Source organism: Schistosoma haematobium, chromosome ZW, assembly GCF_000699445.3.
Source record: "Schistosoma haematobium chromosome ZW, whole genome shotgun sequence".
Lineage (NCBI taxonomy): Eukaryota > Metazoa > Platyhelminthes > Trematoda > Strigeidida > Schistosomatidae > Schistosoma > Schistosoma haematobium.
Window position 1 is genome coordinate 81,223,259 of NC_067195.1, and position 272,560 is coordinate 81,495,818.

Sequence of the window (272,560 nt, forward strand, 5' to 3'; positions counted from 1 at the left end):
GAGGAATAAAATAGGAAATTTGCCTTGAATCCGATTGGTAATCCTTTCCGCTATGTCACAATACATGTAATCTAATTAATTTTCATATAAAAAAATTTCAAAATTCTCTTACTAATTGATTTAATGATAAGTTTCTTTTGTTTTGGATTACTGTATTTCATACTGGGAAGTCCTACGTAAACGAATAAAATAGCTTTTAGAAATCATGATTTCAGTCACCAAATAGCTCTATAAAGGTGTTTACTCCTTATTGTTCGCAATACTGTGTTTTCTCTCACCCATCTATTACCTATGAATTTCAGTTTGAAATGATGTCAATAAAAATTGTTATAGAGCTGTAGAATTTGTTCTTGTACTGAAGCGGGATCCAAACTATGTTTTTTGTCTTTGTCAGTGTTGGTCAGTTAAATAAACTTGTATTGGAGTGTCGGTATTCTCACTCAGGATCAAACTTGATAATCATAGCTTTACTAATCTAGGGACTTATTTACTAAATGAATGAGTTAAGACAGCTATCACTTAATCGACAGATGAAAATTTAAACTCATCAAGAACAAAGATACTTGGGAAACGCAATAAATTTATTTTGTTTGATTGTTTTCTCTTCAGTTACATATATAAATCGCAGGTTTCTCGCGATTGGGACTGTTTATTTTGCATACTTAACAATAATTATGAAATAAAATATGCAGATCAACAAACAGATCATCCTATCATAACTAAAGGAAATATCAATAACTACAACTAGATTTTCGAGACTATTTGGAATAGACGTATCTTATAAGCCAGTTAAATAAGACTGATCAAACAAAAAAATGACAAAATAATGCGAGGTGAACGTTATCTACTAAATAAATTTCATCAGCTGTGAAAAACAATATCGGACAAAATGATCTCCTTCTTATTCTTCATTCACATAAACGTCAAATAGCTGTCAAGCACTCCTACTTAACCTCACTTAAATTCATGTACCTGTTTAACAAAGAAAATATTAAAGTCTTGGTAAGGATAATACAAAAACCAGAAAATTGTTTTCTACAAACTTCACACTAAAGTCAGTCAGCAATCTCTAAACTTATTAAACTAGATCCAAGTTCCGAACTAATTAAAAAAAAGACATAAACAACTACACTATCAAGAATCAGGACAAAGAGTAAATCAATCAAAACAGTTTCATTATTTGTATTGGTTGTTTAGGATTGCAATTGATTAGTCTCTTATTGGCATATGTGCATCTTATGCGGATTGCTTCGATATAGCCTTAAATCATAAGCATTATAAGCGTCCTGGATTCCACTATTACCTACCATACATCTGTGTTTACAATCGAAGCAATTATGAAAACAGTGATAGAACAGGTAATGACAACAACCAGTTAAACTGAATGTCAACAAAACTGGCTGTTGGATATATATTGAGAAATTTTAGTAGTTTACTTCTATCTGAAGTTTGTGTTGACGATGTTGTCTAGAAAGGCAATGAAAACTACATGAATAAGCTATTCAACTCAGAAATCATCTTCACCAATATCATCACATCATTTAGATTTGTCATTATTATTTAGTTTTAAGTGACAGTTATCGTATTTGATAATAAATTATATTTTGAAAAAAACAACTTTATAAATAATCAAAAATGGATATTGGCTATCAGCAGAATCCCGGACACGCGTTTCGTCCTATTTGAGACTCGTCAGCTGGATGCTTCCGCATTCCATATTTGACATTCACTCCAGGAGTCGAACCCATCAAGTTATTCCCTTAGAAATTGAGTCCAGATGGACTATCCTCACAAAGTGCACGCATACTAATAAGAGACTAATCAAGTCCAGTCCTATATAACAATTGGAAGATTTAAATAAACAATATAAAAATAAATTAATTTTTATAATTAGTTTACAAATTACTCGGTTAACTTCGATGATTGTAATGGATGAATGATTATTTAATAGTTGATGTCAGCTGTGTAATGTGTAATTCACACATTGTTTTAATTGAGTGATTTTATAAAGAACCATATAAATAGTATTTCATTTTGATAAAAGCAATCATCTGAAGGAAATGTTAGCATTAGTTGTGACGTGATAAAACAGTTCATTAACTTCGTGGAATATACAGATCTATTAAAATCAGGTAATCAAATTCTAAAACAAAACTAACATTGTTGATGGATATGGTTTGAAAACGTGTAACAAAACAAATTGTTGATGTAAATGGGGAACTTTTATTGTGTCATTGAACTTCAGTGATGTTTAAGTTAATCATGAGAATTTTACACCAATTACCAGCTAACGAAACTATTCAAATAATAGAAGAAAGTATGTTTTAGAATTGAAATTTCAAATTTTATGGCCAGTGAATGTAAATGGTAAAAATATTTTCGATAAAAATTATTTCAAAATGACGATGACCCAGTGATGAAAACGTATTCTCTATATCAGTAAAAGATAAGCTCCCTTGTTTCATTGCCTATATGAACATCTATCAGTTCACCTGCTCTTGTGGAGCATGGTACATAGACCGTAGCCAGTGCTTTCTTTGAACTCAGATACAAGAATTTGTTTCAATATTGTTCTACAAAGGTGAGAAGAAACCCGTTAACAGTTTTATTTTTGAATATTTAATTGATTCTGATCACTCCACAGATCCACAAGTTGTTTTCAAGGTCGTTTACTGAATTTGTCTAAATCTACCAAGATTTCTTAGTATTAAACTCTTCAAAACGCCAGAAGCTCTTTTCGACCATGAAATAAGCTCTAACTTTTGTGTACGAAAGCAGTACATCATAACAATGTCTTTACTGTGGTTTTGAATTAGTACTATCATTTATTACTATTACCATGTTTTATTTTCATTTCATTGATTTTACATTTGAAAATGTCTTTACCTCGTATGCCATTATTTTATTCGGAATTGTTTCTGATATCACTTCATTTCTTTTAATTTTTTGAAAATTATTATAATCCGTTGCTAACTTATTCACTTTTTTCCTAAATTTTGTCACTATCATTTACACTCTAATCTAATATTATAACCTTTCTATTACATCACCATGTATATTCATTGTTTACTTCTGTTCATAAATGTAATGCTTAAAATTTCGCATACATATTCGAATGTACAACTTAACAAAAAGGGATCTCTTCAGTAAATGTCATGTCCTTAATGGCTAGATCATCAAGCATTACTCTAATATGCAGTAGTAGTATTTATATGTATAAATGAATATGTTAAAGCAATCAAGACAGTTTATGAGTCTATGATAACAATGAGATAGGTTATATAATGGAGCATAATAAGTTAATTGTATAAATGGATAATTTGATGAAAGATGTACTAGATGTGACAACAATAATCAAAATTTGAATCAGTGTTTTATAAAAGGAAGTAGGTTAAAGACTTGGAAAGAAAAACAATCATAGAAATAACGTTCATTGAAAAGGTATTAAGATTACTTAATAAGAATTACTATCAGAAGTTTTAAGGAGATTGTAGTAATTTCATTAGTTGAGATCATTAGTCTATTGAAGCTAGACCATCATGGAAAACCTGAAAGAACTGGACGGCCATTTCGTCTTATTGTGGGACTCCTTAGCAGTGCGCATCCACGATCCCAACTCGCGCTCACTCGCAAAACTGATAGGTCCTGGGTTCGAATCCCGCTAGGAGCGATCGTGGATGCGCATTGCTGAGTAGTATCACAATAGGACGAAACGGCCTTCCGATGCTTCCAGGTTTTCCATGATGGTCTAACTTCAATGGACTTGTGATCACAACCAATGAAATTAATAAGAATTGTTCAAATAATTAGACAGTGAAGAGTATATTTGAAAAGAGGGTCAGGAAAAATAAATGGACAAATGATATGCAAAATAATAGAAAGTGAAATCATTTTTTAAACCTAATTCAGCTATCGGAGAAATAAGGGTGTTACAAATTTCCTATGAATACACAGAATAATGTTATTAGCTGGTTTAGTTTTCTTCCCCTTCTCTTCGAATATACACTTCACTGTCTAATTATTTGAACAATTCTCATTAAGTAGTCTTAATACCTTTTCAATGAACGTTATTTCTATGATTGTTTTTCTTTCCAAGTCTTTAACCTACTTCCTTTTATAAAACACTGATTCAAATTTTGATTATTGTTGTCACATCTAGTACATCTTTCATCAAATTATCCATTTATACAATTAACTTATTATGCTCCATTATATAACCTATCTCATTGTTATCATAGACTCATAAACTGTCTTGATTGCTTTAACATATTCATTTATACATATAAATACTACCGTTGTGAAAGAGAACACAGGTGGGGAAAACCAATTGCATTTTAATACAAACTTTTAGAATTTTTTTACAAAATGTGAAAACCATACGTTCAGTACTTCATTCGCAAATCCTCCATCAATTGTCCCAAACGTCATTGTTCCTCCATTGCCATAAGAATTACTCTCTGTTCCCGTTCTCTTCGATTTCATCTTCCCAACCTTCTGCTGCCAGATGTACCACTTCTGACTAGTGTTAGATATTACTTATGTCTGTCGACACCACACTACCACTGCATAATAAAACCTTGAGAAGATCTAGTTGAAGCCAATATTGTTCGCTTACGTGTGTGTTGTCCTAATTTACATTTTGGGAATTTTTTTTAGCTAAGTTGGGTGATTATTTAGAATGTGGAGTTAACATAAACTATTGCACACATTAGGCCTGGGTAGTTGTTTAGACACGATTAAAAGATTTTTCAACCGTTTTTAACATTCTGAATTGTAATTAAAACAACCAAAAGAATACAAATCGATATTTTTCGGTTTTTCGAATCTTCCCATTGATGTTTATGACTGCAACGGAATAGTCTCCTCTGTCGTATGATTATCCTGTTCGGATTGCTTTGATATAAGCACTGAGTAATGAATTCACTTTATTACACAGATTTGTGGCTATCTGGAGGCAGCAGCTAATTGGATTATTCTATGGCCTTAGATCCAAACTGTTCTGGATTCGTGTCCGGAGTGAACATCAACTCTGGGATAAAGATACTTTCAGCTAACTAATCCCGAATAGCATGAGGTGCTCGTCCTGGATTCTATTGGTAACCACTATACATCTCTGTTTAAAAAAACTAAAAGGATTTTCGTACCACCATTACTTATTTATTTATTATTTATTGATTTGAACACATAAATATTGGTACAAGAGGACACCAAATATATATGCGCCACACAAAACAATGAGAATTCGAAGACAAAAAAAAGGAGGTAAGGAGCGTAGAAAAAAGGAGCAATAACGAACAGATGTGTAAGGTAGTGTGATAATAATAATAATAGTAGTAATAATGGAGAAACGGAAAGGTACAATCAGAAGAAATCTTTCAGGTAATGGAGACAGAACCACTTTTTATGAAGAAAGTAAAAGAAGGTTACAGCAGGATCGCCACTGGTTTCTATTCTGAGCCATATCTGATTACGTCTCTAGCCACTGTGTTGCACCATCTCACGGACCCCAACCAGGGAGTCGTGAAGAATCAACAGAGGCTAGTCCTGTGCAGCTTTCTTTCATATCACGACACCATGTCGTATACTGACCACCTCTCCGCTTTTTCCAACCAGTCCCAGAGTCGGCAAATAATGCACGACGTGTAATTCTCTGGAATGACATTCGTAGAACATGTCCAAGCCACCGAAGTCGGTGTTCCAAGATGGTGACACCAATTGCATTATTGTCTCTGTGCCCGAACACACGATGCCGAACCTCTACATTAGTAACAACCTACATAGTATGACGGAAGCCAATATCTTGGACGCAATCGGTAGTAGACTTATCCCCAGATAGTTGTTACACGAACGACGTGAACCCTTTATAAAAATAGGAACAACTATCGACTCATTCCATGAAGTTGGTACACTCTCTAGTAAACAACACAGTCATTTCCTTAGCCAGAAAGTCACCATCATCTTTAAAAAGAGCCGGAGGTAAGTCCCCTGGGCCCGGTGATTTGTAGCGTTTCAAGAGTTGCCGGAGCAGCAGGCCAGTTGAAATGCTCTTCTAAGAATTCTGCCCATCGTCCAAGACGTCGATAGAGGTTGGTGATTGGCATCCTGTCATCCTCACAGATTGTTTCGCTCACACCAGACTTCTTGCTGCCAGTGGCTCGGATGAATTGGAAGAGCTTCGGTAGTTACCAGGTGCAGCTGCTGCTTCCAGATCATAAGCACGCTCAGACCACCAGGCTTCTCGGTCCTTACGTAAACTTTGCCCGATTTCATTACGTAACATCCTTCGTTTGTGGTCAAACTCACGGTTACCCGGAGTAGACCGACGGGCTTCAATGAGTTGTCAGGAACCAGAAGAAACTCAGTGCTGATAAGCGGGACGTTTCGCGAAGCCTCACGAAAGCTCCGCGAAACATCACCATTACTAATATTGATTGTATCAAATGAAGATTTTTACTGATATTGTAGGAACGTCAACAGAACTTCATGATACGTTTACGAGAATCGAAACAATCTTGGACTATGTTTCGCATCCAGAAACATGATTTTCATTCAAAGAAAACATCTGTTTTTTCTTTTCATAGAACAAGTTGTAATTTCAACTAATTTCTCAATATTCATACAACCGGAAAGTACTGTTACACATCGTATAATAGAAAACAGTAATTTCCAAACTGAGTGAGCGACAACCATGAAATCAACTATTGAATAACAGAATTCTGATTATTTTGAGCCAGTAATCTAAAAGTTTCTAACAACTTTATTCCTCTCCATAATCCGTTCTTATTCATCTTCATTTATAATTGAAAGATAGTCACATGATAATACTTTTCACTCTTCTAACTAATTACAGTCTATATAACTGGTCAAAATACAACCCTTAACAATTTTATTGTGTGCACGTTATACATTTATGACTTATTCATTTAGAAATTATAATGTCTAATAACTAACCACCAACCGCACTGTATACTTTGCTTTATCCACTGTAAACATGGAATAGTTACTACTTAGTTGTTAAATAATTCAATATTCAATTAGTGTATCTGAGATTTTAAACCATCTCTTACATATTTTGGCTAGGATATCTATTTAAAATCACTAGCTGTTATAGCTACACATAATCAATTAAAAGGATCGGTGTTTAATCATTGAATAATCATGGAATGATTAACTACTACAAAACCATAATCTTGGAAAAAAGGAACTATGTAACCCAAACTTTGTTTTTTTTTCTTTTTAAAAAAAACCTGGGAATAATAGCTATCAGTCTATTGAAAGTTCAATGTACAACGCCCATTGTGTGTGAGTGTGTGTTGAGAGGAATAAATTTTAAAGCACACCTTCTGTTGAATATTGAATATGTAAGCTTAAATATTAATTCTATGAATGTATATAAATGTAATAAATACATATTTCATTCTTCAGCCTAATGGAACTACAATTTCTTTTTGTTTTTATTTATCATAATGATAATACTCTGTTGATTGATTTATAATTGGCAATAAAAGCAGACAAATAAAATAAAAACGTTAACTCTTATAACATATTCATCTAAATTAAACCGGGTTACACATGAACCATATAACAACATGGAACATCAACAATTATCATTTCATATAAACCTTAATCTGACCTTATAAGTAATTGAATCATTTGGATATTAGTGAAGAATTTAATATATTGATAAAAACGTGTAGTGTAATCATGATGTTATAAATATAGTTGTGTTTATGAAGTAGATAGTTCAGTCGTTTTGAATTTATTACTCAAATGGTTACTATAGTGACAATAATTAGAGGATAAATTTGAAAATCATATCATTATTTTTATTAGTTGTCCGTTAGTAATGTTGTCATTTTGATTTTTTTTCTTTTGATGATATATCCTTTTCCTATCACATACACATGAACAAATGCAGATAACGACAGCCAGTGTAGCAGCAGTCTCTGCATCAGTAGGCCTCAACATACACAAGGGAAAAACCAAGGTCCTCAAATTCAAAACGAAGAACAGCAGTCCAATCACTCTTGATGGCGAAACTCTGGAAGATGTAGAGTCCTTCACATACCTGGGAAGTATCATCGATTAACAAGGAGGCTCAGATGCACACGTAAAGTCAAGGATTGGCAAAGCAAGGGTCTCATTCCTACAATTGAAGAACATATGAAACTCAAAACAACTTTCAACCAATATCAAAGTGAGAATCTTCAATACGAACGTCAAGGCAGTTCTACTGTATGGAGCTGAAACGTGGAGAACTACAGCAACCACCATCAAGAAGGTACAAGTATGCACAAATAGTTGTCTACGGAAGATATTCAGCATCCATTGGCCGGATACCATCAGCAACAACCAACTGTGAGAGAGAACAAACCAACTTCCAGCTGAAGAGGAAATTAGGAAAAGACGATGGAAATGGATAGGACATACATTACGCAAATCGTCAAACTGCATCACGAGGCAAGCTCTAACTTGGAATCCTGAAGGGAAGCGGAAAAGAGGAAGGCCAAAGAACACATTACGTCGGATAATAGAAGCAGATATGAAAAGGATGAATTACAACTGGAAGGAGCTGGAAAGGATTGCCCAGGACAGGGTTGGATGGAGAATGCTGGTGAGCGACCTATGCTCCTTCACGAGGAGTAACAGGCGTAAGTAAGTAAGTAAGATATGTCCTTAAGGAGAATGATTCATATATAATATTTTTAAAAAATAATGAATTTCGCCAAAAAAGTTAGTTAATTGTTTAGATAGTTATGTATAGGTTAATTTACTGGACAATCGACATTTAATTACTTGATCATGCATTCTTAGATTACACTATATAAAAGTTTACCATGTATTGTAATATCACAGTTACTTTGAAAACGAATTCAAACAAAGCAACAGTGGAAGAACTCGCTAATGATTCACAAATCGGTTCAAATCAGTGTGTAGGAGCTGATAGTATGTCAAGCCCACGTAGGTTATTCTATCCTCTAGATAAATCAATTTATTCATTCTTCTTAAACCATATTTTTTATCCTGTCATTTATTCGCTTACTAATCCTAAGTGCTTTTATATGATCGTATGTGTGCTAATTAACTTACCTTACTTATTATGTGTCTGTAACTTATGTTTGATCTGACTATAAATATCGATTCACACTTAGTTATATTGAGTTGTCTCACTCTCCTTTTCGATTGCTCATCACTTTATTTTGCTTCGCATTCTGATCAACGGTTGTACGAAATATACGTATTCGAAATCTCATTCTCGTATTTGATTTATCTAATTCCGTTATTCACCAACGCGATTTAAGTCGATGATGATATTCGATAACAATCAGCAAACGATCTACCTGAAGCCAGATCTCGGGCGACTAAAAGTGGACAATAACGTACTTTTAAAAAGGAACAATCATGTTAAGTTTAGATTATGAGTTTTCGCCAAGGACTCTCATAAACATAGAATTCAGTTTATTTACTTCATCCACGGTAGTAAAATCATTAAATTGAGTTAATTAAGGAATGTCCGCCTGGCACCACCTGTCATACCTATTTTATTCCCTACATGAGTCTAATCTACATGTTACATTTGATAAATGATAGCTTATTTTCATGATTTTATAACCAAGTTTAAACATAACTTGAAATTTCTTAAAAATGATTACTTTGATAATGAGTTTATAAGTATCATTACCAAGGTTGAACTTGATACTTTCAAATAAATTGAGCATTGAGTAGAGAATTAATAATAAATATATTTTTGTTATATCTCAATAAGTAGAACAATTAAATTTCTGACGTTCCGGGGCTTAATGTAAGCTACTTCTTTTACTCTGAACAAGTGGCTCACATTAGGTCGCTAGAGTCAGAAATATTATTTGTACCCATTGGGATATAACAAAAACACATTTATGATTAATTTGATACTTTTAATAATGGTCAGATTTGAGATATCAAACAGTGATTACGGTTACCGTACTTATTGACATATAGCTGACATTTTAAATATAATAGTGTAGTGCTGTGGTATGTGCTACTAATATTGACATAAGTAGTATATAATGTTAATCGTGAACAGCAGAGAGACAAGAGGATCGAACAGTAAAGAATGGAAACATAATGCGATTTGTTTGGAAATGCAAGAACAATTGAGTCTGAGTCATTTTGAGACAATTGGTGGACATTGTGCAAATTAGATATTTACTTTATGATTGTTAGATTTTACTAACAATCCTGTAAGTTTGTGTTAAGTGCATTCGATTGTCCCCACTGGTGTTCATGTTCACAACAGTGCAAATAATAATATGCTTTCGTTAAAAAATATGTACATAAACTATAGTATAGACAGTTAACCGATATCAACAGGCTAATATCTACTATTGGTTTAACTGATGAAATAATCTGAAAACTCGTTTGGTTTCAACGTAATTAACTGTAAAAGGTCTCCCTGAAATTTACTCTATATCGATATGTGGTGTATGCTACTTATGTCGACATACATAAGTAGTATGTAACACCAATCGTAAGTGAAAAACCTGGCAGCATATGGTTGGGAAGATTGAATAGAATAGAATGGGACCAGAGAGTAATTGGTATGAAACTGAGAGAACAATAAATGAGCATTTTGTAAATGAAGGATTGGACGTACTGTTTTCACATTTTACCAAATAACTCTATAATTTTGTATTAAGTTGCATATGGTCGTCCCCCACCTGTGTTTTTGTTCATCACAGATAACTTTGAAGAATCAGATAATCAAATACTTGATCCTACACTCAACAGATAGTAATGAGTATAGTTCATTCGTATATATGTCTCTTTTTCTAGACAGAAAACAGTTGTCTATCATTAGTACAACTGTTGCTATTCATCTTTTCAATAAATATTTACAAATATACGTCTAGTGCGATACAAATACATACAGTTCCATACATCAATGTATTACTCAATTAGTGCACTACTATTTAAAGACATAAGATCGAAAATGTGATTTTCCTATCTATTTCAAATTATCGTATTTCTTATGACGCCATTCACTCTTTTCTTCTGCATATTTTGATTTAAAATAAACATAATTTCTACACTTAATATAACCATGGAGAGAATTTATTAGGTGAATCATTGGTGAAATTGCTAACATTTAGCTCTTTTTTACTTATGTGGATTTTTCTACAGTTTTCTTCTTCTTCTTAAACAGTAAATAGATATACAGTGAAACATCTTACCGTCTGTTTGATTATATCTATCCTGTGAAAACAACTATGTGATGCGATCCAGCACAAAGATATTTATTTAGAAAATGAACTAAATAACATGAATCGATAATAACTACGAATGTTTCCCATAATCCCTATCCAACTTTCGAAATGCCAGTTGGTCTGTGACAGACAGAGCTTATCATTGGGTGAAAATACAATCATGTTTAATCGAAATTACAATGATTTAGGAGACTGAATGTCCTGGGATTGATTCCAGATTGTGGAATTTTGGGTATACTTTACTGAGGAGTCCTATACTAAGATGTTATAACTGTCCAATGCTTCCAATATTTGAATAGCTCTCTAATCTATATCAATCTATGATATTAACTGGGAAATGAAGAAATTCTCTATAAACCTTTTAAGTAATATATGTATAAACATAAACATTTATCAAAATCGATAATGTACATTTTCTCTTGCTTATATCTAGATTCCATACTTATTGAACTGTTATGAGATACACCCAGTTTTCTGATTACTAAGGTTACGATTAAACTGTAGAATATGAACAGCTGTGAGTAAAAAAAGAAGTTAGATAACTATAAAAGATATAGCAAAACATGCACAAGTGATAATATTGAAAATCTGTTGTTCATTATTATTATTATTATTATTATTATTATTAGTAGTAGTAGTAGTAGTAGTAGTAGTAGTAGTAGTAGTAGCTGTATTATAGTCAATTACAACACGAGTACAATAATGATTCATATGAGAAATTATCCACAATCTTACTTGGATAAAAATAGTATTGTAGTCTAATTACATAGGAAATAGGACGTAATTGGAATAAGGCAACATACCAGAAGTGTAAAGACTAAATTTTTAAGAAGTAGTGAACATGAATTACAAAATAATCTCGATTATATAACAAAAATCATTACTTAACGTATATATATAAGACCCCGAATTGCACGGGTAGTAGGCCACTTTAACTTTTTCTGGATAATGGCATTATATTTCCTATCCAGCAGTACGATTAACTGCACTGAACAAAATAAACAACGTGTTCATCTACCTATTTCAACATAAAGATTATCAGTAAGGACAATTGTTATCACCAGTATCAATACACATGGACAAACATAGACAAGAATTCGACTGGATAAGGATCGGATTTCTAAAATGGAGAAACTCTTAGATTCCCGGAGAATTTCTAGAAGTTTGATATTCAGTTTGACTGGTAAGTAATAGGCGCATCAGCAAGAATCTATTATATCAATTCATTTAGAAGAATTCTATTATCTATACAGTCGGACAAAAACCGAGTAATACAGTCAATATAATTGCATAAACAACCCAAGACAGTAAAGCCTAAGAAAACAATCGATTACAAATAAAGCCTTTCGAATGAATTGATCAAAATCTATGGAATAACTACTCGGCTGAGTTCTACTGGGAGTGATAACTGATTATTTTGTTCAGAACGGTAAAGAAAGGTCTACATTTGCACCATCTAGTTCAGAGAACACTTCATCACTAAAATCAAACGTCTGAACCTTATAATCTTTTCTATCTTGTGGGATATTACAAATACATTATTTATTTATCTTGTGAATTGTTATAATATGGCTTATTTGAGTCAATAGTGATGGTATTGCCAGTGCAAATAGACCAGACTTTTCTGGATTGAATAGTGTTTGCGGTAATAAAATTGGAAGATATGCTTGTTGATAAAATGTGAATATTATTTCAAATTTTAATGATTAGGATTATTTTGATATTGAAATCATGAGTCGACCATGATCAGTCTTAGTTGGCATATGTACATCCTGTACAAACTACCTCGATATAACCATCATGTCACATGTTTATATAGAATGAATGGGTTTTGAGTAGCAGTGGAATTTAGGAAAGGCTTTTTGTTCTGTTTGAGATTCGTCAGTTAAGTGTGAACTAAAACAATGCAAAATGAGTGAAAATTCATATTTGTTGCACGATTGAGTAGCCACTTTAAATTAATAGCTCTCTGGATAACGTGTTAGCATTCGTAGTGTGAGGTACTAGATTCGAGTCCCAGACTAAATTCAACCGTGTGGTGCTGGCGTGCATAACTGACTTGTCTCAAATAGGTCGAAACGGGGCATTGTGGTGCTATTAATAGTCAATTCTCATCTCTTCTACATAATTCTATGAATATTGTTGAACATCGTACACTTTATAAAAACGATCAAAATTTGTGTTGTGGATTAGTGGGATAATGGTGGTTAATTAAATAATTCCTAATAAAATGAAACTTTGTTTTCTGTAAAGTAACAAATAGTTGAATCTACTCAAATTTTAGATCATCATCTACTAATCTACTGAATTGCTCTTACTCTATTTAGTCACTACCCAAAGTTTAGTCGATATTGTGAATGCAGACAATTGCCCGCTGTGCTAGGTAGATGTGAGTAGTCGGTAGGAATTTATGGATAAAGGTTTCAATGTATGACCATTTCGTCCTAGTATGGGGTCCCTCAGCAGCATTCACGATCCCGCACATAGGATTCGAACTCAGGACCCTCGATCTCGCGGTATAGTAGATTGATTGAAGTTAGACAATAACACCATTGGATGCCGGTTCTGTGATTTACGTACATTAATTTTTCAGTAATCGGATGCAAAATCTTAAATATTAGGTCAATAGTAAAGTATCGTCTTAGCTAATTCAAACTGAGTTCCGTAAAATCTCAGGTGGATATTACCACAGTGAATCGTAATCAAAAGTAGTTCTACGGAGGCATCATTGGTTGAATATGAAAAATAAATATTGAATGGAATAAGTAGAATGATTATGAGCGTGCGTGTATGATGTGACAAATGAATGGATTTTGTGTAAGGATAATCGTCTTTTTATCAATGTCCAATGGAAGTATATTATCTAGCATTTCCTAGCATTCATTTATTGTGTCGTTACTGCGTATAAGATTGCAATTTTCAATGAGGACTTCATTTTAAATAATCATATGCTATATACATATTTTTTTCTCTGAATACGTTAGTGTAGCACATCTCGATTTGATGGATAGAGAAGGCAAATAAAGTGAAAGATAGTTTAAAATGAAATCTTCCAGTAAAAATTATGCTCATACATACAAAATGCACTCACTAAATGAATGGTAAAATGTTAGATATTACACGCGTATTGAAAATTGAAAAGCAGATGTTCTACAAATTCACAGACCCGAATCCTATCTCTGAATATTCGAATATTAGAAAAATAAGAATGGTAAACGATCACTGGTATAGAATAATACAATGTGGTCTATTGATGGACGCCCATAAGATTAAGTTATTGACTTAAGATCTTATTAGATTTGAAATCAAAGCTAAGAACACGAATCAGAATAATAGACCATTTGTCTAATAAAATAACATAAATACATACAGCAACTTACGAAAAGTAAACTTTATTAGATTGCATCAAATCAGTTTTTTGAATTGCTCATTCTTTAATGAATAACGAAAGGTTCAACTGTTAGGCTTCTACAACTTATCAGTGTAATGAACCTAAGGGTTAACATCGCAGTGTATAAAATATACAGATTATAATCAAGTATTTTAGGTTAAGAAAATGTGAAGAGGTAAAAATATTTTTTGAAAACCATTATATTGGAGCAATAAATCAGATCTGTAGTAAATGGAGGAGGAGGTGAATGGGATTCAACACAATATCTATACACATAATTATGGTTTCAATTTGTAGTTAATTAAAAATCTTTCAAATATTAAGTAAAGAAGAATTCTAAGTAAAGTGTTTTGTATTTTATTTACCTAACTATAAATAATGTAAAAGAAAACTTAAATAATACTGTGATGTGTGCTACATAAATTGATATAAGTAGTATATAACGCGAGTCAGCAATAGAATGTCTGGCAGCAGAAGATTGAGAAGATCAATAAGAGAAGAACAGGAACAAAAAGCAATTGGTATGATAATGCAGGAACAATGAAGTCTGAAACAATTAATGAACATTTTACAAATGAAGTATTACAGCATGTTTTTTCTACTTTAACAAGTAACTCTGTAATTCTTTTGTGCTAAATATAATCGGTTGTTCTCGTCTGCGTTCTCTATCACTATAATATAAAATGCTGGTGTACCGACTTTATTTTATTCAACCGTTATTCATAATTTATTTATTTCTTGTAGTATATCATACATCAACACTTACGTGAATAGTATTGTAGTGAACAAGAACACCAATGGGGACAATCGAATGCATTTAACACAAACTTACAGGATTGTTAGTAAAATCTAACAATCATAAAGTAAATACTTAACTTGCAAAATGTCTACCAATTGTCTCAAAATGACTCAGACTTCATTGTTCTTGCATTTTCATACAAATTGCATCCTGTTTCCATTCTTTACTGTTCTATTCTCTTGTTTCTCTGCTACCAGACCTTCTGTTCACGACTAACATCATATACTACTTATGTCAATATTAGTAGCACACTCCACAGTATCAGAAGGGGTTTTGTGGAGATTGTAGTAATTTTAATAGTTGAAATTGTGAGTCGATTGAAGCTAGATCACCATGGAAAACCTGGAAGAACTGGATGGTCGTTTCATCTTACTATGGGACTCCCAGGCCATCCAGTGCTTCCAAGTTTTCTATGGTGGTCTAGCTTTAATTGACTCATGATCTCAACTATTGAACTTACATGAATGTTATTTCATAACATAATTCCCTTTATTATCTTAAATACAGCAAAATTTTCAAATAGTTTATATTTAAACTAGGCTTTTTTCTCTTCACTAACTGGGTGCAATTCTTTCTGAAGATTGTTGTTAATCAATGGAGTTTTTTTCTAATCGAATAATTTTCACTTGGTGTTTTTATTTATGTCTATGGAAATTTTACTTCTTTGAAATTTCTATTCAGCTATAATCAATTAATTAAGAATTTATTCAATATGCCTAAATAAACACAATATGACATGGAAACACTGTTGAGAAACATCCATCCATTCATACATACATACACATAGATAAACATACTCATACTTATTATGAGCCATTTTACTGACCAATGAGATTTATCAAATAAGTGTGTTGTAAAATAACAACTATGTAATATGGTAACTATGCTGATATATAATAAAATTATTTAATCATGTTTCTATGTTTCATTTATTTGTCTGAACAGAATCATCTTTACGTATTTTATTATGATTTTATATGCGTCAAAATGAATGAACATTATGATGAATGAAATACAATGAAATTGATTCATTGTTGAAATTCCAACTTGTGACTTATATATATATATATATATATATATAATAAATGAAAGCATTCTAACCAAATTGTATTAGTGTTTACTATTCTCTTGGAATTTCTTATCATTTGTGAATAAGCTTAATAGTAGAATAGAATTTTCGGTGAATGATTAAAAGAAGATATACATACTTAACAAAAAAGCACATTACTTGAGTAGTGTGCTTTTTTAAACGATCAATTTGTTTTCATCTATAACAGTTTGTGTATCTGTATACGCTTACAGATATGTTTATATGTTATTGTTTGTCAATGGAAGCTAAGTTATGCTTTAATACACCCACATATTTGTAATCATAATATCTAAGTCATAATAATCATAATAATAATTGTTAAGGTGTGTTGAGCCTGAATAATCTTTCTGCCTATCAACAATCTGTGTGTAAGTATATGTATATGTATATATATATACATATATGTGTGTACGTAAATGTATGTCTTTATATATAGTTGAATGTTTGCATATGTCTAATTGAAATAATATTGAGTAATAAAAACAATGTACCTTTAAAAAAGAACACCTCACTTTAATTGTGAATTCTTGACAAATGTACTCAATCATTATTGAATATCATCAGTTCAATTTAGTTTCTATAATAAATGAATTCACTACTATTCTACTCTACTAACCAATGTTCTATGATATTTACAGACTATTAACCAATAATTCTATATTAGAATTTACTTTTTCTTTTCTTTTTTTTAAGAAGAAAAACATACGTGTTAGCAACTATTTAAATTAAAGAAAAATAAAGTAACAGTTACTGACTTTTTTTCTTGTTTTTCTCCCTCTCCCTCTCTCTCTCTCTGTTACTCATTTTGATTATTGAAATTCATTTTAATGACTTTGAGGAATCATATTTGTGGATTATAAATAATAAATTCATTGGATTACTGAAATACTACTATTATTGTCGTTATTATTATTATTATTATTATCATAACGTATTATTCTCATTCATAATTCAATGCTTAACATGACAAGGAGAATGTAAACATAATGTTTAAACATTTAAACAAAAGTGATTATATGGAATAATTATGACAGATCAGGGATATATTATGTTATTCTCACAATATTCATTATTGACATTATCATCATATATTAGTATTATTAATATTATTATTACTATTACTATCATAAGTAGTACATGTCATTCAACTATATCAGTGACATGGATTTGTTTAAGTCGTGAACAATTGATTGCATTATCAAATTCAAAAAATACTTATCGTTTTGAAGCGGAAATTATTCAATTAGATAAACCATCAGAATTCATAAAAAAACATACTACTGATAATGTTCATAATATTGGTTTAAATGCATTTGTTAAAATAATTAAAATTTTAAAACAACCACAAATTAGAAATCTGTCTAATTATCTTCAAATTAATGAATTAGTTTATGTGAATCAAATTAAATCAAGAGATTTACATGATCTATCTATGAGAGATATATCAGTTCCCATTAATACTGATAACGATAATGAACAATGTTTACCAAAATTAGAAAGAGGTAAAACGTATGAATGGATTACATATGCTCCAGAAACTACTAATATATTACATAATATGGGACAAAAACAATTGATTTTAATGCCTGGTGGTATTTTTCCATTGTTATCACATCAATCCCAAATACAGTTGAAATCAAATAATATTAATAATTTAAAAAGTAGTAAGTATTTAGTACTTTTTATTATTATATGAAGTTGAAGTCTTACAAATAATTCAAAGATAGGGTACGTTGCTTAATTAAATGAGACAATAATTTAGTCTATATATATCAGAAGGGGTTTTATGGAGATCGCAGCAATTTCAACAGTTGAGATCATGAGTCAACTGAAGCTAAAAAATCTCCACAATACCCCTCCTGATACTAATCAATATATGCTCACTAGTGACTGGCTTCAAGAGGTATATCCTGGAGTTCTAGTGAGAAACAGTGACCAGTGGAGTTCAGCTGGGCCAGTTGTGAAAAAGTAACTCACTGATGACAATGGTGGATGTATCGCTCAATTTCGTGGACTAGTTAAAGTTAGACATTAACAGTGTTAGATGCCGGCCGGTTCAGTGGTCTAGTTGCTTTAGCGCCTGCTGCAAGACTGATAGGCCCTGGGTTGAAATCCCGCGAGGCGTGATCGTGAATGCACACTGCTGAGGAGTCCCACAATAGGATGAGACGGCCGTCCAGTGCTTCCAGGTTTTCCATGGTGGTCTAGCTTCAACTGACTCATGATCTCAACTATATATTATATATAAGCTTTTGTCTAATTTGGAACGAATAGTTTCACAGTAGTTGGACACCGACTGAATGTAAGTCATTAAGAAAGGAAAAAATATACATAATTGTAAAATATGATCATTTGAATTCTCAATAAATCTAACATACATTCATGCAATCTGTTATCTTAACACACATTTAATCGCACATCAGATATCTCATTTTTTTTACTTTCGACATTGAGAATATGATTGGATGACGTGTTTAGTTTACCAGAGAACCATTTGCCTATTTATATTCGATACTTTTGATGTTTGATTATATTTTCTGGAAAAAGCTTGTACTCGATTATCAAGTAAAATGTTGCATTTATTTCAAATTCAATCGTTGATATGCTACAAATATATATTTTCCTATTTAATTAATAACTTAACCTTGTTATTACAGTCCCTTCAAATAATACCAGACTGTATAGATTAGAATAACAGAGGTAGCCAAGTTTCTTTCTTTTAATGGTTATAGATAATTGTTATGTTCTTAGCTACACGATTATCGCGAAATACAATTGCCAATTCAAATACGTTGACTTATACGACCAAACTAATGACACATACACCAGTACGTGCAGCCTACAGTTCTTATTATTCCTTTTACTGCCTAACTCTGCCTGTTAAGTTCAGAACGACAATCTCTGTCTCCGCAATACGAATGATATATTCCAACCATATTGAGTTTATATACAAACTAATCATACCACATCACCCATAAAATAGAAAATAACATTGGCACAAGATCAAGCCAAAAGTGGCTGTGATTGTAAGAAACTGTGAATAATAGAATAGTAAATCACATAACAGTAACCAATAGGTCAAATAAAAGATTATAATGAAAGGAATATGAATATACATATAATATAGTTACTTAATAGTCGTACAATAAGAATATTTGTATTATATTAGTCTATAAATAATTACTAGTGGTTACCATTTATTTATTCTCGTTCGGATATAACAACAATATCTTAGTAATTAGCGTAACTCTACATTGTACGTAGATTCAGCACAAATTCCTTTCTATTCATTATATATGTATATATTATTATTGAAATGAACTATGTATAACATTAAAGTAATCCTGTACATTAATCAATCAATCAGTTGATAAGTCCATTTATATCCATAATCTTTTTATCTGTATAGAATTGGTTTAAAATAAATTGGTTCAATAAATCAAAAAGAAAAAAATACATTGAATAACACAGATATTCATTCTCTGAACATCCATACTACACCTTAAATATGACCATTTACTCTTTTGGAACAAACTATTTACTAATCTCTGTGTACTCTTTTTCAAAGAAAAAAACATTTGTCTTTTTTATTAGATAGAAATCAGAGATAAGCAGAATTTCATTTCGACATAAGAGAATGTATAAATATGAATTATTCTAGATAGATGATTTTATGGAGATATTTTTCGCATGTAGACTTCAACTGATATACTATTGAATATGAATTGTAGTTAATAATGAACTAAATAAAGTTTAAACTGTGAAATATAAGTTTCAAAGTAAGCGATCATAAAATATCGTGTTCTCTATGAAACATAAATGACTCTGAGTTGAGGTCCTTATTAGAGTCATAAGTGTACATTGGTTTTCAAAGGCAATCCCTATACTGATGATTAACATGTGCGCTCATTAGTGATCGATTTCGTCAAGGAATTTTACGGAGTTCTAGTGAGAAACTGTGACCAGTGGAACTAGTCCGTGTCGGGTAGAGACAGGCATCTTCCTCAATACAATGAAAGATGATCGCGCAACTTCGTGGATTGGTTGAGGTTAGACATTAACACCATTGGATGCCGGCCAACTCAGTGGTCCAGTAGGTTAAGCGTTCGCTTGCGAGACTGAAGGCTCTTGGTTGTTAGATTACTATTGAAAACCTGAAAGTACTGGGCAGCCATTTCATCCTAGTATGAGACTCCTCAAAAATATGCAACTACGATCCTGTACGCAAGGCTAGGACTCAAGACCTTCGACTTCACCTGAATGTGGGGTGATGAAAAATAACTTTAGAGATATTCATGCTATTGGTAAACAACGTTTGTAACTGTACATAATTCGATTAAGATTAACCGTAAAAAATCGATCGATCAGAATGTCTCCCTCTTATAAAACGAAATAACTTACATGTATAGTAGTGAATCAATTGTTTTGAACGTTTCTATTGATTTTCCAACATTAAACACTCATAAGTTGCAGTTCAAAATAATTTTACTATTATTACTATTGAACATATTTTTACTAAGACGTGTTTCAAAAGACAATCAAATGATCAGAAGAAATGTAAATTTATGTAGATATTATTTTTATTAATTATAAGAAAACTTTTATTGGTTTCATAATTAGAAGTGGTCGATAGGAAATCTTGAATCCAGGTGTCATGCTAGATTGCAATCGTCAACAAGGTGTACGCATAATCTTTAAGGGACTGATAATCTATCTGAGATTTAAATTAAATGTTTGATTAAAATGAATCAGTCATGATTTGAGAACCTTAAGTCATTCATTATTTTATCAACATTTATTATTTACTCAGTAGTAATGGTATAGTAATAAGAGGGTTCTGATGAGACAATGTGGGGGTGAAGATTGGCAAAGTAAAGACAGAATTTCTACAGTTGAAGAAAATGTTGGACTCAAAACAACTGTCAACCAAGATCAAAATGAGAATCTTCAATACGAATGTCAAGACAGTTCTACTGTACGGAGCTGAAACTTGGAGAATTACTACAACCATCATCAAGAAGGTACAAGTATTTCTAAACAGTTGTCTACACAAGATACTCAATATCCGTTGACTAGATACTATGAAAGAGAACAAACCAGCTTCCAGTTGAGGTGGAAATTATGAAAAGACATTGGAAGTGGATAAGATATATATCACAGAAATCATCAAACTACATCACGAGGCAAGCGCTAAATTGGAATCGTGATGGCAAACGGAAAAGATGGAGAACAAAGAATACACTGCGTTGGGAATTGAAATCAGACATCAAAATATTGAGTAGCAACTGGAAACAACTGTAAAGGATTGTCTGTTACGGAGTTGGATAGAGAATGATGGTGTGCGGCTTGGTTCCTACATGAGGGGTAAAAAGCGTATGTAGTGCAGTGAACGAAAACTCAAGTACGGTAAATCAATGTATCATTTTAATGCGCAATCGAAAAGTAGATTTGTAAAATATGAAAATAATATATTAAATACATCATTTACATATGTTCCTTCCGTCGTTTTTTACATACTTCATTATTCTTCAGATACTGTTGTTGCCCTTCATTTTCCTTCTTCTTCTTATTTCACTGCTCTGCTGGTAAGCATTCTACTCCCAATTCCTGCCACATACTAACTACGTATATCCGCATAAGTAGTGGTGCACACCATAGTGGTAGTAGCCGATGTCATGTTGAATAGATCATGGGGTTAATTGTTCTATTTAGTCTATATTATACATGCTAGACTTTATGCAAAAAGGTTTATTACCATGATGTACTTTGCTTTATAAATGGTGTTTGTAAAACGTTGGAAAGAAGCTACAGATTTAAGACTAGTGTTGGTTGTAACTAATCAAGAAAGTATAATGTTGACCTATGTTTTTTATGGTAATCGAATGTGCTCCGTCCAGAGAAATTACCTTAAAAGGTGTCCAAAGTGAGAGCAACAATCAATAGTACTAGTATAGTTAGACAATCCAGCCTCTCCTCAGTAAATCATGGTATGAGTTTTATTTTAAGTGGTGGACCTTATCCGACTGATCAAGTTTCACATAGCCTACATTAAAATCTTCATTCCAACTTCTTTCAACTATTTAATTTAATTAGTCCATATGATTTTGAAAAGAAAGAAGGAAATAATCAGAACTTACTTAATAAAAATGATGGTATAACAAGAGTCACAAGGAACACCTATTTAAATAACCTGGGATTGACAGATGTGTCTTTATAATCCAGTTGTTAAAACCGTAATGTGATGATTATCTGTGTCTACTCTCACCCTCCATTTCTAGTCTGGTTGATCTTTTATTTTTATATATAAATGTTCTTAAACAGTACATTATATGTGGTCAGACTGTTCAAAATGTATTGAGCTTATAATAATCGTCGTCTTTCAATTACACTATCCAAATATTATAATAAGTATTATTATTACATAATTATCATAATGTAGTCGACGAGAACACTGGTGGGGGACAACCAGTTGTATTTAAATATAAAATTACGGAGTTATTTGGTAAAATGTTCATCAACTTTCTCAGACTTTATTGTTCCTTGATTTCCATATCAATTACTCTCTGGTCCCATTATTTTCTATTCAGTCTTCCCCACCTTCTGATACCAGGCATTCCACTTTCGATTAGTGTTATATACTACTTATGTCTATCGACATAAATAACACACACCACAATAGTACATTTAACCAATACTCACATCAATGTCGTTTTCAAACTATATTAGATAAGTGAAGTCACCAGACTTATTTGCTAAAAACGACGTTACCATAGTGACTAGAATAACATCTATTGTAGTCATAAATCATGAAGCGTTTATCATAAAAGAATTACAATTTCCTTACGTTTACAATTGTCTGAATATATATTTGCAGGGAAATATTAGTTTTATGAATTTTTAATAAACTTATGTAGGCCACTCCCCATAGCTGTTATGCCGAGAAGTCAGACGTATTAAATAAGTTTATCATTTCACCATGATACAATATACTGGAAATGTCTAAAAACCGGTTGTTTATGATATGTTTAAATATATACAAATAACATATTGTGTAATTGTCCTAATGAAGAGAATACCAATAAAATACTTAATTAAGTAATTAGAATAAATGAATTCATATATTAGCATGAAAATTACCCATCCAACAATTGATTGTAGGATCAATTATTATTTAATAATAATAATGTTGCTACATTATTGAAATAAAAAAACTTTAGATTATCCTACTGAGAATACTATACAAAATAAACAAATTCAATGTATTCTTGTATTTTAATTGGGATCATGAACCGATCGATGTTAGGCTACCATTGAAAACCTGGAAGCACTGAGCGACCGTCTGCTGGGATCACCGGGTAAGTAATAATGAGTTTAGACGTAAGATATTAGGGAATGATAGTAAATCAGTTGGTGAGGTTGTGAATCATCATCGACTGAGATGGTTGGGCCACGTGTTACGTATGCCTGAACACTGATTGTCACAACGCTCAATGCTAACTAGTGTTGGAGACGGATGGAAGAAAGTTAGGGGCGGTCAAACCGAAACGTGGCATCGGTGCTTGAAGTCACTAACTTCTAGTCTGAGCCATGTTGGGAGATGCAGACTACTTGGTTGGTGTCCGCGTGACTATCGTAACCAATGGTTGGAGACTCTTGATGACATGGCTGAGAATCGATCACAATGGCGTCGGTGTATACACTCTCTGTCTTCCCTTAAACTGTGAGATTAAAGTCGCTTCGTATCTTTCTTTCTACGAACTAATTCTTTCTTCTTGTATTATATCCTTATATCCAATCTTTCTTTTATATATTACCACCTCTGAATTAACTACTTTTATGAATCCAGTGTTCATCTTGTTGTGTTAATGAGGTATGGCAACTTGGACCGATGCATATATGTGCCTGATCCTACGTTGTAGCTGACTGACTGAGCGACCGTCCTCAACAGTTCACATTCACGATCCTACATCAGGGATACGAACCTAGGATCTTCGGCCTCGCACACTAACGTTTAGCCTCTAGATCACTGAGACAGTATCCAATAGTGATAATGTCTAGTGAGAGCATCCTTTACTATCTTTAGTGAGTAACTGCCGTGACCAGATGCGGTTGAACCCCATTTCATCCTGTTTAATGTTAACTTTATATTAAACACAGCTTGATTATAATAATAAAAGAACAAATAAACGTTTTAATCATTCTTATCAGTATCATTTTTAATTTTATCTTGATTGAGTCAGTTATGAAAAAACGTTGTTTCTAAATAAATACTTGTAAATGTAACTTTAAACTGTTAGTAACTTGATAAGAAGCTTTGAAATAAAATGATGAATTCATTTTATGCTATAAATGCTGTTGTTATCCTGTAATCTAAGTTTAACAAAGTTTTAAAAAGTACAAACTTATTATACTCATTTATCATTTTAGATATAAAACGATAAGACTAGGGATTACTCCTAATAAACGAATTGTAGAGACTAAATCAGTTTATTCACTATAAAATAAACAATGAAGTACAATGAATTTACTATATTTATTTTTTAAATATAATGGTCTCTAAGGTGTTAATTAGAGGTAGCCAACAGGAAATAATACTAGACTTTGGTTTCATGTTATTTGGCATTCATCAGTAAGGTGTACCTATAATCTTGAGGGAAAATTAATGCTTCTTATGGGATTCAATCCCATATTACCTGAGTTACATAGACTAGTAGCCATATTTGAAATCGATCCATACTAAGAAAAACTTGACATACATGGCATTGTTCACTACTCAATGATCAGTAAGTTATAAATAATGTTCTTTATTTTGTTTAACTTTCTACACTGATGCTACAGCCCGTTAGGAGTGTAAGTAGAATTGGCGAATCATATATCATTTAATTTGCTTTGATTTAAACTATAACGTAGTAATAAACAAATAACTGTAATCGTACTTTCTGTTCGTAAATGTTAATTTTAACTACAATTATGTTTAGCAATAATATACATACTTTCATTACAAAATGGTAAATTACCATGGTTAACTAATGTTTAATGGTTAGATTTGATTCTGACTGGAACAAATGCTGGTCAAATGAGAAAGTAAAGAAAGTTGACTAGCAAATTTTATAGTCACAATTCTTCTATCGTAATAATATTTATTATTATTACTATGATCATAATGATTATGCGTATTGTATGTAGTTTTCAAATGGAAAATAGTATAAAATAGTGTATCATTTCACATTTTCACACAGAAGTGATGGAACATTTTATTGATCCAGTAATGTCATTTCATAATAAAAATGATCATTATTCCAGTTTGTTGTTAAGCAGATCACTAAAAAAGTACATTTGTAAATTGTTTGTGTAGAATCAAAGTTATCGACTTACATTTTGTTAAATGAAATACTAAGTAATTAATTAACTTATGTAAAATCAGTTATGAAATGAATATCACCCTAAATAGTAGACGGAAAATATTATTTACTGAAGCATCAAATGACTGGGCTTTGAACTTGAGTAAGTATGAGAATTCATACCAAGTTGGTTATATATAATATAGACGCTCTGTGTACAGTGCGGCTATATTCAGGCATTTATACATGGAGCTTTCATTGATATTTTATTCATGGAAACGCTAAACCATCAAATCTTTTTGATAATTCTCATGTCGGGATAGTTCCATCCATTTTAGGCAGAAATGAACGGTGACTAGCAGTGCAATCCACGACAAACGTTTTATCTCATTTGGGACTCGTCAGCTGTGTGTCTCAGAGTAGATGTTTACTCCTATACTTGAACCCAGTACCGTAAGTCAAGATAAAAAGAAACTCGTTTTATTCAGTTAGCATCACAAAGGTCATTTCTTAGAAAATACTTCTCTAATCTTTAATGTCTTGTAAGAAATGCTACAAAATTCAAAGTTTTGAAAATAATTTAAATTTTATAAGTATTGGTTTTAAATATCTTGATTTTACCAAATAATTCAGCTGTGTTTACTGTTTCATTTTCGTTATCATGATAAAAGTGTACCACAGTTACATAAAATTAGTGAAAATAAGATGTTCTGCTTAAACATCTAGGCTACCTTTTCCTGCCCTCTAGATAATTCAACAAATTAACTGTTTTTACTTGTTCTAACACATCATTATGTTTGTTATTCGCACAAGCTATTCACTTGCCTTTATGAAACTTTTACAACCCTTCTCTGTACAAGCTAAAAAACAGCCCAATCAGAAACGTCGTGGTTGCTGGCAATATACATCGAAAAGAATGTATATTATTCAGATGTCGATTCCTGAACTATTAACATCTAATTGATGATCACTCAATATTTATCGTCAGAATCGATCAAGAAACGGAAACTTGGTGAAATACTTTACACCATGAATTCTAAATTGTACTAAAAATGTACTATTGAATAAAGCTAATAATAAAAAAAAATAAAAGCCATTTTAATTCAGACAAAACTAAGTTGATATTAAATTTTACAACCAAAACTATGACATAAACGTAGGAGAAAAAAATCACACGTAAAAATAAAAGAAACTTCAAGTATCCTTCAGTGTTTCTTCATAATCTTCATCAATAAATGATGAAACAACTCTAGATGAACATTTAGCTTCAGTCATTAAATTATCAGTAGTATGTAAACTATATGTATTATGTAATTTGTAAACAAAAAACAACCTTAATTTCCGATTCCCTTATGCAGAATCCGATCTTGATATCACATCGATTTCCCTATTTTTGTCATCTGTAATTAAAGTGTTATGTTAAGGTAGACTAAATCTTCAATTCGTTCAATCCAATCAAATCAATGGTAAGATCTTTTTCGCATAGAACTACATGAATTCTATCGAAAATTCGTTCAACTATATATACCTGATTTTTATTCATATTCATATCATAGAATAGATTATCGCTATTTCAAATGTTGATCTGCTGAACATGCCAATGTGGTGTGGGTTACTTATATCCATATATGTAGTATATAACGGTGGTCAGGCATAGAATTTATTTCAGTGGAAGATCGATAAGGAAAGAACAAAAACAGAACGCAATTGGTATGAAAAGACATGAACAATGAAATCTGAGACAATGGACTGATATTTACAAAAGGAACAGTGAATTTTGAGACGATGGATTGATATTTTGCAAATGAACTATTTACTATATAGTTCTCAGATTTTATTGAGATGCTCTGTAATTTTGTGTCAAATATATTTGATTGTCCCTACTGATGATTTTGTTCACTACACCAAGACAATATTTTCATCATTCTATATTTGAACTAATATTTCATAATTGTTCATTACCATTTCTATGATATTCGACTGTGCCAGAAATAATAATAAAAGCCAAAATATACTATAATCTTATGGTATACATATATCCAATATATTAAGCGTGTAATTAAACACTTAAATAATAAATTCATCCATATACTTCTAGTGGTTTTTAATGTTATATATATATATATATATATATATATATTATCCTACCTATGATAGTACATTACCTACTTTGGACTAAACATATATACTGTTGTACATTCTTGTTCTAATGTATAAATCATTTATTCAATATTCAATAACATATATTTTGAATTTCTCTATATATAAGTCATAGCAACAGTGAGTATATTCAATAGATTATTAGTGAAATGTTTATTGGAATTTTTCTTTTTTGTTTTTTTCTTTCTTTTTCGAACTGAATATAGAAGTTAATTGTTAAGTTTTTCTTTATGTTTTTTTTATAAATCAACAAACAAACAAAACAGAGTAAACTACATAAACAGCTGTTCTGTGCCATAATTAATAGTAAGTGCATTCTAATGAGGAATTTGTATTGACATGTACATAATTGACCATATGTGAATTATAAAAAGGAAATCTATTAAACATTTATGAGATTATATGTTTATATGTGTATTGTATAAGATAATCAGCTGATTTTTTTATTATATAAAGAGGTAATGGGTTTTTGGCATTGGGTTCGTATATCTATGTGAAAATTGTCTTCTTTTACTTTTTCATAAACTAGTAATCAGTGATTCTGTAGTGAACAAGAACATCAGTAGGGACAATCAAATATATTTGACACAAAATTACAGAGCATCTCAATAAAATCTGAGAACTATATAGTAAATAGTTCATTTGCAAAATATCAATCCATCGTCTCAAAATTCACTGTTCCTTTTGTAAATATCAATCTATTATCTCAGATTTCATTGTTCATGTCTTTTCATATCAATTGCGTTCTGTTTTTGTTCTTTCTTTATTGATTTTCTACTGAAATAAATTCTATGCCTGACCACCGTTATATACTACTTATATGGATATAAGCAACCCACACCACAGTGTTATTTAAAACATTCAGTTCTGTTAGTAATATTAGTATTAAACATTTCTGAAACTATGCAATCAGTATAGGTATGAATATACAATTCAATATATTGTAAACAACTGGTTAGTATTATTTTACCAAATAATAATCATTTATTTAACTTATCACCAATATATCCGTTTTGAATAAAAGATTCAAGTGAGAGTATGACAAAAGCACTGTATAGTCCACTACTTCTTATCCACAATATGTGTGAATAAAACTAAACAAATTCATTTCTGGTTGAAAAGAATCAGCCAAAAGGTCACTGATATAATTATCTATATATAAATAATATTCTGAAAATTTTCTATTGTTCTAAATATATATATTACTGAGTATAAAAATAAATAGCATTATTTATATAGAATAGATGAAATCTTCAACTGAATGTACCTACAGCAGACAGTTGATATTCAATCTAGAATTCGGACCCAATACTGTCCGTTTCAAATATCAACGCGCTGTCCACATAGCCACTAAGTTTATATGAACTCAAAGTTATGCAACGGGTATGAATTTTAATTTAGTTTGTAATGGTTTGAATTAACGAGTTCCAAAAAGAATGAAACTCGTGTCCTAAATTTCATCTGTTCTGTATAACGATGTGTCATAGAGAACATATCAAGTTAGTCTGTGAAGGATGAATATCTGTCAACTAGGACTAATCAAAATTTTATCAAAATATAATCCAATCAATCACAAATTAGGAAAATCATAAATTATAGTGATAATTCATCATACTAAATGCTCAAGCACTAACCAAATTTAATCGTCCATATTTTGATTAAAATAGTTAATTATGTAAGATAAACTTTAAGGATGCTTAAAATTGAGAAAAAAACATCGTTTTACAAATCTTATTTAAGACTCTTTATAAAATAAATACTCTTTTAGATAAGATAGTGGTTGGAGGTAGTCAACAGGAAACCCTGGACATAGGTTTCGTGCTAATTCACACTCGTCAGCAAGGTGTATCTGTAATCTTGATGCTCCCTGACGAATTCGATCTCATCTCACCAAGCTTCACATTCAGAGATGTTACCAGGCCGCGATTTACGTCCTGTAGGACCCTTATCAGTTATGCATATACTTCACGATATCTGAATGGTTACCTAGATAGTATGTTTATTCTTTTTTGTTTAATCTGAATAATTGAAATTATTTGTAATATTTTGTTTGACTATTGTAGTGATTGAAATTTTTATTATCTGATCTATTGCTTTATCAAATTTTCAAGCAGGTTAATGCTTGCAATTTAAAATACCTCTCTTTAAGTTACATTTCACTTAACTAATATATATATATATATATATATATATATATATATATATGACAGGTTTAAAGTCAACAAGAATCAGTCAACATCGAGGTATACAGAGCAAGCCGTGAACCACATATGAAGAAATTCGAACACTTCACTTCTATCTGAAGTTTGTACTGAATATGTCATTCAGAAGAACGATCAAAGCCCCACGAATAAACCATCCAGCTCAAAGAAAAAAACTCCATCAAAGTCTAATTACTTTATCCTTAGAAGTTAGTTTCATTCATCGATGAATATTGTTCATTAAACATCCAAATAGTAAGTATTTTGAGGGGATTAGAACCAATTTAGAGTTGATTAAAAGAATTCAGGTTACACTAAAAGAACTGTTTTATCCAATTATAAGACTCCACAGAAGTATATTCTGATGATTCTATTAGAAGTCGAATTGACCGCCTTCAGGCCTCACAGTTACTTTTAGATTACTGATTCAGAATGTAGTGATCAGTGTTTTTAAATTTAGCCGACACGATGTCATCACATAAATTTTAATTAGAATATGCCAAAACCTGTAGAATCGATTAAATATACACGTAGGACATTCGTGTTTCGTTAAGTAGATCTTACAGTAAGTGTGTGATAGTCAGGAAGCAAACATGGACATAGGTTTCGTGCTAACAGATACTCGTAAGCAAGGCGTACTTGTAGTTCTAAGGCGATTAATACTCTCAGTTGGATTTAAATCCTAATTACCCAGGCCTGCAATTTGGGAAGTAGATGCTATCCATTCCACTGACCTATCATAAGACTATAATATTTACATTGACTGACAACTTAGTTGTAAACAGTAGTCCGTTTTACTAGTACTCCTGGAAGTCAGTTGCTTCCCAAACATTTTGGTAGCAAAGTCTGTAACTGTGAAACCGGGCATCAAGAATTTATATCCATCAATGGCTAGCAAGTTTCATGAAGATTGCAGATATTCCTTGGTGACGCTGACCAAATAACACGAAACCTAAGTCCAGAGTTTTCTGTTAAATACATTCAACCAATTCACATCTCAACATAGTGCATGAGATGTCCAATCATTTAGACTATTGGCTACACTACAGCTTGATGCATCAAGTTCAATCTGATCTAGAAACTACACAAAAGTAAAACAGGTAACTACTCCGTGAATATTCGAGCAATTAGTCATAATTCTTTTAGGACGTACACTCTTTTTAGCTGCATATATCTTAGTTTATACCGTTAATGTTCTTTATAGAATAAGTATGATTAACTATTTAATAAGTTTAACATTAACACCGTTGGGTGCCGGCTGGTTCAGTGGTATAGAGGTTAAACGTTCGCGCGAGAAACCGACAGTTCCTGGATTCGAATCCCACGGGGTGCGATCGTGGATGTACACTGCTGAGGAGTCCCACAATAAGACGAAACAGCCGTCCAGTTCTTTCAGGTTTTCTATGATGGTCTAGCTTCCATTGACTCATAATCTTAACTATTAAATTAATATAAATTATTTTTAATGATTCGATGGGTTAAATATATTTACTAGAATTTATAAATAAAATATACTAAAATAATTTCTTCTTGTAATTCAACATGGTATTGACTAATTTATGTTTAATCACTTGATCATATGACTTTAAGTCATGTTTTTTGGCAAATTGAACCGATTCCACTGTCTAGTATCATCTTAATCTAAATTAATTTTGACATTATTGAGTAAACCAATTAATTCTTATATCGTAATGTTAACTTTAAAAACAAAGTTTAATTGCCAAAATTTAAGGATAACAATGCTTTATCTAACTCAGATGAAGTTGATTTGAAATGATTATGGTGTGTTCATCTAGTGCATTTCAAATATTATAACCATTACTTAGAGTTGATCATCATGCTCCGCTATTATGTGAAGATATACCGTTGAAGGTTAGACTACAAATTATGAATAAACCAATGAAATTAAAAAGATAGCAAGTCTGGGATTTTTTGTGAGAAATTCATCCATTCACTTGATTAAATAGCATCTGAGAATTATAGTCGATGTCGGTTTGTGAAGTAAACCCTAACTTTAATTCCTAACCCTAAATTCTATTTCTTAATCTTCATTATAATTCCTTATATTAAGTTATAACTCTTTTTTGATAATAGTAAATGAATTGTCTCAAGTTTACTGTAGCATTGCTCAATAGTTGTCTATAAATTATAATCTTACCCCATTGAAACATTTCATAGAATTAATTGTGAAATAAGTTTTAAAACTTTTATACATTTCTCATGTCCCTTTTTACCTCTTTCCAAATTTATTTCACTGGATCATACTCCTTGAATAACATCTTCATACCCTAATCTTTCCGATTACTGCTTATACTATTACTACCTCAACCACTACGGGATTTAAATCGACAACTACATCTCTGTGCTAATGTGGTGTGGCAACTCGAACTGATGTACGTACGTACGAAGTTCTACGTCGTTACTGACTGATTGACTGACTGTTCACATTATGAAATTACTCTTGATAATCTATGATTGACATTCAAAGCCAATAGTAACAAGATTATATTGTATTCTTTCGATGTTCTATCATATCCATCTCATATTTTCTTAAAATTATCTTCATTGAATTGACACATAAATATGTTTGATTCATGAGTCGATCTAAGCTACTATGAATAACTAGCTAAGTTGATTTTATTCAAAGTGGAAACTGATATAATTTATTAAAAATCATTTACATAATCATCGTAATAATAAGCCATAATTGGTCGTGGATGCTCACTGCTGAGGAGTCCCACAATAGGAAGAAACGGTCGTCCAGTGCTTCCAGGTTTTCTATGGTGGTCTAGCTTCAACTGACTCATGATCTTAACCATTGAAATTACTATAATATCCACAAAACCCATCTGATATCAAATTGAATTAGTTAATATGATTTAGTATCTTTGTTTTAGTTTCTCAGTTTATTTTTTAATTCATTTTAATCATAAGCATTAGATCACTAACAGTTAGTGATTATTGGCGACTTGTTTCTATACAATATTATTGGTTGACCTTAAAAGTGTTTTCTGAGAATCCCCGTATAATTTTTTTTTTTTCTTTTTTTTACACAAAAAAAGTCATATTTGTGCTTACATAAACAGTGCTACGTTTAAGTACATGAATATGTATATCACATACCATACATAGATATGTATACGAATCTTATTCATGTACAAGTATTGAGCTTTCTCTACTCGTCATAAAATATCAAAGATGAATATAACACAAATAACTCAAATCACAATTTGTACGCATTAATGGATAGGTGAAATGAAGCAATACTACTCAATTACATATTTCACAAGGGTACACATAGTTGTATATATGTATGCATACAAGCATATATATATATATATATATATATATATATATATATATATATATATATAAACAAAGACTCCTACCACTATAATTGAATGAACACAAATAATTATTATTGACTTGTCTCATTGAATCAATGTTGTAAGAGAACTATAAAACAGAAAAATCAATAAGTAGGTTTTATTGGATGATGATCCGTAGGTTAAGTTTACCTTGATTCTTGAATCAAAATACAATTATTCAATATACAATATCTTACATAGCTTATTTTGAGACTGAACATACAGTTTTTATATTCAATTATTATTGTATAAATAGTAGTATCTATAATAGATCTTTTACAATATATAAGTTATAATTGTTGGATTCTTGACATCATTTAGATTGAACTGTTGAGAATGATATCAGATAATACAGTAAGAATTATTAAATATTGAGAAGAGAATGGGAATGTACTTTATATATGGTCATACATATACACAAATAAATGGGTGTAATAATTTTATTTAATTATTTAAATACATAAACATGGGTACAAAAAAGCATCAAATAGATATGCGTCACATAAAGCATTCGATTTGTGTGAGGGATAAGATACTGCCCGGGTGCCCAGACCGAACCAGGTGGTTTTCTTAGGGGGCCACACCCAGAGCCTTTGACCTAAAGGTCTAATCCACAAGGCAGTGGAGCGACGTCAGAAGATGTAGTCTCATGGTAGCCGGTGACCAACGGAAATCGATCACTTGACTATAATCCTTTTCATACTTTCTAGCCATTAGTACAAAGCAAATTCAATCGACCAAGTTGTAATGTGTTGATTAAGCAAAGAGATGTGAAACCACCATACATTTATTTTGTATTAGATGTTTGAAGTAAATGTCCTGAGTGATATTTTGACCTTATGATACAGAGTGTTGTAAATATTGTTGAATCTGAAGTTTCATATCATGAAATCATAATCATTGTAAACTACAGAGGGAGTGGAAATTCATTTCATTCTAGTATGAGACATCTCTAGTGCTCAATCATGATTCTGGAAGGAATCAACGCTCAGTTGATCCAGTCCTCCTGATGAATGTATTGCTTTTAGACCACTGAAATAATATCCATACTCTTTGGTTAGATTTCATATTTAACAGCATTGAATAACCTTTGTTAGACAATCACTAAAAACTAGGAAGCTTTGGACAACTGTTTCATCATAAAATGGGATTCCTCAGCAGTGTGTATCTAAAATCTTACCGAACATCCGGCTTAATGCCTTTAGGCATTGATGCGAGCTCTGTGAACTATTCGATGCTTAAATGATGGTCTCAAGACCAACTACTGTAAACTAGCTCTAAAAGTCCTATGCTCGAGACCTGACTGTGTTGTGAATACAAACTTCTGATGAGTCTCACACTAGACCAAAACAACTATCCAGTACTTCTTGATTTCAAGAGTATTTTGTTAAACCTAGTTCGCAATGTGAACTTTGAGAGATTTATTAATTTGAGTTTATACTATACTAATCAACCGTGAGTTCAATTAACTCATAGTTTAATCAATATATTATCATCCATTACTATGAAATTAACGAAATATAATATTATACTTTGATCAAAAATAAAGTTGCTTAGATTCGGTTGTCTAATTTATGTATATCTGTTTATCTATCTTCCTACTTACATCAAATTGTATATGTCTGTGTGTAAGTCCAGCAACTTATAATGAAGCGCAATACTTAGATATTTGTTATAACTCATTAGAAACTAGATTATAAATTGGCCAGTTGAATATGATGCCAATAAAACGCAGATGACCTAATTATAATTAAGTAAATAGTAATTTTGTCAAAATTTTTTATTACGATACCTCTAGTTACAAAAAAGATAAGATCTACAACTCCAACACTGATTATCATGAATGTTGTTTATTTCTTGTTTATTCAGTTGGGTCGGAAGTATTTGGCTTTTCAAATTTGACGTTAATTAACTTGCGCTAGAGTAACAACTTCTTATGATAAACTAATCTTAATATATTTTAACAGCTGAATTCATGAGTTGATTTAAGCTAGATCACCATTGAGGAACTGAAGGCACTTGACGATCGTTTCATCCCAGTATGGGACTCCCCAGCAGTGCACATCCATGATCCTATGTGCTTGACTCAAATCCAACACCTTCGGTCTCGTACGAGAGAGCTTAGAATCTAGACCATCGAACCGGTATTCATGTATATTGGTTATTCAAATCTCATAAAAATTTGATCTATCTTCTTTGGCATATATGTATCTTGTAAAGAATGTCTCAATATTGACATTAAGTTACAAGCAACTTAAGCAGAGATAGAATGTGCCTAACAGTGGAATCCATGATGCACATTTTGTTCTATTTGGTATTTGCAAGTTGGATGCACCTTTATCCTAGATTTAATCTTCACTACGAGACTCGAACGCCATCTCGTTATTTATTTACACCTGAGTTCAGTCAGCAACTGGCTTGTGCAATGGAGTGACTTTTAATTCATATATCTTGGTTGTTAAGATCTTCCCATAATTGTTTTGGACTGTAATTGATCCTCACTGCACAAGCCAGTAGCTATTTGTATTCAGTAGCTTAGTAGAAAACGTGATAGCGTTGGAAGTGAACGGTACTGCGTTCGACTATAGGAGTGAACATTAACTCTGAAATGAATGCATGTCCAGTACATTGCTAACAACCATCCATCTCTGATTATAATCACTGTTTATTAATTTATTTACTTTCATTTCTCTGTTATATAAAATACTTCGACATGTAGAAAAAACACATGGTGATATTATTTAAAGTGTCAATCACAGTTAAATACATCACACTTTTTAAATCCATTCCGTCTATTGATTATATCATGCAAATATATTATGATCTAGATGTCGATGTAAGAAAAATGACTGTTTATTGAATTAGTCATTCAGATTTAAAAATTATGACACTGATCAATAAAACCGAGTTGATTGAAATCATGAATCGGTTGATTTTAGACCACCAATGAAAATCTGGAAGCACTGGACGGTCGATTGGTCCTAGTATGGAACTCCTCAGAAGCTTAGATTAAATGGTGGTTGGAGGTAGTCGACAGAAAACCCGGATCCAATTGTTTCCTGTCAACTACCTCCAACCACCGTCTAATCTCAACATAGTGCACGCAGTGTCGAGTTACCTAGACTGGTGGCCACATTGCAACATGGTCGATAGAGTTCAATCTGCACTAATAAGGACTTGACACACATGAAATTGATCACTACCCGGTAACCAATCAATTGTGACTCCTCAGCAGTGCGCATCTACGATCCCACATACGAGGTTCTAACCCAAGTCCTTTGTTCTCACGCGCGAACGCCTAACCTCCAGATCACTGGGCCGGCATCCAACATTGCTAATCCACGAAACTGTGTGACCATCTTCTATTGTCTGAGGTAGATACCTGTATCTACCTGACACTGATTAGCTCCACTGATAACTATCATGTACTCACTAGTGAGTAGCTTCATGAGGGAATTCTAAAAGTTCTAGTGAGAAACCGTTACCAGGTTTTCAATGGTAGTCTAACGTCAATCAATTCATGATCTTAATCAAAAACATAACAATCTCTACAACTCCATACTGATGAGAACAATATTGATTCATTGTTAAATCAGTAATGGACTACTGATCACTTGTCTTCGGTCGTTGATATACAAAACAGTGAGAAAAAGTTCCTTTCGGTTTTATTTCTTCTAATAATAAATATTTGCTATCAAATTCAGTGATGAAAAAAATGTACATGTTCAAGAAGACTTAACTTATTTTTAAAATTAGAGCTACTAAGTCAGTTGTTATTGACATGTACACAAATTGTATTTTAAAAAAGAGCGCATCTTTGAAATGTAAGTATTTACCAGATAAATTATTTAATGTATATCTTATCTTTATTATTCTAACTTCCTTCTCTCTCTCTCTCTCCCTCATTCCCTTGATTTGTCTCTCAAAATTTCTTCATCTTTCTTGCACTGTAAATTGCTAATAGTGTCATAATATGAAATCATCTAGGGAGAAAGAGGGAGAGAGAGTAAGAGAGAAAGAGACAGTTTGCGAACCGCAGATTTTTGTTTATTGTATGTTCCGTCAATATTTATAACTGAACATTTGAAAAAAGTATTAATTAATGAGCAATCAATAATCTAATCTGGTTAATTTAATGATAATGATTATATTGCCTCAGTTTTTAGTGAAACAGATACACTGAAACCTGTATGTGCATTATTATAAATAAATAAATGAAAGTACACTTAATGGATATGTATATATAACTATGATACCATAGACAACCATATATTAACTTCCCTCAAGTCAATTCATTTTTCATTGTTTGTTTGAATCTTCCCATTAATGTTTAGGATTGTAATTGATCAGTCTCTTATTGGCATATGTGCATCCTGTACGGATTGCCTCAATATTACTTTCAGTCACAAGCATTATAAGCATAGATAGATGGTGGCTAGCAATGAAATCCACGACTCGCGTTTCATCCTATTTGGGACTCGTCATCTGGATGTACCTGCATCCGAGAATTGGTGTTCACTTCAGGACTCAAACCTAGTACCATTCGCTTCAAACCCCGTCAAGCTATTCACTTAGATATTGAGTCTTGATAACCAAGCGCTTCCTGGCTTCCACTACTAGCCACCATCTATCTTTCGTCAAGTATTTTATCTATAAAATAAAAGTCAAATTACAATGTTATTAAGATGATGAAATATTTAACTGGTGTCCCCCCACCGAACCATATTAGAATGTAGTTCAAACGATTAGACAGTTGGATTATCTCATTTGTTTTTAAATTAAATTATACACTTTTATTTTGTAATTAAAACAATGTTATGATTGAAATGAGTGTATTTGATAATACTTTATTACTTCTGACATGGTACTGATCAAAATCAACTATATCATCAAACTAGATTAATTAGAGTTGAGAGGTAGCTGGTAACAAGGATATTTGTTATTTTGTATACTTACTTGTTCACAGTCAGTTTGAAATAAAATGGAAAACCCTAAGTTAACATTCGCTCGGAAAGAAGTTATAAATAGGTTAATATCTGTCATTACAGCTTTATCGGCTGGTGGAAAAAATTGGAAACTTGAGTCAATCAACATTCTAGAAAATGTAACTAACCTTACTGTCGTTTGCTCTTAGACTAAATGGATGGTATCATTTTCATAGATAACAAGGATCGATATCATTTCTGAATGTAATATAAGCTGACGTAATTGAGACAGTTACACAACAGTTGGAAGGATTCAAATAGATTTCGATAATTATTCAAAAACATTACCAATGAGCTAGCAGCAAAATCCGATTTAGAGCCTTCACGTGGCGCTCCTAGGTAGTAAGGGCAACGTTGCTAGCTAACTTTGGCGGTCGACGAGACTGGATCAAACCATCACTCTGCTTTGAATAAAATCAACTGCGTTCCGATTCCAGGGCCCACTAAAATCTTGAGAGCTGTTAGGTACATACGGTTATGTATATGACTTGTATAGGTTTCGACATGTGTAGTTCATGTATTCAGGTGTATGCAAAGGGTATATGTGTGAGTTAGTACAAGAAACGTAAGCTGAAAAATGTCTGCCCTATGTCTGATAAAATCAGTGGCCTAATTCTTTGGGTCGAAGGCATATTAAGAGAATATGGTAGCAAATATTGAGGAGGTGAGACCCTCCCTAAAAGTTTTTGTACTTATGTGTATGTCATAAAGCGCTGGGGTGAAAGTCTGCATAAAAGTAATGTGCATTTAATGCATAGGTGGTGGTCAGCTTTAGCAATTATGTTCAAAGGGTACGGTGGCCATCTTTCTTACTACATGGGCAAATATTCCTGAATATGTAGTAAACGAAAACTGAGGTGTGGGAACCAATATGTTGTTTAATACGAAATTACGTAGTTCGTTTATAAAATATGAAAATCACATCTTCCATCTGTTATCTTCTACATACTTCATGATTCTTTCAATTCTCTTTTGATTGCAGTTTCTCTCTGTTTCCCATTCTGTTGTCTTCAATTCAGTCTTCTACTGACAGGCATTCAACTTCCGACTGGTGCTTCATATTACTTATATATTTCACCATAAGTAACTTACACCGTATATGTATACTATAGGACGCATGAGTGTTATCGATGTGCATGTAACGTATACTTGCTCACAGGGTTAGTATACCTATGTGTATGCCAAGGAATGTATCGGTGAAAACGTACGTGCTATCTGTATACATATAGAATAAAATTATCACTAATGCGACACCCACGCGCAAATACCTGAGGAAACGATTCCTTCACGGAAGTACATCCACGTGGTAGATTTCTGAGCCTTGCTGAGCACAAACTATCTCTAGAAAAGTCGATCAGCTTCACTGTATAAGGACTGATCAACTTTAACACAGCCGGAACACTATACCATTTAGCTACATAGACCTATGTATACTCCATCCCCGCTGAGGAGAACCGACGAAGACAAAATCTAAATCTCTAATTCCCCGACCCATTATTTATATCCATCTAAAATTAAACAAAGCAGACTGTAATTTAAACTCATTTAGTTTGGTGGCTGATCTACACAAATAAATAAATATAAGAAGTATTCTTTGTTTTTATTAATTAATTCTTTAACTAAACCTTATCATTTATTATCACTGATCATACTGCAATATCTTCTAACAGTTTTGTTTATTATTATAATTTATAGATATATTAATAAAGTACTAGTATAGGGGTTGTGGAGATTATTAAGTTTTTGATTGAGATCATGAACCGATTGGTGTTAGACCAGCACCTTTGGAAACCTGGAAACAGTGGACGGCCGATTCGTCCTATTGTGGGACTCCTCAGCAGTGTGCTTCCACGGTCCCCTCGCGGGGTTCGAACCCAGGGCCCTCGGTCTCGCTCGTGAACGCTTAACCTACTGGACCACTGAACCGGCATCCGATGGTGATAGTGTCTGGCATCAGCCAATCCACGAAATTGCGCGACCATTTTCCATTGTACTGAGGTAGATACCTGTCTCTACCCGACATGGATTAGCTCCACTGGTCACGGCTTCTCACCAGAACTCCGAGAATTTCCTCACGAAGCTAGTCACTAGTGAGCACAGCAGTGCACACTGCTGAGGAGTCCCACAATAAGACGAAACGACCGTCCAGTGCTTCCAGGTTTCCAAAGGTGGTCTAATATCAATCGGTTCATGATCTCAATCAAAAATAGTGGTAAAGTATTAATTAAGTAGATCACTCTTTTTACTTAGATAACTAATAATAAGCATAAAATACATATTATTAATAAAGTACATCAATAGAAAACATTAATGATTATTATCTAAGGTGGTAAGTTTAGTGAAATATTTAATGCATCCGTTAATAGTTTCTTTTTATTTCACTACTTTCATTATATGTTTATATAATGAAATGAATTTCAATAGTAAATATGTATTACTATGAAATTTGTAATAAGACTATTTATTTATTCATAATCATGTACTTGTTTTTTTTGGAAACACAAGTTTAATTAAGGACAAAATAAAACAAAGATGAATTCATAGCTAATCAATTAAAACACAGTTATATGAATAAAGAATATTCTCTATATTGAACTCTGAACAGATTAATGTTCTAAATGAATGAATAATCTTAAAGTAAATACAGCTTTTAAAACTAAGAAGATTTAGGATTAATAATGTGATGCTATAAAAATAGTGGATGTGTACTTCTGAAGAAGTCACATACTAGGACGAAATGACCATTCAATGCTTCCAGATTTTTAATAGTGATCTAACATTGATCGATTCGTGATCTCAATCATAAAATTTACTGTTGCAATGATTAATAAGCGAAGTTAAGTTACATAAGTTTATATATTAGATTGTAAAATTTCGGTGAATAATAACCACAATGAATATGATTAATATAAGAAGTAATAATGTAATTACAAAACAGAACAACTGATTTGTTAAGGATTATGTAATATATGAAATAAAGAGAATTCAGTGAGAAACAATACATTTATAATCATTAGAATGAATCCCGACTGTTATGAATGATGAACAATTGTTTCGTTTTCGGATAGATATATACATTTTTAAGGAGCATTGGATAACCATTTTTCAAAGCTAGAATAGGACGTTACTACTGACGTTACTACATTGACTCTGACAGATATCAAGCATTAAATGATCAAACTTGATTTTAAACAACAGAGTTGATATTTAGTGGTTTATCTTTCCATACGAATACAAAACAAATGTTTTGTCTTCTGTAACCCTCAAACGTTACCCAACTAAAGTATGTCCATGATGTAAACTATCTTCGAATTTTATCTATCTAAAATATCGCTATAATTCACACGATTTAAAGCCACTTATACAAGTGGCCATATTACAACTGGATCAACAGGATTTATCCAGCAGATAGGCTTGGACAAACGTAACGTTGTTCATTACTTAGTGAACACTCAATTAAGCAACAGAACCTCTTAATTTGGGATTGTACGTCATCATATCCCCAAAAGTTTAAATGCGGAATGTTTACGTTTAACAGTTAACACAATATCGTTGGTTAGGAATCTATGAGATTCATATGTTGCAACTTTTGGTTCAAGAAATATAATCGAATATAGATTGATTGATTGAATGATTGATTATATTGAAGAACAACCAATAAATATATTCTCCATATTGATTGAAATCTGAGAAATAATGCGCCATTATTAAATACAACACAAAATAGCACACAAATTACCATTATATCCTGAATTATATTTCTTTTAAAATATTTTATCTTTCTATTAACAAAACTACGTTAAGTGTATACAAGCAAATATACATAGTTGAATAGAAACTATTTGTTTACATCAATTATAGCTAAACTCATTTGTTGTTTTACAAAAAGCTTATCGTTGAATTTAATCACAGAAAAAAACACAGCTTGATTGCGAGACATATAGTGAAAAAATAACCATGTGAATAATTTGAGGATAACATAGGACATTGTTTAGTTAATAAATACACTCATGCAAAACTGATTGAGAAATTATATTATATTCATAGTACTATTCATATTGCTGATTAAAGTAGTAACACATTTGATAAAATGATAACTAAAACGGAATTTCAATGGTTGAGATCACAAGTCAATTGAAGCTAGACCACCATGGAAAATCTGGAAGTACTGGACAACCGTTTCGTCCTATTATGGGAATCTTCAGCAGTGTGCATCCATGACCTTGCCTCGCGAGGTTTGAACCCAGGACCTATTAGTCTAGCGCGCGAGTGCAAGGCGGGATCAAGGATGCGCACTGCTGAGGAATCCCACAATAGGACGAAACGGTCGTCCAGAGCTTCTAGGTTTTGCATGATGGTCTAGATTTATTTGACTCATGATCTCAACCATCGAAATCACTATATTATTCACAAAAACCCTTTTGATATACCAGAATTCACGAGAAAGGAAGTTTTACATTCTTTAATAATTCCTTTTCGTTTTTTTTGTCTTCGATTTTCAGATGGTTGTTCCAAACGTGAATGTCGTTTTGGTGCAATCTGTGAAGAATGGTTATCAAAAGACTCTGATCAACTTATTGGTGTCTGTGTATGTCCAACATTAATGGATATGGCAAAAAATCATATGTGTAATATGAATAGTGGTACAATATGTACAGTTAATGGTTTATTTTATTTGAATGAATGTGTTATGCTACATCAAGCTTGTTTAAAACAAACTGAAATGAAACCAATGAATTTAAATGTTTTCAGTAGAATATTATCTCAAAATGATTGTAGTCAATTAATTGAAAGTAAGCGGAACAATGTTTTCATACTTGATATTTCTCTACCTAATTAACAAATTGACTTATAATAATTAAAATAATATTGTAGTTTATTAAGTCTATAGTGAAAACACAAAATAGTAAACAGGTGTTGGTTGTCCGACACACTATTCTTCTAATCTTCAATATGAAGTTGGACTTGTCAGGAGTTAAGTGCTAGTCACTAGCTGGTTGTCACATCATATTTAAATTAGATCTAAAGGAGAATTTTATCGTCAAGCGCTGATTCTGTGGTTTAAATTTTCAAAGGTTCACCGTTAAAGTCTTAGGATTTATTCCTAGGGGAGTCTAGGGTACGTAACAAGATAAAATGTCATGTTCCCTGTGATTTCCAGTGGTACCCCAAATGAGACCATCTGTAATGAGCGCAGCCTATAAATTAAGTCACTCACATCAAAACCTTTGGTAAACTAAAAACATAAGGTACACTTGTAAAATTCATGAAAAACTGTTACATGTCTACGTCTGTTTAAGTTTCATAAGTATTATTACATATTACAATTTTGGGCAATGTAAGAACAACCAAGTTCTTCAAACGCTAATTAGCTGTAATTAACCTATAATTACAAGTAATTATGATCAAAAACTATTTTATCATATTTTAACTCATCCATCTGAGATGAATGCTGAAAGTCCGACAGACAATAGCAAAGAGCAAGGACATAACATTTGATATTCATCATACTGACAAAGATCGATGTTTTTCCCATTTTTTTCTACTCATCCATTGATATTCGTTTCTTGAGTGACCCATTGAGTTGTTCCTGAAGTTTTTTTGAAATTCATTAATTAATAAAACTTTTAAATAGCTGATATCATGAGTCAATTGAAGCTAGACCATCATGGAAAACCTGGAAGCACTGGACAGCTGTCTCGTCTTATTGTGGGACTCCTCAGCGGTTCGTATCCACGATCCCGCCTGGCGAGATTCGAACCCAGAACGAACCGGCCTCGCGTGCGAACACCTAGCATCTAGACCAACGAGTCGGAATTCAACGGTGTTAATGTCTAACTTTGACTAATCCACGAAATTAAGTAACACGTCCACCATTGTCTTCAGTGAGTTACTATCTCACAACAGTAGAGTTTAACCGGGTCTATTGTGAGATAGGAACACATTGGTGAATGCGCCGTTCAATTTCGTGGATAAGTTGAAGTTAGACATTAACACCGTTGGATGCCGAATCTTTGGTCTAAAGTCTAAGCATTCGCACATGAGACCAGTTCGTTCTGGGTTCGAATCTCAGGAGGCAGAATCGTTGGTGCACACCAATGAGTAGTTCCACAATAGAACGTAACAGCCGTCAAACAGTACTTCCAGGTTTTCCATGGTGGTAATCTAGCTTCAATTAACTCATGATCTCAACTATCAAAATTACTATAATATCCCCAAAAATTCCTTTATAATATTCATTAATTAAACGTTGAATATTCTACTTTCATTAATGTTGACTTTTCTTTTTTCTGTTTTAAATTATGGTAAATTAATACGAATATTGGACACTGTCATACATTCTTTTTCTAACTGTATGAAATAATCATTAGTTTACTTAATACCAATATATATATATATGTATTCAATTTGTTTATGGGCTATAATAAAACATTTTAGAATAATATCATTTACAGGTAACAAGAATATAATTTTGTTTACTTATAATTGTACTCATTTCCTTTTTGTCTCTATTCTAACAAATAAGTAATTGATCATTATAAAACTGACAATTATTGGTGTTTTTTTTTTGTTTTATTAAAAATGGATACTCAATAATAATATGTCAATAAATATTGGAAAGTATTCCATTTTTGAATGTGTCCAAACATATTGAAGTTCTTCATAGGTGGAAAACTTTGACAATATATATGTATATATTAATAGGGGGATAAGTTTGTGTAGGGTACACATGATTAATCAGAAAATTGAATTTACATAAATTAAAAGCTTTTTAATCAAACGGTCATTAATATGATGTAGTATCCTCAACAGTTTCAGTATATATCATCAAGTGAAGAACGGGAGTAACTACACATCAGATATTGAGTAGTAACTATATTAGGTTAAGCATTTTTCAAAAAAAAAGGAATTAAGAAGATATGCAAGTTATATCTCGGTGCAAAATGTTCCATATGTTATTAGGATTTTCTCAAAATTCTGATTTCGTCTCAAGGTTTAATAAATCCAGTTAGTGGTTAATAATGAAATTCAGGATGCGTATTATTTTCTACTAGGCACAAAAAGTACTGCGGAAAAGTGTTGCGTTTGAATCTGGTCGTAAGTATCAACACTGTGATCCCGGTATACTTGTCTGACTAGTCTCAAACGAAACATTTTATGTTAGAAAATAAACCTCATCTAACTTGGTGATATGTAGATGATGTAATGAGAAGTAGTTTATCTGAATCATCTGATAGATAAATTACCACAAAAAATTTTAAATAGTTTGATTATAGGTTAACTCATTAAGACGTATTTTGTGGGAAAAGAAAACCTTAAACTAGACAAACGCAAAGGAATAACAAGTAAAACGGGGGAAATTTTCATACATACATACATTACTAGATATTAAATTATAATTAATAAAACCAGGATAGGAATTTTGAAAAATTTTGAACTCATAAATGAGAACCGAATGGCTAATACTCCAACAAACGTTTACGTTCCTCTAAGACGACTACTACATAGAACTACAAAGATTGAATTAAGATCATTTCTGTGACTTGTTTCAGCAATATAGGTATAACAATAAAGGAAAAGGATCGTTTACTGCCATTTTCTATTACAATCATTGAAATTTCATCATCGCACTGTCATATAAGATTTCTGATCTCCTTGATCCTCATTTTCTTATCACTATCATCACAAGTCATTGACTAAAGACTATCTCATAGCTATTCATAATATAACACTGATTGTTCAGTAAGTAACAACCTTTTTAGTGCTTAGTACATCTGACCAAACTGTGTCGACCAAAAAATACAACGAGAACATAACATTTATTAATTGGATATCACATGCATTGCATTTTATTACTATAGGCAATTACGAAGATCTACATGAGGATTATTATTTAATGTAACTACTTCATTCCTCAAAGATGTAAATCACCAAGTGGTTAACTTAGCAATAAGTCTCAAAATTCGACATTTCTTAACATGAGATCGAATAACACTATAAGTAACAGTTCTCCCAAGACTGAGGAATTATCTTACAAACGAATATCGACTAGAGTATTTCACGTCAACTATCATCAATCATATAAAACATATTACTTTAATAATACCAGTCCTTATGTCATGTTGATGGCTTCAGTTATAGAATTATTATGTAATATGACCAAGTAATACTTTTCTTTGTAAGTCATTTAGATCAGTTACTACTCAGTATCTGATGTGTAATTACTCCCATTCTTAACTTGATGATATATACTGAAACTGTTGAGGATGCTAGATCATATCAATGACCATTTGAATAAAAAGCTTTTAATTTATGTAAATTTAATTTCCTGATTAATCAAGTGTATACATTTTACTGATTATAAGATGAATTATGAATGACACCCAACCATTCTATAAAGTGTAAATACAGTAATAATGGATGATTAATTGTATTAAGTATAATAATAATAATGAGGATATTAGTTATTTTTAAGAGTAACGTATGAAATATTTAGCAGCTAAATGTTTTATTTAAAATCCTCCATGACCTTGATACATAACATTTTGTTATAGCTTTAAGTTGGTGGTCGATTTCTACCCTGTGTTATTGATCGATTACAGTGACAGTGACACGTAAACACGGACGGACGGCCTAGAGTCTCGATTGGTTTGCGCTTCCCTGTCTAGCCCAGTCACTTGAGTCCAGAACACAAGTCACAGCCTCTAAGTTATGAATCATTATATTTCAAACATACTTTGTTTATATACCAATCAAGCATACCACATCGTACCATAAAAATAGAAAACAACATTTTGTACAATATTCAACAAGTGAACAGATATCGACCAATAGAAAATATCCATTTAAAGTCCAAGGACACCATTGGACTTAACATGATAATTATCGGTTTATTCCTCCGCATCCACAACACCTCCCCTTTTTTTTGAAGATCCGGAGTTGACATCCGGATTTTGAAATTTTCTGGGTTCATCCCCCCCCCACAAAATAATGTTGGGTCCTCATATTCCCAAGTTAGAATTAATTTGACTTTATTTAACACATAATTGTCAGATTGAACAGAGAAGTCACTGAAAGTGATTAAATAGTGGGGAACAATGTCGCTTGATATGAGGTCATCAACGTTTGATTCTTCTGGAACATTATCATGGGATTTGTTGAAAATCTCATTTGTAAACAGTTGATCACTGAGATAATCAACATCTATCAAAATTGTATTAGATTTCTGATCATCATTCGATGCATCTAACACATTTTCTGGTACAAGAGGATCTAGATAATAAGATTCGTCAGAATCTCCTGTTGTTGAATGATGAGGACCATTTGAAACATCTGGATTCAGTGTACTGCACGATTTGTTCCCTGTTCCGTTGTGGGCGGGTACTGCAATTAATTTATGAGCATTTAATGAGAGATCTTCCTGTGAGCTGGGTACATCATTGTCTGCACACGTTTCAGGAACAGTGGGATTTGAACCCACGACAGGGAATGTTTCGGAATTCGACATTTCTGGACAACTGGGCGGATCATGAATGACTTCCTCGTTTACATCACTGGTCGTCCGGGATTCACAGAGGCTTTTATAAACAGCTTCATATGTTCTGCAGTTGTTTTCCAGCTCAGTCTGCAGATGAGAAATGAACTTACCAACTTCTGTTGCATTTCCGAAACATGGAAAATTTACCAACAGTGTGCGTAAATTTTCTAAAAAATTTAACTGGCTATTTTTGAAACACTGCTGTTGTTGCTCAAGTAGAAGCTGTAATTGACCGGAAAAGGTAGTCATTTTTTTCTTTTCAGCACCAGGAATGAAAATTAACTGTAGGGATAATGACAAATGTTGCTCAAGGACGCTGATGATAAATCTGGACTCTGATTGGTCGAAACAATTAGCCTGAATCTCGTCCAATTACAACTCCGCCTGGAGTCCCTCCGGGGGCTACTGCCGGTCCCAAGCCCGGATGAAGGAGGAGGGTTGGGCATGGGGTTAGCGTCCCCATCCCGTAGAAAACTAACTCGCTAAAAAAACGCTAACCAGAAAAAATTATTCAAACCTTTTAGACTCTGCCCTGGGAGTCAGAAGATCTTCATTTAGAAGAATTATGACGCCTCATGATGAAAGCCGAATCCCTTCGGAAGTTATGAGGCCGATGCCCCTTCTGACAACCAGAGCGACCATTTATTTAGGTACATGGAATGTTCGTACAATGTGGGACACCGGAAGAGCCTTCCAGATTGCTGCAGAAATGAGAAGATACAACCTAGAGGTACTTGGGATCAGTGAAACACATTGGACACAAGTTGGACAACAACGACTAACTACAGGAGAGCTCCTGTTATACTCCGGCCATGAAGAAGAAAATGCACCACATACACAAGGAGTTGCATTGATGCTGTCCAAACAAGCGCAAAATGTACTTATAGGATGGGAATCTCATGGACCAAGGATCATCAAAGCCTCCTTCAAAACAAAGAAAGAGGGCATTTCAATGAACATCATCCAATGCTATGCGCCTACCAACGATTACAATGAAGACGCTAAAGACCAATTCTACAATAGGTTGCAGTCAATCATCGAGAAGTGCCCAACAAAGCACCTGACCATTCCGATGGGAGATTTCAATGCCAAGGTTGGAACGGACAACACTGGATATGAAGACATCATGGGACGACACGGACTGGGAGAAAGAAACGAAAATGGCGATAGATTTGCAAATCTATGTGCCTTCTATAAACTGGTCATAGGCGGCACCATATTCCCACATAAACGCATACACAAAACCACATGGACTTCACCGGATCACTCTACACAAAACCAAATCGACCATATTTGCATCAACAAAACGTTCAGGAGGACTATAGAGGACGTGAGAACCAAGAGAGGAGCTGATATAGCATCAGATCATCACTTACTGGTCGCCAAGATGAAATTGAAACTCAAGAAGCACTGGACAATGGGGCGGACAATATCACAAAAGTTCAATACGGCCTTTCTTCAGGATACTAACAAACTCAACAAATTCAAGATAGTCCTCAGCAACAAGTTCCAGGCCTTTCGTGATCTACTCAATGGAGAAGGAACTACTGCGGAGAGCAACTGGAAGGGGATCAAAGAGGCAATCACTTAAACATGTCATGAGGTCCTGGGTCACAAGAAGCACCACCACAAGGAATGGATCACTGTTGATACACTGGATAAGATTCAAGAAAGGAGGAACAAGAAGGCAGCGATCAATACCAGCCGAACAAGAGCAGAAAAAGCCAAGGCACAAGCTGAATACACGGAAATAAACAAACAAGTGAAGAGGAGCATCAGAACCGACAAACGTAAATATGTGGAAGATTTAGCAACGACGGCGGAAAAGGCTGCAAGAGAAGGAAACATGAGACAATTGTATGACACGACAAAGAAACTCTCTGGAAATCGCCGCAAACCAGAACGACCAGTGAAAAATAAGGAAGGCGAGGTAATCACCAACATTGAAGAACAATGACACCGGTGGGTAGAACACTTCAAGGAACTCTTGAATCGACTAGCTCCACTGAACCCACCCAACATCGAAGAAGCACCCACGGACCTCCCAATCAATGTTGGTCCACCAACAATTGAAGAAATCAGCATGGCCATCAGACAAATCAAGAGTGGCAAAGCAGCAGGACCAGACAACATTCCAGCAGAGGCACTAAAAGCAGACGTAGCGGCAACTACAAGGATACTCCACATTCTCTTCAATAAGATTTGGGATGAGGAACAAGTACCAACAGACTGGAAAGAAGGACTCCTGATCAAAATACCGAAGAAAGGCGATCTCAGCAAGTGTGATAACTACAGGGGCATCACTCTTCTCTCAATACCGGGAAAAGTCTTCAACAGGGTATTGTTAAACAGGATGAAGGACTGCGTAGTCAACCAACTTCGTGACCAACAGGCAGGATTCCGTAAGGATAGATCGTGTACAGACCAAATCGCAACTCTACGGATCACTGTGGAACAATCAATTGAATGGAATTCATCACTCTACATCAACTTCATTGACTACGAAAAGGCATTTGATAGCGTGGACAGAACAACACTATGGAAACTTCTTCGACACTACGGCGTGCCTCAGAAGATAGTCAATATCATACAGAACTCATATGATGGATTACACTGCAAAATCGTGCATGGAGGACAGTTGACAAAGTCGTTCGAAGTGAAGACCGGTGTTAGGCAAGGTTGCTTACTCTCACTCTTTCCCTTCCTCCTTGTGATCGACTGGATCATGAAGACGTCAACGTCTGAAGGGAAGCGCGGGATACAATGGACATCTAAAATGCAGTTGGATGATCTAGACCTCGCAGACGATCTGGCCCTTCTATCTCAAACGCAACAACAGATGCAGGAGAAGACGAACAGTGTGGCAGCATCCTCAGCAGCAATAGGTCTCAATATACACAAAGGGAAAAGCAGGATTCTCCGATACAACACATAATGCACCAATCCAATCAAAATTGACGGAGAAGATTTGGAAGATGTAAAAACCTTTACGTATTTGGGCAGCATCATTGATGAACAGGGTGGATCTGATGCAGATGTGAAGGCGCGGATCGGCAAAGCAAGAGCAGCACATTTACAACTGAGGAACATCTGGAACTCAAAGCAACTGTATGTCAAACAACACCAAGGTCAGGATTTTCAATACAAATGTCAAGACAGTTCTACTGTATGGAGTGGAAACCTGGAGAACTACGAAAGCCATCATCCAAAAAATACAGGTGTTTATTAACAATTGTCTACGCAAAATACTTCAGATCCATTGGCCGGACACTATTAGCAACAACGTACTGTGGGAGAGAACAAACCAGATCCCAGTGGAGGAAGAAATCAGGAAGAAGCGCTGGAAGTGGATAGGACACACATTGAGGAAAGCACCGAACTGCGTCACAAGACAAGCCCTCACATGGAATCCTGAAGGTCAAAGGAAAAGAGGAAGACCAAAGAACACATTACGCCGAGAAATGGAGATAGACATGAGAAAAATGAACAAGAATTGGAAGGAACTAGAAAAGAAGGCCCAGGATAGAGTGGGTTGGAGAATGCTGGTCAGCGGCCTATGCTCCATTGGGAGTAGCAGGCGTAAGTAAGTAAGTAAGTCGTCCAATTACAAGGTTCAGAATTTTTCTCCACCCCGTCGCCAATTGTTATGACGGGTGTGACTGCAGGTTTTGATAAGCAGCGTTTATTGATCGATTCAATGGACAGTGACACGTAATACACGTAAGGGACGACCTAGTGCCCTGATTGGCCCTGCTCCGCTGTCTGTCCTAGCCAGTTGAGTCAAGAACGCAAGTCACAGCCTCTAAGTTATGAATCATTATATTTCAAACATACTTTGTTTATATACCAATCAAGCATACCACATCGTACCATAAAAATAGAAAACAACATTTTGTACAATATTCAACAAGTGAACAGATATCGACCAATAGAAAATATCCATTTAAAGTCCAAGGACACCATTGGACTTAACATGATAATTATCGGTCTATTCCTCCGCATCCACAGCACATTTACTTTCATTCTTCTTGGCATTTACTAAATGTCTTACTGTTTAGATTATAGAATACTGATACGTTGTTAAACACATTAGCCTCCCATTCAAGCTATACGCAAGTTATATAGCATCATTCATCAAAATAAACCATTTATTTATGTAATCTAACGTTGTCATAAAAAGCATACATATATAAGTTGCCCATTCACTGGAACATAATCAATAATGATGATACAGTCTCACTTTATCAATCCAGATATACACAAATTCATTGGATAAATGATGAAGATCTTAATAAACTCCGCTACTTCATTAAAGGATACTTGATCACTTGATCATTTCTTTAGAGCTCATAATGTTTATCTTCATTCACATAAATATTTCCATTAATTTACTACTCTTTAGTATACAACTGAGTAATTTCCAGATTAACTTGAAAATGTAAATTAACTATTAGAAAATAAAAATTGAATACCTCGCAACACTGTAGAGTAATCACTTGAATTTCTGTTATTCAATATTTAAGGTCATGTTAGCAAATGTTACTGATTTGGGTGGAGTTTTGTTCTCTGAGCTGGATGGTTTGGTCGTGGAGCTTTCATAGTTCTTCTGAACGACATCATCAGCACAAACTTCAGATAGAAGTGAAGTGTGCTGATTATGTCATTCAGAAGAACGATGAAAGCTCCACGACCAAACCATCCAGCTCAGAGAACAAAACTCCATCAAAATCATCCACCTGAGCTACAAATCTCCACCATCTCAAATGTAACTGATGTTAAAGTAAGTTAAAAATAAAGTGATAAATCGGTAATCTTTCAAAAATATTTCAGTCAACATTTCAGTTATTCTTGCGTTTAAATAAATTGAAACATTTAAATTCTGTTTTAATGAACTTTTCCAAGAGTTAATGTAGAAAGTTATTTACTTCTTAAACAAGTAAATAGTTCTATATTCTGGGAAAGCATGGTGAAAAATAATCATGTAATTTTTAGTGATTAGATTCGAGAGGAAAATTTAGTAGTTCTAGTAAGAAGCCATGACGAGTGGAATTTAACCGTGTTGGGTATGAGAAAGTTACCCACCGAAAACAATTGGAGGTGGTGGCGCAATATTCCGAATTGATTGAAGATATATACATTAGTGAATAATAGCCTAATGGTCTGGAGGTTAAGAGTTCGCTTGAGAGACCGATGAGTCCCGGGTTCGAATCTTGCGGGCAGAGTTGTGGATGCTCACTGCTGAGGAGTCCCATACTAAAACGAAACAGCCGTCTTCTACTTCCAGGATTTCCATGGTGATTTGGCATTAATCGACTCATGAATTCAACTATTAAAAATAATTTATAAACATTTCACACGGAGTTGTTGTTCGAACCTTTATCAGATCCATAATTCTATGGGTTTTTAAACAAGAATAACATCACCAATTGAACAGTCCGAAAGAAGAAAATAAATACTATGTAATAGGTGCATATAGTGATATATAGTTATATAAGAAACAAGACTTACTTGCATAATTAATTTTAATAGTCGAGATCATGAGTCAATTGAAGGTAGACCACCATGGAAAACCTAGAACCGCTGAATGGCCGTTTCGTTCTATTGTGGGACACCTCAGCAGTGTGCATCCACGACCCCACATCGCGGGATTCGAACCCATAACCTACTGGTCGCGCGCGCGAGCACTTAACCACTAGACCGCTGGGTTGGCTGGCATTCGACGGTGTTAATGTCTAACTTCAACTAATCCACAAATTGCGCGACACATCCACCATCGTCTTCAGTGAGTTACTATCTCACAACGGACCCGGTTGAATTCCACTCCTCACTGCTTTTCACTAAAACTCCAGGATATACATCGTGAAGCCAGTCACTAGTGAGCATATGTTGATTTATGTACTGGACACATACACAGAAATTCACATATTTAACTATTTTCACTATGCACATATATGTATAAATGTGTAACGTTGTACGACTTATACATCATTGAATAAATCAAATATATAAAATTAATACAAAAAATAAATATTATAACTAATTCACGTTGTTGATTTTTTTTCTCACCCCCCCCCTCTGGTTCACTTCTTATTCATTTAGAAATGTCTATATCTGCTATTCCCTCTTCTTCTTTACTCATCACTACTGATCAATCTCCAACAACAAACAAGATTATTTCATCATTGAAATCAAATGAAAATTCTATTCGTCAAAATATTCAACAGATTAAAGCTGATGAAAATCTCCAACATGATTCACCCCATTTATCTCAATTCATTAATCATTCGCCGATAATAGAATTTAATTCAATCAATAATAATCAATATAAATGTTCATTAACATCATGTCCCAATGAATTAAATCCTATTTGTGATACAGAAGGTACCATTTATATCAATGATTGTTTATTAAAAAAATATTTTTGTCAAAAAATCAATAATGGTGAATTACCAAAAATCATTTCATGTAATTCTGCAATACAAAGTAAGTAATCATTTTAAAAAAAATCTTTCTTATTTATATTCAATTATGGTAATAACATTATAGTGTACAAGAAAACAAGTGATGACAACCGGATGTACTTTTAGACATTACAGAACATCTTAGTAAAATCTGAGAATCGTATCATAAATAACTCGATATATTTTTCATATCATAATGAGTAGAAAAATTAGACTTTCTGACGTTTCGTGACTTAGTGTAAGCCACTTCTTCAGAGAATAAATGATCAATTTATTATTATTAATATTATTCTTATTGTTCCGTTATTTTTTTAAAACTTGGATTAATTTTTGGTAGAGGCCCGTCATTTACATCAGACGATGTCGTCGAAAGGGCTCTCCACTTCAGTAGCCCGAGTTCTGACTCCAAGGAGATTGTAATGATGATTATTGTTGAAATATATGTATCGCCTATCCTCGTATATAATCATCAATTTTAATCACGTTAGTCAATAACGGAATTAAATAAGTTAAATAACGAGAATGGAATTTTGGATACATATATTTTGTATAGGAAGTGAATGGAATCGAGAGAAGAGAAACGACGCGGAGTGGAGATGGCCGGTAAACCAACTACCATTTAACTAAGCGTTAATCAACATTTACAGTTACACAAAAGTAAGTTACAGACATGTGATGAGTAATGGGATAAGAAATGTACACACACCTACGCGCTCATATAAAAACAGTCAAGATTGATAAGTGAATAAATAACAAGGTGAGAATGTGACTCAAGTAGAATGAATAGAATGGGCTGTCCGAAGGCTAGAATAAGGTATATGGGCTTAACATAGTAACCGACACTACAAATTTTAATTTGGTTAGTTATTCTTTGAAGAAGTGGCTTACACTAAGTCACGAAACGTCAGAAAATCTAATTTTCCTGGTCACTGAGATATTACAAATATATATTATTTATTTATAATAATCTATTCAATGCCCAATTTGTAATGATACCTACATATCATAAATAGTTAATTTGCAAAATATCAATCAACTGTCTTCAACTTGAATGTTCCTTTTGTAAATACCAGTCTATCACTTTAGAATTTTATTGCTTATACCTATTACCCTCCGTTTCTGTTTTATAACCTCTCTATCTTCTAGTGAAATACATTCTATTCTTGACTATCGTTATATACTACTTATGTGGATATAAGTAGCTCATACCAAAATATGATTATGTATTAAAATATCTAATTTATTTCATATTATTACGTATATTTTGATTTAAAAAAATACTCTATATCATGAATTAAAAGGTATTTAATTAATATTTTATTATATTTTAAATTTCTCCCATAGTATGAACTCATCAAGTATTAAACTTAGAACTGTCAGGGTTCAGAATGTTCGAGTTATCTTTGAACCGCTGAATTAATAGTGAATAATTTATATTTTGAATATTATTCAGTTCATGATAGTGTGTCAAACATATCTCACTCAATGGATTGTTAGAGTAACACAAATACTATCATTCTATTTATTTTTCATTGTTTCTTGATCTTCACCCATACTAATCAGTAATGAATTACGATTTTCATAAGACACTAAATTTTGAGTTTAAGTTAAGTAACTGTTAGGAACCACTAGTGAAGTGAATCTGTAATCTAAAATAAACTGACAGTCTCCCATTTAATTTAACCATATCTCACCCTACACTACACTCATTGATATCCTTATTCCATTATTCTGTACGTGAACCAATTATCCCAATCAGTATTTGACGATCCAGTATCTTTGAATTTGTTAGTTTAAAAATTAAAAGTCTGTTACTCATCAGACAGATGAATTTTTAAGCCATGAATTACTCTTTCTTCGTCAATTACAAATACAATATACTGATATGTTCCTATAAGTCATTTTCTTGCTCTATTTAACACTAAAAACACGTCTCAGTGATAAATAATCAATATTTGCTAATCAATTAAAACTAAAGATAAAAGCAGTCTAGAGGTTAAGCGCGCGAAAACGAAAATCCTGTATTCTAGTCTCTCACGTCGGATCCTGGATGATCACTCCTGAAGAGTTTCATGCCAGGACGAAACGGCCTTTTATTTCTTCCAGGTTTTAAATATCGGTCTTAGATTGATTCGCGATTTCAATAAAATTCAATAATTTCTGCTATACCATACTGAAAATGAAAGTATTTATATGTTCATACATACATTTAACTGTCTATAAATTACAAATTATTTAGTATTTAATATTTCCTTAGAGGATTTACTTACCTCATGTACTGTAATCTGTTTACTTTGGAAAATGAATTCTTAAATGTTGTGTTCTGTTACAATGACGTAATCATTTATATTTTTTTTGAAATAAAATTTTTTAAATATGTTATTCCTGGGACTGAGATAAAAGCTGTAATGCATATTACACATTCACAAACTGGCAAACATCCACCTCAATAAATAAATAGATAAATATAGATACTAATCTTTCTCAATCATTCATATACGTAATTTGCTACTAGAGATGTATATCGGCTTTCTTTTTTTGAAATTTTCACCTGGCCTTATTCTGTCACCATTAATGACAGAACTGAAATTGACCAGTCTTGTATTTTGTGGTGTATAAAAATTGAATTATTAAATTAAATTCAGAGAAAGTTCAGTAAAGTTATAACACCAATACAAAGCAAATGAATACATTAAATTAAATGGTTACAATACATAACTTGAAAAGAATGGTATCTGTACAATGTTAACTTGTGGTGCGTTCTACTTATATTGATATAAGTAGTATATGACGCGAGTCAGGGATGTAATGTCTGACAGCAGAAGATGGGGGAAGATCAAGAAAAGAAGAGCGGAAACACAATGCTATTTGTCAGAAAACGCATGAACAATGAAATGTGAGACAATGGATTGGTGTTTGCAACAGGAACAGTCCAGGTTGATATGATGGATTAATATTTTGCAAATTAACAATTTGCTATAGGGTTTTTCTATTTTACTGATTAACTCTGTAATTTTTGTGCTAAATACATTTGATTGTCCCCATTGGTGTTCTTGTTCATTGCAAACAAAATTAATTGCTGGTGTACTTATAATTCCAATATAGGGAAATGTTTATCCCAGTTTTATTCATTAAATGAAGTCTAAATGTTAATGAGATGAAGGCTCGAACAGATCAGTAGGAATGTTTCACCATATGAAATTATGTGAAACAGGTTCAAATTATGTATGAAGCATCAGTTTCCCAGAGATTACTGATACACCGAACTGATGAGTGTCAGATAGCACGAAACCTAGATTTAGTGTCCCCTGTCAACTACCTCAAACCATCTAACAACTCAATATACTGAGAAATATGTTGTGTTACTTAGACCACCGGCCATATTACAACTTGATCGATAGAATTGGACTAGTACTGAATGGTTGGTAGAATTCGGGCTAATGAGCTTCGATGATTATAACATACTAAGTAGACAATCACTTATGATATAGAAGAGCAAATATTTGTTCTATTCAACCACGCGGTATCTTATATTCTCATTTAATAAACGTCTACTACACTTTCCTGAATATATCCATTCGGGTTTATGGAATAAATTATAGTCACATTATTTAAATTGTGGTACTTAAACCGCATGATTGTGAAATTCTTTATAGTAGTATCAATTTTAGGAAAATCGATCTGTTGTATTAATTTGATAGTTGAGTAAAACCTCTTTTTAATTAGCTACAGATGTGTATTTTAATATTTTTACTACGGTTAATGTGTTCCTCAAATGAGCATATACATAAGACATAGATTTACTGTTTAGAAATGTTTTTGATTGAGATCACGAATCGATCGATGTTAGACTACCAGTGAAAACATGGAAGCACTGGACGGCCGTTAGTTAGTTGAATTTTCTAATTGATTAAAATAATATCCAGTTGTTCTTTTTTTAATGTTATTACTTTGAATAACTTTCTTCGGTACATCACCCATTATACTACAAGCTGAAAACAAAGATTGTCTATTACAAATTAGGAAATTTCATGATCATAAGGAAATACAGTAGGATTTAATAGTTAAATTCATGAGTCCATGAAAGCCAGACCACCATAGAAAACCTGGAAGTATCAAACAGCCATCTCGTCCTAGTATGCAACTCCTCAGCAGTGCTAATCCACGATCTCGCTCACGGAATTCTAACTCAAAACTTTCGGTCTCGCGCGTGAACGCTTAACCTGTAAACCACTGAGCCAGCATCCAATAGTAATTATGTCTAACTTTAATCAATCCACGAAATTGCAGCATCGTCCACCAGTAGAATTTCATTAGATCATTTTTGATAGTTTTCTCATGCAATCTAGAATAACTTTACAAAGGAAATAATTTACCAAGAACGCAAAACACCGTAGTACATGCATGCATATTTATTCTGTTGTTCAATATTCAATAGTATGATAAATTGACAAATGTAAAACAAATATTCCACCGATAATTAATCATGATCTTGATAGTCATAATCACCAAGAAAAACAGTGAAATTTTGGAAAAGAAATTTGAATAGAAACATTCCATTATGATAAATTCATGCTAAGTACATTACTTTTATTACAATTACATACTTCAATTCTGTCATTATTACTAAGTTCTCAATTTTGAACAGTGTTATTCAGTAGACTGATATTATTTTCAGTTTAATGAATTCATGTATCTGTCAATTGAAATAAATGAAACAGTTGTTTAATTATGTAAAATAAGGTCCCCATAGTAATAATAATCATGTGAACACTAGAGACTAGCTTTATGATGTAACTCCTTGATCTCTAGTGAAAAACTGTGATCTATCGATTTCTAACCATATCTAGTGTGAGAAAGTTATACACCACATGCAATCGATAAGAGTTGAACAATATCCTGAATCGAATGAAGTTATACATGTACACCTTTATAATCTGTCTTCGTCAGTTATCTAAAGTTTAAGCATTCGTACGCGAAACTAAAAGTTCTGTGTCTGATTATCAGGTCCGAATTTGTGGATGGCCAAGGCTGAAGAGTTCTATACTAGGACGAAACGGTTGTTCTGTCATTATTACTAAATTCTCGATGTGAACAGTATTATTCAGTAGACTGATATTATTTGCAGTTTAATGAATTCATGTATCTGTCATTTGAAATAAATGAAACAGTTGTTTAATTATATAAAATAGGGTCTTATTTTCAACATTATTTTCTTTAAATTACTCCAGATAGATGAGTATATAGTTTTTTTCCTAAATATGTTTACTTGAACACGTTAAAATGATCAATGATGTTTTGTGGCCCGAGATCTGACTTCAGTTGGATTGTTTCTGATTTCTATTAAGACATACATATCGCCAATTCGCGTATATAATTATCAACTTAACTCGCGTTGGCAAATAACGGAATTAAAGCGGAGAGAAGAGAGAGAAGAGAAATGACGCGCGGTGGAGAACGCATGTGAACCAACTCGATTTAATCAAGTGTTAATCAATATTTATAGTCACACAAAAATAAGCTACAAACATGTAATGAATAGGATGACATGTACACGCACACATAGGCTCATACAAAAACAGGCAAGATTGATAAGTGAATAAATCAACAAGATCAAAATGTAGCATGGAAAGAATAAATAGATTGGCCTATCCAGAAGCTAGAATAAGTTATATGGGCTTAACATAGTAACCGACACACAGATGATAGATATTCATTAGGATACTTTAATCCTATATTTACTGAATATCAGCAGGTGAATTTATAAAACAAATAAATATACAAGTGTATAGAGAGTATTACTGAACATCAAAATTTCTGCTTGTTCTGTAATGAAAATGCAATAAAAATGAAGTTCGAGACAATTATTGAACATTTTGCAAATTAAGTATTATAGTATGTTTTTTCTATTTTACCTAGTAACTCGGTAATTTTGTTCTAAATATATTTCGGTTGTCCACCTGCACTACAGTACTACTGTTGTGAACTTAGTTACAATGACTTCAAATGTCAATGGTACATTAAGTAGACAGATTTAAATGCACCAATCGAATGAAATGAATGTTTACAAGCTGGATATTTTTCCATCGATTTGAAGAAAAATTCAACAAATAGATTAAGGATAAAAAGAATAACTGTTAGATATAACTAATAACTGCTATTTGTTTAAAGGTAATATTCATATATTTTATATCACGAATCGATATCACTTAGACCATCTATAGAAAACTTGAAGCACTAGACGGCCACTTCATCTTAGTATTGAACTACTCATTAGTACGTCTCTATAATCTCATGTTCAGTATTCGAACCCAGGACCTTCGGGCTATTGTGAGAATGCTTAACCTCTCAACTACTGAGTCGATATTCAGTGGTGCCAACTTAATTTAACCCAATATTTAATATGCAACACAATTTACAACCTTGAGAGATCTATTACTTCTATAAAGTACTAAGGATTCTAGAGTGATATAAAACTTTAATCACAAAGGGAATTCTTGCCGATTCTCCTCGGTCGTTGAATATAACACCTATATCTTCTATTAAACACTCTAGTTTCATATTTATTATTCTTTGGACAGCCATTTTAATATTATCAACTTTTCAACAAGTGAAATAAATAGTCATCATTTAAAGACAGGGTTAATCAGGTTAATCAGTGTAATTGTACTAGTTATTGTAGGTTTATATGTGTATTCATTTCAGAATATAGAATATGTCAGATGGGTTTTGTGGATATTATAGTAATTCCAATGGTTAAGATCATGAGTCAGTTGAAGCTAGATCACTAAGGAAAACCTGGAACCACTGGATGGTCGTTTCGTCCTATTGTGGGACTCCTCAGCAGTTCGCATCCACAACCTCAACCTCTGCGAGATTCGAACCCAGGACCTACTGGTTTCGCGCGTGAGCACTTAACCACTAGACCTTTGAGCTAGCTGGCATCCAACAGTGTTAATATTATCAACTTTTCAACAAGTGAACTATATAGTCATCATTTTAAGACAGTGTTAATCAGTGTAATTGTACTAGTTATTGTATGCTTATATGTGTATTCATTTCAAGATAAAGAATATGTGTAACAAATATTATAAATACAAATGGTCTTTACTAATATGATTATAATGACTAATCTGTATCTAAAATAGGTTATGTTTACAAATATACTGGTATCATCTTTAAATGATGTATACAAATAGACTTGTATATCATAAATCTTGAAAAAGATAAAGTACCATTTTAAGTCTGACTAAATAAAAACAAACAAATATATATATGGATTAGTTGAAGTTAGACATTAACATCATTGAATGCAGGCCAGCTCAGTGGTCTAGTGGTAAAGTAGGTCCTGGGTACGAATCTCTCAGGAGGCAAGGCTTCAACGGACTCATGATCTTAACCACTGAAAAATATATATGTGTAAGTAAATTTATAAATAAATAAACGACAAAAAGGAAAAAAACATTTTTTGGCGAATCCTCTTCTTATACCATTTGTATTTATTGTCTATTTTATTTGAAATGAATGAAATAATGAAAATTGAATCAAGGTCATTGAAATGATTCATTAAAACATATTTTACCATTATTTGTATTAGGTTAAAATGTTTTATCCATCTATGTCTACAAAAAAGAAGTTTGTGTAGTTGCGTGTGTGTGTGTGCATGTGTGAAAAAGTATTCGTTTTTCTCAAATATGATAAATGATTATTTCTGTGACTAGTATACCTTGAATCGTTTGTTTGTTTGTTTTTCAATGTTCAATGAATTGGTGCTGTTTTTAACATTGTGATTGTTTTTATGAATGTGCAATGTTCTATCTGAAAGTTATTATTGAGATTTATAGATGATAAAAAATGAATATGTTATTTACAGAAAGCTAAGCTGGTGGATTTAATATTTATGGCAGTTCACATACATTTGAGTTTGTTCATACTTTTATGAACCGAACAGAGTTATTTGTACAATAACAATATCAGTATGGGGGTTGTGGAGATTGTTAAGTTTTTGGTTGAGATCATGAATTAATTGATGTTAGACCACCGTTGGAAACTTGGAAGCACTGGACGGCCGTTTCGTCCTAGTGTGGGACTCCTCAGCAGTGCGCATCCACGATCCCGCACTGCTGAGGAGTCCCATACTAGGACGAAACGGCCGTCCAGTGCTTCCAGGTTTCCAACGGTGGTCTAACATCAATTAATTCATGATCTCAACAATAACAATAACTTATCTATACTATTATACCTTAATTATTGTTGTACTTGTATGAATATGTATGCTTAAGGATTGTTTACCACCTACATACATATTTATTCTGTTAGCTTTAATGTTAGTCGCTGAAATGATTCGATGAATCAATCATTTTCCTATGTATAGATATACATGTACGTTTTAATCCTGTTTATTCGACTCAATCGTGCGATTGCTCTTCGGCATGCGTATATCATTTTTGTTTCGTGTGCCTCTGGTTTCGATGATCTGTGTATGATGCAATAATAAATGTGAACAACGCTTTAATATTCGTCTTCTGATCTATACACGGTTAAGGGCGTTATCTAGTAACGGTTAACAGGACGAGCAGTATGTCGAACACCAACTGCCACAAATTTATCGATTTCAAATTTGTAAATATTTATTCATTTTCTATGCAATTCCTTCATTTTCATAATTCATGCTTTTTTCTATTCAAGATTTATTGAAAATATTAAGTAACTTGGTGGGTTATCGGTTCTGTCTCTGTATTACGTAACTGTTTTAGTAGGCGGTCTGGAAAAAACAACTGTACTAAGCTATAATTCTTTATTCAATATATTTACTTAGAAATAGTATATTTAACAAGGATATGTTTACACGATGAGTATCCAGTTTATTATCATTTAAAATATATCAATCATAAAAACAAGCCCTTCCAATACACACTATGTAAACACTCACTAATTATAAATTGGTTATGTATTTGACAATCTTTTTGTGAGCCTACTCTGACATCAGTCACTGTATAATCATTTTATCAGAATTAATCATGTAAATTCACATGGTATCGTTTACTTGAATCTTCCCATTGATGTTTAGAACTGTTTAGAACTGGTCAGTCTCTCATTGGCATATGTGCATGCTGTTTGGATTGCCTTGATTCACAAGCATTATAAACAAAGATGGGTAGTAGCTAACAATGGAATCCAGGACGAGCGTTTCGTCCTGTGTGAGACCCGTCAGCTGGATGTACCTGCACCTGAGTTGATGTTCACTCTGGGACTCGAACTCAGTACCGTTCGCTCCAAACGCCATCGCGTTATCCACTTAGCTACTGAGTCCTGATAGTCACTTGCTTGTGCAATAGGGTGAAGTTTAATTCACTTGGTATTGTTTTACTTGAATCTTCCCATTGATGTTTTAGGACTGAAATTGATCAGTCTCTTATTGGCATATGTGCATACTATGCGTATGCCTCGATATTGCCTTAATTTACAAGCATTATAAGCAAAGATGGATAGTGGCTAACAATGGAATCCAGGACGAGCGTTTCGTCCTGTGTGAGACTCGTCAGCTGGATGTACCTGCATCTGAGCGTTTATGTTCACCCTGGGGCTCTAACCCAGTACAGTTCACTTTAAACGCCATCGCCTTATCCACTTAACTACTGAGTCCTGAAGCAAACGGTACTGAATTCGAGTTTTTGTTTCAAATATCTTGTTCATTGAAAACTTTCTGATACTGTTTTATATATCTGATCACAATAACATTTTCTAGTTCAAATTAATACGAGTAATACTTTAAAGATACTTATAATGAATTATATATACTGGAATCTATTTTTATCCAGTTTCCCACTATTTTAGTTTCCCAATGTATCAGTCAATGAATGGTAATTAATATTAATGTTATAGTCCGTATAACTGTTCGTAGTGTCATAGTCAATTTATTTATACCGGAAAAAAATGAAAGTGGTTTATTATAATACATAAATTGTGACCAATAGAAGAATCTAAAACACATATTGGGACTACCCATCTGGATATATTCTTACTCTAATGTTTATACTTACACTAAAACTCGAAACCAGGGTCAATAGCTTCAAAAACTAATACGTTACCCATTATGTTACTGAGTCTAAATAACCACTGAATTGTTCATCGAGTGTTAGTGTATAGTTGTGCACAGTTAAGACATCACATGATGAGTTTCTGTTTTCGTGTGTGTTTATAAAATGAACTGACTCAGTATAACCTATCGCCATGAGGATCAGTTCAGTTGAATGATATTATAGATATGGTAAGTAAAGATATGATAAACATGGTAATATTTACCTCTATAACCAAAAATTTTAACTAACATAAAGATCATCAGTTACCTCATACAGCTTCCTTTAGTTCACTAGTAACTGTTTACTTAATTTCTATCAAAATGTAAAAATAATTATGAACTACTATTTATATTATTAAAATGTAAAGTTATACAAATGAATCTCATCAGTAAATAATGATGTTGCATTAAATCGTATGAAATGCCGAGGATATTTGATATTCCAATTTCTGGTGCCTTTCTTTTTAATTATTATCTGATCCATCCCATAGCAGAACTGATTTAGACGAATTTATTACTGATGTACAACTTAAGTTTAAAAATATAAAACTTTAAGAAATCAAAGGTACATTAATTTATGCAGGAAGGTTATCCTTGAATGATCACTGATCTTCAAGCTACAGTATGAGTGAAATGATTGACGTTCGAAAAGTGAACTATTTAATGTTATTTCAATTATCCTCAATTCAGTCTAAGTTGCGGTTCTATAATCATATATTGCTAAAAGGTTCCATACTACAACAAAATATCTATCCAATATATTGAGCTTTTTGATTATTGTCTAACTAATATCAGTCCTACATTGATGTCTTCAAAGTCGACCATCTTCAAAAAATCCTTTAATATTAATATATTCTATGTTAATATATTCACAAAACAAGCCGAATGATATATTCTCCTCATTTATAATTTAAAAAATTTACCGATTGTCTTACAAATGTAAATAATTGGCGAATATAGATAAAACTAATGTAACAGTCTTTATATCTGTAACATTTATATTGATATCTCTTAAAAGAAAAACAATGCAATGTATCTATATGGTATGATAAATTGAAATGTAACTATCAACCCATATCTGTTCATTATTGATAACAACAAACTAGATAACGAAAATGATTTGCTATATATTATACCAGATAACTACATTTAATATAGTTCCTAAAGATAATTTAATCAGTAGAGTTCATTAATTAATAAGAACTTTCGTCTAAATTTGAACGAATAGTTTCACAATATTTGGGTGCCGAGTTAATGTGAGACATTAAAGAGGAAGAATTTATTTGTAAAATCTTAGCGAAAGAATTATGAAGTGAATTCAACGTTTTGCCTGGTAATCTAGCACAAGCTCTTTCAAGGAAAATATAATCAAGCAACAAAATAATCGAATATAAATAGGTACATGGTTCTCTGGTTTACTGTATACTGAATAAGTCATCCAATCAACGTGAACAATGTTTAAAGTATGTATTTACACTAATGTGTAAGAGACATGTGGTATGAAACGAAAAGTGTTAAGATAACAGATTGTGTGTATACGTAAGTGATGTGAGAAGAAATTTCATTCAACTATATACTGTATTCGGTCTGTGAATATGAAGAGAAAGCATATTTTATATATGATATGAATCAAAAATGTCACAGCATGCATTAAATGAAGATAAATAAGCAAGGTTAGTAAACAAGATAAAAGACTGAATTCAGAGAGGAGCGTATTTGTAATTGAAAGTTTGTGTTATTTTTATGTTCCAGTCAATTGTTTAAGATATTCAGATAAGATAACTGATTTGAACCGTTGAATGTATTATCTATTCATTAGTTAATATGATATAGACAGATCAAATGGAATAAGGAGTTCGGGTTTACTTATTAATTATTAGTTGCCGTAGGACAGCTAGTTGCATTCCATCTCTCTTATTATTATTGTTTGAATTAGCCCATATATGTAGGGCTTCGGCTGTTAGTCGTTCTTTGTAAGAATCAAAGCCTTTTTGAATGACTATTGAGCCATTGAAATCAACTGTATGAACCGATTCAATCGAGTGTAATGCTATCGCTGATTTGTTCTCAAGCTTTCTTACATCATATGGGGATTTAGGAATGTGCCAGGTGAAACGCTGGATTTACTTCAAATTCTTTCGCTGAGGTTTTACAAATACATTCTTCCTCTTTAAAGAGTTCGCCAATTTCATTATGAATTATGGACAAAATATTTTGTAATTTGGAAGTATTTATAAATGTTAAGTTACTTAAATAGTTTATTACAACGTTACCACAGAGATGATTAGATAATATTTCAATCTTTCCATATGAATGAATCTTATTTGGACAACTAAATTTTACTTTTACAACTGTGAGAATATATACATAATATTCTGAAACTAGTTTATAAATCGTTTTCAACTAAGCAAACTACTTATAAGTAGTTCAAAATATTGCAAAGAATTTTCAGATTCGTTTTACCACTAGGTTATCTTGGTCTATGAATAAATTTCAGTGTAAGAATATAACGAAATAAGTTTATACAAACTTTTTATACAGATTGTAAATAGATGAGGCACATTTTGGTTTACACTAAAATGAAGTATTCTCGTCAGACAACATTTTTCTTGCTAAAAATGAATAATCAATTCAAGTCATTACAAATGAAAGCATAAGTAATAACTATCAAATAGATCTGTGGCTTAAAGAACATTTTAATTTTAAGCTTTATATGATAAATTTTCATAGATCATATTCACTGATGTACTACTTAGTTTGGTTTCCACTTTGAAATGAAAATCACTCTGTAGACTATTAAATTGATATCGTATTAATATGACATCATCCAGCAAATGTCAAGTATCTAACTCTATTGATTGAGATCATGAATCGATGAGTGTTAGACCACCATTAATATCACACATCAATTCATGATCTCAATCAAAAATTAAACAATCTCCACAACCCTGCAATCACATTTAAACTTAATTATCTTTTATGTCAAAGTTAGGACCTGTGTTTGAATCTCGCGAGTCGGTATCGTGGATGCACATTGCTGAGGAGCCTCACAATAGAACGTGACAGCCGTTCAATTCTTCCAAATTTTCTATAGTGGTCTAGCTTCAATTGACTCATGATCTCAACTATAATATTCACAAAACTCCTTCTGAAAGTATGTAATTACTATGCATCCTGGCACTTTATCTAATAATCATATGGTAACATTTAGGTGAGCGATATTAATCATGTCTAAGGATAATAATTAATAATAATACCTTGTACTGCTTGTCAATCGATTAAGATGCACTGTAATTATAACAGCTATTATAGAACCAATATTGCCTAGTTTCTGTATATCCATCATTTTGAATTGACTGAACAAACGTACCAAGATGGGTTTTCTACTGCGAATCACAATTGTATACAACTACTTCATTATTACAAGGTAATACACAAATACCGGCTTAAAACTGACTTTTACCTATGAAATGAATTATATCAACGTAGCTTCACTGTATATTTAGTTAGTATTTTAATTGAATGTTAGTTTGACAAATAGTGTTTTATCCATATGACAGTTTAACAATATCGTAAACCATAAATGAGCATATTTATATGATGAAACTGATAAATTAGAAAAACATAATATAAATAATATGCTTTATAGTAAGCCAAGAAAGAAATTTGGTTGATCTTCATTCCGAATGTTGGAGTAGTAAACTTATTGAAACATTTTATCAACAGAAGAGGTTTTGTGGATATTATAATAATTTTAATAGTTGAGACCTTGAGTCAATTGATGCTAGATCATCATGGAAAACCTGGAAGCACTGGACAGTGCACTGCTGAGGAGTCCCACAACAGGACGAAACGGCCGTCCAATGCTTTTAGGTTTTCTATAGTGGTCTAGCTTTATTTGACTCATGATCTCAACTATTAAAATTTTATCAAAAGACAACGTTTCCTAACACTAAGACAAATTGTAGACACTTGACTTCAAAAGCAATAATACAAACGTTTCGATGCGTTTAAAAATGAGCGTAAAATTACAATTATTTTTAGAAAGAAAATAATGTTAATAATGGATATAGGTTTGTCTTCAAACACACACACACACACCCAGACAAATAAACACAGAATACTCTTACATAATACCACACAAATTAAAGCTAATTTTACTTACCTTCTAAACTCAATATGAAATTAGTTTCAGGATTATTTTTATATTAATTTAATTGAGCCATAAAACTCTGGATTTTTTTTACTTTCCTATATCACGACATTTCTTCAGTTTGCATGATAATGTGGATAAGAATAAATGATGTGAGCATTTAAACTTAACATTATGAAATACAACTCATTTCGGAAGTATACTCAGGTGGAACTGATGTAATATCATTAGCATTCAATTGTTATATGATTTGATGTTCAGCAAAATGCCGCCAGTATTTTAGGTAACTATTCATTCGTAACTGGATAAAATTTGCTGCATAGAATGCATATAGTTCGTTGAAAATCATTCATCCAAAGTGGCAGATTGTGTAAACTTTTAGAATTTATTGTATAATTAATGTTCTGTGACCGAAATTAGAAGTCATGGTCCGCTAGGAAAAATTTCATTGAAGGCAATGGGACAATGACATGATGCGCCTAATATTTATTAATTTTTTTATACTACTTACAAGTACCTAAACTCGCATTTTAAAACTTTTGATGTCACAGCGTCATTAATTGCGATATACATATTATAATAACCAAAAAGGCATATAAAATTCTATCACGAAGTGTTTGATATATTTTGAAATGCAATTAGCATGTATAATGGAAGTATATTTTTGTTGCAAGTTTGAATTCTTCAGATGTTACCGAGCGTTAAATAAGTAATACATACACAGTACTGTGTGGAATGTCGAATGAGTAACAGTTACATGGATTTAAATGGCAGCTTGCTGTTGGCTAAATAAAATAAATAAGACTTTCTTAGAACGAAATTTAGACACAGTTATACCGATACTATTAATCATCTTAGTAAAACCTTATTTAGACAACACTGAACTACACTTAAATCAAACAGGTATCAATGATTCATTGACCCTTATAATTAATACTCAAAAACATGAATACAAATAAAATCACGATACAAGTAAACAGTGGGGATGTTTAGATTGTAATTCTTCTCAAATGAGTTCTTTCGGTTTGAAACATTAATAACTAACGTTTCCGCATTGATAATAACCTACTTCTTTTTTGCCAAAACAATGGAAAAATATCAACGATAAAAGCGATTATTTCATGAGCATAACTTTATGGTATGATAGTTTAAATTGTAAATTAGCCAATTTTATGAAAAGTATAACCTGGTGCATGCACATCTTCTCAAGTTTCCACAGAAAATTAACACAGTGAGGTATAATTATAAAGCTAAATCCTAGATAAGTAGAAGTAATAAAAGTATCAACAGGGGTAGGACAGATGAGGGCTTAGAAAAGAATAATATAGGAGTATAATCTAAGAATATCTTTAATTCTTAAAGGTGATGTCTCACATCTATAAATCAAATGAGAGAGAGCTAGTGCATAGTAAACTTTTACTTTGGTAGCCAAACAGACATCACACCTACTTTAAGAGTGATGAATGTTAACAAAAACCAGCTGAGATATTTGAATCGGTTTCGAGATTTCATCATACATCAATTCTCCAGGGATGATAAGTATATCATGGGAAGGTAATTGGTCGATGCGCACACATACTTTACTCCCTGTCATTAATTCACTCATTGAAACAGCTTAGATGTAAGGCAACATTTTGCAAATAAATGAAAATAAAATGGATTCCAAACATGCTTGTATTGATTCACATGATGATCAGAAGACTGTGTTTGAATTATAAGTGCGACTATATAAAGTTAAATGGACCAAATCACATCACAGATTACATTATTAATGTATTCACTAATACATTATAAGACAGCTTCTATTAGTTCTAAATAGGTTATAACTTTGCATCCAATAACACAGACATGATACATCAATTTGATTGTACAAATAAAATAAATCTCTTACAGGTATGAATAATAAATCACAATGAATCAGTTTTCTTTGTTTGTTATGATATTTTACACTTATTAAGTTAATAGATAGATAGTATACAATAAATAATAGATCTATCTAGGCGAGACTATAATTTATGAACCAACCGATCAGATTTAAGATAACAAGTCTCGGATTTTTGGTGCGAAATTCATTCGTTTATTTGTCTAAATAGTGTTTTGGCAATTTATCTAATGTCAGTTTGTGATGTAAACCATAAATCTAAATCCTAACCCTTACCATCAACTGTAAATCATAATCCTTATTCTTCACACTGCTTTATAACTCTCATATGGGTGCAGTAATTAGGTGTACATTCTCAAGGTCACTTTAGTTTCACCTCTATCCATGATGAAGTTGACTCAATTATAATTATTAATCCATCTGAATCAAATGAACATAATGATGAATGCACTAAGATTTCAGTGTGAAATAGATTTCATCCGTTCATTTTTTTTATATTCTTCTTTACTTCAAGTCGTTAAGGTTAATATGAGAATGGGGTTTTGTGGATATTGTATTTGAATTCATGAGTCGATTAAAGCTACACTATCATGGATAACCTAGAAGTACTGAACAACCATTTCGTTCTAGTAAGGGATAGGATTGTGGATGTGCTTTTCTGAGAAGTCCCATATTAGGACCAAAACGGCCGTCCAATACTTCCAGGTTATCCATAATGGTCTAGCTTTAATCGACTCATGAATTCAATTATTTAACATTTGTATTGAAACTAAATGCATTGAAAACTTGACGTTATCTTTTTTTGAAATTTTTTTTCTTTTAACTTTGACTCTAACCTTTCTTTTACTTTTTTTTCTTTCATCATTGTCATTTATCAACATTAACATTGTGAAGAATATAAACCTAAAGCTGAATTATGTGGAAATGGTAATATATGTCTTTATGGAGGAAAATGTTATGATCCATTAGATCATTATTATCGATCAAAAATGATAATGAAAAAATTGTTACCATTATATTCCAATTGTATTTGTGAACATATTAATTGTTTAAATGAATGGCCTGATCCAGTGTGTGCAGATGATGGTGAAACTTATACAAATCAATGTTTTTTAGAACGTGCAATTTGTGAAACTCAATCATTAAAACGTATAATTTATCGAGGCAATTGTGGTAAGAATTATCTTTTTTCTCTCCGTCTTTCTCTTTACTTTATAAGGAATTAATCAATAAATATTTTTCTATATGTTAATTGAATGTCACAGATAAGATCTGTGATGCGTCGTAGATAATCTAGTGCTGTGTACCATTCATGGATGAGACAGTAGACTAAAACTCCTTGATTTCCCATAATTTTCTAGCTAAGATTAATTCATTATTCAAAGCCAAACTCTATAATTCCCATAATAGAAAAGTAATATTCGTTACAGGTTGCATAATATTAAACGATAAATTATTTAGATAATTAACATTGAGATATACAAGTCGTAAAGAAGAGGGTCAGATAGAATAAACAACATCAAGAAAAGTAGAATAATCGGTTATTTCAATGCATAAACTTATAATATTGGGTTAGATCGATGTCGCCATGTATATGTAGAAGGGACACTGTTAAATATGACTAGAGTGTATTGTAATCCCACTAACTAATTATATAGCAAAACAATATGCAGTTATATATTTACGGTGTGAAATGTCTCAGTTCCATGTTCTGTCAATAGCACAGCACCTTTAAACTTACCAATCGATAATTTAACAAAATACTCTTATACTAAATAAGTAATAAATTTGAACAAAATATAAATGTTCTATCGTGTCATACAAACTAACTTTAACTAGCTATCTGTAGAATAAATACAAATACTTAAAAGATTGGACAACTAATCAGATATTCGTTACGTAATATTACATTACTTTATTAGTGCATTCTATACAAAGTACTTACTTACCTACGCATGTTACTCCTAATGGAGCATAGGCCGCCGACCAGTATTCTCCAACCCACTCTTTCCGGTGCCTTCTTTTCTAGTTCCATCCAATTTTTATTCATTTTTCTCATGTTTGTCTCCATTTCCCGGCGTAATGTGTTCTTTGGTCTTCCTCTTTTCCTTTGGCCTTGAGGATTCCATGTGAGGGCTTGTCTTGTGACGCAGTTCGGTGCTTTCCTCAATGTGTGTCCTATCCACTTCTAACGCTTCTCCATGATTTCTTCTTCCTCTGGGATCTGGTTTTTTATCTCCCACAGTACACATTGATAATATTGTCCACATAAACAACATTAGGTTAAAAATTGTAATCATTATACTCAGAAATAGAAACGTTATACAAAAATACTCGGTTGAGAAGTAAATCTTATTCATCACTTTTTATGGCATAAAAATACTTGATTACAGTTAATGAATTCAAGAAAAAACGATGTTAATTTGATGCCCAGTCAAATCTTATCAGCTACAGTAATGCTAAATGTCTTGCTGTTATGGTAGGATTAGATGAATCATTCCGTTTACATTACATAGTGCAAAAAAAATGTTAGATCATCTTTAGTGGTCCTATATTTGACTCCAATTATATCATATGAATGATTGTTGTCAAAATATACGTCATGACTATCCTCGTATATAACTATCGACTTAACGCACGTTAGTAAATAACGGATTCAAAATAAGTCAAATAGGAGAAAGGATTTTGAATACGTTTACTTTGTGCAATCATTAATCCAGGCAGACGATCAAAAGACCAAAGCGAAATGAAATGATGCGCGGTGGAGAAGGCATGTAAGCCAACTCGATTTAATCAATTGTTAATCAATATTTATAGTCACACAAAAATAATCTACAAACATGTAACGAGTAGGATAAGATGTACTCACACATGCCCACATAAAATGTCAAGGTTGATAAGTGAATAATTAACAAGGTCATAACGTGATCCAAGAAGAATGAATAAATTGGCTCGTCCAGAAGCTAGGATAAATTATGTGGGCTTAACATAATAACCGACATTACACTTCTCTTCACTGATTCTACAAACCTTACACCATTATGTACGTGAAGAAACGTAATATTTATTCATCAGTTCTACTTACCAGTTTAATAATCATGAAATGGCTTTCAGTCGACATTTGTTTGACATTCGTTTCAACAAAAAAAACGAATGACAATGTGGTGCATCTTACTGATGTCGATAGATATAAGTAGTATGTATCATTAATCGGAAGTGAAATATCTGGCAGCATAAGGTTAAGAATATCAAAGTAAAGAGAACGAGAACAAAGAATGATTAGTGTGGAAACGAAAGAATAATGAAGTCTAAGACGATTGACTGATATATGCAGAAGAAACAGTCATGTTTGAGACAATTGATTGATATTTTGCAAATAAAATATTTACTGTATGGTTCTCAGATTTCACTTAGATGTTCTATAATTTTGTGTTCAAATACATTCGATTGTCTCCACTTGTGTTCTCGTGCACTATAACAAGTTATATCAGAATTATCGGCATTTGTTGAAAGATGTTATGATCCTACAATACCCTACAGTATCCTTTTATGAATACTCATACAAGAAGGAATGATTGTGATATAAAATTAAAAATCATTAAGCATTATTGAAAACTTTAGTGATTTTAACAATTCTTTGAGATCCACTTATTTTCAGTATAATATCAAGACGTTCCATGAAGAATTAGTAGTGAATCAGTATTTGTACTTGTGTACAGATACAGTCAAAGGATAATCTTTCAATTTATTCACTCTCTAACCTTATTGGAATTCATAAGTGATCAGATAGTTTGTCAAAAAACTTACTCTAAATGTGTTTAAAAAAATAAAAAACTTAAATTGAAAACAGTTGGCTAGCTATTTTGTATTTGACAGAATAATGTTTATTCTACAAGTGGTCGATCATCGGCTAATAACCGAATTCATGTTTATCTAGTCTTTCAGTGTAGATCATGTTCTACTATAGTCCAAGTGATATGACATTAAGCGAATTATGACTTGGTTACTAGGTACTTAGAAGTAGTTGGCATAGAAACGTGAGCTTAAGATTTGTGCTAGCTGGAACTCATTATCAAGAAGCACTTACAGTCCCGAAGCAAATGTTACTCCTTGAGCTATTCAAACCCTATTCATCCAGTTTGGCGGTCTGAAACTTTATCCATGAGCTATAATCATAAATAAACAAAGAGTAAAAAACGTTCCATGTAAATCATAACATTATTTATAAGATTTATCACCGTTCTAGATACTAGACAAGCTTATTGCGCAACCGTCTTGACATAGATATATAATAATGGTCAGTGCAATTCACTTGCCAAAATGTAAAGGCATTTGTACATTTATCAAAACGGTTTAGTACACAACAGAGTTATGTACTGTCTTTCATATGACACAATTTAGGAGCGAATAATGAAGACAAAGAAACTCAATCTAGCTATCTTTCAGCTATCTTCCAGTATCTTAAAATCACCTACTAAATGGTTTTTAATGTAAAACGCTTATTTCAAAGCATGGAAAATACATTATCTAACAAGATTATCAGCTATTTCAGGTACATATTTTTCAATGTTGGACTACCGTTTACTCATATATCAAGTAGAATTTAGGGAAGAAACCAATTAGTTAATTAAATTGAATCATGATAAAAATCCATGACTATGAATCTATGTCTTAGTATTCAAGACTTCATATCGATTTGTCCCACTTCCTAACATTATAGAAATTTTAGGTTAGTCATCTTAGTTCAACCGACTTTATTCATTTGTATCACATCTTCAAAAACGGGCAAAATTCCTCCTTATAATATTTTACTTACTTATCATTTACTCTGTTAGTTATTCTTTTTTTTCGTTTTTGTTTCCTAGTATATACTCATTCATTAGTCTATGTAGAATTTATGATAAGATCACTGTTTATTTCATGGACTTGATTTAGATAAACACTTTCATATTGTAAATGAACATGTTTGTATATATAACAAATGTAATAAACATGTATATATTTAACCTTTGTACAGCCATTAATAATACCTACATTGTACAATATTTCAATTTCTAATCAAATAACATATAATAACATTGTGGACAAACTGTTGAACAGGGTAACAAATTTATTAAAATATAACTGTTTATTTAGTGATTACAATTTTGAAGTCGTGGATCGTTCTAAAACAAGAACTATTGAGACATGAGATGGTAGAGATTTGTAGCTCAGCTGAATGATTTTGATGGAATTGTGTTCTCTGAGCTGGATGGTTTGGTCGTGGAGACTTCATCATTCTTCTGAATGACATCATCAGTACAAACTTCAGGTAGAAGTGAAGTGTTCGAATTTCTCAATATATGGTTCACAGCTTATCCTGTAGACCTTGATGTTAATTGATTCTTATTGACCTTAAACCTGTCATTGGTCCTCGGAACAAAAATCAAACCAATGGGAGATATAACCAAAACAAAGAAGTAAACAATGACAGGTTTAAGGCTAACAAGAACCAATCAACATCAAGGTCTACAGGATAAGCTGTGAACCATATTATTGAGAAATTCGAACACTTCACTTCTACCTGAAGTTTGTATTGATAATGTCATTCAGAAGAATGATGAAGTCTCCACGTCTAAACCATCCAGCTCATAGAAGAAAACTCCATCAAAATCATTGAGACTTGCATTTAATTCTCTGTTGTAAAGTCATGATTACTCATTACTACAGAGTCCCAAACCAGAATGAAACACCCATCCAGCTCTTCCAATATTTTAACGATTGTCTAACTTAGATCAATCCATAGTTTTAGTAAAATTCAACAATCTTCACAAATCTAAACTGATAGTAATTATTAATTAGTATTGAAAACTATGTTGGTATTATACCTTCTAGTTAAATATAACCTGAAAAATAATGCTGTAAACACATGGTATTGTCTGAATATAATCATTTTGAATAGTTTTTATTTATTGTATTCTCAATTACACATATATCAATAAATCGTTTTATATCAATTCTATCAGTTTCAATATAACAAAAGTAGTAACTAGGGTAGAATAAATATATAGATTCAATATTTTGTCTTCAGTACTTTTCGAATCCCCACCAACCTTTTAACAAGTATAATGCATTGATATGTATCCAATTTTTTTTAAATAACCCTAACTTCACTAATATAAAGAATATATAATCAGTTAGGGGGTTTTATTGATATTATAGTGAGTTAATAGTTCAACTCTTGAGTCAGTTAAAGATAGACCACAATGGGAAACATGGACTGGTTGAAGTTAGACATTAACACCGTTGGATGCTGACTCAGTGATCAATAGGTTAAGCGTTTGCGCACGAGAACTATAGGTTTAGGGTTCTAATCTTTCCGAGCGGGATCGTGGATTCGCATTGCTGAGGAACCTCATAATAAGACGAAACGGCCGTCCAGTGCTTCCAGATTTTCCATGATGATCTCGACTATTAAATAAAGGATATTATACTTGCTCTGTATCATAATGATGATTATTTGTAATTTGCAAGTAAACTAACTAAAGTGAATCTATAAAATAAATGAATTCATACTTTTCTATTATTCTACAATTATTACTTTTATTTTAAGAAAATATTACTGACTAAATCATAATGTACACTTATATAATTAGTTTAAATATGAAACAAGATATGTGCCTGAATTTGAATGAATGAAAGGTTAGTTGTTTAAATTAATAACACGTTACTGATTTATCTAAGTGTTTTATATAACATAATAATGAAGAATAAGTTAGATGTAAGATGAAGTCATATTATTAATAAATATATTTTATCCCTTGGTATTGTTTACTTAAATCTTTCCATTGATGTTTAGGAGTGCAATTGATCATTCTCTTATTGGCATATATATGTACATATTGTGCAAATTGCCTCGATATTACCTTAATTCACAAGCATTATAAGCAACAGTGCAATCCAGGATACGTGTCCCGTCCTAGATGGGACTTGTCAGCTGAACTTAGAACTCAGTAGCTTAGTGGATAACTCAATGGCGTTTGAAGCAAACAATACTCGGTTTGAGTCCCGGAGACAGGTACATCCTGCTAGTGAGTCCCAAATAGGACGAAACGCTTGTCTTGGATTCCACTGTTAGTCACTATCCATCTTTGCTGAAAAAATATATTTTGTTGTATCTCGACGAATATAAAGATTGTATTTCTGACGTTTCGCGACTTAAAGTGAGTCACTTCTTCAGATAAAACAAATAACCGGAAGGAATTAACGCAAGTTTAAATAGTAAAAAGAAAACAATCTTCCCTTTAAGTGATGAAACATCAAAAATATAATTTTTCTATTCATTGAGATACTGTAATATATATATACCCAATGCTCAATTTATTTGAAACTATCATGTTCAGCCCTAGCATTGATACCAATGAGGTTGTATTATTTCCTTTTAGTGCTTAGGAAAAACCAATCTTTTATACACTTAATGTTATTAAATATCAACTGAGAAATGACATTTATATCTAATAAGTACAAAACTAAGATATAAATCACGACTCTAAGACATTTATGGCATAAATCAGTTTATGTTACTATCTATATTCATCCATTGTATAACTGCTGGAGGATGTAATTAACAAAATTACTAGTAAATAATTGTACAATTGTGAGTGTCTAATAATTAATTATCACTAACCTGATAATACATAAACTTCTATTTCGAATACTTTTAAGTTAACAAGATTTCATGCGGGAATTATTCATCATCATTTTACATTACAAGTAAGTGTATAGAAGAAGTGAGTTATGTATCAAAATGAGTTTGTAAGTATTATCATCAAGGTTTGACTTGATAATTCCGATTAAAGTTGTAAAATCCCAAACAGTAGTAAATTGAATTTATCACATTATGCAACCTTGTGTAAGTTACTTCTTCAGAGAATGAAAAGGCACCAAGAAGAAACAACATATATTAGGTTGTGAAACGTAAGAAATCTAATGTCCTAGTCCTTGGGATTGTATGAACATATTATTTCTAGCACCGAAATGGTTCTGAAATTATTAATTAAGATTTTGTAGAACAGATTATTTCCTGTTTTGGTTGTGTTCTATTCCCAAACCAGGTGATTTTAATTCAGTATCAATCCCTTTCATTTTGAAAAATACCACCAGTGTATATTTCGCTTAAAATCAAGCTATTTGATTAGTCTACAAGAGCTAAACCAAACTGTTTTGATGATCTTGTCTATAAATAGTTGGTTTAACATGGTTTTGTCTTTATATTCGTATTGAAAATTTGTTGTTTTTTCTCCTTTACTCCTGGCTACTTGACTGTTGAACCTTTTACACATAGATTTGTGAATATAGTTCATGTTAATAAGTCCATTGATTGCAAACTGACTTGAATACCATGCCTTCAGTAATCCTCTGTCATTTTCTGGATCTATTCATTTTAGGAGTTTAACATTTTTCATATCAAATTTCTATCAATGTGCATTCATACAGATTGTTTTACTGCTTGTTTATGTTTATCCATTGTTATTCAATGTAGAATTTTCTTCTCTAAGTTGACATAATTCATTTTGTAGTTGATATTGTATCGACTTTCTTTCATTGTTATGTCTTCTGATATGCATATAGATTGTTTTTATTGGTTTGTTAACCGTTTCAATTCTGAAAAGTTTTTCTTCTTTTCAAAAAACACCTTTTAGTGATTTCTAAAACTAGTATTTGAACGAAGAATATTCTTTTCAATAAATTCTCTTCAGGTTCTACAATTATATATACTTATTTGATCAAAATGTAATTGTACTATTATTTCTCTCTCACCCTATTTGACCCATATTTATTCTGATCATGGATCTTAAAATTTCACTTAACATATACGCAGATTCAAGCTAACATTCTATATGAGTCATACTAACATTAACAATTTTATTGTATTTTTTTATTGAGATCATGAACCGATTGGTGTTAGACCACCTTTGGAAACCTGGAAACACTGGACGGCCGATTCGTCCTCTTGTGAGATTCCTCAGCAGTGGGCTTCCACGATCCCGCGAGCGGGATTCGAACCTAGGGCCCTCGGTCTCGCGCGCGAACGCTTAACCTACTGGACCACTGATCCGGCATTCAATGATGATAGTGTCTAACATCAACCAATCCACGAAATTGAGCGACCAATTTCCATTGTACTGAGGTAGATACCTGTCTCCACCCGACACGGATTAGCTCCACTGGTCACGGCTTCTCACTAGAACTCCGAGAATTCCCTCACGAAGCTAGTTTGTTTATCACAATCCTAAATTTACATGCTTTAAACGATGTAATTTGCCCTTAACCTGGCCATTTGTTGGATTATTAATTTGAATATATAATTGTAGAAGCTGAAGAGAATTTATCGAAAAGAATATCCTTCGTCCAAATACTAGTCTTTTAATATTATTAGGATCTTTAAACGATTTCTAAAACGTTTATTTATAGTAACATATTTTAATCAATATGAAATGGACAATTAGTGGATTAATGATGGGTAAAAGACGTTTTGTTCTATGTTTTTTTCTCGTTCTTCTATTCAACCATTCAATTCTTCTTGTCAAAAAGATTTCAGTAGTAAAGTGTGATCTTTGACATAAAATTATATGAATATGAACATTTGTTAATTATGCAAACTTGAAAGTGATTTATGAATCTTTCATCTAACTGGTTAGACTTAATTATTATGAATAAGTTTATTGTTTTATCTTTGAATATTAAAGTCTCTGATGAAAAAAACTGGTCTTCTGTAATCATAATAAATTGTTTAATCTTCAAAAGATTTGTTTAGAGTAAGTTTTATATTATTAAGAAGTTAGTTTCTAACACCTCAGTAGTATTGTGGTGTATACCACTTATGTCGACAGATATAATTAGTACATAGTACCAATCGACAATTGAACGTCTGTCAACAAAAGATTGAAATGAAGAGAAGAGAGAAGAAAACTAATAGCAATCAAATTAACAACAGGGATGAAAGGGCAGTAAAGTTTGTAGGAGACAAATCAAAGAAGATATGGAAATAGTGTATTTAATGCATAATGTTCACATTTTATTAAGCCATTGTGTAATTTAGCGTTAAACAATAAATTGATTATACCCATCAAGTCTTCGTTTACTACAGTATCATAATAAATAACAGATGTGGTATTCTCGATCCAAAAGTTGGATGTGCTTCCAACCAATTTTTTGTTCCCACAAATGGTTAAGCATAAACACAAGCTTAATTAAAACCCCATAAAAGTGTATATTCAATATATTTTGTATTCATCATTAACAAATATATCACTGAGGTATCTCTTCAAAAAATACAGTTTAATAAAATCAATGTTGAAATTACCGTTAATATCTAACTAATCTCTTCTATTATCGCTAAGATTATTATGAAAGTATTGTGATAAATAAAATAAATATCATCATAGAGGGGTTTTGTGGATATTGTAGTAAGTTTATAAATGAATTCCTGAGTCATTTAAAGCTAGATCACCGTGGAAGACCCGGAATCACTGAACGGTCGTTTCGTCCTAGTGTATTGGTTGAAATTAGATATTAACACTGTTGGATGCCGGCCGGTTCAATGGTCTAGAGATTAGGCGTTCGCGCAGAAGACTAATGGGTGCTGAGTTCTAATGTTGTGAGCGAGATCGTGGATGCGGAATGCCAAGGTGTCCTATACTAGAACGAGACGGTTGTCAAGTGCTTTCAGGTTTTCCATCTTGGTCTAGCTTCAATTGATTCATAAGTTCAAATTTTAAAATAAATATCAATTGAATACAGACATATATTATTAAATTAATTAGTTAAAATATCAACAAAATCTTTCTTCTCATTTCTTTGGTACAATAATATTAATATTATTATTTATCTAATTCTATACACTTATTGCTCCACCATGAGGAGTAACAGGCGTAAGTAAGTAAGTAATTAAGTAGATGGGTAAATAAGTAAGTACACACTTCATATTTTTCAACGCTATCATAACTATTACCAATACTATAAGCAAAGATGGATAGTGGTTAGCAGTGGAATCCAGGACACGCGTTTCGTTCTATTTGGGACTCGTCAGCTGGATGTACTTGAGTCGCAGAGTTGGTGTTCACTCTGGGACTCGAGCCCAATGCCGTTCACTTCAAACGCCACTGCGTTATCCACTTAGCTACTGAGTCCTGATAGCCACTTGTTTGGGTGAAGTTTAATTTACTTGGTATTGTTTTACTTGACGAGTCACAAACAGGACGAAACGCGCGTCCTGGATTCCACTGCTAGCCACTATCCATCTTTGCTTATAATGCTTGTAAATTAAGGCAATATCGAGGCATACGCACAGTATGAACATATGCCAATAAGAGACTGATCAATTTCAGTCCTAAAACATAAATGGGAAGATTCAAATAAAACAATACCAAGTGAATTATTACTAATACTATTTCATTACAATAAAATATTATGTGCATTTATGTATATATATATATATATATAATTGTTATCTACTCTTCTATCATAATTGGTTGACAATATTATAATGGTTTAACTGTTATTTACTTAATCAAATGAACTCTCATTGGATAATTCATATCTCTATTAAATGTTTATCATTCAATAAAAACAAATTAATTTATCATTGATTAATATATCAATCTTTATCAAGTCTAGACAGTTTGTCATTTTGTAAATTGTAGAATTTTTGTTGTTGCTGTTCTTGTTGTTGTTGATAATAAATGACATAAATGAACAATGTATCCAACCAATTTAATGATCCATATATATATTACAATTAGATAAGTGTATATACATGTTTATATATATATATATACATATATAAGCCATACCTTATTTCTTTTCTTTATGGATAAAAAGGAAAAATTGTCAAATAATTCAAACTATCCAATAAAATAATAGAGAGGATATTTACTCTTTTTTTCTCTATTAAAAAAAAAGAGAAAAAAGAAAAGAAAAAAGAGAAAATTCATAATCTGATATCTTTTTTTTATTTTAATGAGAAATCAAAATGAGAATAATTATTGATTTTCTAATAACAATCTTTATCAATATAAATGTCATAATTGCTAATCCATATAATAATAAAACTAATCACTTACATAGTGATAAAACAATGAAAAATAATAATCCTAATCATAACAATCATAAAATAAGTAATAATAATAATAATTGTTTTCAATATAGATTTTCATCAAATATACATAATCCATGTTTAAATTATACATGTGCATTTCAAGCATGGTGTATACCATCAATAGATTTTAAAAGACCAACATGTATTTGTTATAATACATGTTATGATGTAGGTGATTCAATAGATAAAGGACCTATATGCGGTACAGATAATCGTGATTATGAATCAATATGTCATTTACGTCGTGAAGCATGTACTATGATGATTGATTTAAGTATAAAATATAGAGGAAGTTGTGGTAAGCTAATAATATATATTTATTTATTACATTAATTTGTATAATAATATTGTACATTACCTTAATACTTTAATATAATACATATAATATTGACACATTTAGATTAATGATTATGAGATGGTGGAGAAGATTTGTAGCTCAAGTGGATGATTTTGATGGGGTTTTGTTCTCTGAACTGGATGGTTTAGTCGTGGAGTTTTCATTGTTCTTCTGGACCACAACATCAGCACACTTCACTTCTACCTGAAGTTTGTGCTGATGATGTCGTTCAGAAGAACGATGAAAGCTCCACGACCAAACCATGCAGCTCAGAGAACAAAATTCCATCAAAATGTTTTAACTTGATTGATAAGATTCTTATCTGTAGTAAAGAATGGATAAATATGATATTATTCCTTGTTCAGTTAGTGGTCTGTTAGTTGTAATTAGTATCTCTTCCATTTATTTATTATATATATATAATGTCAGATGAAAACCCCTTGACCTATGAAGTCAATTGATTTGGAAAATAGACAGTAACTGTTAAATGATGTTGGATGCAGAGGATTATGTTATCATCAAATTAACTTAATTTAGAAATGTAAATCATTAAACTGCAAATAAGTGCCCACTGTAAGACTTAAAAATTCTCATTTTCCAATTCGAATAAAATAAGTATCTAGGCCTTTAACTCTATTTTTTATAATACACATTTTGAAAATAATTACAACTTACATAATAGTTTACAGGTATATTCAAAATGATACAAAATGAACTGAGGAATATTTTTAAAAAGATGGCCCATTATTTGAAAATATATGATTCATTTTTCACAAAGATATCATTAATCTAAAGCATATTGTAAAGGCGAAAAGTATAAGCAGAATTGACATTATTTCAAAGCAGAGTACTGTTCTCAAAATATACACCATTACCTTCATTAACCTTGCAGTTGTATTGCGGAGAGTACTGGAGATGTGCGCGGTGAATCTTTTGAAGTCATTATTAATATGATTGTAGATAGATATCTAAATTCTTACGAACTCCTGGAATGTGTTTCCCTATCAGATACTAAATATCCTCTTCATTCATATCTTTCTCCTTGTATATCTTTTAGTAGAACAAGACGTAAATACATTAAAATCCATGCATGCAAGCAAAGGTATAAGAGTTCTATAATGCCTTACCTAGCAAATATACTCTGTGACGATCAGGGTGTTAGAGTTAACTTAGTCAATGACCTGTATTCTTAAATATGTCTCTAATTTGAAAATTTGTACAGATTCAGATCTTTTTCTAATTTTTTTCTTTTCCTTTTTTTGTATTTGTTTTTGTAAAAGAAACTCGTTGAAATACCCTATGCTGAGAATTCTGTATTGTACCAATATTTAATATTGAATAAAGCCATTACTAAATAACAACAATAATAATAATAATAGTTTTTAGGATAGTTCTTGAACTGGTGTTGATTCTCAGTTATCATCAACTTCTGTTTACATTTTTCCACAAAATAAGATTACAGAAACTTATCTAAATTTACTCGAAGTAAGCAGAATTAGTAAGACCATCATTTATGGATGACCATTGAGCAGCTTTATAATGACTTTGGAATATTCATCTATTTACTAAAGTTAAATGAGGGTTATAGATTAGTGTGAGAAATTAGGATCAGAATTTACAGTTGAACATTAGGGTTAGAAGTTAGATTTAATGTTTTCATCATGAACGGTCATAAGCTATAATGCCAAAATGGTATTTAATCAAAAGATTGAATGAATTTCGCGCCAAAATCCAAGACTTGCTCACTGAAATCTGATTGATTCGTTCATAAATTATAGTCTCGATGTAGAACTAAACATTCATAGTTAAATTAATTTAATAACCAGTCCTACTACAGTTTATTTTGGCGAGACTGTAATTTATGGACGAACCAATCAGATTTACGATAACAGGTCTTGAATTTTGGCACAAAATTCATTCATTCATTTGGCTAAATAGAGTTTTGGCCTTATAGATTATGTCAGTTTGTGATGAAAACCCCATTTCTTATTGCTAACCCTAACTATCAACTGTAAATATTAATCATAATTCCTCACACTGGTTTATAACCCTTATTTAGCCGTATTATGTAGGTGAACATTCTCAAAGTCTCTTTTAGCGTCGCTCAAAAGTTGCCCATAAATTATAGTCTCACCGAAAACTTCTCACTTAGTATTTTAAAGATAATAATGAACTAAATAAAAAAGAAAAGTCTCTTTTCAATTCGGTTTTCTTTTTACTATTTTTCATTATCAGTTATGATTAAAATAACCTGACATTATTCTTGGTACAAATTGATCTTATCAATATGACTTTATTGATTACTAAGTGAAATAATTCATTATAATGATAAACCGCAATAATTATAATATTTAAGTTCATATTCGATCTGAACTTTGCTTACATATTCTAATACACCCTTAGGATATGAATATAAAATCTCTAAAATAATACTAGCTACACTTATTTTCTAAAGATTTCATATATCCCCTCGATAAAACTTTCTTATAATAGTTTATCAACCAACGATTATGTATTAACTTTTAATCGATTGGTTTCTAGGTGAAACCTATTGTGAAATCATAAAACATTAAAATGTATACATTCATATTATGTAATTTTTTATTATATCAAATTAGTTTTGGAATAGTTTATATTATTAATCAATAAAAATTTTAACCAATAAGTACTTACTTACTTACTTACTACTTACCCCTGTTACTCCTCGTGAAGTAGCATATGCCGTTCACCAGCACTCGCCATCCAACCCTGTCATGAGCGATCCTTCCCAGTTCCTTCCAGTTGTTATTCATCTTTTTCATATCTGCTTCTATTTCCCGACGTAATATGTTCTTTGGCCTTCCACTTTTCCGCTTCCCTTCACGATTCCAACTTGGGACTTGCTTCATGATGCAGTTTGATGATTTGCGTAATGTATGTCCTATCCATTTCCATCGTCTTTTCCTAATTTCTTCTTCAGCTGGAAGCTGATTTTTTCTCTCCCACAAAAGGCTGTTGCTGATGGTATCCAGTCAATGGATGTTGAGTATCTTGCGTAGACAAATATTTATAAATACTAGTACCTTCTTGATGGTGGTTGTATTAGTTCTCCAAGTTTCAGCTCCATACAGTACAACTACAACTGCCTTGACGTTCGTATTGAAGTGTTTGAAACTAATTTGTAACCAAACTTAAATCACTAGTATCTTCATAAAAACTAATGTTTGTTTTTTAAGACAGAAATAATTGCTTTACTCAATACTATCATAAATGTTATTACATACTCATAGTGGTTTTTATTATGAATTAACATCAACTATAGATTCACTAAAAAATGACAAAGTTTCATGTTAACAGATCTCAACTATGAAGAAACAAGGAATCGAACCCACAACTTGTAACTATCTAAAATAATTAGAAATGTTTGAGCCAATTTAGAAGTGGTGTATAAAAAAGAGGTATCTTTAAAAGTATATAAAAATTTTCTCAAAGCCTAGTTGTAAACTACAGTAATCATTTTCGATTCCCACTCAAGAAATACCTATATATATATATGTACAAATGAGTAGTTGATAAAATGTTTTTCCCATCACACTAAAAGTAATTCCTTTTGGCTTTGATTTAAGTTCAAAGGCTAATCAGGCATATGGAAGAGGGGGATATAACCGTGTAAAATAAAAACTGAACTTGAATAAATGTTTCTAAGGGAATCATACAGAAACTTTATTCTAAGCTTAAAATGTCGATTACAATTAGATAATAGAATAAATTATAAAAGACTAGACTAATTATACATACAGTACAAAAGTTATTTTTGAAAAAAAACTTTCTCCGGGGAATATTTAAAACAAAAAACGAGAGTAGCTAACTCAATTCTTTATCTATGAATTAATCAATTTTCATTTGATGGAATTCAGATAACGAATACTCTTAACTAGTAATTAATAAGGTGAAAAACTGTCAATTTGAAAGAAATAAAATTAAAACTGTAGATTATCTATTTTGTAGGCAATGATGGATAGTGGCTAGCAGTGGAATCCAGTTTGACGCGCGTTTCGTCCTATTTGGGACTCGTCAGCTGGATGTACCTGAGTCTCAAAGTTGACGTTCACTCTGGGACTCGAACCCAGTGCCATTCGCTTCAGACGCCATCGCGTTATCCACTCAGCTATTGAGTCTTGATAGCCACTTGCTTGTGCAATGGGGTGAATTTAAATCCACTTGGTAATGTTTGGCTTGTATCTTCCCACTGAGGAATGTAGATTATCTATTTGGTGAATTTTTATCAAGAAGAACTAGGTTACACATGTTTACCCTGTCATTCATCTTTGTGTCTAATGTTTGTTCAGATGATCAGATTACACGTAGAATGTTCGTTGATAATGTAGGTAACCGTGATGAGAATTATATTTTTAAGTATATTAGTTAACGACTACGTTTCGTGGGGAAAAATATCTCAAATCTCAAATTGAGTAGATACATTTTCATGATTTTTCATATGATTGAAATTTCCCTGTAAATGTTAAATAAAACATTTTCATGATTATGATCTCAAGTCTTGAATTTAATTTTCGAATAAATGTCTATTCATCGACATTATTTAAACTGTAGTTAGTGATTAACTCATTTGTACTTACATACGTTTGTTACCCATCATGGAGGAGCATAGGCCGCTCACAAGCATTCTACATTCAACTCTGTCATCGACAATCCTTCCCAGTTGTTTTCAGTTGATATTCATTCTTTTCATGTCTTCTAACAATTCCAGATACATTATGTTTTTCGCTCCTCCTCTTTCCCCTTCCATTCAAGAATACAAATTACAGCTCACTTTGTGACACAGTTCTATGACTTCCACAATGCATGTCCAATCCACTTCCAGCATCTGATCCTTCTTATTTATTGTTGAGGCTGACCAGGTACACAAATCTTACCACCTCTTCCAGGATTATTCCACCACGTGTAGATCATTAAAATTAATTCATATCAAATTTAATAGATACCTTAATCATTTCTTCTATATCAACAGTTATGTTATCCATCATATAGATGGTTAACAAAAGAATAGGATTGATAAAAATCATGTAATAAAAATTTGATTGCGTAATATTAATTATAAAATCAGTTGTACATTTCACTGATTGAAATCACGAGTCAATTGAAGCTAGACCACCATGGAAAACCTGGAAGCACTGGACGGCCGTTTCATCCTAGCATGAGACTCCTCAGAAGTGCGCATACACAATCCCGCACCCCGCGAGATTTGAACCCAGGACCTATCAGTCTCGCGCCAGACGTACATTTGTCACAGATGAGATATAAAGGAGAGTGGTTAATTTGCAACGTAATGAATAATATTAGTTAAACTTTGTTTTTTTCTCCCGTTTAACAATAATCCATTAATTGTGCTAAATTTAAAATGAGTAAAAATTGAAAACAATTAAATGATTGATCAGCGAGTTGAAATCTCTGATGTAGTAAAATTACTAACTAGATAACAGAGACAAATTAGAGAACCTGTTGTTACTTTGTTACGACTAGTTACTCAAGTTAGAAACCGCTAAAATTATTACCCAACTGTAAGTGGAGTCTCATTCTCTGTGCTACTAATAAACCCATCTAAACCTATCCAAATATCACGGTTTAATATAGGATTAAAAATTAAATCAAAGATTATCAACATAAATATTTAGTTAACTATAGGTGAGCAGTAACCAATTAAGATCATGGTCAATAATATAAGATATAAGTTATGTGTGGAGAAATTCGAATACTCATTTTTATCTGAAGTTTGTGCTGATAATGTTATTTATAAGAATGATGAAAGCTTCACAATTAAATCATCCTTTTCAGATAATAAAAATCTATGGAAATCTCGGTTTGAGCTACAAACTTCGCCATCACCCAGCTTTTAGTTATAAATTAAATAGGAAATATATCTAAATATACACCTAGAATAAAGTGTGTAATATTTTAATCATCTATCGTTCATCGTTATACACTGTATGGTTATTAGAAAACTATCTATTCACTTGCATATTCAGTACATTTTAAGTAACTCTTAACAATAATCTGCCTACGATAGTTTTGATTATTTTAAGATACTTCAAATTATTAATTGTGCGTACTTTCATAAGATATTGCATTGTAGCTTAATAAAGCAGATAATTTCATGAATATACAAAGCTAAAGACATACTTATATACTTACGCTTGTTACTCCTCGGAGAGGAACATAGGCCGCCCATCAACACTTTTGATCCAACCCTGTCCTGGGCAATCCTTTCCAATTCGTTCCTTTTCAAATCTACTTCCATTTCCCAACGTAAAGCTAAAGAGTCCTATGCGAAAACGACAGTTTATTATTTTTCATTTAAAAATGAAACTTAATCTCTTCTACAGTGTGTGTGTATTTATGTTGCTTATTTATGTTTTGTAAAGTTTTCATTCGAGTAAACCATTAGATTAACAAAATAGAAGAAAAATTGACTCAGTTAACTATTATTATTATTATTATTATTATTATTATTATTATTATTATTATTGAATATCTTGATGGAGTTTTGTTCTCTAAGCTGGATAGTTTGGTTGTGAACAAAACTCCATCGAAATCATTCACTTGAGCTACAAATCTTCTCCACCATATTAAATATCTTACATAGAACTATAGACAAATAAAAGAAACAATAAATAGTTAGGACTAGTTCATAAAAGTTTTCTCATACAAAAAAAATATGGACAAAACTAACATTTCTTTTAAAATAACTGATTATGACAAAAGATAAACAAACTTATATTCACTTTGTTGAAACAGAGAAGAAAAACCACAATGGAACAAACATCAAGATACAAGCAAAGAAACAGTAAAAAAACAAAGACATTTTAATGTCAGATGGGTTTTGTGGATATTATAATAATTTCAGCGGTTAAGATCATGAGTCAGTTAAAGCTCACTGAAGACAATGGTGAATGTGTCGCTCAGTTTCGTGAATTAGTTGAAGTTGGACATTAACACTGTTGGATACCGGCTAGCTCAATTGTTTAGTGGTTAAGTGCTTGCGCGCGAAACCAGTAGATCCTGGGTTCGAATCTCGCAGGAGGCGAGGTCGTGGATGTGCACCGCTGAGGAGTCCCACTGTAGGAGGAAACGGCCGTTCAGTGGTTCCAGGTTTTCCATGGTGATCTAGCTTCAACTGACTCATGATATTAACCATAGAAAGACATTTTAGTCAAGAAAATATGTCTGTTGAGAAGAATCAAAAGAAATACCATTTTTATGAAATAATGGGTAAATTTTCTTTACAAATTTTTTAATCCATGATACCTTTTTTTCCTTATGGCAAAAAGGTACATTAATTCCAAAAAGGAATTTAAATAAACGCTGACATTTAAATGCTTATGGTGGGGTTCGTTTTTTGTCTTTTCAAAGTTTTAATGATAGATTTTGAGGTTAGAAAATTTTACAATAACATAGTGATTAGCTTAATTGTTATTGTTTATATTCTAATGAAGAAAAAAAATGATTGGTAACTGCTAGTGTAGTGAACGAGAACACAAATGGGGACAATTGAATGTATTTGACTATAAAATCACAGAACATTTTAGTAAAATTTGGGAACCATACAGTAAATACTTCATTTGTGAAATTTCAATTAATTGTTTAAGACGTCGTTGGTCTTTCGTTTTCACAACAATCATTCTTTGTTCTTGTTCTCTTTATTTTGATCTTCATAACCTTCTGCTGTCAGGTATTTCACTTTTGATTAATGTTACATACTAATTATATCTATCGAGGTCAGTGGCACACACCAAACTAGGAATTATTTATGGAAAATTATAACATATATTCCTATTGGATAATTATTAAGTAATTATAATTAATGTATATTCACATTTTTCTGGTTAGCGTTTTAAAAAAACCAGAAAAATGTGAATATACATTAATTATAATTACTTCTGGTTAGCGTTTTTTTAGCGAGTTAGTTTTCTACGAGATGGGGACGCTAACCCCATGCCCAACCCTCCTCCTTTATCCGGGCTTGGGATCGGCAGTAGCCCCCGGAGGGACTCCAGGCACAAGTTGAATACACGGAAATAAACAAACAAGTGAAGAGGAGCATCAGAACCGACAAACGTAAATATGTGGAAGATTTAGCAACGACGGCGGAAAAGGCTGCAAGAGAAGGAAACATGAGACAATTGTATGACACGACAAAGAAACTCTCTGGAAATCGCCGCAAACCAGAACGACCAGTGAAAAATAAGGAAGGCAAGATAATCACCAACATTGAAGAACAACGACACCGGTGGGTAGAACACTTCAAGGAACTCTTGAATCGACTAGCTCCACTGAACCCACCCAACATCGAAGAAGCACCCACGGACCTCCCAATCAATGTTGGTCCACCAACAATTGAAGAAATCAGCATGGCCATCAGACAAACCAAGAGTGGCAAAGCAGCAGGACCAGACAACATTCCAGCAGAGGCACTAAAAGCAGACGTAGCGGCAACTGCAAGGATACTCCACATTCTCTTCAATAAGATTTGGGATGAGGAACAAGTACCAAAAGACTGGAAAGAAGGACTACTGATCAAAATACCGAAGAAAGGCGATCTCAGCAACTGTGATAACTACAGGGGCATCACTCTTCTCTCAATACCGGGAAAAGTCTTCAACAGGGTATTGTTAAACAGGATGAAGGACTGCGTAGTCAACCAACTTCGTGACCAACAGGCAGGATTCCGTAAGGATAGATCGTGTACAGACCAAATCGCAACTCTACGGATCACTGTGGAACAATCAATTGAATGGAATTCATCACTCTACATCAACTTCATTGACTACGAAAAGGCATTTGATAGCGTGGACAGAACAACACTATGGAAACTTCTTCGACACTATGGCGTGCCTCAGAAGATAGTCAATATCATACAGTGTTCATATGATGGATTACACTGCAAAATCGTGCATGCAGGACAGGTTACAGACTCGTTCGAAGTAAAGACCGGTGTCAGACAAGGTTGCTTACTCTCACCCTTTCTCTTTCTCCTGGTGATCGACTGGATCATGAAGACGTCAACGTCTGAAGGGAAGCGCGGGATACAATGGACATCTAAAATGCAGTTGGATGATCTAGACCTCGCAGACGATCTGGCCCTTCTATCTCAAACGCAACAACAGATGCAGGAGAAGACAAACGGTGTGGCAGCATCCTCAGCAGCAGTAGGTCTCAATATACACAAAGGGAAAAGCAGGATTCTCCGATACAACACACAATGCACCAATCCAATCAAAATTGACGGAGAAGATTTGGAAGATGTAAAAACCTTTACATATCTGAGCAGCATCATTAGTGAACACGTTGGACCTGATTCAGATGTGAAGGCGCGGATCGGCAAAGCAAGAGCAACATGTCTACAACTGAAGAACATCTGGGACTCATAGCGGCTGTCTGTAAAACAACACGAAGGTCAGGATTTTCAATACAAATGTCAAGACAGTTCTACTGTATGGAGTGGAAACCTGGAGAACTACGAAAGCCATCATCCAAAAAATACAGGTGTTTATTAACAATTGTCTGCGCAAAATACTTCAGATCCATTGGCCGGACACTATTAGCAACAACGTACTGTGAGAGAGAACAAACCAGATCCCAGTGGAGGAAGAAATCAGGAAGAAGCGCTGGAAGTGGATAGGACACACATTGAGGAAAGCACCGAACTGCGTCACAAGACAAGCCCTCACATGGAATCCTGAAGGTCAAAGGAAAAGAGGAAGACCAAAGAACACATTACGCCGAGAAATGGAGATAGACATGAGAAAAATGAACAAGAATTGGATGGAACTAGAAAAGAAGGCCCAGGATAGAGTGGGTTGTAGAATGCTGGTCAGCGGCCTATGCTCCATTGGGAGTAACAGGCGATGATGATGACGATATTCACATTCATTTTATTATTAACTTCCATTTGACATATTGACTATTATTGTATGATTTATTATTCTTAAGTTCTTCTCAATTTATTAGTTACAGTATCTCACACTCACAACCACTTTTAGCCTGATCTTGTATAACTGTTATTTTATATTTTATGGTATGGTGCGGTCTAATTTGCTTGTATATAAACTGCGCATGTTTGAAAAACATGATTCATACAGTGGGATCTGATATTGTGTTCTGGACGCAACGGACAGCGCCAGCCCAGAAGAACCAATAACGACTCAGAGTTGACTCTAGGCTGCTTGTGCTGGTTGACACTTCATTGGTTTGGCATATGGCCAAGGTCGTATAAGTCGGTTTTCAGATTGGCAATCTTATCACGTTATAATTTACGGTCTATAAAACATAACAGTTACCGAATTAGGTGCTCAGTACGGTGTAGTTGTACACTTTTTCCGCTCAAATATATAAAGATATAGCGTGATAACAAATTATCTATGGTTGTAGCCGCATTGACACTTAGATCTAAACTGGTAATGGCGTTATTACTAAAGCACATTATTATCCAAGAAGTATTCACAGAACAAATTGTTGGCTTTTTTATCCATCATAAAACGGTATTAAAAACCGATTATACCGTTTTTTTTTAATTATTAATGTAATTATTGGGAGATAGGTTTGAGTAGCGCAAAGTAGAAAGGTGTGTAACATTGTTTAACAATGCAAGAGTCGGTGTGAATAACTAGTTTAAGCCGTAATTGTTTTGATTTTTTCTCAGATTAAAAATTATTGCTTGCAAAAGTTACTTACTTACTTACTACTTACGCCTGTTAATCCTCGTGAAGGAGCATAGACCGCTCACCAGCATTAGCCATCCAACCCTGTCCTGGATAATCCTTTCCAGCTTATTCCAGTTGTTATTCATCTTTTTCATGTCTGCTTCTATTTTCCAACGTAATGTGTTCTTTGGCCTTCCTCTTTTCCGCTTCCATTGCAAAAGTGGATTTACAAAAGACTTCCTCCTCTTAAATGTAATTTATCTCCATCAGAATTTCTTGTTATTGTCTCTGTTCATTGAGCAACCTTATAAAGAAGAGTCAAAGTAGTTCTCACAAGGACAAAATGTTTTCCTTTTTTCTACAATAAAAATATGTTTTAAAAAAATGGGTATTAAAAATAGCTTACGTCATCAAGTTTAATTTAACTATTGGTTAATATAACATTTTCCTAGTGTAAATCACGAACTGATCTTAAAACCTAGAAACACTGAATGACCGTTTTGAGCTACTATTTGCCCCCTCAGCAGTGTACATCCGCTAACCCGCATTTGGGAATCAAACAGAGGACCTTAGGTCTCTCACGAGAATTCTAAACATCTAGATTACTATGAAAAGTGTGAAATCTCCACACACCTACCATATCAACAATATAGAATTGTTGAATTAAGTAACATTTTTATAAAACTAAAAAGTATTGGGTTTTTGTTTTTCATGATGTTTTAATATAAAATCAAATTATATACACTTGTTGGAGTGTTAAACTTGATTTCCTATTCAACATTCTACCTTGTTAGAACAGAATTAGAATTCAAGCCTTTAGGATTATGAAGAGATTCAGAATAAAGCGATACATTTTCTCAGTAGTTCTCTAATTATGGCCATTTGATCCAAACTTTAAATAAATAACGTAAAGAAATCAAATGTTTTTCAAGTGCTTAACTTTGTGTTTCACTGTCCAACAAATTAGAAAATCGTGCCCCACAGAAAATTATCTGTATCGTCTGTTAGTGACTGAGAGTTTAGATGTAACGAGCAAGCTTTGTCTAAACTTGAAACACGTATCAAAATAAATAATTTTGCGTATAAGTTAACAACCGTATTATAGTTTATTTTCTGTAACAGAATTGTAGGAATTTGAAAAGAAGCATACTAGCCATGTTTCGTTCCGCCTGACTCTCATCAAGTTGGATCTGGATTCATAGAGGGAACTGTTCTCTGTTACGAAGTTTGGGACCACGTCACTAAGAGTCACAATTAGATACTATTCTACAGAACCATTCTTGTGACGACTGACCATGTGTATGAATAAAATATTTTCACTAAAGTGAATAAATAAAACTTTCGTTCCATTCTGTAAAACAAACATACAGTTCAATCTTTCAACGTACTACAGCCCTAAACAGTGGCAATAGCTGTCATATAACACAGTATGTAAGTTCTGTAAAACGCTAAACTGAACTCTCGTCAACACACTAAGTAATATATCTTCTGCTGCAAAGATCTGGCATCTACCATCTTAGAATACATATAACATTGTAGTTATACCACCTTCTTATCCATGATTTGCATATATTACTAAATCGCATATACTGCATGCTTCACATTAATTAAAATATTTTCACAAGTATTTAGTCGAAATAATTTAAAAATTTTATCTTTCAATTAATGTATGATCATTTTTTCTAAATATTTTATCAATCTAATCTTGCTTATAAGCCGGTATACATTCAGTGATTATCTTTAAATAATGTAAATGATTTAACCAGATCACCACTAAGTATTGGATAAAATTATATAAATTATTTTAACTGGACCAAGAAACTGAATGATAAGTAGGCGGACATTTTTCTCTAGAATGTGTACACCACAAAATTACAGAATATATTGGTGGCTTACTTACGCCTGTTACTCCCAATCGATCATAGGTTACTGACCAGCATTCTACAACCCACTCTATCCTGGGCCTTCTTTTCTAGTTCCATCCAATTCTTGTTCATTTTTCTCATGTCTATCTCCATTTCTCGGCGTAATGTGTTCTTTGGTCTTCCTCTTTTCCTTTGACCTTCAGGATTCCATGTGAGGGCTTGTCTTGTGACGCAGTTCGGTGCTTTCCTCAATGTGTGTCCTATCCACTTCCAGCGCTTCTTCCTGATTTCTTCCTCCACTGGGATCTGGTTTGTTCTCTCTCACAGTACGTTGTTGCTAATAGTGTCCGGCCAATGGATCTGAAGTATTTTGCGCAGACAATTGTTAATAAACACCTGTATTTTTTGGATGATGGCTTTCGTAGTTCTCCAGGTTTCCACTCCATACAGTAGAACTGTCTTGACATTTGTATTGAAAATCCTGACCTTCGTGTTGTTTTACAGACAGCCGCTATGAGTCCCAGATGTTCTTCAGTTGTAGACATGTTGCTCTTGCTTTGCCGATCCGCGCCTTCACATCTGAATCAGGTCCAACGTGTTCACTAATGATGCTGCTCAGATATGTAAAGGTTTTTACATCTTCCAAATCTTCTCCGTCAATTGTGATTGGATTGTTGCACCTTGTTTTTGCCTTTGTGTATGTTAAGACCTACTGTTGCTACTGCTGCTGCTGAGGCTGCTGCTACACCAGTCGTCTTCTCCTGCATTTGTTGTTGCGTATGCGATAGAAGAAACAGATCAGCTGCGAAGTTTAGATCTTCCAGCTGCATCTTAGCCGTCCACTGTAACTAAACTTTAATAGCAATGTTAGCACCAGTGAGTAAGTATCAGTTAGCCAACTAATAAAAAACATATACCACTAACTGATCATTTCATTCACAAGGAATCAAATTTAAAATCTTCAAATCTCATAGCAAATTCATTAGTTTCAAATCTTTTAAATGAAACAGTCCCTCATGATAATCAAACAAAATTATTTAGAGAATATAAATTGTAAGAACATAAAAGGTATGAAAAAGAGAAGAAAAAGAAATCGACGAATTTTTGATTATTTTATTTTGTCAGTCTAGAATCATTTCCCAAACGTGTTCATCAGAGTAGAAAAATCAAATTCTAGACTATTTCTTTAAAAAAACTTAATATTTCTCAGATTTTACCATTAGGAATTTAAAAAATCAGACCATCCAAGCGTGCTTGTTTGTATAGAATAGAGGAAGAAGACTATTATATATATATATATATATATATATATATATATATATATAGAGAGAGAGAGAGAGAGAGAGAGAGATTCAAGAATAAATAACTTCATAGTTAGACAAGTGAGATAGAAAACTAAAATTATATTTAGCTAATGCATTATTTCGAAATTCTACAGAGAACTGATATTCATTTGGTAAAACAATTCATTTAAGCTATAACTAATCTTAATGGTATTTATTAGTAGATAGACGTTGTATAATTTAGAATCAAATTTTTATAGTGTTTTCATTAAATATAACTACTTTTTTATTGAAATCATGAATTGATCACTGCTAAACAATTATTGAAAACCTGGAATCGCTGGACGGTAGGTTTGTCTTATTATGGAACTGTTTGGGAGTGCTTATTCACGATCTCTAGCGTGGTATTCGAGCCCGGGACCTTTAATCTCTCGCGCGAATGCTTAATCACCAGTCTACTGAGCCGTTATTTGGCGGTGTTAATGTCCGACTTCAACCAATTCATGATATTGCGCGACCAATCTCCACAACCCGATACTGATAATTATTATGTGGTCACTAGTGACTAGCTTTGAGAGGTGATTCTTGGAGTTCTAGTGAAAGCCGTGATTAATGGTGTAACTTCGTATCGTGTGTGAGGTGGTTACCCATTGAAGATAATGGACGATGGTTCCGTAATGTCGTGGATTAGTTGAAATTAGATATTAGCACCGTTGGATACAGGTTCACTTAAGCGATCGCCAATGAGGCCAAGAAGTCCTAGGTTCGAGTCCCACGTATGGGGTCATGAATGCGCGCTGCCGAGTTGTCCCATACTAGAATGTAACAGCCAATCAATGCTTCCAGGTATTCAATGGTGGTTTAACAATGATTGATTCATGATCTCAATCAAAATTCAAAAATCTCCACAATCCCATACTCATAACCAATATACTAACACTTGTGATATAATTCTACATAGAGTTAATCTGTTCGGCATCAACTTACGACAATAAAAACTGATCAATTGAAGCTCTTAATATCAATAATAAGAAATTACAAAGCAATATTATTTTTCATCACAAATGAATAAATCCACTAATTAGTTATTATCGATTCATTAACACAAATTATTATATCAGATGGGTTTTGTGGATAATTATTTCAATGCATAAGATCATGAGCCAGTTGAAGCTAGACCACCATTGAAAACCTGGCTTCGAGAGGTTTATCCTGGAGTTCTAGTGAGAAGTAGTGACCAGTGGAGTTCAACCAGATCTGTTGTGAGGTAGTAACTCACTGAAGACAATGGTGGATGTGTCGCTCAATTTCGTGGATTCGTTGAAGTTAGATATTAACACCGTTGGATGCTGGCTAGCTCAGTGGTCTAATGGTTAACTGCTCGCGCGCGAAACCAGCAGGTACTGGGTACGAGCCCCGCAAGGGACGGGTAATATATCAGTTCATTTAGCGATTACTTACTTACTTACTACTTACCCCTGTTACTCCTCGTCGAAGAGCATAGGCCGCCCACCAGCATTCGCCATCCAACCCTGTCCTGGATAATCCTTTCCAGCTCCTTCCAGTTGTTATTCATCCTTTCCATATCTGCTTCTATTTCCCGACTTAATGTGTTCTTTGGCCTTCCACTTTTCCGCTTTCCTTCAGGATTCCAAGTTAGGGCTTGACTAGTGATGCAGTTTGATGATTTGCGTAATGTATGTCTTATCCATTTCCATAGCCTTCTCCTAATTTCTTCTTCAACTGAAAGCTGGTTTGTTCTCTCCCACAAAAGGCTGTTGCTGATGGTATCTGGTCAATGGATGTTGAATATCTTGCGCAGACAACCATTTACAAATACTTGTACGTTCTTGTTGGTGGTTGCTGTAGTTCTCCAAGTTTCAGCTCCATACAGTAGAACTGCCTTAACGTTGGTATTGAAGATCCTCACTTTGATATTGGTTGAAAGTTGTTTCGAGTTCCATATGTTCTTCAATTGTAGGAATGCGGCCCTTGCTTTGCCGATCCTTGCCTTTACGTGTGCATCTGAACCTCCTCGTTCATCGATGATGCTTCCTAGGTATGTGAAGGATTCTACATCTTCCAGAGTTTCGCCATCAAGAGTGGTTGGATTGCTGTTCTCCGCTTTGAATTTGAGGACCTTGGTTTTCCCTTGTGTATGTTGAGGCCTACTGATGCAGAGACTGCTGTTACACTGGCTGTCTTTATCTGCATTTGTTCGTGTTTATGCGATAGGAGGGCTAGGTCATCTGCGAAGTCCAAATCGTGTAATTGGTTCTGAGCTGTCCATTGTATGCCATGTAATATACAACACTTAGCAATTACATGTTGTATATTAGAGCATAAATTTTCATTTAAGATTACATTTCAAGCCTTAAGTTTCACTTCATTCTTTAAATCCAAAATAATTTAAATATTCTAAGTTAATGTGTTCATAAAAGATCATTGTAAATAGTTATAGAGAATTAAAATGAAATCCTCAATAAAAATCATGATCTAATATACAGTTATCATCCAATAAACGAATGTAATAATGTTCAAAAATATTAGATTTTACACATTTATTGAACACTGGAGCCATATATTTAGACGTCAATGAGATCAGACGATGTTGTCGATAGGCTCACCAATTTTGTGGCCTTATATCTAACTTTAGTTTGATCGTTTCTGATTACCATTGAAATATACATATCGTCAATTCTTGTATATAATTATTGACTTAAATCACGTTAGTGAATAACGTAACTAAATAAGTCAAATACGAGAATGGATTTGTGAATACATATATTTTGTATAATCGTTGATGGGAGCAGATAATCAGAGAGATATAACGAAGGAAATGAAGAAGATAGAGTGAAACGAGGTGGCGCACAATGGAGAAGGCGTGTGAGCCAACTCAATTTAATCAAGCGTCAATCAATATTTATAGTCAGATACAAATAAGTTACAGTTATGTGATGAGTAAGATAGGAAATGAACACACATACACTCATAAAAAAACAGTCAGGGTTGATAACTGAATAATGAACGAGGTCAAAACGCAACTCAAAATTAATGAGTAAATTAGCCTCTCCAGAAGCTAGAGCAAGTTATGTGGGCTTAACAAAGCAAGCGACACTACAATTTTAATGAAAAAAAAATCAGTTTCCACATTTAAAATAAACCTATATCAAATATTTCATTGCTACGATCGTGTAAGATGGGGGTTTTTGTTACGTAAATAAATAGAATTTTATTCACATCCATTAAGTAAATGAGGTAATTACTAATGGAAATTTATCATATTTTTTCAGCATAGTGAAAAATGTGTTATATACTACTTAATTACTATGAGCTAAAAAAATATTCTGAATTCACTTGGTATTGTTTGCTTGTATCTTCCGATTGATGTTTAGGATTGCAGTTGATCAATCTCTTATTGACAATATGTGCATACTGTGTGTATTGCCTCGATATAGCCTTAATTCACAAGCATTATATGCAAAGATGGATAGTAGCTGACAGTAGAATGCAGGACGCGCGTTTCTCCCTATTTGGGACTCGTCAGCTGGATGTACCTCTACCTCAGAATTGATGTTCACTCTGGGGCTCGAACTCCTTACCGTTCTCTTCAAACGTCATCGCGTTATCCACTTAGGACGAAACGCATGTCCTGGATTCCACTGCTAGCCATTATCCATCTTTGCATAAAAAAAATATTCTGTTTATTTCAAAAATGAGATTTGAAAAGCTAATAAGGATTTAGAGAGGATTGGGAAAAAATAACTGTTCAGTCATATTTATAAACTTTAATAAATTAACCGTTGTATTTTTATATCATAAAAGTTTTCCTTTCATCATTTAATCATGTATTCCCTAACAACTAGCTGTTAGATAACCTCCAATAATTCCTGTAATAATTCATTATTGAAACTAATTAATAACATCAGGAGTTAGGCTATTATTACCAATGACATTCAATGATAATTTTGCTATTTCATAAATGTATTTACCATGAAACGTATAGATCAATAGGTTTTATCTTGATTATCTGAAAGTTCTAGGCAGGCAATGAACAACTTTCATCAATTTTCATTGATATCAAACTGTCTTTTAATTTCGCCAATAAGAATAGTTTTACTTCATCACTTTCAATTTTTCTACTTAATTAAATTATGATAATTGTCTTATGGTTCTTAGTTTTCAAGAAGTCCCACAAAGATATATATATATATATATATATATATATATATATATATATATATATATATGAGTCAAGTAGCTTGCACTCAATAACATGACTCGAAACAACAATCAATGGTTTCATGAAAAAGTGTGTTTGAGATTTCTGTGTTTTCTTCATTGCTTTTCATGTGTACCATAAACTACAAATAATACATGAAATATTAGAAGGGGTTTCGTGAAGATTGTAGTAATTTCAATAGTTGAGATCATGTGTCAATTGGAGCTATGGAGTCCCACAATGGGACGAAACAGCCGTCCACTGTTTCTAGGTTCCCCATGGTGGTCTAGCTTTGATTGACTTATGATCTCAACTATTGAAACATGAAATATTGCCGAAAAGTCATTCTATGAAAATTCTTACATGTTAGCTACAAACATTTTCATCACTGTAGTGTGTCGCATTTCATTTCATTCAACTGTATAAAACTCGTAATTCATTTTCTTGAACAGAAATTTATAATAGTTTGAGAAAAAAATGCCACATTTTCCTCCTATTACCTCTTATTCCAACTGTATAAACATTCAAGGTATTTGTTCAATGCTGATTTACACCAATAATTCTTCTAAAATATTTTTAGTTTGTCTTATTTTACCAACAAAAAAAGAGAAAAAGAGAAAAGAAGAAAATATAGATACCGCTAACATTTGTTTGTAAAATGAAAGACAAAAAATAATTCAAGATGACTTCATATTATTGGAAGAAATTCTTTGTCTCCTATTGATTAACTGACATCCATTAGACTTCAATATTGTAACTAGTAGTAGTGTTATTTGTGCTACTGATTTCGACAGATATAAGTAGTATATATCATCAATCGAAAATGAAATGTCTGACGGTAGAAGGTTCAGAAAATCGAAGAGAAGCGAATGAGAGCAGAGAGTGAGTGGTATAGAAATGAAGAAACCCTAAAGTCTGGTACAAGTTATGGATATTTTGTAAATGAAGTGTTTATTGTATAATTCTCAGATTTTGCGAAGATATTCTGTAACGTTGTATTAAAATATATTTGGTTGTTCTCAGTGTTGTTCTCGTTCACTACAGTAGTAGTAGTAGTATGATGCTTTTCGATAGACTTTTGTTCTCTGAGCTGAATGGTTTGGTCGTGGAGCTTTCATCGTTCTTCTGAACGACATCATCAGCACACTTCACTTCTACCCGAAGTTTGTGCTGATGATGTCGTTCAGAAGAATGGTGAAAGCTCCACGACTAAACCATCCGAATCAGAGAACAAAACTCCATCAAAATCATTCACCTAAGCTACAAATCTCCTCCACCATCTCTGTATGATGCTTACAAATAGAGTATCAAGAATGCTAATTTGGAAATCACTTCGTTGTTCTCATGAATATATTATGGATGAGTTGTTAAATGTTTTAACAGTTCCTTATGAACTTCATATTTCTTACATCATAACATTCAATATGAGTTTAGGTTTATAATTATTTAGATTTTATTAAGGGTTGATATGTGTATTAAGTTAGTCCTTATTGATATACAAGATTAAAACGGTAACATATTTGATCTACTCAAGTGATATGTCTGTTGGGATTGTTTTTCTCTCTTTAAACTTATTCTTCAGACGTATTCTTAACTAAAAGTTATTTTTTTAAAGTACATATTGTGACATTTTTAAGTTGATTCACACAGTTAAAGAATACGTCTCTTTATCACTATTATTATTATTCTAAATATGGACATGATGTTGATTTATGAATAAAGAAGACCATTTTTTCATTTAGTAACTTAGATCATTTTTAACAAAAATACATTTTTATTTGTTTAGTTTCACAACCTAAGCGCGGTAACCATAGTTACAAAAGTTTAAATTTTTAGTACTTTAAGTTTGAAAATAAGAAGGTAGGAAAGAGAATGTAGTTAAGTATAATCATGATGATGAAAGATTAATATACTGTATTCAATCGATGCTAAGAAAAAGTGTAAAACAGAAATGAAGTAGTTTCTTTTTCGTACAAGAAATAATGATCATGTAAATTGAAAGAAAAATAATTATCTGTAAATATCAAACCATAATGTAAACAATTTGAATGAATGAGCTTAACACTATGGATGTTTAAAGTAATAATCGTTTTGTTCTGATAAGAGCTTCCAAAGCGGTGAGTATATACGACTCTACCAAGAACTAAATCCAAATTGACTGGGAAACTTGAAGATCCAAGATTTAAACTCTAGTACGTTCATGAATGTCCACCATTAATAAGTTCAATAGTTGAATGAAACAGCTGTTCAATGAAACATAGTCTCAATGTTTCTTCAGTTGGTCTCAATCTGTGATGAAAGTAAACTTCTTAAATAATGGTTATTACGTAGTAGCTTTGAATCAATTTTAAATTCTGTCCATCTGTTAGTATTCTCGTTATTTAATTTATTTTTATAATACAGCATCTAATCCATGCTTACATCATAAATGTCGATGGCAAGGTGAAAAATGTCAAGTTGATATAGATGGTCAAGCTAAATGTACATGTCCAGAACCTTGTCCATCGATTGTATCTCCAGTCTGTGGTAGTGATGGAGTAACTTATGATAGTACATGCCATTTAGAAAGAACAGCATGTCAAAAAATGAGAGAAATTCGTGTAATTTATTCAGGAGAATGCAGTAAGTCGTTATTTTTTATTAGAAATTTTTAAACAATAACTTAAAAACTGATTACATGAATCAAACTCATTACTATGTTTTTCATAAAACTGAAGTAATGAAAGATTTTTGAGCTAAACAATCATCCACAGATATATCATCTGTCTTCCTTTCAATACTTACGAATTCAACCCAAAAAACACTCAACCTCTTCAAACAGCGGGACAGTCTTCCGTATTCACAGTGTTATCTGAATGCTTTCTCAATATTTCTAAAGCTTTTTTTACAGGGAACATTTTCATGACCAAATAAAAAAACCCACCACTGATCTATTACATTTTAAATGGATGCTAATAACTGGAGTAATATTTTCATTTACTGTTGAATATAAGAACTTTTTTTTACAATTTTGAATATCCAAGAGAATAGACCCTTAAAAATGTATGTTTTTGTATTACAGTAACAACTTATTATTTTGAAAATTTCGATGCAAAATAAATCTTCACACTCAATTACTAAATCCCAGTGTTCTTAATATAAACTATGTATTCAACTAACTAAAACTATGTTACACAGATTGAAATCATGAGTCAATTGAAGCTAGATCACCATGGAAGACCTGGAACCACTGGACGGTCGTTTCGTTCTATGGTGGGACTCCTCAGCAGTACGCATCCACAACCCCGCACCCCGCGAGATTCGAACCCTGGACCTACCAGTCTCGCGCCAGGCGCTTAACCAATTAGACCACTGAACCGGCATCCAACGGTGTTAATGTCTAACTTCAACCAATCCACGAAGTTGCGCCACCGTATATCATTGTCTTCAGTGAGCTGATATCTCACAACAGACCTGGTTGAACTATATTACACTGAAATTTATTACATATTTTCATTTCATTTTTATACAATAGAATACATCGTACAATGTAATACCATCAAACTCATGTTACTAGGAACGTTTTACACAGCTCTTTTTAAATATAAAGTCTCAGGTTTAAAGTCTTTTCAACATATCATTCGACTTAAGTTTTGAACCATTAAATAGTAGATAATTACAACATCAAATTGGATGTAAACAAAGAAACTTCGGGTCTTAAAGTTACCTCAATACCGTCGAGATCTTGAGTTACATTCAAAAAGTCTTATTATTTTTGAGTTCTTCAATGATTATCACAAAGAGTGTTTTCATGATACCATACATTCTTATAAACTGCAGAAGTAACTGATATATTCGAATGCTTGATTAACTTACAGAATTCTGAATGAAAAGTCATTACAAAATAGAATAAATATATAACCAAGGTGGTATGATGATTAGTTATTAACTAAATAATAGACATATATTAAAGAATAAAAATGTAAATCACAATATAACTTACGACTCTGAAATGCCAGTTGTTAAATATTAAATTTATTTTACATCATATAATGAAGTTAGTTAATCCATTCATAATTACTGTTTATTGATGAATATTATCGAATAAATAAAATTCATAGAACCCTCGAACTTTAATTAGAATGGATTTTGCAAATGGATATATTTCATTACATTTCATAGTACATAGTTAAAAAGTAGATTGTTGAAAACTGTGTCGGATATGAGGAAGGTACCTACTGAAAACAATAGAAGATGTTCGCTTACAGTCGTAGACTGGGTAAAGTTAAACTTGTACGCCATTCGATCCCGGCTCAGTAGTCTAGAGTTTAAATGTTCACGAGCGAGACCAAACATCTTGGTTTCGGTGCCTGCCTGTAGAATTGTGGATGTTCGCTCCTGAGGAGTTCTATACTAGGACGGAACGGCCGTCCAGTCTCTCCATGTTTTCGATGGCAGTCTAACTTAGATTTGTTCATGATTTACCTAAAACTAGATGATTTGGGTTTTGTAAATATCAACACTAATTTAAACGTTTAATAAACTTTCTGTTTGATTATTTTAATCGGTATAGACGCATTTTACCTTGTTAACAGTCAACTCAGTTAAACAACTAAGGCATTCAGACAATAAATAGGTATAAATTGATGAGTATTCCAAAGATATCTATCCTTTTTTATTGATCTTTCAAGGTAAGCCAAATGATTGTAAGCTGCTTAATCAACCATGCCAAGGATATGAAATATGTTCTCGCATTAAAAATCCAATGGTTTACACTTCAACCAACGGTAAATTGGATGCATCCGTTTATGACCTTTCAAATTCTTTTGACGATACAATTCCACAGTGTATATGTCCTACATGCCCAGAATATGGTCTAGGTGGGCATGTATGTGGATCAGATGGGCAAACATATCGTAGTGAATGTCATTTACGATCAAGCGCTTGTCAGCGACATTCCACAGATTTAACTGTTAAATCAAGAGGGAAATGTGGTAAGTAATAATCATTTTGAGTATGTTGAGAGGTTTCGGTGCTAACTAGAATATACGCTGAATACCTCATTGGGCACCCGCTATTTCGATGTAAATATGATCTTATATCGATAAAAACTAGCGACAACTCCCTAAAAGTCATTAATTCAATTACAATGTGCCTTTAAAATGATTACTTGCGAAATTGGTGATGCTTGTTATTTGGCACTTATTTTCCTGAATATGTCTATTGATCTTATACACGACAATATTAAAGCATACAACTAAGTAGATGATCTGTTTAGCTTAGCAAAGAAACAATATAAAAGTAACGAATATAACGGATTTTAAATCATTAATTAGGTTTCTGTAATAATTTAGTTCAAGTGTCATACACTTCTCGTTTCGTATACGTTTAATGCTAGGAATTATCTCCTATAAAACTTTATTGTCTTGAAATGAGCTTTGAAAGAGAAAACTCATTATCGATTCCTAGTGTTTGTACATCATAAAGTCATTAGTTTTATGATGCAGACATGTGAACTGAAGAATTTCAAACTATTGCATTTAGACTAAGTTGTTTTTAGTGTAGTACAATCATGAAATTTTTTGAAGCATTCTATGTTTAATATACATTCAACACTTCTTAGTACTACCAAAAGTTTAAATTCATAAACATTGAACGAACACACTTGTTGAAGGTAACATTTGATTGGAATAAGACTGAGTATTATGATGGTGAATGTTAAAATATTGAACAGTGTGCAATATTTTTGGCATTTTACAAAGTTATACAGTCTTTTTTCGTTCAATTTTAATCTAACTACCTATGGGGACATTAATCCATAAAAATATGTGATAAAATGTTTTGCACAGGAGGTTGACAAAGATCATCTAACTTGTAGTTTGTGTCTCTGAATGAATTTACCCGAATAAATATTGAAAACTAGAAAGCACTTGACAGTTGTTTCATCCTAGTATATAACTTCTTAACAGATCCTAAAGATTTAAATGTTTAGAAATGACCACGAGATCTGATATAGTTCTGAATTTGAACACCACAAATAACTTCTACTAAATTTATGATTAATTGTACGTACTAACTAATATCTACAAAGATAAATTTATTATAGTTGAATAGTAAGTTCTACCAGATTAAAAAGGTTCTAATATATTTTAATCGAAATAGTTAAATTAAAATAATTAACTTTAATCAATAAAATAGTTATTTCATTGGTTGAGATCACGAGTCCATTGAAGCTAAACCACCATGGAAAACCTATTGTGGGACTTCTCAGTAGTGCGCTGTCTCGCGAGATTCGAACCCAGGACCTGTCAGTCACATGCGCGGGCACTTAGCCACTAAACCACTGAGCTAGTCGACATCCAACGGTGTTAATGTCTAACTTCAACCAATCCCCGAAATTGAGCGATGCAAATCTATCTAGTTACATTGAATAAACTAATAATTCTGATAATTAGAAAAGAAAAAAATAATAAACTAACTCGAATGATACATTAGTAATAAAAATCAGTCAATATAATACATCCACGATCCCGCACCCCGCGGGATTCGAACCCAGGACCTACTGGTTTCTAAAAAAAAATCTCCACAAAACCTATTCTTATACTTTATATTTGTTTATTTCATGAAATAAATGATAAAAACATTGTAATGTTTGAAAAACAATAAACGACAATAGTAATTAAAAGTTAATAGACAAGTAACTATTACGTTACATCGTTTTTTTTCTTATTTTAATTTAAGGCTGAGATATAATATTAAGCTTGAAATTTGGTAACTTTTAATTGACACTATTCTGTTAAACAATGATTAGATATAGAGTAGTAATAAGTTGAATAGTATCAAGGTTAGACAAATATATTAGGTAAATAAGTTAAACAATTGAGTGTACTCAATTGATCAATATTGTTATCTATAAAATATCTTCTTTAGATTAAAATATTGATAAAGTCCAGAGATGAGTGAGATATAAAGTGATAATATGAAACGTATCCAGACTTTACAACTCAACCAGTCAGTAACAACATAGAAATTCGTACTTACGTACATCAGTTCGAGTTGCCATACCACATTAGCACAGAGATACAATTGCCGATTCAAATCTTATGGTGGTAGAGGGAGTAAAAGTAAAAGCAACAATCGGAAACATTAGGGTTTGAAGATGTTAGTCACGGAGTATAATCTAGTGAAATAAATTTGGTAAGAGAAAAAAAGGGACATGAAGAAGACTTTTCCACTAGAAAGATAACTATTGTAAAATTGTTTTGTCATGAATGGAAAAAAATTTCCTCAATAGTTCCCACGCTTGATTTGATAAGGAATGAAACCTTAAACACTTGATTTATGTGCTACAAAATGTTGTTCAGTCAGTGACCTTAATAACTTCTTATTGTAAATGCTGAACAGTTCATTCCTTAGTGTTTATCATCTACAGTGATTCATGACTTTCAACACCACTGACTTTAAAAGCTATGACTCACGGTCTAGAACTTATGAATATTTTCTTTAAATGTCATGTCTGGTGTACCCTTGACTAAGAAAGAAAAACACAATATTCTATTATTTTAAACTAAATGCATCTACAAATTCATCGACTGAATACTGTGAGCATCTTTAAGCTTCATGTTATCTTATTTTTCCGAATAGTAACATTTTGTTTAAATCAATTACCTTTTTTTAGATGCATGTCAAACCAAACAATGTAAATATTATGCAATATGTCGATTAAGTGCATTCGGTGAACCACAATGTATATGTCCAACAGATTGTCTTTATGTAAGTTCCTATTTAATATTTCGTTGTATGCTATTCTAGTTTTCTGATGATTTGATAAAATTAAAATTAGGCGCTTACAGTTTAATATTCTATTAACTGAACTAAAAGGCTCACTAATAGTTAAGTTTTTATTCATTTATGCAGTTTTGTAATCATTGAACTCAGTAGTCAACAAGCAATGTTTGCCCACTTATGTTTAACGTTAATATGATAGGAACATTCAAACAAACAATACAAAATGAATTTAAACTTCATCCCATTCCACAAGCAAGTGGCTATCAGGACTTAATAGCTAAGTGGACAACGTGGTGACGTTTGAAGCGAAAAGTACTGGGTTTGAGTCCCGTAATAAACATCAACTCTGGGATGCAGGTACATCTAGCCCAAGAGTCTCAAATAGGACGAAACGCGCATCCAGTATTCCAGTGCTAGCCACCATCCATCTTTGCTTTAATATGATCTATCCAAATCAGATATTCAAGGGAAGTAATCGATCGTAAAATGTAAAGTAATATTGATCGATGAAAGATTTTAACACAGACCCACGACAATAATGATAGTTATACTGTAATGTATAGATCTAGAAATGATTGTCTCATCAAGTAGTAATCAAAGTTATGTTTGTCGTATTGTTGATGCTGACCTGATTTTATCGATCCCTTTAGGCTCCAGATGTCCATTGTTGATGAGTCACATCCTTTAGATCACATCTAACTTACTTACTTACTTACACCTGTTACTCCTCGTGAAGGAGCATAGGTCGCCCACCAGCATTCTCCATCCAACCCTGTCCTGGGCAATCCTTTCCAGCTCCTTCCAGTTGTAATTCATCCTTTTCATATCTGCTTCTATTATCCGACGTAATGTGTTCTTTGGCCTTCCTCTTTTCCGCTTCCCTTCAGGATTCCAAGTTAGAGCTTGCCTCGTGATGCAGTTTGACGATTTGCGTAATGTATGTCCTATCCATTTCCATCGTCTTTTCCTAATTTCCTCTTCAGCTGGAAGTTGGTTTGTTCTCTCCCACACAAGGCTATTGCTGATGGTATCCGGCCAATCGATGTTGAGTATCTTGCGTAGACAGCTATTTATAAATACTTGTACTTTCTTGATTGTGGTTGTTGTAGTTCTCCAAGTTTCAGCTCCATACAGTAGAATTGCCTTGACGTTCGTATTGAAGATTCTCACTTTGATATTGGTTGAAAGTTGTTTTGAGTTCCATATGTTCTTCAATTGTAGGAATGCGGCCCTTGCTTTGCCAATCCTCGCCTTTACGTCTGCATCTGAACCTCCATGTCTATCGACGATGCTTCCCAGATATGTGAAGGATTCTACATCTTCCAGAGTTTCGCCATCAAGGGTGATTGGATTGCTGTTCTCCGCTTTGAATTTGAGGACCTTGGTTTTCCCTTTGTGTATGCTGAGGCCTACTGATGCAGAGACTGCTGCTACATTGGCTGTCTTTATCTGAATCTGTTCACGTGTACGTGATAGGAGGGCTAGGTCATCTGCGAAGTCCAGATCGTCTAATTGGTTCTGAGCTGTCCATTGTATTCCGTGTTTTCCTTCAGATGTCGAGGTCTTCATAATCCAGTCGACCACCAGAAGAAAGAGGAAGGGAGAGAGTAAACAGCCTTGTCTGACTCCGGTCCTTACTTGGAATGCATCTGTCAGCTGTCCTCCATGCACTACTTTGCACTGTAGTCCGTCGTATGAGTTCCGGATAATATTGACAATCTTCTCAGGAACTCCGTAGTGTCGAAGAAGTTTCCATAATGTCCTCCTATCCACACTGTCGAATGCCTTTTCATAATCAATGAAGTTGATGTATAGTGACGAGTTCCACTCAACTGATTGTTCGACGATGATCCGTAGTGTTGCAATTTGGTCTGTGCACGACCGATCCTTACGGAATCCAGCTTGTTGATCTAGAAGTTGGGCATCTACTGCATCCTTCATCCGGTTCAGCAACACCCTGTTGAAGACTTTCCCTGGTATTGACAGTAGTGTAATGCCTCTGTAGTTTTCACATTTGCTCAGATCTCCTTTCTTTGGAATCTTGATGAGGTGTCCTTCTTTCCAGTCCATCGGCAATTGTTCCTCCTCCCAAATCTTTTTGAATAGAGGGTAAAGCATGCTTGTGGTTACTTCGACGTCTGATTTCAGTGCTTCAGCTGGTATGTTGTCGGGTCCTGCTGCTTTCCCGTTCTTGATTTGTCTGACGGCCATTCTAATTTCTTCCGTCGTTGGTGGGTTGACATCTATAGGAAGATCTGTGTGTGCTGCTTCGATGTTCGGTGGATTCATTGGAGCCGGCCTATTCAGGAGTTCCTCGAAGTATTCTACCCATCTGTTTCGCTGTTGTTGAATTTCAGTGATTGGCTTGCCTTCTTTGTCTTTGACCGGCCTCTCTGGTTTACTGTATTTCCCTGATAGTTTCTTCGTTGTATCGTAGAGCTGTTTCATATTTCCTTCTCTAGCAGCTTTTTCTGCCGTCGTTGCTAATTCTTCCACGTATTTCTTCCTGTCGGCTCTAATGCTCCTCTTCACTTGCTTGTTTGCTTCTATGTATTCAGCTTGTGCTTGGACTTTCTCTGCTCGTGTTCGGCTGTTGTTAATTGCTGTCTTCTTGTTCTTCCTTTCTTTGATCTTGTCCAGTGTTTCTATAGAGGTCCATTCCTTATGATGGTGTTTCTTTAGGCCCAGAACCTCTTGACACGTTGAAGTCAATGTTTCTTTGATGCCTTTCCAGTTGTCCTCCATGGTGGTTTCTTCTTCCTTCAGTAGATCTTGAAAAGCTTGGAATCTGTTGTTGAGAGCTATCTTGAATTCATTGAGTTTGTCAGTATCTCGAAGGAAGGCTGTATTGAACCTTTGTATTGCTGTTTGTCCACTTGTCCAGTTCTTTTTTAGCTTCAGTTTTAAATTGGCTACAACTAGGTGGTGATCTGAAGCTACGTCAGCTCCTCTCCTGGTTCTCACATCTTCCATTGTCCTTCGGAATTTTTTTGATGCAAATATGGTCTATTTGGTTCTCTGTAGTGTGGTCCGGTGAGATCCATGTAGCCTTGTGTATACGTTTGTGTGGAAATATTGTGCCTCCTATGACTAATTTGTTGAATGCACACAAATTTGCAAATCTTTCTCCATTTTCGTTCCTCTCTCCCAGTCCATGTCGTCCCATAATATCTTCATATCCAGTGTTGTCTATTCCGACCTTGGCATTTAGATCTCCCATCAGAATGGTGAGGTCCTTTCTTGAGCATTTCTCTATGATTGACTGCAGCCGCTCGTAGAATTGATCTTTAATGTCGTCGTTGCTATCATTGGTGGGTGCATAACATTGGATAATATTCATTAAGATCCCCTCCTTCTTTGTTTTGAATGATGCTTTGATGATTCTGGATCCGTGGGATTCCCATCCTACAAGTGCATTTCGTGCTACTTTGGACAGCATTAGAGCAACTCCTGTGTGTGTGGAGCATTTTCCTCTTCGTGACCGGAGTATAGCAGCATCTCTCCCGTAGCTAGCCTTTTCTGTCCAGCTTGAGTCCAGTGGGTTTCACTGATTCCCAGTACTGCCAAGTTGTATCTCCTCATTTCCGTTGCTATTTGGCTGGTCTTCCCGGTTTCCCACATTGTTCTAACGTTCCATGTACCTATAAAAATTTTTGCTCTGGTTGTTAGAAGGGGCATCGGCCTCGTGGCTTCCGAAGGAATTCGGCTTTCACCATGAAGCGTCATAATTCTTCTAAATGAAGACCTTCTAACTCTCAGGGCAGAGTTAAAATGGTTTGAATTATTTTTTCTGGTAAGCGTTTTTTTAGCGAGTTAGTTTTCTACGGGATGGGGACGCTAACCCCATGCCCAACCCTCCTCCTTTACCCGGGCTTGGGACCGGCAGTAACTCTAGAAGAGCTACAGGCGGAGTTAGATCACATCTAACCATCTAGCATAATGTAAATATTGATCCAGATTACAATTTTTGTTAGACTAATAGACAACAACAGTAAAGTAAAACATCTTTGTTTAAATAATTGAATATTTCAACCTACGAAGTATCCCTGTTTGATAACTCATTTTTTAATTTACGATTATTTATTAACTATTAAAAGCAGTCTCTACTACATATATCTTGCTCTAAATGAAAACATCATATAGGTATATCGCTATGGTGATATGTATTATTGTTTCTACCCAAACATCTGAACAAGGATTTATCAGACAGTATATGTCTAGTCGATTTGACCAAGTGTAAATTTAGAAATTAGATTTAGGGGTTTCATCACGAACTGACATAAGCTAAAATGCCGAGACGCTACTTAGCCAAATGAATGAATGAATTTTGCACCAAAATCCAAGACCTGTTATCGTAAATCTGATTGGTTCGTCCATAACTTATAGATTCGCTACAAAATACATAATCATAAGTGATAGCAATTTAGAGTACTGAATTATTATCAGAATATGAGCAATCATAGTTAAAAATCTTTTAAACACAATGTTTTCCTTAATGGCCAGTGTAAAATATACATAAATACGCTAAGAAACTGACATAGCGACAATATCATCAGTGTTTTCGAATGATATGCAACGTCTAGAAACCAGTATTTTTTTTAGTAATAGTGCTGTAATATCGTATTTTTTGAATAGATAACGCACAGAATAGTGGTTGCAGTCCCTTTACAGGATCCACAACTAATAAAAAAACACCACATAATAATTTATATGGCCATACTTTTTCAACAGATATCTATCATTATTTAGGTCAGAAAGCCAGTGTGTGGAACTGATGGTGAAAATTATGAAAATGAATGTTTGCTGAAGGTGAAATCATGCGCTGACCAACGTGAAGTTCATGTTGCTCAAGAAGGATACTGTCGTAAGTGTCTATACTGTAATAACCTTACGAATTAAGATGAGGATTATTTGACTGTTTGAATTATCCATCTCCTACACCTTTTATTAAGCAGTGAAATAGATTTTTTTATTGATTTGAGAACAAACATTGTTAAATAGCTAAATAATCAGTAGTCTACTATAACTTTTGCTAGGTAGAGGGAGCCAGTAGAAATTTTTGACTAGTATTTTATGATTAATATCCTTCTTCAATAAGGTATATCTTCTATCTTAGAGTAAATGATGCTCTTTTAAAGACTTAAACCCACAGCAGTCAACACCAGTAATACAGTGATTTAATTATTGAATGTGTATGGACAACAATCAGTTAACCAGTCGCTTTAATGAATTTATATCTATGGTTAAGATCATGATTCAGTTGAAGCTAGATCACCATGGAAAACCTGGAACCACTTGACGGCTGTTTCGTCCCATTGTGGGACTTCTCAGTAGTGAGCATACACGACCACGCCTCGAGAGATTCAAACCCACGACCTATCAATCACGTGCTCGACCACTTAACCACTAGACCACTGAGCTATCCGGCATCCAACAGTGTTAATGTCCAACTTCAACTAATCCACGAAATTGAGCGACACACCCACCACTGTTGTGAGTAACTATCTCATAACAGACCTGGTTGAACTCCACTAGTCACTACTTCACACTAGAACTCCAGAATATTCCTCTTGAAGCCAGTCACTGGCGAGCATATGCCATAATATCCACAAAACCAATCTGATATTAATCAACATATGCTCAGTGGTCTAGTGGCTAAGTGCTTGAGCGCGAAACCATTAGTCCTGGGTTCGATTTAGTCATACTTGTCATTAGCGTGTTTCTGTTACGTAACCACCTGTGTCTACCTTCTTAGTTTTGTTACTACCAATGTTTTTGAATGTTCTTCTACATGTACGATAATATATTTGATTATTTTCTTTAGTCTTTTAAATTTATCTATGACGTTAAAATGCGTTCAGGACAATTTTTATCCAAATACGTTTGTGTTTTCTTTAAACCCACTTCGTAATTTTGATTAAACATTACTGATTGTAAGCAGCGAATGAGAACCTAACTAAATAAAATAAATCTGTTATTTCCACTGTTGAAATCAGGAGTTGATCTAAGAGGGACTAATATTGAAAACCTGGAAGAACTGGACAACCGTTTCGTTCCAGTATGGGACTTAGTTCAGTGCTTCCAAGTTTTCAATGATGATCTAGATTAGATCGATTCGCTGTTTCAACTTTGAAAAATATTGTAATCGCCACAAAAACCCCTACTAATAATTCATATTATTTCACACATAACTTTGTTATTACTTTCTTCGAAATAATGAAGAGAACTATGTGTATGCAGAACAAGTATTATTATTATTGTTATTAGGTAACATCAGATCTCAAGTCAGTCATTCTTTAGAATAGTTAATAGCTTATTTATCATTAATTGGCTAGTATTATGTCGTAATGAGTTGTTTACGGTTGACAAAGTTGATGATTTATATTATCCTTTGGTCATTGATTACTCTTTTGAAATTAAAATGTATTAAATTTCATTGCAAGCAAATCTGTTAAAATGTATTTCTCAATTTGCCCAGATAAACATGACATAATCATACGGTATACTCTGATTTTATAATATTCGAGTGAGATCAGCCTAGAATGAAACTCATCCAAATAGCTTCTCTCTATATGAGTGTCATAGAAAATGTGTTCTCGGTACAAGTGTACATGTCTCATGTTTATCTAACAGTAACAGAACAATTTATTATATTAGACTGAATAAATATTTTCTATGTACTGCCCTTCTTATACTCTTATGAATGTATGATACAATCAAATAAATACTCAAAAGTTTAGAGATTTAGGATGCACAATGATATGGTGAGCCAATAAGAAGTAACCAACCCATCATAACACATAGCCCATCTCAGTGTGAGACTACTTGTCTATTACTCAGTGAATGTTACGCGATTGAGTTAGAATTGATTAAAGTAAATATATGAGTATACGGATTACACTCTCACTATTCAGTGAAATAACTTTTTCCATAAGCATACGTATACTAAGTATCCGACTAAATCGTAATGGTATGTATTCATTTTCATGTAATATCTGTGATTATTACATCTGTTCAGAAATTGTTAATTGTTGTTTTGTACAAAAAGACTTCATCAGACTCCCTCTATATTTCAAAACAATTAACTAGGTCCATGTACAGCTGGTTGTCCACTAGGTTTTCAGTGTCGTAATGGTCAATGTGTATGTCGAGATACATGTCCACCAAAGCATCCAACTGAACTTGATGTATGCGGTACAGATGGAAAATTATATTCAAGTGAATGTGAACTTAAACGTCAAGCTTGTATTCAACAAACTAATATAGATGTAGATCTAGCTGGTGTCAGATGTCGAAGCAAAAATCCAACTGCTCTACAAGATACAAATATGAAAACGTCAGGTAACATACAAGCAGGTATGGAATCTAATTACATTTTTAGTTTGAATTATTTCTATTGCTACATATATATAGGCTTATCTCAGAAAATATTACAGTTATACTGTGTAAATTCTAATTATGTTGTTTGTAGAAATTTCAATGCATGTACATACATAGATTGTAAACAATAGCTTGATAAATTGTATTATGAATAATGTGGTCTCAATATTGATGTTCTTTCATATCTTAGTCAAGTTCGTATAGTGTTCTTAAATAATGTTTTTCCCATCTAAATATGTCAGGTTAAAATGCATGTTGTTACATTTTCAAATCACAAACATGGCTGAACGCCTTATTTTTCAGTTTACCCTATCTGTTTTCATGATAAAAACTAACATCGATACATCATTGCAGAGATAATAGGTGATTTCCAAAGAACAGTGAGATATGAATATGTGTTTGTATGTAGCTGATAAATGATACTAGAAATTTATTTCACTCACTTTAATGTCTATATAAAAGGTCTCCAAAGGACGATGGGAGCATTACTCAAAAGTAATCAAATCAATGTTTATGAACTTCATTACAGGTGATCTTGAGCTGTCAACATATTCACCGAAATTCAGTAAAACTGTTTTCAAATCACTTCAGTTGATCAGTCATTTAAATAGCTAACTCTAAGGAGCTTTGAATCTCTTATGAATAATTACTTTCTTACAAATTTTGGGGATAGTTTATTCTGCAGCTAATTAGTCTGTAGATAATACTGTCGTTAATTTCTATGATCCTTAACAAAACTAACCATAAATATAATTGTATGATGTTCACTTGTAACTGACTTTAAGATAGGTCTGCCTAGATTTTTATGGAAACCTGGAAATTTGAAGGTAAACAAGTCGAAAACAAGACTGTAACCCACTGGAAACTTTGGTTGATCATCACATTCAATCACAAATAAATTGCAGTAGCAAATCTTGACCGCCAAATTTAGGTTCAGTAGTTAGATGAGATCTCTTAGGATATGGGTTCGATTCAGTACTAGATAGTGACCGAATACTTCTTAAAAATCTCAAGCAAGATTGAAACAGTTTTCAATTGTCCATTTGTTTCCGGTAGTTTCTAAAAGTGACTTCAGTTCGTGATACAAAAGTCACTTTTCGCTGAAAAGATAAGAGTGTATTATTGATTGCTAACTAGAACATTCAATATCTAATGGTTTTCATACATAATGACAGAGGTAAACACAGTTTACTTTTAAGTGGAGTATCTAGAAGAATCTGATAAAAGTATATTAATACACAGGGAAAAGTGTTATCAAGAAATCCATTGAACTCCTCAGATTTACTAAGAAATCATGAAGCTTTATTTTTGATAGAACTAAATCAAACAAACTTAGTTGGATATGCTCTGGTCTTTCATATTTAATATTCATGTAAAAGTATACTAAATTTTACTCAGTAATAATCCCTTTCCATATAAAATGGTTCCCAGAACTAACAGTTATACTATTTCATAATATAAAAAAAATGATTGTTCAGTATGCTTTTAACTGGTAGTCTATAATAAATATATTTTTTCATTATATCCAAATGAATAGAAAAATTGTATTTCTGAAGTTTCGCAACTTAATGTAAGTCCCTTCTTCAGAGTAAATAAGTGACTGAGTTAAATTAACACAAGTTAAAATAGTAAAAATGAAACAATGTTTCTTTGAAGTCACAAAACATAAGAAATACAATCTTTCTAATCATTGAGATATCACAAATAGCATATTTATTATTAACTTGCTATCCAATGCTCAATTTATTTGAAACTATCAAGTTCAACCTTGGCATTCATACCTATGTTCATCTATATTTACTCGATAACGAACTGTTATAAGGATCTTTATTTTTCAATAAAAGCATTTACATTTTAATTCAAAGGGGTATTTCAAAAAAAATTTTTTCTTTTCATATTAATAATTCAGATGGTGTAAGATTATCCAGTTGTATATGTAATAAACTTGGTGCACTTTCTGAAGAATGTGATTATTTAGGTAACTGTAGATGTAAATGGGGTGTTGGCGGTTTAAAATGTGATCAATGCCTTGCAAATTATTGGGGTATACAAAATAATCATGAATGTATTCGTAAGTTTAAAATTAAACATAATTCATGTAATTTCAAAACTAGTTAAGATTCTATTATTTGTAAGATGATAGTCAAGGAGATAGTCAATAGGAAACCCTTAATCCAGGTTTCTTGCTATTTGGCACTCATCAGCAAGGTGTACCTGTATTCTTGAGGGAGCATCAGTTCTCTCAAGATTACAGGTACACCTTGCTGAAGAGTATCAAGTAATTTGTATAGTGGCAAACAAATTAAATTCGAACTTGTTTGTAACATTTAGTAGACAGTCTAAATTAATCAAAACTTTTAAATGTTACTTTAAAGAAGGAAACACATAAAAACCAGGTTTAAGTCCAAATTTAATAAAGAATAAATATATGAATTGAGAAAATGTGAAAATCACTGAAGTAATTTAGTATGTTTTCTCAGGTCATAAGTTGGATAAAATGGTATTACATCGTTCTTTTGAAGGTGACTTAAGTGATCAGTTCAAATATTCATAGATTCTTTAGAAACTCAGATAGATTTGTTAGACAGTAACAATGTAAATAATTTCTAGTGGTTGTAAGTACTTAGTAACGTGCAACTCTTTTTATCATTGCATTAGGAAATCTAACTCATGGTTAATTGTTATACAGTAATCGACTGAAGAATATGCCTCAAAGTAACTATTCTCAGTCATGTTAAGATACATTAACAATAGACCATAATACAGTGAATCGAATTTGTTTTCAATCTTAATAACTCGCCGCTGAATTGTATATAAACCTATTGATTTATTCATTTCATTTATTTTAATGAATGGTTTTGACCAAACAATTGGATGGGCATACATCTAAGTGAACTGTGTTCTTGGTTATTTGACCAGACTTAGTAAATTATTTAATTGATCAAATAAACATTCAGTCCTGCTTGAGTAAAGCTGAATTGTAGTTAGCAGTCGAATGCAATGTAGGTCTAATCAATTTGATGCATCTCTAACATATTGTTGATTTTCACACTGAAACTGGAGTTCAGTGGCCTTACTTTCAAATACGAACTTGTTACCTACTGAACTCCGGAGTTTATACAGCCACTAACTTGTTCAACGGGTATGCATTTATTTGTAATAGTTAGTATTTTCCCATTGTTCATGTCAAAGCCTACTTTGCATACATACAGACTGACCACTTGCAGTCTAACAATGTAAGAATACAAACACATACACACATGCATTTTGTTTATAAACTGACTCATGATCTCAACCATTGAAATTACTATAATATCCACAAAACCCATCTGATACTAATCAACATATGCTTACTAGTGACTGGCTTCAAGAGGAATATTCTGGAGTTCTAGTGAGAAGTAGTGACCAGTGGAGTTCAACATGGTCTGTTGTGAGATAATAACTCACTGAAGACAATGGTGGATGTGTCGCTCAATTTCGTGGATTCGTTGAAGTTAGACATTAACACTGTTGGATGCCGGCTAGCTCAGTGGTCTAATGGTTAACTGCTCGCGCGCGAAACCAGTTGGTCCTGGGTTTGAATCTCGCAGGGGGGCGAGGTCGTGTATGCGCACTGCTGAGGAGTCCCACAATAGGATGAAACGACCGTCCAGTGGTTCCAGGTTTTCCATGGTGATCTAGCTTCAAATGACTCATGGTCTTAACCATTGAAATTCATAATTATATACATCCCAGTTATTCTGAAAAATATGAAATATAACGTTCCTACTTTTAATCCCAAAATTATGTCAAAACAAATATGAGCGATTCACATGATGTCTTCCTAATTATTTCGCCAGTCAAAATTAACTATTAAATTTATCTCAGTTTATATTAACTAGATTTGAAGAGTACGAAATTGTTAATTGTGTATAAAACTCTTCACTGAAATTTACTTTTTTACATGTGTGTGTGCTTGTCTATTATTTTGATTTCTAAAGCATGTTCATGTCATCCACTTGGTTCAACTGAGACAACATGTAATCAAGCAACTGGTCAATGTAACTGTCGTACTGGTGTTGTTGGACGACAATGTTCAATGTGTCCAGATGGTAGTCAAGTGACAGAAAATGGTTGTAGTGTTAAAGGACAAAGTGAAGGTAACAAAAAAACTGATTATTCAAACTGCTGTTACTCATGAAATTTAAAGATGACTGTTTAAATGTTTTCATTTATTACTGACTTTCTACTTTCAGTAGACTTTAAATTTAGAATGATAAAATTATTTTCATTTGACAACAGAGATATAATCTTTTTTAACTGTAGTTGCTTCATGACATTAAGGTAATACTAGTTTTATCAATTCCTTTTTACTGGTCCTGCTATGCATACCACTTCAATAAATCGTTGATTGACTGAATTTAGACATTTACTCCATAATCAATTCGATCCCCTATGTCGGGATTGTATGTAAGGGTTGCTGAGGCGTCCGATACCGGGACGAAACAATTATCCAGCACTTTGTAAGCAGGGATGTATGGTATTTAACAGTGGAATCCATAATGTGCGATTCGTCTATTTTGCTTGATAGCCACCATACATCTTTGCTTACAATGCTTATGACTTAAGGAAATATTGAGGCAATCCGTACAGGACGCACATACGCCAATAAGAGGCTGATCAATTACAGTCCTATCCGTCAATGGGAAGATTTAAATACCTAATACAAGATGGATTGTCCAGCACACTTTTGGTTTTGATTGATTTTCAAATATGAATCGGTTCAATATTTATCAGTTAAAATAATAATCCTAAACCTTTACTGCTTCCCTTACAAGCAGATATCAAGTTTGAAAATGATAAAGAACATTTACTAAAGGCAACTGAATTAAATCAGACTAACACATTGATTTCCCAATTACCCGACAAACTAACCGCAGAAAATAACAACGAGGAGGATGGACGATTATTTACCGAAACAACTACACTTCTTGCTCGCATACCATTTCATATCGATCAACCAACTGAAATACAAATGATTTTAAGTTTAGATAAAGGTAATGGAATGCTTTTACATTATCGTGCACCTCCAAGTGAACAGGAACAAATGATTTTACGTGATACACAAGATCATCAATTCAGTATGGCTATTTCTAACTGGAGAGTTGTGTTAAAGTAAGCTGGTTTATTTATATTTTATGCTTACACATGAACTATCTGATATTTCTCATACCTAATTCATTAGTTTAGAATTATAATATGATATTCCTAGGTTAGTTTATCAATTACATTAGGGTGACAAGTTTAGGTAAGGGTAAAACTTACTTCCTGGATAATGAAACTGACCGTATGAACCTATCTGCTGTGAATGAATTTCTAAATACCACATTTAGAAGGAAATCAATTTTCAAATTCACATTTTGATTCAAGATTAACTTTGACTATTGATTATCAATGGGTTCTCGTTAGTATCGATTTATTCAGTATGAGACCAGTTAAGTGAATTTAGGGCAATTTATTGTATTCAATAATTCAGTGTAATTCTGTGAAAAGGGATGATTATGTAGTTTGATAAATTTTGTGATAATTATTTATTGAATAATTTATATATGTTTGAACTAAATTTAGTTGAATTCAATCTAATTCTTTTGAGGATCATAGTCATTACATTTCTTTACAAGACTGCTCTCTCTTTTATCAGTGGAATGTTGTGTATTAGTCTTTTTCTGGTGTCTGCTACTTGTATTGACATAAGTAGTATGTAATGTTAGTCGTGTACAGAAGGTCTGGCAGCAGAGAGACAAGAGGATCGAACAGTAAAGAATGGAAACAGGATGCAATTTGTATGAAAATGCAAGAACAATGAAGTCTGGGTCATTTTGAGACAATTGGTGGAAATTTTGAAAATTAAGCATTTACTTTCTGATTGTTAGATTTTATTAAACAAGTCCTGTAATTTTGTGTTAAATACATTCGATTGTCCCCACTGGTGTTCTTGTTCACTACATTTTAATTGTTCGTAATTCAGAAATGCTAAAGCCAAACTCAATTCACAACAATATTAATGAGTTAGATGATTATAGACTGATTTAATGTAACTTATAATATGCCTTAGAAGGTGAGTATTGGTGAGGATTCTCATATAAGGACGAAATGACTGTGTAGTGTTCATTCTTTCCATTGTTTGTCCAACTAAAGTATGAAGGTATGATACTCTCTGTAAATGGGACGAAATCCACGTCCTAGTTTCCATTGGTAGCCATATACCAAATATACTAATTCTAAACATTAAAGTTTAAAAAATATTTTATACTTCAGTTATAAATTTTTTTTCTTTATCTATTCGTTTTTTAGATATATTGATGGTGGTGTTCCAAATCGTATCCTACTTGTTTATAGTAAACATAATCTTACACGAAATACCAAGCATAACATTCAAGCAGGTATTGTATCAGGTAGACCATGGATAAAAATTGATAAGTTCAGCAGAACAACTAATCAAGATGTAATTGAAAAATGGGCTGATACTCATCAATCAGATAATCAACCTACAGTTGGTAGTCTTGAGACTATAGTAATTGGACGACAAATCAAAATAGGTAGTCGAAGGTAATAAATATTACTAAATAAATATGAAATAATAACTTATTTTCTATATGCTCACTGGCATTATCATCCCACTTTGATAGTTTTATTCATAAACGTTTTTTTTCAAAATTAAAACTGTATGATTTGATCATGAAAGAATCTTCGACGAAAATCTTATCCAAAGTTAACTAAGGCTTAAAGTAACATGCCGAAAGTAAGAAGCACAATTGTTTGAATGTTAAAATTCAGTCATTTCACACTGGATTTCATTCTAAAGTATTATTCAAATGGAAATGTCCTTGTGAGAAGACCTACCTAATATAGTTTAAACATGTAAGTGGAATGTAAGTAGTATTTTTAGTAGAAAATCCATCAAGATATTAACCGCTGGATTGTAACTTAGTGAACTAAGGTTATCGTACTCTATTTGCAACTGGGTAGTTCTTGCTTCTATCCAGTATAAGGTTATGAATACTAAAAATGTTAACAATGGCTATTCAGCTGATCTCTATCTGAGATGAAAACTAAACTCAAATTGAGAAAATCTTATGATACTATAGGGAATTTGTCTAGATTGTTAAATTTCATAGTTTACATCATGGACCGAATCTAGTCAACAACTATGAGGAACAGTGGGCACTGAACAATTTTTTCATCCTAGTATGGAGCACCTCGGAAATCCCCACTTACAAACCCGCTAGAAAAGTGCTGAGAGATAGAAAATACGAAGCAGTAGTTAAGTTGTACTTTAAATTTTACCAATAGTGTAAATTCTTGGTTCTACAATCAAGCTTACCTAAGATCTGTAAACAACGAAACAAGCACAACACCATACACTGGGGATCGAATCCAGGACATTCAGCTGTCGAGACGAGTGCTTAACATTTATACTACTAAACCATAAACCTATGGTTTATATGTCTAAACATGGTGAAGTTGTGGATTAACGATTCCGTAAATTCCCACAACAGGGCCAGATAGCTGTCTATTATTTCCTAGTTTAAGATGATTGTCTAACCGAAACCAGTCTTCGGTTTAAACTTTGAAATCTCAAGTTATTTTTTCATACACACAAGATACAAAGCTACTTCGAATTGCATTGTATCACAAAAGTTCTAATATAACAACAAACAGATGGAAAAGATCTGGTTAAAAAAGATTAAACTTATTGTCTCACACACAATCGATAATAACAAACAGCATGACGATGATAGGTTTACATATATTGTAGTAAACAAGAACGCTAGTGGGGACAATCGAATTTATTTGATACGTAACTACAGAGCGTCTCAATAAAATCCGAGATCCATATAGTAAATAGTTCATTTGTAAAATATCAATCCATTGTCTCAAACTTCACTGTTCCTCTTGGAACTATCAGTCCGTTGTCTCAGATTTCATTGCTCATGCATTTTCATACCGATTACGTCCCGTCTCCGTTCTTTTCTTATCAATCTTCTGAAATACATTCTATACCCGACCACCGTTATATACTACTTGTGTGGATATAGGTAATCTACACCACAATATAACTATTTCTACACAGTTTAGAAATGTTAATTGGTAACAAGAATATACTTTGTCCAGACTACATTTGCAAAGTTAAGATTACTTACTTATTAATTCAGTATTTATGGGACGAATTAAAATTGTCCATCCATTTATAGAATATAAAAGAATAGGAAATTTTAGTTTCGTTTTTTTAAAAATGCGTCTTTAGTTCTGATGTATTATGCGTTATGAGAATCATTATTCATGTAACATAAATTTATCGTTTATAGTAACAAGATTTTCTATTAAGTCAATCTTTTCTTAATTCCAGCTTTGTCTACTTACTTATGGGTTAAAAGTTTTATTTAAGATCTGGTTGTACTATTTAGCTATCTAAATTAATACAGTTTAAATGAGGTTCGAACCCTTCACCTATCGGCTTAAATAGATAAGTTCCTTTGTTTTAATAACAAACAAAAGAAAAACAATCCTCATCAAGGCAATATAAACAGTGTAAAAAAATAACACAACTAGAACTAAATTATTCTACTCATAATCTTCTAAAGTAGAAAAATTTCTAATTATAATTGTATTCGTTGTACTCAATGTTATGAAACTCTATACTAAAACAAAATAGCTTTCCAATGTTTTCTAACATTTAATAGTTGCTTGTTTTAGGTGAAATATGGTTTGTTTTTTGTCCTTTTTAAGGAATAAAAATTACAATAGTTGAAATCATGAATTAATTGAAGCTAGACTATTATGGAAAACCTGGAAGCACTGGACGGCCATTTCGTCCTGTGCTCACTAGTGACTGGCGTCAAGAGGTATATTCTGGAGTTCTAGTGAGAAGGAGTGACTAGTGGAGTTCAACCAGGTCTGTTATGAGATAGTAACTCACTGATGACAATGGTGGATGTGTCACTCAATTTCGTGGATTAGTTGAAGTTGGACATTAACACTGTTGGATGCCGGATAGCTCAGTGGTTTAGTGGTTAAGTGCTCGGGCACGTGATTGATAGGTCGTGGGTTTGAATCTCTCGAGGCGTGGTCGTGAATGCTCACTACTGAGAAGTCCCACAATAGGACGAAACAGCCGTCAAGTGGTTCCAGGTTTTCCATGGTGATCTAGCTTCAACTGAATCATGATCTCAACTATTGAAATTGCAACAATCTCCACAAAACCTCTTCTGATACGAATAGAAGTTACATAATAGTATATCTTATTTTATAAATATCTGGTTAATGTAAATGACTATGAATAGATGTAACTAATCTATAGGAGTGATTTAAACAAAATGTAGAAAATTAAATTTGTTTTTAGTAGTTTTAGTCGTATTAAGAAGAAAAAAACAGACTGACTTCTTTCCGACATCATATAGAAAAGCATTATAGAAATACTTTTGTATAATTGGCGGGGGGGGGAAAGAATGTTATTTTCCCATCATTGATTGGAGATAATAATTTTTAAGAAAAAGTGAAATGATTACTGTTTACTATGAAGACTGTAAATAACACATAAATCAATGAGTTTTTATTTTAATAACTTTTGTTTATGATAAAATAGTAGAGAAGCTATTGGTGTAGCAGTGCTTAAATAGATCCTGATTACTGGTCAAGACTATTCTAGATCGTTGCTTCGACTTTCTATCTCTTTAATTGTTTAAAGAAGTTGATAATAAAGATTTTGTGAGCCATCAAGAATTTCCTGCTAAGTTATTTGTACCTATCAAAACAATCTTGTTCATATTCAAATAAATGATATTCCGTTTAGATATTTCTTTAATGTTAAGATTAGAAAACTGATATTAAGTCTTTATAAATTCAATAGGCTTTCTAAATTCTCTATACTCTTACAAGTTTCACTAGTTCTGCAACAAAATACTCTTGACCCATAAAAATTCTTTCCCTTTTATTGGCTGAAAAGTGAACCCAAAATCATAAGATCATTTCCTTATTGTTGTTGCCTTTGAACCACAGTTTAGCTATATCCTTTGAGTCATCCTGGGTTGGAGAAACTACTTAGCTGTTCTAACTGTGGTAAGTAATTCAGCCTTTCAACTATTGATCTGTTTGGTTCAAATTCAAGTGCGATTATCCTTAAAAAGCTACTTTCCGTTTTATATGAATGATATCTATTAATTTACTCTATCTATTACGTAACTTCAATATGTTATGTTATTAACAAAGTGTTCTATTCGGGATAAATAATCTTTTAAGATTATACACTTATCTAAATAATTAAAATTTCTTTAAAAATATCAAGGTTAAGAATAGTCGGAAATGTCAGAATTTTTTTTCTATTTCAACTCAAATATTTCCTTTTTGTAAAAATTAAAATTGTGTTTATTCCGCCATCTAGTTGTATGTCGTACTTCAATCATTTTCGTTATTCTTTCTAATTTCCTAAAAATATTTACATTTCTATTGCGCTATTCATCTTTATTTGGTTGCCACGGTCACTGATGGTATATATATATATATATATATAATTGGTTTGAAATAGTACGATTTGTTTATATAAATACTTATCTTATTCTCACTTTATATTAATTATGATCTGAGTATAAGAAATAAACAAGAAGTACTGATGGTTCAAAGCTAAGACGTTCCATATTGGAAGAATTAGGAGTTTATTTACTGTTCACAATTCAGTCCAATGCAAAGAACTATTTCCTACTATGCATATACTTCTATCGTATAGGATAGACAAATGTAGTTATCAGTTCTTTTCAAACGTATCTGTTGCAATAAGTATGTTGCTCAATAATTAAAAATTGATCATGAGAAGAAAGAAACGGTGTTTATATATGTTTTTTTCTCAAGTGAACGGTTCTTTCCAACTCAATTCATCCAACTTAGTGTTTCTAAAAATGTACATAAAAATGTGTGTTAACTTTAATTTGGAACTATGTAATTTTACTTTTGATATTGTAATAAGAACTATGTGATGACATATATTAGTGCAATACATTTCGAACAATCTGATCACACATATACTTGTTAAGAACCTTTATATTTAATATAAAAGGTCAACTAGACTAGAAATGAAAGGTAAAAAGAGGAATGGTGTGAAAACAATTTAAAACTTAATCACTCTGACTAATAAGTCAAAATTACCACGGTAGGTCAAGGGTGGGAACAAACTGTTTTTGAATACACAATGGGGTTTGAATTTTCATGTGGCTAAGGCTTCAATAAACCATAATATACGCCCTTTTACGCTTTTGTATAACACAAAAGCCCAGTTAAGATCACTGTTATGACCTATTTCAATTCTAATATTATGTATACATTTTATAATATATGTTTGTCAATAGAGGAAGATGGGTTTTATCCTCTACTCTTATTGGGTCATTTGATTTTATTTGTTTCTGCAACCATTTAGGAACATGTTCACACACCCTAGTTTTCGATGAAACACGAACCTTGTTCTTTCCTTGATAATGACCTTTGCTGCCTAATGCGTCTTGTTAATGACCGATTTATACCTTCGTTTCAATAAAAGTCTATTTTAATATTTTCATAGATAAAAATCAGTCACTCATTTATAAATAAGTGAACCTAATTTGTTGTTGTATATATGCATGTAAAGGAATGGAGTAATACATACATTTTTTTCAATCTGTTAATAATATCCTACTCTTATTTTTATGTAGTTTCAAGCATAATACCTAAAGGAAAATTAATTAGTTGAGTCATTTGAATGATAAACGTTATGTCAGTCTAGAATCAGTCAGTGAGAAATGAGTTATAAGTACATTTACGCTACCCGTACAAAGACAAAGAAACTAGATAAATAACCTTGTTAAAATACATGCAGATGATTAAGAGAAAATAACTATGTAAACTTTATTTCATCATCATTCGATTCGTAAACATCACTGACATACTTATACCTGTTAGCCGTCATGGAAGAGCATAAACCGCTCACCAGCATTCAACATCCTACTATGTCCTAGGTAATCCTTTCCAGTTACTATTCATCATTTTCATGTCTGCTTCCAATTCTCGACTCAATGTGTCCTTCGGTCTTATTTCCCTTCACGATTCCATGTTAGCACTTACCTCGTGATGTAGTCTGATGATTTCCATAATGTATGCCCTATACACTTCTGGCGTCTTTTCCTAATTTCCTCTTCAGTTGTACTCTTTTGACGATGATTGTTGTAGTTCTCGAAGTTTCAACTCCGGACAGTAGAACTGACTATCTTGACGTAAGTATTGTAGATTGTGACCTTGATATTGGTTGACAGTTGTTTTGAGTCGCATATGTTCTTCAACTGTAGGAATACTGTCCTAGCTTTGCCAATCCTCGCCTTCACTTCTGCATCACATCCTCATTCTCCATCGATAATGTCGCCGACCAGACACGTGAATCTTCTCACCTCTTCCAGAGATTCTCCATCAAGTGTGATTAGGTTGGTGTTCGCCGTGTTGTATTTGAGTGTGTTGCTTCCTCCCTTGTGTATGTTGAGGCATACTACTGCAGAGGCTGCTACTACACTAGTTATCTTCATCTGCATTTGTTCGTGTGTATGGGATAGGAGGGCTAGGTCACCTGTGAAGTCTAAATCATCTAGTTGATTCCGAGTTGTCCATTGTATTGCGTGCTCCCCTTCAGATATTGAAGTCTTCATGATTCATTCAACCACCAGAAGGAAGAGAGAAAGAGTGGGTAGCCCTGTCTGACAACGGTTCTCACTTGGAATTCGTCAGTTATCTGTCCTCCATTCATGACCCTGCAGTTTATCCCATCGTATATATTGCGTGTGATGATTATGACCTCACGTACATCACAGTTTTGAGGAAGGCTCCATAATATTCTCCTAATTACACTGTCAAACGCTTTCTTATAGTCAAGGAAGTTTATGTATAGTGATGAATTGTGTTCAATTGGTTGCTCAACAATAACACTAGATAACATTCATTATGATCCGGTCCTTCTTTGTTTTAAATGATGCTTTGACGATTATGGACCCGTGAGACTCCCATTCTGTGAGTGCTTTTCATGCTTCTTTGGACAGCATCAGTGTAACCCCATGTGCGTGCGCAGCATTTCCTTCTTTGTGATCAGAGTACGGAAGCATCTCTTCCGAAATTATCCTTTTCTGTCTAGTTAGGTCCAACGTGTTTCGCTTATTCCAAGCATCGCAGAATTGTATCTCCTCATTTCCGTAACTATTTGATTAGTCCTCCTAGTCTGCTACATTGTCTGGATATTTCACCTAACTATATCAATTTTTGCTCTGGTTGTTAGAAGGGGCATTGTCCTTATGAATTTCGAAGAATCTCGACTTTCATCATGAGGCATCATAATGCTTCCGAAAGAAGATCCTTCAACTTGTAGGGCAGCGTTTAAATGGTTTAAATTGTTCATTCTGATTAACTCTTTTTCTTTAGCAAAATTGTCTACTACGGAATAGAGTTACAGATCCCATGCCTAACCCTCCTCCTTTATGTGGGACCCACAGTAACCCTAGAAGAGCTGCAGGCTGAATTTTTTACTAAACTGTATTTGTACTAAGGACTCCAATAAACCATTAAGTAGTACCATCTTTTTTCCTGTAATCTCGGTTGAAATAATCAAGAAAATGCATTTCAAACTATATTATCTACACTTGATTTATTTGAGGCAAGCTAAATGAGTGGAAATATAAAATAACACATACTAAGTAACTTAGTGAATGAATGAATGAATGAATGAATGCGTGAGTGAGTGAGTGAGTGAGTGAGTGAGTGAGTGAGTGAGTGAGTGAGTGAGTGAGTGAGTGAGTGAGTGAGTGAGTGAGTGAGTGAGTGAGTGAGTGAAACCGTCACAAACGATAAAGTTGAATTTATATTGGAAAAAAACTTAAATGAATGCTCCTGTTTCTATGACGAAACTATTTATATATTTAAAACTTAGTTTTATACGCGTACACTTTCCTTAGTTCTATTCTTATCAATATATGTACATATTTCAGTTATATAATATCTGTTATTAATTTTGTATGACAGTATTTCAGATGTGAAAGAACATACTGATATTCATAAAGATTATGGATTTTCTGGATGCTTAAATAAAATGATTATTAATGCTGGTTCACCAATGAAACAATTTAGTTTAGATCTTTTGGAAGCTATAAATACAAAATTAGCTTGGTTAGGAATTGAACCTAACCCATCAACAGGTCACAGTGAAGCACCATTATGTTCATTATCAATTAAAGCATTATCATCACTTACAAATGATATATCTAATAGTGATACTATTGAAAATATTCCACCTTTACTACAATCAGATCAAGTTCAAAGACATGATAATGTAATTAATCAAAACGTTCATACATTATCTAGTCGCATTCAAACTAAAAAATGTGAAAATTATGGAATTGGATCAATTGGATCGGATGGAAAATACACGTGTATCTGTCAGCCTGGATGGCAAGGTGATGTCTGTGAACAAGGTAGGTATCTTTTTCGCTGGAACTGTTATTTAACATAAGTATGGAATGTGAATAATTGCATTCCGACTAGGCTGTCTCAAGGTAAAAAAAACCATTTTCAGATGTGAAAATCAAGTATTCTTCTCCAAGAGAAATCAGTCAGTCCGTTAATCTATAAGCTCTTTGATCGAATGCTTTTATTAAAGTCAGCGTTAAGATCTGAAAAAGCACGTACCTTGATAAATGTCACCTCTAAAACTCAAACACTGTAACTAATGGGTAAATACATACTATCGTATTCAAGTGAACAAGAGATGAAGGCAATCTAACGAATAACTTTTTGAAGTTTGAAGCGATTTGTTATGGATTTGGTTTTCGATGGGAATATATATATTTGATTAACGAGTTGCGAGCAGAAACAAATGACCGGTAATAGTGTTAGTCAAACACAAAGAGTAAAAGCTTAGATTATATAATGAGATGAAAACTATAAGAACAATGTGATATGTTAGAGCAATTCATTCGGAAGAAATTGACTACACACTAACATATTAACATATTAATATGAGAAATTTAAAATTTGGACTACATGAATAGAAACTTCTTAGCAATTAGAATATTACAGAAAAATAACTTCATTCACACTATTCTTGAGATAAAAAAATTCAAATCAGAGAATGACAGAAGTGAGAACTGACCTAGAATACATAAGCTGGGATTGAATATACATATAATTAAGGCTTTGATTAATCTAAGTATTCGTCTTAGACATGTGCTACACAACACTACAAAGACTGTTTTGAGATTGGTACTTACTTACGCCTATTACCCCTCGTGGAGTAGTATAGGCCGCCCACCAGTTCTACTGCCTATTTTAACAGTTTTTTTTAATTCTGTTCATTACTTCAGTTACTAATATTGGTATTAGTCATGACCTATTTCTTTATTAATCCTTTAATCTTTTTTTGAAATTTAATAGATGCTACTTATCTTTTTGTCTTAATCTAGATAAATATAATAATTTTTTACACTTTTAGCGGTAACTATTATACCACAGTTTTCTGGAAATGGATTTATTCGTTTAGCTGGTCCAACGGGAAAACATGCAATAAAACGCAGAAAGTTACATATTGAATTAATTTTCTTAGTAACACAACCATCAGGTGAGAAAATATATACATAATTCATTGTAAATTACCTATAGAAAAAACATGAAGTAACTTCAGTTGTATCATTATTTTGAAGTCAAATTTACTACCATTACAATGATATTAGCCATCTCTATTTTAGTCAGTGTTCGTTCTAGTATTTTCTTAATTGAATGATTTCATAATTATAGGCAGTTGTCATGACAAAATGTAACTTAGGAGCTTGATTATCCACTTGATGTTCTAATAATGAGACATTCTTCTATGAAGATTGAAGTATGGTGCATTTCTGGTGGGATAATGAGTAAGTGGTATATCAAGACGACATGAATATCCATTTTTCCCTGTTTACAATGATTGTTCTATATTCGATCACTGATGAAATCATCATTGCGTACTGCCAAGAAATTCCATACCAGAACAATCAGACAGTCAATGCTACTTGGTTTGTTCACCGGTACCTTAACAGAAGTCAATACTCAGAAAATTTAAGTATTAACTAGCATCTACCTTAACTACTTACCTTAATAAGGTTTGTATTATTTATTTAGTTATTTTAACACATAGATTTTGGTACAAGGAGGCACCAAATACATATACGCCACACAAATCTCATTTGATATGTGTGAGGGCTGTGATACTTCCTGGATGCCCGAACCGAAGCAGGTTGTTTGTATAATTGTTGCCATTCAGCTAACCAAGCCTTCTATAGCAATTATCCTTATCAGAAACTAAATGGAGCACAAGGGAAAAAATCTTTTTGTTAAATATCAAACGCATGCCGAACCGACTATGTTTACTTAGACAACCAATTTGACTTTACAGTTTAAAATAATCCCTACTTTTTAAGGCCTTCAAACCAACCAACTAACCAAATCATTTGAGATAAGTTTTAAAAGAGATTCCTTAAGTGTTGTGATGAGAAAAATTTCTATTATAAACCTAGTTCTCAATAAACACAAATACTTACAGCTAGTATCGAAGACCAACCATAATTCTACATGGACTGAATAAAGTCGGATAATTTTGATCACTGAATTTTTACTCATTATGAAACCTCGATTCATGAATTTCATCTTGGAAAAAGTTGTGAGATTAAGTAATTTCAAACCACAAATTACTTACTGATTTGTTTACTTTAATTTTTAGCAGCTCTTCAGTATTACACCAAGCTTTGCACGAAAAGTAACTTGTAAACAAAAGTTTTATTGTGTCCTTATAGTAATTCTTATAAATGATTCGATCCGTAGTGTCGGTTTCTATGTTAAGCCTATATAACTTATTCTAGCTTCTGAACAGAATAATTCATCCATTCTCCTTGAGTCACATTTTGACCTTGTTCATTATTCACTTATCAACCATGACTTTTAAAGTAAGCGTATGTGTGTACACTTTTTATCCTATTCATCACATGTCTGTAGTTTATCTTTGTGTGACTATAAATATTGATTAGCGCTTGACTAAATGGAGTTAGTTCACATGCCTTCTACGCTGCGCACCGCCTCGTTTTGCTCTCTCTTCTTTGCTTCCTTTGCTACATCTCTCTGATTATCTGTTCCGATCAACGATTGTACAAAATACGTGTATTCAGAAATACATTCTTGTATTTGACTAAGTCGATAATTATATACCACAGCAATCATTTATACGATCTAATTGAAGTCAGATCCTGAGCCCCACAAGTCACTTACAGATCGTTTTATCCCAATTAATTTTAAAACAGAATTGTTATTATTTTATGTGCTATCTAGTTCTTCTAGTCAACTGTGATTTTTTTTTAAAAATTTTCCCAAGGTTTACTACTTTTAATTCCACCTAAATCTCCTCAACATGGTCCATTTATAGCAGTTTATTTAGATGAACAGAATTATTTAAATGTTGTCTGTCGAACTGGTAAAGGGAAATTAGTCAATGAAAATATTATCCGATTAAGATATAATAAACCAGTATCATTAAATCAATGGAATACTTTAATTATTGATAAACTGCAAAAAGTGCTACGTGTTGAAATGAATAGGAATAGAAGACAACGTGTATCACTTGTGAGTACTTTTTCTTTATCTTAGAAAATAATATTGATATTTTATTGAATCGTTTTATTTTTTGTATATTACTGTTTAGTTACACTGTTGTTACAGTGTAGTGAACGAATACATATGCAGGGACGATCGAAATGATTTCTGCATAAAATTACAGGATCTCTTGGTAAACCTATGAGAACCAATCACTGAACACTTCATTCGTAAAATTTCATTTGTGCTTTACATTATATATGATTCTTCCAAGTCAAAATTTATTTCTATTTTCGCTTCTGTTTCCTCTTCAACTTGATCTCCTTAGCCTTATGCTGTCAGGGTTTCCAATTCCGATTGGTGTTATATACTACTTATGTCTGTCGATATAAGCAGCATACACCACAACAACAATCATTTTAATCATCTTCTTATATTCACTAAATCTAATGTTATTGTTCGTATTACGTAATCTAGTGTTATAATCATTCTATTACGTCATCTTGGTTATTTGTGTTCACATTTCCTCACGGAATTAGTACTTTAACAATTGTTCAGCTTCATAATAAATTCTTTGAAAAGAGATCTCTTCGCTGAACTCCTTGTTTTTAATTTTATAACGAACTGACGAGTAATTTTAATAATGTCAGTAAACTTTGCACAGTTGTGCATACTCCTGAGCATATCAATCACATCAGTACTGTTGGACGAAATTCATGGAGCGATAAGCAAAGAAATGAAAACACAAACATCGAATACGATAGAAAACTGAATGCATATAGAGAAATGGTCAAAATTACGCAGTGTCAAACATAAAATGAACACAAATTAAAATCACATCTGAGATTAAGATAAAGAAGGTATTGCATTAATTCATTCCCTTAACAGAGACGATTTTGGAACCGTGTTCACAAAAGGGCCCTCACCTAAAGATTACCATTATTTTATAAATCCAGACAAGATGACATCTCATTATGAAAGACGACCTTGAATAAAAGCTAAACTCTGCACTTATCATCTGATTGAATGTACCCCTCGGAAAAATCTAATTGAATATGTAATTTTTCCACACATTGGCTATTGTGGATTGAATTAAATAAGAAATTAATTTTCTCGCTTCCACGAAGATCGAAGTTTGATACTTTAATAAAGAATTTTCATTAAAAGTCAATATCTATTTTCCCAAAAGAAAGCGTATTATAAATCCTATGTAGCTATCTAACTGAAACTTAATTCAATGGTGAACACAAATAAATTTCTTACAATCAAACTTTTGTCATTCCCCTCTGTATATATCTCTTGACTCAGTCTCGAACTATTCAGAAAACAAAAGAAAGTCATTCATTTATTGCCCGTTCCAGCCAATAATAATAAGTGAGACAATGCACATGTATACCTTTTTTAACATGACTTTGAAAATTCACTTTTCAGATTCCAAGTTAGGGAGATCAGATTCCAAAGATACGTGTGCAGTTTAAAAATCCAAAGTGTCAACTGCTATCAAACTTCTTTTTTTTTGAAAATCAGAAACCACCACACTAACTTTTAGAAAAAAATAATAAATCACCATTTTTTTATTTATCTGGTTTGTATAATTTAGATCCCATCACAATTCATTCATATACAAAATCAGCTTCTAAAAGAGGTATGTTACTAAACTCACTGCATTTTATATTATCAAACTAAATTATTCTCATATGAATTTTTTTTATCCTGACAGTATGTTGTAATGGGTACATGTAGTTTATCTTTCGATAAATGCTTTGTATTAATTAGGCTATATATATATAACAAGATTGGGTATATTGGCTATGAAACCTAAACCCATTTTCGTGAACACTCCCTTCACTGACTTTTTTCTCAATAAGACTTCTGGAATTGTGTAGACTATGTTTTCGTAGAAGTTAAGAATTTACTTCTTCTAGTATTGAAATTTCTAAATTAGTTGATTTAAATTACGAAACGTTTATTCTTTCTCTGAACAACTTCCAGTTTAGAAAGTGTAGAATCACTAAAAGAATATATTTAAACTATGAAATTCTTCTTCATCATTAGAAGGCTATCCTCAAAGTAGTTGGTTAATATTTTTATCTCAATAATGAATACAGACGTTGTTGCTCCATGTTGCATTAGTTCTCTTAAGCCACATACTAGAATATTGTCATTTATATTTCTAAATATTAGATTGATACCAAATATCATTGATTTCGAAAAGCATAAATCGATTAACATTTGTTTACATATTAGCCAGGTTTATAAATGAATATCAGAATGGAACGACAAATAATGCTTACTTTACAAAACAATACACTTGTAAATATTTATAGTCTTGTGAATTACACTGTAATGAATATTTTAACATCTTATTACTGGTCACAATTACGGTAGGACTGATGTAAGTGCTATAGAGCACTACCCAATATAAGCGAAGTTATGTTATAAATTTCCGTACCAACCATAATCATATCCCATTATTAATATTATTCTTTTTTTAACTTAATCTATTTAGTTACAATAAAAACTTTATATTAATGAGGAAATGAGTTCATGTAACTATTCTGTTTAATATAGGCAGAAATGCATGATGACTAACAATGGAATCCAGGACGCACGTTTCATCTTATTCTGAGACTTGTCAGTTGAATGTATCTGCATCCCAGAGTTATTCACTCTAGGACTCGAACCTAGTGCTGTCTGCTTTAAATCCACACAGGATACATATATCAATAAGAGATTAATCAATCACAGTCTTAAACATCAATGAGAAGATTCAAACAATCACTTCATTTAATTATTATCTTCAATTTCTTTACCAAAAAAAAATTCGACAGCAGTGATAACCTATTTAATGTTTAAATAATTCTTTCATCAGGTTCTACAACTATAAATCCAAATTAATAATCCATAAAATTGGCCAAATTTAAGGCAGAGTACATCATTTGGAAATTGTAATATGTGAATTAAGAATTGTTTGTCATTATAAAATCAAATCAGATCGTTAATGGTGAGAGTGACTAATATGAAGTGCTAACTTGAATCAGTTTATAAGTGAAATGAAATTGTGAGATAAATGATCGGGATAAATATGGTCAACAAGGGGCGAGAGAGAAAATAATGGAATAAAAATCGGAAATTACGTAATATGTAGAATAATATGAATTAGGTCAGCTATAGTAGATTTAGGGGGGGATATTAAATAAATTCCTCGAAAAAAGGTTATCAAGTGTAAAGATAATAATAATAATAAGTTTGGGACATAAAATGAGCCACAACTGATTGATCACTGGGTGGCGATCAATGTCATGCGTGTCTAGTCCTTATTAGTGCAGATCGAATGCTATCGATCATGTTGCAATGTGGCCGCTAGTCTAGGTGACTCGACACTGCGGGCACTATATATTGAGATCAGATGGTGGTTGGAGGTAGTCAACAGGAAACCCTGGACCCGGGTCTCGTGCCACTTGGCACTCGTCAGCAAGGTGTACCTGTGATTTTGAGGGAACTGGTGCTCTCTGGTGGATTCGATCTCGTGTCACCCAGCTTCAGTCAGAGACGTTACCACTGAGCTATCCCAGCCTCGACTGACCTCCTGTAGGAATGAGATGTAATCACAATTGATTGCTCACTGGGTGGTGATCAATGTCATGCGTGTCTAGTCCTTATTAGTGCAGGGTCCAGGGTTTCCTGTTGACTACCTCCAACCACCATCTAATCTCAACATAAAATGAACATTAACCAGATTACGTCACCATATTATAAAATTGATTATTAACTAGTTGGCCCCAAAGTTGACCACGGTAAAAGGAGTGGCTGAACATACTTCTTTTGGATGCAAAACTCTGGTTTTTTGATCCGAATAGCAATTGCTTCAGCCATCTATAGGATTCGCAGTCTGACGGAATTAGGTAGACTGCTGTTAACACGATAGATTATTGCAAATGATTACTCCATGTTGGTTATATGTCCTGTTTGAACTAGCTGGTCTAAGATGGAGCTGTTAACAGTTTTGACTACACCTTTGCTTAACCTGAAAAGAATATTCTTCGTTCATACAATTGTGTTTTAAGTGAATGGGAATTTTCCAACGATTAAATTCTTTCATCTTTTAAATATACATTAATATTTATTCTATTTTATATGATAATCAGTACTAAAATTGTCCTTAAGTTCATTCTTTTGTTTATGGAATGAACTCATAGTTTATTTGTTCTAAATCGTTTTTTTCTTATCTTCTTTTCTTTCAAAATAAGATTCTCTTTCGTTTTAATTTGATTCGAATTCCAGTTCATTATAAAATTAATGATCAGTTTTTTTTCATTTTGTCCTCTTTTTTCTTTTTTTTGTTTTGTTGTCATCGTTAGTTAACTAATTTCGATTTATCTTCAAGTCCAATCTATCTTGGTGGATATAATTTTTATGATCAAACAACTTTAAATTATATACCGATTAGAAATGGTTTACATGGAACAATTCAAAGAGTTAGTTTAATTTAATTAATCGACTGTACATGATTATGATCAAATCAAGATCATCGAGGAATAACCTCTTTTGAAATTCAGAATATGTACTTTGTTCTTTTTTTTCTATTTTCAAGATGTAAACACATCAGATCTATTCAGTATTAAATAAAGAGGATATATCAGTATAAGATTGTGGAGATTGTTGAGATTTGATTGAGATCATGAATTGATCAATGTTAGATCACTATTGAAACATCTGGAAGCATTGGAGGGCATTTCATCTAATCCTTAAGAATATCATGAGTCCTTAAGAATCTCCACAACTCTATACTGATAATTATCATGTTCTAACTGATGAATAGCATCGAGAGGTGATTTTTAGAGTTCTAGTGAAAAGCTGTGATCAGTGGTGCAAATCTGTGCCAGGTATGAAACAGTTACCCACAGAAGACAATGGAAGATGATTGCGTAATATCGTGGATTAGCTGAAGTTAGACATTAACACCGTCGGATACCGGCTCAGTGGACTAGAGTTTAGGCGTTCGAACGCGAGACCAAAGGCAATGGGTTTGAATCTCACATGCAAGGTTGTGAATGAACACGGTTGAGGAACAACATACTAAAACGAAACAGCTGTCCAGTGCTTCCAGGTTTTCAATGATGATCTAATATTGATCGACTCATGATTTCAATCAAAAAAGAGGATTTAGGTGACTCGAACTATTCTGAAAATTTAATAACTATGAATAAAATTACATCAAAGAGAAGAAAATCATGTGTGTACCAAACTTTCGAATTTTAATCGATATTATATTCCCACTACTAAAATCTCTTTAAGGAGTAAAGTGAAAAATTTTATTAAAGTGATTAGTTTTCTTCAAATGCTAATTGACATATTACCAGAAGTTAAATTTTACTGGGCGAAATTTTCAGTAGTAACTTAAATACTATCTCAAGCATAACGCTGTCTCCTCATATCGATTGTATCACCATTAAAATCTCCTATTTTCTATCTTTTGATAAAAACAGACTGTTTAAAGGTAAATCATTTCATTTCACTAAAACAGTTATCATTATAACAAGTAAATAGGTTATACATGCTTATGTTTTTACTGAACATACTATCCAGAAAGCAATTAAAGATTCACAATTCAAATATATGGTTCAGATAACTTACTAATGACGATACTACTGTTATCGTTTTATCTTCTAATAGATAATGAATTTATTCCTAGCAGTCATTAGAGTTTAAAAGCGATAAATACCAACAAGGTATTACTGAATATTTGAATTTTATGAAATTAGGTTTTAATAGGTTGTATACAGTAAAGTATTTTATCTAATTATTTATTAAGGAATAATCAAAGAATTTCTTCAGACAGTCAACTGACCGGGATATAGAGACGAATAAATCGAAAATAAGACAATCCCTGTTGACTGTTTGGGTAACACTAAAAAAAACTGATCGATTTTAGTAATCACCATACTGAATGCTCTATAGAAGGTACGCTTATTCAGTGCGTTAATAGCTTTGGATTGGTAAACAAAAGACTGGTAACCGCTCATCTAGGAAAAATAATAGTGAGGAAAAATTATATGAGGATCTTATTACTTTCAATTCATATTCCATCTAAAATATAACTCTAATAAGAAGTTTTTCCTTCCTTTTTATTTAAAGTATTCTCTCAAATGAATCACATTACCGACAGTGAGAGTAATAACCATTCTTATGCCATACAAATTCCTGAAAACATTGGGATTTCTAGTCATACAGCACTCATATAAGTAGTACTTTTACTGATATTTGACCAACTTCTAGTTGGTCTTCAAATAAATATTCTACAAACTATGATGCATTCTTTACAGGAGTTTCCGTACAACTAGAAACAGATCCAAATACATACAATTTTCTTCTTGTAACTAGGATCTCTACTTATAAACATCATGTACATTTAGATTAAATCAAATTAAAGTGATAGATTCCAGATTTTAAAGCCTGTATAATTATTGGCTTAAAATGCAATTAAAATATCCAAGGTCATTCTTTAAGGTAGTCATTCTGATGAAGCTTAATCCAGCATATTTTAAGGATAAAGTTGTTGTTGAACCTGTCTCATATCTTGTTTCTTTTAATATTTGTAGTTATTTTAAAATGCAAAGGAAATTTAGTATTCTTTTAAGTCCAAAAGGTATGGGAAATATGTCGAATTTTGTTGAAATCATGAATCAACTAATGTTAGACCACTGGTAAGAATGTGAAATCACTGGATGGCCGTTTCATTCTAGTATGGAACTCCTTGGCAGTGCTCATCCACGATACCACACATGTAGCTCGAACCCAGAGCCTTCTATTTCACTCGAACTCTGCCAAGGAGTTCCATACTAGAATGAAATGGCCGTCCACTGATTCCACGTTCAACAATCTTCACAACCCCATACTGAAAAAGTACTGATTTGTGTACTGTATAGACTTATGTGGCTATCAGTCATTGTAATGAGTGAATTAGTGTGGTGATCAGTCTTGTCGTAAATCGTTGAGTGGGTTTATATTAGACCAAAAAATTAATGAGATGGGAAACAAACTTGCAAGTAATCACAGGTATACAAACTGTACGTGTATAAAAACTTGTAAACAAGCATAGAATAATTAATAGGATTAAAATGACTCATTTAACTGTTAAATGAGAATCCCATTTGAACCTGTTCAAAATAACTTAAACTTACAAAGTTTTATGCTGATTATGTTCCAGGCAAGCGATATGAACCTGTTACATCAGTTTACTAGAATTATTCTCGTGGACTGTCTTCAATGTTTTTTCTTTTCTTTTTTTTAATGAATCATAGATTAACATAAATGAAGCAGAAGTTGTACTAGCAGGTCCATCTCCTGCAGATATGATGAATACACCAGAGGAACAAGGTAAATTACCACATTTATTCGAAAAATGGGCAAATGTATCTCAATGGCAAGGTTTACCATGTGGTCCACAATATTCACCATGCCAATTGGATCGACCAGATAGTGTATGTCGTCCAAATATTGAGCATGCTACATGTGCTTGTACAACACCATTACAATTGATGCATCTTATGAAAGGACGATTAGATGAAGAAACTAATGAAGTTGAACAACAAGCTTGTTTGCAACGAAAAGTAAGTTGTTTGTTTGGTAATTATTTTATAATATAAAAGAACTTATCAGAATGTTAGAGATTTAAATAAAGTTTATTGTTATAACACATGTTGTATGCTTGGAACTACTGAATTGATAAGTACTCTCATAAATTTTAACAGCATTGGTACACTTCATATTTGGATTTTCTGATATCTGTAGATAATCAGCATTGATTTCAAGATTTGTTATCTCCACTAATTCCCAACCTCTAAAACACCATACTATGTACTGGAGACATTTTCTTAGTTGGAAAACAGGACAATGAATACCTTACGACAAATGAATTCAATATACTTACTAATAAGAATTATAGAGTAATAAATTAGTAATTCTCCGCTCACTAGCTTATAGATGTGTTTTACAGGAAAAGTGATTGGTGGAAACTATTTTTACTTCATTAATTTTTCTTCATTGTATTGTTTTGTTCTGTTTCCTACTTCTTAGAAATATTTATCGAATATAAGCAAAGATGGATAGTGTCTAGCAGTGGAATTCAGAACGCGTGTTTCGTCCTATTTGGGACTCGTCAGCTGGATGTGTTTGCATCTCAGAGTTGATGTTCACTGTGGGACTCGAACACAATACCGTTTGCTTCAAACGCTATAACATTTTCCACTTAGCTACGAGTCCCGAATAGGACGAAGTGCGCTTCCTGGATTCCATTGATAGCCACTATCCATTTTGCTTAAAAAATGCTTGTGACCTAAGGCATATCGAGGCAGTCCACACAGGATGCACATATGCTAACAGGTGACTGATCAATCGCAGTCCTAAATAACAATGGGAAGATACATGTAAACAGCATCAAGTGAATTTATTTATCCAATACTTTGTAAAATGTAGAAAACGGTCTTTAGAATAGTTGCTTTATCCTATTGTTGTTAATATAAACTATGATTAAAGGACAAACATTTGAATTTTCAAAACAATCGTCTATCACTACTGTTTTATCATAGATTCAATGACCATCTATCTTTACTTATAATATATCCTTTGTAAGAATAAAGTGTGACAATTGTCCTTTGAAATGTGAGACAAAATATCGTAGATCATATATACCTTATATAGTATTCAGTGAACGAAAAGATTTCCAACTTTTCAATAGTCTATGTATACTCGTAAGCTTCGTAAGCAACGGGAAAAAATCCCAGGAAGATTATCAATTCTGAGATGCTGGTATATCCAGGGAGAAACATGTGTCCTAAATTTTACAGCTGTGGGATATCTGTTGAATTCAAACTGGTTATAATAGTCAACTGGTGTAGTTTTAAATTTTCATGGCTCATAGTAAAGAACTTTTCTAAATCTTACGTTGGTATTGCATATCTATTCCTAAATGATTTAAATGCCTAATCATGTTACAAAATTTTAGGCCTATAGATAATAGTTCTCATTGAGTACTGTCTAGGATGGCAGTACGAAAAATCACAACCCACTGGAAATTTCGTTTCAAGTATTTTTTTCATAAAGTCCTTTGATTAGTTAGACTCTTCTGCTTTTTTTTCACTTTGTATTTGATAAGCATAATTCACGAGTAAATCATTTAGATTCTCAGGATCTCCCTCAAAAGTATATATTCTTTGTGAAATATATCTTTTTAATTCCATGATGTTCGTTTAAAGGGGTTTTAACAATTGATTTGATTCTATTTTCATAGAGAGATTTATATAAAATTTAGAATAATTAACTGAACAGGATGATAATAATAGAAAAGAGTGTATTTGCTAAGTTCCCATGAGTAGAAAATTAGATCTTTGATGTTTTACGAATTAATGTAAGTAGTTTCTTCAGTGAATAAAATTAAATTTCACAGTTTGAAATCATGAGTCAATTGAAGCTAGACCACCATGGAAAACTTGGAAGCTCTGGACTGATAGGTCCTGGGTTCGAATATCGTGGGGTGCCGGATCGTGGATGCGCACTGCTGAGGAGTCCCATACTAGGTTCTCCATGGTGATCTAGCTTCAATTGACTCATGATTTTAATCTGTGAAACTTCTAAAATCTCCACAAACCCCTTCTGATAATAAAATGAAATAACAAATTCAATAAACACAAGTTTACAAAGTACAAAAGATATAAAGCATAAATATTTTCAGTACAATCAAAATTAACATCGACTTGATCAAGTCAATGTCCTGTTATTTCAGTCAAACTGATTCTGTGTGAGACTTATTTTGTGTGTGTGTGTTAGTGGATGTGGGAAATGTGATATCTGTAATTTTGAAGAGTAAGGTTAAGAATATTTGTATATTTATTAGTGGTATGGAATGTGAACAGGATTGAATATATGGATATTTGTTAAAATGGTTCATGTTGGATGAATCATTAGGCTTTTCTTTATATGGAGCATAGTAGAGTCTAGCAAGATATAAAAGTCTACATATAGTCGTCTTTCTTTGTAATCAGAAAATCCTTTATTGAATTATCTAGTTATGATTAGTCTTGATTTGATGGTTATTAAAAATAACATGTGCTGGTATTTCTGGTTTGATTTGCAGATTTTCTAGTTCCACGAAACTGTTTGCACATCTTTATGTGTAGCTTAAATGTTTTTTGGCACAAGTCGTGATTTTACGAGAAGACTCTCCAATATAGAATGCATCACGATCTTCGTATACTAGTTTGTGGATACTTTTTAGCTTAAGATGAGAACTATAATGTTATGCCGATTGAGCTGGATGATTTAGTTATCTTTCTACGTGTAATAGCGGTGTTTCAATGTGTCTTCACTCTTTTGAACAGAGTTTGTATGTAGTTTAACAATATAAGTCAATGCTATTGTGATTGAGTATTTAGTCGGAATAATTTTTTCTGTATCGGTTCCGGTGATGAATACATCCAAGAACTGTGGTTTGTTGCCTGGTTTCAATTTTTATACGAACTTTATTTCATTGAAGTTACTATTGATCAAATTGTAAGTATATTTCAGCTAAACCTTCTTGATGACAACGAACGTGTCGTCTAAATAGCACATCCAATTGTTTGGTTTGATCATAAGTACGGTTGGAGCTTCCACCTTTCCTTTTAATGTTTATGCAATAAATTTAGATATCGATTATCTCATTGGAGTTCCATTAAACTCAAACAAAACGATACATCCAGAACATAAAACTCCTTATTGTCTACAAGTGAATCTATCGACTGTTAAATTGACTGTATTTTAACTAATGATCAGTAATGAAATCCAGCACGAATTTGTCGCCTTATCTTTGATTTATTAACTGGACGTTACTGTACACTGAAACCTTTAGAATAAATAATGTCTTATTAAGATCCTCTGCTTGAATCATCCAGAGAATACACTTAGTAGGATCCTAGTGTAATATATGATTGTGTGAGCATACTGGTTTCTAGATCGTGATCACTGTTACTTAATCGGATTAAAACGTTCAAATTCCTAAAATGTTGGGTCGCTTTTCCATAATGTAAGTGTATCTTACCTTTTTTGTCAATACCAGATGGAACTATCTAGGTTAAATTCGGCATTATCGTCCAAAAATGACGGTCAGTTACAATACGATGGTCCAAATCGTGCACCTTCAAGAGAAATATACAATGAACCAGATGAAGAACTGCCACCAGTTGATCCAGCAAAAGAGATTTTAATCAACTTCGGTGGTTTAACAGTTTATAAATATCGTGGACTCATAAGATTCACGTAAGTATCTATTTTACCCATAGTCATTTATTATAACTCGACACCCAAGTAGGTAATTTTCGGTTATTTGACGAGATATATGGAAGAAAGAATTGGACAAATTTATTAATACCACGAACCGACCTAAGTTAGACAATATGTGATCTGTTCACTATAAACTAGCTTCAGGGAGAAGTCTCCGGAGATCGGTGGGAATCCATGACCAGTGATCTGAACGTTAAACGTTTGAGGGCAAGATCGAAGATATAAAAAATAAAATACCAATGGATTTACTGTCTAATTGTGTCTATAAAATAAAATTTTCAAATTGTGACTCAATATTTATCAGAAAAGCTTCTCCAGGGATCAATATGTTTTTTGTTCATCGAGAAACTCAGTAGAACTTAGGAAATGTTCGGCCATAGGTCTACAGGCTGTACTACTAGGCCATAAGATTGACTTTAAAAATATTAAAATCGTTCAGCAAAATTTTAAAAGACATAGAGAATAGCTCATGAACAGTATGGAATTTGAATCTTCTGAAAAGGAATGAGAGGATAAAATGAAATTCAACGTGACTTCAGCACGATGTTCTCACAGATCGACACTGTGAACATAAATGTGAGAAGAATTTCTCATCACATAAATATATTCTGACTTGAGAACTTATACGCCTATTGAATCAGACAATGTAGCCAGCTCTCGCTTTCAACTCGGATACGAGAATATGTCTCAGTGTGATTCTACAATGGTGAGAGGAAAGCAGTTAGGAGTTCGATACTTGAACATCTAATCGACTGTAATCATTCTACTGATCCACAGTTTGATTTTAAGGTTGTATATACGATTCGTTCAAACCTACATAGAGTTCTTTGTATACAACTCCAAAAAATAGCCGAAGCTCTTACTATTCATGAGGTCAAGCCAGAACTATACGTACAAAAGAAGTACGTCCTATCGTTATTGTTACCTTGGTCTTTATTATTATTATTATTGTTACTGCATTTCTTCCTTAACTTATGTCTCATATTCTCATTATTTTATTCATAATTGCTCATAATATCACTTTATTTAATTATTGTAACAAAGACATTTTAATCATACAACATTCGCGTTATAATTCGTCATTAACTTAATAAGGCCATTATTATTAGTAGTATTAGGTAATCTAGTATTATAATCTTCGTATATGCATCACCTTGGTTATCGCTTGTTCACATTTCCTCACTGAACTAGTACTTTAACAATCTACATGTGTTTGCTATCTATATTAATCTATTTCCTCAATAACATAGGATTATTCGACGAGATAAACCTTGACCAATTTACCACATATGTGCTAAGATTTTTATAAATTCATGTTTATTATTACTTTGACAAAGGTATTTGCACTGAATGACGATAGGTCAAAGAGATGGTAACTCACTGATGACAATGGTGGACGGTGGCGCAACTTTGTGGATTAGTTAGACATTTATTAGACTTTAACATCGGTTCAGTGGTCTACAAGTTAAGCACTCGCGCGCGAGATTGATAGGTCCTGGGTTTGAATCTCGAGAGGTGGAATAGTGGGTGCGTACTGCTGAGGAGTCCCATACTAGAACGAAACGGTCAGCTGTCCAGTGCTTCCAAGTTTTCCATGGTGGTCTAGCTTCAATTGACTCATGATTTCAATCTGTGAAATTTCTAAAATCTCCACAAACTTCTATTAATAATGAATTTCATTTTATGTTTTTCAATTTTTTTATATTTTTTTATTTGTTTTGTATATATTGTACTAAAAAAAAACAAGGTCAGATTTTAATATTCGTCTCCGTCTACGGACAAATAAAATGAATGGTTTAATTTTATTAATGGTTGAACAAGATTCATTGAATCCTCAACATGATCTATCATCGTCATCATCATCATCAATTTTAAATCAACCAGTAACACAAATTACAACTAATTCAGAATTTGTATCAATCGTATTACGTAATGGTCGTGTTGAATTATTATTGAATTTAGTTACTTCAAGAAAAACGAAAGATCAATCTTGGAATATAAATAATAATCAAAATGATAATCCAATATTTAATCGTCTTATGCCTATTCAAGCAAGACATAAAGTAAACGATGGTGAATGGCATATGATACAAGCTATGGGGTTAGAAAATAAAATATAATATTGCTATTTTAAATCGTGTTATTTATATTTTATAAAGTGATTTTGTAAATTGTATTTTGATCTGTTAGGTGGTTGAAGCAACATTTCACAATACATCATACTTATCAGCAAGGCCTATTTTTAATCTTATCGGAACTGGTTATCCCTTTACTGTGTAAACTCATGTCACTAAGTAGCTTTATATATTTTTTAAGTGGAATGTTACAGGCTACCTCTTACTTATTGACAATATAATTTCATATATACAGGAGGCCTGCTTGAACATCTGGGTTACCTGTTTCTACCATCTAGATATTTCAATAAATTATCTGGTTTTGCTTGTTTTAACACATCATTGTTTCACAATTGATTGATCACTGGGTGGCGATCAATGTCATACTTGTCTAGTCCTTATTAGTGCAGGGTCCAGGGTTTCCTGTTGATTACCTCCAACCACCATCTACATCACTGTTTGTTAAACGCACAATCTATTAAAGTACGTTTATGAAACTTTTCCAACCTTCCAATTTACAAGTTAGGAAAGAGCACAATCAGAGACATTGTGGTTGCTGGCAATATACATCGAAAAGAATGTAAATTATTCAGATGTCGATTCCTGAACCGCTAACATCTAATTGGCGATTATTCATTATTTATCGTCAGGATCGATCAAGAAATAAGAAACGGAAACTTGTTGAAATACTTTGCATCGAGAATTCTATATTGTACCAAAAATATACTACTGAACAAAACTAATAATTATAATCACTGTCAATGATGTTACCAATGAACTCTTCATGTAGTGTTTGACCTCCATTAGGACTGATATATTTACAGGTACATAATTACTGTAAAGATAAACAACAGCTGAAACAGTGTCTTCTATATGATTGACCTACATAAACCGACCATTTTTGTGTTATCTTCCCTCATTTCAAGAGTGTTATTGGGTATTGTGCAGTATTTTGCATGAGTTTTCAGCAAAGATTTCAATAAATTTGGAGTTAGATTTCAGGTATTGTAGTTACCATTAACATCACCCTACAAAAATGACAAAGTATATATGTAAATTGAAACTGTATTCCGAGTTATCTCTGACCAATGTTTCAGCATCAACATAGACCATGCTAAAACTATAGAATCAATATTGTAGGTGTTTGGAATTAAAAATTCATTTTTACGTACATGATTTCGTTTGTCCAAGTTCACCGAATAGGAAATGATTTAACAAAATTGCCTAATACTTCTCAATACTTAGAATATATTTCATGCATCTTGATCTCTTGATAAAATTAAATAAAGCTAGAAGAACAAGATTTGAAGAATAACATCCATTAAAGATACTTCAAAGCTTCTTAACATATATACTGATTGGTTAATTTACGTTTATCAATCGAATAAGAGATAAGTTCCGATAGATTTGATAGCTTTATTTTTTTAGTGGAATGTTACAGACTACCTCTTACCAACTGACAATACAACTTTAAATTGAGCGTGGTTTCTTGTATTTTCATCGGCTGGTTGCTTTTTTAACTTCGAGATTAAATTCATTACTTTCTTATGATTGAACAAACCTTTTTTTCACCCTGAACTGATGAGTTGAATTTTTTGTTTCGCCCATAACTATCATAATCTGTGATAATACAGTGATCTAATATATGAACGTACATATCAGTCTCGATAATAATGATCTGATCACCAAAAACCAACTTGAATAAACACCTCCGAGAACCATTTATTGCATATTGAAAACTCAAAGTTCAGCGAAGGGATCACTTTTCAGCGAATTCACTATAAAGCTGTACAAATATATTTTATACGAATATTCGTCAATATTAGAACGAATAGTTTTTTTGGAAATCAAGCGCTGAGAATAAAGAAGACATCATATATGAAAATTATATTTGAAATAATCTCAGCGATTGAAACATAAATAATTCCAACGTTCCGTCCAGCAAACTTGTCTGGACTTCTTCAGAGTAATAATCAAAATTATCAAAGAATATATAATTTTTAATAATTGAATCAAGTCTATACTGTGCTTGCCCAATCACATTCAAATGTTCACTTCAGTTATATGTTCATATATACGCGATTGTAAAGCTTAATGGTAAATTCGTTACAAAGGGATCCATTCTTTAAATTACAAGTTTTTAATGTCTGTCTCGTACTGCTTATAACACATAGTTGAAAGTCTTTGATAAAGTTCGAGAACTGTTTTATGGAATTAAATTTAACTGTTTAGGATCGTTAAATCTACTTTCTAAACTACTGTACGGAAAATCTTTAAATAATGGTTTTTACAAGATCAATTAAAATTTGCTTTTTTCTACGGCATCTCAAATGCTATTAAATTAGCTACTTATAAATGCTTACGTCAAACTTAGTTCTCTATTGCAGCTTAAAGATTTCAAGTTAAGGTTCTGATAAATAACTTAGTCACACGCAGTCAAACTACAAAATATCTGAACCCATTTAGATCAAAAAATTTAATACCGCCAACCATTTCCTGTGAAGTAAATTGAACGGATACGAAAATTTACTATTTAGGGAAACTTTGAAGTAGATTACCTACCGTTTTCATAAAATTTAAGGATATGTGTTGTTCCCCCTGTAACAAGCAGTGTATTAAAATGTATCCAAAAAACTTAAGCTACTAACTATAGTAACAGTAGTACATTTAATTGTCAACAATGTGTTCGCATAATATTACTTCATCTCTGTCATTTATATTACTTGTCATAAAATTTCAAAATTTTGTCCTCTCTTTACAGGAATAAACAACGAGCAACCTTATTCGTTGACAATCACATGGTTTCTGGTGAATTCACAGGTATTTCAGATTATGATACTCCCCCGGTGAGAGATGTCTATCTCGGTGAGTCACTAATAATCTCCTCCTTGAAAAATAAGTTGCTAATTCTTAGTTACGATAACCACAGGTTACACTTAGGGAAAGTTGATATTTGGATATATAGTTTCTGGCACTTAGCCATAGGGGCTTAAAAAAGTATTATTCTTAGAAAAATCATACATTCATATGAACATTTCTTCGGGTATCACTTCATCAAAGAGTAGTAACTAACGTCAAAGACTATATCCCAGAGATTCATTGCACTCTAGCATTCCTAATTAATTTTTTGTGGTAAATTAATGTATGGAATTCAATCCTATACTATTCTGTAGTGTAGTTTGAGAAGGTAGCTATGAGAGTATCTATGATCAACATAAAACTCTTAAACTACTATTTCTAAATGAACAGATATTTCAGCATATGGTAACTAAATTTCTTGCTGTATTTAATATGTCACGGTATTTAATAACTACCAGTAAGTAAAAATCTAAGAGTAATGACTAATTGAGTTCACTTTTCAATCGATTACTAAACTTCTCATCTGAACAAAATAAAATCACTTTCTACATTTCAGTAAATTTCGTAAACTACAGCATTAAATAGGGTATAAGCAAAAATCTAACTAATCAAACTACAAATGTAAACTGTGAAAACTTGGCAACTCTGGACTACTGATTCATTCTAGTTTAGAACTCATCAGTAGTTTACACCGACGTCCCTACATATACTCGGGTATACAATCTTAAAAAGAATATACAAAGTAAAGGAAAAGTAGTCGCCTGTTGTTATTATGTATTAATGGCAAACTAATGTTTGAGATCAAGTATGATAAACAAAAAGGATAATGAAACCAGAACACATCTGTTTAGATAGTAATTGAGCGCTTGTCAAAAACCAAGAGAAACGAAAAACCCTCTTAGCTGGAATCCATGTGAAAATTATGACAAGTGACTGGAAAATGTAGGTTATATGTTTCAAAACTTATCACAATGATCTAGACTTAAGGCTATGAACTTCTGATCAAGCTATTGACAATCTTATTTACGTCTAAAATAAACTTAATACAAATAGTTTAAGAGTAAATATCGTCAAGCAACTTCAAACCAGTTCCAACTTTTTGATTGTCAACTTCTTTCTCCAACTATTTCATTTTATTTTTTTGATCAGATCCTACTATTTTATGCGAGTAATTCATCTCACTTCAAAAAGACTTGATAGTCATTATTGATGAATTCATTCGTACTGATTGTTTGAAATTTCCCGTTGATGTTATGAATTGAAATTTATAAGCCAGTAACTAGTTGAACTCATTGAACTTAGTCGAGAACACATTATGCTAGAATCGAGTTCCTCTATAATCATCTACACTAAAATTCAGGTACATTCAGTTAAAGGTTCCCAAAAAGGACAAAACTCTCATCCTATATTCTAATACAAGCCATTATTCAATTATACTTATAAACACATATAAGCGAAAAGTAAAACCTGGGAATCTTTAATCTTTAATATTATAAACATTAATTTTAAATCCTCATTATTTTTTTTTTAATTTTCTTCCAAAAGGTGGGACATTATTTAATATTATTGGATTATCAAGTGATTATCAACAAAATTTCACTGGTTGTATTGCTGATATGCTTATTCAAGAGAAAATTATACCAATCTTATCAGAAGCAACAGAAATACACGGTCCTATTGAAAGATGTAAAACACCATGAAATAAATAAATAATATAAACTAGCATATTCTATTGGATGAGTTGAATAGGAAAAATTATTAAAACTTAGATAATGAATTATTTATTTGTAAATGAAAATGAACCTACAAAAACTAAAAAGAATCCTTTGTGTTGTATAAATAAATAAATCAATAAATAAACACATCAATTATTTATTTATTTTAATAAACTATGATACTTAGGTAAAATGCCAACTTATGATATTTTATTGATATCCTCAAGAAAATAATCAATACTTTCCTTCTATTTTTCTCTTTCCTCCCCCCTCTTTCTCTCTCTGTCTCTTTAGTTCAATGATGATTATCTATTGTTGCTTATGTTATTCGTTGTTTTTTTTGTTGTTTCATTTTAATCTTCATCTATCCATTTTTGTTGTTGTGGTTGTTGTTGTTGCTCAAAATTTCAGTGTTACAAATAATTCATTGAACTCTTGAATCTTTTACGAATCCATATCTAAACACCAAATATTGAAAAAAAATATTGATTTTTTGTTTTATTTTAAACCAAATTAGATTTTTCAATATTGCCATGGCTACAAATCAAAATAAAAATTGATTATGTAATGTGAATTTGTTTAAATATTATGCAATCATTCATTGTCATACATATAAATATATATATATTAGTGATTTTTTTTATTATAAAACATTCATATAGCGCACAAATACTGTAATTGAACATTTGCACAAATAGATATTTATATTATCAAATTACTTATTATTATAAAACAGTTTACTTTGTCATAATAATTTTGGCATAAATATACACCATATACCCTATTTTACATAATAATTACATAGATTTTAATATTTTTAATGTCATATTCATTATCATAACATTAAATAATAAAAAAAGAGATTTCATTTCATGTTATCAGAAGGGGGTTTTGTGGAGACTTTTTTTAGTAATTTCAATGGTTGAGCTCATGAGTCAGTTGAAGCTAGACAAACAATAAATACCTGGTAGCACTGGATGGCCGTTTCGTCCTAGTATGGGACTCCTCAGCAATGCGCATCCGCGATCACGTCCACCCCCCGCGCGATTCGAATCCAGGACCTATCAGTCTTGCACGCGAGCGCTTAACCATTGAGCGGGCCGGCATCCAACGGCGGAATCGAGGATGCACATTGCTGGGGAATCCCATACTAGGACAAAATGGTCGTCCTCTGTTTCCAGCTTTTCCATGGTGGTCTAGCTTCAATTAATTCGTGATTTCAACTATTAATTTCATGCTGTTTATCGAGGGTTTCATGGAAAATATCAAAAGAAAAATATTTTTTTAAAAAAAACTACATATGAGCAATACATTTTACTAAACATTTTAGTTCTAGTTGTTTTTAACTTATCTATTTGGTAAACAAACAAACGAAAAAAAGTGATATGGGCGAAAACATTTCTATTATTGATTTGTTTTTGAATGTCATGTTACTACATTCAGATTTTATTTATGTTTTACAAATTATCATGGAATAAATATCAATCAAATTATGATTGGTTAACTAAGTAATATAATTTGAAATCCAAATATCAACAATAGTAATGTATGGAAACAAGAAATAATAAGTGTTGTTTAATATAAAGGATGACAGTTCATTTGCAAGTTCTTTTGGTCAATTGAATAGACTGTTACTTAATCACTTATCTACGCCTGTTCCTCATTGTGGAGTAGCATAGGCCACCCACCAGCATTCTACACCCAACTCTGTACTGCACAATCCTTTCCAGTTCCAGTTGCTATTCATCCATTTCATATCTCCTTCCAATTCTCCACTCGGTGTGCTATCTCGTCTTACACGTTTCCATTGCCTTTCACGATTCCATATTAGCACTTGCTTCGTGATGAAGTCTGGTGATTTCTACAATCTATGTTCTATCCACTTCAAACATCTCTTCCTCATTTCCTCCACAGCTAGCTGAAAGTTGGATTGTTCTGTCCCATAGTAGGTTGTTACTCATGGTATCTGGCCAATCGACATTGAGTATCTCGAGTAGACAACTATTTATAAATAATTGCACCTTCTTGATGATGGTTGTGGTAGTTCTCGAAGTTTCAACTCCGGACAGTAGAACTGACTGTCTTGACGTAAGTATTGAACATTATGACTTTGATATTGGTTGACAGTTGTTTTGAGTCGCATATGTTCTTCAACTGTAGGAATACTGTCCTAGCTTTGCCAATCCTCGCCTTCACTTCTGCATCACATCCTCATTCTCCATCGATAATGTCGCCGACCAGACACGTGAATCTTCTCACCTCTTCCAGAGATTCTCCATCAAGTGTGATTAGGTTGGTGTTCGCCGTGTTGTATTTGAGTGTGTTGCTTCCTCCCTTGTGTATGTTGAGGCATACTACTGCAGAGGCTGCTACTACACTAGTTATCTTCATCTGCATTTGTTCGTGTGTATGGGATAGGAGGGCTAGGTCATATGAGAAGTCCAAATCGTCTAATTAGTTCTGAGCTGTCCATTTTAAAAAAGGAATACAATGGACAGCTCAGAACGCTAACCAGAATAAACAGTTACATAATATTATAGGTGATATCGAGGACAGAGTTAATGAGGGTGGTTGTACATATTTCGACTGAACGAAAACATCCAGTACTTTACTATAGAGAACGATAACTTCAGCCATGCTCAATAGACGCTTACGTAAACTATTGAGAAAACTAAAATAAATCACTTAAAATGCCTCATATAAATCCATTCGTTGTCCAATGTCTATCGAGTTAATGGTAGTAGACAAATTTGACTGTATGCTTGAGCTGAGGTGCTCTTGTAGGAAATCTTATAAAGTGTTAAGGAACCTTTCAAATCTAGACTCCGACTGATAACCATAACGGTCTCGTCTAACGAATGATGAAAACCAAGGTAAACTATATCGATATTTGACTATATAACGTTAGTTTGGATCCAAAGTGTTGGATTTAAGAACACTCCTGGTCTTCCCTTGTGAAACTTAACTTTAATTGGAGGATGCTTAATTACTCTTTATGTTAGGTCTTTGTTGTTTCAAAGGATTTCCCACATCCGGTAGCAACACCGTGTAACAGTCTCATGATCCGACTACGCATAGTGATTATTATATTTGTGTAATCGACCTGAAGTACCAGATCAGTCGTATTTCACGAATATTAATCCAGTGGATCTCATATCTCAGACTATTTTCGACACTGTGGAAAAGAGGACAAACGGTCACTTCACGACACCGCCTGTGTGATCTACCCTATCCAAATTGTTTATAACATTATCATTTCATGATGTGTAGCTAACTTGTCTGTCCCATTTAGTATTGTTTCTTGTCAGTGATATAAAAACCTAATGGTTCTAGATGTACAGGACAGAGTGGAAGAAATCAAAGTGATTAATGACATCTTAATTTCTTCGTATATTCTTCATGAATGAGCCGTGTTAGCGAGAGGAAACAAATCTACCTAATTCCGTTCTTAATTTTACTGTACTCTTTGATATTCTTGTTTTCATCATTATAATCATTCTGAATCAATCATTTCTTTACAAAACTCATGCACTTCTGACCACTGAAATAGATAAGGTTTCATCGAGATTGCTAAATTTTCATATTTTACTTCACATAATGATCTTAGTTAGACAACCTAGAACCATTGGATAGTTGTTTCATCCTAATATAGACCCCCTTAGAAATATACACCCACAACCCTAACACTAAAGAGTCGAAACTACAAACTTCAGTTTCATGAGCTAACGCTTAATCTCTTGATCGCTGATCTGGAATCCAATGGTATACAACATGTCTGGACTTAATCTTTCTTATTTTCAATAAATAGTATCTAAACCCAAGATGTTTACCTACAAATGAAGGAATCATAATTAGGGTCAGGAGCCTAGTTATCACAAATCTTTTTCTTTTAAATTGAAAAGTACGCAGTCTGATCAAAGAGAAAATCTTTTCGAAATTTCCATTCAAAGAAAAAATATACATTATTGAGCAGATACATATGTGATATATCTCTGTAACTTCATATATATATATATATATATATATATATATATATATATATATATATATATATATTACATATGAACAGATACAATTGAAGATTGTTACGTGGAAACAATGAGAAATTAGAAAAATACAAGCTCACATATTAAATCGATGACTAGTGTCATTGATCTTGTTTGACAAACAGTAAATTGTTCACAAATAATATAACTATTCATACATGTTTACATGTATGAGTTTTATTTAACTATTTCTATTTCTCTTTTTTTTTTGAAATGCCATCGACAACAACAATAACAAAATGTAGGAAAAATATAAACATTGTCTATAGTGATAATTACATGTTTAGTTTGTATAATTTTGTTAATTATTAGAAATATTCACATTGGAAGTTGTTATATTACTGGTAACAATAATACTGGTTGATGTAGAAAGGTCAACATTATTATTATTATTATTACTGGTAATAGTTGAAACAGTAGGATTATTCACTGGAGCACTACTACTAATACTACTGATCATGACAGTCCCATTACTAGTTGTTGGATTGTGAACTGGATTGCTGACAACAAGTTGAGTAGATGAAGTATTAGTATTAGTATTAGTAGTGGTGGCAGTAGTATTAGTAGTAGTACTGGTAGTTGATATTATATTAGTATTTAAACTATTACTATTAATATTAGTAGTAGTATTAGTATTGGTAATAGTATTAGTATTGCTTTGATTCATAACAAAGAGGCATTCAGCCATACATTCATAGGAGGCGCGATAATCTTCCAATGTAACACCAAATCCTTGACGTATACGCCAATCATGAAGTAAGGGAGCAATACGATTCTATGGATAGAAACCAAAATGGAGAGAAAACTTTAACAAAGGGAGAATTTTTAACGAGAAAAATTTAATGGAATCAAGCGAGTGATTTTGAAATCGATTCTCAGTGTTCTAATGAAAAGTTACAACTGATGAAGTTGAACTATATGAAGAGCGAGATTAACAGTATCATTGATAGCATTGAATATTTATATCGCTATACGGAGAATCGACTAGAATTGAAAGTGTGGACTGTTTGATTTCAATTAAGTGGTCGAAAGATAGCGCTCATGCCGTTAAACCTTAAGATGCTAAGGAGAATCCAATCCCTAGTGAGGTCGTGAGGGTACATTGTTGAGTTTCAGGCTAGAACAAAATCCTTATCCAATAGGCTACTTATCCGTAACCTTTTTAATAACCAATAAGTCTCGTATGCCCTGCGCTTTTAGTTACTTTTAAATCTACTTAATAATATAAGTGATGCATATTAGAGTGCAGTTTTTACTAAAGACTTTATCTCAAGTATTTGTAATTATCCATAACTGTCTAGTACTATAAGCAACTTTTGACAGTGGGATTCTGTCTAGATTTCGGGTGTTATCTTTAGGGGAGTTCATGATGTGAGAAATGAAGGACACGAACATTGGAATCGTCAATGCCCAATCTACCTTAGGTTATCTTATTGATACATTTAATTTGAAACTAGTGATGGTTTATTGGCTAAGGTGTTCGACTTTCAACACCTAAGTCCCAGGTCCAAACCACACCCGACCTACTTTGATTTGGACAACTGTGGGTGGGAGTAGTACTATTATTCCTCAGACTTAGTGTTCCATACTCAAGTACCTGATGAATGAATTAATTTAAATGTTAAATTACGAAGAAAATTATAAAGAAAACGTTGCCCTCACATCAAGAAATTAACATGCCAGTATAGCACAGATGAAATTTTGGATGACAAACATACGTTTGTGTTTGAAATAAAATCTCTATTGAAAAAGACACTAATATATGCAGTATTTAACTATTAAATGAACGGAAAAATGACTAAGTGTTGAGTTCAAAGAAACTTATTGAATATTGAAAACGTTGCGGATAACTTGAGCAGTTCAATTACTCTAGGTCATAAACGGCTTTTCAGTTAATCTTAGTCTGTAAATTTTCCATGTTTTCCACCATTTAATGATACAATTGCAACTTCCAAAATAAGCCCATAACCTATGAGCATACTTCGCTCTTGTTTACTAACATTTACGCAAATTTCAATGGTTGAAATCATGAGTAAATTGAAGCTACATCATCATGATATACCTGGAAGCACTGGACGGCCGTTTCGTCCGAGTACGTGACTCCTCAGCAGTAAGCATTCACAATCCCGTCTCGCAAGATTCAAACCCAGGATCTATCAGTCTCGCGCGCGAACGCTTAACCATTAGACCACTGAGCCGGCATCCAGCGGTGTTAATATCTAACTCCAACCAATCCACGAAGTTGCGCCACCGTACACCATTGTCTTCAGTGAGTTGATAACTCACAGCAGACCTGGTTGAACTCCACTAGTAACGGCTTCTCACTAGAACTCCACGAAATGCCTCTTGAAGTCAGTCACTAGTGAGCAGATGATTATTATTATTAGAAGGGGTTTTGTGGAGAGTTTTTTAGAAATTTCAACGGTTGAAATCATGAGTCAGTTAAAGCTAGATCAACAGAAAATACCTGGGAGCACTGGAAGGCCGTTTCGTCCTAGTATGGGACTCCTCAGCAATGCGCACCCACGATCCCGCTCCCCGCGAGATTCGAACCCAGAACCTATCAGTCTCGAAACGGCCGTCCAGTACTTCCAAGTTTTCCATAGTGGTCTAGCTTCAAATTGACTCATGATTCCAACCATTGAAATTTCCAAAAAGAAATCTCCACAAAACCCTTTCTAATTTACACAAATATCTCTTTATATAATTGGAATTAAACTCAATCTATATAATAATGAATTGTTAATCACAGATATTATGATGAATTTCCACAATCATTATGTTGTAAAGTTTGTAATTTTATTAATGAAACAGAGTATCCTCGGATATTTAACGCTTAAAATTTAAGTCATTCAGAATTTAATAGCTCAAATTTTAACTGAATCTTAAGTCTTATTTTACTTTAATGGTTGTCATTCAGTCATAGTCAACATAAAGACCAGCACAAATTTGCGTTGACCGAAGCTGTCACACCATATTAGTCCGACAAAACGAAATCAACAAGATTAATAGCAAAGGAATCGAAATAATGTAGTAGCAAGAATACCAAGAAGATGGTTCGAAAAAAACAAAATGGAAGGATATTTATGAAGGAAAACTGAAACCGAAGGTCAAGAGGAAGATAAATAGTTCATGTATTTGAACTACTGTGATCAATTCTAAGTAACATCACCTAAAGTCTTCAACTACTGATTGCTGCTATCGCGTGGACCCCAACAAGGTAAACTATATCTATCAACATGCTTACTTACTTACTTACTTACACCTGTTACTCCTCGTGAAGGAGCATAGGCCACTCACCAGCATTCTCCATCCAACCCTGTCCTGGGCAATCCTTTCCAGCTCCTTCCAGTTGTAATTCATCCTTTTCATATCTGCTTCTATTATCCGACGTAATGTGTTCTTTGGCCTTCCTCTTTTCCGCTTCCCTTCAGGATTCCAAGTTAGAGCTTGCCTCGTGATGCAGTTTGACGATTTGCGTAATGTATGTCCTATCCATTTCCATCGTCTTTTCCTAATTTCCTCTTCAGCTGGAAGTTGGTTTGTTCTCTCCCACACAAGGCTATTGCTGATGGTATCCGGCCAATCGATGTTGAGTATCTTGCGTAGACAGCTATTTATAAATACTTGTACTTTCTTGATTGTGGTTGTTGTAGTTCTCCAAGTTTCAGCTCCATACAGTAGAATTGCCTTGACGTTCGTATTGAAGATTCTCACTTTGATATTGGTTGAAAGTTGTTTTGAGTTCCATATGTTCTTCAATTGTAGGAATGCGGCCCTTGCTTTGCCAATCCTCGCCTTTACGTCTGCATCTGAACCTCCATGTCTATCGACGATGCTTCCCAGATATGTGAAGGATTCTACATCTTCCAGAGTTTCGCCATCAAGGGTGATTGGATTGCTGTTCTCCGCTTTGAATTTGAGGACCTTGGTTTTCCCTTTGTGTATGCTGAGGCCTACTGATGCAGAGACTGCTGCTACATTGGCTGTCTTTATCTGAATCTGTTCACGTGTACGTGATAGGAGGGCTAGGTCATCTGCGAAGTCCAGATCGTCTAATTGGTTCTGAGCTGTCCATTGTATTCCGTGTTTTCCTTCAGATGTCGAGGTCTTCATAATCCAGTCGACCACCAGAAGAAAGAGGAAGGGAGAGAGTAAACAGCCTTGTCTGACTCCGGTCCTTACTTGGAATGCATCTGTCAGCTGTCCTCCATGCACTACTTTGCACTGTAGTCCGTCGTATGAGTTCCGGATAATATTGACAATCTTCTCAGGAACTCCGTAGTGTCGAAGAAGTTTCCATAATGTCCTCCTATCTACACTGTCGAATGACTTTTCATAATCAATGAAGTTGATGTATAGTGACGAGTTCCACTCAACTGATTGTTCGACGATGATCTGTAGTGTTGCAATTTGGTCTGTGCACGACCGATCCTTACGGAATCCAGCTTGTTGATCTCGAAGTTGGGCATCTACTGCATCTTTCATCCGGTTCAGCAACACCCTGTTGAAGACTTTCCCTGGTATTGACAGTAGTGTAATGCCTCTGTAGTTTTCACATTTGCTCAGATCTCCTTTCTTTGGAATCTTGATGAGGTGTCCTTCTTTCCAGTCCATTGGCACTTGTTCCTCCTCCCAAATCTTTTTGAATAGAGGGTAAAGCATGCTTGTGGTTACTTCGACGTCTGATTTCAGTGCTTCAGCTGGTATGTTGTCGGGTCCTGCTGCTTTCCCGTTCTTGATTTGTCTGACGGCCATTCTAATTTCTTCCGTCGTTGGTGGGTTGACATCTATAGGAAGATCTGTGTGTGCTGCTTCGATGTTCGGTGGATTCATTGGAGCCGGCCTATTCAGGAGTTCCTCGAAGTATTCTACCCATCTGTTTCGCTGTTGTTGAATTTCAGTGATTGGCTTGCCTTCTTTGTCTTTGACCGGCCTCTCTGGTTTACTGTATTTCCCTGATAGTTTCTTCGTTGTATCGTAGAGCTGTTTCATATTTCCTTCTCTAGCAGCTTTTTCTGCCGTCGTTGCTAATTCTTCCACGTATTTCTTCCTGTCGGCTCTAATGCTCCTCTTCACTTGCTTGTTTGCTTCTATGTATTCAGCTTGTGCTTGGACTTTCTCTGCTCGTGTTCGGCTGTTGTTAATTGCTGTCTTCTCGTAATTCCTTTCTTTGATCTTGTCCAGTGTTTCTATAGAGATCCATTCCTTATGATGGTGTTTCTTTAGGCCCAGAACCTCTTGACACGTTGAAGTCAATGTTTCTTTGATGCCTTTCCAGTTGTCCTCCATGGTGGTTTCTTCTTCCTTCAGTAGATCTTGAAAGGCTTGGAATCTGTTGTTGAGAGCTATCTTGAATTCATTGAGTTTGTCAGTATCTCGAAGGAAGGCTGTATTGAACCTTTGTATTGCTGTTTGTCCACTTGTCCAGTTCTTTTTTAGCTTCAGTTTTAAATTGGCTACAACTAGGTGGTGATCTGAAGCTACGTCAGCTCCTCTCCTGGTTCTCACATCTTCCATTGTCCTTCGGAATTTTTTTTTGATGCAAATATGGTCTATTTGGTTCTCTGTAGTGTGGTCCGGTGAGATCCATGTAGCCTTGTGTATACGTTTGTGTGGAAATATTGTGCCTCCTATGACTAATTTGTTGAATGCACACAAATTTGCAAATCTTTCTCCATTTTCGTTCCTCTCTCCCAGTCCATGTCGTCCCATAATATCTTCATATCCAGTGTTGTCTATTCCGACCTTGGCATTTAGATCTCCCATCAGAATGGTGAGGTCCTTTCTTGAGCATTTCTCTATGATTGACTGCAGCCGCTCGTAGAATTGATCTTTAATGTCGTCGTTGCTATCATTGGTGGGTGCATAACATTGGATAATATTCATTAAGATCCCCTCCTTCTTTGTTTTGAATGGTGCTTTGATGATTCTGGATCCGTGGGATTCCCATCCTATAAGTGCATTTCGTGCTACTTTGGACAGCATTAGAGCAACTCCCTGTGTGTGTGGAGCATTTTCCTCTTCGTGACCGGAGTATAGCAGCATCTCTCCCGTAGCTAGCCTTTTCTGTCCAGCTTGAGTCCAGTGGGTTTCACTGATTCCCAGTACTGCCAAGTTGTATCTCCTCATTTCCGTTGCTATTTGGCTGGTCTTCCCGGTTTCCCACATTGTTCTAACGTTCCATGTACCTATAAAAATTTTTGCTCTGGTTGTTAGAAGGGGCATCGGCCTCGTGGCTTCCGAAGGAATTCGGCTTTCACCATGAAGCGTCATAATTCTTCTAAATGAAGACCTTCTAACTCTCAGGGCAGAGTTAAAATGGTTTGAATTATTTTTTCTGGTAAGCGTTTTTTTAGCGAGTTAGTTTTCTACGGGATGGGGACGCTAACCCCATGCCCAACCCTCCTCCTTTACCCGGGCTTGGGACCGGCAGTAACTCTAGAAGAGCTACAGGCGGAGTTATCTATCAACATGGCTCATATCAATAGTCCACAACTTCATGAACTGATGCCATGCTTTGGTTAAGCCGCTCTTAACTTCCTTTTAACTTACTCCTGTACCACTTGACATCATTCATCGAGGTAAATGATAATTAGGCACAAGTAACATACATCTTATCCACCTTATTCGACAATAAGTCGCAGTCTCAACAACCAATTTATCATGTTTGCCAAATGTACCTCAAAATCATTATATTTAAAAATTGGTTGAATTTGGTATATAATAACAATTTAAGACATAAACGAATAAATGTATAAGAACAAACTAACCGTCATCATAACTTTAAGAAAATCAAATGAACGTTGATCAACTGGTAAAAGTTTTACGCCTAAACTTAACGAAAGCACTGGATGTTGTTGTGTAGGCTTTAAATCATTACTTCCTGAAGTATTCAATTCATTTAATTCATTTAACGTAAGATTTGATTCTGTTAATTTAGTTAAACGGTGACATAAAGAAGACAATAATGGAAATACCATCATTCGTAAACATTGTGCACCGAATTCAGCTAATGCAACAATTATACCATATAATGTATTCATTGAATGTATAGCACTGCCTAAACTAGGTCCATTGTTATTATTATTAGTATTGGAATTACCAGTTGTACTATTAATACTACTACTATTATTATGACTAGTAGTAGTGGTAATTGTAGTCAATGTTGTATTTGTAAGTGAATTGGTTAAATGATCATTTTCATATTTACATAGTTTCGTTTCATCCGACTTTTCATCATCCGTATATTTTGATAGCTCACTTTTAACAATTATTGGTACATTAGGATTTGATAATTTCATACAAGTTTCTGTAGAACTATTAGAGGCACTACCGCCATCAATCCAATTGCATAAAGCACGCGAAAGTTCACGGGTAACACGACCATATAATTCATTACTAGATGTATTATGCCTGAATAATTATTATATTAAATAGATAGAAAAAACAATATATGGCAAATTGTAAACGTTTATTATTATTATTATTATTATTATTATTATTATTATTATTATTATAATACTCATTTAAAACATGAATTACGAAAACAAATAAGTCATATTATAACAATCAAATATTCCTAAACCATCCTGAGCATAATAGAAAGAAAAGCCTAATGATTTGTAGTGGCTGTGCTTCGTTAATTAATCACCCTCGAACCGTTATCGTATAATCTTCAACGATGTTTGAAATCAGAAGGCAAAAAGAAGCAGCTACTACAGTTTATTTAGTAGATAATTCGGACCAGACAGCAGAGAGGCAAAATGAATGAGCAAGCGAACTACGATTGTAGCAGTAGCAAGTAGTTGTAGTTGTAGTTGTAGTTGTAGTAGTAGTAGTGAATGGGTGCAAATGTACACATATATATATGTATAGGAAAATGGATGAGTCAGCGAATAGATTAAGCAGTTAATAATGAAGCTAGCAGAATGAATACATGCGTAGGCGCTAAACAATGTTCAGGCATATGTATTTCATACAAGCATAATAATAAAGATAGTACAACAAGTTGTTATATCATGGATGACTTTGTCCATTAAATAGGTCAACAAAAGACCTTGATTGAACTAAACTCGATTGCACGTGAGTCACTATAATAGCTCCCCCCTGCAAAGATATATGGAAAAATGCCTGTGTTTGCACAAAAAAATAGTAAACTGAGTAGGGTAGTTACAATCGTTTGAAAAAAAAATGGTTTGTACAAAATTAAGATGAAGTTAGTGTGTGCTGTACATTTGGTTTGCGCCCGTCCGTGAGGTTTTAAAAAATAATAGCAATAAATAGAAGGAATGCGGTATTGCTTTACATTTTAAATAAAAATTATACGTGTAAGTGTAGGGGTACATAAGATATGTTGAGTTTTATAGCGTATAACATGAAATTAGTAATGCATGTGTGCACAATGAAGTGGAAGTTATAATTAATATTTTAAATAGTAGAAAATTATTAATAGAAGATTGCAGCGACATAATGTTGGGGCCATCTTACTCTTCGGCCAGACCTTGTCGTTACTGGATTCTCTTCGCTTGTGTTCGTCTATGTCGTTGATGATTGGAACTGACGCTTCGATGATTCAACGGTTTTCGCAGTATCTGTATGTACTGGCTGATCGTAGGCTTCGATGAAAGCTGGTTTGACTCGGTCGATGCTAATTACATCCGTTTTTCCAGCTTTTTCTACCGTGATAGTTTTGCCGTCTCTTTTAATCACCTTAAATGGACCATCGTAGGCCGGTTGTAAGGGACGTTGCACATTATCCCTTCTGATAAACACATGGGTACTGTCACTTAGTTGTTTGGGTATGTACACACGGCGTTGATGTTGTCTCGGAAGCGTTATCCTTAGACTACTCATATGCTGCTTAAGACGCTGTACATAGTCCGCTATATCAGTTGGAACGCTTTTACCTGCAGTGAAAAACTCTCCTGGCAGACGTAGTGTGGTTCCATAAACCAATTCTGCTGGGCAGCATTCTATATCTTGTTTGATTGTTGATCTTAAGCTCAACATGACTAACGGTAGCTTGCTGGCCCAATCATTATTGCTGATGACAGCTGTAAGAGAAGCTTTAAGTTGCCGATGCAATCTCTCTACCATACCATTCGACATCGGATGGTAGGATGTTGTGCGAATTCGTTTGATTCCGAGTAATTCTGTGAGTTGTTGGAAGAGGCGGCTCTCGAATTGAGCTCCTCTATCGGTTGTGATATTAGTAGGTACGCCATAATGGGAAATCCAATGCTCTACTAGGGTTTTTGCGATAGTTTCGGCTGTAATATCTTTTATGGGCACAGCTACAGGCCATCGCGTGAATCTATCAATGCAAGTGAAAATGTAACTGAAGCCATTCGAAACCGGCAGTGGTCCTATAATGTCGATATGTACGTGCTCGAATCTGTTATCGGGATGACGGAAATGACCTACTGCGGAACTGGTGTGGCGATGTATCTTAACTCTCTGGCATTTTATACACGCTTGCGTCCAATTACGAATATCCCGATTCATACTTGGCCATACAAAACGTTCGCTGATTAGTTTGATGGTGGCCTTTATTCCGGGATGCGAAATATTGTGCATGGCTTCGAAAATGTTTCGCCTTAGCGGCTTTGGAATAAATGGTCTTGGTTGACCTGTAGAAATATCGCAGATGATGCTTACTTCTTCCAATGGAGTTTCTTTGAGAACTAACGAGGTTGTATTGGCAGACTTTAGTCTGTTTAACTCGACGTCGATATTTTGTAATGCTGCTAACTTGTGATAATCGATTTCGGACTGGACGAGAGCGTTGACCATCGTTCTGGATAGCGCGTCTGCCACTTCGTTACTATTGCCTTTGACATACTGTATGTTAGACGTGAATTGGGAAATAAATTCTAATTGTCGGATTTCCCTCGGCGAGTAGTTGTCCTGTTTGGCATTCAATGCTTTTGTGAGAGGTTTATGGTCTGTATATACTGTGAAAATGGTACCCTCAATCATATGTCGGAAATGTTTTATTGCCAAGTAAATCGCTAGGAGTTCTCTTCCGAAAGTACTATATCTTGTTTGTGTCAGATTCAGTCTTTTCGAAAAAAATGAGAGCGGTTCCCATATGCCATTTACTAATTGTTGTAAAACGGCTCCTACCGCTACATCTGATGCATCCGTCATGATAGCTAACGGTGTTTCGCTCTTTCGTCTAGTTAGTGTCACTTCTTTATTTAGTGCTTTTTTAGCGTTCTCGAATGCTTGGATCGCGTCTGGTGATAATTGGAATGTCCGTGCGTTTCCGCGTAATGCATCTGTTAGTGGTTGCAATATTGACGCGCAATTCGGGATAAATCGTCTGTAATAATTTATTAACCCGAGAAATCGGCGTAACTTTCTCCATGAGTCGGGTAGGGGATAATTCCTAATGGCGTCGACTTCTGTTGTTATTGGTGTGATGCCTTGAGAAGTTATATTGTGACCTAGGAACTGTAAAGATTCTTTTCCGAATTCACACTTCTCAATATTTATAGAAATGCCGCGTTCTCTGAGTCGCATAAATAATTGCCGTAGTTGTTGCATATGCTCATCCTTAGTGGTGCTAGCTACTAATAAGTCGTCGATATACGCGTATACCCCAGGTAAACCTCTAATGACCTGGTCGATAAACCGCTGAAAGGTTTGTGCCGCGTTAGACAGTCCAAAAGGCATACGCAGGAATTCATATAGCCCAAATGGGGTTGTTACTGCTGTCTTCGGTATGTCTTGTGGGGCAACAGGGATGTGGTAGTATGCTCTGACTAAGTCGATCTTCGAGAAGATAGTAGTGCCCTCTATACTGTAGGTGAAATCATGAATGTGCGGTATAGGATATCTGTCAGCTACCGTTTGTTTGTTTAGTGCTCTGTAATCCCCACATGGCCTAATCTCTCCATTCTTTTTCGGGGCCATATGTAGCGGGGATGCCCACGGGCTGTTCGATGGCCTTATAATGCCTAGCCTCATTAGCTTGTCGAATTCCTGTTTTGCGATGGCTAGTCTTTTGGGATCTAACCTTCTTGGTCTTGCATTGATTGGTGGACCATTCGTTACGATGTGATGCTGAATAGAATGTTTGAGATCCGCTTTATTGTATGTTACTTTTACGAGTTCAGGGAACTCCCTTAACAACAATTTATATGGATCACCACAACTTTTATCTATCACAAGGTTCATTGAAACGGCTTCCGTAAGTATTCCTCTTATCGAAGTGGTTTGACTGCCGTTTATAAGTCTGTGTCGTCTAGAGTCTACTAGCAGGTCAAAGTTACATAAGAAATCTATGCCTATTATGGGCATCGATACGTCTGCTATGACAAAGTTCCAACGGTATGAAGCGCCACGTCCAAAATCTAGGGACAATTTCCGTTTACCATATGTCTTAATATCTGATTTATTTGCTGCTCTTAGCACTAACGACGGGTTAATGTTTTTTCTTTCCTCGTTAAATGGAGGTACTACGCTAATTTCCGCTCCAGTGTCAACTAAGAATTGTGCGCCAGTGGTCCGGTCTTGTATATAAAAGAGGCGACTATTTTCAGGCATTATGTGTGTTGATGCTGTTGCCATTGATACTCGTGGGTATCGGTTACTATCCCTGTTAAATCTACAAGGTTGTAGGCACTTTCTAGCCCTGTAGCCGAACATTTGATGATACCAACATATCGCGGGAGTTGTGCGTCGTCTAGAAGTTGACCGGGTCCCTTCACGCGAACGATCTCGCGATGACCTTCGTGGCTTTTCTCTCTGCGTTAACTCTGAGAGTTTTCGGCACAAAACATTTATTTCCTTCTGTAGAGTATCAAGTCTATCGTCTACCGTCACATTGTGTAGTGGAGGGCTTGCTTGCTTGCTTCTTTCGTATATTCTATCGGCTATCTTTGCTATATTATCTAAATCAGCATCCGTATCTCCCACAGCTAGGATCTGCTGTATATTTGCAGGGAGTCGGCGGAGCCACAGTTGATAAAAGAGATTATTGTCAATGTGTCTATCGCCAAGTAGACTTTTCATATAATTTTTTAGTTGTGATGGGGTTCTATCTCCAATTTGTACTTGGTTAAGAAGTTGTTCGACGGCTTGTTGGTCACTGAGAGAGTTTTAATTACAACCTCTTTTAGCACGTCGTATGGTTTTTCTGTGTCTGGTTTTGCTAGTGCCTCTCGGACGCTGTCAGCTACTTCGTCTGGGAGTAGTGTGCTTGTCAGGCCGAACTTATCCTTTTGCAAAAGAATGCGGTTAGCGAGAAAATAATTTTCAAGTCTTATAAACCAAAGTTTTGGGTCTGCGATTTTAAAAGAAGGTTCAGGGAGGTTAAGAGACCTCACGGACGAGGCTTGCTGTACGCTTGAAACTGTGTTTTCATAAGACATGCTTATAAAAATTAAGTAGCACACGAAAATAATTTAACAATCACAAGGAAAAATAGACGGGCGAAAACAATGATAGTAAAAAAATGGCACAATTTATAAAATGGAACAGACTTACTAAATTGCACCAATATATCAATAGTTTATGAATAATTGTTATTTATTATGATTATAATTGTCACGTTTATTAATGTTTGCGAAATAATGTAAGTGTAATTAAAATAATAATATAAATCCACAGTTGTAATTATATTTCATTTGATAATCCAAATTGAGATGAAGGTAGTCGAATTTTTGGAATTTCATTATTTCGTCAAAATTCGCTTCCCGTTCTCACGTCGGGATTACCAATTCTGTAGTGGCTGTGCTTCGTTAATTAATCACCCTCGAACCGTTATCGTATAATCTTCAACGATGTTTGAAATCAGAAGGCAAAAAGAAGCAGCTACTACAGTTTATTTAGTAGATAATTCGGACCAGACAGCAGAGAGGCAAAATGAATGAGCAAGCGAACTACGATTGTAGCAGTAGCAAGTAGTTGTAGTTGTAGTTGTAGTTGTAGTTGTAGTAGTAGTAGTGAATGGGTGCAAATGTACACATATATATATGTATAGGAAAATGGATGAGTCAGCGAATAGATTAAGCAGTTAATAATGAAGCTAGCAGAATGAATACATGCGTAGGCGCTAAACAATGTTCAGGCATATGTATTTCATACAAGCATAATAATAAAGATAGTACAACAAGTTGTTATATCATGGATGACTTTGTCCATTAAATAGGTCAACAAAAGACCTTGATTGAACTAAACTCGATTGCACGTGAGTCACTAGAGATTCATCCAACATGAACCATTTTAACAAATATCCATATATTCAATCCTGTTCACATTCCATACCACTAATAAATATACAAATATTCTTAACCTTACTCTTCAAAATTACAGATATCACATTTCCCACATCCACTAACACACACACACACACACAAATAAGTCTCACACAGAATCAGTTTGACTGAAATAACAGGTCATTGACTTGATCAAGTCGATGTTAATTTTGATTGTACTGAAAATATTTATGCTTTATATCTTTTGTACTTTGTAAACTTTTGTTTATTGAATTTGTTATTTAATTTTATTCTCTGAAGAAATTACTTACATACTTGCATACGCCTGCTACCCATCATGGAAGAGCATAGACCACTCACCAGCATTCTACACCCAACTCTGTACTGCACAATCCTTTCCAGCTCTTTCCAGTTCCAGTTGCTATTCATCCATTTCATATCTCCTTCCAATTCTCCACTCGGTGTGCTATCTCGTCTTACACGTTTCCATTGCCTTTCACGATTCCATATTAGCACTTGCTTCGTGATGAAGTCTGGTGATTTCTACAATCTATGTTCTATCCACTTCAAACATCTCTTCCTCATTTCCTCCACAGCTAGCTGGAAGTTGGATTGTTCTGTTCCATAGTGGGTTGTTACTCACTGTAGGAATACTGTCCTAGCTTTGCCAATCCTCGCCTTCACTTCTGCATCACATCCTCATTCTCCATCGATGATGCCGCCAACCAGACACGTGAAACTTCCCACTTCTTCCAGAGATTCTCCATCAAGTGTGATTAGGTTGGTGTTCGCCGTGTTGTATTTGAGTGTGTTGCTTTCTCCCTTAACTCCGCCGGAAGTCCCTCCGGGGGCTACTGCCGGTCCCAAGCCCGGATAAAGGAGGAGGGTTGGACATGGGGTTAGCGTTCCCATCCCGTAGAAAACTAACTCGCTAAAAAAACGCTAACCAGAAAAAATTATTCAAACCTTTTAAGTAAGCTTTCTCCCTTGTGTATGTTGAGGCATACTACTGCAGAGGCTGCTACTACACTAGTTATCTTCATCTGCATTTGTTCGTGTGTATGGGATAGGAGGGCTAGGTCATGTACGAAGTCCAAATCGTCTAGTTGCATGCAAGCTGTCAACTGTATTTCGTGTTTCCCCCTAGAAATCGAAGTCTTCATAATCCAATCAACCACCAGAAGAAACAGAGAGAGTGAGCAACCTTTTCTGACTCCGGTCCTCACTTGGAATGAATCTGTCAGCTATCCTCCATGCACCACTTTGCACTTTAGTCCATCGTATGAATTCCGGATTATCTTGGAGATCTTCTCAGTTACTCCTTAGAGTTGAAAAGGTTTCTATAATGCCCTCCGATCTACAGTGTCAAACGCCTTCTCATGGTCAATGAAGTTGATGTATAGTGACGAGTTCCACTCAACTGATTTGTTCAACGATGATCCGTAGTGCCGCGATTTGCTCTGCACACGACCGACCCTTACGGAATCCACCCTGTTGATCTCGAAGTTGGGCGTCTACTGAGTCTTTCATCCGGTTCAGCAACACTATTGAAAACTTTTCCTAGTATTGACAGTAGTGTGATGCCTCCATAGTTTTCACATTCTCTCAGAATTCCTTTCTTCTGTATATTGATGAGGTATCCTTCTTTTCAGTCTTTCAGTACTTGTTGTTTCTCTCAAATCTTCCTGAATAGAACATGGAACATGCCAGTAGTTACTTCTATGTCTGAATTCAATGCTTCGGCTAGTATATTGTCAGGTCCTGCTGCTTTCCCATTCTTGATTTGTCTGCTGACCATCCTAATTTCTTCGGTCGTTGGAGTGACATCTATAGGAAGGTCTGCAGATATTGCTTCGATGGAGCTGGTCTATTCAAGAGTTCCTCAAAGTGTTCCACCCATCTGTCCCTCTATCCTTGAATTTCAGTGATTGGCTTGCCCTCATGAACCGATTGATGTTAGACCACCTTTGGAAACCTGGAAGCACTGGACGGCCGTTTCGTCCTATCGTGGGACTCCTCAGCAGTGCGCATCCACGATCCCGTTCGCGGGCTTCGAACCCAAGGCCTTCGGTCTCGCGCGCGAACGCTTAACCTACTGGACCACCGAGCCGGCATCCAATGGTGATAGTGTCTAACATCAACCGATCCACGAAATTGCGCGACCAACTTCCATTGTACTGAGGTAGATACTTGTCTCTACCCAACATGGAGTAGCTCCACTGGTGGCTACATAACTTTAGACAATATTCATTGTAATTCCCTCCTTTGTTTTTAATGATGTTTTGATGATCCTCGACCCATGAGATTCCAAATACTATAAGTGTATTTTGCGCTTCTTTGGACAGCATCAGAGCAATTCCCTGAGTGTGTGGAGCATTTTTCTCTTCGTGACCGGGGTGCAGTAGCATCTCTTCCGTATCTTACCTTTGCTGTCCAGCTTAGGCACAATGGGTTTATCTGATCCTAAGCACTGTCAAGTTGTATCTACTCATTTCCGTAGCTATTTGACTGATCCTGTCGGTCCCCCACATTTTCCGAACATTCCATGGACTTATACTAATTGTTGCTCTGGCTGTTAGAAGGGACATCGACCTCATGACTTTCGAATAATCACGGCTTTCACCATGAGGCATCGTAATTCTTCTGAAAGAAGATTCTTCAACTTGAAGGGCACAGTTTAAACTGCTTATTCTGATTAGCGTTTTTTTAGCAAGGTTGCTTTCTACGGAATGGAGTTGCCGATGCCACGCCCAAACCTCCTCCTTTGTGTGGGCTTGGGCCGGCATTAGCCGTAGAAGAGCTACAGGCGGAGTTCTCTGAAGAAATGGTTTACACTAATTCATGAAACGTCAGGAATCTAATTTTCAACTCATTGGGACCTAACAAATACATCACAATTTCTATTACTGACAATCTACCCAAATGTGCAATTTACTAAAAATTATTAAATCAACATTGGTTATGATACTTACAAAACCATACAATAATTTGAGATAATCAAATTTGAAGTGACCGCTTCGATGTGTTGGTGAAGAATTCAAAATAGAATTTTAATTATCAATAGTCTAATGAGTGAGTGGATCTGGAAATATATCATTATAGAATATTTAAAATGTGTGGACGTGCTACGAAAATGTATTATTTCACTATAATTCGATTGGATTCCAAAAAAAAAATGTTTTTGATAAACTCTCATTTCGAGTTTTGAAATTGAGTACATACTGTTTAATCAGGAGCCGTGAAATTTGCACCCTAAATGAATGATTCCCAAGGACACATAAAGAAATGTATAAATACCTGCGCATTCTCCCCTGTACCATTGTTGGTTTGAGCGAGAATAAACCTTCGACTTTATTCTATCTTCTGAATAATTTTGGGTAGTAGGTCAACAATTATTACTGTCCTTACTTCCCTATTGCGTTAGAGTTCATTTTATGTAGTTAGACCCGAACCATAATAAGGAATCTACTCTACGACAACAAATTACACCTTAAGATAAGTTTTCTTACATAGAATTCATTTTTATAGATCATATCGGACTGATAAATTAAAATGCAAAATCCCTTCTAAAAAATGAAGATTCAATCCTATTGAATTAAGCAATCATATTAACCATTGGCTGTAAGTTATGCTGTCCATTCTTCTCAATCGGAAAAACCATCTATCTAATGAATAAAACACCTACGCAACACAGATACGTGCAAAAGAAGCAGTAAAATGTGCGCATATACATATAACTTACCTATTACATAAAGTTACTAATTGTTTAGCAGCAAAATCTCTTAATGCCCAATGATTATCTGTAATTGGCTTAGCGCATAATTGACGATTAAGTACACATGTGATCACTGTAGGCACAAGTAAATGTAAATATGGTTCCAGTGAAATATGCGGATTATCAATTAATGCTTTAACTAATCGCATTAAATAAATTAATATAGCAAGATTATGATTAGTTACATTGATTCTTACCTGTAGAATAAAAATAAATAGATAGACAGATGAACAAATGTAAATGTATATTCCCAAGACAAAAAATAAAATTGAACAAAGATATTGATTGAAGTTAGACATGTACACTATTAAATACCAGCTCAGTAGTCTAGAAGTTAGGCGTTTGAGCGTGAGATCGGTCTTGAGATTGACTCCTGGTTGTTGGGTCATGGATTGGCGCTGCTGAGGAGTCCCACACTAGGATAAACCACTCATTTGGAGCCCCCAGGTTTTTAATGGTTTTTTAACTTAGGTCGGTTTATAGCAATAAGAGAGAATTGGGTTGACTGTTAACTAGTTAAAAAATAAGTTTTAAAAAGGAAACCATTCAACTATTAACTATAAATTAACAATGAAACATACATCTTATAGAACAGATGGAGCGATGACTCATTGGTTGAAATTCGACTTTTAACCACCAACTTGTGGGTTTAAACACCATTGTATCTTTTTCGATCCGGATAGATGTACAGCGCTTACATTTTGAGTGTGGCAAGCCAAGCATATAAATCTCCGTTTGGTGAGTTTAGTTGACAAATATGTCAAAAGTAAGATACTTATCACTAGTGAGATTGGATGATTGCATTGCTAAATTATATAATAAATACGGAGTTGTTCGGTCTCAAACTATTATTCTACATAACCCAAATGCCAAAACATAAGTGAGTAACAAGATACTGCAACTAAGTCCCAACGTATAGCTTTAGTTATTAAGCTACAAGTTGTACCTATTTTATATATAAGAAACTAATCAAGTAGCGTTTAACAGCTGATTATTGCCCATTGACCCCTAACTTCATATAAACAGAAAACCATAAATTCAATAGTTGTGCTTCATCAATCGTCAGTCATACGCAGCGTAGAACCTGGCACATCCATACATTGGTTTGAGTTGGAACACTTCATTAGCACAGAGATACGAAATTGTCAAGGCAAGTCCCAGAGTAATTAAAGTAGAAACAGTATTAGAGACAATAGGAAAGACCAGCCATAGAAGATGTGATTAGCGAAGGTATGGAGTAAATTATACAAAAACAGACAGGCAAAAACTAACACTTACAACATTACCGTGGAAATTAATGGGGTAAGAATGGGGAAACAAGGTGATGATTTATCAGTAATAATCGAGAACGTGTCGCCCCATTTAGCTATCTACAATGTCTTGATATATCTGCTAAATAACTTTACATCCAAACCAACAGAGGAGCTGAAACCTAGAACAACGGTAGGTGATGAAAATATGCAGTGGAATCAAGAGAACGTATAATTCACTCACTGGATAAGAATCACAATTCTTTCAAGTCCAACTTTTAGTCAATAGAAAACCAGTCCTCATTATCGCATCATTTTCGCTGATAGTGGTAGATTACTTAGTGTTAATACCTTAGTGTTTTGAAAACTAAAGGACTGTTTCAATGAATTGAGTATATAAAATGTTTATTAAAGTTACTTTTTAAAAATAACAAGCAAAAACATACACCCTCTGTAATGAATGTCATAAGATGAGGTAATATTGGCTGAAGTCCTGGATCTAATGTAGCATTGTCCAAAGCCTCATGTCGTCGAGTTTCATTAGCACCAACACATGCCTCAGTTAATTCACGAAAGTAAATCATCACCTCTTGACTGATTTCATGAGAACGACGCTAGCAAAAAAAGTGGGGGAAAAAATAAAACATAGATAGTAGATACAGAATCAACCATTAATGTTAGGTGTTTGTCAGTACTCCACTCACAAATATACATATGAAGCTGGCAGAAAATGTTTAACACGGTATACAGTTTGTTGGTACTCTAGGGCCTCGTTTGCATATATCAGAATAATCGAATAATCCTGATGTTAGGTGTGGGGTACTAGGTAACGACAATAAACCGGTTGGTGAAACTGTGAATCTTCATCGATCAAGGTAGTCGGAAAACGTATCAAGCATTCCTAGTCACCACCTACCTAAACGCGTAATGATAGCTGATATAAAACTATTTAAAAAAACCAAGACATGGTGTTTATTCATGAAGTCAAGGACAGTTGGTTTGAGATATATCGGAAAGTAGAAACCTTTTAATTTGGGTCCTCAAGATAACCACAATTTGTGGTCAAATATCATAGATGATATGAATTAAGAGCGGTATCAGTAGCACAAATATGTTAAGTCTTCATTTGTTTCGAGATCGTGAGCCTGGAATTACCCTTTACTTCTCACTCCTCAATCGTATTTATTCCAATCATTTCCTATTACTTCGGTTCGGAATATTTTTATATTATCAGTGTCATTGATATTTCAACTCTTATGACTTTACACCTGTTAATATTTTTTCTTTGTGCTGATATGATGTCCGACAACTTAAGTCAAGTCATATTTGTACCATAACCTAAGTAACAACATGTAAGTAATGACGTTGGTTAGGTGAATAACCAAATTGTTTAAAAAAGATCACCCAGATTTGTATTTAATCTACCGTGCAGCTTTGAAACATCGTGTGACTAGTCACGTTCTCCTCGGCATAACAAGAATCATTGTTGAACATTTAATGGATTCGACTTCAAACTTTGATCAATTTTATGTCCATTATGATCTACTGAGAGTGAGTATGAAGTGATTTCAGAGATTTCAAGCGAATTAAACTAAAAATCTGTTATTAGAAAAACCTACTATTGAGACACGATACAATCGTTACCGTATAATTTTTTTTACTACGTTCTCGCACCACTGATCATCGATGTTAAACTAACTGAATACAATAAATGAATCATCATTTACCAAGCACAGGATTATGTACTCAAGGCTTTGAGTTACGACTACTCTTTCAGGGTTAGCAACATTATTACTGTTTCACTTTATACCAATTAGAGTGGTTTCGAACTCGTGACATATTTGGTTAAAAGATAAGTGTCGTCTAATTACTAACCTATCGGGAGCTGACTAATGGTACAGTCCTATCAAACCAACAACTAGATATTTTTAGATTACCAAACGTTAGGGACTTTGCGCAATATTTTAAAAACTGACATACTATCCTTAAACAAATAACAACTACACAACTTCTAGGAAACTTTGAAAACGGCACTAAACACGACAGTACGATAGTACCTTTTGGTTAGTTGATAAAAATTATGATGAAAATTATCCCAAAAATTAGCATTAAATTATCAGAACTAATAACGACACCATTATTTTAAATTTTTAGTTCAGTATAATGCATATATATTTATTTAGAATACATTAACATAAAAATAAATGACTTAAATCAGAATTTACTTCGACAGACACTGCTAAAACTTTTCTTGGATGAGATCCTGATAATAAATCTAATTTATCTCGGTTACTACTATGTATACCAATTTTAGGATGTTTTTCAACTGATGAATTTATATCATCATCTTTTTTGTGACTAATCGGTCGTTTATTTTGTTTATTGTGAGATCCAAATGAATTATTTAACAAAGCCATCCTTGCTAAAAAATCCGGTGGCGGATTCTGTGGTGATGTAGGCTGTTTTCCATTTACCGACAACCAATGAGCTGAAATGAAGTAATACAAATATATATCTATATATTTAGTGAATCACAATGTAAGAATATGTTTTACTTCATATGACTAAATCAGATCTACAGTATATAAACATGTTTTATATAGTGATTGATAAGAACAATTCGATCTGCGTGAAAGTTTGTGGAGATTGCTGAGCGTCATTAAGATTAAAAATCGGTCTAAGCTAGATAACTCTTTAAAACCTGATAGCAACGGATAGCTGTTTTTTCCTAGCATGGGGCTCCTCAGCAGTGAGTAGCCAAGACCCCACCACGAGGGGTCGGACCCAGGACCTTCGGTCTGACTCACGAGAAATGCCTATGGGGAAATTCAAATAGCTCAGTTCTATCTGGAGTTTGTATTACCGATGTTTTTCAGAAGGATCAAGAAAGCTTCGCGATTAAACCACCCAGCTCGAAGAACAAAACTCCACCAAAAACTAACACAACTGAAACTGATCAAAATCAGCATAATTTGATACAAAAACTTCGATCATCAATGTAATAGAAAGGACCACATTGCTTGATATACAATGACTGGTTGTTTGTTGTGACGAATTATAAATTGAGGGAAAGAACATAAAAAACAAAATAACTGGTACGGCGGATCCCTACTACATTAACCTTTTAACAAGGTTTTAGATCCTTATAGTTCAAGACCACTAAAGTTTTGAATGGAACCAGAAGACGGAAATGTGACGAATCCACTTTTGAGGTTAGTTTGATTACTGAAACTAAATGGTATATGCATGGATACCAGTCAACCTGAAATCCTTGAACTCTTTGAAAAAGGTGCAATATGAGTAATAAGTTGACTGATCTAGCTTGGTAAGGACAAATTAATAGATGTCTAAACTCCTTTGTCGACTTTCTAAAAACATTGATTGATTGAAGATAGCTTAAGTACTTTTCAGATTTGCGCAATTTTTAGAAACAAGTATAAAAATCGCCTAAAAGTAAAACTAACTCAAACGCAACCATTCCAACCGACTACACATACTAGTTGGTCTACATTAACAAAAAACCAGTCAATCTATTCACGTGTCTCAGATCGCATAAATTCTGCTTACCAACTAAACTAACATCGTAGACAACACCTGCTGGTTCACGAAGTAATAAAGCTTTGACATCGATTTCTTTATCTGGTCGAATGAAAAAAACTTTGCCACCAGGACCTGAACTTGCGGTACGACCACCCGTACGAATTGGGAGAAAATTTGCGGTAGTTGTTCCGAAAGGACTCTGTTGGGGAAATAATAATATTACTCAGAAATACCTATTTCTGATTAAGAAAATTTGGTAAAAACGAGGACTGAAATGAAACTAATTATGAAACGACTAGGTTGGAAGGAATTAATACGAATAACCAAATTGCCTGGGGTATTTAAAGGGAATATTATAACAGTATTGGTATAAAATAAAAATTTAGTAAACCTGTACATTAAACTGATACATATTCAATGAATAGTCGTTACAGCTTTCCACCAACTAGACTACTTATACTGGTAGAGAAGAACAAGGATGTATGCCCCCAAATGCCCTGGTATGGACGAGAGTGGGGTGGGTCCGCCCTCCCTCTCGAAATGCTTTCATATGGCCACGCGTATACAGCCTCTGCCTGGGAATTCCTACTAACTGCCTTCACGTGGCATAACTGTTGTTCATGAAAATGAGAGGACGAAAAGCGAATGTCCGGTGCTTTAACCGGATCCCAAACCAATGATGCACATGGGCTCCAGTATCCTGCGGGAACAAATGAAGTATGAACCAATCGTTGGTCACCGGCTACCATATGGTAGCCCATATAGGACTGCATCTCCTCACGATGCTCCACTGCCTTGTGGGTCATACCTTTAGGTCAAAGGCTCGGGGTGTGGCCCCCTAAGATAACCACCTGCTTCGGTCTGGGCACCCGGGCAGTATCACAGCCCACACAAAATATAATGATAAGGATCGTATTTACTGAAAATTCTATTCACGCTTCGATTAACAGTCAAACAATTCACATTATTATTGTCTTTATTTACGACGTCACTTATTCACTCACTTTTATTCCCACTTTATGTATCCTTATTTTTCGATTTATACAGCAGCTCTCCTATGGTGGAAACTCGACTGTATCTAAACATTCTCGAGTCACTGCCTGGTTGAAAATTGAATGCTACCACCAAATACGAATACTAAAACAGCTTTTCTGAAACCACGTGCGCCATTCAAGCTGTCTGCCTTCAACGTTCACACACTAATGCAGCTCGAACAACAGATAGGGATGGCTATGTCTTTAGAAAGTCTTAATATCAACGTTTGTTATCTATCCGAGACCCGTATTCAAGACTCTGGTGAAGTACTACAAATTCGCTCTTCACCTGTCGCTTCGAAAAGCTTGTTTTACGTGCGCTTATCCGGGGACCCTGTGGCATTTTCGTCTGGTCTTGCTGGCGTTGGTGTCGCACTAACCGCTAGAGCTGAGGCGGCACTAATCGATTGGATCCTCATTAACAGTCGGTTATGTGCTGTTAGATTAGAGAGTTCCATCAAAGTGAGAAGAAATCGGTGTGAGAAACGATGTCTTTTCGTCATCTCCGCCTATGCCCCGGCAGATTGCAGCCCGGATGCAATCAAGGATGAGTTTTACCACCAGTTATCTGTTCTTCTCCAGAAAGTGCGTTCGACAGATATTGTAGTACTAACCGGAGACTTGAATGCTCAGGTCGGGCGTCTAGGCACAGAAAAGAGTCGTTTAAGTGACCGATGGGGACTTGTTGGTCACAGGATAGATAACAGGGACCGCCTACCGCAACTGTGCACAGACCACAACATGTTTCTGGCTGGTACTAACTTTCGGCACAGTCATTGCCGATGTGCCACCTGGCGTCCTCCCTCTGCATCTCAAGCCTGAACTCAGATTGATCACATCGCGATCAGCTACCGCTGGCGTGGTTGTGTACAAGACTGCCGCTCCTTTTGGAGTACCTATCTGGACTCTGACCATGCTTTGGTCTGCGCCAATCTTACCTTACTTTTCAGTGGCCAACGAAGTGACCGCCATCAACGGATTGATATCAGCAAGCTGGTTGCAACTTCTGTTGCAAGTAAGTATCCAATCGAGCTAGCTTCTAGGCTAGCTACCATTCCACCGAAAAGTATAGATGAGCATTGGTTGCAATTGCATGACGCCATGAAAATGGCGGGTACAGTCAGTTGTGGGTTCGCGAAATGTCCCGCATATAAGCACTGAGTTTCTTCAGGTTCCTTACAACTCATTGAAGCCCGTCGGTCTACTCCGGGTGACCGTGAGTTTGACCATAAACGAAGGATGTTACGTAAGGAAATTGGGCAAAGCTTGCGTAAGGACCGAGAAGCCTGGTGGTCGGAGCGTGCTAATGAGCTGGAAGCAGCAGCTGCATCCGGTAATTACCGGAAGCTCTTCCAATCCATCCGAACCACTGGCAGCAAGAAGTCTAGTGTGAGCGAAACAATCTACGAGGATGATGGGATGCCAATCACTAACATCCATTGACGTCTTGGACGATGGGCAGAATTTTTCGAAGGACAGTTCAACTGGCCTGCTGCTCCGGCAACATCGGTCAGACTGTCCTGCCCTCCATGGCCGGTGACGACTGATCCACCAAATGAGGCGGAAGTCCGCAAGGAACGCCAACTCTTGAAGCGCTACAAATCACTTGGCCCAAATGACTTACCTCCGACTCTTTTTAAAGATGGTGGTGACTTTCTGACTAGGCAACTGACGACGTTGTTTACAAAGGTCTGGGAGCTCGAGAGTGTACCAACGTCGTGGAATGAGTCGATAGTTGTCCCTATCTTTAAAAAGGGTTCACCCCGTTCCTGTAACAACTATCGAGGGATAAGTCTACTTCCGATTGCGTCCAATCTATTGGCTTCCGTCATACTTCGTAGGTTGTTCAAAATCCCAGAAAGATTGACTCGCGAGGAGCAGGCTGGGTTTCGTTCCGGTCGAGGATGTATTGATCATATCTTCGCCCTCCGCCAAATGTTAGAACATCGCCATACTTATCAAAGGCCAACAATCGTAGTGTTTCTTGACATCAGGGCTGGCTTCGATTCGTTGGATAGGACTGTTCTCTGGGATTGTCTATTGAAGAAGGATGTGCCTGAGAACTTTATTGACATCCTGAAGGCCCTATATACAAACACCTCAGGCAGAGTGAGGGCATACAACCACCTCTCTCCATTGTTCCATTCGAGCAGTGGGGTTAGACAGGGTTGCCCAATCTCACCATTCCTCTTCAACTTTGCCATCGATGACATTCTGGAAACAGCTCTGATGAATGTAAGTAATGGTGGTGTGGATCTGTTGCCTGGAGAAAGACTTCTCGACCTTGAGTATGTGGACGATATTGTCTTACTGTGCGATAATGCCCAAGGCATGCAATCCGCACTTAATCAGTTGACAATCAGTGTCCGTAGGTATGGTATGTGCTTTGCACCTTCCAAGTGCAAAGTACTTCTACAAGACTGTCAGGATCCTAATCCTGTACTCACCCTGGACGGTGAGCAGATAGAAGTAGTCGAGAAGTTCGTGTATCTGGGTAGCTGCATAAGTGCTGGTGGGAGTGTGAGTGATGAGATCAATGCACGTATAGTGAGAACCAGAGCGGCTTATGCCAATCTGGGTCATCTTTGGCGCCTTCGTGATGTTAGTCTGGCTGTAAAAGGTCGGATCTACAACGCGTCGGTGAGAGCAGTTTTGCTCTATGCTTGTGAAACCTGGCGTCTCCGAGTTAAGGACCATTTTGAAACAACGACTTCAGTGGCTTGGACATGTTCTACGAATGTCGTCCCTGAGAATTCCACGTCGTGCATTGTTTGCCGTCTCTGGGACTGGTTGGAAAAAGCGGAGAGGTGGTCAGTATATGACATGGTGTCGTAGCATGAAAGAAAGCTGCAAAGGGCTAGCCTGTGTTGGTCCTTCACGACTCCCTGGCTGGGGTCCTAGAGATGGTACAATACAGTGGCTAGAGACGTTATCAGATATGGCTCAGAATAGAAGCCAATGGCGATCTTGCTGTAACCTTCTTTTACTTTCTTCATAAAAAGTGGTTGTGTCTTCTTTAACTGGAAGATTTCTTCTGATTGTACCTTTCCGTTCCCCCATTTTTACCATTATTATTATTATCATTACACCACCTTACATCAATCTCTTCGTTATTGTTTTTTTCTCTTCGAATTTTCATTGTTTTGTGTGGCACATATATATTTGGTACCCTCTTGTACCAATATTTATGTGTTCAAATAAAATAAACAATAAATAACAAGGATGTAGGCTTATATTAATAAGAGTCCATGATTTTATGTTTCATGATTCTAGATGACAATAAATGATATCTAAAGAATAAATAAAAGTGAACGTATTGTATACTGGATGAAATTTAACATTCCATGATGCCATCACTGAATAAATATAAACAAAACTTTCAACCATCTGAAGAACAACTTTTGTGGCCGGAGACCTGACATTAATTGTATCGTGTGAATGACTGTTATTGGAATATACATGTCGCTAATACTCGTATATAATGATCGACTTGAATCGCGTTCGTGAATAACGGAATTAAGATAAATACGAGAATAGGTTTTTGAATACGTATATTCTGTACACTCATTGATCTAGACAGACAATTAGAGAAACTAGTCGAAGGAAGCGAAGGGAAGAGAGCAGAGCGAAATGACGCGCGGTAGGAAAAGCATGTGAGCCAATTCCACTTACTTAAGGGTGAATCAATATTTATATTCAGATAAAAATAAGTTACAGACGTGGTGAGTAAGAGGAAATACACACACACACTCTCATATAAAAAGTCAAGGTTGACAAGCGAATAATTAACAAGGTCAAAATGTAGATTGAGGAGAATGGATAAGTTGGTTTGTCCAGAAGCTAGGATAAATTATATGGGCCTGACGTAGAACCAGCCACAACACCACAAATTGGTGGCAACCTGTATTTCAAAAAAGACTTCCAAACTTGAGGGATTCCAGTCACGGAAATGTATTGATTTATTTGATCCTTTGATGGACTTTTTGAAAATAAACTTGAAGCAAGTAGATGTGTACAAAGACAGGGTAAAAAAGTCTGCGTACATTCGTTTGGTTATGTCAATCAACAATTAGTCCTAATTTAAAATAACTAACTTAGGCACTGGTTACTGATATTTTGAAAACAGTGAAAATAAATACGTTTCCTCTCTAATAACTATAGCTCATAATAATAATAATAATAATAATAATAATAATAATAAACAGAATACTGATACGTTTAGCACCAGTTTTTATGTCCAAGTAAATACTGAGTTTACTACCAGATGTTACTATAATCTTTACGTTTTGTTAAAAGAAAATAAGTCTGAAGTTGGTGGATCGAGACTATATCAGCATGGAGAAAATACAATGTGGCTGACAATTTCAGTCATCTGATTTACCACTACTAGACTGGAATAACAGGATTATAAAAATATTGCACACTCAGAACTACAGCAGTGTGATGTACTTTTCGTGGGATTTGGTTTTCAATCTAAATGATTTGAGTGATAACTCTAGAGAAGAGAAAAACTATGCTTTCTGAAAGTCGTGGGTAATATAGTTCAGTCCTTTTCAAATAACATCATAATATTCTCTTTAGTCTTCAAATCAGTCATACCACAAGTGTGAAGTTAAAAACCATGTATTCAAAGAAAATGAGCGTGTTTGTTTGGAATACTCATTACTTAATGCGGTTTGACATGCAAGTAGTATCTACAAGACACAGCATACGGCCCAAAAAAAATCTAGGGCATGAACCAATGCATCAGTTACAAAATTTATATGACAGTAGAAAATCTATCCAAATTAGTATTACAATTACAGAGGCACAGAATATTTACTCGACAATAACTATGAGCAGTCACATTTAAATCGGTTAACCTTACACTTGTACAGGTTCGTAAGAATAAATTACCATACAAATTTCATTATGAAATAGTTATTGTGAAAACTTGCTTCAAGTCCGATCAAAACTGAAGCCAAATCAATATCGGACGCTTGAGGGACACCTCGACGACTTTGTTCCATTACTCGAAGGACTTCATGAATTAAAAGTCGAGCTATTTGATTTAGGTGTTTCTGAAGAAGATTAGCTGCAGATTGTGATAGGTTAGAAACACCACACATCTCAGCACACAAAGTAGCAACATCAACATTAATCTCCTGTTTGGGTACCTTTTCAGATACAACAGATGCACATTTGGCTTGCTTTTGTGAATTACGAGACAACTTCTGTCTCAAACCTAGAGCTTTTCCAAGCGATGATGATGAAGGCTTTCTTAACAGTTTATTTAATCTTCGTTTTTCTGATGAATCCATTTGAATATATCAATAGTAATGAATGGTAAACAGGTAGTAACCAATTAACACCTGAAAGCAAACGAATTCAAAATACGACGAAATATGACATTAAATAAAAAATACTGAAAGATTTTTAACGAATGATCAATACTTTAATAACGTAGTTTCCAAAAGTATTATTTTAGTGATGGAAAAACTGGCAGATGCATCCGTTTACTATTGAAAAACGAACAAATACATAGGAAATATAAACTCGGTAATCCAGTCAGATGCACATCCCAAAGTATATATAAAGCTAGAACTCGGTCAAGGAACCAAAAAGTGGTATACTACCACACATATTACATCTAAGATCATACATACGTTGATCATGACTATGACGCGCTGGTAACCGTCAGCTTTGTCGATATTCTTTATAAACTGAACGGTCTATCTCAGGGCTAAATCAAACAGGCCTTACACACTAAACAGTCGACTGACAAAACGTTGGGCTGATATTTGAATATCACACGCAGATGACTTTCAGATTTATATTTTTTCCCACAATGTTGTAAAAATAAACTAGATTGGTAGAACTATAATTTATAAACGAACCAATCAGATTCAAAACAATTGACCTCGCGTTTCAGTGTGAAATCCATTCATTAATACGGGTAAATGGGAATTACGCACCATACCTCATGTCGGTTCGTGATCAGAACTACAACGTTACTTTCTATGAAGCTAACTCTTGATCCTGATTCCTCACACTAATTTATAACTTAATTTCAACCCTAGCGAACGACGGGAGTATCACGAGGATACTCTTATTTATTTGAAAGCATAAACATCGGTACAGAAGGGTACCAAATACACATGCACCACAGAAAACCAACGAGGTTATAAAGAGATGGAAATTGTAAAGTGAATATAATAAAAGAGCAACGAACGGAAATCAGTGTGTGAGTGTAATGATAATAATAATAAGAGATACAGCTCAGTTAGTAAGAATATAACCAGAAAGAATTATTCCAACTAAGGATGTTAATTATTTATAATAAAAGTAAAGGGTACTTTAGTAGTATTCAGAAGTCGTTCATGTATTCTAATCTCCCTAGAAGCTTCACTATGCTATTACACTTATTTCTGAACAATTATCTAATCAGAAATGACCACGAGGTTATCAGAAACCTATATCGGTTCAGGCTGCCACGCACTGCATGAGAACAGTCAGGAAAAAAACAAGGTGAAGAGTAGAAATAACTAGTAGTATTGAAAAACTAGAAACAAATATTGTCCAGAATAAGGGAACTAAGCCAAAGGACCAAATGCATTCAATTATCTCAGGTTCAGCGTTTTTAAAAAAATTGACGACGAACTCATTGGTGTGATTGTAATCAACTTTCAGGGGGAGAATACAATTTATGGACAACCTTCGGGTGACCTTGAGAAAATCCACCTACTTACTGCGGTTAAGAAAGAGTTATAAACTGACATGAGGAATTAAAATAATACGGTTTAGAGTTATGTTAGGGATAGAAATTAAAAAAAGGGATTTCGTTGCAAACTACCGTCAATTATAATGCCAAAATGCTACTTAACAGTATAGAAGAATGAATTATGCTCAAAATCCAAGACTCGCTATCTTTAATTTTATTGGTTCGTCAACAAATTGTAGTCTCGCCACTTCCAGCGATACTCCATAAGCTCATACTGTTACAAACCCCAAGAGTTCAAACAATAAACTTCGCAATTTCTCATCGTATCGCAACGGTCTTTAACCATATAATGAAAGCCGTAATACACTATGGTCAGTAATGTGTTATCCTATAGGATTATCTTATAAGATAATGCTATTCCCAATCTTCAACTTTTTATGACCAAATAGAAATCTAAAAACTAACCATTAATAGTTCACTCCACTCAGGCCATATCACTGTTATTTAGGAGTTATTAAGCCAATATATGAAGCATCGTCGTAATGCAAAATATTACAATAGCAACCCCAACCTAGGGATCTACTAATTTGAAAAGCCGCCTATGACAAGGACATTGAATTTCAAACTTCACTGGCTAGAAATAGTTCAAATGGTTCTTGATGGAGTAGAAACTTTCACTTAACGGGCCTCTGTAACCAGTGGCAGTGGGTCACCAATGCATCCAGGCACATTAACGATGAAGGAAGAAAAAGAAAGAAGTTGGTAATTTATAGTGAGATACTGTCCTAGGACCTTAAAAATATATCCAATCTTCTTTTAGAAAACTCCTGGAAAGTCGCTTGGGCTTACTCAGTCGGCAGGGAATTCCAGCGTTCGACTACTCTTAGGGGTTAGAAGGTGTGTCAACAGTCCTTTCTGCTAAATTGTTTTTCCAGTTTCTGGGTGTTACCTCTAAGTTTCCTGTTGACACCAAGCTTAATTAGGTGTTTAAGGGGAAGCCCATAAGTACTTGAGGTACTTTAAGCCATTCAAAGGTCACCTCTAAGACGGCTGCACTCTAATGGGTAAGATTTAGTTATTGGTGGTGTTAATCATAAGGCTTGAATTTGAGTCCCCGATCTGATTTCGTGGCTCACTGTGGGATACGCTCCTGAGTGTTGTTATCCTTTTGGAGTGAGGGAAGAAACACCTTGTTTCCGTATTCTAATTGGGGACGAACAAAACTGCTGAGGATTATGTGGAGAGTTCTTCCTTCGAACTGGCCGGAAATGCGCTTTAACGTCACCAGTGCAATGTTTCCGGGAAAAATCGTTCGAGAACTGTGCTGACTGACTAGACCGTGTTGGAGCTGTGACAAGAAAATTAAATGTAAGAAACATCTGTACACGTTTCATCTTCATGGTTCAGAAGCTAGTTCATGATAAGTTTGTAGGTCGACACAGCTTGATGAATGTCCAGCCAGCTTCAATTATATAAACTGATCCGACCAACTAATTGATCAGTAAACTAGGCGAGCCAACTAGACTAATAAGTCGGTGGTGACGTTGAAAAAAACTCTCCCTAACATTATTTACAGTATGACATTGTTGTAATCTCACGCCTGTTATTGTTTATTTTTATCAATTGGTATCAATGTTAACTTCACACAACCTACAAACTGAACCGTTTGTGTATTTTCGTCTTTCCCTTCTTCTTATCAGACGTCTTTATACTCCATACAGTATAAAACGTATCTACCTTAGAACTAGACGCAAACCATTATATATCTAAAATTCATTGAAGGGTTTACTCCTCGGGAACCCCAGCCAGTTACACACTTCGACGTGTGAAAATGCAAATAATATTACGAATCAAAAATATAGTCTTCAACTAACCGAAATGTAAGGAACGATTACATCACAACCCAATACCAAAAGAAGTCTTTTAGATAAGCCAGAAATTGTATAACGAATTGCAAACAAATCACATGAACGAAGAATATTCTTTTCAACGATTTCTCATCAGCCTCTACAAGTATGAAATCCAAATTAAAAATCCATAAAATTGGCCAGGTTTAAGGCAGAGTGCATCATTTGAAATTTTAACATGTGAGTTGGGGATTTTTTCATATGAAATAAAATCGTCAACGTTTGTGTGTCTAATATAAAGTGTTAACTTGAACAAGCATTTACGTCAAATGAAATTGTTAAATAAATGATCAGAATAGATATCCTCAACATGAGGTGCGAAACAATAGTGTAATAACGGGTAACAAATGAAGTAATATGTAAATAATATTGTGACTTAGTTGAGAATTAGTAGATAGAAGTGAATGATGAATAAATTTCTCAAAAATGTTAGCGAATGTAATAATAACAATATAATTATAATAATGAAAATCCTAAGATGTGTGGATAAGATAAGGATATAAAAATGAACATTACTCAAGTTATGTCACCACACCACAAAATTGATTATTAACTAATTAGGCCCGAAGTTGGCCAGTCTAAAAGGAGCAGTTGAACATATTTCTCCTGGACTCAGCTCTGGCTATTTGATTCGAATACAATTTATTCAGCCGCCTGCAGGATTCTCAGTCTGACAGCATTAGAGAGACTGTAGTTAATACGATATATTGTGAAAGATTAATCCATGTTGACTGTGTGTCCCGTTCGAATAAAATTAGCTCGAATGGAGCTATTAACGGTTTTAACTACATTTTTGCTCAGTCACACTGAGAGGTGCTTACGAGCCCGAATATAAAAATTCCTACAATATATGACAAAATAACTTGCTCTACACGACCAGTTGGATTGATAGATACAGAAAAAAGAGGCTACTTTAGGTCATGTATCTTTCAACCTCTAAGCGGTTATCAGATGCAAAGAAAACGTTAATTGTAGTCTACCTGCATTAAGAGATTTTGGATTTATTAATCTATTTATTTATCTGTCTGCTACCATAAACCTGGTAAAAATGAATCTTCCAACCCAGAAGGACTTATACTACAATGACAGATTGTAACAGGGTGCTTCGTTGAAAATCTTGGTGTAAAACTCTTTGCAGGGTAGTTGTCCAACATTTTTAGTTTAAACTGTAAGCCTTGTATCAAACAAGTGAGTAGTTTGTTCGAATCAGTTATAATAATGTTCCAACCTAACACTGGGAATTGTAATCACTTCATTATCCGGAATTAGAGACAAACTAATGACGATAGATTTAACATCTAGATAACAGGATGTATAAGATTTTGATATACTTTTTAAATTTAGATACTGATATTGATCATTTATTGGTGGAATTATTTATGAAATTATCGGCGCTCGTTACGTCATTAGCCAGCTGTACTTATGAACAACTTAGATTATTTTATGTGTTAATATTGAATCTAGATTACTCTGCTTTGAAACTTGATATCTAATTCATTGATATGTCACTCATTCAAAAACTTGCACTATCGACTATTAGTGTCGATAATAATATTTTCTGAATCTCATGCCTGTGTCACTTCTGGTTATATGGATTGCTTTTATCAATAAGCGTAGAAACTTACTAAATTTTCAGTCCACTTTCCACCAGTTCTTTTCGATTTCAGATTCGTCCACATACTGCTCCCCACACTCCTTCAGCACAGAAATTACCTTCAGGCTTGATGCAAAGCGACCAAATTCTAAACGTTACAAACGGTTTCTGGAGTTTTTAACGAATCCGCTCTGTCTTTGGCGATACCTTTATTTGTATCTAAGTACCCTACTACCCAAATAATTCTATCTAAACGAAAGTTCAAACAACCATCAATATATGTGATATTATTTTGCGAAAATAAGGGTATATGATGGCTTCCAGATAGCAAATCATAATCAACTTAACTCATTATGTATTTTGCCTGAAATTTCATGTGCAGTAAGAATGCAGATTTATGGTATAGGTTAGTATGAAGTACATTTATCTTCGCTGGTAGAATAGTCGATCTATTTACAACTGTAAACTTCTAATGAGATGACTAACAAATCCGTCGGTAAAATTCATATAACTTAATATGCCGATTCGTCCCATCATGACAGTCAGCAACAGGCATTTTAGCACTTCTGAAGAACACATTACGGCTGGCATTATAATTGATGTCAATCAGTGATAAGAACTCTGTGTTGTGATGTTCCTAACTCACAACACTAGCCCAACTCATAATACAAAGGTTTCAGTTTTAGTTTGGTAAGGACGGAAGGCCTTTTTGCGTTCCCTTTCTGAAGCTATGTTTCCAAAGTTCTCAGCCCCTTGTCAAAGGACAAAATGCAAACTTGGTAGTTCATAATCAATTTTTCGTGTATGATCATGCCTATTAGACCCAGACTTAAACATGAGCTAAATAACGTTGGCACAATAGTTCGGTGTTATTGACGACATGCTCTGCAGTACAGCATGACATTTTATGAATTTAAGACAGATTTAAATCCAAAATATTACTTGCTCAGCAGCTAAGTTAATGCTAATGGACATCGAGGCGAATTCTGATTGCAACGTTTATAATTGTGTATAACTTATTTATAAACATTTTTAGTTAAAACACCCTCACTTTGCAATGGATTGTACCTTAGTGTCCAATAACACCAACTTCGGATAGCAAACACGGTCGTTTTCTGCCTACATTTCAGCCAAGTTCATGTCAGGGTAATTATACAAGGACATTGGTTTCTGCATTTAAAAAATATTAAAAGGATCAATGTAATTTAATTATAAATTGTGAAGTACTCATCTCCGTGAACCATCTATTCCAAATCTATAAAATTTAAGAATGCCCATCCGCAGTACTGAACTTCATCCCAAAACCACCACAATCTTTAAGTAGCAGCGGGGTGTTAGACGCAAGTGCTAAACCAATGTTCTCGTACGATGTCGCAGAAAAGATGGGGCGGTTATTAAAAGTTCTGTCTATTTCTACAAAGTGGGCTAATAAACTGTCATCGTCTTAAACATAATCGTCAAAAATGGCCAGAAGGACCCTTCGAGGAGGATCTCGATGGTTAGACAGTGGAGGGTCGAAATATTTAGGCATCTACATCATGAATGTGAAATCGTCTATTCAGTGCTTTTTCCGTACGCTCATACCATTTCGTAATCCATAAGATGTCCCAACAGAGTTAGTTTCGTCATCACTGTAGATTTCTTTTGGAGTCTCTCTCCTTCGTATGAAACGTGTTAAAGCCATTATGAAAGCGTCTGTACTCAGCCTGAATCCGCGTCGAGATTCCGTTAGACAAAAGTACAAAAGAGAATTCGAAGATAAGTGAGGTGTTCAATGCGTTCAACTACTTCTCTCCCTATAATTATCTCACGCAATGACCCAAGCCAACTCTGAAGTAGCATTTTACATTTGGAGGGGAGAGCCGCATCCCAAAAATGCTTGACTTGTTGCTTAAGGTGGCCAAAAGACTGCTCTTTGTGAGCGTCTTCACCAAACAGAGTTATCTCTAAAAGCATGTTTATGACAAAGTTTAGTAAGAATTGAAAAAGCGGTCAACCCTGACGAACACGGCTTGATGTAAGCAATACCAATTCCGATAACGGTTCACCACAAACTCTTATTCGACCAGTAGTGTTCGAGTAGAGAGCCCACACAATGTTGATGTACTTCTTCTTTATGCCTTTTAATAAGACACTGTCACGAAACCTCACGACCAACATAAGCGAATGCCATCTTGAGGTCAAGGAATGAAAGTACAGTCAGATGTCGAGAAGTATGTTCATGTTCCATAATCTGCCGAAATGTGAATATTTTCTCTACACACCCACGTCCAGGTTTCAATCCAGACTGATTTTCTCGGATTCGCTCCTCACAAGTTCTAGTTAGACACCAAAGTATTATTGAGAATAAACATGTACGCCAAAAGAAACGACGGTCTTCAATCAAGTGCCTCCAACGGCAGCTGATACTGGTCACTACTTGAATAGAAACCAGATTAAGTGATAAACGTAACAATTATTGAAAAATAAAACGAGTTTTAATTTACTAGAGCACATAAATTTACAAATACACATGCACGTACTACATTAACCAGCATATTGTGCTTAACTGTGATCTTGTTTATTAAAAGAAAACGAATATTTAAGTAATATTTTAGAACGACTGATTATGAAATGGGAAGTAAATTCGAAAAATCAACCACACTGGCTAAAAAACACGTTGAATAATAAATACATTCATTATTGTAAGATAAACATTGAAAGGAAGGAAAACAAAATAGATGAGCAAGTGAAAGTGAGTCATTTTCTTCATTCATTCAAATACAAATAAAAAATAATTTTGGTAAATCAATTACTTTGTAATATATCATATATATATCGGCTTGTTTATTCGGCTTTTCTTGCCTTTGTTGTTGTTCTTTTTGATGATGCATTCGATGAACTGGAAGTGGGACTACTAGTGTTACCGACGGTATTGTATTGATTTGAACTCTCAGAAATCCCTGCACTATTCGTAATTTGGCGATGCTTTTCTGAAGATTTTCGTTTATTTATTGTTGTTGGAGTGGTCTTTTTAGTATTTCCACCGAGTAAAGACAGTGACGAAAGGAACTGAGAAATGAATAAAATAGAATTATCCAATAAAAAAGGTAGTAAAAATATGACAAAACATTGTGATATGACGATAAACTAAAAATGTTTTCTGTTCTGCTACGATATGATACTATGATACGACCTGGCGCGAGATTGTTAGATCACTAGAATAGATACTCAAATGATACTCTACAAACAGACTGGAATCAAATGTTATGGAGGATAAAGGACTCACGACTAAATGTAGAGAACCCGAGTATAGTCCATACAACTCTTTATTCAACACAACTGACGGCAGACTACACTCAGTGAAATTCGGAGTAGCAACTAGTAATAAGGAAATCGTATGTTAAATAGTTAGCAAACGGAGTGTCCGTCTATCATCGCCTAATGTCCGAACACATCTTACTATCACTGGTGATATACCGTACTTATTATAGCACAACTATAAAAGATACGGATTGGAATAGCTTAAAAGCGTGCTAACCAAATAAAAATAAGTGAGACAAGTTTATTTGAGATAAGATTAATGAAACTGTTATTTACACTCAATAACGAAGAGATTGATGTAAGGTGGTGTAATGATAATAATAATAATGGTAAAAATGGGGGAACGGAAAGGTACAATCAGAAGAAATCTTCCAGTTAAAGAAGACACAACCACTTTTTATGAAGAAAGTAAAAGAAGGTTACAGCAAGATCGCCATTGGCTTCTATTCTGAGCCATATCTGATAACGTCTCTAGCCACTGTATTGTACCATCTCTAGGACCCCAGCCAGGGAGTCGTGAAGGACCAACACAGGCTAGCCCTTTGCAGCTTTCTTTCATGCTACGACACCATGTCATATACTGACCACCTCTCCGCTTTTTCCAACCAGTCCCAGAGACGGCAAACAATGCACGACGTGGAATTCTCAGGGACGACATTCGTAGAACATGTCCAAGCCACTGAAGTCGTTGTTTCAAAATGGTCCTTAACTCGGAGACGCCAGGTTTCACAAGCATAGAGCAAAACTGCTCTCACCGACGCGTTGTAGATCCGACCTTTTACAGCCAGACTAACATCACGAAGGCGCCAAAGATGACCCAGATTGGCATAAGCCGCTCTGGTTCTCACTATACGTGCATTGATCTCATCACTCACACTCCCACCAGCACTTATGCAGCTACCCAGATACACGAACTTCTCGACTACTTCTATCTGCTCACCGTCCAGGGTGAGTACAGGATTAGGATCCTGACAGTCTTGTAGAAGTACTTTGCACTTGGAAGGTGCAAAGCACATACCATACCTACGGACACTGATTGTCAACTGATTAAGTGCGGATTGCATGCCTTGGGCATTATCGCACAGTAAGACAATATCGTCCACATACTCAAGGTCGAGAAGTCTTTCTCCAGGCAACAGATCCACACCACCATTACTTACATTCATCAGAGCTGTTTCCAGAATGTCATCGATGGCAAAGTTGAAGAGGAATGGTGAGATTGGGCAACCCTGTCTAACCCCACTGCTCGAATGGAACAATGGAGAGAGGTGGTTGTATGCCCTCACTCTGCCTGAGGTGTTTGTATATAGGGCCTTCAGGATGTCAATAAAGTTCTCAGGCACATCCTTCTTCAATAGACAATCCCAGAGAACAGTCCTATCCAACGAATCGAAGCCAGCCCTGATGTCAAGAAACACTACGATTGTTGGCCTTTGATAAGTATGGCGATGTTCTAACATTTGGCGGAGGGCGAAGATATGATCAATACATCCTCGACCGGAACGAAACCCAGCCTGCTCCTCGCGAGTCAATCTTTCTGGGATTTCGAACAACCTACGAAGTATGACGGAAGCCAATAGATTGGACGCAATCGGAAGTAGACTTATCCCTCGATAGTTGTTACAGGAACAGGGTGAACCCTTTTTAAAGATAGGGACAACTATCGACTCATTCCACGACGTTGGTACACTCTCGAGCTCCCAGACCTTTGTAAACAACGTCGTCAGTTGCCTAGTCAGAAAGTCACCACCATCTTTAAAAAGAGTCGGAGGTAAGTCATTTGGGCCAAGTGATTTGTAGCGCTTCAAGAGTTGGCGTTCCTTGCGGACTTCCGCCTCATTTGGTGGATCAGTCGTCACCGGCCATGGAGGGCAGGACAGTCTGACCGATGTTGCCGGAGCAGCAGGCCAGTTGAACTGTCCTTCGAAAAATTCTGCCCATCGTCCAAGACGTCAATGGATGTTAGTGATTGGCATCCCATCATCCACGTAGATTGTTTCGCTCACACTAGACTTCTTGCTGCCAGTGGTTCGGATGGATTGGAAGAGCTTCCGGTAATTACCGGATGCAGCTGCTGCTTCCAGCTCATTAGCACGCTCCGACCACCAGGCTTCTCGGTCCTTACGCAAGCTTTGCCCAATTTCCTTACGTAACATCCTTCGTATTTGGTGGTAGCATCCAATTTTCAACCAGGCAGTGACTCGAGAATGTTTAGATACAGTCGAGTTTCCACCATAGGAGAGCTGCTGTATAAGTCGAAAATATAAGTATAGACAGAGTAGGAATAAAAGAGGGTGAATAATGTCGTAGCAAATAATAATAATAACAATAATAGTAATGATAATAATTTGAATCATTTGATTGTTATTAGAAGCGAGAAAAGTAGTTTCCATAGATATAGAGAGTTTATCATTTGTGTATGGGCTGTGATACTGCCCGGGTGCCCAGACCGAAGCAGGTGGTTATCTTAGGGGCCACACCCCGAGCCTTTGACCTAAAGGTATGACCCACAAGGCAGTGGAGCATCGTAAGGAGATGCAGTCTCATGGTAGCCGGTGACCGAAAATTGGTTCATACTTCATTTGTTCCCGCGGGATACTGGAGCCCATGTGCACCATTGGTTTGGGATCCGGTTAAAGCGCCGGACATTCGCTTCTCGTCGTCTCATTTTCGTAAACAACACCCCCGCCACGAGGAGGCAGTGAGTAGGACTTCCCAGGCAGAGGCTATATACGCGTGGCCGTGTGAGAGTATTTCGAGAGGGAGGGCGGACCCGCCCCGCTCTCGGCCATACCAGGGCATTTGGGGGCAATTGAGAGCGAACAACATGCATTCCAATAAATTGAACAAAGATACAGTAGGGAAAAAATTAGTCGATACAAAATTTGTATATAAATCCCTGCCGACCAGCGCTGATTGCACGAAGATGGATTAATTAGTGTATTCCGATTCGAGTATGAAGCAATTAGCTAGCAATCACGAAACGATACCATGCGATAAAGATTATTTCAAAAGAAAACAGGATACGTTTTGTTTTGTGGTAAGAAATTCCTGGATCTCGTGACGAGCACGTGAGTGTTTTGAATTCTTTCTCAGTTTAAGCACTGATAATGAGGATTTCCGAATACAAAACAACAGTCCAGCGATCTGCCCTATGTTGTCGATGGTTTCCTTCAATTGGTGTTAGTTTATAATAGAAATTACATGAATGTAGCATTTATTTCTTAAGAAGAGCATCTATCATCACACATCAGTATTTCTAGTTTGTTAGATGGATGAAGAAGTCTGCAGGAAACTCTAGACCTAGGTCCCTAGCTACTTGACACTCGTCAGCAAGGCGTGTCTGCAATCTTAAGGAAACTGACGTTCCCTTTAATATTCCAAGCCCATCATGCAGTTTTACAGACTGGAGACGTTACCACTGAGCTATTTTGGCCGCGAGTGACCTAATGTAAAACTAAGATATTTACACTGACTAATCACATGACATATATCATGTTCATTATTTTCTATGCCAAGAAAAGAAAAAAATAACTTACTTCACTCATATCAGGTAATTGTTGTTGTGGATTAAGAATATTCATTTGTTGCATCTCTTTTTGTACAGTAGGATCATTAGTATTCACTAGTTTTGTCAATATCACAACCAGTAATAATGGAACTAGCACATAAAGAACATTTGGATTGAATAATAGATCTAAGGTACGTAGTTGTTCACGTGCCTTATTAAATGAATGAAGATAGCAGGGAGAAAATTCAAATATTTAGAATAGAAAAATTAATAAGTAAAAAAAGAAAAAAATATATCACGTATAAGATTTCAGTCAATTGAATATCATAAGCAAAGATGGATAGTGGCTATCTTGTGAATCAAGGCAATATCGAGGTAACACGCACAGTATGTACATATGCCAACAATAGACTGATAAATTGCAGTCTTAAACCTCAATGGGAACATTCAAGCAATAACAATACCAAGTGAATTGAATATTATGTTGACTGTTAAATATGAAGAAAACACAAAACTACATCTATAGAATAAGTTGTATCAACTTAAATTTGGAGTTTTCATTCATACTAGAAAAACATAATCCCTCAATAACTACTATACAGTTTAGGAATTTGAAACTCAAGAAGAAACAATAGCTATCCGTCCTATATATTCCAACAATCATAACATTCATGTTGGAAATATCCTAACAACCTCACATGAAAAAGACTACTCCGATTACAAAGAATAATGACTAATTGAAGCATTTTATATCATGGTAAACATTTATTGTGCTAAAATACAAATTTCTTATTATCTAACCAGTTTAATATGATACTAGAAATATGCAAGCAAATTTTTATAATTTCAATAAATTCAATCACTAGGTTATTTGGGTATGAACCACACCCTAAGTGTGTAGGCTAATGACACTACATGGTTGTCTAAACCGTGGTAGGTGGACAGGAGTTTAAACCTAGGACTTAGTGGATGAAATTCGAACACCTTAATCACTAGTCCACTGTTCCACATAAATAAATTGGCAAAAATAGATAGATAGACTGTAAATCACACATTTACTTACTACTCAATCTAAAATATACGGTTACAAAAACAAGCATTTATCAAATAGTATTGTCATATTTGATATTTCTGTACCAAATCTAAACTTGTTCATATTTCTGGCATTGTTTTATCTAATTTGTCTCTTTAACAATACATTTGTTTGGTCTTGAGAGAGGTAACTTTGACAGTTTTTACAAGTCGAAAATTCACTGTTATGCTCAGTAGTACATTCGTACCACATCACTTACGTCAGTTCCCCTCGCGGAGGACCACAGGCTGCCGCCAACCAGAAATGGTATTATATATTAGAGAGGAGAGAGAGAGTTGAACCAAATCAAGTGATTAAACTACCATTAGCTGATTTCGCTTTAAACTAAAACAGAATTACTTATTTGTTGAGAATTATTACTCACAACTAGTAAAATACTACAACAGTAAAACTCAGTTCTGATGACTCTATTAGTTTCCGCTTCATTATTTCATTTTTCGATGAATCTAGGAGAATGATGAATCTTTTCTAGCCAATATGTTAAATAACAATTAAACAAACAAAAAACAACTTAATAATTAATTAACTCCATCCTCATTAACTAGTTGTTGTTATTAGAATGTTATTAAAGTAAACTATAACATGAAAGTGTGATCTATGACAAAAGTAAGGTCCATTGGTCAATATGACGTTTGATTGATTGATTTTTATTTACAGTTCTCGTTCAGATTACTTCAAAAAATTGTACTATGGTCATTACTATGATTCATCATATTATCAAAATTTCGCGCATTTATTTCTTTTAGCAAAATGTTCCTTTGTATTTTAGGGCTATTTTAAACGAATACGACCGATAATTGTGTTTACATGATTAATTTTTAAGATATAAAAAGCTTTCGTTCAACAGGAAACCCTGGACCCGGGTTTCGTGCTACTTGGCACTCGTCAGCAAGGTGTACCTGTAATCTTGAGGGAACTGGTGCTCCCTGGCGGATTCGATCTCGTGTCACCCAGCTCCACCCAGTGATCAATCAATTGTGATTATATCTCAGTCCTACAGGTCAGTCACGGCTCGGATAGCTCAGTGGTAACGTCTCTGACTGTGAAGATGGGTGACACGAGATCAAATCCGCCAGGGAGCACCAGTTCCCTCAAGATTACAGGCACACCTTGCTGACGAGTGCTAAGTAGCACGAAACCCGGGTCCAGGGTTTCTTGTTGACTACCTCCAACCACCATCTAAATCTCAATATATAGTGCCCGCAGTGTCGAGTCACCTAAACTGGTGGCCACATTGCAACATGATCGATAGCATTCGATCTGCACTAATAAGGACTAGACAAGCATGACATTGATCTCCACCCAGTGGTCAATCAATTGTGATAACTTGGAGGAGATAACCAATTATTTTCAATTCATAAACTTTAAGACAAGTAATACAGCTGCAGTAGGACAGGATTACTAACCTTGAAGTAGACTGCTCTTCCAGAACTGGAAAGACGTAAGGGATACGGGAGTTCTTTCACAGCATTAGGCTGTGGTGCATTTAGCTGACGCGCCCGAATACGGCCTTTAGAACTTATGTCGACCCGAACACCCTAGAAATTAAGACAACAGGATAAGTTAACACTGCTTTACTTTTGTAAAAATGTAGTTCATTTATTACGTAGGCAATCTGTAGAATTATCGACTATTACTAACGATAAACGAAGACTAAAAGAAGAATTCATGGAAAAATTCATCCTAAAATGGATGGACTGCTTAAAGGACAAAATAATCAATGGGAGTCAATCAACAAAAGTTACTATTAGTTAACAACCGCTGTTATTCAAATGTATGGCTAGAGTTCACGTGGTTATCGTGACAACTCAAAATCGTTTACAATAGCGCTCATACACACGTTCTTTGCATTCCCCGAATTCTGAGATCTTAAATTCCTCACAGAGTTTTTATGTCTTTTTATCTCATCGATTTATATTTTCTCCTCGAATTGTATCATCGATGTCTAGTCTTTCCTATTACCACTGATACTGTGGCCTTTCCCCCATTCTGGGGTTTGGCCCAACAACTTCATCTCTGTGCTAGTGAAGTATGACAACCTGAATCGATGTACCATGTTTCGCGTTGTAACTGAATGACTGTTTAACAGTTCTTAAAATAAGATTTTCGCAGCAGTTATCAATATTTCAGTCAGTCCTGTAAGTATTACCATAACAATTCTCCTTCTATTTTTACAACCTTTTGTTACATTTTATGTAGTGAAAGATGGTTTTATTTATTATTCTGTAAAGTCAACAATGAAATTTCTCAACACCAAGAATTGGTTGTTGATGTCTTAAGAAATTTTTTAATATCCAACCAAAGTAGCTCGTGACTGGTAAAGGAGCACAAACAGATGCAACTGATATATCACATAGAAGTAACTATATATACTGTAATATTAACGAATACTAATTGAGCCTTGTGTTAATAGAATTTATATTCTTACTGATATCTGGTTTACATTTGAATGGTTCGATTATTGAATGAATGTGTCATACGATTAGGCCTGTGCCAACGTTATAATATTATTAATGCTGGGGATTTTCAAGAATGATGCTCAGCCTATTGCAGTCATCCAGGTTAACCATCTGTCTCCGCTGTTTGTGAATACTACTTGTTGTAGTGGGACGAATATTGGGAAATTCAAAACTTTCTGAGCTAAATTTTGAAATATTATTATTACCATTTATATCTTTAGGCCATATGTGGAATTATTCCGTTAGTACTCACCTGGAAATAATAGACGGGATTTATGACTTCAACTATATATGATCCAGATGGGACATTAGTTACTTCGAAGTTACCATCTGCTTTCACAAAACCAACGAACTGATCACCAGCTATGTTAATTCGTGTGTTGACATGCCAGTCTGGAGGAGCTTCAGGAGGCATTACAACAGTACCTTCAATAACGTAACCATAAGACTTGCTAAGATGGAAAATCGCAAACAACCAAACGGGATATTGCCACATGAGAAATCAATTGTGCAGAAGGAACTTATGAACAGCTTTAGATGTGACCCAACTATACTACCACTTAATCCGTTCAAGGGTGATATACCTAGAAGGAAGACAAATAAGAATAACAAGGCTAGGCACAAAACAATATTCAATACAATTCCTTAAGGTTTTTATATATTTACTTGAAACTTCATAAAAACTGAACTCAGTTTCATAGTTGGACATGATTATTCGCATGCGTTTTTGGTTTGTTTGGAGGATTCAAACAAAACAACAAATATCTTCCTCCAATATATGAAATATTATGACAAGCATACAGCAGATGTGTGTTACGTTTCCTTAATGACTTAACGACCTGGGAGCGTGACCACAGAGCCCAAGGGACAACTGTTTGAGGCCGGTTGCGCACGGCCTTTTCGTGGAAGGTTTTTAACGTGTTAGCTCCGTTCTTCAAAGGGCCTTACCGCCGGAGACGGAAATCCGTGAGGTAAGGTGAGGTGTGACATTTTTAGGGTCGACCTTTTCTAACCCTACCCCTCCTTGTGAGAAGGCAGCATCGCTGTCATGCTGGTTGTCCAAGGAAACACCTTACTGCTGTCGCACCCCTCTACAGTCAGCAGTACGACTTCGCCCTCAGACCTTGAGTTGCTGCTTTTAGTCTTACCGTTCACCAATCGATCTGCCTGGCATGGTAGAACCTACAGGAACATGTGTTCCAGCCAATATAGTCCGGTTGGGTCATCACGATAAGCAAGCCCTACCACATCAAGGTAGCAGCTACGATCGGGATTTAGGCAGCCAAAGTTATATATCTGGATGTATCCATATGGTTTCAAAATTACTCGTTAAAACCACCTGGGTCAACAAAATGAAGCTCACGAACGACAAAATTCAAGGGTGACCACCTTAAATCTGACTCTTCGGTCGTCCATAAATTATAGTCTTACCACTAGAGTTTTATCAAATGGTTCATGGTGAACATACGAACCTAGCCAACAAAAAATGGAACAAACCCAACACGGGGAAAGCGAAAGATATAACTTTAAAAAATAAGGGGTAAAGGAACAACGCGTCAAAATATCTGTCTATTCGCCTGACGAAAGGAAATAGCGAGACCTTCCCTCTAATTGTCTTTCTAGAGAGGAAATGTCTAGGAATCTAAGTCAGTTTCAGTTTCAGTTTCAGTTTGGGAAGGACAGGAGGCTCGATGGCCTATGTTAGTCCTGGCAATGGTGGTCTCTCAGTTGATCCAACTTTCTTTTGAAAGAGTCGACGGATGGAGCCTCAACGACGTGCTGAGGTAGTGAATTCCACTCGTTGATGATTCGATGGGAAAGTCGATAGTCAGCTGACAAGTAATTTGTTCTCGGCTTATGAACTTTTTGGAGTGTCCTCGTAAATTCTCTGTTTTGGAAGACAAGAAAAATGAGGGCATGTTAGGTGCAAATTTATCACTAAGCAATTTGTAGACTGTAATCAAGTCCCCTCTAGTTCTGCGATATGACAACGGGAAAAGGTTCAGCTTGGCCAGTCGAGATTCATACGGAAGCTTCGCTATTGCGGGAACCAGCTTAGTCGCCGTTCTTTGAACCTTTTCCAGAAGCTCACTGTCTTTTTTAAAGCAGGGGCTAGCCGCCTGTATGCAGTACTCAAGTTTAGGACGAACGAACACTGTATACAAAGTCAAAAACGTCTTAGTGTCGACATGACTAAAAGCCCTACGTATTGACCATAACGTTCTAAAACTTTTGGCGGTCTGCTTTTCACTTAAATTTACTAAAAAAATTTCCACTCTTCACCTGCATGATAAACTGGATATTACACACAGAAAGATCAACTTTCAGCTTTCCTTTCCACAATGAAACTAACCATGAACACGGAGCACTAAGTAGAAACTCCATGGACTATTTTCAGACGTCCGGTACATCAACTATCGATTTCGCAATCGTAGGACAAATAAGGGACAAAAATGATGAGCCACCAAAATTTTGGCAGAAATCCCGACATTTGCATGAATAAATGAGTTCACCAAGGCTCGTGTCAATTAAGCGATGGGATAAAACATATTTAAGAACTACGAAAAATCTTCCTACAAGATTTGACGACATTTAAGAAGCCTCATACATACAGGAAAACGACCATTAAGCGAAAAATATCATAACAACCGTTTTGACAAAATCACACTCCAGTTTCCAAACACCCAAACGTGTCGTAAACATTGGAGTTGCCCGCGCGTAGAGCTCAGCATCCAACTACATTGTGTCGTCACATGGGTCAGATTTCAGTGGTGAGAAAAAGAAATCAATCGACCTATTTTGCCCTTTGAAATTTTCAATACTGAGAAGGTTCAATCACTTTCAAATGTGTCATCAGAAGGTGCTGATATCACGTGTTATGGCATAGAACTCCAGTAAATCAACACTCGGTGCGAGTAACCGAACTCCACATGTCAACAATTTAATTTCGGTAGTTGAAATTTCCTGGAATATTCTCTCAAATGATCTACCCTAGACTCAAGGAAAAGATTAGGTATATTAATACCATGATCATTCGGTCTTCAGTCTTCAGTAATAAGGATAGTAGGTTGGTGAACCTGTGTTAATCCTGACACATTGCTTTCCAGTGAAGGTCCAGCATCTTGACAATATTCACTGATGGGGCTGATACCGCTTGTTCGGGTAAGGCGTTCCAATCATTGACTACTCGATGAGAAATCGGGACTCCACTTTAAGTTTATTAGATCGTGGTTTATGAACCTTCTTGCTATGACCTCGGAGATTATTAGTGCTGAATGGAGCAAAAGATAAGACATGTTACCACCCAAATCATAATTAAAGATACGAAATGCCAGTATAAGGTCACCTCGTGTCCTACGATACGACAAGGGGAAAAGATTTAGGCGTTTTAAGCGCTCATCGTAAGGGAGTCTAGAAAGACCCTTCACTAATTTCGTTCCCACACGCTGGACACGCTCAAGGGAGTTAGTATCCTTTACCAGACACGGGCTAGCTGCTTGGATACAGTACTCTAAATGTGGTCTAACATATATGGGATATAAAATTCGAAACGTTTCCTCGTCTAAAGATTTGAACGCTCGGCGAAGTGACCATAACGTACGAAAACCTTTGACAGCGGCTGCTTTGCAATGCGTGGTTGTTTCTAAATCATGACTTAATACTACTCCTAAGTCTTTATGCTCTTGAACGCATGGAAGAGGTTTACCCTCAATAGCGTAACGGTAACTATTACCGTGACCGACGTGCATTAGTACACTCTTCCTAGCATTGATTTCTAAGCCCCACTCTCGAGCCCATCTAACTAAATCGTTTAAGTCAGCTTGAAGATCCACATGATCAGCCGCACTTTTTATTGTTCTCCAGATTTTTACATCATCCGCAAACAATAATGTCGACGACCTAAGCAACAGCGGTAACTCATTCACGTAGAGAAGGAAGAGCAGGGGCCTAAGATGGTGCCTTGGGGTACACCACTTTTGACCGGCTTCCAATCGGATAGTGTTCCGTTGACCCTAACTCTCTGTCTGCGGTCACATAAGAAATTTCCTATCCACTCATGTACAGTACCTATTATTCCGAAGCTCGTGAGCTTCTGCATAAGACCTACGTGTGAAACCTTGTCAAATGATTTGCTAAAATCTATGAATGTCACATCGACAGACAGACCGTTATCTAGGACTGCTTTCCAATCCTCCCTCGCAATAAGCAAGTTAGTCAAGCATGAACGCTTGTTACGAGATCCGTGTTGCTCAGGAGCTAACAGATTGTGTAAATCTATGTGGCTTAGCAACCTAACCCGAATTATCTTTTCAAGTAACTTAACGACTATGCTAGTTAGACTGACAGGCAGGTAGTTAGATACTATCTGTCGCTGACCGTCCTTAAATATAGGACTAACTATAGCGTCCTTTCAATCTCTAGGGAGTTGAGCGAGTGAGAGGGACATGTTGAAGAGTGTCGCAAGCGGTTTTGAAATAATGTCCGCAAGAGATGACAGCAACCGTGGATGTAACCCGTCAGGGCCCGGTGTCTCACCAGGTTTGAGGTTAGTCATCAACGGAAGGACAGTTCCCTCAGTCACCAGTACAGATTCACTGGTTGGTATCTCGGTGTGAGTGGGACAAGTATTTGTTACAATAAACGTAGAGAAGACTTCGCTAAAATAATCTGAAAAAGTCTCAGCTTTTGCTCGATCTGATTCAGCTAGTAATTATGAATTTTCGTGTAACAGTAACAGGGGAATACCATCACTACGTTTCATTTGCCGTTTAACATACGAAAACAGTCGTTTCGGACAAGTACGGCTATCATATACTAACTGTCGTTCGTAAGTGGTACGGGATTTGGCTATGGTTTTCTTGCAGATATTACGGTATTTTTGGTACTCACGCTTAAATGGTGCATGACCTGTCAACAAGAATAAGTCCCAGAAATGTTTCCTACGCTTTAACAGCTTCCGGGTTTCCTTGTTAATCCATGGAGGGCAATGTGATAGCTTACGTGCTGAACATGGGATGAACGGCGACGTTACGGCCTCGAATGTAGCCTTAAACTTATTCCATTCATCTTCGATCAATCCATCCGCGTCGGCCGACCAATCGGTCGAGATAGCACAGTTTCTGATTTCCGGAATATTAGCTCGCCAGATATTGGGACGGGGTGGAGCAGATACGAATTGTATACCATGTGTCCTAAACTTAAGGTGAATTACAACGTGATCACTGTTCACTAGTGGGGAAAGGTGCTGGATATCAAAGACATCCTCACAGTGGTGGGTGAGGGCGAGGTCCAGCAGTGACGGATCATATTGCAAATCAATATGTGTCGGTTTTGTGATACATTGTACAAGTGCACACTGAATAACGGTAGATAAAAGGTCGCTATCGAAACCACTACCTGGAGCTGTAAGCTCTATCCAGTTGATATTCGGTGCGTTGAAGTCCTCAATGATGAGACAACATTCTGCCATACTCCAAGAACAGATGTGTCTTAGGATAAAGTCGTCAGCAAGACAAGACGGACTACGGTATATTCCCCTATAGTCACCAACCCATTTCTAGATTTAATCTTACAGCATGCAACCTCACATGTGCCACTGATATGAGCCTCCGATATGGTTGATTGTATACGAAAGTGATCCCTAGCGTATAATATTATACCTCCCCTTTGCGACTTGAAATTCTATCACTTCTGATACAGATATAACCAGCAATGAAAGGAGAACAGTCTATATCAACGGTGAACCAAGTTTCTGTAACAATGATTATATCGGGACATAATTCTTGCACCATCAGACTTAGCTCGGACGTTTTATTTCTAAGACTACGAGCGTTCGTGTAGCACACACTTAAGGTGTATACGAAAAGTCAAGATTAAGTCGCCCTGTAACCTGCCGTATGGTTTCGGAAATGGGTTGAGACATTTCATTCTACCTTCTTCTTACACCATTTTGGTCCCTCTATGTCAGACTAATTCTTGTGTATCGACTTCGTACTTGAAATAATGACTAGCTCTTTGGATCTCATATTCCAAATACATCCTCTCAGAAGTTTAATGCTACAAACGTACCTCTGTCTAAGTAATTAAATGGCTAACAGATAGCTCATAAAGCTTTGGAGAAATTAGCAGTGACATGCCTATACTTACTCATAGTTTCAAGGCCTTTGTTTATCATGACTTCTAGACCTCCATAGTCTATTAATTTGTGTAACACCACTTACTGTGTAGTGACATGCATTATCACAGCTAATTATTTGTATCGCTTTCACCACCGCTAGTATAAAGAACATTTCTAAAGTATTCCGACAAACTTTTAGAGGTGAGACTATAAGTTATGGACGACCTTTGAGAGACTCTGAAGTGAATTTGAAAGTGAACAACTACTAATTAGGACTAAATAAAGGTTATAAAATCAGTTAGAATTCTCATTTACAGTTGATGGTTTGGGTTAAAAATTAGATATATGGTCTTCATCAAGAACTGACATCAGCTATAATGCTAAAACCCCATTTAACCAAATGTATGGATGAATTTCGCGCCCAAATTCATGACTCATATCTGATTGATTCGTCTATAGATTGTAGTATCGCCCTTTTAGACTACTCATCATCATTTCTTGTCAATATCAACGGATTATCTCATATCAAAAAGGTAAGATTCGATCACTTCTCTGGGTTAGCCTCTTCGAAAATTAAAAGAACACTTTCGGGATATTTTCAGTCCCTAACCAACTGTTTTCCCTACGAAAGTCTAACCCTAATTACCAAAGCTTTGCAAGCATTCTTAGTCTTGCAATAAGTTGTACTGTACTGTTCAATATACTCTAATCCATTTTTCCACGTCTAAGACGTTTGTTAGAATTATTGGTGGTCCATGATAAACAGTAATTCAGTCCACATGGCATTAGGGATGGTATAAATGGGGTCATAAATAAGCTATGCACACCTACATAAATGAATCATACTTGTTCGATTGATGGGCTAATACTCAAACGCCTGTGAACGAAATGAAAGAAGCTTTGGCTTAACGAGTTTCTGCATTTAGTAGCAACACACGATCAGTGATCCAAAGTAGACATGTAGATACATTTATTGAAAGAGAAATATTGGTCCTGAGTCCTTAATACAAATAAAATGTGGTATCAAATGACTTCCAGTTAGCAGTCCGTCATGTGTGAAGAAGCCCTCTAACCCAGGTGATATCTATCTATTTCTCCACCAAATTTCTGAGTTCTCACTCTTATATAATTTTAGTTCTCCAATGAGATTGAAAAAACTGAGCTTCTGTTGAGTCATCACCTCCATTGTATACGTGTTCGATGAAGTTGACTTAAAGAAGATTGAATTCTCTTAAGATTATGATACAAGTGTGCTAAATACAACGATGTGAGTTCAAATGCTTATGAACGGAGTAGAAGAGCCCTTCGTTCGTAGGATCACCATATCGAGTGGAAAGGAATTACCAGTGCCTTCAGGTGAATAATTTTTTTCGATGAGTGGTGCAGAAATGAAAACCAAAATATGAGATGTTATTCCAAGCCCCTTCGGATGGATTGGAAGAGCTTCCGGTAATTACCGGATGCAGCTGCTGCTTCCAGCTCATTAGCACGCTCCGACCACCAGGCTTCTCGGTCCTTACGCAAGCTTTGCCCAATTTCCTTACGTAACATCCTTCGTATTTGGTGGTAGCATCCAATTTTCAACCAGGCAGTGACTCGAGAATGTTTAGATACAGTCGAGTTTCCACCATAGGAGAGCTGCTGTATAAGTCGAAAATATAAGTATAGACAGAGTAGGAATAAAAGAGGGTGAATAATGTCGTAGCAAATAATAATAATAACAATAATAGTAATGATAATAATTTGAATCATTTGATTGTTATTAGAAGCGAGAAAAGTAGTTTCCATAGATATAGAGAGTTTATCATTTGTGTATGGGCTGTGATACTGCCCGGGTGCCCAGACCGAAGCAGGTGGTTATCTTAGGGGGCCACACCCCGAGCCTTTGACCTAAAGGTATGACCCACAAGGCAGTGGAGCATCGTAAGGAGATGCAGTCTCATGGTAGCCGGTGACCGAAAATTGGTTCATACTTCATTTGTTCCCGCGGGATACTGGAGCCCATGTGCACCATTGGTTTGGGATCCGGTTAAAGCGCCGGACATTCGCTTCTCGTCGTCTCATTTTCGTAAACAACACCCCCGCCACGAGGAGGCAGTGAGTAGGACTTCCCAGGCAGAGGCTATATACGCGTGGCCGTGTGAGAGTATTTCGAGAGGGAGGGCGGACCCGCCCCGCTCTCGGCCATACCAGGGCATTTGGGGGCAATTGAGAGCGAACAACATGCATTCCAATAAATTGAACAAAGATACAGTAGGGAAAAAATTAGTCGATACAAAATTTGTATATAAATCCCTGCCGACCAGCGCTGATTGCACGAAGATGGATTAATTAGTGTATTCCGATTCGAGTATGAAGCAATTAGCTAGCAATCACGAAACGATACCATGCGATAAAGATTATTTCAAAAGAAAACAGGATACGTTTTGTTTTGTGGTAAGAAATTCCTGGATCTCGTGACGAGCACGTGAGTGTTTTGAATTCTTTCTCAGTTTAAGCACTGATAATGAGGATTTCCGAATACAAAACAACAGTCCAGCGATCTGCCCTATGTTGTCGATGGTTTCCTTCAATTGGTGTTAGTTTATAATAGAAATTACATGAATGTAGCATTTATTTCTTAAGAAGAGCATCTATCATCACACATCAGTATTTCTAGTTTGTTAGATGGATGAAGAAGTCTGCAGGAAACTCTAGACCTAGGTCCCTAGCTACTTGACACTCGTCAGCAAGGCGTGTCTGCAATCTTAAGGAAACTGACGTTCCCTTTAATATTCCAAGCCCATCATGCAGTTTTACAGACTGGAGACGTTACCACTGAGCTATTTTGGCCGCGAGTGACCTAATGTAAAACTAAGATATTTACACTGACTAATCACATGACATATATCATGTTCATTATTTTCTATGCCAAGAAAAGAAAAAAATAACTTACTTCACTCATATCAGGTAATTGTTGTTGTGGATTAAGAATATTCATTTGTTGCATCTCTTTTTGTACAGTAGGATCATTAGTATTCACTAGTTTTGTCAATATCACAACCAGTAATAATGGAACTAGCACATAAAGAACATTTGGATTGAATAATAGATCTAAGGTACGTAGTTGTTCACGTGCCTTATTAAATGAATGAAGATAGCAGGGAGAAAATTCAAATATTTAGAATAGAAAAATTAATAAGTAAAAAAAGAAAAAATATATCACGTATAAGATTTCAGTCAATTGAATATCATAAGCAAAGATGGATAGTGGCTATCTTGTGAATCAAGGCAATATCGAGGTAACACGCACAGTATGTACATATGCCAACAATAGACTGATAAATTGCAGTCTTAAACCTCAATGGGAACATTCAAGCAATAACAATACCAAGTGAATTGAATATTATGTTGACTGTTAAATATGAAGAAAACACAAAACTACATCTATAGAATAAGTTGTATCAACTTAAATTTGGAGTTTTCATTCATACTAGAAAAACATAATCCCTCAATAACTACTATACAGTTTAGGAATTTGAAACTCAAGAAGAAACAATAGCTATCCGTCCTATATATTCCAACAATCATAACATTCATGTTGGAAATATCCTAACAACCTCACATGAAAAAGACTACTCCGATTACAAAGAATAATGACTAATTGAAGCATTTTATATCATGGTAAACATTTATTGTGCTAAAATACAAATTTCTTATTATCTAACCAGTTTAATATGATACTAGAAATATGCAAGCAATTTTTTATAATTTCAATAAATTCAATCACTAGGTTATTTGGGTATGAACCACACCCTAAGTGTGTAGGCTAATGACACTACATGGTTGTCTAAACCGTGGTAGGTGGACAGGAGTTTAAACCTAGGACTTAGTGGATGAAATTCGAACACCTTAATCACTAGTCCACTGTTCCACATAAATAAATTGGCAAAAATAGATAGATAGACTGTAAATCACACATTTACTTACTACTCAATCTAAAATATACGGTTACAAAAACAAGCATTTATCAAATAGTATTGTCATATTTGATATTTCTGTACCAAATCTAAACTTGTTCATATTTCTGGCATTGTTTTATCTAATTTGTCTCTTTAACAATACATTTGTTTGGTCTTGAGAGAGGTAACTTTGACAGTTTTTACAAGTCGAAAATTCACTGTTATGCTCAGTAGTACATTCGTACCACATCACTTACGTCAGTTCCCCTCGCGGAGGACCACAGGCTGCCGCCAACCAGAAATGGTATTATATATTAGAGAGGGAGAGAGAGTTGAACCAAATCAAGTGATTAAACTACCATTAGCTGATTTCGCTTTAAACTAAAACAGAATTACTTATTTGTTGAGAATTATTACTCACAACTAGTAAAATACTACAACAGTAAAACTCAGTTCTGATGACTCTATTAGTTTCCGCTTCATTATTTCATTTTTCGATGAATCTAGGAGAATGATGAATCTTTTCTAGCCAATATGTTAAATAACAATTAAACAAACAAAAAACAACTTAATAATTAATTAACTCCATCCTCATTAACTAGTTGTTGTTATTAGAATGTTATTAAAGTAAACTATAACATGAAAGTGTGATCTATGACAAAAGTAAGGTCCATTGGTCAATATGACGTTTGATTGATTGATTTTTATTTACAGTTCTCGTTCAGATTACTTCAAAAAATTGTACTATGGTCATTACTATGATTCATCATATTATCAAAATTTCGCGCATTTATTTCTTTTAGCAAAATGTTCCTTTGTATTTTAGGGCTATTTTAAACGAATACGACCGATAATTGTGTTTACATGATTAATTTTTAAGATATAAAAGCTTTCGTTCAACAGGAAACCCTGGACCCGGGTTTCGTGCTACTTGGCACTCGTCAGCAAGGTGTACCTGTAATCTTGAGGGAACTGGTGCTCCCTGGCGGATTCGATCTCGTGTCACCCAGCTCCACCCAGTGATCAATCAATTGTGATTATATCTCAGTCCTACAGGTCAGTCACGGCTCGGATAGCTCAGTGGTAACGTCTCTGACTGTGAAGATGGGTGACACGAGATCAAATCCGCCAGGGAGCACCAGTTCCCTCAAGATTACAGGCACACCTTGCTGACGAGTGCTAAGTAGCACGAAACCCGGGTCCAGGGTTTCTTGTTGACTACCTCCAACCACCATCTAAATCTCAATATATAGTGCCCGCAGTGTCGAGTCACCTAAACTGGTGGCCACATTGCAACATGATCGATAGCATTCGATCTGCACTAATAAGGACTAGACAAGCATGACATTGATCTCCACCCAGTGGTCAATCAATTGTGATAACTTGGAGGAGATAACCAATTATTTTCAATTCATAAACTTTAAGACAAGTAATACAGCTGCAGTAGGACAGGATTACTAACCTTGAAGTAGACTGCTCTTCCAGAACTGGAAAGACGTAAGGGATACGGGAGTTCTTTCACAGCATTAGGCTGTGGTGCATTTAGCTGACGCGCCCGAATACGGCCTTTAGAACTTATGTCGACCCGAACACCCTAGAAATTAAGACAACAGGATAAGTTAACACTGCTTTACTTTTGTAAAAATGTAGTTCATTTATTACGTAGGCAATCTGTAGAATTATCGACTATTACTAACGATAAACGAAGACTAAAAGAAGAATTCATGGAAAAATTCATCCTAAAATGGATGGACTGCTTAAAGGACAAAATAATCAATGGGAGTCAATCAACAAAAGTTACTATTAGTTAACAACCGCTGTTATTCAAATGTATGGCTAGAGTTCACGTGGTTATCGTGACAACTCAAAATCGTTTACAATAGCGCTCATACACACGTTCTTTGCATTCCCCGAATTCTGAGATCTTAAATTCCTCACAGAGTTTTTATGTCTTTTTATCTCATCGATTTATATTTTCTCCTCGAATTGTATCATCGATGTCTAGTCTTTCCTATTACCACTGATACTGTGGCCTTTCCCCATTCTGGGGTTTGGCCCAACAACTTCATCTCTGTGCTAGTGAAGTATGACAACCTGAATCGATGTACCATGTTTCGCGTTGTAACTGAATGACTGTTTAACAGTTCTTAAAATAAGATTTTCGCAGCAGTTATCAATATTTCAGTCAGTCCTGTAAGTATTACCATAACAATTCTCCTTCTATTTTTACAACCTTTTGTTACATTTTATGTAGTGAAAGATGGTTTTATTTATTATTCTGTAAAGTCAACAATGAAATTTCTCAACACCAAGAATTGGTTGTTGATGTCTTAAGAAATTTTTTAATATCCAACCAAAGTAGCTCGTGACTGGTAAAGGAGCACAAACAGATGCAACTGATATATCACATAGAAGTAACTATATATACTGTAATATTAACGAATACTAATTGAGCCTTGTGTTAATAGAATTTATATTCTTACTGATATCTGGTTTACATTTGAATGGTTCGATTATTGAATGAATGTGTCATACGATTAGGCCTGTGCCAACGTTATAATATTATTAATGCTGGGGATTTTCAAGAATGATGCTCAGCCTATTGCAGTCATCCAGGTTAACCATCTGTCTCCGCTGTTTGTGAATACTACTTGTTGTAGTGGGACGAATATTGGGAAATTCAAAACTTTCTGAGCTAAATTTTGAAATATTATTATTACCATTTATATCTTTAGGCCATATGTGGAATTATTCCGTTAGTACTCACCTGGAAATAATAGACGGGATTTATGACTTCAACTATATATGATCCAGATGGGACATTAGTTACTTCGAAGTTACCATCTGCTTTCACAAAACCAACGAACTGATCACCAGCTATGTTAATTCGTGTGTTGACATGCCAGTCTGGAGGAGCTTCAGGAGGCATTACAACAGTACCTTCAATAACGTAACCATAAGACTTGCTAAGATGGAAAATCGCAAACAACCAAACGGGATATTGCCACATGAGAAATCAATTGTGCAGAAGGAACTTATGAACAGCTTTAGATGTGACCCAACTATACTACCACTTAATCCGTTCAAGGGTGATATACCTAGAAGGAAGACAAATAAGAATAACAAGGCTAGGCACAAAACAATATTCAATACAATTCCTTAAGGTTTTTATATATTTACTTGAAACTTCATAAAAACTGAACTCAGTTTCATAGTTGGACATGATTATTCGCATGCGTTTTTGGTTTGTTTGGAGGATTCAAACAAAACAACAAATATCTTCCTCCAATATATGAAATATTATGACAAGCATACAGCAGATGTGTGTTACGTTTCCTTAATGACTTAACGACCTGGGAGCGTGACCACAGAGCCCAAGGGACAACTGTTTGAGGCCGGTTGCGCACGGCCTTTTCGTGGAAGGTTTTTAACGTGTTAGCTCCGTTCTTCAAAGGGCCTTACCGCCGGAGACGGAAATCCGTGAGGTAAGGTGAGGTGTGACATTTTTAGGGTCGACCTTTTCTAACCCTACCCCTCCTTGTGAGAAGGCAGCATCGCTGTCATGCTGGTTGTCCAAGGGAAACACCTTACTGCTGTCGCACCCCTCTACAGTCAGCAGTACGACTTCGCCCTCAGACCTTGAGTTGCTGCTTTTAGTCTTACCGTTCACCAATCGATCTGCCTGGCATGGTAGAACCTACAGGAACATGTGTTCCAGCCAATATAGTCCGGTTGGGTCATCACGATAAGCAAGCCCTACCACATCAAGGTAGCAGCTACGATCGGGATTTAGGCAGCCAAAGTTATATATCTGGATGTATCCATATGGTTTCAAAATTACTCGTTAAAACCACCTGGGTCAACAAAATGAAGCTCACGAACGACAAAATTCAAGGGTGACCACCTTAAATCTGACTCTTCGGTCGTCCATAAATTATAGTCTTACCACTAGAGTTTTATCAAATGGTTCATGGTGAACATACGAACCTAGCCAACAAAAAATGGAACAAACCCAACACGGGGAAAGCGAAAGATATAACTTTAAAAAATAAGGGGTAAAGGAACAACGCGTCAAAATATCTGTCTATTCGCCTGACGAAAGGAAATAGCGAGACCTTCCCTCTAATTGTCTTTCTAGAGAGGAAATGTCTAGGAATCTAAGTCAGTTTCAGTTTCAGTTTCAGTTTGGGAAGGACAGGAGGCTCGATGGCCTATGTTAGTCCTGGCAATGGTGGTCTCTCAGTTGATCCAACTTTCTTTTGAAAGAGTCGACGGATGGAGCCTCAACCACGTGCTGAGGTAGTGAATTCCACTCGTTGATGATTCGATGGGAAAGTCGATAGTCAGCTGACAAGTAATTTGTTCTCGGCTTATGAACTTTTTTGGAGTGTCCTCGTAAATTCTCTGTTTTGGAAGACAAGAAAAATGAGGGCATGTTAGGTGCAAATTTATCACTAAGCAATTTGTAGACTGTAATCAAGTCCCCTCTAGTTCTGCGATATGACAACGGGAAAAGGTTCAGCTTGGCCAGTCGAGATTCATACGGAAGCTTCGCTATTGCGGGAACCAGCTTAGTCGCCGTTCTTTGAACCTTTTCCAGAAGCTCACTGTCTTTTTTAAAGCAGGGGCTAGCCGCCTGTATGCAGTACTCAAGTTTAGGACGAACGAACACTGTATACAAAGTCAAAAACGTCTTAGTGTCGACATGACTAAAAGCCCTACGTATTGACCATAACGTTCTAAAACTTTTGGCGGTCTGCTTTTCACTTAAATTTACTAAAAAAATTTCCACTCTTCACCTGCATGATAAACTGGATATTACACACAGAAAGATCAACTTTCAGCTTTCCTTTCCACAATGAAACTAACCATGAACACGGAGCACTAAGTAGAAACTCCATGGACTATTTTCAGACGTCCGGTACATCAACTATCGATTTCGCAATCGTAGGACAAATAAGGGACAAAAATGATGAGCCACCAAAATTTTGGCAGAAATCCCGACATTTGCATGAATAAATGAGTTCACCAAGGCTCGTGTCAATTAAGCGATGGGATAAAACATATTTAAGAACTACGAAAAATCTTCCTACAAGATTTGACGACATTTAAGAAGCCTCATACATACAGGAAAACGACCATTAAGCGAAAAATATCATAACAACCGTTTTGACAAAATCACACTCCAGTTTCTTCAAGATTAACAAACACCCAAACGTGTCGTAAACATTGGAGTTGCCCGCGCGTAGAGCTCAGCATCCAACTACATTGTGTCGTCACATGGGTCAGATTTCAGTGGTGAGAAAAAGAAATCAATCGACCTATTTTGCCCTTTGAAATTTTCAATACTGAGAAGGTTCAATCACTTTCAAATGTGTCATCAGAAGGTGCTGATATCACGTGTTATGGCATAGAACTCCAGTAAATCAACACTCGGTGCGAGTAACCGAACTCCACATGTCAACAATTTAATTTCGGTAGTTGAAATTTCCTGGAATATTCTCTCAAATGATCTACCCTAGACTCAAGGAAAAGATTAGGTATATTAATACCATGATCATTCGGTCTTCAGTCTTCAGTAATAAGGATAGTAGGTTGGTGAACCTGTGTTAATCCTGACACATTGCTTTCCAGTGAAGGTCCAGCATCTTGACAATATTCACTGATGGGGCTGATACCGCTTGTTCGGGTAAGGCGTTCCAATCATTGACTACTCGATGAGAAATCGGGACTCCACTTTAAGTTTATTAGATCGTGGTTTATGAACCTTCTTGCTATGACCTCGGAGATTATTAGTGCTGAATGGAGCAAAAGATAAGACATGTTACCACCCAAATCATAATTAAAGATACGAAATGCCAGTATAAGGTCACCTCGTGTCCTACGATACGACAAGGGGAAAAGATTTAGGCGTTTTAAGCGCTCATCGTAAGGGAGTCTAGAAAGACCCTTCACTAATTTCGTTCCCACACGCTGGACACGCTCAAGGGAGTTAGTATCCTTTACCAGACACGGGCTAGCTGCTTGGATACAGTACTCTAAATGTGGTCTAACATATATGGGATATAAAATTCGAAACGTTTCCTCGTCTAAAGATTTGAACGCTCGGCGAAGTGACCATAACGTACGAAAACCTTTGACAGCGGCTGCTTTGCAATGCGTGGTTGTTTCTAAATCATGACTTAATACTACTCCTAAGTCTTTATGCTCTTGAACGCATGGAAGAGGTTTACCCTCAATAGCGTAACGGTAACTATTACCGTGACCGACGTGCATTAGTACACTCTTCCTAGCATTGATTTCTAAGCCCCACTCTCGAGCCCATCTAACTAAATCGTTTAAGTCAGCTTGAAGATCCACATGATCAGCCGCACTTTTTATTGTTCTCCAGATTTTTACATCATCCGCAAACAATAATGTCGACGACCTAAGCAACAGCGGTAACTCATTCACGTAGAGAAGGAAGAGCAGGGGGCCTAAGATGGTGCCTTGGGGTACACCACTTTTGACCGGCTTCCAATCGGATAGTGTTCCGTTGACCCTAACTCTCTGTCTGCGGTCACATAAGAAATTTCCTATCCACTCATGTACAGTACCTATTATTCCGAAGCTCGTGAGCTTCTGCATAAGACCTACGTGTGAAACCTTGTCAAATGATTTGCTAAAATCTATGAATGTCACATCGACAGACAGACCGTTATCTAGGACTGCTTTCCAATCCTCCCTCGCAATAAGCAAGTTAGTCAAGCATGAACGCTTGTTACGAGATCCGTGTTGCTCAGGAGCTAACAGATTGTGTAAATCTATGTGGCTTAGCAACCTAACCCGAATTATCTTTTCAAGTAACTTAACGACTATGCTAGTTAGACTGACAGGCAGGTAGTTAGATACTATCTGTCGCTGACCGTCCTTAAATATAGGACTAACTATAGCGTCCTTTCAATCTCTAGGGAGTTGAGCGAGTGAGAGGGACATGTTGAAGAGTGTCGCAAGCGGTTTTGAAATAATGTCCGCAAGAGATGACAGCAACCGTGGATGTAACCCGTCAGGGCCCGGTGTCTCACCAGGTTTGAGGTTAGTCATCAACGGAAGGACAGTTCCCTCAGTCACCAGTACAGATTCACTGGTTGGTATCTCGGTGTGAGTGGGACAAGTATTTGTTACAATAAACGTAGAGAAGACTTCGCCAAAATAATCTGAAAAAGTCTCAGCTTTTGCTCGATCTGATTCAGCTAGTAATTATGAATTTTCGTGTAACAGTAACAGGGGAATACCATCACTACGTTTCATTTGCCGTTTAACATACGAAAACAGTCGTTTCGGACAAGTACGGCTATCATATACTAACTGTCGTTCGTAAGTGGTACGGGATTTGGCTATGGTTTTCTTGCAGATATTACGGTATTTTTGGTACTCACGCTTAAATGGTGCATGACCTGTCAACAAGAATAAGTCCCAGAAATGTTTCCTACGCTTTAACAGCTTCCGGGTTTCCTTGTTAATCCATGGAGGGCAATGTGATAGCTTACGTGCTGAACATGGGATGAACGGCGACGTTACGGCCTCGAATGTAGCCTTAAACTTATTCCATTCATCTTCGATCAATCCATCCGCGTCGGCCGACCAATCGGTCGAGATAGCACAGTTTCTGATTTCCGGAATATTAGCTCGCCAGATATTGGGACGGGGTGGAGCAGATACGAATTGTATACCATGTGTCCTAAACTTAAGGTGAATTACAACGTGATCACTGTTCACTAGTGGGGGAAGGTGCTGGATATCAAAGACATCCTCACAGTGGTGGGTGAGGGAGAGGTCCAGCAGTGACGGATCATATTGCAAATCAATATGTGTCGGTTTTGTGATACATTGTACAAGTGCACACTGAATAACGGTAGATAAAAGGTCGCTATCGAAACCACTACCTGGAGCTGTAAGCTCTATCCAGTTGATATTCGGTGCGTTGAAGTCCTCAATGATGAGACAACATTCTGCCATACTCCAAGAACAGATGTGTCTTAGGATAAAGTCGTCAGCAAGACAAGACGGACTACGGTATATTCCCCTATAGTCACCAACCCATTTCTAGATTTAATCTTACAGCATGCAACCTCACATGTGCCACTGATATGAGCCTCCGATATGGTTGATTGTATACGAAAGTGATCCCTAGCGTATAATATTATACCTCCCCTTTGCGACTTGAAATTCTATCACTTCTGATACAGATATAACCAGCAATGAAAGGAGAACAGTCTATATCAACGGTGAACCAAGTTTCTGTAACAATGATTATATCGGGACATAATTCTTGCACCATCAGACTTAGCTCGGACGTTTTATTTCTAAGACTACGAGCGTTCGTGTAGCACACACTTAAGGTGTATACGAAAAGTCAAGATTAAGTCGCCCTGTAACCTGCCGTATGGTTTCGGAAATGGGTTGAGACATTTCATTCTACCTTCTTCTTACACCATTTTGGTCCCTCTATGTCAGACTAATTCTTGTGTATCGACTTCGTACTTGAAATAATGACTAGCTCTTTGGATCTCATATTCCAAATACATCCTCTCAGAAGTTTAATGCTACAAACGTACCTCTGTCTAAGTAATTAAATGGCTAACAGATAGCTCATAAAGCTTTGGAGAAATTAGCAGTGACATGCCTATACTTACTCATAGTTTCAAGGCCTTTGTTTATCATGACTTCTAGACCTCCATAGTCTATTAATTTGTGTAACACCACTTACTGTGTAGTGACATGCATTATCACAGCTAATTATTTGTATCGCTTTCACCACCGCTAGTATAAAGAACATTTCTAAAGTATTCCGACAAACTTTTAGAGGTGAGACTATAAGTTATGGACGACCTTTGAGAGACTCTGAAGTGAATTTGAAAGTGAACAACTACTAATTAGGACTAAATAAAGGTTATAAAATCAGTTAGAATTCTCATTTACAGTTGATGGTTTGGGTTAAAAATTAGATATATGGTCTTCATCAAGAACTGACATCAGCTATAATGCTAAAACCCCATTTAACCAAATGTATGGATGAATTTCGCGCCCAAATTCATGACTCATATCTGATTGATTCGTCTATAGATTGTAGTATCGCCCTTTTAGACTACTCATCATCATTTCTTGTCAATATCAACGGATTATCTCATATCAAAAAGGTAAGATTCGATCACTTCTCTGGGTTAGCCTCTTCGAAAATTAAAAGAACACTTTCGGGATATTTTCAGTCCCTAACCAACTGTTTTCCCTACGAAAGTCTAACCCTAATTACCAAAGCTTTGCAAGCATTCTTAGTCTTGCAATAAGTTGTACTGTACTGTTCAATATACTCTAATCCATTTTTCCACGTCTAAGACGTTTGTTAGAATTATTGGTGGTCCATGATAAACAGTAATTCAGTCCACATGGCATTAGGGATGGTATAAATGGGGTCATAAATAAGCTATGCACACCTACATAAATGAATCATACTTGTTCGATTGATGGGCTAATACTCAAACGCCTGTGAACGAAATGAAAGAAGCTTTGGCTTAACGAGTTTCTGCATTTAGTAGCAACACACGATCAGTGATCCAAAGTAGACATGTAGATACATTTATTGAAAGAGAAATATTGGTCCTGAGTCCTTAATACAAATAAAATGTGGTATCAAATGACTTCCAGTTAGCAGTCCGTCATGTGTGAAGAAGCCCTCTAACCCAGGTGATATCTATCTATTTCTCCACCAAATTTCTGAGTTCTCACTCTTATATAATTTTAGTTCTCCAATGAGATTGAAAAAACTGAGCTTCTGTTGAGTCATCACCTCCATTGTATACGTGTTCGATGAAGTTGACTTAAAGAAGATTGAATTCTCTTAAGATTATGATACAAGTGTGCTAAATACAACGATGTGAGTTCAAATGCTTATGAACGGAGTAGAAGAGCCCTTCGTTCGTAGGATCACCATATCGAGTGGAAAGGAATTACCAGTGCCTTCAGGTGAATAATTTTTTTCGATGAGTGGTGCAGAAATGAAAACCAAAATATGAGATGTTATTCCAAGCCCCTTAGAAATATATATATTGAGTTCCCTATGGAAGGGCTTCCAGAAATTCATCTGGGCTATTTCAGTCGTCAAGTTATTTCGGTGCCAGACTATGCGTCAAGAGTAGAATATATGTCTGCAGTTCAACGTGCTATGATCTACTTTTACAATTCGTGTTTATTCCTTGAGGTTTGTGTTCGGAATGAACTTACGTAAGACTTCCGGATGACTTGTAGTGGCATTGAGCCCCAACCACACAATCCTCAAAGCTGAACACGAAACAACGGGGGAAATAGATATTCAACATTTAACGCGGATAAGAATTTCAACGACAAAGAGGGCGGGAATAATGAGTTAAATTAATTCTAACTGACGGGATGGCATGACTAGGTCTTGCCAACGTGGTCTTAATTACGTAACATCACCGTTATCCAAATTAAATATATTGTCCTATCTCCAGTTTATATATGTTATTCATCATGTATTGATGATTATTACGACATGATGAATCAAGGTAGACAATGATGTGGCTTCCACATAACATCTTATAGATTAGGCAGTTACATCATAACAAATCTACAATTTTAGGATTACGTCTATCATTAAAGCAGTACTAATATCGAAGTAGACAACAATTCTACAGACTCACGCGTTTAGCTAAGATAAATCAGCTTTTAGGAGGTTCTTTTCGAGTCTCCTAAATTTTGAAGGGTAGACGTCTAATGTTTCAAGACGTTCCATGTTAGATCTGAACTTTAAATATTGTATAGGAATGAACTGTACTTAGCCTTTCGGTATGAAGGAGGAAATGATTTGTTTTCTTACTGTAAATGAAGCCAAATAAGATTGACATCTAAGTGGTTATCCCTCTTTAAACAAGCTAAAGATGGGCATCATGGTATATAATATAAGGACGACATTAAGGGTTTCTGTCAAAGTTAACATAAAAGTAATATTTCGGAAAATACCTCTTTCTCGAATGTCGTTTGCAAATACTACAAAGAGTAAAGACCCTAACAGCGAACACAGAGTGACCCCACCAGTATATCTCGCATACTAAGGAGATTAAAAACTTGTTTATTGTTAACGGCCTGTAACTATTAGTAAAGCTGATTTGAGTTTAATTAAAGAGTCTTTTACGCCAGTTATCGGGCCCCATTATGCACTAGTAGCTTATATGAGTCCGTTCAACTGACTACTGAATTTTATAACACAATATGTTTTAAATCATAATAAAATATGCAACTGATAGAAGACAGACGATCACATTTCATAGTTTAAGAGACTGTTCTATGTGGGTATTTGAAAGAATATTTAAAGGTGTGATCTACTATAACGCATATTTCCAAACTTAAACTTAAAAAACTACAAAGATAAATGTTCTGTGTACTCAGATAACATGGCTTACATGGTTAATTAAAGGCAGATATCCCTAACTTCAAATAAGATATTCCAACATGTGGAAATCGATTTACTTCTAATCACTTTATGGGTAAGATTTTAAAATCCTGTTCTGTGGTACAAAGAAAAATGTAAACCAAACCGAAATTCACAAATTGCAGCAAAATTATGATAATCTCATACCTCGAGACACGACTGAGGAGACAAATTTAGCTTGATTGTTAATGGATCATCGAAAGATGCGGACGCTCCTAAGATATTTTTAATTTTGGTTAAATTACCCCCTTTGTATTATCTTTCAAACTACAATAACAGTTGTTCGAGAAAGTTGAGGGAGAAAACAAGTATTTGCGTCACAAGTATATAGCAGTGTTGTCCAATCAAACACTTTGGTGGGCTTTCTAAAGTATTACCTCCAGTAGACGTGGTTTACAAACTAGTAGTCAGCAAGGTAATCCAATGCGTACTCAAACTGTCGCGAATGGAACAGTACTTAAGCCACAAAGAATACAGTGAACTCACTTGAATATATTATTCTGTAAGTCAGATAAAGTCCATAATAGAATAGAAAACGTTTATTACTCTGTGTAGGAGTCTTACACTTAAACAGTTTATATGTTATTTCCGACATGATAGGAATAAAATATATAAATATGCAAAAAAGAAATGTGAGAACACAAAAATATTACGGCATTATATATATATATATATATATATATATATATATATATATATATTGCTACAACAAGGAATAGACTTACAATATATCGATTGGTGTGTGATAGCCTGAAGTATTTGAATTATAGTACAAAGACTAGAAATCTCAGAAATAATGCAATTTAACCAAGAAGTATTAGATGAGCATGAAAGAACGTGTTGTATTTGGAGTTCGAAATCAAGCAGTCATCAAGAACAAAGGAATCATTAGTTCATACAAACCTCACACTACTAGATAACATCGGAGACACTAATAAAGGTGCCAAGGATACTCGGTGTTTGACCACATTTTTGCCCGTAATGTCTCAAAATCGAGAATAACAAACTTAATCGAACCAGGAGTCAGGAATGTGGAATTCCAAAGACACAACTGAAAGCTGGTAGATATGTCAATGATTGCTTCATCTAAGCTGACTAGTTGTTGCCAGGGATGTATAGCGCGGTGTATCCGATATTGATCTGATATGGACACTTGGTTGAGCGCCTTCAGTTAGGATGTGTCCAGTGAAGCTAATGAGATCAGCACCAACGTCGAAGACTTACAGAACTATTTGCCCCAGTAATTTATTTGCCACTACACTATGATCATTGTAGTGTAGCGTGTAGTCGAGTCCAAGTTCACTATGAACACAACTACAAAGGAACGCGTGCCAGGATATCCATAAAATCCCCCGGAAGCCAAATATCAGATGGCAGTTAATGGACCAAGTCGCGATATATTTGCTGGCGATCTTGTGGTATCGAAAGAATACCGAGATCGTGCCAGGATACAAGCTTGGTTACTGAGCGTAACCAGATTCGCGCGAGGTCACAATCGAAGTAAGTATAATGGACGTTTTTAGCACAGTTAAACAAAGAGCACATTAAAACAGTCACTGGTACAATTGGTTATAATAATAATTGTTTTCATTAAATCCATGGTGTTCTCGTGATAAAAGTGAGTTACTACAGTAGTATTTATTCAGTAGCAGTCGCCTGGATTTAACTTATTCTAAATAATAAGTCGAGTAGATTAGCTACACGTATAAAGAATGTAGGCAGTTCATTATAGAAATACGTTAGGGTTAAACGTTCAATATCTACGGGGCTGCTTACAAGGTGCATGGCATTACCTCTCCATCAACTTAGGAAATACCGTGAAAAAAAGGCCAATTTTAGAATGAAATATCTGATTACGTCCGTGAAATATAGATGGTTTATTATTCCTTAATGATTAAAAAACTCAAAAGTCACTACAAAAATTATTAGTTTTAGTTATCTTGTGTCTAAATTCAAGAAACGAAACTAGGGGTTCTGTAGATCAAGACAAACAAAGATATGTACATATTTAAACAATACGTAGACTCAACTTTTAGCTAAAAACAAGCTTTTACAGTAATAGTATATAAAAAGTAAAATGTTGCACTTGTTTACAAGAAAATGCTGATTAAAATGTATGGAATTGGATTCCAATAAGCGAGAGACAAATATTGTAAAAATGTATTTCTGCAGTAAATTGGGGGTTAGTGTAGTGAGCAAGAAAACGAGTGGGGATATTCGAATGCATTTTACACAAAATTACAGAGCATCTCACTAAAATGTGAGAACCATATAGTAAATAGTTAGTTAACAAAATATCAATCCATCGTCTCAAATTTGATTGCTCCTTCGCAAATATTAGTCCATTGTCTCAGATTTCAATGTACATACATTTTCATATCGTTTGCGTATCCCTTCCGTTCCTTCCTTATCGATCTTCTGCTGAAATACATTCTATGCCTGACCACAGTTATATACTACTTATATGAATATAAGTAACCCACACCACACTAGTTTCAAATCAAATGCAGTCTCTGGCTTCCAGGTTTTCCATATTGGTCTAGTTTCAATTGAATCATGAATTCAACTATTAATTTTATTTTTTACACAACTCTTGAAGTTATCTTTGTGAATAATTGCTAGTTATTATCATTTTTGTCCTTTTATACATAAAAATTCGAAATAGCTCACAAATGTCAGATGCATAGACTAATTAACTATCTGCATAATTTCTTCCTTTTATCAATAACAGTCGTGACACGTACGAAACTAAACTAAAGACTTTTAGATGATGAAGGATGATAACACATGATAAATATGTCCAAGACATTGATTTACATTCTCCCATTTCTGTCTGTGACTATCAGCAGTCACACAAAGGTCATTAAATTATGACTTAATAATCAAATTGCAGTGTTTTTTTTTGGAAACATGAACATATTAAATAGCACGTCATATGAGATCGTTGATGCATACTATGACAGAAGACATAATCTATTTGTCTTTCATGTCCCATTATTTGGTTCAGATATTTAATTTCAATCTATGGTAAAAGTGACTTTAAAGATATCTCCATGGAGCAACATTTAAGTACATCCTGTCAAATAACTTCAAAAAAAGAATCCGAGGTTTGAATTTCTTGAATCTACTAAGTTTGGGTAAAATACAGGAAGTAATTGATCTTTATGAACTGGTATGTACACACTGAAAGGGTTAGTTGTGACAATTTATACTTCATGAAAAGGATGATTATGGTAATTTATAAGGAGATTCACTGAATAAGGGAGACGTAGATTAAGCTAGATCAGAACTCTCACAACTTCTTCCTCATAAGTTATAGAAGATCTCTAGTTAGAACGCTATCCAACCATGTACATAGATTATGTTCTGAAAATAGAATCGGGGAGGAATCAGTTGTCGATAAAAGTTGCCTACGTGATAAACGTTAAAAATAAAAATCTATAATCAAATATAAAACTACTAGAATGGATGATATGGAGTATGCCATGGTTAGGAAAAATCGTATCGTCATAAAACTCGTCCCCAAAGGCAACAAATAACTGGAAATACTGATTTTAAACTAAACCGAATACTAAAAAGTACGTATCCAGAGGTCAAGCTATTCTATCTATACCAAACGAAATGCTCATTAAATAAGTCGATTGTGGACAAACTCCTGCCCTATGTTACTTTCTGTTGTGTTTACAAGTATACATGTTCGCGCTATCATACATACTTCCGAAGAACAGAAATGAAGATTAGTGTCCTAATTTCGGAATACATTACGAAAAAGTTGTAACTAAATTAACATGAACTTTCCAACAGTGCAGTTGTTTTTCATTTGCACAACAACGAACATGGTAATAATTTTTTGGAATCCTTCAAAATAACCAGTAAACAAATTTATTGCACTATACTATAGCCAATGAAATAAGAAAGATTTAAACCGAATGTATGAATCAAAAATGATGCAGTCGTCAATCATGTTTTATCTTGGTGACCTCGCGTTTATGAGAGTGTTACATAAGATTTTTTTCCATGACCTCATTTATAATTTATAATATCTTAATTCTTATCTGTGAGCGTTACTCATCCAGTCTAAATTTCTTAAACATTACATAACCTGTGACGTAAATCTTTGTTTTCAAAAAAAGTTTTTATTCTCTTCTCAGTTTTGTCTTCTAGAATATGACCAAACGTTTGAAAGATTGGTTGAAGTTAAACATTAACACCGTTGGATGCCAGTCAGTGGTCTAGAGGTTAAGCGCTCGCGCACGAGACCTAAGGTGCTGGGTTTGAATCCCGCGAGGCAGAATCGTGGATGCACAAGGCTGAGGAGTCCCATACTAGGATGAAACGGCCGTCCAGTGTTTTCAGGTCTTCCGTGGTAGTCTAGCTTCAACTGATTCATGATCTCAACCAATGAAATAACTATTTTATTGGTCTCTTATTATTCTATATTAACGTATCAGACTCAATTTCATCCAAGATTCTCCTGATATATAAATATGAATAATTGTTTGGTTTCCAAATGTTCATTATATTGTTCATACGTTGAGAGCAGCTGAGGAGAATCTATGAAATAAATAAATTCATATTATTTTACTATAATTTCGGTCTCTTCTTTATTAAAAAAAAAACAAAACGTCTTTCAGACGTTTTAAATATACTAACAGTAATAAATCTCTTAGGAGTACGATGCATAAAAAGCATTTTCTTCAGGACTAAGTAATTTATTTTTGAAAACAGTGTTACTTCCCTATTTGTTTCATTAAATCACAATATAGTTAATTAAATGAGATTATTGATTACTGAACACTACATTTTTATGAAATTTTAGTATGTAATAGGACAGAAAGGAAATAACAGTCATTTCTGAACTAAAACTGTCTGTCTATATTATGAATAATTAGATTTTTAGTCGGTGGAACTCAAATGTTCAGATGTTACAAAGATTTCGATGTAATTACAGTACACTTTGCAGATAAGACTTGGCTGTTCTATAAATGACATAAACTTGCATGCTTAAATTTAATTTACACCCCTGTTATGTCTTCAAGGTAATTTCCAACTAAACTCTATCATGTAAGTAATTTAAACCCATATGGTAGTTATGATTTTTAAATATCACATGTTGTAAGCGCCAAACAAAATAAAATGGGTTTATGCTATTCACCTCAAATCTTTATTCTAGTTCCCCCCCCCAAGATGATGAAGAGAACTATGTGTCTTAGACTAATCAGATGTTATTCAATGAAACGACTTATAAAAGTGTCCTGAAAAATAGAAAAACTACAAGGTTAGTTTTTACAACGATTACTCTATACAATACATCAGTTAATTTAATTTTACTGAAATTATGATTGTTTATTAAAGTCTATTGATGTTGTTCGAACCAGCCTATGACATATTTTATACCATTAAGTAGATGACCGAAATTAAAATAAATTGACATATTTTGTCTATCTGTAAAGCACCTGGTAGTCAAAATGTTTAGAGACAGTCCCAGTGCATGTTGATCTATATCTGCTAATTGGTTAAGGTGGAGTTACTTCTGTTACCCGTGGGAGCAATAACAGACCGGTAAAAGTATAGTATAGGGATTAATCAATCAGAATCGAGGACGCGGCTTAAAAGTTTTTACTTAAAATTCAAATAATACGTATAACGAGCAGCAAACATGTCTCTGTATAGTACTCAGAACGTATACAATCGTATACAATAGAAAAAATCGATACTACCCATAAATATTAAATCTAAATACTTAATATTTACAGAAACATTGACCTATTAGTATTTTATTGATAATTGAAATAATCAGATAGTGTCCCTTAGGTTTTTGTGAGAAATTCATCCATCCATATGGTTACAGAGCAGTGTGGCATTATAGTTTATATCAATTTGTGATGAAAACTCTAATCCTAATCCTCCAATTTTAACCCTAAATACCTAACCGTAACCAAGAGCAATCTGAAGATGCTTAAGTCCCTATAAACATTTGAGAAAACAATTAATTTATATTAATATGGGTGGATCAGTACAAAGTTGTTTTTTTCGATTTACAGGGAGTTTAACCTATAGAGAACTAATGGATTTATTAATTATGTTAAATGTCTTTGTACATTGAAATATTATTTTTTTTCTTTTCGAGAAACCATTAGTTAGAAATTCTATTTCCTCCTCGGCTAAGAACTGGACAAAAAATTCATCACAGTTATTTTAATCTCATCTCTATTCTATACTCCTAACAACAGACCTAGGTATGGTTGTAGTTATCATTTCTGTGAAGTTATATTTGTAGAAAGATAAATCATATTTGGCGTAAATGAGAATGTAGACTTAAGATTTAATCATTTTTTACAACAATAGTTTATGTTATTAATATTATAACATATAAATACATTATATGGCATCTACATAACATATTTTACAGACTATTTGTCAAATGCTTATTATTTGCATTATTGATTAGGGTATGCCAATGGAGTTCTTATAAAAGATTGATATTATTATGATACTAATAGCCTAATAACTAATAACCAACAGTTATCTTCATCTGCATTTATTCGTGTGCATGGGATAGAAGAACCAGGTCATCTGCGAAGTCCAAATCGTCCGACTGCATCCAAGCTATTCATTGTATTCTGTGCTTCCCCTCAGATGTCAAGGTCTTCATAACTCAGTCGACCATCAGAAGTAAAAGGAAGGGGGATAGTAAGCAGCCTTGTTTGACACCGGTCCTCACTTAGAATGAATCTATCAGCTGTCCTCTGTGTACAATTTTGCGATGCAGTCTGTCATATGAATCTCAGATGATGTTGGCGATTCTCTCAAATACAACATAGTGTCGAATAAGGTTCCATAAGGTCCACCTATCCATGCCGTCACCTAAAGATAAAGAAAAAATAGCTATGAAAAAAGAAACTACTTGATCTCTTCTACATATTTTGAGAAAATTTTTTATAGTATACACAAATCAGTTCAACAGCCAACCAAACCTATACACATCAGTTGATTTCAGATATTCAAAACACTCCAACGGTCTGTGTTGAATCTATTGGTCTGTATTTCTAATGAGATTAATATTAAACAAAAATACCTCCTATCGTTTTGACCATCATCAGTGTGGTGTATACTACTTATGCCCATAGATATAAGTAGCATGTAGCATCAATGCTTGACAGCAAAAGATTGAAATGAAGCGAACAGGAAGGAAATCGGAGAGCAATCGAAATAACAACAGAATTAGAGTTATAATGGAGTATATAAAGGACAAAGCAAAAAAATATGCAAATAATATATTTAATGTATGATTTTCCTATTTTAGTAATCGAGTTCTCATTCACTACACTTTTACTGTTAAACGACTTGGTTGATTCACGCTTATCTGTTTAGTATGTGCATAACAAACAACAAATTGTTCTATTTCTTTTCATTACTTACTTACTTACTTACTTACGCCTGTTACTCCTCGTGAAGGAGCATAGGCCACTCACCAACATTCTCCATCCAACCCTGTCCTGGGTAATTCTTTCCAGCTCCTTCCAGTTGTTATTCACCTTTTTCATATCTGCTTCTATATCCCGACGTAATGTGTTCTTTGGCCTTCCTCTTTTCCGCTACCCATCAGAATTCCAAGTTAGCGCTTGTCTAATGATGCAGTTTGATGATTTGCGTAATGTATGTCTTATCCATTTCCATCGTCTTTTCCTAATTTCCTCTTCAGCTGGAAGTTGGTTTGTTCTCTCCCACACAAGGCTATTGCTGATGGTATCCGGCCAATGGATGTTGAGTATCTTGCGTAGACAGCTATTTATAAAAACTTGTACTTTCTTGATTGTGGTTGTTGTAGTTCTCCAAGTTTCAGCTGCATACAGTAGAACTGCCTTGACGTTCGTATTGAAGATTCTCACTTTGATATTGGTTGAAAGTTGTTTTGAGTTCCATATGTTCTTCAATTGTAGGAATGCGGCCCTTGCTTTACCAATTCTCGCCTTTACGTGTGCATCTGAACCTCCTCGTTCATCGGTGCTGCTTCCCAGGCATGTGAAGGATTCTACATATTCCAGAGTTTCGTCATCAAGAGTGATTGGATTGCTATTCTCCGTGTTGTGTTTGAGGACCTTGATTTTCCCCTTGTGTATGTTGAGGCCTACTGATGCAGAGACTGCTGCTACACTGGCTGTCTTTATTTGCATTTGTTCGTGTGTATGGGATAGGAGGGCTAGGTCATCTTCCAAGTCCAAATCGTGTAATTGGTTCTGAGCTGTCCATTGTATTCCGTGTTTTCCCTCACATGTTGAGGTCTTCATAATCCAGTCGAACACGAGAAGAAAGAGGAAGAGAGAGAGAGTAGACAGCTTTGTCTGACTTCGGTCATTACTCGGAATGCATCTGTCAGCTGTCCTCCATGCACAACTTTGCATTGTAGTCCGTCGTATGAGTTCCGGATAATATTGATAATCTTCTCAGGAACTCCGTAGTGTCGAAGAAGTTTCCATAACGTTCTCCTATCTACACTGTCAAGTGCCTTTTCATAATCAATCAAGTTGATGTACAGTGTTGAGTTCCACTCAATTGATTGTTCGACGATGATCCGTAGTGTATCAATTTGGTCTGTGCACGATCGATCCTTACGGAATCCAGCTTGTTGATCTAGAAGTTGGGCATCTACTGCATCTTTCATCCGGTTCAGCAACACTCTGTTAAAAACTTTTCCTGGTGTTGACAGTAGTGTAATGCCTCTGTAGTTTTCACATTTGCTCAGATCTCCTTTCTTTGGAATCTTAATGAGGTGTCCTTCTTCGCAGTTCATCGGCACTTGTTTCTCCTCCTAAATCTTTTTGAATAGAAGTTGAAGCATGTTTTGTAGTTACTTCGATGTCTGACTTCAGTGCTTCAGCTGGTATGTTGTCGGGTCCTGCTGCTTTCCCACACTTGATTTTTCTGATTTCTTCCGTCGTTGGTGGATCGACACCTATAGGAAGATCTGTGTGTGCTGCTTCGATGTCTGGTTGATTCGTTGGAGCCGGCCTATTCAGGAGTTCCTCGAAGCACTCTAACCATCTGTTCCGCTGTTGTTGATTTTCTGTGATTGGCTTGCCTTCTTTGTCTTTGACCGGCCTCTCTGGTTTACTATATTTCCCTGCTAGTTTCTTCGTTGTATCTTAAAACTGTTTCATATTTCCTTCTCTTGCAGCTTTTTCCACCGTCGTTGCTAGTTCTTCCATGTATTTCTTCTTGTCAGCCCTAATGCTCTCCTTCACTTGTTTGTTTGCTTCTATGTATTCAGCTTGTGCTTGAACTTTCTCTGCTCGTGTTCAACTGTTGTTAATTGCTGTCTTCTCGTAATTCCTTTCTTTGATCTTGTCCAGTGTTTCTATAGAGATCCATTCCTTATGATGGTGCTTCTTTAGACCCAGAACCTCTTGACACGTTGAAATTAATGCTTCTTTGATACTTTTCCAGTTATCCTCCATAGTAGTTTCTTCTTCCTTCAGTAGATCCTGTAAGGTTTGGAACCTGTTGTTTAGAGCTATCTTGAGTTCGTTGATTTTGTTAGTATCTCGAAGGAAGGCTGTATTGAACCTTTGTAGTGCTGTTTGTCCAGTTGTCGAGTTTTTCTTTAGCTTCAATTTTAAGTTGGCCACAACTAGGTGGTGATCTGAAGCTACGTCAGCACCTCTCCTGGTTCTCACATCTTCCATTGTCCTTCGGAATTTTTTGTTGATGCAAATATGATCTATCTGGTTCTCTGTAGTGTGGTCCGATGAGACCCATGTAACTTTGTGTATACGTTTGTGTGGAAATATTGTGCCTCCTATGACCAATTTGTTGAATGCACACAGATTTGCAAATCTTTCTCCATTTTCGTTTCTCTCTCCCAGTCAGTCTATGTCGTCCCATGATATCTTCACATCCGGTGTTGTCTATTCCGACTTTGGCATTTAGATCTCCCATCAGAATGGTGAGGTCGTTTCTTGGGCACTTCTCTATAATTAACTGCAGCCGCTCGTAGAATTGATCTTTAATGTCGTCGTTGCTATCATTGGTGGGTGCATAACATTGGATAATATTCATTGTGATACCCATTTCTTTTCATGGTATATATAATTTTCATAATCAACTAATGCTAAAAGCAAATTAAGGAAATAATCTATCTATGCATCAATCACACATATATGAACAGAATAAATCCGTTTTGATAGTTTCATTACTAAATAGATCGTTTCATCGATCACTTTAATTCGGGATATAATGTAATAATCAGTTTCATAATTTACTCTGGGACAAAATGAGAATTTCAATGCTTTTTTAAATATTTCTCAGTTTGCAAGAGGATAAAGCTTGTCAACCGAAAACACATTTATTGTTTGAATATAATAACAAAAACAAAGCATAATTTAAATAATTTTATCGAATGATATTACTGACAAAAATAATAAATAAATTTGGTACTGCATATGATCCATTTACCAACTTGTTTAGATAAGTTTTGATTGAGATTATGAATCGATGAATGTTGGATCACCGATGAAAACCTGGAGGCACTGAACAGCCGTTTCGTCCTAGCATGAGACTTCTCAACAGTACTCATCCACGATTCCGAGCGTGGGAATCGAACCCGGTACCTTAGGTCTCGCGCGCGAACGCTTGAACTCTAGACCAGAGAGCCGGCATCCAACAGCATTAACGTCCAACTTCAACCAATCCAAGAATTTGTGCGACCATCTTCCATCGTCTGAGGTAGATACCTGTCTCTACCCGACACAGATTAACTCCACTGGTTCGATTACCATGCGCCGAATCGTAGATGAGTACTGCTGAGAAGTCTCATACTGGGACGAAACGGCTGTTCAGTTCTTCCAGGTTTTCAACGGTGGTCTAACATTAATCGATTCATTATCGCAATCCAAACTCAATAATATCCACAACCCCACACTGATAATTATTTAGATAAATCAATTGTGCATAGAACTAATCTTTTTTGAACAATTCTCTCTCGCTGAAGTAAAACTAAACAATGAAGGTCTAAATTTTACGGGGAGAATAATTGTCGCGAAAGTAAGATCTTAGATGAGTGTTATCATCATCATAAAATTTGGATTCAATTGCTTCAAAGCAATTGTCGTCAAGCGCACAATGACTACCAGTTTAAACAACCACAATAATCTCCAAGTTTTATATGCGGTTACTTGGCGCTATGAAACACGATGTGATAAAACCAGTGTTTAATTAAGGTCAATCAATGGCCTGTGTTAGTCCTGACGATCGGAGCCCCTCTGTTGATCCAAAATTTTCAGAATGGGCTGACAGATAGGAACCCAAGTACGTGTTAGAATAAGTTTCATTGGTTGATGACACAGGGAAAGTCGGTAGTTGGCTGACAAGTAATCGGTTCTAGATCTATTAGCATTTTAGGAATATCTTTGCAGATTCTCTCTTCAGAAAGAATAAAGTAAGGACATATCAGATGCATAGTTATTACTAGTTTAAAGACTGTGATTGATTCACCCATTGTTATTGTGTGTGATAGATGGAATAGGTTTAATTTAACCAGTCTCTTATTATACGCAAGCTTTGAGATCTCAGGAATCAATATAGCTGCAGTCCTTTAAACTTCCTCAAAAATTCAGTCTTTTCTCAAGCAGATGATGACCGCTTGTGTGCGATCCTCGAGTTATGGTCGATAAAACACTATATACAAATTCAGGAATATCTTAACATCTACGTGGCTGAAGTCTCTATTTATTGATCAGAGGGTTATGTTTGTCGTTTTTCTGCATATCTGACCCATAAATTATTTTCTTCATTACACCTTGATTAGTACGCAACCTCATTTGATATTTAATCTCGAATCAATTTATGATGCAATCTTTTCTATCCTCCTATAGACATATATTTTCCATATAACTATGTATACGAATGTACAGCTTAAGTAAATGATTTCGTCGAGAAGAAAATTTTATTCGCTGAATTCTCTTTTTCTTATTCAATGACACTATGGGTTATTTTAATGATCAGAGGTTCTGAAAACTTTACGCAGCAATTGTAGGGCAGTGTTCAATGGTTTTCAAATCTTAAGTGATAATGACTTATAAATCAGCATATGAGTTCCGACAACGGATAAATCAACATTATTCACAGTCTATCTATAACTTAATGGCCAGCATGAATCATCAAGTAATTGAAGACACTAATCGGTAATTGTCAAATTTTGAACCAATCTTGGTTCTGTAGACCATTTCAGTCAAATACAATGAATGTTTTGTTATTAAATCTAATTCACATTGTACATGTTTTGACTAATAATAATTTAGAAAGTGTAACAAATTTCTCTTGATCGTGAATCGAAATTTATCACATTGTGCTCTTACATAACGTTTACAAAGCTTTTCTAATTTATTTAGATTTTATCATGTGGAATTTTTGATTATCATTCATAGTACATTATCTTAATTTCAACTTTTAGATTGAATGATACTCACAATTACTCTAAGTTAATCCAATGTATTTTTAAATCCTTCCTCCTTAGAAATATGCAATCGTTTTTCTCACTGTTTTGATAGGTATTCGAGGGAAAAATAGTGTTTAAACTGAAATGGATATATGATCTAAGGCATCTGAATATACAGACTTGAATAAAAGAGAGAGATAGCCGGAAACCGGTTAGCTACTTATGATTGGATGATAAACTAGATGTGAACATTTTTCTAGTTATTTAGTCGATCAGACAAAAATATCTAGGCAAGGTAGACTTGATTAGTGAATAAGAAAATTAATAATAACCTATGCCCTTTATATGTTTTTATGTAAAGGTTGTTGGTGAACTTGAAATAGACCTTTAACTTATGATAGGTCATGTGACTTGTTGTAGAGGTTAAAAATACTGGACGATGGATGAATGATTAATTTAGCTAATAAATGTTTTATCAGTATGAGGATTTGTGAAGATTGTGGTATTTCCACAGTTGAAATCACGAGTCGATCTAGGTTAGATCACTATTGAAACATAGAATGGCCGCTTCGTCCTAGTATGAGACACCTAAGCAGCGCGCATCCACGGTCCGGCACGCGGGACTCAAGCGCGACTCAGTGGTCTAGAGATTAAGCGTTCGCGCGCGACACCGAAAGTACTGGGTTCGAGTTCTGCGTGAGGAATCATGGATGCGTACTGCTGAGGAGTTCTATACTCGAACAGAACGACCGTTCAGTGCTTCCAGGTTTTCAATTGTGGTCTAGCTTAGGTCGACTCGTGAATTCGACTTGGTGTGAAGAAAAATCGCCATTGAAGTCAGGAGATGACTATCGAACTATTTCGTTCTGAGCCAAAAGATTTTCAGATACACGATTAAATAACCTCGGTCGAGCCTACAATAACGTCTGACCATAAAAAATCGGTAGAGATTTTCCTATGTCATCCAAAGGTTTAACGAGACTGGCTAGTATCGATCTACCCTCACTCTCTTTCTGATTTACTCATGTCAATACTTTCCAGTAAAGCTCTCAGAAGTCGTTCGCTAAAATAGGGGAATAGTTTTAATTTCATGGTCAACATGTAAGCTATCCCATTCCTATCCATGGATCGATAAGGGAGTTTGAAAGCTGCTGAGGCGTAAGAGGCACTTCCTGGGCTTATTCTTGTCAACAGGCCACGATTCACATGTGTGAATACCGAAAAATCCAGAATATATGTAAAATGGCCAAGGCTAGAAGCTACACCACTTATGACATACGATAGCCGTATTTGTCCAAAACAATTATTTTCGTGTATTAAACGAGGGACAAAAAATAGTGATGGGATTCCTCCAATATTATTGCACGAAAATTCAGATATACCAGATGAATCAGACTTGACAAAAGCTGAAACTTTAACAAACTATTTCGGCGAAGACTACTCTATGGGTATTGTTAACAATACTTATCATAACGGCAGCACTAAGACACCAGTTATAGGACCAGTAAATGTGACTGGGAAAGCTGTTGTTCAATTATATATATAATTCACAATAATGGGATAATACTCGAGCAGATACGTTACGTAATAACTATGTAATGACAGATCGATTGTAAACTAACATTGAGTAATTGGAAGAAAGAGGATTAATAACAATCAAAGTAATTATTTGAAAATCAAGCAGTTGCTACGTTCAATTGATCATCAACGGACCTAGTAAGACACCGGGTCCCAATGGTTACATCCCCAATTAATCTTTCTCAGACACTCTTTCAGGACAATGCACAATGCTGTTCAACATGTCCCTTTCCCACACTCAACTCCCTAGGGTTCGGAAAGATGGTATAGTTAGCTCTATATTTAAATGTGGAAAGAAACAGGTCATATCTAACTACTGACCTGTCAGGCTCACCGGCATAGTGGTTAAGTTACTTCAGGCCTAGCTACTGGGTCACATAGAATCGCACCATCTCTTAGTACCTGAGCAACAATTTTGAAATAAGCATTCATGCTTAACTAACTTACTAATTGCGAGAGAGGATTCGTCAGCACCACAATACCATGGTTTATCTCTTGATGTGATATTCATAGATTTTAGCAAGGCATTTTTTAATGATTGTCACTTACGGTTTATGCAGAAGCTCTCGAGCATTGGAATAACAGGTGCCGTACAATAGTGGATAAGAAGCTTCCTTTGTGGTCGATGTTGAGATGGTGAAGATTTGTAGTTCAGGTTGATGATATTGGTGGAGTTTTGTTCTCTGAGCTGAATGGTTTGATCGTAGAACCTTCATCGTTATTCTGAATGACGTCATCAACGCGAACTGCAAGTAGAGGTGAAGTGTTCGAATTTCTGTTGTTGTTTACGATTGGTCCTGTCTACCTCGCTCTTAATTGGGTATTGTTAACCATTAACCTATCGTTGTTTACTTCTTTATTTTGATTGCATCTCCCATTGGTTTGAATATTGGTCCTACATTTGTCCATGATTTTTCTGATTGATTGATAGGTTGGATCGACTTTAATGTGTTTGTCGATTGCTGGTTGACTTGAATGCCAAGCTTCTAAAAATTCGCTGATGTTTCTAGAATTCCCTCTTTTCGAGATCTTAACGTTTTCCCAGTCGAATTTGTCTAAATTGTCCACATGTACTGATATAAGCGAGAATACATCGTGGTGTTTGACCGCCAACTGATGTTCGTGCAGGTGAATGGAGCATCCATTTTGCCTGATGTAGTTTTTCGCAGTTGGGACAGTTTACTTTGTAAATGAAGTTCAGTTTTTCTTCTTTTGTCATTTCGTCCTTTGGTTTTCATAGGACTGATTGGAGTGATTTTGTTTGTTTGTGTGCTAAACTTATTGCAAGAGGCTTTAATAACCTGGTTATAATTTCCAATATATCTTTTACATATGGTGATCCGTTTGTTGGTTTCTGTACTTGATTTTGTTTGTGCCGATGCATTTGATTGGGTAGCCGTTCTTTGAAGGGTAGTCTTAGGACATTTCTCCTCATTGCAAGTGTGTTGCAGTGTCCTTACCCTCTTGAATAATGTTTGCACACAGTTAATTTTGTGAGTTCTTGGGTTGTTGCTACTGTAATTGAGAATTTGATCTGTGTGGGTCGACTTCCGATATACTCGAATATCCAGTTTTCCTGTGTCGGTTATGATGATTATTACATCCAAGAATGACAGGTTTTTGTTTGACTACTGTTCCATTGTGAACTTCATGTCATCAAAGATGTGATGGTAAATGGAACTATACCTGAATTGAAGCCGGTTAGAAGGGATGTACCCCAAAGCACCATCATAGGTCACCTATTTTCCCCTCACTATTGCAATGAGTTACCGAGACTGCCTAATTCGCCAACATTATTGTTTGCAGATGATGTGAAAATCTAGGGAAGATAAGGTAGTGAGGTTGGTGATCTTGATTTCCAAGCTGACCTGGACAAATCAGTTAGATTTTTCCAAAATTTGGGCATAGAGATCAATTGTAGAAAGTGTCCTAATGCACATCGGCAATATTTGCCAGTATATTATCAACTGTACATAGCCTCCATACGTGCAGGTACATGAAGATAGGGGTAGCAGCAAGTCACGACTTAAAAACAACTGCACAATGCAACACAGTAGTAGCCAAAGCTTTTCAAGCATTATAGTCACTTTGCCGAGCATTTAAATGCGTTGAAGAAATGGTTCGGATTTCATATTCCACCTATGTAAGGACACACGTAGAGTACTGAGTCCAAGTAGCCGGCCCATGTCTCATTAAGGGTACTGACATACTCGAGCGTTCCAGCGTTAGGGAATAAAGCTAGTGAAGGGTCTTTCCAAACTCCCTTAAGATGAGCGCTTAAAACATCTAGATCTTTTCCCCATACAGTATCGTAGAACACGAAGTGATCTTATATTGATATTCTGTATCTTTAATAACGATTTGGGTGTTAATATCATTCATCTTTTTGCTACCTCCCAAACTAGTCATATCCGAGGTTAGAAAACCGCGATCACATAAACTCAAAGTGGGGTCCCGTCTTTCTAATCGAGTAATCAATGACTGGCAAGTCTTATCCGAACAGATCGTATCAGCTCCATCAGTGAGAATTTTCAGGGAGAAGCTGAACCTTCGCTGGAAAAAAACAGGTCCACCAGTCTACTATTCTTATTACTAAAGACTGATTTTTTTTATTTTAGCAACCCGCTTGTCGCATAATTACTACTTCATTGAGAATTGTGAAGTCGTAAACTGTCGTGATGGAAACTATTGGAAACCAACTATTTAGTATTCATTGGTTTACACTGTTTCTGACTTTGCAATTGACATCACAATGTGAAAAAAAACTTTTTTTACGAACTACTACTTAAGTCCGTAAGCTCACAAATAGTTAGTATCCTTTGAAAAACTGTAGTGAATCAAGTAATATGGAACTAGATTTCTGGCTTACTGTTTGAAATTTCTTAAACTTAAGACCACCTGGACCGGTTTGAAAGGAAATCTGGATTTGTCATTTGGAGGAAATGTACGTTCTGAAATTTAGATTATAAGGAGCTTTGCATTAATAGGAACGGTATGTTGAAAACCTTGCCTAGTGAAAATAAAAATTATCAAATGGTCGTAGAAAATTGATACTGCCAAGAAAATCTAGAATTTATCGACTAACATTATTCGAAGTACAACTTTCCCTAGAATCCACATATTATCCATTGACTGAACAGTATGTTAGAAGCTGTGACGATTGTGTCAATCATATGTACACTCATTCCTCCTCAGGTTCAGCATATGTCAGAATATTTTATTGGCTAACGGTCGATCTTAACAAATACCTACTGGGTGTATATAACAAGCTCTGGACCAAAGTTTCGTGTTAATTGGTATTCAGATCCCATAGTAAACAATTGTTCCCACAAATCAGTGTTGTACACCTTGCTAACAAGTGCATTTTGGTACGGAACCATGCTTCAAGGATTATTGTTACCAACTCTCGATCTTAAAAACTATAAGTTGCTGTTTAGATTATCGAACACTATGGTCATTACACTTTTAAGTAATAAAGCCGAAGGGGGTTACAAGTGAAATATAAAACGTTGAAATGATGTAAAATATGTGCAGCATCTAGGTTTAAAGAACGATATAAAGAGTAATCACATAACCATGATCCTCCCAATTTCAAGTCATTTGAACTGACATCGTCAACCATCTGAAGTCTCCAGACAACTCTGTAGTGAACAACTTATTAAACACACATACTTCACCATAGGATATCGTGGAAAATGTTAAAACTGGAGTTCCACATTACTAGCTGACTACAATAAGATAACCATTGAAAGCCAAGAAGTACTGGACAACTGTTTCGTCCTAGTATGAGGTGCCTCGACAGTGAGTATTCACTAACCCACATGGAGTTGGACGCAAGACCTTTGTGTTTTACATAAAACATTTGACCTTTATACCACTGAGTTGGCACCCAATAGTTTTTTTCAAGTTTCAGTCGTTCTATAATATTGTGTGATCACCATACACTGCCATTGATTAAATTTATCATAATCCCAACATATTTGTTAAATAATAAACTGAAATTCCGATTAATTAAAATTATATCAGTAGAGCGTATTCCACAACTTATATCACTGATCTAGCATTTTACTCACCTAGAACTTTAACATAGCTTAGCTTATCTGTTACACATAAGAAATATATTATTTGCATTCACATGGATTATAACGACCTTACAACATATATTTTAATCTTTAGGATCAAATTAATTGTCCCGTCAATAAGTGATTTCGTATAGCTGACAGAATTTACTCAGCCTAATCCATACACATAAATAGGTAGAACGGTCGATAAATTTAATTCCTACAATTTCTTTAATCGAAACAGTCGTAGGTACACAAGAAAACTCCAAAGTATCCTCTTTCATCTAGCTGGAACAAAGTTCCTGATTACTCTTCTAACGTTTTATAGATGGTGACCAAATGACTACCTCTTTTTGTAAAAGTATTTCGTCTTACTACTTACATTTAGTTAAAAATAGCTCATTATTAGGCAATACGTAACTAAGAGTAATGTTCAAGTTTCGACACAATTTCTGACAATTTAATAAACATAGATTAATCATGGTCTAATTATTAGAAACTAAAATAAAACAATTAAGAGTATATTAAAATAGACTACAATTGAATGATCAATCAATTTTAATAGTATGTAGTGTGGAAGTAACACAACTATATTTCAACAAAAATCAACAAATACAAGTAGTTATTTACTAATACATGGATTTTTATTATAATTCTATATTTTTGAATCCTCCCGTTGTTGATATGAAAGAACTGGATTTTGATTAGTTTGGTTATTGTGAGCACATCCTATGTGCTTATTGAATCGTCATTTTACATCTTCCTTCTCTCTGTCAAATCCTCATACATGCTCATTTTTCAACTAATCGTCTACATCCATAACAGAACATTTAATTCATGAATGCATGGAAGACTTATGGATGATTAAATCCCAGTATAAATTTTGTTATTAAACTCGACATATTTTCCTGACTGACTCACAATTGGGACTATAACAAAAGTATGATTAAAGCCAACAATAATATACGTCATTCTGCAGTGACTGTATCTTACCTCACGAGACTATTCAAATAAAAACGTGAGCAACAATCGTTAACTGCAGTATTAGACGTTGAAAATAACAAGTCATTATACAACTGCTAGGAATGAATAAAACAGCCCGTATTTTCAAACAATATATTTGTAGAAAAATCTACCGTTCATCAACTATATGCACGACCTGGAACATAAATGTTTCTTAAGAATGCAAAAATAATTTATTAACAATTAGACATCTTGGGACAGAACATATGTACTACATAACTTTATATCTTGAAATACTGCTAACTTATCGTCCCCTACAATGGACTCTATCTACATTAGAATTTAATGTCAGTACAGTTGAACTGTCAGATAAATAAAAACAATTTAAGTCCGACTTCGCACTCAATACATGCGACTAGTAGCGAGATCATAATTGGGATTAGTCAGTTAGATATGATCTACAGTCTACATCATTTTGTTTATTTATCTAATTTCGATTGTTTTCACAATGTCATTGCAAAGAATCGTAAACCTAACAATTTGCCCGATCAATATTCGTAATCCCAATCATCCTCCTGATAGCTAACGTTCCAGACAATACGACAGCATTTGCAGAGAGCAGCAAACACCCGATAATCCGTATAGTGTACACAATCATCTAAATCTGAAAGTTACGGAGACAATAGTCAAACCACAGTTTACGAAGTATTTCTGAGTTTTGCCTCAGCACATCCCGAAATCGGCATCAACAAACTAGTCCGTTACACTCCTTAAGAACGAACTAAAGGTGCGAAGTACAGTATTTTAGACACAACACTGACCTATTCATGCAAGCTATGACGATATGAAAACAGGCTAGTTCCCCCCCCCAAATGTTTGTTCCGTACAACGAAATAAAGACCTCAATAAGAAATTACAACTTTGGTGTGAATATCGATTTCCCTTACAGGTAAAAAAGTTGGGTTAGGTGGTATTTGGGACTAGTGTGAGCCACCAAACCTGTAGCTAGATGTGCTCCATTATATGCGACCTAGATTTTCAGTGACCCCTGGATCTATGCCCAACAGGTTCACGTTACTTATGATCAACAGCTACTGGACGGTGAAGAGGGGTCAACCTTCCGATCCTATAGGAATGGCATATGGACCTACTTATGACAACCATATGATACACCAACACGCTGCCCACTGGGGCTAGGCGGCGCAGTACGAGCAAAATCGAACCACCGGTGAGGCCGTAATTCTAGCAACTGTTATAATTGCGGTCACACAGGTCAAGTGGTTTAATAAAGGTTGAATTGAAGGACTGGGGAGCATTCCATACGTACCCGTCGGGTCAGTCCTTCGTAAAGTGACCAGATCTACAAACTTAAGTGAACTAACCCAGGTGAAACCCAATACAATACTTAAAAGCTGAAATTTGAATATATGCTTGACGGCGAATGATCCGTTACCTCAACGTCTAGCCATGGAGTAGGTCAATTTACATTTAATTTCACCCACCGACGCGAGCGAACACATCAGCAACTAGGAAAGCACAAGGCAATAAACATAAGGACTGATAACTCTAGTCAAAACCCTGCCGAACATAAAAAACGCGAGTACTTATTCGCTAGCGAAGCACCAGTGTTAACGCCAACAGAGATAACTCTTGCTTTTGAAATATAAATATACTGCACAAATTCAACAAACTTGACGATGGCAGCTCAGGCCAACCGCCATCAACACATCATGAACCCAGAAAGTGGTAGCACGCCATCGTCTAATCCCACTGCGACAAAGACCGTGAGCAATCCTCGGGGTCGTTCGGCAGCTTGGTTGGTTTTTAAGCTTAGAAACTCACCAACCTTGAACACAAACCAACCACAATGCCTGAGACACAAATTGACAGGTACCCCGGGCTTCGCTAACACTAGAGTCGAGCGACTGCTATCAACCACAGCCATGCGACTTACAAATACAAACCTTACCAGACCAATGCACCGCACGACGCGGAAGCGTCGCCTAATCTCACCAGAACCATGACCCGACAAGCCATGCGAGACTCAACAGGGCAAACTCTCTAGGACTGAATAATCGAAACCTCAGACCGAGAGAAAGCATGGAGCGCAATATACCAGCCTGTCTCTAAACGTGTCTTAGCGTTTAACTACCCAAACTTATGTCGTGAGCACCCCAAAATAACTTGCTAGGCTAATCAACACGATACTCTATACACCATGTGGAGACGCGGAAATACTAACGGTGCGTCATTTAGAATAAGAACTATCCTTCATAACCGTTTATTAGAAACAAAGTTTAAGATATGACCTCACGTCTCGAAAAGTGTTGATACAAAAATCTTAAGACGCATAGCGGCTGGAACAGAAACAACGGCAAAAACGCTGATCCCTGGATAAAAACAGTCAAGTTAAAGCCAACACATGACACATGAATATGCCTCGGTATGACGATAGCTACAATTAAATGCAAAATGACACAAAGGCGTATTCAATAGTGGAACATAAAACCGGGGCGCGATGTACAAGTGTGGAAACAGTCTGATTTTGCCATTGTACAACAAATCAAATGTCTCAATATTGTTCCATGCAGATGCGAAGACATACACGTTTGGGAAACAAAGATTGAAGTTTAAATGGAAATGATATATTGCAATGATCTTTAAACATCCGCTACACCAGTTTCATCCTCGTCGAGATCCTGATCATCATCGTCATCTTCATCCTCTTCATCGTTTTCTTAAACAAAATTAAACCACGAGTATTAGTTACAGTAGAGATGAGACGTCATGACTATCTGAAGGAACATCACTTACCATTTTCTTCGTCTAAATCTGGTGAGAGGTAATATTGAAGCGGATTTGGCCAGATGTCATCCTTTATCACTTCACCCAGCTCGTCACCAAATACTGAGGATTCATCTGTGAACCAGCAGAAGAAACTATCTTGTGTCTGGTCCTCGAATGTCCGTTTCTTAGCTTGATCACCACCATTCTTTTTTGAATTGGATGAATTGCTTGTCAGATCTTTGCCCGGATACCAGTCTATCTTGGTGTATGTCGAAGATGGTTCGCCGCTATCTCCTAAGTGGAATTCTTTCGTTAACACACTGTTCTTGAACCATTCATTCTTCTCAAAGTGCTAAAATAGGACTTATTATACATCGTAATAGAACCTACAAAGTTAATTCGAAAACCGGACTTGATGTCCTCGAACTCCTGAACTTCCACCTTTTTCAAATGCTTTAATACGCTCTCGTCATTGCTCGTAAGCAAGTCTGACAACTGGGGGTGATTAATAAATGTGGTGAGCCAGAAGTTGGGGATCTTGGAAATCAGCTCACACCGTTTCTCAAAGTGAGGTTGTCTCATCTTATTGAACTTTTGTTCAACTTTTAGGATCTCTTCACTGGCTTGCTCATTGAGATTGTCAATGGCATTTTGAACTTCCTCAATTTCATCGATGAGAGTATTGGTCGAACCTGAAACAAAAATATCAGTAGCGAGATAATCCTATAGACATAACACTAGTCCAAAATTTTTGTAGGAAAGTAAACCTGTAGCAATCAGACTTACTTAGTTCTCCATCAGCACCAGTATCATTACTGGGTCGGGGTACTTTAGGTTGGGTCGCCATTGCAGATGGACTTGATGGATAACCACTGAACAGGATATGCACATGGCCTCCAGAGTATTAAAACAAGGGCAGTCAAAAATCAAATATCTTTGGAAAAGCAATAGTTTTCACCGTTTTTCTTAGTTTTTAAGTAGGCTTATGTTTTTATTAGTACATAACGTAATTAATGGTCGGTCAATATAGGTATGTCTACCCGATGCATCCCATTATTAGGATCCTATAAACTAATGTTTTTAATGGTCTATAATGAGAAAGCAGTTATAAAACAAATAATGGGCACATTATATGCCTCGCAATATTTGCAGTCAGACCAAATGAATTAAATAAATGCCTTGTTTCAACACCGTTTCCCAACCCTGAAGTAACTACCTGTCCTACTTCAAATGGTTCAGAATAGAAGCATTCGCTTAACGGGCTTCCGTGTCTAGTAGCAGTGAATTACTGATGCAGCCGCGTAGAAACCCAGGCATATTAAACGATAAAACAAAAAATTGTAAATTATTCCTTAAGAATATGTCAAGTTTTCTCTAAATGGACTCCTGGGAAGTCGCTTGAACTGGCTCATCTGGTAGCGAATTCCAGCATTTGACAGCTCTTAAGGGGTGAAACGTCCATAGACAATCCGTTTTGCTCTATTGTGCCTCCAGTTTCGGGGTGTTACCCCTATAGTTGGTGTTTGGACTAAGTATTATTAAGTGTCTAAGGGGATGTACAGAATTGTCAAGGATTCTGTAAGCCATTTGGTCACCTCCAAGACGCCTGTACTCTAATGGGTCAAGGTTAAGTGATTAGAGGCACTCTTCATAAGGATTGGATAATGGTTTTCATGGACTTAGTTTGTCAAGAAATGGTCCATCCACACAGAAAAACATCCTGGAATCTAGGAAAGCAGGTAGTTCACTAGTTTTAGTAGGAGTTAATTACAGAAAGACATTTTCAATAACCTGCCTCAGCACACGCTATGAAAAGATCAGAACACACTATAACCATCTAAGAAATCCAGATTCAGATAGGTGAATTAAAGACGGACAGACTATGAACTATGTTAGTCACTATCCAGTAACTTTCTGAGAGTATATAGTCTTCTCTTGAGTCAGTCAATTAAAGGTGCAGACATCACTTCTTTGTGTAACAGGTTCCAAGAGTAAATGACTCAGTGTGAAAACCAGTATACCACAGTATTTTGTTCGTTTTTAGTTTTTATACTCAACTGCTATGTCCTCTCAGTTGTCCTGGTCTGGTCGGAAGAAAAGGAGGTTCCAAATTATCCCACCTCAATCTGCGGTAGGTCAGAGTTAATAGATTCAACTTCTAAAGTCGCACTGTGTGTGGTAAGGACGAACTGAATTCTGTCATTCTCTATGCATTATCACTATAAACTTGGAAAATATCTTTGTATTCTGTTTCATGATTTACACCTAACTGGTGTCATTTTAGATACTGTTCGCATTAAAGTGCTATTCAGTCAATCATATAACAACTTATAATTTGGCACTTGCATACCTCCGAGCTGACATGCAGAATCGATCCGTCAGAATTTGGAGGACTTAGGTCAGTATTGTACCACACTAATACACATGTGTACTGCTTTACTGCATGGGTTGTAAATCCTTTTTTATGAGGATTAAACTGGGTTTGTTCCTAAGCCTGATTGGTTACTCCTCTGTGAACTGTTTTGTGGAAGATTGTATCATTCTTGATTCAATCGAAAATAATGACAGAAATTTTGATAAGTACAGTCAAGAACATACATTGAGGGTATTCTTGGATAATCTGACAACTAGATTACTAAGCTCTATGAGGAGAAACTCACTCCCTTTTTACTTCTCAGAATACTGATCGGAAGATTCACTTAGCGTATCGTATAGAGTAAAATCAAAGCTATGTCCTATGATGAAGCGCATGATACTAGAATCACTCAGGAAGTATATGTTTGGTGTATCACTATTATTCAACATTAGAACATTTCACTAAGCACTCTGTTAGAAGAGTTTTCAGTAAATAAATCAAAAATTCTGTTTAGGTTCCCTTGAGGCGTATCAATACTCAAGCTAGTTTATATGTGTACCGAATCTCTTGTAGCGGTAAATAAATCCCCAAAATCAACAGCTCTGTAAGTCCTCGGTGTTTGATGCTGATCTGATTAGTTTTGCTGGACTCACCTAGTTGAAGGAGTTCGGTTACGCATCCACACTGCATTACGAGTGGGTACGCTGTACCACTCATCCTTTTCAACTACCAGTCAGCTTAGACCAAACGTTCCTTCAACATACCGATAGCCTTACAAATATATCTTCAGACTCCATTATTGACATCTGATTTGACTGGGTTGGCATACTTCGATTACTGGTTAGGGTGCTGTCAAACTACGAATACATGTGGCATTTTTAATAGTGTGCTCGACGTGGTTCTGTAAACCAATTCGTAAACTGTGATTCTGTTCCTTGTTTGGACATTATGTATATTATTTCTTAATTTTTAGCTTTTACATATTGTGATATCGTTCTCATATTTTCGGATTTGTTTCGTTCATTGGTATACTTTATATTCAGCAAGGTGAAATAGACTCCCAGGTTACTCAAGATCAAGACTTTCGCCTCCCTTATTTCAGCTATTGCCATTTTGACCCGACAATATCGAAGACTGACTCAGCTACACGGACAATAACTTCCACGAGCACAGCGTGTTAGACCCAAGCGCATACCTCGTAGTAGCGATAGCACTGCCGTGCAATTTCAGCAGGTAAGTCACACGTAGTATGTTTACCAGTGATATTTCAAAACCTTACAAAACTATGGAAAAGGTTACTCCTAAGAGTGAAGATCTAAACGACCGACAAAAGGTTAGAGCAGCTTTCCCACAACATCGAACTATGGTCCAAAAACAAAAATCTTTCTACGAATAGAAGGCCATTGGTAAAATGACCATAGATGAGGGCCTATTTAGACAACTTTCTTGTATAAACTTCCTCAAATGATACAGACATTTCTTGTCTGATTTCAAAGCACTACTTTAGACGAACTGAGTACATCTGCCGACTGAATTCTGGAGATCACCAGAACTCCCACAGTCGAGGTCTATGTAGTCAAAGAAAAGCCTCGAACAATACGAAATTATGTCCTGAACCTATGTCATACTTTGACACGTTACATTGATATTCGTCATGACCGTAGACGCTCCCAAACTCTTAGAAGAAATTCTTCACGACAACGATCTATTTATAGATCACGAAAGACAGATAACCTTGATTGGTGCTGGCACCCTTATAAGTATGGTAAATATTCTCCAGACTGCAGAAAACACTGTAGTCTCCCAAAGTCTGAACCGTCCAATACGAAAAACAATTCAAAAACCTCCCTCCCCTAAATGCGTCAACGCCAACCATAGCCAGCAAACATAGCCCTCTGTTATACGACACTGGTATGATTACAAAAGTTCTCTACCTCGTTCTTCCAACAAATTCCAACAACTAACTGTACGAACCAGTTTTCGACTTACCGGCAGAAAATGGAAAACTGATCGCTACATACGGTAAGTAATATGTTTGTCTTAACGTGGGCATACGTAAACACCTTCGATGAATTTTTGTTGTCGCAGATGTTTCTGTGTCAATCATTGGTATAGACATGCCATAACACCATAATCTACTAATCGACATGTGCAAACGGAGGTTAGTAGATGCAAATACTAAGTTATCTGTTCGCGTAACTCCTTTTTTCGGTCGTAGATTACCGCCAGTCACAGTAAAGCACGTGATCGATCCATACTATCAACAAATACTCGATAAGTACCCCGATATATACCAAACGCGATTTAAATGACCATTCGTAACCACCGATGTTACACATCGCACAACAGCTACAAGACCTCCTGTATTCTCGAAAGCGTGCCGACTAGCTTCCGAAAAGCTAAGGTTGGCTAAAAACGAGTTCGACTACATGGTAGATTTAGGAATCATTCGGACATCAAACAGCCCATGGACATCTCCCTTGCATATGGTCCCTAAAAAGGAAAGTGACGACTGGCGTCCAACTGGTGACTATCGGTGATTGAATGCGAAAACTATTCCTAATCGTTACCCGTCGCCCCATGTTGACGATTTGACAACTACCTTGGAAGGTACAACTGTCTTTTCGAAAATCGACTTCGCTAAAGCCCAAAACCAAATGCCTATAAATGCTGACGACATTCCTAAAGTCTCTATCACTATCTCTACGAATTTTTTGAGAATACCTTTATGCTTAAGGAGTGTTGCATGAACTGAAAGGTCTTAACGTCTTGCACGCGTATGTAGATGACTACTTGACCGCAACTATGGAAAGGTAATCTCATCTCCAGCATCTGAACCTTGTCCTCGAACGTGTGCAAAAACACGGCACTACTGTAAGCATCCCAAAATGCCAAATTGGAACCGACTTCCTGGATTTTCTCGGTCACACTGTTGATGTTCAATTCATTCAACCTCTGAAAAGCAAAGTGGCAGCTATTTGAGTTGCTCAAAACCGATAAGTCAAGCAATTGCGTATGTTCATCGGCTTTGTAAGCTTTTATCGATGGTTCATATAGAATTGCGAGTTTCTTATGAGACTCTTAACCGACCGACTTCATGGAAATGTGAAACCTATCAACTTGGAGGACATCGCGAGGGAAGCATGCTCCACAATTAGGAGAATTATCGCCAACGTAACAGTGCTCGCACACTAGGATACCGAAACACTCATTAGTATCGCAGCAGACTCATCCGACTCGGCAATCGGTGTCTTACAAGAATGGATAAGCAACATCTCGCAGCTGTTAGCATTCTTCTCGAGATAGTTACTAGAGACTGGATAGAGGTATAGCACTTTCGTCGGGGAGCTCCTAGATATGTATTGTGCTGTCCGCACTTTCAACACTCTGTTGAAGGCCGGGAATTCACCCTTTTCACCGATCACGAACCTCTTACCTTCACTTTAAGCTCATCTTCAGATAAGAACTCCTCTTGAGAGTCATGATAACGGTATTACATTTCTCAGTTTACTTCAGACATACAACACATTTCTGAAGCAAACAGTGCAGTTGCAGAATCTTTGCCTTCCTTGGAAAGTTTCCAAGGAGTCGACTTTCTCAAACTCGCACAGCTTAGTAAGATGACACCGATCTTCAGCACGAATTATCTTCGACTACCCTGAAACGACATATTAATTAGATGGAAACAGATGAGGAAACTTTACCATTCGACATACCTACGGGTAGGAATCGTCCAGTTGTGCCGAAACATTGTCGACGCCACGTCTTCAGTATGTTGCACAAACTTTCTCATCCAGGTGTTCGTGAAGCCACTGAGCTCATGGCAGAACGATATTGCTGACCTGGTATGAATAAACATGTGAGAGAGTGGGCACCCTCCTGTGTCGTCTGCCAGAAATCTAAGGTGACTAGACACAACAAATGTCCCTTAGGCTCCTTCAAACTTCCGATGCTCGTTTCAACCGTGTTCATTTTGATTTGGTGAGACCCTTATCGGATTCAAATAAGTGCCCTTACCTCTTAACGTGTGTAAACCGTTTCATACGATGATCAAAAGCAGGACCCATCAATGAAATTACTGCTAAGGCATAAGTCTACGCCTTTGTCGAACGATGAGTAGCAAACTTCGGTCGCCCTTTAACTATCACTACAGACTGTGGGGGCCAGTTCGAATCTGGGCTCTCCCGTTGTTTGGCTACACTACACTACACTATTTCCCTAACAACCTGAGGCTTCAATCTCAGCTGTAAACGTTTCACAGCGGACTGATGTTCTTCCACTCGTACTGGATACATTGCAGCTCAACCCGTTTACGGGACGAAACTACGACATCCAGGAAATTTTGTGGACACGTAATCCTTTTCAATGAATATGGATCTAAATTCATACGCGAGCAGTCTTACAAACGCCAAGCGTCCAGTTAAACCTGTATCTACTCGACTACAATCAACTGATGTTTTCGTTCAACCTGCTTTGTCATATAGTACAAAGGTTTTTGTACATCACGATCCATCTCGATATCATCTCGAAATAGCATACGAATGACCCTACAAAGTCCCTCAGCGTTAGCCTAAGTACTATGTCATCGATAAGAATGAAACTAACGGTAGCATCATCATCGAAAATCTTAAAGCCACGTATTTAGAAGGAGACTCTAGTAACATTGGCTTTTCTTCAGTACAGTCGAACGACACGAGTCTCACAATTACGATACGCATCCGATAATCAACAATCACAATAAAGCATCGGCAGTATCTGAAAGCCGGCTAGAACCAACGCGTCCTGGAAGAAGGGAATGGCTTAAGAAACCCTTGAACGACTACTGTACGTAGGACACTACATCATATCTTGTTTCATTTCGATTTCTTAGAATTACTGTTTTAAAAAATTTTCAATATGCTCATGCGTACATACACTTTTTATTCAAAAAACCAAAACAATTTTCCAGTCGCTATTGCACTTACTTATGTGTGTGCACTTTTATTTCTCCAAAAACCAAAGGAATCATTCTGAGAAAATCGTTTTTACGGTGTTGTATGTCAACGAAACGCATATATAAGTTTATTTCCCTTTTTTGTTTGCTTTGTCTCTCTACGCACGTACAAGTGCGATCTGATATACACTGATATATACTTTTTCTCCTTTCCAGGACGGCTGGAAAAGATGAAAAGACCGATGAAGATTACGAAGAATCTAAATTTTAATTGTACGTTTTTGCCATTATGTACAACCTGGCCGCCTTGCAATAGGGAAAAACAACCAGACGCTACTGAACATAGCAAACTGTTAGAAGGAATGTTACCAAAGACAAACTCGTCGGGTTTAAACTTCTGGCTGGACACGTCTTAGGGTCATCGCTACCCTAGTAGGAGTAGAGTGAGCTGTAGTGGTAAATAAACCCCCAAAATCAATAGCTCTGTAAGTCCTCGATGTTTGGTGCTGATCTGACTAGTTTTGCTGGATTCACCTAGTTGAAGGAGTTCGGCCACATATCCACACTGCATTACGAGTGGGTAGGCCGTATCACGCTTCAAGTAACAGGTCTCTAGCCTTACAGGATCTACTAAAGGTAAAGGAAACCACCATGAAGTCGTTCCAAGGTCACCTCCGAGAATCTTACACTGTAATGGATAAAGGTCTAGAGATTTGAAGCCTTCTATATAAGGCTCGAACTTGAGTTCCCGAACTGATTTCGTGACCCACCTATGAATTAGTTCCGATTCAACCTCTTGCTTTTGGAGTGACGGAGGAAACACTGCGTTTTCACAGTGCTGAAGATTAAGTGGAAAATCATGCCGTCACACTGGTCAAAAATGCACTTCGACATGACTAGTTCAAGGTTTGCTGGAAAGACATTTTTTCGTAGTTAGTGTATGACATGAGACTATAGGGTACCAACACTCTCATGTGTTGTTTAACTTGAGATACTTCTAGGTGGTAATTACCTGAGTTGTATGCGTAGTTTGCTATATGTCTCATATGGACTACTTTGCACCTTGAAGTGCTAAATTTAAGTTCATTGTTGTCTGCCCAACTATGAAGTTGAGTTAAGTCCTCTCAAGGTGCCAGCTTATCATCGTCCCTTCAAATTTTACAACAGTTATGTTCATAACTAACCAATTGAATCACTGCTTAAACACTCACCATGTCAACATGGTCTGATGCGTCTGTAGACTATCCCTGTTGCATGTGACCTGCCAAATAAGAGACATTATTATCCTACCATATTATTGTAACTGCAACTCATATTTTCTCTTTATTCATTTCGATAAGACACACAATAATACTCTGCATGTTTGTAAGTTTCACTTAACGACTGCAATTCCCTTAATGATTGTACTATCCGAACTGTTGTTTACGTTTACAAACATACAGTTTAAAGTCACATTGTTCTTATTCTGACTATGGCTTTTACATAGACTCTGGGTCATCAGTGTCACGTATACGGTCCCAATAGAACATCTGTAGGACAAATTAAAACCTACACTTTTGTCCAAGGTTCCAAAGCGTCAGCGAGAGGTAATAAATCGGGCAATCCTTGTTGCGGAAGGTAATTTCTATGTATTAAAAAGGGGAGACTTCGTAATACTGAACCGGAGGGACCTCACTAGGACATTCCCTATCCTGAAGAAAATGAAGTTTATCCTGAACTTGAAAATTTGATTATTTATATATGAAGCAAGCCACTATATTAACGGTAACTTGATACATTGTAGTGGCATTGGGCACTAGCTACACAATCCTCAAAGCTGAACACGAGACAACTGGGAAAATACATATTCAATATTTAACGCGGAGAAATACCTAACGATGGAGAAGGCGGGAAGAAGGTATTGAATGAATTGGAGTTGATCGGATGGCATGGCTCGGCCATGCAGGCGTGGTCCCTGCCGAATGTCACCTCATATCTTCTATTCATAATAAATATATTGTTCTTTCTCTAGCATAACCTTGTTCTACATCATATACTGGTGATTCTTATGGTGAGACGAATTGGTGTAGACGATGATGTGACTTCCTCGTAAGATCTTATAGATTAGGCAGTTATATCATGACAAATCTAAAATTTTAGGATTAGGTCTATTATTCGAGCAGTACTAATATCATAGTAGACCATAATTCAACAACCTGACAGTGTGAGCATGCTGACGAGACAAATGTGAATGGTCTTATCAAACGTTTTAGGGAAGTCGAGGTATGACATCAACCATCCACTTCGCGACCGAGGACGGTTGTTTAATAGTCTACCGCGGTCGATAGATTGGTTTTACAGGAGTGAGCCTTCCTGTGGAAAACTATTAAGACTGAATAGTAAGCTGAGGCGAAACCGCAGTTAAATAATAACCCAGATAAAACTCAAAAAGAGATCTTCCAAACTTTAAGCTCGGGACAGATGCTTCGATTCAGATATATTATTTTTGTTTCGTAAGGACACAGCAGAAGGTTTGCAAAATACAAATCCCTTCAGGACTACACCTCCCGTTCGCAAGGCACGCCTCAGTTAATTTGATACTCTGGACAATATTCAGGAAAGAAAGAACAAGAAGACAGAAACAGTAGATTACAGCTGAGAAGGAACAGATATATCAGTTAAAGCACAGGCAAAGTACACAGAAGCAAACAAGAGGGTGGAAAAACATTAGAACCAACAAGCAGAAATAAATGAGGGAATTAGCAATGACATCAAAACACCATAAGAGAAGGAAGTATTGGGCAAATACATGATACAAAAAAGAAGCTGGGTGGAAAATATGGTTAATCAAAGTGACCAGTCAAGAACAACGGCAAGTCGATCGCCGAGATTCAAGAACGGCGGAACAGATGGATAGGACACTTTGCAGATCTGTTGAATGAATTGGTCCCACCTAATCCACTGGACATCGAGGCAGCATACACCTTCCTGTCAATGGTACATACGTAACAATGGAAGAAATCAGCATGGCTATCAAAGAAATTAAGGATGATGAATCAGCAGGACTAGGTGACGTATCATTTGGAGCACAAGTCAGACGTACAGACAACCGTAAAAATGCTTCACATTCTCTTCTGAAAGCTTTGAGAGGAATAACGAGTATCGTCAAACTGTTAAGAGAAATATGTTATCAAGATACTAAAGATACCAAAGCGTATAATTACTGAGAAGATTTACATTCAATATGTAACACTAACAGAAGGTCAAGAATGGCAAAAGCGGGAAGGGTTGATCAATATGGTATGACTCGACCATGCAGGCGTAGTCACCCCATGTAGCCTCTTCTTTCTGTATCGAATATATTACTCTCTGGGCAACCAGAAATGTGTTCGTTAGAAGTGTTAGACGTTATATTTCTGGTTGTCACCTAGGACGAATCAGTGCAGACTACAATGTAAATTCCACGTAAGATCTTATAGATTGGGTAGTCACATCACTATGTGACTACAAGTTTGAGATTAGATCTATTATCATAGCACCAAAAATAAATGTGCTTATATCTAGGTAGACTATTATTCTTCATATTTTCCGAATTATTGGGGTGTATATTTGTGAAATCTTATGGCTAGTATTAAAAGGCATATCTACACTACCAGATTAAAAGACCTAATATAAGAAAGCTGGATGGCCATGAGACTGCCTTATCTGCATGATAATTCCTATAAGTCACATAATTGTTTACCCATAACGTGTCACCCAGAGTGCACTGCTTTGCATTGGCTTCTAAAGTAAAACTGCTTAGCCATGAAATCTCGATAATGCCCCCACTTCAGCCTTCACTATTTTTCACACACTAATCTAGGTAAATTTAAGTTGGGATATATTCGGCCTAAAGGATAATGTGGTTGTGATTTACTGTCACCTCACAGCTACATTGACAATCTCCGGATGTCGTCGATCTTCGTTCTAACCCTTTTTTGTTTCCGAACACAATGAATTTAAAATAATGGTTATGCAGTTTACTTTACAAACTGCAATTTGTAAAAACGACTTGGTAAACGTGTTTTAGAGCCCATAGAGTTCTAAACCCCTTAGCTGCGACCATGCGGCAGTGGGGTAGCAATGCATTTCTCAATCTGTCTCGGGATTTAGGATGCAGTTCATCTGGTCTTGTTGATGTTTCCGTGTCTAATGTGCTAAGTGACTTCAGTACGTCGTCTTTTGAAAGGTACGCTGTAAGCAGTAGCTAAAGTTTTGGGTAAAATGTAGCCAACCGGGCTTTTATAAGGATGGCAGTTGAGCGAAGAATTTCAGATTAAGCAGAAATTATGGACAAAACTAATTGTTAATGTTGGATATATTATGTGATAACTAGATGGAAACACTAAATCCAAAGTGAACTTGTGATTATTTGGAGAGAGAACTCAAATTTAGTACGACTTCCAGTTAGTTCTAAGGAAATGCCCGAAAATCTTGAAACGTCAGTTGATATTTTGTGAAATTTTTAGGAAAAATTCCTAGACATGTGACAAGTTGAAAAAAATTCGAGACTCCGATATATACTGGTTTTATTTTCGTGTTCTATTCAACATTTCTCACAGGATTTTCACTGAACCAGGGGTTTGAGTTTTGTTCAGAATTCTGTAGTGTGTAAAGTAGCATACATTACCTAATCACCTTTTCAGTTGGTCGATATACTCATTTAAAGTAAGTATCAAGAAATATGCATATGGTTACATGGTGTGTAGCAGTTTAAGAAAGCAAATTTTCGGTTTCCCTTTTATTACCGTGAATATAGTAGCCTGTGTGCAAGCAATAAGTTATTCTTATATAAATATATCCTGACGCTCAAGCCGGACGGAAATTACAGAATCGTAGCTCTCTGAGGACAGAAAAGTGAGACACAGTAGCATTACTGTGTGGATGATTACAAACGAACTCTACAGTAAAAGAACATAATATAGTACCATCATAGCATAATATTGTAGCGGTAAATAAATCCCCAAAATAAATAGCTCTGTATGTTTTCGACATTGGATGCTGACCATATGTTTTAATGGACTCACCTAGTTGAAGGCGCTCGGTCATGCATCCGCACCAGACCACGTGTGGGAACGCCGTGCTCAACATCTACTGCAATCGCTAGCCAGACTAGATCAGACAATTCCAATATATAGACAATCGTCAAATACAACTTCTGATCTCCTCGATTCTGTCTTTTGATTTCTCTTGGTGGGTACGAGTTATATTAGGTGTTACTGGTAGAAGCGTTGTCAAACACTGAATACCTGTGCCATCTTCAATATAATGTGAAGGCAAACGTTAATGCTTGGCTTTTTAGAGGCCCGTGGATCTGACACCATTTAGATGGCACGAATGTTTGTTATCACCTATCCTCGTATACACTCATCGACTTAATCACGTTAGTCAATAACGGAATTTAGATAAGTCAATTAACGAGAATGGCCTTTGAATACATATATTTTGTATGTAAAGTGAATGTAATAAAACAAAGCAAAATGACGCTCAGTGGAGATGGCTGGTAAGCCAACTACCCTTTAGCCAAGCCTTAATCAATATTTTTCCGCCTGCTTTACCAAACAATTATCCTATATTATACGCTTCTTAATGCTTATTCTCGGATTGGCAAACTATACTTTATACTATAGTCAGTTAAAGCACTGCATCGATGCCTTACCTACAGTCCATAACTTGTAACCGCCTGATAAGCTTGTAAAATGGTACTTATAGAAATAGTGTTTCCCAACAGTATGTGAAACACAGACGATCGTGTGAGGTATGATATACAACCAAAAATAAGCTTAAATGATCCTAACAGCACGAAAGGAAGGAGGGTGGAGTTACTGACCGGCAAGCATTGATGGTGAGGGCGATGACTTCAATCCCCCCATGTTTGTGGGGCAGAACATTTTGTTTGTATCAAGCCCTTTATATTTGAGAACAAGTCAATCAACCTGTGATATTGAGATTTTCCTCCTACGCTCACCATTCAGACTCATGTTTCCAATTTTATGCTGGATTAGCTATTCTACTAAGACAACCTATAACATGTACTCGGACTATTACATTAAGACTATGTGGCAGGCATCGGGTGAAAAAAAAGGAAAATCAGACAAAAAAAGACGTAGTTATTGGTTTACTTAACACTACTCTCTATTTGCACTTTCTGTTCTAATAAACATCCTTTCTTATCCCAACCCTGACTTCCCTTCCTTAATTTGAACTTACTCCATCTTGGTGAATATCACAACTCATTATTCTTTATTACTGCATTTTCTCATTTGGAGCCTCTGATCACACTTACCCTAGCTAAAAGAGCTAGTACGAATTTATTCTGATAGTTCATCATACCTCTCTCTGTTCCACTACAAAATGTTAAGTACTGTTTATCATTCATATCCAAGGGCCTTGCTTCTCCTCAGTTTCTCTTTTTTCAGAATCTTGCTCTAAGGACACAGTTATGGAACTTTTGACATCTGGAACAAACTTGAAGTAAGTGTCTTCTCAATGTCATAGTTCACAGCAAGCGTTCTTCGAGTCTACTTTATAACAACTATAAACTTTAAAATTTGCATTGCATAGATACTTAGCACGACCAAAATCCTAACACAATTATGCCGAGATTGAATCTGGTATGTAACGTGGACGCGGTGCCACTTTGGAGAATATTTTAAGGATTATTCGGTATATCTGAAGAAATGAACTGATATTCACTTTTATAGACTATTTTTATTTAACATGCATACTGTGAAACAATGTGTTATAATTTATAGATCATGCCTGTGAAAATGGCGTGTATCTGCCCTTGCAGAAATATATTATATTATTCGGATTGTAGCGTTAAATCCTATTTAGTGTCTGGTTATCATATGAAGCAGGGTTGAGCTGCACTGCACTGGTTATAAAGCTTAAACCTGGATGGTGTCTGATGCTCCTGGAAACTAGATTGAGCTATACTATTCAGGTTATAAGTTTTAAGCCTCTGTTGTCTGGCTCTTCTGCACGTGTGATTTAGCTGTGCTGCTCAGGTTATAAAGTTTAGGCCTAGGCAATGTCCAGCTCTCCTGTTAAACGGGATTAAGCTGTACTCTTTGGTTTGTCACGTGAAAATCTGGAAGGTGTCTGGTTCTCATGAAAAACAATGTAAAATTACTATAGCTTATAAGGGTATATTATATAAATGTGTGAACTATAATATCCCTAACTAAAGCGCCATAAGTCGTTTCAACTTCAAAAATACGTCTTATTTTGTCTGTTATTATAATAATACTTCTAACGAACTTAAACCATAGTTGTACAGTCCTGCCAGTTTTGTAAAATTACACTGCACTTCAAAGGTGAAAGGAAAGTCCCACACCTAAGGACACTGATTTCCCACTGATTAAATGTGGCTTGCATGTCTTCGGTATCACCACACAGTGAGTAGTTGGGACGTAAGCGAAAGTGAACGTGTAGAATTGTGGTCTACGTCGTTACTAGTATTATGATAATAATAGACATGATCATAAATTGTGGATATGTAATGAGGTGACAGCCTAATCTATAAGATCTGACGTGGAAGTTACATCATTGTCTCTATTGAATCATCGTATCGTTACGATTGACAACGTGACATCTTTCTGACTATTATTTGCAGTAGTTTAACTGCGACACTGGTGAGGCTGACAGGTCTGTAGTTTGATGGAAGTTGTCTTGGTCCTGTTTTATGTATTGGAGTGACGATTGAATCCTTGCAGTCCATATGTAACACACTTTGGTCAAGTGACATACTGAATATCGATTACCAAATCCTCTAAATGGCATGGAGAAATCTAGTAGAACTATGTGACCTAAACTCCTAGGCTCTAATAATAGAAGCAACTTACTACAATTAGTTATCAAGTTTATATTATATGGTCCACATGGAATAAACCCGTGTAGGGATTCAGAAAAACCAAATTTTCGGCAGATTTCGGAAACTTACCTACTTACTTTCGCCTGTTACTTCTAATGGAGCATAGGCCGCCGACCAGCATTCTGCAACCCACTCTGTCCTGGGCCTTCTTTTCTAGTTCCATCCAATTCTTGTTCATTCTCCTCATGTCTGTCTCTATTTTCTGGCGTAGTGTGTTCTTTTGTCTCTCACTTCTCCTTAAGCCTTGGGGATTCCATGTGAGGGCTTGCCTTGTGACGCAGTTGGGTGCTTGCCTCAATCTGTGTCCCATTCACTTCCAGTGATTCTTCCCGATTTCTTCCTCCGATAGGATCTGGTTTGTTCTCTCCCACAGTAGGTTGTTACTGATAGTGTTTGTATGATATTGACTGTCTTCTGAGGCACTCCATAGTATCGAAGACGCTTCCATAGTGTTGTTCTGTCCACGCTATCAAATGCCTTTTCGTAGTCAATGAAGTTGATGTAGAGTGATGAATTCCATTCAATTGATTGTTCCACAATGATCCGTAGAGTTGCGATTTGGTCTGTACACGATCGATCCTTACGGAATCCCGCCTGTTGGTCTCGAAGTTGGTTAACTACGCAGTCCTTCATTCTGTTTAACAACGCCTCGTTGAAGAGTGATTCCCCTGTAGTTATCACAGTTGCTGAGATCGCCTTTCTTTGGTATTTTGACCAGAAGTCCTTCTTTTCAGTCTGTTGGTACTTGCTCCTGCTGCTTTGCCACTCTTGATTTGTCTGATGGCCATGCTGATTTCTTCAATTGTTGGTGGGCTAACATTGGTTGGGAGGTCCGTGGGTGCTTCTTTGATGTTGGGTGGGTTCAGTGGAGCTGGTCGATTCAAGAGTTCCTTGAAGTGTTCTACCCACCGGTGTCGTTGTTCTTCAATGTTGGTGGTTATCTTGCCTTCCTTATTTTTCACTGGTCGTTCTGGTTTGCGGCGACTTCCAGAGAGTTTCTTTGTTATGTCATACAGTTGTCTCATGTTTCCTTCTCTTGCAGCCTTTTCCGCCGTCATTGCTAAATCTTCCACATACTTACGTTTGTCGGTTCTGATGCTCCTCTTCACTTGCTTGTTAACTTTTGTGTACTCAGCTTGTGCCTTGGTTTTTTCTGCTTTTGTTCAGTGGTATTGATTGCTGCCTTCTTGCTCCTCCTTTCCTGAATCTTATCCAGTGTATTAACAGTGATCCATCCCTTGTGATGGTGCTTCTTGTGACCCAGAACCTCATGACATGTTGAAGTGATTGCCTCTGTGATCCCCTTCCAGTTGCTCTCCACAGTAGTTCCTTCTCCATTGAGTAGATCATGAAAGGCCTGGAACTTGTTGCTGAGGGCTATCTTGAATTTGTTGAGTTTGTTAGTATCCTGGAGAAAGGCCGTATTGAACTTTTGTGATATTGTCCGCCCCATTGTCCAGTGCTTCTTGAATTTCAATTTCATCTTGGCGACCAGCAAGTGATGATCTGATGCTATATCAGCTCCTCTCTTGGTTCTCACGTCCTCTATAGTCCTCCTGAACGTTTTCTTGATGCAAATATGGTCGATTTGGTTTTGCGTTGTGTGATCCGGTGAAGTCCATGTGATTTTGTGAATGCGTTTATGTGGGAATATGGTGTCGCCTATGACCAGTTTATAGAAGGCACATAGGTTTGCAAATCTATCACCATTTTCGTTCCTTTCTCCCAGTCCGTGTCGTCCCACGATGTCTTCATATCCAGTGTTATCCGTTCCAACCTTGGCATTGGAATCTCCCATCGGAATGGTCAGGTGCTTTGTTGGGCACTTCTCGATGATTGACTGCAGCCTATTGTAGAATTGGTCTTTAGCGTCTTCATTGTAATCGTTGGTAGGCGCATAGCATTGGATGATGTTCATTGAAATGCCCTCTTTCTTTGTTTTGAAGGAGGCTTTGATGATCCTTAGTCCATGAGATTCCTATCCTATAAGTGCCTTTTGTGTTTGTTTGGACAGCATCAATGCAACTCCTTGTGTATGTGGAGTATTTTCTTCTTCATGGCCGGAGTATAACAAAAGCTCCCCTGAAGCTAGTCGTTGTTTTCCAACTTGCGTCCAATGTGTTTCACTGATCCCAAGCACCTCTAGGTTGTATCTCCTCATTTATGCAGCGATTTAGAAGACTCTCCCGGTCTCCCACATTGTACGAGTATTCCATGTACCTAAACAAATGGTTGCTTCGGTTGTCAGAAGGAGCATCGGCCTCGTAACTTTCGAAGGAACTCGGCTTTCATCATGAGGCGTCATAGTTCTTCTAAATGAAGACCTTCTGACTCCCAGGGCAGAGTTTAGAAGGTTTGAATAATTTTTTCTGGTTAGCGTTTTTTTAGCGAGTTAGTTTTCTACGGGATGGGGTCGCTAACCCCATGCCCAGCCCTCCTCCTTTATCCGGGCTTGGGACCGGCAGTAGCCTCCAGAGGGATTTCAGGTGGATTTAAATCTCGGAAAGTTTCATTTTTAATGTTTATGGACCTTCACAGCTGCCACGAGCAGGGAAATATATTCGCATTTTGAAACCTATGTAATTTTTTTTGAGACTGTTGAGTGACTGTGCATAAAAATCATATCAGGCACAGACTTTTGCAATGTGATTCGTCGCTTTACCCTTAAATGTGGCGTTATTCATCTTGATCTCTTCATCTGCGGATTCCATTGATCTTTGAGTCCTAGATGGAATGACTGCTAACCATTTTTTAGTTGTGGATTGAAGTACTTTTTCAGAGCTGGAAAGACTCATTACCACAGCAAGTAATTAAGCTAATAGTTCTGAACATTTTCGCCGCTTGTATTCTTGGTGTCAAATATTACCATTCTGACCACAAGAACAGCCTTGCTAGAAAACGCTAACCATAATAAACAATCCAAACTTTCCCCCCTAGTTGAGTGATCTTCATTTAGAAGAATTATGACGCCTCATGGTGAAAGCCGATATTTTTCGGGAGTCACGAGTTCGATGTATCTTCTAAAAGCTAGAGCAACAGTTAAAATGGGTTCATGGAATGTTCGGAAAATGTGGGAGACCGGCGGGATCAGTCGGGTAGCTGCGGAGTTGGGGAGATGCAATCTGTCGGTTCTCAGAATCAACGCAACTCTTTGGAACTAGGTTGGACAGCAAAGGTTAGATACGGGAGAGATGCTGCTGTACTCTGGTCACGAAGAGGAAAATACTACATACACTCATGGAGTTGTTCTGATGCTGTACAAAGAAGCACATAGAGCACTTATTGGATGGGAGCCTCATGGACCAGGGACCATCAAAGCATTTTTCAGAACAAAACGGATGGAATTACAATGACGACGATAAAGATTGGTTTTAGGAGAGGCTGCAGTCAACCATAGAGAAGTAATCAGGAAAATATCTGACTACCCTAATTGGAGACCTAAACGCCAAAGTAAGAATGGACTACAATGGTTATGAAGATATCATGGGACGACATAGACTGGCTATGAGAAAAGAAGGAGAATTGTGACATATTTGCAAATCTATGCGCATCCAACAAAATGGCTATAGACAGCACAATATTTACTCAGAAGCTCATACACGAAGCCACATTGGTCTCACTGGATAACACTATAGAGAATCAGACCAATCATATTTGTAACACTAGAAAGTTCAGAAAGTCAATGGAAGAAGTGAGAACCACGAGAAGAGCTAATATAGCTTCAGACCACCATCAACTGGTAGTTGCCAAGATAAAATTTACGCTTAAGAAGCACCGGAGCCAGACGTAGAGGTAACCGAAAAAAGTATACTCTACGTTCTATTTTAAAAAATGTAGGAGAAGGAATAAGTGCCGACAGACTGGAAAGCAGGACATCTCATCAAGATACAAAGGGAAGATCTCAAAAAGTGTGAGAACTATGGAGGCATCACACTACTATCGATAACAACAAAAGATTTCAACGGAGTTTCCCAGAACCGGATGAAAGACTCAGTAGACATCCAGCTTTGTGATCAACAGGCTGGACTCCGAAAGGAACGGACATGTACAGACCAAATTGAGACACAACGGAACATTGTTGTGTGATCAGTTGAGCGGGACTCGTCACCATACATCGACTTCCTTGATTATGAGGAAGCATTTTACAGTGTGGGTAGAAGAACCTTACAGCACTTTCTTTCACACTATGGTATAACTGAGATGATCGTCAACATAATTTGAAGTTAATACGACGGCATACATTGCAAAGTCGTGTATCGACGACAACTGACAGATACATTCCAAGTGAGGATCGGTGTCAGAAAACGTTGCTTGCTCTCTCGCTTACTCTTTCCTCTAATGGTTGATTGAATTGTGAAGATGTCGATATTTGGGGGAAGCATGGAATAAAATGGATAGCTTGGATGCAACTAGACGATTTGGTACTTCATAGATGACCTGGTCCTTTTATTCCATCCACACGAACAAGTGCATATGACGAAAACTAGTGAGTCATCAGCTTTTGAAGCAGTAGACCTCAACATTCACAAGGGAGTTTACAACATCCTCAAATACAACATGGAGAACATCAACCCAATCGCACTTGATGAAAGAGGTGAAATGTTCCACGTACCTGGTCAGCATCATCATCGATGAACAAGAATGACATGATGCGGAAGTAAGGGTAGGGATTAACATAGCAAGGGCAACATTCCTACGGTTGAACCACATTCGTAACTCAAAACAACTGCCAATCAATATCAAGATCACAATCTTCAATAAGAATGTCGAGACAGTTTTACTATACGGTGCTGAAACCTCGAGGACTCCTGAAACCATCATCAAAAAAGCACAGGTATTTATAAACAATTTTCTACGCAAGATACCGAATGTCTGTTGACTCGATACAATCAGCAACAGCCTACTGTGGGAGAGAACAAACCGGCTTCCATCTGGAGGGAAGAAAATGGAGGTGAATAGGACGCACATTACGGAAATCCCCAAACTGCATCACGAAGTAAGCGCTAACTTGGAATCGTGACTGGAAACGGAAAAGTGGGGGGTCTGGCTTAAATAATTAAGTAAATATTACCTTTTGAACAAACTGTACGTGATTCATCATGAAGTGAGGGAACAACACTACTGTATTGATAGGAACACTTGTTTTTGCTGCCGGTAATTAGTGTGCGTTGGTATTGGTCCTAACCACACAATCCTTAATTCTGGACATGAGATTACTTGGAAAATAGACATTCAACATTTAACACGGAGAGAAATCCAACAATGGTGAATGCATGAATAATTCATTCATTTATTAGAATGGCGTGGCTCAGCCTTGAAGGCATGGTCATTCTTGTGTAGCTTATTTCTTTTATTTATATTACATACATTGTTCTATCTCCAGTTTATATGTTTTTTACAAACGCTAAACATTATATTACTGATGTTACGTTGTAACGAGTCAGAATATACAATTATGTGACTTCCATGTATTATCTTATAGATTAGGTTTTTACATCATTGCAAGTCTACAATCTTAAGATTAGGTCTATAATCACAGCAGTACTGATAACAAACTAGATCATAAATCAACAAGCGTATGTCCGAACAGCTTTAATTTGGAAAAAACATTCGGAGGTGGCTGAGAATAAAAAGTAGGACATGGAGTAGTGTTACGTCCAAGTTTTGCTCGTTCCAGTTATTGAAGTACGGACTTTCGATCTACTTGCAAATTACGAACCCAAATTAACAACAGAACCAAACTCCAATTTAGATACCAAATTTATTCGCAATTCACAAATAGTCGATCAAACGTCGTTCTAACAACAATAATTATAATAATTACAAAACAAACTTTCAATTTTGTAGGTTCCCGGAGCAAAAACTCCCAATACCAAACCAATGACAAAGAGAAACCAAAATGTCTAAAATAAATGATATAAACAAACAAGTTCAAAGATTAAGTAAAACAAATACATCCAAAAACACAGTAAAATTATTGATGTACAATAAAAAGGTTTTAATCAACCAAATGTCTTCAGTTCTCCCGTAACAAGTAGTTGTTGGCACAACACATTACTGAAAGTGATTTTCAGATAAATATAACATCCGAGACATGTATATCTTACGTAGTCCTTTTTACTGGCAGGCTCGAAGTGACCAGGACATCGGGCTTCTTGGAGAATTTACTTCCATAAGAAATGTAAAATTACGCGTTTCATAGCCGAATACATCCGGGATTTTTTGAAACTGGTAATGTTATATCCTAGTGAAGATTAAACTACCGATAACTTCTGAGAACTATTAATGGACTAATATATATTCCCATTTTATAATTGTTCAGTGACTAGATTATGTATATCTGCAGTGGCATTAGACAATAACCACACAATCCACAAAGCTGAACACGAGACAACTGGGAAAATACATATTCAATATTTAACGCGGAGAAATACCTAACGATGGAGAAGGAGGGAAGAAGGTATTGAATGAATTGGAGTTGATCGGATGGCATGGCTCGGCCATGCAGGCATGGTCCCTGCCGAATGTCACCTCATATCTTCTATTCATAATAAATATATTGTTCTTTCTCTAGCATAACCTTGTTCTACATCATGTACTGGTAATTGATACGATACAGTGAGTTGGTGTAGACGATGGTGTGACTTCCTCGTAAGATCTTATAGATTAGGCAGTTATATCATGACAAATCTACAATTTTAGGATTAGGTCTATTATTCGAGCAGTACTAATATCATAGTAGACCATAATTCTACATATCTATATTTCTCTCATTATAAGCTTTATTTTGACTTATAGACCATTACTATACAATTTGCTGTTCTTAAGTTATGTTCAGTTTATTAACTGCCGTCTCACACATTCACACTCACTTTTTAGCTTGATTTTGTATCGATGTTATTTCCTATTTTATGGAGTGATGCGGTCTATTTGGCTGGTATTTAAACGAAGTATGTTCAAAATAAATGATTCGCGTAGTGGAAGCTGTTGTTGGCATTCTGGACTCAATTGAAAGGGCTAGGCGAACGAAGGACCAATAAGGACGCTAAGCTGCTCACACCGCTCGAAAGTCATTGGTTTAGCGCAGTGCTAAGATTGAATAAGTCGTATATTCGATTGGCGAATAAATCACGTGATAACTAGTCGGACTTAAAGTCACAACAGGTATTTTAACAACGGGACCAATATCAATTTTGAAGCAGTGAAGATCGATGGAAAACGTGCCTCGTGTTTCCCTAATGCCGAATCAATTCGCATACCAAGTTTACTAGAAATAATCGTCCAAACTGAAAATTTAACAAAGTTTTTGTATAAGGAAAGCAGTATTTATAACAGATGCGGAGTGAGAAAATTATAATCACAATTTTGATTAGCAAAATAAGCAAGTTATATAAATCGATTATATTTAACAGTGGTTGACATGATAAATATGGACTTATCAGCTTATTCAGGTTTGGACCACGTTTTTGATAGGCTATGGACAGTAGGAAAGCCAATTCAATTTCTATTCTGAAGAGAATAATTTAACGCATAGTGTGTGGCTTGTAGCGACATGTAGTTTAAGTAGTTTTTCTGATTATAATAGAACACCATATCTGCTTTTTTGTATGACGCTATATACGTGATCACATCCATATTGAGTATCTGCTATTCACTTGTTAACTGACCAGCAATGATAGTGAGGAGATAATCTCAATACACTCATGTTTGTGGGGCGAAAGATTTTGTTTGCTCACGGTTCACTATAGTTTAGCAGTATGCAGCTAATCAATGGTATCCTTATAATGGCTACATTCTTGACTCATGTTTGCAAGCTTGAATTTGCTTCACTTCCTACCAGCAAATCCTATTACAATGTCAGCTGGACAATCACACTGAAAGGGAGAACACTCATGGCTTTAGAAAAGTAGTAATAATGTAAAACGAGCAGTAATAATGTTCGGCTTCAGTTTGAAAAGGACAGGAGTCTGGGTGACTTGTGGTAGTCTTAACAGTGGTGTTCTCTCATTTGGTACAACCTTCTTTTGAGAGCGCCGACATATGGAGCTTTAATCGCCCGTTGAGGTAATCGACTCCATCCGTTAATAATTCGATAAGAAAGTCAATAGTCAACTGGCAAGTACTTTGTTCTGGGCTTAAGAACGTTTTTCGCGTGTCTGCTCAAGCTCTACGTTTTAAAAGGGCGATAAAGTGAGGGTATATCAGGTGCAAATTTACCATTAAGTAATTTAGAAGCTGTGATAAAGTTACCTCCATCTCTTTTGTATGACAGAAAATGTAGATTTAGTTTAGCCAAGCTATCATATTAGTGGGGCCCGGTTATTCCGGAAATCAGCTTACTTGTGGTTCTTTGAACCTTTTCCAACAGCTTGTTGTCTCTTTTTAGGCGTTTTTAATAATAATACTAATAATTTATTCTCAAATAACAGTTTGTTACATGAGGTATGCCATTTTACAGGCAAGATCAAGTTGTTACAAATGATACAATATCCACTGTAGTAAATTACTCAGCTGGGTTGATAATTTATAAGGTATGAATGTAGATGGTTTTAGTCAGTATCACAGTTAGCGCGCTTCATGAAAGTTTGCTTTGCGAATGTGCAACTGATGGTCAAGGATAGGTCCATTGAAGGTGGGAGCTTCTAGAAATCGCAATCTTATGTCCCTTTGGAATATCTAAGGCTTTAAGGATGGTGCAGGATGAAGTCACCCGTTCCATATCTCAAGGGGGCTGAAAGAGGGAGCAAGTAAAAGAAAGGACGAGAGGCAGAGTAGCCAATATTCATGAAGGAATGTTTAAGGTATGATTACTCAGTCTAATTTTCTTTTATTAAGGTATTTGTTAAGCAGAAGCATTTTAATAGGTTAAAGAAAATAAATGTAAACAATGTATGAGTGGACATACAACTGACAAATGGAGGCGATTCAGAAAGGAGCTGAGAGTATGGGATTATGTGTGGTTAGTATGTAGTAAACTCATTAACTTCTGGGTCTTGAGCTTTCACTCTCCTTGACTTTATGGGGGATGATTGATCTGATTAAACTTCGATTTATCAACTACTGCTTGGGTGACTGATGACTCTTCAAAGACATTAGGTAGTTTTAATTCTTCATTTGCACCCACTCACCAGTTTTTACTACAATAACAATCACAGTAGTGTTATACACATTGTGAAATCCTGGATGATTGTCAATGAATTGGGTAGTCAGGTTTGTTGTTCTTTCTGCTACAGACAAACTTGGCCTTGCTACCAGGTTTTCTGGACGTTTCAAGATTGTTGCTATTTGGAGAGCGGGACACAAAAGCAGCCTCCTTTCTTGGGTTTCATTTCTCTCAGTTGTCTCTAAAGTCTGTCCTTCCTCCTTTGGCCAATGTAAGTCGATTGACTCTGAACTTATTTAGGATGGTTGTATATGGATTTGTGTATCAACAGAGCGAGCACCATTAAATTCAACTAGGTCGCCGTTGCCGAAGTGTCTTCTAGCAAAATCTACCATCGCTATGGGTTCGGATTGCAAGGTCTTTTTCTCAGAATAATTATACTGGTATAACCAAAAGCACCCTTTTTTTACGAAACTGTTTGAAAGTCACGGGTGTTAGATTCCGGAAAATTTTGTGGTATCAACCTTTGCACTCATCCCACTCCATGCCGCATTCCACGGGGTATCAACAGCTCGTGCGAAGACAACTGCTTCTTTTCCACAGTCTAGTCATCAATTAAGGGTTTTCAAATGTCCCAGATAAAAGAACTCTTTAAGACAGAAACTAATGACCATAAAAAGGGAGCCGTGAACTGCTAAGTTCGATGGAGAGATATGCAACGAGAAACGTGCACTGAATAAAAGCACAGGTGCAAAATTACTTTCAAAGAGTAGCTTTTGGTGTTACTTTGACTGAAATCAGTTCAACTAAACTGAAAGCGGTAATCTTGGCTCGTTATAACTGATTAAAACTATAAATTCAACTCGGCAAGGAAGAACACCACTGTCCCCTAAAATAATGTGCGTTGCAAATATCATGGAAGAATATCATCTGTGCATCCAAACACTATATGTCCCTAACTACTTTTGAGAGGTTTACATAACTCCGAACTTTTCATTTCTTTTGAATCCCCACCATTGATATAGTCATTTATTCACTCTTTACCATACAACTGGCTTCTTATAAACGTATGTAACAATCGACCTGAAGTGTTGAAGTACGTTTAAGTAACTACATTATATGTATTTTATCCTAAATGACCCAAATTTACTAGTCACTAATACTTGTTTCTATTCCTCGTTTTTTTCTCTCCACTCTTTTTTAGTACCATAGCGATATAATGTAGAATTAAGGTTCAGACCGGCATAAGTGCACGTATCTTTGCTAGTAGAATAATAAACCTGATAGAAAATTGTAGACCTGCCATAATATGACAACCTAATCTACCAGACCTTACGTGGAAGTCAAATTGCCGTCTACCATAACTCGTTCCATTGTGACAATCAGTGGTTGCTGTTAAGAGCTTTTGAAAAACACGCTTGGGTTAGGTATATAGTAACATTTATTACTAAAATCATGAGATTACACAGAATGACCACATCCTCATGGTTGTACTTTGTCCTCGGCAATCCCTTCCAGTTCATTCCAACTGATATACAAAATTTTGATATCTGCTTCTATTTCTCGATATAGTATGTTATTCGGCCTTCAACTTTTCCGTTTCCAGTCACGATTCCAAGTTAGCGCTTACTTCGTGATGCAGTTTGGGGATTTCCGTAATGTGCGTCCTATTCACCTCCATTTTCTTCCCTCCAGATGGAAGCCGGTTTGTTCTCTCCCACAGTAGGCTGTTGCTGATTGTATCGAGTCAACAGACATTCGGTATCTTGCGTAGAAAATTGTTTATAAATACCTGTGCTTTTTTGATGATGGTTTCAGTAGTTCTCGAGATTCTCTGCCCTGGGAGTCAGGTCTTCATTTAGAAGAACTATGACGCCTCGTGATGAAAGCCGAGTTCCTTCGAAAGTTACGAGGCCGATGCTCCTTCTGACAACCGAAGCAACCATTTGTTTAGGTACATGGAATACTCGTACAATGTGGGAGACCGGGAGAGTCTTCTAAATCGCTGCATAAATGAGGAGATACAACCTAGAGGTGCTTGGGATCAGTGAAACACATTGGACGCAAGTTGGAAAACAACGACTAGCTTCAGGGGAGCTTTTGTTATACTCCGGCCATGAAGAAGAAAATACTCCACATACACAAGGAGTTGCATTGATGCTGTCCAAACAAACACAAAAGGCACTTATAGGATAGGAATCTCATGGACTAAGGATCATCAAAGCCTCCTTCAAAACAAAGAAAGAGGGCATTTCAATGAACATCATCCAATGCTATGCGCCTACCAACGATTACAATGAAGACGCTAAAGACCAATTCTACAATAGGTTGCAGTCAATCATCGAGAAGTGCCCAACAAAGCACCTGACCATTCCGATGGGAGATTTCAATGCCAAGGTTGGAACGGATAACACTGGATATGAAGACATCGTGGGACGACACGGACTGGGAGAAAGGAACGAAAATGGTGATAGATTTGCAAACCTATGTGCCTTCTATAAACTGGTCATAGGCGACACCATATTCCCACATAAACGCATTCACAAAATCACATGGACTTCACCGGATCACACAACGCAAAACCAAATCGACCATATTTGCATCAAGAAAACGTTCAGGAGGACTATAGAGGACGTGAGAACCAAGAGAGGAGCTGATATAGCATCAGATCATCACTTGCTGGTCGCCAAGATGAAATTGAAATTCAAGAAGCACTGGACAATGGGGCGGACAATATCACAAAAGTTCAATACGGCCTTTCTCCAGGATACTAACAAACTCAACAAATTCAAGATAGCCCTCAGCAACAAGTTCCAGGCCTTTCATGATCTACTCAATGGAGAAGGAACTACTGTGGAGAGCAACTGGAAGGGGATCACAGAGGCAATCACTTCAACATGTCATGAGGTTCTGGGTCACAAGAAGCACCATCACAAGGGATGGATCACTGTTAATACACTGGATAAGATTCAGGAAAGGAGGAGCAAGAAGGCAGCAATCAATACCACTGAACAAAAGCAGAAAAAACCAAGGCACAAGCTGAGTACACAAAAGTTAACAAGCAAGTGAAGAGGAGCATCAGAACCGACAAACGTAAGTATGTGGAAGATTTAGCAATGACGGCGGAAAAGGCTGCAAGAGAAGGAAACATGAGACAACTGTATGACATAACAAAGAAACTCTCTGGAAGTCGCCGCAAACCAGAACGACCAGTGAAAAATAAGGAAGGCAAGATAACCACCAACATTGAAGAACAACGACACCGGTGGGTAGAACACTTCAAGGAACTCTTGAATCGACCAGCTCCACTGAACCCACCCAACATCAAAGAAGCACCCACGGACCTCCCAACCAATGTTAGCCCACCAACAATTGAAGAAATCAGCATGGCCATCAGACAAATCAAGAGTGGCAAAGCAGCAGGAGCAAGTACCAACAGACTGAAAAGAAGGACTTCTGGTCAAAATACCAAAGAAAGGCGATCTCAGCAACTGTGATAACTACAGGGGAATCACTCTTCAACGAGGCGTTGTTAAACAGAATGAAGGACTGCGTAGTTAACCAACTTCGAGACCAACAGGCGGGATTCCGTAAGGATCGATCGTGTACAGACCAGATCGCAACTCTACGGATCATTGTGGAACAATCAATTGAATGGAATTCATCACTCTACATCAACTTCATTGACTACGAAAAGGCATTTGATAGCGTGGACAGAACAACACTATGGAAGCGTCTTCGATACTATGGAGTGCCTCAGAAGACAGTCAATATCATACAAACACTATCAGTAACAACCTACTGTGGGAGAGAACAAACCAGATCCTATCGGAGGAAGAAATCGGGAAGAATCACTGGAAGTGAATGGGACACAGATTGAGGCAAGCACCCAACTGCGTCACAAGGCAAGCCCTCACATGGAATCCCCAAGGCTTAAGGAGAAGTGAGAGACAAAAGAACACACTACGCCAGAAAATAGAGACAGACATGAGGAGAATGAACAAGAATTGGATGGAACTAGAAAAGAAGGCCCAGGACAGAGTGGGTTGCAGAATGCTGGTCGGCGGCCTATGCTCCATTAGAAGTAACAGGCGAAAGTAAGTAGGTAAGTTTCCGAAATCTGCCGAAAATTTGGTTTTTCTGAATCCCTACACGGGTTTATTCCATGTGGACCATATAATATAAACTTGATAACTAATTGTAGTAAGTTGCTTCTATTATTAGAGCCTAGGAGTTTAGGTCACATAGTTCTACTAGATTTCTCCATGCCATTTAGAGGATTTGGTAATCGATATTCAGTATGTCACTTGACCAAAGTGTGTTACATATGGACTGCAAGGATTCAATCGTCACTCCAATACATAAAACAGGACCAAGACAACTTCCATCAAACTACAGACCTGTCAGCCTCACCAGTGTCGCAGTTAAACTACTGCAAATAATAGTCAGATAGACCATACGGATATTCATGGAAGCCAACAATGTGTTGATCATCAAACCACACGGGTTTCAGAAGAGGTTTATCTTGCACAAGTAACCCTCTTATATCAAGGTAGCAATGGATAATGGCTCTAATAATCAGAAATATGTGGATGTTGTCAACACAGACTTCGGAAAGCATTTGATAAGATGCAAGCACATTGCCGGCTTTTGAGGTTGGAAAATCTAGGCATTACCGGACCTCTCCTAAAATGGCTTATGAATCCCCTGGTAGGTCGTGAACAGGAAATAAGAGTAGATGCAAGTGCTCCACCTGGAGTCCAGTACTTACTGGAGTATCTCAAGGTTCTGTTCTAGGTTCTTTACATTTTATACTGTATGTAAATGATCTCTCAAGTATAGTACAGTTCCCAATGTTAATATACGCAGATGGTGTAAAAATCTGGCGAGAAATAATCGGAGACACAGATGTATGCGCACTTCCGGCGGGCTGAAATACTGTGACTAGCTGGTCTAAAGAGTGACTGATGCTTATCAATGTGGCCAAGTGTGTCTACATGCACTTTGGGGATACAAAGATAAATAGTTACTGCATAGAAGTACTTGTACCTGTGAGGCGGTCTCACAGGGATCTTGGGATGACAGTGAGTCATGATATTAAGACCACAGCCCACTGCTGGTAGGTTGCAGCTAAGGGTTTAGAACCTCATGGGCCTTACGACGGACATTCACCAAGTTAGATACTACCATGTTCACTACAGTGTACACAACCCTAGTAAGAACTGAACTTGAGAACTGCGCTCAGGCTGCAAGCCCCTGTCTAAAAAGTGACTCGGATATCCCGGAAGAAGTACAGAGGGCAGCTGCCTGTGCAAGTCCAGAACTCCGGGGTTTACCATACAATGAGCGACTTGAAAAGCTGGACCTCTTTACTCTGTCCTATCGCAGACTATGAGGAGATCTAATCTTGATGTATAGAATATTAAGA

The 272,560-nt window shown here is 35.3% G+C and overlaps 5 protein-coding genes across 6 annotated transcripts; 1 reads left to right on the forward strand and 4 right to left on the reverse strand.

The window, feature by feature from the left end:
- The first annotated feature begins 17,085 nt into the window (after positions 1 to 17,085).
- Positions 17,086 to 153,429, forward strand: MS3_00004521 (uncharacterized protein). The gene is made up of 23 exons (XM_051212449.1): positions 17,086 to 18,190; positions 43,084 to 43,374; positions 54,219 to 54,602; positions 71,591 to 71,869; positions 103,643 to 103,861; positions 105,910 to 106,212; positions 108,897 to 108,991; positions 113,756 to 113,870; positions 116,096 to 116,362; positions 118,296 to 118,457; positions 120,367 to 120,525; positions 121,207 to 121,540; positions 122,720 to 122,974; positions 130,445 to 130,893; positions 131,910 to 132,035; positions 133,815 to 134,062; positions 135,633 to 135,677; positions 138,394 to 138,510; positions 141,337 to 141,645; positions 145,128 to 145,327; positions 147,099 to 147,452; positions 150,227 to 150,330; positions 151,870 to 153,429. The coding sequence occupies exons 1-23, from the start codon at positions 17,554 to 17,556 to the stop codon at positions 152,022 to 152,024; spliced, it is 5,607 nt and encodes a 1,868-aa protein (XP_051072633.1). The 5' UTR covers positions 17,086 to 17,553; the 3' UTR covers positions 152,025 to 153,429.
- A 3,073-nt stretch (positions 153,430 to 156,502) lies between these two features.
- On the reverse strand, positions 156,503 to 186,209 carry TAF6 (Transcription initiation factor TFIID subunit 6). The gene is made up of 6 exons (XM_051212450.1): positions 186,076 to 186,209; positions 176,562 to 184,261; positions 173,054 to 174,950; positions 163,191 to 163,501; positions 162,859 to 163,153; positions 156,503 to 156,860 (listed from the first exon to the last, which is right to left on the reverse strand). The coding sequence occupies exons 3-5, from the start codon at positions 173,473 to 173,475 to the stop codon at positions 163,149 to 163,151; spliced, it is 738 nt and encodes a 245-aa protein (XP_051072634.1). The 5' UTR covers positions 173,476 to 174,950; positions 176,562 to 184,261; positions 186,076 to 186,209; the 3' UTR covers positions 156,503 to 156,860; positions 162,859 to 163,148.
- Positions 186,210 to 190,251: 4,042 nt separating this feature from the next.
- EMC7 (ER membrane protein complex subunit 7) lies at positions 190,252 to 202,603 on the reverse strand. The gene is made up of 5 exons (XM_051212451.1): positions 201,708 to 202,603; positions 199,731 to 201,119; positions 198,425 to 198,556; positions 195,954 to 196,136; positions 190,252 to 192,162 (listed from the first exon to the last, which is right to left on the reverse strand). The coding sequence occupies exons 2-5, from the start codon at positions 199,971 to 199,973 to the stop codon at positions 191,938 to 191,940; spliced, it is 783 nt and encodes a 260-aa protein (XP_051072635.1). The 5' UTR covers positions 199,974 to 201,119; positions 201,708 to 202,603; the 3' UTR covers positions 190,252 to 191,937.
- A 27,769-nt stretch (positions 202,604 to 230,372) lies between these two features.
- MS3_00001284 (uncharacterized protein) lies at positions 230,373 to 233,352 on the reverse strand. Its single transcript, XM_051208745.1, has one exon. The coding sequence runs from the start codon at positions 231,090 to 231,092 to the stop codon at positions 230,676 to 230,678; it is 417 nt and encodes a 138-aa protein (XP_051072636.1). The 5' UTR covers positions 231,093 to 233,352; the 3' UTR covers positions 230,373 to 230,675.
- Positions 233,353 to 238,471: 5,119 nt separating this feature from the next.
- MS3_00004524 (uncharacterized protein) lies at positions 238,472 to 243,824 on the reverse strand. Of its 2 annotated transcripts, none has more exons than XM_012943268.3 (4): positions 243,633 to 243,824; positions 243,237 to 243,538; positions 242,874 to 243,198; positions 238,472 to 242,796 (listed from the first exon to the last, which is right to left on the reverse strand). In XM_012943268.3, exons 1-4 carry the CDS (start codon positions 243,691 to 243,693, stop codon positions 242,720 to 242,722), a joined length of 765 nt encoding a protein of 254 aa, XP_012798722.3. In that variant the 5' UTR covers positions 243,694 to 243,824; the 3' UTR covers positions 238,472 to 242,719. The 2 variants fall into 2 exon arrangements, with proteins under 2 accessions (XP_012798722.3, XP_051072637.1); XM_051212452.1 differs by having other exon boundaries at positions 242,689 to 242,796; positions 243,237 to 243,569.
- Positions 243,825 to 272,560: the final 28,736 nt, after the last annotated feature.

Excerpts from the sequence above, each read along its gene's own strand:
- MS3_00004521 (XM_051212449.1), top strand. The coding sequence starts at position 17,554 with ATGACAGATCAGGGATATATTATGTTATTCTCACAATATTCATTATTG. Across the intron at positions 120,526-121,206 it reads TGTTAAAGGACAAAGTGAAG|ATATCAAGTTTGAAAATGAT; the intron begins GTAACAAAAAAA and ends CCTTACAAGCAG. Across the intron at positions 121,541-122,719 it reads AACTGGAGAGTTGTGTTAAA|ATATATTGATGGTGGTGTTC; the intron begins GTAAGCTGGTTT and ends TTCGTTTTTTAG.
- TAF6 (XM_051212450.1), bottom strand. The coding sequence starts at position 173,475 with ATGACCCAACAACCAGGAGTCAATCTCAAGACCGATCTCACGCTCAAA. Across the intron at positions 163,502-173,053 it reads TTAGTAACTTTATGTAATAG|GCATAATACATCTAGTAATG; the intron begins GTAAGTTATATG and ends ATAATTATTCAG.
- EMC7 (XM_051212451.1), bottom strand. The coding sequence starts at position 199,973 with ATGTGGCAATATCCCGTTTGGTTGTTTGCGATTTTCCATCTTAGCAAG. Across the intron at positions 196,137-198,424 it reads GAAGAGCAGTCTACTTCAAG|GCACGTGAACAACTACGTAC; the intron begins GTTAGTAATCCT and ends TCATTTAATAAG. Across the intron at positions 192,163-195,953 it reads AATTACCTGATATGAGTGAA|TTCCTTTCGTCACTGTCTTT; the intron begins GTAAGTTATTTT and ends TTCATTTCTCAG.
- MS3_00001284 (XM_051208745.1), bottom strand. The coding sequence starts at position 231,092 with ATGGGTATCACAATGAATATTATCCAATGTTATGCACCCACCAATGAT.
- MS3_00004524 (XM_012943268.3), bottom strand. The coding sequence starts at position 243,693 with ATGGCGACCCAACCTAAAGTACCCCGACCCAGTAATGATACTGGTGCT. Across the intron at positions 243,539-243,632 it reads TGGTGCTGATGGAGAACTAA|GTTCGACCAATACTCTCATC; the intron begins GTAAGTCTGATT and ends TTTTTGTTTCAG. Across the intron at positions 242,797-242,873 it reads AGATTTAGACGAAGAAAATG|AAAACGATGAAGAGGATGAA; the intron begins GTAAGTGATGTT and ends ATTTTGTTTAAG.